Below are 288,358 nucleotides of genomic sequence, written 5' to 3'. Positions count from 1 at the left end.
TCTCTCAGAAAAGAACTCAAGGAAGCACCACAAGGAGCTCATTTTCTTGCCAAAAGTCCAGACAGTGCCAAAAAATAAAATAAAATAAAATAAAATAAAATAAAACAGAATTAGCAAATAAATTAGACATGGTTTGGACAGCCAGAGGTAGTGCTGATTACAAGGGAGCGATGAATCAGCCAGACCACCTCAGATTGTGACAAGGATCATACAGGAATCTGAAAGTAACACGTTTTCCCCAGAAATTTATTTTGGGAGATATAAACCTCTCCCACAATACCCAGGTGCCCTCTTTGAGGTCCAGAAGGGACCTCAAATATAAATTTGAGGTTCTATGAAAAGGGCTAACAAACTATGTCCTGGACTTCACGTTACTGTTTCCCTCCTAACATTAGCGGGGTTTGTTTTGTTTTTATAAGACCATGGGACTTCTATTGGTTTTAGATTTGCGAGTATTTCTTTAAGGAACAGATAGTTGGACGTGTTTGTTTTGTGGCCCTGGAGATGGGACCTGGGACCCCGGTGCATGCTGGGAAAATACTGTACTGCCGAGCCACACTTCCCAGCGTAACTCTGTATAATTCTGAACAACATGCCTTCGATTCCCGTTACTCTAACTAGGCTTTAGGAAATGTGCTTTAAGAAATAAACCTTTGGCTCATTTGGAGTTGCTACTTTCTCTCCCTCGGGGAGGAGGATTCCTGTTTCCCCTTCCTCTGCCATCGTACATCACCCTCCTAAATAACGTCCCTTTCATCCTACCCTGAACTTGGCCTGGCCCTGCTTAGACATCACAACAGCTGCTGGCAGCACAGACTTCAGGAAAGGCATCAGCCTCTGCCTCCCAGACCTACCAGAATCCACCCCCATCCCCCGTGAGTCTGAGCTGTCCGAGATGAAATGGGTTTGGGGTAATCACAATGGACCACTGAATACGATTCAGCGGCGAGGACCCCCAATGGTAGTTGCCTTGTCCACTTAAAATTCTTGAAAGCGGTGAGAAGAGTCGCTTGGAAAGGGAGAGAAACGGACTTTAAAAGGTGATGTCAGGACTTCACCATGTGCTCTTGGCTGGTCAGACTCAGGGTTGGGATTTGGAGGCGCTGTGGGAGTATCCGTTCACTACTCTCCCCTAATCCTCTCAAATCGCCTGGCTCTACAGCTGTTGGTGCACCAGATAAATTATTTGTTCAATTATTCTTGGCCGGGATGGGGCGGCTGGCCTCAAAGGCTCTGAGCTTCATAATTCCGGCTACTTCAATCAGCCAGGCCCTCCCCGGGCTGCCCACGGGAGACAGGGCCTGTTTGAAGCCAGGGCACTGGGTTTGTCTTCTTTCCACTCTTTTTCATCTCCACGCAGACGGCGGGGCGCGGGCACCTCCCGGTGGACCCCGGCAAGGAGCAGCATCAGTCGTGGGCCCCGTGCCAATGCATGGAATCAAGGCAATAAAATAATTACAAATGAAAGGGAGATTGGTGAGCTCTGTGGAGACAGATGCTTCCAAAAGGGTTCTAGAAATCTCCCCGGCATGTTCTCAAAGGGGACTTTTCTGCAGCTGCCATCTCCATGGCAATCGGGCAGCAGATGCTGGGCCAGGAGCACTCTGGGCACTTGTCAGAGCCACCCAACACCAGCCCGGGAGGGACACGTAGGCCGGTCACCTTGGCATCGCGGAAATGCACCGGCCGTGAGCACAAATTTATTTTCCCCATTTTTAGTGCCCCCTCCCTTTCTCTTGGCCTCTAAAGAGTCCCACTAGTAAGTGGGTGACAGCTGCTGAGAGACTGGTCCTGTCTGGCAGTTGCTCTGAGAAATACTCGGGGGGGGGGGGGGTGTTGAAGCCTCACGTGGCTAAAAAGTCCTTTGCAGCCAAGGTGTTCTCTTACCAGTCTGTTGGTTTTTTTCTTTGTTTTGGTATCTTGTGAGACTGAGTCGGTATCGACAAACAACTTGGGATAACTCCTCTTTCCAGCCCTCTGTCTCCATCACCTTCCTCAGACCTCCTCTTTTAAAGGAGATCTAAGCCACCACAACTGACAGCTGTCAAAGTGTGAACTAACACAAGCTACGTGCTGTAGCAAGAACTCTAGGACAGGTAAGAAGGTCTCTCCACCTAATGGGACAGACACTCTAAAATGAGGCCCTGCATGGTCTACAGGATATCTTTTCCAGAGCTGGCGGCCAGGTACCTTAGCAGTAGCATGAGCTAGGGATGTGACATGTTTAGAATTAATGATTCTAAATAATGTGACAAGTGGCCCAAATTGAAATAGTTAATTTGTTGGATAGTGGGGATGCTGAGAACCCCCACAACCCAAAATTTCAAAATATGAAATGCTCTATGATCCGAAACCTGGACATCAACATGCCCCAAGTGGAAGACCCTACACCCGGCCTCACGTGTTCTTATCAGGAAGTTCCAGCATCCACATGCAAAGAAAGCTTAAACTGTGTGAGCCATGTTGACACAGTGGTATTACAGACATACCGGGGAGCAGATACTGAAAAGGAATAGAAAATCTACGTTCTGCTGCACTGTGCTCAGGAAGTTTGGAGTCTAGCTGAGGGGTGCTGAAAGAACAACCCCGGGAGTACTGCAGAGAGATCAACAAAAATAAATAAATAAACATAAGGAGGCAGGACCTTAGGCAACCACCAAGGGTCCAGGTGGGACTTTTGGGCTGTGGCCTTCATTGAGAGTGAATGTGCCTGTGCACATTTTTTTTGCAAAGAAAGCTTCCAAGTTCTCCTGCAAGTTGCGGATGGGTCTGAATCAAAACTGAGAGAACAGGTTTAAAGTGAGAGGAAGGACCTGGAGAGCCAAAGGGAAGGCACAGGCCGGAGCGTAGAAATTCACTCTGCCTTGCTTGAGCCCATGTCTAAACTAAAGACAGCTCCAGGAGAAGAAAATTCCAGGACTGTGTGTTTATGGCTCTGGGGTACATGCCCTGGAGCAGTTAAACCCTCCACCCCTGCGCCCCCAGACTGAACGGCTCAGTCTAAAAGGAAGTTCTTCAAGACGAAAGGTAAACATCTCAAAACAGCTTCAGGAAGTCCCTGAAACTGACCGGATTCACTACCCCTACCGCATATATAAACATTAAAGCCGACTGAGGGTCACTCTCGGCTAATCCCAGCCCCACCTGGAAGAAGCAGAGACCAGCCCAACTTTCGAGGCGAGACCAAGATTGGGGGGTCGTCCTGGAAGAGGCTCAGACCAGCTGAGGCGCCTGGAAAGGGCCCTCGCCGACCTGTTGAGCTGCCTGTAGAGAGTATTCCGTGGGCTCCAGGTTCCCAGCTTTTGGGAGCTGTCATCCAAGCTGGGGTGGGCCTTGGTAAGCAGCTGTCTGAGTCATTTCTGTCCCTCGCCCATGTTTCTCTAGGTAACCCTAATAGAACTCATTGGCTGAGCACGTTGGACTTCAATACTTCAGTATGTCACCAGCTCCCTGTTTGTGTGAATAAACGTTTGTGTTGAGTGTCCACTGGGAACGTCTCACACAACAGTGGTGTGTCCCCCGAAGTGTCAGTCCTCCCTCTCGCTCTCAGGTCTGGAGACAAGTGGCTATTTGCTATCAGGATGGCACATGTATAGTGCCCTGTACTTCATAGACTTCTGAAGGGAGGCAAGGCCAGCTGGGAGGAGTGGAGTTTACTGACCTGAATTCAAGTTCTCGCCGGCTATGGCACAGAAGAGTCGTTGCAGACTTGGGGAAGAGGCAGTGATCCTACAATTGCTTTGGGAATGTTCACTCAGTAGAATGAGACAGCCCCTGAACCTTGGCCTCTTCCCTTGCAGTTAAAGAGGTAAGAATGGTCTAAGCTCACACATGATCTGCCTGTGAGACCCGCCTCGGAGCTCAGTGGTAGAAGTTGTGTTCGCCTTGCTGACGTAGAAGGAAAAGCAGGCCAGGGGGTTAGCGTTGTCAGGGCAGAAACGTCCTAAGTCTGTTCTCTCCACGTTCTGCCGACTTTTGGCAGCAAATTTCCGACTTTTTCACGACGCCTTCCTCCTCCAGCTGGCCGCTGCCCGCCCTGCTGTAATGGTGCTGATGTAGCATCGAATACCTCAGCCCGCCTTCTTCTTTAGCTTAAGCGTCTGGCCTCTGGCTCCATATCTAATCACAAATCCTTGAGGACAGAGATGGTATTTCATCTTGGTCAGTATCACCCTGGGGGTCACCTGTCACGAGACAGGCTCCCCATATACCACTGAGTGCTCCTGAGGAGACTAGAAATGACATTAGGCTGGGAGAGGAGAGGTCTAAATGCCAAGTGCTGTTGGAAGCACCTTAGTCACTTATCCTGTTTCACAGCCATCTTTGGAGGTGACCTGTGTCATAAAAAGAGGTGATTTAACTGCGGGCAGAAAGTGAACTTGGTGTCACGTCTCAGCCAACCGAACGTCAAAGGCCAGGATTTGAGCCCAAGAAGTTGCCAGCCCATGGTCTGCCATGTGTTCTCCTGCTGCAGAGGGGGAGCTGTCTGAGGAGGAAGAAGCAATGAGGACAGACAGACAGAGGGAAAGAGCTTGTACACTAACTTAAACAAACAAAAACGACACTCTTTACCCAACTCTGTTCTCACGGCCCCGCAGCACCTGCCGTATGAGGACAGTGTGCCTGGTCACTGAGTCCAGCTCTGTGCCCAGTTACAAGTTAGTACAACGTTCCCTCTGCCACACTTCCTGCAATGCCCCACACGCTCCCTCCTCCATGAATTGGAAACGGGTGTGAGACAGATAGAAAGTGTGCCTGTGCCAGTGGCTTTTATTCCCCACAACAGAACGCCTGAGCTTTTGGATTGTTGGGGTGGACCCCCAGGCAAGCTGTAAACCCATTTGACAAGAGAATCCTCTGTGTCCCAGACATTCTAAGCACCCCAAATTAAACATCCTACTGACCCTGTCCCTTCTCATGAAAAACTTGTTTTGACATTTTGCAATGTTAACGTAAAAGAAGATATTTGAGGTACCAGAGTCTTGGACCTACAAATGCAAGACACCTGAATGCACCGCTCTGCCAGAAGTAACCTGTTGGCAGGTGTGGTCAGACACATCTATAATCCCAGCACTGGGGAAGATAAAGCAGGAGGGTCATGAGTTCAAGACGAGCCTAGACCGTATAATGAGACCCTGTGTCCAGACAAAGAAAGGTGGACGAAAAAGGGGGAGGGGATGGGAGGCAGAGAGTTTGCAACACAGAAGAACTTCCAGTGGGAAAAGGAGGAACGTTTTATTCAACAGCAACTTTGTATGTGCCTGTGCGTGCGTGTATATGCATGTGCGCTTGGGTGCACACATAACAGAAAGGCATCAGACCAATTGCTTTATTCTAATAAAATGTCAATATAACTCAAAAACCTATCCTCCTTCCACCCACTCAGCAAATACTGTGGAGTGTGCCTGCTGTGTGCTAGGTTTTGCTCTTCAGGCTGTGTGCTGAAGACAAACGTTAAAGTGAGAGAGCCCTTGGGAGACAGAATTTATAGGTAGATCTAGGCAGATGACAGAAAAGTAATTGCATACAGTGTAAGTTTTAGATGCATGGGACTGATGTCTACAAAGGCACTTTGCAGCGAAGGCATATATCTCTGTATACACTATAGCAGTATAGCATCATACAGCACAGTAGATTAAGGTGCTCTCAGCAAACCTGCAGAGTTGGCTTTCATACTCACTCTCCACGACCGAGAAGCAGCCCCGGTGACCACTGAACCTACCTGCCAGCCCTTGGGCTCCTCTCACTCCACACCCCAGGCTGTTGTCAGAGAGTGAGCGTCTGACTATTGCAGTTTCTTCTTTCTTGCCCTTCTTTTATCTCCCTACAAAAGGGGCAGAGACTTGGGTAAGGCATGTTCTAGAAGGAAACCCTGTCATGTATGACACATGTTCATTCTGCCATATGTTGTGACCATGAAGGACAGTGGAGCTGTGTGACTCTGCTTACCAAAGGTGTCTCTGGCTTGTGAAAGCAGAAAATAGGATGGTGGCCACTGGAGGAAGTGGAAACTTTCCAGCAGGTGTAAGGTCGTATACAGTTACAGACAATAGGTAAGTGCTGGACATCCGTCTGCCTGTAACGCCTACGGTTTTAAGATGTGGCCTTGTGTGCTCAAAAGCCTGTTAAAAGGATGAATCTCATCTTGGCAGTTTTTTTTTTTTTTTTAACACACACAAAAATAATAATCCTAAGGAAACTTGGGGAGATGATGGATGTGACATGTGCCTTGACTATTGGACTTGTTCATCTGTAACAAATGTCCAAACTCACAGAATTACATGCATTAGACATGTGAAGTTTTTAATCTGAAGTAACCCAGCAATGAGCCTATTTAAAAGGTAGCATTTTCTTAGACTCTTCCCCATTCTGCAGTCCTCTAGAATTCACCCGCACTTACTCTGACCCAGTTCACATCCATTGGTGTTTGAAGAATTTCCCCTTGATCTCTCCTGCCCTTGGGAAAATGAGCTGTGGAGGTAAACGGAGGACCTCTTGGCTCCCAGCTAGAGCGACTTAAAGAAGGAGGACGCTGTCACCCAGGTCCAGATGGAGTACAGTTTTAGGGGAAATGTCCTGAATTTTATGTTTCGTTTCACAGGCTTCCAGAGTCCACTGAAGCCAGTACAGCCTACACCTCACTGAGTTAAGTGGATCCACACAAACTATGACTTTCTATTGCTAATTTACTTCGCTTAGCATAATGTTGCCCACGTTTATCTATGTAAACAATGGGAGCCATTCATGCTAACCCTGGATGGCGTGCTCGCAGACTGCATCGCTGCATCTCAGCATCTCAGCTACCGTCTTGCACTGACAGACAACTCCCAGGGTGGAGCAGGGACGCCCCCATTGAACATTGAGCTTAGCTTCTTCGGAACGCCCTTCGTGCCTGCTTTTCCAAGCTCTGGCACCCTCTCTCACCTCTGAGAATGGAAAAAGACTAAGAAGTTAGGACATGATACGATACCATTGTGAAATGATCTTGAACTGGGGTGTGTGGGATCAAAGACATAGCTCAGAGGACCAGGGGGATGATGGAACGAGAGGGCTCTTCCCACTAGCTGCTGCAGGAGAGCCAAGCAGAGAAAGGAAGTGCCTCGTGGACTAAACCTACGCGCTTAGGAACCTAGCTGTTTAGAGTCCCCGGAGATGAAACTGAGTGTCCCTGTACAGAGGAAAGGAATTTGCTGGCTTTCATTTCTTGGTCAGTCGAGAATCTGGTAACTAATTATCTAGACGCAACGAGCACCCCCTGGTGGTCAAGTGAGGTGTCTCCCATTACAAAAGTATGGAAACAGCACCATCTACAGTTGCTGACAAGCTGCCTTGCCAACGAAGTTCAGTTTGCTTCCTTCCATTAGGTACTTGTGAAACAAAACGAGAGTGAAAATAAAACGCAACTCTTTAATAATGTGTGTTCCATGTCGTACTGAGTATAAACCCGGACCGCACCATGCCACGAATAAAGCGTGGATTCTCGAGGTGAACGACAAATCTGGTCGTAACTTTTTTGTTTTGTTTGTTTTATCTGTAAAGAAGGCTTGTGTTTACTTGCAGTACTGAACCAAAGTTTAAATAAAATAACGCAGGTTAAAACTGCAGATGCTGCATTGTCATAATGGTCTGAAACACAGCTTCTCAACCTTTTTTTCTTTCTTACAACTTTATTTTTTAAAAAAAGAGAGATAAATGTACAGATTTTTTAAAGCATTTTGGCATAAAACTATATGAATATATTTTGTCAGTACTTGATTCTTTTAGAGGCTTGATAGTATACATTGAAATCTTACTAGTCACCATAAGCGTCAAGTGCATGTAGAACAGAACGTGGAAACAGTCAACGTCTTCCCAACCTTCTTAACGCTTTGACACTTGAATGCAGCTCATCATTTTGTGGTGACTCCAACCATTAAATTATTTTTGTGGCTATTTCATAACCCTAAGTTTGCTGTGAAATCACAATGTAAATATCTTTGTTTTCCAATTTTCGGGAGGGTCACAAACCGCTCTTCTAGGACAGTTGCTGTTGTAGGGCAACAAGATCTTCTTCATGGTGGCAGAAATCAGCACAGCTTGTGGGAAAAGAGCAGGTGGACGATCGAAGTGTGTGTGGGGGGAAGGGGGACCGGCCTGAATCCTGGCCTGGAGGTTAGTCGCACAGAAGTAAACATTCCAGGTTTTCCTGAGCCCATTAAGACCTTCTGAAATCAGTTTTTTTTTTTTTTTTTTTTTTTTTTTTACAATTCCAAGACATTGTCAAGTCAGAGTCATACAGTCACCATGGTGGGAGTATTTACACCACAGAAACTGACAAACACTATCAAGTAGAGGTTCTTCCTCCCGCCAGAGAACCAAATATTTAATATAAATGTACACAGCTCTCAATATGCTCATCAAAACTACCTATGACACATTATCTATTGCATATTGCTGCATGAAAAATGCACCTCAAATAACCATACCTCAAAAGTTCATTACTTAAGGGAGAATGAACCAGTCGTTTCTGAAACAGAAAACTAAAACCTGAGACGTGTTGGAGGATGACACTCGGAGACTGTCCTGGATAGTTTGCTGTCAACTTGACACACGCTAGAGTCATCTGAGAAGGAGGGACCACGCCTGAGAAGATGCCTCCTTAAGACTGGGTTATATACAGGCCTATAGGCACTCCAGTGATTGATGTGTGAGGGTCCAACCTACTGTAAGGGATGCTACCACTAGGCAGGTGGTCTCGGGGTACATAAGAAAGCAGACTGAACAAGCCCTAAGGAGTGACCCAGTCCCCGGCTTATGTTTCATTTTCTGCCTCCAGGTTCTTTGAATTCTTGCCCTGAGTTCTTTCAGTGATGGACTCCGATAGGAACTATAAGCTGGGATAGAGTCTTTCCTTCCCACGTTGCTTTTGCAATAGAAATACCGAGACAACTTACTGAAGACATACTGACACAACTTCTGCCTGCCTTACTGAAGACCCTCAGTTCCATCCCCAGCACCCAAGTCTCTCTTTGTCCAGCCAAATGTAGCTAAAGCCACAAAGCAAATCAAACACACAGGCATCAGGGATGCAGAGCAGGATCAGCACATGGAGAGTTGTCACACAAGCCATGAATTGTCACCCTTCATTAGTGAGGACCTACAGGCCATTACAGAACCCTCTGTTATCTTTTTTTTAAGTTAATTATTTTTGGTTTATGTGCATGAGTATCTTGCCTGCATGCATGTGTGTGCTCTGCATGTGTGGTTGGTGCCTGCAGAGGCCAGAGCAGGGTATATGATACCCTGGGGCTAGAGTTAAGGATGGTTGTGAGCTACCTTGTGGGAGCAGAACTGAATCCTGGTCTTCTGCAAGAAAGACTGAAGGACTTAATAGAAGGTCATTTCTCAAGGCAGAGTGTTCTCCTCCTGGACAGCCTTCAGACTCCATCTGCAAGATCAGCCCTTCCCAGAGTCTATCCTGCCTCTGTGCCCTGAATAATTTGGGAGCCAAGTTTTCAAAATATTTCTTGCTCCTCCACACACACCCCACAGAACTGTCCATCAATATGAAGGAGGAATTAATTAGTTCCAGAACTGCTGCTGGTATGGTACTCAAGCAAAGACGCTCAAGTCCCTTCTATTGATTGCATGCAACCTGTGCCTGCTTCCCATGAACTTTATCTCTGAATTATCTAATATGATATAAATAATCAGGCAGGTCCACAGCCTAGGAACATAGGGTTGCTTCTCTCTTATTAGCTTTGGGACTTCGGAGACACAGTTTTTGTCCTGGACCTTTTGAAAAGCATAGCATATAAAAGGAAGCAACAAGAAACAGGCCTTCTTAGTCATGTGATAAAAGAGTAGTTGGCACTAATGGTTGGCAAGGACAGACCTGGGCAGTGAGGCAAAAGGCAGGGAAGACAGACAAGGGGCAGAGATAGGCTAGCTCATTTCCCAGGAGGGCCAGGCTTCTGACGAAGCAGGAATCTGCACTTAACTGGGGCTGGATATCATTCAGGGATTCCAGGTCTGGCATGTTGGTGATAAGCTCTGTGTCTTTGCTTCAGGAGTCAGGGGATGTTCTGGCTAGCACTCTTTAAGTGAAAATAAGAACTCAAACACAAGCTGACCACATGCAGAGCCCACAACAGAAAGGAAGTCTCGACTTGTCTGTAGCCTTCCAGGACAGGCATACCCCTTCCTGAAATCTTCACTCACAAGTTGTTACTCCAGCAAGACAGGGGCTCCAGACAGGGACTGGTGCTCAAGAGCTGTGGATTCTCCCAGAAACACCACTTAAAGACTTCAGATGGGCTCAAGACTGAGAGAGAACAGGGTGTGAAAGACAGTGACACTGTGACCACCTACGAAACTGGTAACGGTGGTAGGATGTCACCTGATGAGACACATCGTCACATCCCCCGAATTCACTCCCTACACTTGTCTGCCATCTTATCAAAAGCTCCAAACAGCTATTCCCAAGTCTCCCAGGCTATGCTGATCTTTAAAAGACAAGTCTAACCTTTATCTTTATTGGGTATGGGTAGATGCTTGCTTGCATCTTGCGTATGTGCATGAAGTACCAGCAAGAGGCCAGAGAGAGCACCGGATCCCTGAGACTTGAGTTACAAGGCATTATTTTGTGAGCTGCCATGTGGGTGTTGGGAGTGAAACCCAGGTCCTCTGAAATAACAACCAGTGTTCTTAGCTACAGAGCCATCCCTCCAAACCCAAGATAATTCCCTTTAAACAACATATCAAAGCAACATTAATACTCCCAATAACCCATGCCTACCCCTCCCCTGCCTCTCCCTCACCCTCTCACATACTTCATATTTCTTCACTTGTTCCCCCCTCCCTGGGGCTTCTTGGCTTGCCCCCCATCCCTTTCCTCCTTCCTCCTGGGTTCCCTGCACAACACTGAGTACGTAGCAGAAACAGCTTAGGTCTTGGGCCCTCTAAACTCCTGCGACTCAGTCTCTTATGACTTCCTACCTGCCCTGGGCTCCTGAAAGACCCAGGTCTTGTGTGTTTAGCCTGGAATATGTGTGAAAATTAGGAAATTAGTAGTAAGCTGGTGGGGGCACGTTCAGGGAGCAGGAATGGTAGATTACGGGTGGGGTGGCAGCAAGAGAGGGAGAAAGTTGGGGACAGGAAGGCTTAAGCAGGTAGTGGGGTGTTCGGGATCCAGGAAGGGGGGGTGAGGGGGAGGATTAGCCAAAGGGTCAAAGTCTATGACTACAGGCTCTAGGGGGTATTTATTGATGGATGTTTTGCTAAATGATGATGTTGTCAAGCTGTCTTCTGAGTATTTATGTTTCCATCCATAGACTTCTCCTGCTCTCAACCTTAGGCAGAGAGAATTCTTATTGCACAGGGTGGCAGTTAATGCAGAGACTCCTGACTGGTCAAAGTGTTGAGACTAAGCCATTTCAAGTACTCAGACATAGACGGAACAGCTATATAAGCGCTACCCACCGCAGGCTCAGGGGATGTCTAGGAAAAGGGAGCAGAAAGAAAGTTAAGGACAGAGGCTAAGGAGGCGTGCTGAGACAGGCTAGCCTATATGAACTCACAGCAGAGCTGGCTGCCACCCCCCAAGACCTCCACAAGATCAAAAGAGCTCGAACTTCCACCATGGGGGTGGCTGGATAACCAGCTCAGCAGTTACAATCACTGACTGCTATTTCAGAGGACCTTGGTTCGATTCCCAGCGTCCACGTGGCAGCTCAGCACCATCTATAACTTCCTTCTGAGGGGTCAGATACTCTCTGTGGGCAGGCACCAGGCATGCATGTGCCAGGTTACCTGTGTGCAAAATGTCCATACAAATAAAATTAAAATACGTGAGTAGGGGTGGGTGAGATGGCTCAGTGGTTAAAAGGACCTGATTAAAATTCTTAGTACACATGATGGAAGGCTCACAACCACCTACAACTACAGCTACAGGTACACCATACGCACACCACACACACACACACACACTACACATACACACACACACATACACACACACACACACACACACACACGACACTCAGACACACACACATAAACTTTCTAATATTTAAAAAAAAAAAGACATGACGTTTGAAGGGATGTGGGGTATGTTGGGCGAGGAAGCTGGAAGAATAGAGAGTGGATATGCCCAGTGCATACATATGCATATCATATGTGTGTATGGAATTAAAAACAAACAACTTTTTTTTTAAAACCAACTTTGTGATCTTTATTGACGGGTGACAACTTTAGACTCCTAGGAATCACCACACTGTATACAATAGGGACTCAGCATCAGAGGTGTGGCAGATCACACAGCAGACACAGAAATGTCCGTCTCAGTCATTCTGCCCACTGTTCCTGTGTACACGGAACATGACTGAGATCTGAAGTCTGTTCATGGTAATAATTACAATGAGCAACCTCTGCAGCCTGACGTCTACCCACATGCCTGACCCGACGTCTATGACAGCAGTTTCCCTCTTGCAATCGTGAAAATGTGTTTCCTGTTAGGAACCAGCAACCTTTTTTTTTTATTATTATTTATTTCCTCTTGAAGGGCTACCTCATCTCTGATAACTGGCTCGTTTTTGTCATTTATCAAAAACTAAAGGGTAAAGGAGGAAAGTGTGATTAATTAAAAAATATATATATATTTTAAAGAAAGATAAATTTTATTTTCACAAATTTACAGGAGCTGCTGGTGAGGGACTCACTCCACTGTGTGATCAGCCGGGACACAGTGTGAGCCGCCTCCTCGGCTCAGACTCTTCAGAAGCAGCGGCTCTTATGTCTCCTCGCTCAAGGCAACAGTCTAGTCTCTGAAGTCAGTCAGCATGAGCTGCGCCGTGCAGACCCCCAGACATTGTCCGTCCAAGCCCACTGGTGCAGAGGGAGTCTCTCTACAGAGCCACTAGAGAGGTGGGTAGTTAGTGAGTTGTGAGTTGTAGGAAGCAGCATCAGGCACAGGCACAGGGCACAGCTACAGCAGGTCCACACGGCGGTAATACAGGAGGTAGGCTGTGTGGTCAGCAGTTGGTTTCACCACTGGTACATGCAGTGGAGTGTGAGCTTTGTTGATCCCGTCCTAAGGACCTTGTGGATCGCTCTCTTAATGGTCTATACATCTTTCAACACCGAGCTCCACTTGAAGCTGCAAGGCTCACAAAATAAACAAGAAAGTCAAGATGCAACAGAGCAGGTAGGGCATCGTAGCAGTTAATAGCAATCTGTCTTTCTCCAACTTAGCATAAATTCTAATATAGCTAAGGTGGGATGTAAAAAGCTATAGAGTTCTGCTGAACTCACCAATACCAAGAAAAACAAGGGGTGGAGGTGGTTTTATTTTCAAAATGCTTCAGAAGTTATTATATTACAGAGGAACATGGCTGAACAGGTAGGAGACAGATTCTTCATTGTGGGTTCTCCTGATGGCTTCTGCAAGGCCCATAGAGATGTCCATCACCTGTATTTGGGGCCGTGTTTCATCTTGTCCTCCTGAGGTATGATATTGGTAACTATTACTGCTTCAAAGCATGCATTATTGATGTGAGAAATGACGGGGCCAGAAAAGATTTAGTGCGTCAAGATAGCATATACTCTAGTTGCTCCGAGAGAAGTTTGTCAGCAGCGTGACAGATTGTACCACTAGTGTCATCCACAAGTATAGCCACATGATCCTTCAGATCTCCTACAAATTCTTCTGTAAGACAGACTTGCTTCTTGCAGAGTAACTGCTCACATTAGGTAACCTGCTGTAGCACGATCTTCCTTAGCCTCTGAGGTGGCGGGTTTTAGGTAGTGTCATAGTGCCTTTTGATTAATTTAAGTATTTAATTTTCATCTTCCGTGGATTCATTTGGCCTCTCAGTTGAACATATTTCTGCTAAACAATTTGGTCTTATTGTCTTGTATAGAAGAAACTTAATAAAATATCTGTCATGTGTTCGAAATAGAAGAAAAGGAAGTTATGGATGGATGGATAGATAGATAGATAGATAGATAGATAGATAGATAGATAAACAGACAGACAGATAGATAGACAGACCGATGGACAGAGACAGACAGTATAACAAAGTAGATCATAATAGGTGTTTCTCAAAAGAAGGCATACCGGTGGCAAACAATTATATGAAAAAATATTCAACATCATTAATTATTAGAGTTGTGTAAACTATAGTGAGATAACACTTCGTTCCCATGAGTCACTATCAAAAAGTTTAAAAATAAGTGTGAGTGAAGATGTGTGGAGAAAAGAACCTTGCACACTGTTGTTCAGGATGTAAATTAGCACATTAACTGCCATAGAGAACGGTGTGAAGATGCCTTAACGAATTAGACATAGGAACTTTTTCACTTGGTTTGGTTTGGTTTGGTTTGGTTTGGTTTGGTTTGGTTTGGTTTGGCTTGGTTTGGTTTGGTTTGGTTTGGTTTGGTTTGGTTTGGTTTGGTTTGGTTAGGTTAGGTTTGGTTTGGTTTTGGCAACTGGGTTTCTCTGTAACAGAGTCCTGGCTGTCCTAGACTTGATTTATAGATCAGCTGGCCTTGAACCCACAGAGATCTACCTTTAATCTCAGTGCTGGGATTAAAGACATGCACCACTATGCCCAGCTGTAACCATAGTAACTTCTTAAACATAACTGCTGAGGCAGATCTCCGTACGAGTTCAAAGCCAGTCTGATTTACATAGCAAGTTACACCCCAGCTAGGGATATATATATATAGTGGCCCTGCCTCAGGAAGCAAACAGTGTCAACAAAGCTGCTAATTTGCTGGTTCAGTGACATAAGAACCTCCCCAAGTGTGAGCCACACTCAGGAAATTCAGACTGTCACAGGTTCATATTCTGAAATCCGACCAACAGCACGCCTCTAGACTATACGGATGAAACTGAATCAGAATGTACGGTATTCGGAGAGGTGGAAATGTAATCACAACCAGAATCTGCAGGAAACATAAACACAGGTTCCAAGCAGCACACCAGGTACTAGGAAGGGCTAGTACCTGGGACTGGGATTCAGAAGTGGACTCCTTCTTTGGAAGAACTTTCCAGGAGTGTGGCTGCCAGCTTAAGTAGCAATGGGGTCAGAGATGCATTCCCCACTGGCCAGACCCACTTCTGTAATCAAGCCTCCCAAAGGAAAGCCTGCAGGCAAGAATAGTGTTTACAGCACAGCCTGTGAAGAGCCACCCAAGGTGTGACCAGCGTTCTTGATCCAACATCACAAAGGATCGTCCTGGGCTATGATAGGCAACTGGGAACCTGGCCAGTGTTCTGCTGTGAGAGGAACACTAAATAGACTATGGAACCAAACACCCAGCTAGCAGAGGAAGATGCCTAACCTCTACTACTACCCAGTGCCTCTTGAACACAAAAAACCACTCCTGCTGAAAGAAAAACAACTGTTTTCTCCTCACTTCTCTCTCTCTCCCCTCTCCTCTCTCTTTTTTCCTCTCTCTCAACCTCTCTCTCTCTCTCTCTCTCTCTCTCTCTCTCTCTCTCTCTCTCTCTCTCCTCTCTTCTCTCTTTCTGTCTCGCCTCTCCTTCCTCCTTTCTTTCTTCCCTTTCCTCTCTCTCTATTTCTCTCTCTCTCCTCTATATCTCCTTTTTATCTCTCCTCTCTCCTTTCTCCTTTCTTCCCTTTCCTCTCCCACTCTTTTTCTGTCTCTCTTTCCCCCTCCCTTCCCTCTCCACTCCTCTTTCTCAGCCTCTCTCTCCTCCTTCCCTCTCACTCTCATGCACAGCTGAATGAAATAAAGAAGTCTACACAATGAGATATGAAAGCATAATTAAGCCAGGAAATACTGAAAATAAAAATTCAACAAGTCAAATAAAAAGTTCATGAAAGCCTCCCCCACAGAATGGGTGACGAGGAGAGCAGAACAGCAGGCCTTGAGGACAAGGTGAGGGAACTGGAATAGTAAGTCAGTGACAAAGACAAATTAATAAGAATGTACAAATGAAACATTTGAGGTCTATGAGACAATATAAAAAACCAAATTTCTAAGCCATGAGCATAAGTGGAGAATAATGCCATGGTAAAAAAAAAATGGAAAACATTTTTAACCAAATCATAATGGACTTTAAAATGCCCATCCAGATACAGAAAGAATATGGGACACCAAGGAAATAAGACCGGAAAATAACATTCCTGGCCCTTAGTATAGTTAAACAAAGAAAGTGCATAGAAAGCTGCAAGGGAAACCATCAACTCACATATAAAGACAGACCCATCAGGTTTCTGGCATACACCAAGTGGGCTAAGAGTGCTACATTTCTGAAAGGTGACAGCCACCAGCCCAGACTACTCTACCTGGCAAAACTATGTCATAATTTGAGCAGACAGAAAACATTCCTGTGATACAAACAGACTGAGAAAATTCCTGACAACTAAACAACAAGCTCTAAAGGACACAGAAGTGGTTTTTGAAGCTGACAAAAAAAGGGATATATTTAATTAAAAGAAAGAAAGGAAGAATGAAAGAAACTCAGCCAGGTAGTAATGGCACATGCCTTTAATTCCAGCACTCTGGAGGCAGAAGCAAGGAGATCTCTGTGAGTTTGAAGCCAGCTTTGTCTACAGTGTGAGTTCCAGGACAACTGGGGCTACACAGATGTGGAGAACCTTTTGGTGCCACTGGACAGTTGGCGGTGGGAATTTTGACATCACCAGGACAATTAGAAGTTATTTGAGGCAGGAATCTGACTTACCCTAAACTCAGGAAACTGGCCCAGATTAAGAACATTTACATTTGAAACTCAGGGCAGAACACTTACATTTGTACCTCAGGGCAGGCTCAGCGGATGTAGAAGTGACTGTCCCTTTGTCTCATGGAACCCCCTTTTGTCTATGGTTTCCCCATCTACCCCCTAGAAAGATGTTTGCAAGATTTTTGACTATTGACTTACTTGTTCCTTGACTCAGAACTGATTCTATCTTCCCGCATGTAATTAAAGTGGTTTTTAAAAAGACTGAATAAAAAAGGCTTCACTTCAGCATCAGAACTGGCCGAAGTCATGTTATAATTTTGTCTAACTGTATCTTTTTTCTTTTAATCCTCGCTCCTGCCCTAGAGAACCCATTGTCTGACCAAGCTGGCCTCGGACACACAGAAAAACCCTGCATCAATTAAAACAGAAAGAAAGGAAGGAAGGAAGGAAGAAATAAAGAAAGAAAGAAAGAAAAAAAGAAAGAAAGAAAGAAAGAAAGAAAGAAACCCCCAACTAGAATATTTCAGGCCTAGATGAGTCAACTCTAAATTCTACTGTATCTTTGAAGAACTGTGGTCACATTCGTCCACAAAACAGAAGAAGCAATATTACCAAATCTTGATTATGAAGTCAGTGCTGCCCTTATGCCAAAGTGGATAAACATATAACAAAGAAAATCACACAGTGAACCCAGCGGCAAACATTCTCAATAAACACCAAGTTCACCTCAATGGAGGGACCATGAAGATACTGAGATGGGAAATCACATACCAGATGGTGAAAAGCCTTCCCTGCTTCTAGATTGGAAGAGTGGCTATTGTGGAAACGGATACATTAAAAAGGTTATCTACAGGTTCAATTTAATCCCCCTAAACCTTCCAGTGACATTTGTTACAGAACTCACTAGAAAAGACAATAAAAAAAAAAAATAGGTATCTGGAACTTTAAAGACCATGAACAGCTAAAGCAAACCTCAGCAGAGAGAACATTGCTAAAGGTATTGGATGTTAAACATCAGAGTCGCGGTGACAAAAACAGCCAGGTGCTGGCACAGTACCAGACATGTCAACCAACTAACTAGAACAGAGGACGCAGACACAAACCCTCAAAGCTGGAGCCACCTGCTTTTTGACACACGTTTTATAAATACATACTGAAGAAGAAAAGACAACCTCTTCAACAAATAGTGCAGGAAAACTGGTTTAGCTCTCACCTTGCACAAAAATAAATAAATAAATAAACAAATAAACAAACTCCAAGTGGGCCAAAGGCCTGGAACTCTAAACTGTTGGAAGAAAGAGTAAATACCTGAGATCTAAACATAGGGCAGGGCTTTCTCAGGAGGACTTCAGACTTCAGAAAACCAGCCAGTGGCAAGCATGACTTCCTACTTGGATGAAGGAGAGAAGAAACTGTCCTAGCTATGCATTAGACAAAGGATTAGTTCCTGGAATATACGAAGAACTCGAAAATCTAAACAAAAAATCAAACAACCCATCAATCCATGGGCAGTTCTCTGAAGATAAAATACAAATGGCCAAAAAACCAAAACAAACCAAAAACAGAAGAAAGCATCCCAGTTCAGTAGCCATCAGGAAAATGCACCTTTTGGTGAGATTCTGCTTTACCCCAGTCAGGGTGAGACTCATTAACAATAACAACCCAATGAAAGAGCTAGAGAAAGGACTGAAGGAACTGAAAGGGTCTGCAACCCCATGTTGGAAGAACAACATTATCAACTAACCACACCCACCATGGCTCCCAGGGACTAAAACACCAACCATTGAGCACAAATGGAGAGACCATGGCTCCAATGTAGCAGAGGATGACATTGGCATCAATGGGAGAAGAGGCCTTTGGTCCAGTGAAGGCACGTTTTCCCATTGTAGGGGAACACCAAGGCACTTAGGTGGTGAGGGTGATTGGGAGAGGGAACACCTTCATGGAAGCAAGTGGAGGGAGAGGTGAAGGGTAGTAGGAGGGAAAGGGGATTACATTTGAAATGTAAATACAGAGAAGTCCAATAAAATAATATAAAAAAAGAAACAATAAATGCTAGTGGGGATTCAGATAAAAGGGAACCCTTGCTATACTCCCCTGGTAAGAATATAAACAAGTCCAACTCAGGTCCTACCTGACTCTGTGTGTGGTCGGTGGTGATGGTGTTCTAGCGTCTGTATTGTGGTTGTGGGTTATAATTAGATCATCTGTTAAAAACAGTATTATGGTACGTGAAATATCCCTAGAGTTACTAAATCCGGTCCTTCCTCTGAGGCGGCTGCTCTCCATCCTTTCTATGGCTTACCTTACCAACTCTGAATCTTACACCCAACTCTAAGGCTCTGCTGTGCCCCACAGCTGTCCAAATCACTTCGCCCGAGCCTGAACCACGGACCTGAAGGGCCAGCTTGCTTGCTTTCCACGCTGCGGCCACAAGAGGGAGCTCTGTGACAGCTCTGCAGTATAGCCGTGGCGGTACAGGTAAATCCATGATGTCGTGAACACACTTTAAAAAGGAAAAGACGACTCAGGGAGAAAAGCAGTTGTGAAAAACGACGGAGAGAGTCCACAGACTTTACAATTAGCAGGCTAGAATTAGGAGACAAGGTCATTACAACAGTGTTATCCGTTCCACATTCAAGAAGTCAGAGTAAAGACTACAGCTGACCGTTTTCAAAAATAAAATCAAGGGCTAAGGGTGTTGGTCAGCTTTGTGAAGAAGGCTGTGAGTTTGGGTTTCAATCATGAGGCGCAGAAAAAGAGAGTAGGGGAAAGAGAGAAAGGGGTAGAGGGAGAAAGAATAAGAGGGGGAAGGAGGAGGAAGAAAGGAAGGGGGAGGAAATAATCTTACACTGGCCCATGCGTGATGTATGTACATGCATGACATATATACAGGACTACTCCTGTAGACCTGGCTACTCAGAAGGCAGAATCAGGAATGTTGGGAATTTATAGCCAGTCTATGCCAAACAGGATAAAATGATTCTATCTTTAAATGAATGAGTGAATTGATTGATTAAATTGAGATTTTTGAGACTAAATGTACAATGTTGAAGAGGAAAAAAATGATAATCATGAAAATACAAGGACTGGGATGGACAGAGTAGAAACTGAGTTTGAAAACAGGACACGGGGCACACAGACTGAAACAGAAAGATGCTGAGCACAGACAGTATTCACACACTGCGCGAACAACTTCAGTAACTTACATATGGAGAACTAAAAATGCTTCTAAATGAAAAAAAAAATAAAATAAAATAAACTGTCAGAGAGACCATGAAAATATTTGATAGGTTTACTGGAGGGAAAAAAACCAAAAACCTCTACATAGCACCAACTTGTAAATCTTTGTGAGTTCTTTAGATGCAGCTCTGCATCCCTTGGCTGGCCTTGAACTTGCCGTCCTCCCGCCCTATGCTCCAGAGAGCCTGGATTACAGGCGTGAGCCACCAGACTCCACCAGTATTTTTTTTTAATCATGTAAAACTAGTCCCAATGAAATGTAAGGGTCATTCCAGAATGGGAATTCTGTTCATATAAATTGTTACATCCACAAACTAAGAAAACTCATCTAACTTTATGGTTGCAATCTTTCTTCATGTGTAATAGTCGTCTAATAAAAAACACTAAAACACAGACTCCTGAGGAGAGATGAAAACGGTGGACCAGACAGAAAGCTGCTTTCAGGCATGATGGGGCATCAGTCTGCTTGTACCTTCCCCGCTTTCAAAACTATAAGCTGAGCAAAGTCTATGACACTGGACCATGCCAATGCAGAACAGTGGTCACTGAGGAAGAAACAAATGCCCTGGGCAGCACAAATGCCACCTCGAAGCCTGGAGAACTTTCAGCCTACCATTAAAAAAAAAAAAAAAGAATCAAATGTAGCCAAATGGACTCACCAGTTAAAGAGACAAAGTTCAGGGCTCCAGCAGCACAAAGGAAGTAGGCCACGTATCAAAAAAGGGAAGTCTCCTGGGACCCCAGAGAGGTACCCCCAGCCTTTGAGCACTGTGATGTGCACAGAGAAGCCACAAAGCTGGGGGGGACTGAAGAAGGAAGGGCAAAGCTGTCCCAGTTCACACAGGGCCAGAAGCAGGATTCTCACAAGCTACTCGAGCCATACCCTCTAGTACGGTGGTTCTCAACTATGGGTGACAACCCCCTTGGCAAACCTCCATCTCCAAAAATCTTCCAATTAGGATTCATAACAGTAGCAAAATTACAGTTGTAAAGTACCACGGGAAATAATTCTAAGGTTGGAGGATAACGCAAAGTGAGGAATCTTTTTAAAGGGCCACAGCATTAGGAAGGTTGGGAACCACTATGGTGGTGTGTGTGAGGAGTTGATGCCGTTCTCCAAGTCAGTTGCCTCCACACAGCTAAGTTAGCCCTTGAGGATAAGTTGCCTTAGATGTGTCCTATTCAGGCATAAAAGTGAGCCTCAAAAAAATCCCAGACTGCAGCGGTCCTGGTTGGGGAGAAGCTGTGGAAGAATGTGACTTTCAAATTGTGGAGATGTAACAAAAGATTTAGACAGTTCATAAAACCATCTTTTACGAGAAGAGGTCTCTTCAGCTTTGATGCGTATTTTTCTTACCTCACGGCTCTTAAGCCCCCACAGCCTTAGGAAAGCCTTCCTAGCTTGTCCTACTTAAAAATGAATAGTAATTATTTATTACTATTATTTAGTTGTGTACTTGTGCACCTGCTCGTGTGGGCTGCATAAGTCTGTGAAGCCAGAAGAAGGCATCACGTGCCCTGGAACTGGAGCTGTAGACTGGTAACTGCTGGTGACCGAACCCACACCTTCCACAGGAACAGTAAGCACTCAGCTGCTGAGCCGCTCCTACATGTTACCTACGTAACAGTCACCATTTGTTGCTTTGGATGGTGTATTTAACCACGGAGTCATCTCTCCGGCCCCGAGGAAGACAGTTAAACAGTGGACTGAGAAGATGGCTGGCTCAGTGATGCTTGCCCTGCAAGCAAGAGGACCTGGGTTTGATCCAGCTCTTACACACTGGGAGGCTGGATCCAGATTGATGGCTTGGGCTTGCTAACCAGCTTAGCCTGCTCTGGCTTGTGGTCCAACACCTAAGGTTGACCTCTGGTCTACACACACACACACACACACACACACACACACACACACGTACACACACGTACACACACGTACATGCACCCTCACACACATGTAATACATAAATACTTACACACACAAAAGAAAGATAGAACTGAAGGGAGAGGGGAGGGGAGGGAAGAATGGGGAAGGGAGGGAGGGAGGGAAGAAGTGGGGAGGGAGGGAGGAGGAGGGAGGATGAACACAGACAATGAGGCAGTGGAACAGGTTATCGAGTAAAATTCTTGATTAGAAAGTATGAATACCTGAATCACAACCCAAAATTCAAAATTTTTTTAAAAAAAAAAATCAGACACAGTGACACAAGCTTATAATCCAGCTGCTGGGAAGTAGAGCGAGGCAGCTTCCTAGAACTCACTGGCCTTACCGTACTAGATGAGCTCTAGGCCAGAAAAAATGCTTTGTCTTTAACAAAAGTGGACAGCACATGAGAAACACCTCCACATACATGCATACGCAGATACAAGTATACCCACGTGCACATAAACATGTGCAAATACACACAGAAAGACACAAGAGTGAGTTGGGTGTGGTGGTCCATTCCTTTAATCCCAGCACTCGGGAGGCAGAGGCCAGCCTGGTCTACAGTGTGAACTCCAGGCCAGCCAGGGCTACCACAGAAACCCTGTCTCTTGAAACCAAAAAATAGCAAGAGTGGCTCTAGTTTCTCAAATTCATTGAAAATTGTAAATCAGAATGTATTAGACTAGGTTCTTGAGTGAAGCAAAATGAATGTTTTATGTTACTAATGTAATACAGCATACATTTATAATATGTGCATCATGCGTAGAGAGCTGGGTATGGGGACTCAGGCTGAAGGGCTGAAAGAGAAGGTGAAATTGGGCTATGTAACAAATTAAGGCTAGCTCAGGAAACAGACTCAACAATAGGTAAATAGGTGATTGAAACGTGTAGAGAATCAGAGAGATTATCAATCCGAGGAACCGATTCAGGCTGTCACAGAGTGGGAAGTACCGTGACCTGCCATCTGCAAGCTAGAGACCCAAAAAGAGCCAGGAGTCTGAGAGTCTGAGAGCAAGGGGGGCCATGGCAGAAGCCCTAATCTGAAAAGAGGGACAGAATGCCTCCTTCCTTTGACCTTTGTTTTATCCAAGCGCTTGCTTAAGACACTAAACGACGGCCACTTTCATAAAGGTTTTACAGAGTCCAGCAGTCTGGTTACTAATCTCATCAGGAAGCGCCCACGCCCGGAATGTTTAATGTTTAATCTAGCCTAGTCACGTCCACAGATAAAGCATCTCAGGGCTGGGCAGAGGGCTCCATGGATCCCTGATGCATAGATCTTAGGTCTAGAGCTCCAGTCTCCAGAACCCACATCAAAGCCAGACACAGTGCTGTCTGCCTGCAATCCCAGTGCTAAAGTGGGGTTGGGGTGTTGGGGAGGCAAGAGATAGGCAGATCCCCTGAGATTCCTGGTCAGCCAGCCTGGCTGAGCTCCAGGTTCCGTGAGAGATCTTGTGTCAAAAAATAAGGTGGGAAACAATGAAGGAAACCACTGGACATACACCTCTGGACTCCATATACACTCTCAGAATGACTCACCTGCACATGTGTGCACACACATACACTGGACACACGAGCACACATGAATTAACCATCACAAACCCACGAGTTATTTTGGCATCTATCCAGACTCTCTGCCAGCAAGCATAGACTCCAAGAAAGGGAAGAATAGCCTTATAACTCTACCCAACCTGCAACAGGTTGTGCTAACCTGTGGGGCCATGGGCTGTGAAAGGCACCCTGGTTCCCAGGTTTACTCATCCACTTTATGTCATGACAATAAATGTCTTAAAACCATGGACTATCTCTTTTTACCGGGACCTGCAGTCCAGAGCTATAGAGAAGGCCTTCTCCTACAGAGCCGCTGTCCAGTCTCCTGTAGAAGGCCTCCCTGTGCTCCTAGCCGAAGCCACCACCAAACCAAGACTGCAGCCAACAACCATGGACAAGACAAAGACACCCCCACCCCACCCCCACCCCGCGGAAGCAGCTGGAACTCCCTCATCTTTTCCCCTCAGGCCCTGGCTAGGCCCAGCCCATGGGTACCCACTCCATTTTCAACTCTTCTGTGACATCCAGCGGCACCTGGGTGTCCAAGAACCAGGGAACCGGATGACCCCGGGCCTCGTTGCAGGCCCAGGGATCCTCGAGTGAGCTCCCACTGTCTTTCCCCACCCCTGGAGCAGAGTCCCTGTGGCTTCCCACAGCCCAACACCCGCCCCGGCTGGGGCGAGGGGTGAGAATGGTCCAACTCCCCCCAGCGGCCCAAGTCCTGTGGCAGAGCAGACATGGGACTCCCCCCCATTAACCAACACTAACCTCTTCACTAGAATAAAAGGTTAAAGTCCCTGAGTGATGATGGCTTGAACCTCCTTGATACCACACAGCATATTATCAGATAAAATAAAGTGCTTAAGTCATGTGACATGAAAACATTATATCTTGTGATAAGGGAGCAAGAGGAACAAAAACAAAGACGCACGCACACACACACACACACACACACACACACACACATATGGGCACATCCATGCATGCACACATTCGTAGTAAGATGGGCAATCACCATCTTCCCCTCCGTAGTTGGCCACATGGTCATGGCTGATGGTTACAACAACCTTTCTACCCTATGCATTCTCTACTGTCTTTAGCTTCATTGGGCATCTCAACAGGCAAGGGTTTTGCCCAAAGAGGTGACATAAATAAATCCCATTCCTGAAGGTGCCTTGCAGGGCATTTAAATTCATTAAGCCATTGCTTCTGCTCTTAGATTTCATTTTTTTTTAAAGATCTGCCTATTTATTATATTCATGAGTACACTGTGGCTGTCTTCAGACACACCAGAAGAGGGCATCAAATCTCATTACAGATGGGATGTAAGCACAGCAATATCCGTTTTTGTCTCTGACCTTTATACCTGACCTCCAGTAAGATGTTTACAGGATATTTGGTTGTTATCTCACTTGACCCCAGTCTCAGAACTGATGTTACCTTTTTGTGTGTAATTAAAATGATTTAAAAGAGGACGGATTAAACCAAGCTTCTCTATGGCCACGAGGCTTAGATCTCAAGTAGTGCCGAAGTCATGCTGCAACTTTAACTTGTCTTTCTTCTTTCAATCTTTGCTCCGGCCCTGGGGGACCCCTGTTGTTTGCCGGAGCTGGTCTCGGACAAAAGACAGAACCATGCACACATTTCCTTGTCAGTATGCTTGACTGCCTGACTTCAGGAAACCGCTTCAAAGAAGCGAGCCCTATCTCTGACTGGCTGTGGAACCTCAGCCCTTTTATCCTCAAGACTTGAAGTCCTGGGGGTTTTTAAAATTCACTGGAGCCCAGTGGTAGCCAGAGGGAGGAGGCTCTTGTCTTGAGAATTTTGAGTGGTAGGTTAGGCTTCGTGTAAAAATTCCAAAAGTCTGCTCCGGCCCTAAAGATGTATGTGTTCTGCTTGTCTGTGGATAGTGTCTTGGCATGACAAAACATACTTCTCAGGTTCTTGTGACAGACAACAGGATATAAACACAACCAGCAAGAGCAAATCAATAAAGAAAACTAGTTAAATACTGACTTTGAGTTAGGGTTAGTTTTCCAGAATTTGGTTGCAAATTCCTTAGAGAAGACAAAAATGGAGGTAGCAAAACCCTAAGACTTCTCTTGATCAGAATGATACAGTTGGCCAAACAGTCTCATTATCTTTGCCTAGAGATTCTGGTCATGAGGACTGGAGGGATAGCTCAGTGGTTGAGAGCAACTGGCTCTTTCCCAAAGGACACAGGTTCTGCTTCTACATGATGGTTCACAACCATCGAATTCCAGGGATCCAATGCCTTACTCTGGCCTATGAAGACACACAGTGGTACACAGATATACATGCAGGCAAAATGCCAATATACATTAAAAATAAATAAGAGTATACAATAAATAAATAAGAAAATAAACAAGTAAATATAAGTAAATGTTCAGGTCATGAGACAATTAGGGTCAATATGAACATCAACCAGAAGGTTTGCATTGCCAATAATTCCTGTTGGAGGCTCAGCTCGGTAATGAGTTCTTTTAAGCGCTATAGTCTGGAAGGCTTAAATACTCAGTGAATATAAATGCATTCAGTGTGCAGAGCAGACAGCAGCAATTAACACAGAGAAGTCATTCTACTTCATATTGCTCTTACAGAAAAAATTAGAATTCTTGGCTTCTTAAAATAACAAGTTTACAACAACAGCAAAAACAAAGACATTAGCCTTCTTTTATACTGTGTGTGTGTGTGTGTGTGTGTGTGTGTGTGTGTGTGTGTATGACAACTTGCAGAAGTCAGTTCTCGCCTTCCAACATGTGAATCCCAAAGATCAAACATGGGCTTTACGATGTAGCTTTGGTACCGAGCACTTCCATCCACTGAGTCATCTCACTGCCCCTGAACTTTAGACTTCTTAAAGATTTAGACCGCTGATAGCAACTGCAAATAGATTCATTTTATGGTGTACAAAGTGTATCTCGTATATACAATAATAAAATGTTTAGCCAAAGATCCGGGCTTTAAATACCAAGACTGCTCTGTGTCTCTATGTCTCTGTGTCTCTGTCTCTCACTTGTTCTTTCTCCTCCACTCCTCCTCCCATCTCTCTCCCCCAAACAGGTTACTCCAAACCTACTTACCTCTAATCCCTCCAGTAATTAGCTACAGCCAATTTTTTGCCTTTGAAAAAGAAAAAAAAAAAAAAAAAGAAGGTTTTTCTTTTGAAAGATACTGATAAAAATAGCAAAGACATGAAAAAAATAGCCATTTTATGTTGAAAGTCTAGATGTAATATTGTATGAAAAAGAACACTTCTGGTAACTTTGCATATATTCAACTTACATATTCTGGCTCCACCAACATTTTCATACTATACAAATAAAATGTAAATATATAGCTCTGTACATTTCGAGTCAAAGACAGACATAAAAATTGAATATACCAGATCACCTTAAAATAATAATTGTTTACAACATGGTCCTCACGGTGTTTTGACATAAACATACCTAAATGAGCCTTGACTTTGTTAAGTAGTTAAAACTTACTCTCCTAAGTAGTTAAAACCTGACAAAAGTCAGCAGGAAACACAAGCAATCAGCTTCATAGGACATAAAATCTGGAAGCTAGGTATGGTATGTGTGTTTAATCTCAGCACATAGGAGCCAGAACAAAAAGATCTCCATGAGTTCAAGGTCAGCCTACCCAGGGTTAAATAGTAAGACCCCCATCTCAAAGAAAGTAAAAAGCAGAAAATCTGTCTGCTAAGCCTATTCCTCTCATACGTGTAAGACCAGAACAACATATTAAGGAAACACTGCTGTTTCAGACTCAAAGAATTCGTTTCTAATTTTACAGTGATCTGTAGTCTAGACCTTAGAAACTCTTCTACATAAATTCACACTTTGAATATTTTTCGTAAATTTCTAAAAATAATGTCAGTGTCCTAGGTGTTTTTCTGATGCTGAAATAAATGCCAAAATAAACCAAAGGCAGCCAGAGGGAGAAGACAGCTACTTCATCTTACAGGTTCCTAGGAGAGAACCTTCTGCTGTTATTCTGCTAGATGGACGGGCATTGCCCTGGCTGCTAATGATACATTAGTGTGCCTCTGGGCCCATGGTACAGAGGCGTCCTTCTGTCCTCGGTGGTGACAACATAGAAACCCAGTTAAGGGACAGGTTAATAGTCTTCTCTGTCAGACAATGTAAAACTTGTTTTTGACAAGAAGTCCAGATCTTTTTATCTTCCCTAAGATTTTATGTAAATGTTTCCACCCACCACGATAAAACTGGTAAAACCTTGTTGACACAGAGGCCCTTTGCCTTCACTAAGGGAGTTCCGTGAACCAACCCTTCCCACACACCATTATTGTATGTGCTATTTTCTTTAAATCTAGCCAATTTTGAAAGACTATGAGATCGGATCCCAGCCAACAGGAAAAGGACAGTTTCCACCTCCATTAGAATAATGCTAAGGAGCATTTCCTGCCCCACACCATCACCCCAAGTGTATCTCTAGGTCAGAGTAAAGCTTTGCCAGCTCTTCAGTTGGAGTGACAATTTTGTTTTTAGCAAACCCAAAGTTTTGTTGTTTTGTTTTTAACTAACATTAGCTTTTCTTTTATTCTCTCATACTTTACATCTCTCGCTCTCACACTCCTCCCAATTCCTGACCCATCTCTCTCCGAGGTCCACTCCTCCTGTTTCCCATCAGAAAAGAGTAGGCCTCTCAGGGCTATCAACTGAACACTGCATAAGAAGTTACAGTAAGACTAGGCACAAACCTCCACATCAAGGCTGGATGGACCAGGCAGCGCAGTAGGAGGAAAAGGGTCTCAAGGGCAGATAAAAGGGTCAGACACCCCCATTCCCACTGTTAGTTCTACAAGAACACTCAGCTATACAACCATAGCATATATGCAGAGGACCAGGCTCAGACCCACACAGGGTCTGTGGTTGTCTTTTAAGTCTCTGTGAGCCCCTAAGAGTCCTACCTAATTAATTCTGTGGTCTATGTTCTCATGGTGTCCTCGACCCCCTGCCCCTTATAATTGTCCCTGTCCCTCTTCTGTGGGGCTCTCTTGGCTCTGTCTAGTCCAAATTTACTTCCGACACAAGGAAACAATGTTTTCCAGTTGCAACAGGGCAGTTGCACGTGCGAATCCACAGCAGTTTTGACAGTATGTGTACAAGTTCAAGCCAGACCAGCTCCTCAGGATGGAGAGGGACATGAGCATGAAGTCCCATCCTTGGCTGTGGAGCCATTGGCAACTGATAGCTGCTAGGCCAGGGTGGGTCTGGTTATTTTAAGGGTGTGCCCGTCATATTCCAGTGGACATCCACATACCCAAGGGTACACGGGTAGGACAACGGGGACTTAATACATTTTTAAAAAAGAGAAAGAACACACAAAGTTGAACGGATAGAAGAGATGGGTCTGGGAGGAGGTGGATTTAATCAAGATACATTGTACGAGATTATCCAAGAAGTAATAAAGTATGGGGAAGCAAACTTCTTGTCTCATGCCACTTGGCTAAGACAGTACTGGGAAGGGGATGAGAGAAAAGGATGCCAGAGCTTGATCTCCGGTGTGCGTTATCTGGGGGTGGGGGTGTGGCCGAAGGTATTTTTGTAGGTTACAAAGCAATTTGGAAGTGTAGATCAAACACGGGGTTTTACTTTTATGTAAATAGGGCCGAGCCAGGTGGTGGTTGGGCAAAGAAATAGGAAGCTTTACATCTTAGTTTGACTACTGTAGTATGCAAAACATGATGGTGGCCACAGATCAGCAGTGGCTCAAGTTGTGCCTGAAAGGACTTGACTTTTCTGAGGAACTGAGTATCTGTGGGTAGAGGCCTGGTGGGGAAAGAAGTGTTGAGATGCCTATTTAACATAGCAAAGCAGACCTCGGCCTCCAGGTTTTCCCAGCATCCCTCAGTTCTTACCATACCCATCCCCCTACCCTGAACGTTCGAGCCCCGGGGCTGGGCTGACCTTCTCCCAGAGGCTCTTCCCTATATAATCCTGCCTGCTCTCTCTGTCTCTCTGTCTCTGTCTCTCTCTGCCTCTCTGCCCTCTCTACCTCTCTTTTGCTTCCTTTGTACTTCTGGCCTCATAAACTGCTGTATTTGGTTCCCCACTCTCCCCACTTGGTTCAGGTTCATGGCTACTCTGGGTTCTCCCAGATAAGATTGCCGCTGGCTATGATCTCCCAGATATGTACAATAAAGTTTCTCCTCCATCATACAATACCTAGAAGCAGTCATGTCCTCTCCTCCCCTCCCCTCCCCTCCTCTCCTCTCCTCTCTTTTTTATTTCTTTCTTTCACTCAGTGACCACTACTGGAGCCATTGGAACCTGCAGCCCTAGAGGCAGACCCAGGCAGAGTGAGGTGAGGGAAAGGCCTCCTGGTAAATGTTAGTGCTAGGCCAGGGGGAAAGGAGTGGGAAGCATGGAGAAGTGGGAAGATTTGACAGAATCTCTCGGAGGGGAGAGGTCAGAAGAAAATGGGCAAGAATTTGAATGAGACCCTAGTGGAAAAGCTGGAATCTTCGTTACCAGGTCTAGGAAGCAGTCCGGCTTGGAAGGAAAGAGGTGCTGGCTGGGGAGAGACGACCTCTCCTTAACGTGTTAGGTGAAGACAGTTGGCTAGAAAGGAAGACAATGTGAAGCAGGTGTTTCCCAGCCAGCTACAGGAAGTTTATTCAGTGCCCTACAGTTCCAGGATTTGAAAAGCACATCGTTGGCAGAGACGACAGCAGCGTTCATCGCAAGAGAAAGAGCGAGAACACGGCAGCTTAGGAAAGGGGTCAGATTTGAGGAGAGGAAGATGAAGTTTAGGAGACTGGCTGGATGATTTTGTAGAGAAGGTGGGGTATAAAGAAGCAGCAGGAGCCAAGCCAGATAGAAGCCCGGATGTAGGCGGAGCTAAGCCAGCCAGAAGATCCGATGTAGGGAACCTCAGACCATACTGCGTTGTGCTGGGGGAAACGTGGAAGGTCTCTGACTTGTAAATCAAACACGCTGCCCTCAGATCAAAAGCAAACAAAAATGCCCATCACAGAGGAGACAGCGCAGATGTTGCAGCAGAACGCAAGGTGCTTGGGCTTAATTGAATCCCCCACCCGGCCATTCAGTAGAGTGAGAAAGGAAATTTTCAAATGGACGGACAGTCTCTGTTTGGTGAAGAGGTATCCCCCTAGATCAGTGGTTCTCAACCTATGGGTAGTGATCCCTTTAGAGGTCAAAATGCCCCTCTCACGGGGTTTGCCTTAGATCATCATAAAACTCAAATATTTATATTATGAATAACAGTACCAAAATAACAGTTATGAAGTAGCAAAAAAAAAAAAAAAAAAAATCTATGGTTAGGGGTCACCACTACATGAGGAACTGTATCAATGGGTTGTAGTATTAGGAACCAACTACTGTCATAAATAAAGACAGACAACATCCACAGATCCTTTGGAAGGACAGCAGTATTACAACCTGCAGGGAACTCCGTACCCAGTGCCAGGGTTTCTGGGGAAGTCGGCTTGGTGGAAGGTCAGAAAGGTTTTGTCACCTGGTGCTGGTTAAGTAGTCCCGATAAGAGTTTCTCAAGAAGGAAGACGGTACAATGAGTTTGTGTGGTCAACAGGAAGGACAAAAGAGCAGAGGGGAACAACACTGGAGAGCCCATACTCAACTCCCTGTGCAGGCCACGAGTGGGAACACTAGAAAGTGGAGGAAGAGCTCAGTGGCAGCAGAGGGTGGCTCTGAGCTAGGAACCAAAGCCTGCCTACCATCTGCTAACAGGCTGGGGTCCATACCGGACAGACAAAATTGGGGAGAGAGACTAGAAAGTTTCCTTTTATGGCCTGCATTTGTTCAGTGTGTGTGTGTGTGTGTGTGTGTGTGTGTGTGTGTGTGTGTGTGTGTGTGTGTGTTGGGAGGTGCTGATCAGTGAGTCAGCTAAAGACCATCAGCTTATCTAGGGGCATCAACCATGACTGGTCATTTGTGGCGGCCAGGTTGGGAGAGGGGCCTAGTGGGTAGGACAAGAATCCAGAGGAACAGGTTGCTTTAGTTCTAGGAACCAAGTAACTTCCAGCCTGAAGGTTGTCATGGTTCAATTAAAATGAAGGATCTTTACATGAAAATGGCCGTACTTCACATCTAAAGCAACAGAGCATGAAGTCACAAAAACAGGCATAAATTATGTGGGTCATTAGAAGTAATGGGAAGGGGGGCTGGAGAGGTGGCTCAGTGGTTAAGAGCACTGGCTGCTCTTCCAGAGGTCCTGAGTTCCCAGTAACCACATGGTGGCTCACAACCATCTATAGTGAAATCTGATGCCCTCCTCTGGTGTGACTGAAGACAGTGTACTCTCATATATAAAGAAGTAATGGGAGGGATCTTTGATCCATGAACTCATTCACGTATGTTGACAGTGGAAAAAACAGTTTCATATGCTGAATGCTCACTCAGAACCCAAGTAGCAACCATTAAAATAAAACAAAACTTGCTCTAGGCTTTTCAGTATGGCCACTTATCTGACCACATTAGCCTCAGGTTTGCCTCCCAGATAGCTGGCCAAAGTTGTTACATGGATATCTAGATTTAAATCAACAACTTTCTAAAAGTCTCCAAAAGACCACTAAACTTTCATCTAAAGCCAGTTGCTTCAAGGTGGTGGGAAACATGGTAAAACCCGGGGTAAACATGGTAACGCTAAGGGTAAAAACCATTAGCCAAAATCCCTTATAGTATTCTGTTTTATATAAAATGAATTTCTTCATCAAAAAAAATTGCTATGTAGAGTACTATGACAATAGGTAAGCATTTTGGAGACCACAGATAGTAGTTTTGGAGAAAGTATCACATTAAAAAAAATCTTAAAAACAAAACAAAACAAAACAAAACCATGCTTAGAATAAGAACCAATTCTAGTAAGAATGAACTTTTACAAGTTAGCTTCTAAGAAAACCTCAGGAAAGAGATCCCAGACCACCCCACAGAGCAGAGTTAGATAAGAACAAATGTAGCTACTTGGACATTTCGAGCACAAAGAAAGGCCTAATATAATTAACAGTCCTTGAGATTCCCATATCCTTGAAACAGTAGCAACAGCACTGACTAACAGCTAATAGGATTTGCAGCTAACAAACCAAGAATCAAATATACGTGTGGGAGTCTGGTGGAGTGAGGTGATGCCTCAACCACACCTAACCATCCCTAACTGAGTAGGAAACCCAGGAACAGTAGGTGATCAATGTCCTGCTTGGACCAGAGGGACATGCATTTGAAAGGAAAAAAAAAAGAAAGAAAGAAAGAAAGAAAGAAAGAAAAGAAAAGAAGGAAGGAAGGGAAAGAGAAAGACAAAAAGAGAGAGAGAGACAGAGAGAGTAATAAAGGAAGGAAGGAAGAAAGAAAGAAAGAAAGGAATGGAGAGAGAAAGAGAGACAGAGAGAAAGACGGAAAGAAAAAAAGAAAGAAAGAAAGAAAGGAAGGAAGGAAGAAAGAAAGAAAGAAAGGGAGAAAGAAAGGAAGGAAGAAAAGGAGAAAGAAAGGAAGGAAGAGAGAAAGAGAAAGACAGCAAGAGAGAGAAAGAAAAAAGGAAGGAAGGAAGAAAGAAAGAAAGGAAGGAAGGAAGGAAGGAAGGAAGGAAGGAAGGAAGGAAAGAGAGAGAAGAGGATGTTCTGTACCTCTGTGTTCTCCTGGAGACCACTTCTTCTTTTAGATGTTTGCCTCACTTTTCCTTCATTTCTCAGTTTCTCATTTTTCTTTCCTTCTTGATGAAGTTTGCTTCTGCTTAGAAAGTCTGCAGTTTTAATCTTCACTGACTTGAGATGACAAACTTGGAGCCACTGTCTCAGATGAATTGTAGGGATGGTTCTGATGTTTTTGGTCCTGTCTCCCAACTGGTTCTTGATCTATCAGTAAAGATGCCGCGGGCCAATTGCTGGGTGAAAGGAATAGGCGGGACTTCTGGGTCCCTGCAGGCAAGCGAGCAGACACAGGAAACAGAGGAAAGGAGGTTTTTTGCAGTGTTTCAGAAGGAGAAAAGCCAGCCAGCCATGTGAGATCTCCAGCCAAGCAGCCACAGGCAGGAAGTTGGGGTGAGCTGCAACTAAAGGTAACTAAACAACTGAAGCAGGTTGAGAAGCAATGAGCTGAGAGTATTGGGAAGGGCACACTAATGGTAGTGCCCAGAACTTGAGCCAATAAGGCACGTTGAAATTGAACAATGTATGTGTGCCTGTGTTTTTCATCCTTTGATCCAATATTCTCTGGGTGGAGGCTGGTGGCTTGGCCTGTTCCTGGAGCTTAGGCCGGGTAGCAAAGGCTACACACAACAGTGGATCTTTGATGATCATGAATGTCCAGCATCCTAAGTCCTCGGGTTATTTATGTACAACCAGAATATGACTTTTATACACAAAACACCATCTCCACATTGTGGAGAATTATAAGTTAATCATGTAGTCATGCTAGCTACAGAAATTCATTGTCTCACTGTTCTGAATTAGTCAAGGTCTTTGGGGGGCTCTGCAGGGAATCATGTTGCATGCCCCTCTGTTAGTTTTTGGTGGTTTGCTGGTCAACTTTGGAATTCTCCAGCCTGGGGAATACTCCCTCTGTGTGTATCTACGTTGCTCCTTTAGATAGACACCAGATATACTGGATTAAGATTTCATTCTAAAGACCAGCAACATCAATCGACTGGACTCCTGAGATCTCACAGACATTGAGCCACCAATCAGGTAGCATACACCAGCTGGTCCAAGGTCCCTGACACACACACACACAAGAGAGGACTGCCTCGTCTGGCCTCAATGACAGAAGACACACCTAACCCTTGAGAAACTTGCCCTAGGGAATGGGGAAGTGTGGGAGGGTGTGGGAGGGTGTTGGGGTGTGGTGACATCCTCCTGAAGATGGGGGAGGAGGAATGGGATGAGGAACTGTGGGAGGGCAGAACAGAAAGGGATAATTACTGGACTGTAAAGATTGATTAAAGATATATTTTTTAAAGATTTTATCCTAAATCAGGTAGGTGGTGGTTGCGGTATACACATTTAATCCCAGTACTGAGGAGGCAGAGGTAGGAGGATCTCTGAGTCTGAGGCCAACCCAGTGTACAGAACAAATTTCAGGACACCCAGAGCTACACAGAGAAACCTGTCTCAAAAAAGCAAACAAGAGACTTCACTGCATCCATATATAGATACGTAAACCATAAAATTACCTTTGTGATAACCCAATTTCAAATTATCTCACATTATGAGGTACTGAGAGTTAGAACTTTCATGTATGAAGCAGGGAGTTAGAATTTAATCTATAATATCCAAGAGAGGTATCTCCCAACAATGCAGTATTTTCTCAAACATGCAGATTTATCTACATATCAGTATACATACTTTTTTTAAAAGCAGTCTTCTAACAAGCAGAAGAAAAATGATCCTACATGAATACTTAAATCTAAAAGAAATAAGGATGACAGGAAATAGTGAATATACAAGTAACTCTTGAAGACTCCTATCTTAACAAGCTACTTAGAGGTAGGTGATCGAGATGTATCACAGGGCTTTTGGGCTCTGCTTGAGGTTTAATAATAATAAAGGCACAGTGATGCCTTTATAGTTTAAAACTGTTGCCTGTTTGCTGAGGCAGTCACTCCACTGGCCTCCTAACTTAGCCCAACTTCTCCACTTGGCTGCACTGCTCTTTTTTCCTCTGTCCCAGTTGGCTTCCATCCCACCTACTTCCGGCTTCCTCCCCTTTTATCAGCCTGCTCACCTGTCGCAGCTTCAACTATCAGCTCTTTATCTTAAAAAAAAAAAAAAAAGCCACATCCTTTATTCATCCAGTCTGAACCAATCAGCAGCAAGCAAGGCAACAACCCGTCTGTTTCTCTGGGTTGCCTTTTGGCCTTGAGGGTTACACAACCTTTGCCAGGGCTGCTTGCTTTTAACATGATAATCTCAGATAATGTCTTTTGGGAAGGTAAGGAAGGACAAGCATCTACAGATAGAAAGCAAGTAATGCCTAGAAATGACAATAACAAATATCCTGCCAGTGCTTAGCTCTGGCTGCCCGGCTCTTACTGAAAATACAGGGTTCCAGAGGGTCGGTAATGTCGGAGCATGGCAGCAAGGTATAGCGGCAGGACAGGAAGCTGAAAGGTCAGGACTTCAGTCGCAAGCAGAAAGCACGGGAAGCAAACTGGACGTGAGCTGAAGCTATAGACTCTCAAAGCCTGTCCCAGTGATGTCCTTCCTCCAACCAGGGTTCGCTATCTATATAAACAGTGCCCCTAGCTCAAATATCCAAAACCTACGGGGGAGAGTTCTCACTCAAACCACCACATTCCGGTCCCTGGCCCCATAGGCTTGCAGCTATATCATAACAGAAGATGCATTTGATTCTACTTTAAAAGTCCCCGTAGTTTTTCATGGTCTCAACACCGTTTAAACACCCAAAATCCAAACTCTCCTCTAAGGCTCAAGACGATCTCTTCATTGTATAACCTGTAAAAAATCAAACGGCAAATTACAAATTTCCAGCACAGGGTATATTCCCACTGCAGAAGGGAGAACTAGGGGTACGAGGAAGGAAATATGGAACCAAAGAGAGACAGACCCCCAAAGACAAACACAAACCCCAAAGCCGCAGTGCTCAATGTCTCAAATGTCTCAGATAGATCTGCCTCTTCAGCTGAGCTCCGCTGCATTCGTCTCGCTTTGGGGCTGGTTCGGTTCCCTGAATGCAGCTCCCCCGAGTCTCACATTCTGCTATCTCCAAAACCTCGGGTTCACTGCTGCAACCAATCCTTCCCTTCCACAGCTTCACAAAATGGCCCTCGGGGCCTTCGTGCGGAGACTTCGCTGCCACGTATTGCCTGGCCTCACTGCTCTCCCTTCATTCGTCCTAGTATCCTGGGGTCTCCAACAACAGCATCTCAGGAGAGTTCGCTGTGGGGCGCGGCCACCAGCTCAGGATGGAAACTGGCCTCCTTGAATCATAGTAGCAGCAGCTTTTTTTTTTTTTTTTTTTTAATTTGGTTGCTTCCCAGGAACAAACAGCTTCTTAGGCTCTCTTTCACAAATTGAAGGTTTAGCTGGGTGAGGTCTTGCCACGAGGCATCCTTCCTTTATCCCAGTAGGGAGCAGGATGCCTCTCCCTAAACTGTGCTAATCCGCCTAATGACAGCCTGACTTTTAGCACGTGCCTTGGCTTCCCAGTACCTTTGCTTCTCTTCAAACTGTACATTTCTTTCTGCCGCACGTCCTTTTCTTTTATTATAGACTTGCATAAGCATTCTAAGGTCTTAGTTGGGGTTTCTATTGCTGTGATGAACACCATGACCAAAAGCAACTTGGGAAGGAAAGGGTCGATTTCAGCTGACAAGTTTTGCATCACAACAGACCTCCAAGGCCTCTGAATCTGCACTTGCCTTCAGGTTCCTGTTCTTTTCGAGTTTCTAACCCTGACTCCATCCGTCGATGAGATGTGATGTGGGAAAGTAAGCCAGATAAACTTTTTCCTCCCCAACTTACTTTTGGTCACAGTATTTTGTTGCAGCAATTGAAACCCTAAGACAGAAGGGCATGTAAAAAGTTTGCTTTTGGCCTTCATTCTCTCACTCTGGTGGCAAATCTTATCCTCTTGCTGAGGCTTTCTTTTGCTGGTATTAGAATCTGCTTCTTCAGAACCCCGACATAGACCAAAGGCCAGCTGAAACATCCAGTCTTATGAACTCAATAACGATAGAGCTCTTGGCCTCTTCCTGGAGAAACAGCCATTGTTGGACATTGTTGGACTACAGGAAGTGTTTCTCCCCAGACAGTAGCCAGCCAGTTTAATCCAGACTCTTAATGTAAACTTTGGTCGGGCCAAGTGGTCTTTGGGGTCTCTACCACACAACGGTAATACAAGAATGGGGTGAAATCAGAGGGGAAAACCCAGCAAAATAATCATAACTGAGAATTTCCACAAAGTAATGTCAAACACGAACAATGTCACACCTAACCCAAGAGAACAGGTCTGAAGTCTGGCACCTAAGCATATTAATTTATTACTACTACTACAAAATATCAAAGGAGAAGAAAAAGTCTTAGTTTCTTTTTTTGGTCTGTCAACATCTTACAGCCACATAATTTCAAACATTTTCTGCTGTTGTGTGTGTTAGGACTCTTTCAAACTCCACCCTAGTTACCTGGCAACAGCCAGGTATGCTCCGCCCCACAGTTACCTGGCACTATGAAAGGGGCTGCTTGCCTCCTCTTCAACTCTTGCTCTTGCTCTCTTCTCTTGCCCTCTTGCTCCTCCCCCTTTGTCCCTCCTCTCCCCATTCCTCCCCCCACCCCATGCTCACGGCCGGCCTCTACTTCTCTACTTCTCCTCTTCTCTCTCTGCTCCTATTACCCTATTAACCCTCCTCCCCATGCCCTGAGTAAACTCTGTTCTATACTGTACCATCCTGTGGCTGGTCCCTCAGGGGGAAGGGATTCCCAACATGGGTCCACCAGAGGCATCCCCCTTGTCCCCATACCTCACCATAGAACATACCCCCTCCCCTACTCTCTTTGTCTTTTTCCTAACATTGGTGCCGAAACCTGGGACGTATCTTTTCTTTATCTTTTTATAACACATCAGTGTGGATTACCTTTCTGCAGTATTGCCCATTTCATTCGATGTACAGAAGCTTGTTAGTTGAACGTAGTCCCAATTGTCAGCCCCTTCGTCTGTATCTGCTTTTGTTGCTTGTGGGCTTGGTGTCATGGCCAAACAAAACATTCCTCAAACCAGTGCCAAAAAACCATTGACACTGAGATGAGTCACTCCTCAGCATTATATAGTTTCAGGTCCTGCATTTACATTTTTAATCCATGCGAGCTCTATGTATGGTAAGAGGACAGCTTTGCTCTTCTGTTTGTGGATATTAAATTTCCCATCACTGTTTGTAAAGGTGGCTACTAAAAATTCAAAAGTAAGGGACACATTTCCGCTACAGAAAGAGCCAGGCCACATGGGCTCATAGATGAGTTATTCCAAATATTTACTCGGGAAATTAGATTAACCTGAGAAGATGGTTGTTAAAGGGATGCTGCCTAACTCCTTTCCTGACCAGTCTCATGTCAAAATTAATGTCATGTCAAACCTTACAACATGTGAAAATGGATTCAGAAATCATTTAAAAATTAGCTAATCAAATCTATCAATGTGTAAAATCTGTAGTTAATATCAATTCCACACAGTCTCAAGTAGTCATTTGATAGTTGGCCCCAACATCAGATCACAAAATTTGAATTGAAGAACTGACCTAACCTGACATCAAGGCTGACTATCACACTACATCAGTGATCGGCTCAGCTCTACCAGCAAACCCTGGCATATGCTGTGGGAGCTCCAGTAAGAATGGTGACCCATCATAGATTCATTGTGCTAAATGTTCATGCTGATAAAGGATGTTTGCTCAGGGGGTTGTGTGTGGGGGCTATGGTTAAATCTCAGTAGCTTCAACTTAACTTCAGTGTCAATCAAAAGCATCTCTAAAAATGAATTCTGCTTTTCTGAAGTAATTCAGTAATTAAAGCAAAATAATAACAATGACTTTGTAATCGGGGAAAAAAAATCATGCAATGTATTTTGATAATGTTTCCCTCCCCCAGCTCCTCTAGACTTCCTTACCTTCCCACCCACCTAACTTGGTGCTCTTTTTGAAACAAACAAGAAGAAGAAGAATAGAAAGAGTAGGAATAAAAGAAAGGGGAAGAAGAAGAAACAATAAAAAAAAACACAAAAAGAAAATCAAAACAAACAAGTAAAAGACAAATAAGACCCCCCAAAAGAAAAAGCAAACTAAGTCCACAGAAATAAAAAATAAGTTTGTTTTATGTTGGTCAACTGCACATGGGCCCTGCACATGGGGCCTGCCAAGGGATGTGATTGATATAGTCACTAAGGCTTTTCCTTTGCCAATGGGTATCAATAGAAGATAACTTCTTGGTTAGTAATGGGATCCCATGTGCTCTCCCCATCTCAGTGCTGAGCCTTGAGCTTCCACAGGTCTTGGGAGTGTTGTCACAGTCTCTGTGAGCTTATATGAGCATCAGCCCTGTTGTATCTGGAACAACCAATACCAATTACTTTTTAAAATTATATGATGCTTAACAATAGTCGACAGGCCATGGAACAGGGAAAAGATGTGTGTTAATGTGAGGCTTTTATACTTCAAACGAGGGACCATAATAACCTGTGAAGTAATGCTGTGATAAATACATTAAATATGTTGAAAAAAGAAATCACACTGTATCTGTCTTAGTCAGGGTTTCTATTGCTACAACAAAATGCCATGACCAAAGCAACTTGGAGAGTAAAGGGTTTATTTGGCTTATACATCCATGTTGCAGTAAATATTAAATATAAATCTGTCTCATATGGTCTCACTATGTGGGAGCTGCTCCAATATGGAACCTGGTGCCCAGTCCCTTTCTCTACCATGCTGTCAGTGGGCCACAGAGCCAGATCTGTGAGCCCTGGCTGCTTCTCTGCCACAGGTCCATGAGCCGCACACTCTCAATTGTCCCCCTGCCAGCCGGGAATTTGGCTCACATTCTCCACAGCCTGGTAAAATAATGACTCAACAATCAATAACTCATCAAACAGATTTATATGTTAAGTTCTCAATCCACAATCCATCCACACAATAAACTTGCAACCAGTTGACAAAGATATTAACTGCCCACCTAGATAAGATAATTTGACCTATGAAAACTCGTCCCTTAGAAAGTATACGATCTACCCATGGCTACTCAGAGCCACATGGACAGAGGTGGGTCATCATCTTTCATGTTGAATCTTCTGCTTCTCCTCTTCCTCTCCTCCTTCCTAGACTTTTTCCTCACCTACCCTTCCTTGTCATACAGTGATAGGTTTCACCTTATCCTGGACCTACCTTATAGCATAATAACATCATCCTACGCTTCCACATCACCATTCATTATCAAAAGAAGCTAGGATAGGAACTCAACAGGGCAGAAACCTGGAGGCAGGAGCTGATGCAGAGACTATGGAGGGGTGTTGCTTACTATCTTGTTCAACATGGTTTGCTTAACCTGCTTTCTTATAAAACCCAGACCATCAACCCAGGGATAGCAGGGATAATACTGGGCCCTCTCCCATTAATCATTTATTAAGAAAATGCCCTGGAGCTGAATCTTTTTTTCTAATTATTGGATATTCTCTGCATTTACATTTCTAATGTTATTCCCTTTCCCCTCACTTCCATTCCTCTCCCAATCACCCTTTCCACCTCAGTGCCTTGGCATTCCCCTACACTAGGAAAATGAGCCTTCACTGGACCAAAGGCCTCTTCTCCCATTGATGCTAGACACAGCTATCCTCTGTTACATATGCAACTGGAGCCACAGGTCTCTCCATGTGTGCTAAATTGTTGGTGTTGTCCCTGGGAGTTCTGGAGGATTTGGTTGGTTGATAATGTTGTTCTTCCCATGAGGTTTCAAACCCTTTTAGCTCCTTTCTCTAGCTCTTTCATTGGAGTCCCTGTGTTCAATCAGATGGTTAGCTGCAAGCATCCTCAATTGTATCTATATGACTCTGGCAGAGCCTCTGAGGAGGCATCCATATCTGGTTCCTACCAGTAATCATTTCTTGGCATCAGCAATAGTGCTTGAGTTTGGTGGCTGCATATGGGGTGGATCCCCAGGTGAGGCAGTCTCTGAATAATCTTGTCTTCAATCCCTGCTCCTCAATTTGTCCCTATATTTCCTTCTGTGAGTGTTTTGTTTTCCCTTATAAGAAGGACTGAGGCATCCATATTCTGGCCTTCCTTCTTTTTGAGCTTCATAAGATCTATGAATTGTTTCTTAGATATTCTGAGGTTTTGGGGGGCTAGTATCCACTTATCATTGAGTAAATACCATGTGTGTTCTTTTGTGACTGGGTTACCTAATTCAAGATGATAGCTACTAGTTCCATCTCTTTGCCTAGGAATTTTAAAAATTCATTGTTTCTAGTAGCTTAGTAGTACTTTATTGTGTAAATGTACCATATTTTCTGTATCCATTCCTCTATTGAAGGACATCTGAGTTCTTTACAGCTTCTGGCTATTATAAATAAGGCTGCTTTGAACATGGTAGAGCATGTGTCTTTGTTATATGTTAGAGCATCTTTTAGGTAAATGCCCAGGAGTGAAATAGCTGGGTCTTAAAGTAGTACTATGTCCAGTTTTCTGAGGAACCACTAGATTGATTTCCAGAGTGGTTGTACCAGCTTGCAATGCCACCAACAGTGGAGGAGTGTTCCTCTTTCTCCACATCCTTGTGGCATCTGCTGTCACCTAAGTTTTTGTTCTTAGCCATTCTGACTGGTGTGAGGTAGAATCTCGGGGTTGTTTTGATTTGCATTTTCCTGATAACTAGGGATGTTGAACATTTCTTTAGGTGCTGAAGCTGAATCTTATGGAAGCATCTTCCCAACTGAGATTCCCCCTTTTCAAATGACTCGAGTTAAAGTCAGCTAGCACAGTACCTATAATTTTTATTTTCAAATAACAGGTATGACAAGAAGCCAAGGCTACATGTCTCTACTGAGGACATTGTAAAGAAATAAATTCAGTCCACCATCACTCTGGGTTTCTGTCATTAGAGTAGAGCAGAGCCTAAGCTGGCAAGTTCCACCAAGTGCAGCCAAAGACATGTAAATGTATGGACCATCAGTCTGTAGTCCCAGCTACTCTGGAGGCTGTGCTGAGAGGAATGAATGAACCTGAGAACTTTGGGTCAGACTGGGCAGCATAGTAAACCTATCTCAAAAGATGAAATAAAATAAAATAAATAAGAAATCACACAAAATGGGCTGACTCAGAGTCAGAGCCACACCTGAGAGAACTGGAGGGAGAAGAGAGGAAGAACTCCTGTTTTTAAGGATGGGCTTATATGCTTTAACCTCCCTACTAGCCCACTACCCACCAGAGGTAGTAGGAAAGAAAGAATATGGGAGAAGTGGACCTGTTTAGAAAGGATCTTTGGAGCAACTCCCATTTGTGTTGTCTGGAATCGGCAGTTCAGTTCACAGGTGAGCAGCAGCAGCTCGATCCATTCCCACACACTCTACAGATGCGCCAGCAGTTCAGTTCAGCAGACTCGGGACAGCAAACACAGATCAGCAGCAGCGTCATGACCTAGCAGAGACAGCCAGGCCTCAACCTCAGGGCAAATCGGGGACCAGGAAGAATGCCAGGAGTAGTTTTCTGCTGTGCCTCTCTTATAGAAGATCAGTGAAGACATGAGACCCACAAGCATTCCACAGCTATCTATCTCTATAAGCAAACCAAGCTCAGCCTCCATCACTTCCTGACAAGTCCTCTTTATACCCTCTAAACATCACGTGTCCCCCACTGCTCCTGCCTCGGCATGTCTCTGTCTCAGCTGGCATCACTCTTCCAATCAGCCCAAGTCAGCACAAGCAGCAAGAAACTGCAGCCCAGCACCAGAAGATTGTGGTGTGTTTCTCTCTATGGAGCTCAACTACGCAATGCAAGGCGGTCCAATACATGCTTGTTAGCAGAATATTCTTCATCGTGTGTCCTTTCACATGCTTACTTTAGCAGAACATCCTTTCTCCTGTGTCTGCTTCAGTGAAACGTTTCCTTCACGAGTCTTAGCCTTTCACCTGCGTTCACTTCAGGAAAACACTCCTTCATGTGTTTACCCCAGCAAACCACCATCCAACACAACTGACTCTCCAAAGAACCCTTAAGTTTCCACTTCAGACTGCCCGTGTGAAACATGTGGAGCGTATCTCTCCAGAATATGGTCTCAAAGAGAAATATGATATGTCAGAAATGTGAGCCAAGAGAGATGGTCCCATGATTAAAAGTGTTTCCAGATCTCCTAGAAGAGTGGAAGTTTGGTTCCTAGCATCCACACTGGGTGCTTGCAGCCAGACAACTATAACTCCAGCTCCAAGGAATCATGTCTCTACCCAAACATATATAATACACACACACACACACACAAACATACATACACATAAATAAAAAATAAAAGTAAAAAGTTTATATATACATATATATCCCCAGCTTGCAAAGTTTCAAAGAGAAGCAAAAATTCTACGGGGCCATTTGAGTTAATTATCTGATTAGCTGGCTCTGAAGAACTGGCTATGACTAACAAGAGACCAGAACCACAAAGGTGACACCTTTGCTTTGCTGGGAAAGTGGTGTTTGGTCAGCTGAAGCTCAAAATTCAGGTGTGATCAAGAAGAAGCCAGCATCACTGAGGTGATATCTTCTGGGAAATGTTTCCTCGGGGTTGACACGCAGAAGCCGTCTTCTGGAAGTGGTCAAAGTTGGACCTCCTGTTGGCAGCCTGACTTGGTAGTTTGAGAAGAGTCACTGAGGTGGTACTGGTTTTGAAGGCATCACAATGGTCATCAGAGAGGAGGCATCCTCAACTGAGAAAATACTTTCGTAAAATGGGCTGTAGACAAGCCTGTGAGCATATTCTTTAGTAGTGATTGATCTAAAACCCTAAGACACATGGTAACCTAATTTTAAAAAATTAAGAGTTTGATTAAATGAAATCTCAGCTTCAGAGACATGCTACCTTCCAGTGAGTTCTTGATATGGGAGGTCCAACACAATACAGCAAATGCCGTTGGTGTTGGTTGTCAAGCAGAACCAAAGGGTATGACCTAATTGCTGAAGGCACCACATGCTCTGGGAGAGAACAAAGAGAAATCAAACTGGAACTGGGTTGGAAGTGCAATAACACCAGCCAGCCCAGGAAGATGTATCCACTGGAGCAATTGTGGCAAGTCTGTTATGGGTGTAACGAATTGTTTTCTGATTGGCAATGTGACACATTCTACAAGAGAGGATTCATGTCAGGCATCATAAATCCGTTCAGAAGCCTATAATTGAGGAGGTGACAAGTCCTAATGCAGAGCCTTCTGAAACTGCTCTGCTAAGTTCACATGCTGTCCCATCAAGCTGTTTTATACCCATGGGTCAGCTTTGCTCTCAACTTTAATGAAAGAATCTTCCTTTACAATGATTAGTGGTAACTGGAGTGATTTATAATCAGTCAAAATGCTTAGAACAAATGACTGTTGGATATTCAGCCATAAATGGGTGAATATATCACCAAGACTCAAGGAACATTAAAAAGGAAGGGAAAGAAAACTGGAAAGGGCCAAAGGAAGTGTCCATGTGGGAGTTAGTGAAGGCATTAAGGCTTAGGACTTCGGGTTGAGTTTAGAATCCCAGGTGAAGGTTAGGGTTGGATTAGGGTGAGGTTTAGGGAGCACCACTCCCTGAAGATCAATGTACAATTAATTGTTAATGGGGAAATAGGAACATAACAATTAAGAGGTGCCAAATTCCAGTAAACAAACCCTCACCCATGCTCATAAGTAACCCTAATAAAGCTCACAGAGTCATTAAAACAAAAACAAGATGCTAGTGAGATGGCTCATTAGATAAAAGCACTTGCTGTGTAAGTCTGATGATCCAACTTGGGTTCAATGCCCAGAACACATAATGAAAGGAGTGAACTGATTCCCAAGTATTCTTGTGCACATACACACACACACTGATAGAAATAATAGTAAAGCTTTTAAAGGCTTTAAAGTAGAATGGTGAGGCACTTGTAGAAGAGGTAGCCATCAGGAGGAGTGTAGGGCATCAGAAGGAGTCTAGCAAGGACAACAGGAGGCAATGGGAAGGTGGATATACATTGTGAACACGTTAAGTTCACAGGCCACAGTGTTACCATTATTATATATAACTAATAGATTCTGCCTTAAAAGCTCAAAAGGAAATCAAAAGTGTTTATTTTTTGAGGTAAAGCAGACCTAAAGACAAAGAATATTATCAAGGATGATGAAGACTATTTATTAATGGCAAGAGATAATTAACCTCAAGAACATAATAATTCTAAATGTCCGTGCTCCTAGTCACAAAGCTTCAAAATGAATGTGACAAAGGCAGCAGACATATAAGAAGACATAGGTAAACTCTTAGTCACCTATGGGGGAGGAAGTAAAGATATGTCAACAGTAAAGAGGGACACGATAAGTGACACTGTTCTCCCTTATTGCTCTAAAACATTCTTTCCAACGAAGTGTACATTCCTTTCATATTCCAAGGAACACGTAACCAAGATGGGCCACAGTATGGATCAGAAGATAGATCTCAGCAAGTTAAAATGACCAGAGTCAAAGTATGTACTAAGACTGAAGTAGAATTAAATTAGGAATCAAGAATAACAGTGTATCTGAAAACCCCTGAAATATTAGGAAATTCAAACGCATGCTTCATGTAAAAATAAAAACAACATGATGTAAAATTGTGACCTGTTAACCATGCGTCCATTAAAATCAAGGATAAGACAATATCTGTTATCATCAGTGGTTTATATTTTTGGGGGAATTTAACTAATGCAACAAGGTGAGAAAAATAAATAAACAATGTAAATATTGGAAAAGAAAAGAACTGTTTTTCACTGCTCTTAGGATAAGATTAAGTAGGTCAAGTTTGCTCTTCTTCACACTAACATGGCCCAATGGTCGTAGGCTGATGTCCACATGTTTTAAGCATGTTTATCTAGTAGGGATGGTACAAGCCATAGCATGTGTCAGATGATCAGAAGACAACACTTGGGAATCAGTTCAATCTTTCTACTTTTTGGGTTCCAAGGATGGATTTGGGTCATCACGCTTGGTAGCAAGCATCTTTACTCACTAAGCCAACTTGCCATCCCCAACACTGGTACTTTCTGATTTATCATTTCTTGGAATGTGTTCATTACATCATCAGTCTGATCTCATGTTCTTGCTTTATTCCTCGAATGTAACACAGTTTAGTAACTCCCCTAGTAATTTACTTCTTTACAATTTACGATTGGAGTTGGAATTCCCTCGCCTTTGTTTTTGAGGCTACTTGAATTATTTGAATTGCTTGCTGAGTATTTTTGATATGTGTGAAGAAGACTAAAAATACTTTGGGGAGTCGATCTTGAGGTTCAGCAGTCTTGGTGATGAGAAGTACTCTACATAGCCGGCTGTGTGTCACAATGCGTGGCCCCTGCTTTTGATGCCAGAGCTGTACACGGACAACTGTTCAACTGTGCCTTTGCTAAGACTCCATGCTCTCCTTCCATTGAAGCTTTAAGAAGCAAATGTTGAGTCAACGTTTATAGACATGGCAGATTTCTTTTCTTCGGGTCTTGGTACTAACGAACCAAAGACCTTTATGAATAAAGGGGGAAATAAAAGCTATACTAAATCTACACTAACAGGATGATGAATCCAGTCTTTAAAATGCCAAAACCAACCTAACTCTTGACTTCTCACCCCTCTGTGTTCAGTGGTCCATTTCTTCCTTCTCTTCGACATCCCACTCCTGACCGCCTTTCTCATGAAGACATTCCAAACCCAGAAAGTCAGACCACATCATATTTACGTCAGTGTTGCAAAGACATAAGAAGTGGACATGTTTAAGAGCAGAAAATGAGGAAGGGGGGCAGAAAAAAGGCAGGTAAGTGCACCCTGGCAAGAGAAGACACTGAAAGGAAGAGCACTCAGCCCTTCACCAGAATAACCACAGTACACCGTCTTTCTTTTTTAAGACACTTAAAGTGTAACCAGTTTGGTGCATTAAAGATTCCTCACATAAGCACCAAAATACAGTCAGTCAGACCACATTGATAATAAACCAGCGTCACCAGTAATGCATCAGCGTCGAATTAAAAAAAGCAAAAGAAATCAAAGCACTTCCTCTTCATGTCATTTAGCCAAGAGTGAGCCTGGGTTTAAATTTTCTGTCTTTTCCTTTGTGGTTTCTGTCTGTCTGCTGTATGAGTCTGGAACTGTGCCTGCCCAAAGGTCATTTTGTGAAACTATTGATCCTTGTCCCTCTGTTTGTGTCTCTTGGTTCCTAAAAAAGGCTTTTTGCTCTCTTTTGCTGTGGTGCATAGAAAGCATCACTCCTGGGAAGGAATGGGATATGTCACAGGAATCTTTAACAATGCTTTACAAAGGATTAAGTCCCAAACCCCAACTAAGCCAATAGCAAAGCACGGCCAAGCACTATCCAAATTCTGCTTTCTGCACTTATAGCCCAAGTTGGTTTTAAAAGGCTGTCTTTAGCTTATTTTCCCCTTTAGCAAATGATTATCAGAGAACACACACAAACCACATACTTTACTCTGGGAGTAGGGCGTGGCAGAGTACATACCTAGAGATTTTAGTATGCATTTGCTCAGATTGCAAAAGCTGATTAAGTGGGAAATCCGAGTCAAGTCAGATTGGTTGTTACATTGTTCTCTTAAAAGCAGGCAAACAAACAGACTGAGCTCATGATAGGAAATCATGAGGATTAAGTGACTTCAAGGTATATTACTAACTCTGGCTAGGAAGTCTAACAAAAGTTCCAATCTTTTAGACTGTAAGACTTTTTTTGTTTGTTTTCTTTTTTTTTTAAACCATAATGCATTGCCTTATGGTGTGCATGTGTCCACTATCAAAGATGTTACCATTTTGCCATTTTAACACTAATATTCTATTCCCTCTAGTGGAGAACATTTCCTATAGGTTTCCTTTGTGCCAAGCACAGTGTAATGCAAATATTTATACCCGCTCTCATTTAAATTTGAAAGTTTGGATTATCACATCAACCTACATGGTAGGTAAAACCATTTCCATTTTACACGTAGAGAAGGTGAGGCACAAGAGTACACAGTATCCACTGAGGTCAGAACCAGGTCAGAGCCAGGGTGTGCAGAAAACAGCAGATACAAGCTCCAAGCAGCAAGTCAGACATAGAGGTAGAACCAGCCTTCACAGACTAACTTCCAAGAATTCTCAACGGCATGAGCAGCATCTGTCACTAGGTCTTCCAAAAGACCTAAAGGAAGAACAGCATTTCAACATGACTATTAAAAAATAAAAGGTCCACCCAGGGGTGTGACTAAACTAGCAACTATGACTTGACTCACAAAGGCAGGTCCAGAGCATGAAATTTTCAAGAAGCCAAACAAAGAGCCCCATGGGAAGCCTCATAGGGAGAATGGAGATTATATTATGGAGAAGACATAATATAAGGTCTTTAAGGCAAGGGAAGGAACTAGAATCAATAACAAGGGTTAATTAATAGGTGCAAATACACCATTTAGAAGCCAAAGAGATAGTTCAGCAGGTGACAGCACAAGATCCTTGAGGGCCCAAGTTCAGTTTCCAGTAACCCATACTGTTGGCTCACAGCCACCTACCTGTAAATCCAGGTCTAGGATCTCTGGTGTCCTCTTTCGGCCTCTATTTGCACCCACATTCATGAGCACATAGCTCCACACGGACACATGCATAAACGTAAATGAAGCTTAAAAATTACTATTTTTTTCAATTGCACCATTTGAGATCAATGAAGAGATCAAATGTATGAAGCACAGGCACAGAGGGAGAAGAGAAGAGGGGGCCAGCTTAACAGTGAAGAGAATACACTGCTCTTTGCAGAAGACCTGGATTCAGCTCACAGGACCCACATCAATCCACAACTACCGGTAACTCCATCCCCAGAGTGGCATATGCTCAACGCAAACACAAACAAACACACACATTAGTAAAAAACGCTTTAAGTCCTTTAAAAAAGAGAATTTCCTACTAAAGGGCAGAGAAAACTACTTTCAATAAAAATACTGTATTTTCACTGAATCTATAGGTTGCCTTTAATAAGTTAGCCATTTTCAACTATTAATTCTTCTGATCCATCAGCATGAGGAGTGTTCCTGACTTTGACTGTCTTCCCCTGTGTCTTTCCTTGGTCTTCTCATTGCAAAGGTCTTTTGCTTCTGGTGTTAGGCTTACTCTGGGGCGCTTGCTCACTCTCTCACTCCCTGGCTCTTGTTCTTCCTCCTTCTCCTCAACTGCCCCACCCTAATACTGTGAATGATATTGTTTTCTTCATTTCTTCATCAGTGTGTTTGTCATTGGTCTGTAAAATGGCCACCGACACATATTAATTCTGTACTCTGCTATTTTAGGTTTGGGGTTTTTTTTTTTTTGTTGTTTTTTGTTGTTGTTGATGATGGTGGTTGGTTGGTTTGGTTTGAGGGGTGGTGGTATAGTTTTTAGGATCTCTTATGTATAATATCATACCATCTGTGAGTAGGGATACTTTGGCTTTTTTTTTTTTTTCTAGTTGTATCACATTTGTTTCTCTGGTCTTACTGCTCTAAGATAAGACTTCAGGCACCTTATTGAATAGGACTAGTAAGAATGTCTACCCTTGTCTTGTGCTTGATTTTAATAGTAATGCTTTGTATTTTCTCTGTTTATCATGATGTTGGTTAAAGATTTAGCATATATTTTATTGTGTTGAGGTACAATCCTACCCCTTGCTTCTCCATGACTTTTGTCGTGAAGGGCTATTTGTTTTCATCGAATGCCTTTTCTGTATCTCTTGAGGTGACTATGAGATTACTAGTGGTAAATTACATTTATTGATTTATGTACATTGAGCCACCTAGAATATTGTGTGTCTAGAATGACCAACTTGATCTTGATGAATGATCTTTTGTTGCCTTCTATGTTTCATTAGTTTATCTAAGTTTGTCAGTCTTGTGAAGTGGAAATTTCTAGTTTCTTTGGAGACACAGTTACGTCATGTGTGATAGTTTTCTGAAAACTGTCTTAGACATCTGAGAGGATGTGTGATGTTTAGAAAGAGTCTAAGTAGAACTCAGCAGACAGTGAATGACACGTTTTCGTTGGTGCGCCTTGCTTCACTGGTTTCACTGATCTTTGTTTGTCATGATCAAAGAAAAAAATGCTCCAAAGAACTTCTCATGGCATTCTGGCTGCTTCTTGCTACTTCCCTCAGACTCGAGCCAATTCAGCAGAGCCTTGTAGTGTCTTCTAGGTCTGACCACTGTTACTGAGTCATGTTTGATGCTTACTGATTGGACTGGACTGCTGGTATCCTAACAACAAAGATTGGAATCACCCCAAAGAACTTTTCCTAAACAGGTCAACACCCCCCTGTCCTATTAACAATCTTTCTCCCCTACCTTTGGTTAGTGGGCTAGAAGTGAAGTTGAAACATTTAAGAACTCTTATTTAGGTTTTGAAAAAAAAAATCTAAGCCTACAATATTGTTTAGCTTTTCATTGATTCTGTTTTTAAGATATTCCTTAATTTCTACTCCTGTGGTAATTATGTATCTCCATCTGCTGGTTTGGCGAGTGGTTCGTTCTTGTTTTCAAACCAAATCTTCCAAAGGAAATAGTATTTACCCAAACATTCTTAGTATGTACTCAAAAGACTCCAAGTGGACACATCAGAGACACAGCACATCTATTTCTATTGCAATGTGGTTCACAATAGCTAAGTTATATACTAACTGTGGAACAGATAAAGAAACTGGAATATATACACAATGGAACTTTTTGAACATAAAAAAGAATTAAAAGTGTATCACTTGCTGAAAAATTAATATAGCTGGAGAGTTACATTAAGTAAATTTAGCCAAGTTCTGAAAGACTGTATGCTATCCCTCTTTGTGGTTTATAGAGTTTATATAGGTTTATAAAACCATATGCACATATATCAAATGAAAGAAGTTAAACTATCTATGGGTACAACAGAGACAAACAAAACGAGGGCTAAAAAATAGATTGCATATCTAAATTAACTTTTCGAAAGGCTTAACCTTTTTTTTTTTTAAACAGGGCCACATGGCATAAGCCCTTGGTCCTAGCTACTTTGGAAGCTGATGCTGGAGGATTTCAAAGACTTTTTGTTCTAAAGCCTGAGTACAAGGCCAATGAAAACAACTTAGCAAGTCCTTGCCATTGTGAAAAGAATGACAAAAGAAAAATATAGATTTTTAAAACATTTACAAAATAATCTGAACTCATTCTTACAATTTCAGCACTGAGAGGTTGAGTGTCGAAGACGGGGATGAGGTTGAGTCCTATCCAGACTACAGAGCCAAACACTGTCTTAAACAACAACAACATCAACAGCAACAAAATGGCATATCTAGGAAGAACACCTATAAAACACACAAAATTTTTAGAACTCAAAAAAATGTTTTAATAGTTTCAGATTCAATTTTTAAAGTATGTGTCTTTCTGTTTGTGGGTCTGTGCGTGTGAAGGGTGGTGTCCATAGGGACACTGGATCCCCTAAAGCTGGAGTTACAAAGAGTTGTGAGTTGTCCAGGGTTCTAACAACCAGACTCAGTCCTATGCAAAAGCAGCAAGTGCTCTTAACTGCTGAGCTGTCTCTGTAGGCCTTCAAAGATTATTTTAAAAGTCCAATTTTTTACACGTAGCCAAAAGCCTTGATAGAGATCTTATTGAAGATAATGGCTAGTAAGATAGTTAGACATCTTACGAAAGATGCCTGTAAAAAGATGCTTGTGTCATATGACTTCACAAAAAAAAAAAAAGGCAAATTAACAATGAGGTCTTAAACACTAAGTAGAAGGCTAAGTTCCAGAACATTAACAACACGGGTGATCAAGGTTATAGAGCAGAGCTGGTGCAATGGATGAGCATATAAAAGCCCATGTCCTGAGTTTGAGCCTCCCAGAGGAGGTGGAAGGAGAGAAGCAATTCCCACAATGTTCTCTATCCACATATGTACTGTGGCACATGTATGCCTGCGCGCACACACACACACTACCACCACCACCACCACCACCACCACCACCACCAGCAACAACAACAGCAACAACAACAACACAATAAATTTTTTAAAAAATTTTTGAAGATGCAAAAACTTTTATTATTTTTTGCTCACTCTTCAGAGCTAGAGCCAGCCTGGAAACTCAGCCTCCAGAGCAGTTCATCTCTGCAGCCTCAAGGATACATCAGGTGGAAGGGTAGAGGCTGATTCCCAGACTACTGGACCAGCAAAGCCTTGTTTCCCTGACTGTAGAGTATAAACTCCAATTCTGCCCAGTATATAGGTGCCTGGTAGCAGCTGCCAATGAGGCCCAAGACCATGAGGATTCACAGTAAAAGACAAGATAAAATTGAAAAATAAATACATAAACCACCTTTGAAACCTATGAAAACCAATAACAGACCAGAAAACTCCAAACAAAAGCCACTTTGGGGAACGATATTTCATCTTGAGTTGTCTTCTATCATTATATTTGAAAAGCTACAGACAGAAAGGATCTTGAAAGGTAAGTTGAAGAATTCCTCAGCAAAGATATCAGACATCTTTTTGTCCAAAAAACAAACAAACAAATAAATAAATAAATAAATAAATAAATAAATAAATAACGGGGGGGTAAAATATCCACAGCCACTAAGTGGAATTTCTGCAAGTACAGAATCTACATTTACTACAGAAACCACTGCTACAGTGCAAGTGCCTTTTGGTCCCTAGACATAGTATTTAAGCCAAGGAAAACTATTGGTTCAAAGAGCTACTGAAGACTGTTTTTAGTCCTCTTCAATAGTAGTATATAATCACATACCTTATCATGGCAATAAAGAATCTTCATATTGAGGACATTAGAAAGTTTTATATACTCAAGAAATTATGTAAGAGAAGTGGGGGAAAGCTGGTGTGGAAATACAAAAAGCAAGAACAGGGAGATTTTTAAAAACATGTTTTAAAGATTAAGAGGTGAGCTGGTCTTAACAGGCCATTTTTTTTTCCCTTCGGCAGGCCAGAATGTCTGTTATTAACTATTCTACTCAGAAGCCTTGGAGCCCATTTGACTAGGTAAGGCATCTAGCATCAAGTGAAGAATGGCTAAAGTGAGGTTAAACTCAGGATTCATATGGATGGCAATAAATATGGTGGGACCCCAGTTCAACACCAGTTGAAGTAATGGAGGGGGAAAGGACATAGTGAGTTTTGCTTACAGAGCTAACAGGATCTCAAACATATCAATGTCATCAACACGTGGGAGATTGGCATTCTCTCAGTCCAAACAACGTTTCTCTATTTAAATCTTATCTTGCTCATCTGATTGTAGCTTGCATCATGACGATTGTGAACACCGTGAGTTCTTCCTTGATGGAAAGGCAGCTGTTCTTGGTTTTGTGCTGGGGTTGAGGCTATGCAACTCCACACTCTAGCCCGGCATGCCAACACTGATTGACATCGGGCAAGTGAAACATTCAGATCTTAAGAACCCAAAGAAGGAGTCAGTACTGACATAGAATTTTTATTTATTCAATAGCTATTTTCTGACTGTTTGCTGACTTTGAAGATGAGAGTGGGGGGATTGGTAGGGGGTTGGGGTGAAAGGTAATGGAAAATCTAATTTCACAATATTTTGGGTTTGGGTAAAAATGGACGTGGCTGGTTGTTTACTAATAGGAAGAGAAACTGAGGAAAGTAGTGTTCGAGGCAGCAAGTTACACACACATATTAGGTGATGACTTTATCTTATTTTTACATTCTCCTAACTATACTTTCCCCTTCCTCCTCTCCTCCCAGACCTTTTGAGGCAGTTATTTTTTGTTGTTTTTGTTTTGTTTTGTTTTAGGGTAGGAACTCTTTGAGCTCAAAGGCTGTCGAGAAGGTGAATTTCTAACTTTTAAGACAGTTGCTGGACGGACAGACAGATGTGGCATACAACTAGTACATCTGTAATCCCAAACACTCAGGAAGCTGAGGTGGGGGGGGGAAGAAACATTCGAGTGTATAACTCTAGACCAACATGAGCAACATAAGAAGACAATAATAATAATAATAATAATAATAATAATAATAATAACAGCGACAACAACAATATAGTGGTAGTGGTGATGTTGTTTGTTTTGATATTTTGTTTGAATTTAGAAGGCACAGCAGGAAAGTTGGAGAGAAAGAATAAAATCTCTGCAATGCTGATTCATAAAGCATCTGTCTTCATATTTCAGTAAGAGTTTGATTATTTTATGTTCTGTCTTAGTTAGGGTTTTACTGATGTGAACAGATACCAGGACCAAGGCAACTCTGATGAGGACATTTAACGGGGGCTGACTTACAGGTTCAGAGGTTCAGTCCATTATCATCAAGGCAGAAACATGGCAGCATCCAGGCAGGCAAGGTTCAGCAGGAGCTGAGAGTTCTACATCTTCATCTGAAGGCTGCCTGGAGAAGACTGACTCCCACATGGTTAGGAGGAGGGTCTCATTGCCCACCCCTACAGTGACACACTTCCTTCAACAAGGTCACACCTCCTAATAGTGCCATTCCCTGGGCCAAGTATAGTCAAAACCCCACAATTTTTTCATAACATATTAATACTTATCAGGGTTTGGTTTAGTTTTGCTTTGTTTTGCTTATGTAATAAAGGAGAAGATAAATGTTATCTAATAAATGTTTCTTGCAAAAACACAGAGCAACAGGAACGCCATTCACTGCCACTGTGAATAAAGATTCATGCATCCTCTTTGGATAGGGAGTCTTGAAGTTTCTTGCAAACCAGAATGTAATTGTGTATGTGTGTGTGTGCGTGTGTATGTATGTTTCTTGAAACAGGGTTTCTCTATGTAGCCCTGACTGTCCTGTAACTCAATCTGTAGACCAGGCTGACCTCAAACTCAGAGGTTCACATGCCTCTGCCTCCCAAGTGCTGGGATTAAAGGCATGTGCCACCACAGCCTGGCCAGCATACTCTTCCCAAGGTTCTATCCCTTTCCTTGACTAGTGCTTACACAAAGCAATTTAAAACATATCTATATAACAACTTGTCTGGAGATGTTTATAAAACATTGATTCAAAATGCAAAAATGAGGAAGCCGTCAGAACGTCCTTTAGTATAGATAAATAAACTGGTACATTCAGAATATCTTCAATGCAAAAAAAAAAAAAAAAACCATGATGGGGCTGGTGGGATGGCTCAGCGGTTAAGAGCACTGACTGCTCTTCCAGAGGTCCTGAGTTCAAGTTCCAGCAACCACATGGTGGCTCACAACCATCTGTAATGGGATCTGATGTCCCCTTCTGGTGTGTCTGAAGAAAGTGACAGTGTACTCATATAAATAAATCTTTTTAAGAGAGAGAGAGATTATATTATTAAGTGAAAGGCATCAGACAACTTAAATGTTAGTTGAAAATAAAGGAATGGGAGTAGCGTAGTGTGACTACTCACGATATCTTATCTTCTATTTTATAGACTTATATTGTCTTTACGTTTGGGCAAGGATGATTTTGAGCCCCTCCAACACAAGCCAGAGCCACTGTTCTTTGGAAAGATGTTACGTTTGGCCAGTTGAATGGCCCGGCTCCTACTGGAGATGAAGCAGTGTGTGGTTTTCTCCCTCGGGGTGTTGAGCTGGGTGTGAGTACCTGAAAGACTGACTCGACCAGTGGAAGGTGGACTAGGAGGCTCCAAAACTTCTGCAGAGAAGAGAGAGGATGGAGCAATGGACCAAACCCCAAAGGACAGGCCTCCCTACCAGTGACAGCTCACTGAGAGCAAAGATTTGAGAAAGTCTCAGAGGAAGGGTGTGTCAGCAGAGATGCCTAGTTTTCACTGCCTGGTCTCTGTTGAATGCATTTGTTACTGCAGAGACACCCTGGGCTTACTTACCTGATCCTCCTGTGCTTCACCTTGTTAACTGGGAAGGGAATAACATCTTTCTTTATGTGAATGACTCTGAGGTCTCAGATGACGGCCCCCTCCCCCAACAAGTAATCGTTACGTTCCCTAAGCAAAGATGGCCAGATGACAATTTAAGTATTGGTGTTTAGGCCCTGAGTGATAAAATATTAACCATCCAACATCCAAAATTACATAAATCTCCTGATAATGGTCCATCTTTTACTAATAGGATTTTAAGAATTTTGTTATGAGTGGCAAATTCAGTACATCACCAGATTCCATTACAACCTACAGGTCAGAGAACTGTGAAATACGTACACTCCACTCTGAAGAAAGCAACTTCCAAAAAGAAAAACAAAAAGAAAAATAGCTTGAACATCTCCCCAAGATGGTCTCACTATTATTTAATTTCTTACATTTGTCCCAACCCTATTATTACTAACCCTAACCCTATTTATTACCCACACTTCCCAACATTTTCAGGATACTCAGTTCAACATGTAGCCACTGTCCTGTCTCATATGGTATAAAGAATTAGACTACTAGGTACTAGGATACTTTTTTTTTTTTTTTAAGACATTTTCTAAGCAGCTGCCTGGAATCTCAGGACAGGGAGTAACAAAAGATGTCTGACAAGGCATGGACCCTCCTCACGCATCATGCATTGTGCTCTTGGTCTAGCATGGTGCTTATCATAGGCCTTTTGGGAGCACCGTGAGAGCAGATCCAGGGAAAAGGCAGAGAGCTGTTCACCTTTGGTGAGGATTTTAGTTCTCTGCATTGTTCCTGGGCGTGGTTTCATACCTCCAGTGCTAATCATGATTTATAAGACATATTTATTCTTGTTGTGTGCCAGATCATAACTATAGAACCTGATGTGGCTAGGACCTTCTGCCAGGCTTTGATGCTTTCCCACATAGGAACTGTGCTTTGTGCCAGGCAATTACGTTTAAATTAGTCTGTCCTGAGAACATTCTGGCAAAGGACTGTTCATATTTAAAATGTGCTTACTGGCATTTCTTTGCATGTTTTTCTGACCATAGTTTTCTGAGCTCAGACGGCCTTCCTTGAATCGTTGCTTTCTTTGCTTTGTTCATGTATTAAAGCACACTGAACTGAAGTCAGATTTTCTACAGCATCAGACTATAGTCTGCCCCATTCTGCAGATCCAAGGGTCAACAGACAAGATGTGCACAGTCGGCAGAAAGTGCCATGGGGCTAGAGAGATGGCTGGGTGATTAAGAATGATTGCCATGCAGGTGTGATAAATGCTAGAATAGATATAAACAAACAGAGAGGAGAAAAATATGGAGGAAGACCACAAATGTAAGATTAATTCAATTGACAATGCTTGGATTGACTAAGAAGTAAATCCCGAAGTCATAAATAAAAGGAGAAATATGACTTTATATTTTATATAGAGGGTTGTGAAAGAGTTTGGGGAAACATTTTAGTCCAACAAATTGGGTAACTGCTACAGCTTTAATGTCTGTGTCCCTTTCCAGCATTCACACAAGGACTGAATCCCGAAAGCAACAGCACCATGAATCATAGCCCTTAGGAGGTCATTGAGTCATAATGATTCACCTTCACAATAGGATCAGACACCCTTATTACAGGAGCCCTGACCTCTCTTCTTCCAGTCCTTCTTCCACATGAAGATGCTGTGTCCCCGTCCTTTGGAGAAGAGAGTAGGCATCTGACCGGCTATCCCATTTACTCAGTATTACTTGATCTTGACCAAGCCAGCCTCCAAAATTCAGTCTTATTATACCACAGTAGGTATATTACACACTTATTGGGTACAGGTGTTCTGTTACAGCATCACAAATAGTTCAAGACAATGAGCGTGATGAAATAAACAAATTCCTGGGAAGAGGCAATCTGCCAAAGCTTGGACATGAAGAAATAGAAAAATCTGAAGACTTACAGTCAGTAAGTTTGGTTTAGTAATCAAGAATCAATAATTTCCCAATAAAGAGGCCTGTACGTAATGATGTCATCAACAGATTCTATCAAATGATTGAATAATTAACACCAATTTTCCTCAAGCTCTTTTAAAAAATAAAATTGAAGAGAAGAGGATGTTTTCTAAGTCATCCCCATGAGGCCTACTACCAACTTCCAGGCAGCACAAGAAAGCTGTAGACAAATATTCCTTGTAAATACTAATACAAAATCTTTCCCCAGATACTGTCAAACTAAATCCACTAACATACTAAATGAAGTCAAATAATCCCTATTTTTAGATATTATGATGCATAGGAGATGCCTCAAATTATACCAGAAAACATCTGGAAACAACTATTTTAGCAAAACAGTGGGGTACAAAATCAACTTTAAAAAAAAAATCAGTAGCCTTAGCATACACCAAACACACTAAGAAAGTGTGTTTGGGAATGCTCCAAAAAAACCAAATAACCCAAATTTTAAAATGAGAAACAGAGTTAATTAAACAGAGAATTCTTAACAGGGGAATCTCAAATGGCTGAGAAGCACTTTAAAAAATGTTCAACATCCTTAATCATTAGAGAAATACAAATCAAAATTACCCTGAGATTCCACCTCACACCAATCAGAGTGGCTAAGATCAAAAGCTCAAGCAACAGTACATGCTAGTGAAGATGTGGAAAAAGAGAAACACTCCTCCATTGCTGGTGGAACTGCAAGATGGTACAACCACTCTGGAATCAGTCTGGTGGTTACTCAGAAAATTGGAAATAGCTTTTCCTAAAGACCCAGCTATTTCACTCCTGGTTATATACCCAAAAGATATTCCACCATACCACAAGGGCAAGTGCTCCAACTATGTTCATAGCAGCCTTACTTGTAATAACCAGAAGCTGGAAACAACCTCGTTGTCCCTCAAATGAAGAATGGATACAAAAAATATGGTTCATTTTCACAATAGGATACTATTCAGCTATTGAAAAACAAGGACATCATGAATTTTGCAGGCAAATGGAAGGAACTAAAAAAATATCATCCTGAGTAAAGTAACCCAAACCCAAAAGAACATGTATGGTATGTACTCATTGATAAGTGGATATTAGGCAAAAAGTTCAAAATACCCATGATACAACTCATGAACTATGGGAAGCTTAATAAGAAGGAAAGCCCAAGTGTGAATACTGAAACACACTTAGGAGGGGAACAAAATAATCATGGGAGACAGAGGGGAGGTAGGATCCTGGGTGGAAAAGAGGAGGGGATTAAGTGCAGGAAGAGACTTGCTGAATAGGGTTCCATTTGCCCAGAAACTAAGATCAACCACTGACAGCTTTAAAAGCTTCTGTAGAGCTAAGGAAAGAATCAGTTGTGTGAGGAAGCCCATAGAATAGGAGAGAGTCTTTACCAGATACATCTGAGAAAGGATTACTATCTAGAGAATACAAAGAACTCAGTTAAGGAAATAAATGATCTAATTAAAAAAAATGGGATAGGGAGTTAGCCAACACAAAACAGAACCCATGGACTTCTTGTTGTTGGTGGTGGTGGTGGTTTGTTTGTTTGTTTGTTTGGTGCATTTTTGTTTTCTTTTGTTTTTTAAGACAGGGTTTCTGTGTAGCCCTGACTGTCCTGGAACTCAATCTGTAGATCAAGCTGGCCTCAAAGTCCAAGAGATCAGCCTGCCTCTGCCTCCTGGTGTTGGGATTAAAAGTCTGTGCCACCACTGCCTGGTTTTGTTTTGGTATTTATGTCTTATTAGTCAGTTTTCTTTTTGTTTGCCTGTTTTAATTTTAATTTTTAATTTTTGTTGTCTTAGAGAGAAAAAAAAGCAGCATGAAGTTGGGTGGGTGGAAAGCAGGGAGGATCTGAGAGCAGTTGAGGAGGTGAAAAAATATGGTCAAAATATATTGAATGAAAAGATTTAAATAGATTAAAGATCTAAAGAGAGAAGGGATTTTTTACCTTTTAATTGCTTTTTATTATTTTAAGATTATAATTATACCCTTTCCCTTTCTTCCCTCCAAACCACCCACCTCTTTGCTCTCTTTCAAATTTATTGCCTCTTTTTACATTAACATATATTATATTGTATATGTACATATACATTAATATATCTGTCAATATATTACATTAATGTATTACATTAATAAATCTATATATATTCACATTCGCATATAAACGTATAAATGTCTGTATGCATATGTGTGTGTTTGTGCATCCGTATGTGCACTCACTATGTATAATGATACTTGTATGTGTGTTGTCAAGACTGACCATTTGGTACTGGATAACTAATTCGTGTGCTCTTCTCAGAGATGACTATTCTTCCCCGGCTCAGCATTCCTTAGTTGCTTATAGGTTTTTGTGTAGGGTTGAAGTTTGTTAGCTTTCCCCCATCCGTGTTAGCATGTCTGTGGGAGTCATCCTTGTTCATCTCATGTGTAAGCAGTCATGTTGGGGAGACTTTGTGAATGTAGATTATGTTGCTAAGCAACAAGAAGCTCACAGCAAACCCCTGTTTCTCTGATCCTTACAATCTTTGTATCCTCTCTTGCTCAATGATTCCCAAGCCTTAGGAGCAGGAGTTGTGTTCTAGATGTATCTGTAGGGACTGGGCTTCATGACTCTGCATTTTCATTGGTTGTGAGTTTCTGCAGTGGTTTCCATCAAACAGAGAGTTCCTAATAAAAGAAACAAGAATGGCAAAGAAATTGCTCAAAGGGTGTTTCTCATGCTTATTCATCAGAGAAATGCAAATTAAAACATCTTTGAGCTGACATCTCACACAAGTCTGAATAAGACCAACAAAACAACTGCGCTGGTACGGTGTGAGGAAGAGGCGACCCTCATTCACTGTAGATGGAACCACAAACTGCTGTACTGAAAAATGACTCTAGCACAACCCCAAAGGTATGCCATTAGGGCTGACAAAGTCCCCCACAAGAATCACAGACTAGCAAAAATCTCAGTACCATGCATGTGAAATCTTCTTTAGAATGGTTGGTCAGAGTAGTCTAAGTAACTATCAAAATAACAGAGACTATCAGCTGCCCCTCGGAGATTCAAGGTAAACCCCTATTGCTGAAAACACTGCATACTTAGGACCCAGCACTCAGATTACTCCAGGTGGATCTAACCCAAGAGCCTTCCTGAGGTCTAGCTTCATTGGTACCAGGAAACATTCTTCAAGCTGCCAAGAGAAGGAAGGAATTAAGCATTCTACCAAGCTTCAATACAAACTGTCTTTTGTCCATTGTCTATCACTGTGAAACACACCAGGACCAAGGTAACTCTTATAAAACGAAGTATTTAATAGGGGGCTGGCTTACAGTTTGAGAAGTTTAGTCCATTATCGTCATGGTGTGGAGCATGGGAGCATGCGCAGTGTTGGAGCAGTGGCTGAAAGCAACTTGCCTCATCTGGGGGAGGGGATGGGGAATGAAAGCCAAGCTGAAGTAGCCATTCTAATATCGAAAAATAAGTAAATAAATAAACCGAAAGTTATCAAAAAGGATAAGGAAAGACAATTCATACTTGTAAAAGCAAAAATCCACCAAGATTACATCTCAATTCTGAATATCTATGCTCCAAATGCAAGGGTACCCATATTCATAAAAGAACCCTTAAGCTGTACTACAAGAGAAACAGTAATTTTTTTTAAAGTATAGTATTGGCATATAAAGAGACAGATTTTGGATTGTCTGTACTATACAAAGAAAAAAGAAAATATCTTCAACCAGCGGTGTTGGTCTAACTAAATGTTGGCATATAAAGAATGCAAATAGATCCACATTTACCACCCTGCACAAAACACAAGCCCCAGTAGATCAAAGACCTCAACATAAAACCAGACTAGTGGAACCTGATAGAAGAGAAACTGAGGAGTGTCCTTAAATAACTTGGTACAGGAGACAACTTCCTGAATAGAAAACTAACAGCTCAGGCACTTAGAGCAACAATTGATAGAAAAAGATCTTCACCCGTCTCACATCTGACAGAAGGATAATTTCCAAACTATACAAAGAGCTCAAGAAGCTATACATCAACACACCAAATAATCCGATTTCAAAGCAGGTACAGTCTAAACAAAGAATTCTCAACAGAGGGATCCCAATTGGCTAAGAAGCACTTAGCCATCAGGGAAATGCAAATCAAAACAACTTTGAGATTCTATCTTATACCTTACAGAAACATTAAGATCAATATCATAAGTGACAACTCATGCTGGTAAGAATATGCAGCAAGGGGAACACTCCTCTATTGCTTGTGAGAGTAGAAATTTGTACAGCCACTTTGAAAATCATTATGGCGGTTTCTCAGAAAACTGGCAATCCATCTACCTCAAGACCCAGCTATGCTACTCTTGGGCATATAGCCAAGGGACACTCCACCACACCACAAGGATATCTGCTTGGCTATGTTCATAGCAGCTGTATTTGTAATAGCCAGAAATGGAAGAAAACCTAGATGTCCCTCAACTGAGGAATGTATAAAGAAAATGTAGTACACTTATACAATGGAGTATTACTCAGCTGTTAAAAAACAATGGCATCATAAAATTTCTAGGCAAATGGGTGGAACCAGGAAAAAAATCATCCTGAGTGAAGTAACCCAGCTCCAGAAAGACAAATGTGGTATGTCCTCACTGATAAGTGAATATTGCTATAAAGTAAGGAATAACCATGCTACAATCCACAGACCCTAAGAAGCAAGGGGGTGGGGCTCATGAATCTCACTGAGAAGGGGAAACGAAATGCATATTGTGGGTAGACAGGGCTGTGGATGTCTGGGAGGGTTGGGTATGAGGACAGGAAGGGTGAGTGGATAGAGGGAGAAAGTGCTGGGAGAGACAACTAAAATTAGGAGGCATTTCTAGGAAACTGTAGAAATTCAGTGCAATGGAAATGCTCAGAAATCTGTGCTAAGACTCCTGAACTGGGCATCTCCTGAAGGTAGGCAAGGCTTCCAGTGGAACCACAGAACCTTTGACCTACAATTTGCCCTGCCTACAAGATGTGCTGGGGTTGGCTGAATGGTAATGACACACACCTTTAATCCAAGCCCTCAGAAGGTGGCAGAGGCAGATAAATCTCTGCTTTCAAGGCCAGCCTGGTCTACAGAGCAAATCCCAGGATAGCCAGGGCTACACAGAGAAGCCATGTCTCAGAAAGAGAGAGAGAGAGAGAGAGAGAGAGAGAGAGAGAGAGAGAGAGAGAGAGAGAGAGAGAGAGAGAGAGAGAGAAAGAAAGAAAGAAAGAAAGAAAGAAAGAAAGAAAGAAAGAAAGAAAGAGGTAATGTAGAAATTATGAGAGTGGCCAACCAATAATTGCCCCAGCTTAAGAACCATGCCATGAGGTAGCCCACCCCTGAGAGGGCTGATTCCTAATGATATTGTGCTATACTCACAAATTTGTGCCTAGCCCAGGAGTCATCAGAGAGACTTCACCCAGCAGCTACTGGGAACAGATGCAGAGACCCACAGCCAAACATTAGGTGGAGTTCTGAGAATCTTTTGGAAGAGGGGACAAGAATTGTAGGTGCCGGGGAGGGGAGGGTCAAGGACACCACAAGAAAATCCACAGAATCAACCAACCTGGGCTCATAGGGGCTCACAGAGACTGAACTGCCAACCCGGAGCCTACCAGGGACTGACCTGGGCCCTCTGTATATGCAATACAACTGCGAGACTTGGTCTTCTGGTGGAACTCCTAACCATGAAAGCAGGGGCTGTCTCTTGACTGTCGTCTCTTCTGGAACCCTTTCCTCTTACTGGATTGCCTACTCTAGCCCCAATGTGAGGGGAGGTGCCTAGTTTTTCTGCAACTTGATATGTCGTGGTTGGTTGACTTCCTTGGGAGGTCTGCCCTTCGGTGAACAAATCAGAGAAGGAGCAAGGCCATTCTCATCCAAACCAGCACAGATAAGGTGTGGCAAGAATTTATAGCCACTTACTTTAGGAAAGGAAAGGCAAGAACAGTGTGGGCAGGAATCTGGTTTGAGGCTTTTGAAAGAGTTTTAAAGAACTGAAGGATAGTGAGTGAGAAAATCCATGGATCAAACTGATAAAGCAGGGTTTGATTTTGGGGGGACTTAGAAGCAGCCAGCAGAGGATAAAGATCAGAGCGAAAGCCTGAAAGGACAGACCTGCAAATAGGTGTGGGAGTCTGGAGGGCTGAGATCTCAGGACCCCGCCCACAGGGGAAGTACGCTGCAGGAAGTAGAATGATGGGGCCAGTCTACAGTCTTACTTGGGGACGGGAGCCTCATTAATACTCTGACGCCCTTAGTTTATTTCTTCATAGTCTCCACTTTTCTTTCTTGCTTGCTTGCTTTATTGCTTGCTTTTTTTCTTTCTTTTTTAAACAGATCTTGTCTCAGGTTTATTTGTGGAAACAGCATAGGACACTGGTCATCTGCAATAGTGTGTTGGTGGGTCTGTCTGTCTGTCTGCACATTGGCAGGGGCCTTCACAGGGGCCTGGGCACCTTTGGGAGCCTGAGCTGGAGCCAAAACCTGGGTCTTAGCTGGAGCTTTGGCCTCTGCCTTGGTTTGAACCTTGGTGGTTTGAACCTTGGGCTTTGGTTGGCAGAGCCTTAAGACCCTTAGCCCTGTAGCTTCAAATCCTCTTCCCAAGCTTGGGGTGAGCGATGAAAGCCAGATGGCTGAGTTTGCAGATGGGGCCCTTTGGCATCTTGGGCTTGATAGCCTCAGGCTTCACAAGGGCTTTGATGGCCTCTGCGCGTGCGCTCACTGCCTTTTCACTGTTGGCCTACATCTTCTTCAGGCCTTCCTTGTACTTCTTGGCAAAGAGTGTGTTCCTCAGGAACTTGAAGTCAACCCCCTTAAGAGATTTGTATCTTTGTGACCAGGGTTTCTTGATGTCATTTCTGTGTCATTTGCGGGACTGGTTATGGTTGGTGTGGTTCTTGGACTTGGTGATGTCTGCGCGGTAACCGCAGCTTCCGCAGCGCCTGGGACCGGAAGAGCTGTCTCCACTTTTCAATGATGTAAGAATTCTTTGCCAATTTGGAAACTGTCTTTGAGCCAATTATTTTTACAGGCTTTACGGCTGTGCTAGTGAATCAGCTCTGTGTAAGACAAGATGAACTGGTTTCAGTATTTTAAGATTGTACTCTTCTCCAGGAACTTGGAGATTCTATAGGCTGGGAATTCTAAACAATCCTTTTTCTTTCTTTCTTTCTTTCTTTCTTTTTTCTTTCTTTCTTTTTTTCCTGAAGAAAACAAAAACGGCAGGAAAAAGAAAGATTCCGTGATAAGAATTTCAACAGATGAGAACTAGAAGAGAAATACTTCAACATAACAAAATCTGCATTTGAAATGTTCACAACTAACCTCAAACTCAATGGTTTCAGAAAGAATGGGAGTTTTGCTCTGAGATTAGCATAGGACAGAAATGTCCAGTTTTTTCTAAATCTCCTCAGGGTAGAATTATTCTACCTCAGCTGGGTAAATGAAGATGAAGGGGTGTCTCCACATTTGAAAGGTGGAAGTTAATTTATCTTTGATCACAGATGACGTGATTTTTTTTAATGGCTTATAAAACACTAAACTGTTCTATGGGGGCCAGAAGAAGAAAGCTATTAAGTGTGTTCTGCTAAGTGTCAGGACACAAAAATTAACACTCAAGTGTTTCTGTTCATTAGCAATTATGAATTATGAAGTAAAGGAATTCCTTCACCTTTTCTTACGCATGTGTGCGAATGTGTGTGTCATAGGGAGGGGTGTGCACCAGTACGTGGGAGCCAAAACTCAATCTGGAGTGTCACCTTCAGAATTATCATCTACATCTTATTGCCCGGGAGCTCTGCAATTAAACTACATCGGTTGGTGGTGAGACTCACGGATCCTCCCTCTCTCTCTGCCTCTGCAGTGCTGTGATAACAGGCGTCTGTTACCACATTGAGCATCTTTGTTTTTGGAAACAGAGTCTCACTGTATTGCCTTGATTAGCCTGGAACTCACTAAGCAGACCAAGCCTCAGTCTTGTGGAAGTGTGCCTTACTCTGCCCCCTGGATGTTGGGATTAAAGGTGTGTGCCACTATGCCCTGATCACACTCAGCCTTTTCACTCTGATTCTGAGGATCCAAACTCAAATCCTTGAGTTGCAAGGTATTATTGTTTGTATATGCTTGGCCCAGGGAGTGGCACTATTAGGAGGTTTGGTCTTGTTGGAGAAGGTGTGTCACTGTGGGCGTGGGCTTAAGACCCTTACCCTAGCCAACTAACACAGCAACCCCTACAAAAATCAGTCATTTCCCATGCCGTTCTTCTATTTCGTTTTCAGTTAGAACATAAAGTAAACGGGTGTCATACGACAGTTTCATACCTAGGTAGCTCTGTAACTTGCTCGTGTCTGCCCAGTCCTCTCTCCTTCCCACAGCTCTCCCATGGAATCCTGCCCAAAAGCAAGCAATTATTTTGTCTTCCTTCCCCCTATTATCTTCTCACTTTTCTCCTTTCCCTCTCCTTTAGGTCCCCTCCCATCGACATGGTCTCGATTCACATTCGATTTATTCAAACTCTACACCTGAGGTAGCACGCATATCATTTGTCCTTCTGAGACGGAAAAGACCTTCCTTCGTCTGTTAAAGTCCACACAGGGACACTCTGGATACTAACCTGTTATATTTCTCTGTGTTCCTCTGGGGGTTTGAAATTATTACTTATTTTTTATATTTCACATGGATGGGTGTTTTGCCTGCGTGTATGTCCATGCACCACACGTGTGCGGTGCCTGGAGAGGAAATTAGATCCTAAGGGACCGGAGTTATAAACAGTCATGAGCCACCGTGTGGGTGCTGGGAATTGAATCCGGGTCTTCTGGAAGAGTAGCCAGTGCTCTTTAGCTGCTGTGCCATGCCCTCATCGCTACTTTTGTCCTTTGAGGGATCACGAAACCCAGATTGCCCTTGAACTTGAACTCCCTTTTTCTCTAGCTCCTGAGTGAGATTACACAAATAGGTGTCACCACCTGGGAGTTCCCTCTTCATCAGAAAATGATTGGATAGTAATTCATATCATTGTATTATTTCAAAGTTGATTTCCTGATACTTGTTACCTACTTCATTGAAGTATTTTTGATTTTGTTTTATTTTTATTGAAAGTGATGATCAATGAAGTTAACGACAGTCAAAGGTATACTTTAAAAACTGAGTTGTCTTAGTATCTGGAAGCTAAATTCGAGGCAGAAATCCTTTTCTGTGTTCTGATTTTACAATGTTGAGGAGTATCTCAGGGCTGGGGGTCGGAGTGTGGCTCCATTGGTAAGGTGCTTACAGGGCAAGAATGAGTTTAGACCCCCAGAATTCATGTAAAGTGGCAGGCATGAAGGAGGCTGCACGACCCCACAATCTCACTGCAGAGAGGAGAGGATCCCTGGGGTTTGCTTGCCCCCCATAATCTAACTGAATAGGTGAACAAGCTCCAGGGTCAGCGAGTGACTTCATCTCAAAACTTAGGTGGAGGGAGAGAGAAGACACCCAGCATGGACCTCTGCCTCTGCCTGTACGCACACACATTACACACATTACACACACACACACACAGAGAGAGAGAGAGAGAGAGAGAGAGAGAGAGAGAGAGAGAGAGGCACGCAGTATCTCTGGGCTGAGAATGCAGTTCATTTGGTATTTTCCAAGCTTGTACAAAGCCCAGTGTTCAGCCAATAGAACTCTATAAACCAGACATGGGGGTACACACCTGTAACCCCAGTGCTTCTGAGGTAGAAGCAGGAGAATCAGAAACTCAAGGTCATCTTTGGCTCCATGGCAAGGTAGAGGCAAGCCTGAGCTACATAAGACCCCTCCTCGGAAACATAAATGAAACTTTCAAAGCATCTTTGCCAACCAGTAGCTATGTCAATAAAACTGCCTCAAGATCTAAGCCTATGAGGAAAACAAAACATCACTGAGCAGAAAGCCGTCAGAAGGACCTGGTGACCAAGAGCAGCCTCTCCCGGGCCATGACTGTGTAAGGTTGCTCCATTTCCTCTATTTCAAAACCTACAGGTGTGGACACACTCAGGATGGGACCTGATACTTTTCTGCGAGTACTGTTCCCCAAGATGAGAATATAGATTTTTATAATACCTTCTCTGAAAACAGAGCAGCTTTTTTCATATAGGTTCCTCTGCTAGCGCCTCTCCCTGGCTCTTACCTGAGTGTGAAGAGACCTTTAGTGTTAGTGCTGACATTTTCTTCATGTCTCTAGAGGGCAAAGGGGGCAGCAACGGTGCAAAATAAGGTCAGTCTCTTAGCTGTAAATGCTACAGATACTGGTAAAGGCTGTAGCGTCTTAAACACCACAATGAAAGCCTGGTCCAAGGTAGGAAGGGAACTCTTCTCACACCAACACAGAACGGTGCCCACCTAACAGATTTTTTTGTCAAATGTGCACAAAGCAGATTGATTGGATGGATGGATGGATGGATGGATGGATGGATGGATGGATGGATGGATGGATGGATGGAGAAAATAGAATAGAAAAGAAAAAGCCCAAGTATCACCCACGGGAGCCTTCCTTAGCAGGTGAGCGGTAGTAGCTACTTGTCCTGTGTGTTGGCTGTGGTTCCCCTCGCTGGAGAAATTCAGAGCTGTTCCCTTCCTCCCAAGCCAGAAATCACTTTGCATAGCAGGAAGTCTCCATAAGTAGCACACCTGGATGATCCAGGGACCTGGACTTCAGTATCACACTTTTTTAGAAAGTGCCTGTGGCCCCTGAAAGCCTCTCTGAAGCAGGGGACTCTCTGAGCAGGGAAAGGGTGCTTGGAAGAAACGTGTAGTGTTGAGCCACCTGAGGTCGTGCTAACAGCAGGGTTAGTGAGGGCCATCTGGGGGTTGCCAGCTCCTGCTGCAGGCGGGGCCAGGCGGGGCGAGGTGCAGACGCTTACACCTCTTGGGCACCCGCGGTCACAAGTGTGACCGAAGCTGGCAAGTAGACACCTCTGAGGCTCGGAAAGGTAGGATGCCCCGCTGGGTCAGGGGCTCAGGGCAGGGAGAAAGGGAGGCATCACCTGGGAAGGGAGGCTCAGGTCGGGAGTGGAATCCTTAGAAAAAAGCCGGAGCCGAATAAGGGCTCGCTCAGATGGAGGAAGGGTGCTGGGGTGCAGAGGGAACCTAGTGCCTAGAAAGCCGTTGGCTAGCCCCTTCAAGGCTAGGAGCAGTGCTCCTCACCAGCCCCCGCGAGAGTTGTTCCTGTGCACTGTCCCCGGGGTCCTGGAATAATTCGGGTCCTCAGCGGTACCGCGACTAAGTGCGAAGCCCTTATTCATTCCGTCTTAGTGGAGCAGGGAATCCACCTGAAGTGGCTGCCTCTTAAGGAGTCCGCGAGCTATTTTCAGTCTGCCAGACTGACTCGTTTTCACTTGCACCCCGTCTGTCGCGGCTTGTTAGCTAAGGATCCACAAATCCAGGAACCAGAGACATTCCCTAGGTGAGGAAGTCTGACCATGAGAGACGGTTGGTTGATACAGCTCCTCCAGACATCATTTGGCCTCGGTTTCTAAAAGCCTTGGTCTTAGTAAGAAGAGCCTGAGTGTGGGGGGGACCTGCCTGAATCCAGAGGGACTGACCTTGGAGACAAGGCTCACCCTAATGGAAAAACAAAATCTGTACTTCAGCAGGGAAAGGTGGGGCTTCATAAACTGGAATTTAAAAGCTTAAAAGCCTCACTTAAGGTCTCAGCAAAGGCTGCTTCGTTCCATTCGGTTCTCTTTGGAGTCTCTTTTCCCGTCTCCCTACACCACTTCCCTGTCCTGGGTTCTATTTAACTTTAAGATTAGCATAGTCATCAAAGCTGGAAAGGCAGATGCACTTTATCTAAATACACACCAATCTAAATAGCTACTATAGTTTATAGTATACGAGCAACCTGTGCCTTCGGGTTTTTGTCAATAAGTGCTTTTTCTACGCAGTAAAGACTAAATTTTTGAACCCCAACGAAACAACTCTTTATGACAGTTTGTTGGGTAATAATAGGGTCACCTGCTGTCTCGTGGTTTCTGGAGAAGACATGAGAATAGTAGTATGGCTCCACTGAATAGGAAACATTGTTTTTACAAAGGATAAGCAATGAGCAAGGTTGCACAGTATCCAATAGTGGGTCCTTCCTTCTTACCAAAGAACTTCTTTAGGAAGTTGGAAACAGGTACCATGCTGCACTTCCCTTTGTATTCTGTGGTCCTTTCCCCTGCCTTTCTGGCGGATGCAGTTTCTGGTGGTCAAGATGAAGCTGTTGAATCTCTCAGGATGCATCAGTTACTTTATCTGAGGTCTTCTCTGAAATGCTCTTGGCTATAGCTATGACTTAATCTTGGCAAATGTCGGTTCGAGATGAGCAATGGAAAGGAGAGAGATTAAGAGACTTGTGATTCTTTTCCTAACTTCAGGGTGGTATCAGCTGCATGCTCGGTCGTACAATGTACAGCAGACACAGTGTACATTATGTGTTAAGCAAGATCAAGGGATGATCAAAGGTTATCACTCTTTTGCTTGTGGAACACAGCAGGGAAGGAAAGCTTTACCACTTGGTCCCTAAGATCACAAAACTTTTAAATTATAGGGAAATTGAAGTCACTGGTATGTTAACAAAAAACAAGTAACTATATAAAAACATGGAAATGAAATGGTCATAGACAAACAATAAATTATGTACAACATTACACTATACTTCGGTGAACAGTCAAAGGTCACACACATGTACTGAACTCTGAACTTTTCCACTGTTTTAGTCACCCATCTCTCTCTCCCTAGCCTTCTCTAGAACTGGAAATAAAAACATATTAAAGTTTAACTCTTTGGCTTTCTTTTACCGACAGTAATTTATGTACTGGGAAATAAAAGTAGGCTTCTCTATTCCATATGCAAAGAAACAGGAATCAAGTCATTTTCTACCTGAACTGTGCTGGCCAGTTAAGAAATGGTAGAGCCAGGGCTCCAATCAGAATGTTTTCCAGAATACTACAGTTCATAATAGGTAATTTTGTATTATTATTTTTTAAGTTTTATGACAGATTATAATTTCTTTCTGCTAAACATTTATATTTATTTTTATACATTGTTTATCCTTTGAGAATTTCACAAATATATACAATGTATTTTAGTTATATCTGTCCTACAAGTTCCTCCCTCCAGTTCATCCTGGACTACAAACACACACATAAATACACACATACACACACACACACACACACACACACACACACACACACACACAATTTCTCTCCCAATCTCATTGATTATCTCCTCTAAAAAAAAAAAAAAAAACAAAAACAAAACAAAACATTAAATCAAATCAGTATTCCCATGGCTGTGGAGCCATCCACTGGAGTAGGAGTACTCTACCATGAGCCACAGCCCTGAAGGAAAAAATGACTGTTCTTCCCCAGAGTAACCCAGGAGCCACTGACTGCCAGTAGCTCCTCAGCCAAGGATGGTATCTGATGTGTTCCTCTGCTGTCTATTCTGAATTTTGATTGTCTTGATCTTGTTCAGGTCTTCAAGTCTTAAACAGATAACTAAGCAGTTACTGTGAATTCATGAGTAGCAGTCATTAAAAAAAAAAAATCAGTTCTCAGAGTTCTCCCTAACCTTGGGCTCTTACAAACTTTCTGCCATTTCTTCTACAATGTCCCCTGGGTGGGGAGAGAGGTTACACAGACACACATTTAATGCTGAGCCCTCCCCGTCATTCATCCTTTGTATTTTAACCAGTTGTGTGTCTCTTCACTAACCACTGTCCACTGCAAAAAGTAGCCTCTCAGATGAGAGGTGAGAACTGCATTAATTTATGGGTATGAGTAAAAAGTATTTAGAAGGCAGATGAAATTATATTCAACATGATCAGCAGTAGGCTCTCACCTGGGGCTTATGAGCTCTCCGGCTGCAGGCTCCTGACCAAGGTTATGATACCAAACATGAGCTCCCCGCCTATGGAGTGGGCCTCACAGCTAATGGAAAGCAGCAAGTTACCACATAACATCCATGCCACTATGGCAGCACCGGTAATATCCCTCCGGGTCAGTCACTACTGTTGCTCTCAAGAGTTCACAGCTGGATAAAACTGTTGATGACTTTTCTCCCCTGGTAGAGTGCATAGAATTTTCCAGCACTGTGAAACTTAGCCTGCAAGGAGAAAACATCCAGTCCCAGGACTAACTTGAATATTCTATAACCAAAGCCCGTAGTGTCTCCAGCAATGGGGTCTTACCACACATTCTAATGGATAATCAGGAGCAATGGCATAGCTTGTATTGTTTTAGGGATTATTGCTGGGATTGTCCGGCCTAACAACACAAAGGGTGTCTGTCCCACATCATGCACTGGGATTTTTGTTTAATAACTTATTGCTTCTAGAAGGAGCATTATCCCTCCATCTAGGGTACTTCTATTCAAACAATGAGCTTATCAAATATTAGGTTTCCATGTGGCTTTTTCAAACCTCCTTAGTGATAGTTACCCCTCCCACAACTCCCCTCTCTGCAATCCATCCCCCCCTTAATTAACGCTTCCCCATTATTCCCCTTTTCCTCTTCATACTGCCTGTGTTCTACAGTAAGATTTCCCCCAAGCCCCTCGGCAATTGCCCATTTCTAGTATCCTGGCTTTTATAGGCACCCCAACTTATACACGCAAATCTAAGTCTAAGCTGAACCCACACATGACAGTGAGCATGTAGCATTTGTCATTTTAGGCCTGAGTCACGTGACTTAATCTAATATTTTTCCAGCTTCATAAATCTTCTTGCATATTTTATAACTTCACTTTTCTTTACAGATGGATAAAATTCCATTGTGTTTATATACATATTTCCATTATGAAATTTGTTAGTTAATGGGCATCTGGGTGAGGCCATTCCCTAGCTGTCATGATTAGAACAGCAAGGAGCATGGATAAGCAAGTGACCCTGTTTGGAGAGGCCTTTGGGCCTTGAAGTGGTACAGATGTATCTTTCACAGGAGTCATCTCTCCCAAGTTTTCTGAGGAGCCTGAATCCTGACTTCCAAAGTGGCTTCACCAATTTACACTCAGCCAACAGCAAACAAGCATTCCCCTTTCCCTACAACCTTGCTGGCGTTTGTCATCTTATTTTCTTTTGTTCTCTTGATCTTAGCGATCCTGAATGGGATTAAGATGAAGCCTCAATATAATTTTAATAACAGTTCCTCTGATTGCTAGAGATGCTTTAAAATTCGTATTAGTCATTTACATTTATTCTTTGAGAATTCTGTTTCGTTCCATAGTCTATTTTCTAAATCGAAACTGTTTGCTTTGTTTGTTTATTTATTTATTTTATATCCTACATATTAATCGCCTGACCGATGTATGGCTGGCAAAGATTTTTTTTCCCATTCTAGAGGCTGTCTCTTTATTTGATCAACAGTTGATTCCATAGTACAGAAAAATTTTAATTTCATGAGACCTCACTTGTTGCTGTTGGTCTAATTTACTGCATGGCCAGGATCCAATTCAGAAAGGCTTTGCCTGAGTCTATATCCTGAAGTGGGATCCAATTCAGAAAGGCTTTGCCTGAGTCTATATCCTGAAGTGGGCTTGCTTCTTTTTTTTTTCTTCTAGAAGTTTCAGAGTTTTGGTATAGTTTTTGGTACACGTGGAATTCATTTTTGTACGTGATGGGAAATAATGACTTTCGGGGCTGAAGAGATGGCTCAGAGGCTAAGGGCACTTGCTGCCCTTACTGTAGCTGTTTTCAGACACACCAGAAAAGGGCATCATATCCCATTACAGATGGTTGTGAGCCACCAGGTGGTTGCTGGGAATTGAACTCAGGACCTCTGGAAGAGCAGTCAAGGCTGTTAACCACTGAGACATCTCTCCAGCCCCGGCTTTGTAATTATCTTGGAGTATTAGGGCTGAGGTACCTACACTACCAGCTCCAGCAGAGAACCTAGAAACACAGGGGAAATGAATACCTCTTTAACCCGACTGTTTGGGGGCGTTAGCTGGTTGAAGTCCTCTCCAGAGAAAGAAGTCACTCTGGGTACAGGCCGTACTAAAACATAAGAATCCCCAATCATATTTCCGTAAATGCATGGGGTAAGCCCTGAGGTACAAGCCCACCATGCGTTCTCTGGGTGCAGCATGTCTCCTGCAATAGTAGGGGTTACAGTGCCGTTGCAGAGATGGAAATAGGCTGAGTCTACCTTACTTCCAATGCAGAGTCCCTGACTGGTAACCAACAGGTCTGTGAACTTGATGACAAACAAGGTTGTTGCATCGGCCCCGGGGGTACCCAGATAGTGAGGGAGCTAGTGGCTGATGCAGCAAAGTAAGCAGCAAGCAGGCTGAATCGGGAGCACTGGAGTCGCAGTTTCAGCGGATGGACAAGGTCCGTTGTTTCTGTGGCAGTTCGCCTGGAAGTCTGCTCTGCTGAACCTCAGCTGCTGGATCATCTCTCCTGGCCTGCCGAATGTGGGAGTGGTGTATCCACATCCTGATCTGTCCACCTTAACAGCCATAGGTGTGGTCAGGATCACAGTGTGAGGTCCTTCCCAGCAAGGTTCCAGAGTCTTGTGGTTATATCTCTTAATCCAGACTTTGTCACCTGGTTCAGAGCAATGGGGGGTTAGGGAGAGGAGCAGACTCAGAAACTTTGCTGTCAGGCCAGAGTTGTTTCTGGACCCTATGAAGGGCTTCCAAGGATTTTGAAAATTTACATTGGTCATGTTCAGAAAAGATATCAGACTGGAGGTTAGGCAGCATGGGAGAGGACCTCCCATATATAATCTCAAAAAGGGGTAGGGGGCACCTAAAGTATAGGGAGTGTTCCTAGTCCTATGTAAGGCATAAGCTAGGAGAGACATCCAGTCACTGCCATTTTCAAGGGTTAATTTGGTCAAGGTCTCCTTCAGGGTCTGATCCATGCTCTACCTGCCCTGAACTCTGGGGCCTGTATGGACAATGTAATTTCCAGTTGGTCCCCAGAACCTGTGCTTGAGATTGAGAGATGAAGGTTGGTCAGACTCATCAAGCAGGGCAGGCAAACCATACCCGGGTGTGATGTCTTCCAGAAGCTTCCTTGTCATTACATTGTCGGCATCTTTTGTAGGGTAGGCTTCTACTCATCCTGAAAAGTTATCTATAAAAACCAGCAAATACTTGTATCCATATGTTCCTGGGTTTATTGCTATATAATCTATTTCCCAGTTAGCTCCTACCCACTGACCCCTGATTCTGGTCCCCGGAGCAGCTCCTTGATCAGGGCCTGAGGAGGTGACAGCCTGGCAGGTGGCACAGTCTGAGATACCTCATCAACCAAGTGTCCTCAGTCAAATGTTTGCACCTTGTCCCTCACAGCGGTTCCCTCAGTTCTCAGTGACCAGGTGTGAATGTTGATGAATCTAATGGATGAGCTGCTTAGCAAACCCCTTAGGTAGGACGGTGCAGCCTGCAGAGGTCAGCAAGCATAGTCTCTTCTGTAAACTCCTTGGCATTTTGCCTGGTGCTATTGTCTTCAGCAGTACATCCAGGGATGGCTGGGAGTGCCGGGAGTGGGGGTGGGAATGGGGAGGGCAGCAAGGCTACCAGGATGTTGTCAATGGAAGCTTAAGCAACCTCCCTTTTAGCTTTATCAGCTAGTCTGTTCCCTTGGGCTATTTCTGGTGTTTCTTTTTGATGCCCAGGGCAGTGAATTATGGTCACTTTAAGAGGAAGCCATGATGCCTCCAATAAAGCAAGTATTCCTTCTTTATTTTTGATTGTGTTTCCTTTAGCAGTCAGTAATCCCATCTGCTGTCAGTGGAGATGTTAGCTATGGCTCCTTTTGACAGTTTTAAAGCCTGGGTTAGAGCCTTTAGTTCAGCTTTCTGGGCTGAAAAGCAGCTGCCCAAATAACAGAGTCCTAGTCCATTAGCACCACCCCTGGATACCTGATTCCATTCTGGATGAAGCTGCTCCCATCTGTGAAGCAGACACATACCGCATCCTGGCCAGGATATGTCAGTCAAGTCCGGTCTGATGCTCTGGGTGTGCCTCAGAACTATAAAGCAATCATGCTGCACGTATGAGGGCAGATGAGGTAGCAGGGTAGCTGGGTTTAGGGTGGATGATGGGTTATATCTTATGTGAGGGGAAATTCAAATGTAGAGCCTGAAAGTGCACCAGTGTGGTGTTGGCCAGCCAGCGGCTGTGTGGATTCCTGAGAGTCTCCTCAATAGCATGGGGGATGGTGATAACAAGTTCCTGCCCGGTGGTTATTGTGTCAGCATCCTTGACTAGCAGGAAAGCAGCAGCTGTGATCCAGAGGCAGGCTGGCCATCCAAGGGCCACAGGACCCAGCTTCTTAGATAAATAAGCTACAGGTCTTTTCTATGGTCTCAAAGTTTGGGTGAGCACCCCCTTTGCTATCCCCTTTCTCTGATCCACATACAGGTGGAAAGGTTTGCAAATGTCCAGGAGGGCCACGGCTGGTGCCTTCAGTAAGGCTCTTCCTTGAATCTTAAAAGCCATGTCCTTCTCAGGGGTCCATTCTATTTTGTCTTCTTGGCCCCTGGTGGCCTCTGTGGACCCTGGCACCCAAAGTTTACAAAACCTGGCAGATCCCAGAAATTCCTGTACTTGCTTTCAGGTTGATGGAACTGGGATGCTAAGGATGGTTTACTTCTGAGCCATCCAACAGCATATGTTGGCTGGCTCCCCTTGAATATGTACCCAAGATAGGTGACCTCAAGTTGACAAAGCTGGGCCTTCTTAGCAGATACTTGGTAGCCAAGTTGACTCAGCTCCTATAGCAGGTCTTGTGTGGCCTCCTGGCATGTCTCCAAGTTGGATGCCTACATTACATACTGGAGCAGTTATTTTGGGGTGGTTCTGCTGGTACTCACCCAAGTCCTCCTCAAGGGTGGAGGGTGAGTTCTTGAGACCTTGAGGCAGGTGTGTCCAAGTCAGTTGTTCCTTGAAGCCTCTCTCCAAGTCTTGCCATTCAGAGGCAAATAGAGGCTTACTTTTGGGTGCCAGAGGCAGGCTGCAAAGCCATTCAGTGACTGAAGCTTCCAAGGGATATCTGGGGCAGCCTGGTTAACAAAAGCCTTGTACATAGCTGACTGGTGCTCTCTAGCTTCTGGGTCAAAAGCAGTGTGTGTCCTATAGGCTTCAAAAAGTCTTTCTAGATGTTCCCTGGGGCTCTCATTCTTTCCCTATGTCTCCTGGCTCACCTTAGGTGAGTTTGTGGGCCATCATGTGTTCCCTCAGAGGCTCCTTCCATCAGAACCTGGGGGTACATTTGGAGCCTCTCCCTGTCTTCAGCAGTGTTAAAATCCCAGTCAGGCTGAGTCAAAGAAAAGGCTGCATCGATCTCAGCCTGGACTTGAGTGGGCAGCCCATGAGCTCCCATGATCCTCTCTCTCCTCTGTCATGAAGAGAACCTGGAGCAGTTGCTGGCAGTCACCCCAGGTGGGCAGGAGAATGACTAAATCTAGAAGACCTGAGAGGGATGCTGGTCTTTCTGAAAATGGGGAAATCTGTAACTTCCAATTGTAAGGATCATTACTGGCAAATGACACATGTGTCATGAACTGTCTCTCCTGAACATCTGCAAGTCCTGTAGCCCAGAGCGGTAAGGCCATAGTAGACTCATCCCTCTGGGCAGTACAGGCTAGAGTGTGATGTAGACTCCAGGTAGAGACTGGGGAAGTCAGGGACTGCTTCTCCCTCCATCTGTACTGGCTAGGCTGGGGCGGGGGCAGCAGGAGCAGTGGCTGCAGGAGCAGAAACAGAGAGAAAGACAGAGATCTTTCTTGGAAGCTGATAGGAGCAAGGGAGGAGCCTGAGGCCGACCCTCCTTTAGAGGAAGAAAAGTAGGGAGCAGTGAAGCCCATAGCATTTGGTCTGGGTGGCCCCAGGCCTTATGAACTAAGCCATCACCCTGTAAATGACGGGGAGATGGAAAATCCCCTCCTCAGGCCACCTACTTTATAGGTATCCATGACAGTAAGTGATCTTTCCATCTTTTGAGATCTTCAGTTTCTTTACTGCTTTATAATTTTCATTTATAAGTGATTCACCTATGTAAAGGAATTTTTTTAGGCTCTTGTGAATGGGATTATTTCCCTGATTTCTTTCTCAGAGTGTTTGTCATTGGTATATAAGAAGACCACAGACTTGGATATATTAATTATGCAGCTTGCCACTTGGCTGAAACCATCTATCTGCTCTAGTGGCTTTCTGGAGTTCTGAGGACCATTCACATATAGAATCATATCATCTGTAAATGGGGAAGAGTTGAGTTCTTCCTTTCCTATTTGTATCCCCTGTGTGTGTGTGCGTGTGCGTGTGGTCTAATTATTCTAGCTAAGGCTTCATGCTCTGTACTGAATAGACGTGGTGAGTGTGAATACTCTTGTCCTAGCCCAGTCTCAGTGGAAGTGCTTTTCAGTTTCTCTCTCACATGGTAATTGGCATAGGTTTGATGTATATGACCTTTAGTATGTTGACATATGTTCCTTCCACCACTAGTCTCTCAAGGGTTTTTCTCTCAAAGTTATGTCGAATTTTGCCAAAGGTCTTTTCTGACTATGTTGAGATAATCATGTGACTTGTTTTTCCTTTGCTTACATGATGGATGACACATATTAATAGGTTACATTTATCAATCTCTGAATCCATAGACTACCAGCAAATTGGTCATGGAGAATGCCCTTTCCTTTTTTTTTTTTTTTTAAAGATGTATTTATTTATTTTATGTATGTGAGTACACTGTCAGTGTCTTCAGACACACCAGAAGATGGCATCAGATCTCATTACAGATGGTTGTGAGGCACCAGGTAGTTGTTGGAATTGATCTCAGGACCTTTAAAAGAATAGTCAGTGTTCTTAACCACTGAGCCTCTCCAGCCCAGGAATGTCCTTTCTGGTGTATTATTGACTTCGGTTTCAGTTTGAGAATTTTTGTGCCTATTTCATCAGGGAAATTTACCACTAGTTCTTTTTTCAGTATCATGATAACACTAGTTTGTTTGTTTGTTTGTTTTTGTTTTTAGCTTTTCAAGCAGGTTTATATATTAAATTCTCAATCCACAAACCCTCTACATAATAAGATTGCATCCAATGGACAAAGATACAAACTGCCCTTCTATATGAGATAAAAAGACCTATAGAAACCCTTAAAAATATTCATATATACCTATTGCCAATTACGACCACCTAGATCTAGATTCTCCTTCTCCAGCTCCATCTTGATTCCTCCCAAAATCTCCTCTCATCCTCCTCTTCCATTTTCCTAGCCTTTTCCCTAACTACCTCCTCACTGTCCAATCATGTATCACCTTCACATAAACCCACGTGTTACCTTTTCTGTTTACTTAAAAAAAAAACTTTATCTTTAAATGTAAGCTGTGTACAACTATTACCACTTGAAAATATTCTAAATGACTGTTTTCTCAAAGTCAATTAGCTTGGGTAAGCTATAAAACTAAATTAGTTTTCAACTCCATCAGAAATCTGAGAGTGGCCAAATATCTAAAAACATAAGAAGCCTAACATGGTTTTCAGAGCAGAGAGAGGTTGTAGAGACAAATCTCTACTAGCAGTCCCCTGTTAGCAACATGTGAGAGTAAGTCTTCAGCCTTCTGGCCCCGGATTACTGACAGACTTTGAAATGCAGAAATCTTGAAGGGCTGATAATTTTGACTCGACAAAGATTATCAGTCGACTATTCTGTATAATGTGTTCTTTTCTGGACAGTATTAGTCTGTAGATGAAATTGGCAGTTTCTGCCCAGTGGCTGCCTAGCCGCAAAGTATACCTCACCTGGAGGTAGAGATGTTCAATTTCTTCCTTAAATCCACCAAAGGAGAACTCTAAAGGGTAAATATGTCTCAACAAAAGATAAACTACATTAAATGTTATAATTTATGGATTTTTGATGTTTTAAAAAAAAACATTTAACTATAAAAAAACATTTCTGAACTATTAAGCCTTGGCTACTCTTGGCCATTTTTAATTGAAATATCTCAAAAACACCCTTTTATTGACTCAGAACCATGAATTTGCTATCGAGTCCTTAACTAGTATTATTAAATCAACTAAAAGCAGTGTATAACAGCAGTTATAGGACTGGGTCTAAGCCTTGCATTCCCAAATGTATTTTATAGGTACAATACCTATATGAAAGTAACAATACTAATCTCAATTTTAAATCAATAAGAAATTATACCACTGAAAACCTTAAATCTGTATCAAATAAATTCTTATACCACTGTAAAGATTATAACTTTAACTTTGTATCAATTAGAAAGATTTCTACCAGTGAAGATATGACTTTATCTTAGTTACCAAAAGAAGATTATGGATGGATAAATCAATCTGGCTACTTCCTTCCTGTTAAATTATGACCATTTCTAAATTCTTCATAAAAATAACCTTACAATAACCACCTGCAACCCCCCAAAATCCAGGGAATCGGGCAACAACTCTTCATAGCTTCTTCAAGCTGAATATATGGGCGTTGAGACTGTAGAAGTGGGGAGGGGAATGAGAAAGCCAGCCAGGCCTCAAGAAGGAAAGCCACAGTGACAATTGTTGTCGTCTCTGATGTCTGGAATCAGGCCAGTTTAGCATTCTGATGACAGGCTTCACCCTAGCTGAACATTCTGTAATGTACACAAAACTATCGCCAATTACGACCACCTAGATCTAGATCCTTCTCCAGCTCCTTCTTGATTCCTCTGCAACACTGGTGTTTTTTAAAGGCAGTGTTTGGTCAGGAGGGGAACACAATAGTCCCACAGACCCAGAGTGGAGGTTAGGGCTGAGCGGAGATACAAGATATTCAATGAATTCTCTTGCCTGGGTGTTATTTTTTTCAGTCTCTCTGCTCCAAGTTAAACTCGTTGATTTTAACTAGTTCTGTTCTCTTATAGATTCTCACCCCATCTGCTGTGCAAGTCTCTGTGATTGCTAAGGCAATCCATAGGGTCAAAGGGCCAGGGAAAGAGCACCCAGACCTTGACTTGACTTGGAGCCAAAGCTTTGGCCAAGAAAAAGAATCACAGCAATCCCTGAGTTTGCCCCAAGATCAGGCCACAAAATCCCACTAATCCCAGGCCCCTCTGGGAAGCTCCCTCCTCCCTCCAAAGAAATCTTACATAAAGACTGCTCTGCTGGGCTTGCTGCTCTTTCTCACCCACCTGGAGACAGCCGCCCTCCTGGGTTTTTTCCTCCCTGTAAATTTCCTGTGTGAGGTTTGTTGTGTGGTGTGACCTGGGCTGCCAATTGGCAAGATACCTCTTGGAGCAGAGCTGTACTTACACTGGGGGAAACCTCCCCCTACCAGAGTGAAGCTGTATCACCTCTGTTGGGGAAGTCTTTCCCTCCAGAGCTGTAATATCTACACAACCTCTCTGCTCAGCTGCAGTTGCTGTGATGACCACCCTGCTGACAGTGGCAGCACTGTTTAGTTGAAGCTTTGTTTAGAAGTTGTCTGTGCTTCCCATGGTTTCGAGGCTCCCCACTGGGGTGCTCATGGAGGTCTCAATGGCAGTTGCTAGGAACCGCGTGTATAAAGATGCAGCCTTTGTGGGTTTTCTGGGAGGAGTCTGGTAGCCCGGTGTACAGCCAACTTCAGAGTCTGCCCATTCTGCAGAGGCAGTGGCTGTTGTTCCAGCAGGTGTGTGTGTCAATGGTAGAGAAATGTACTGAAGAGCTGAACAAGTGGGTCCTAGAGACTGAGCAGAAGCTAATGGAATTCTAAAACATTCCAGGTCCCTCGTTTCCCTAAGAATAATCAGCCATTTCTTGCAACCTCCTTAAAATCTTCAATTTTACCCAGAAGTCTGTTTATTTTTAACACAGGGTCTCACTATGTAGCTCAGGCTAACACTTTCAATCCCCCTGGCTCAGCCTCCCAAATGGGAGACATTAATCACTTTGAAATTCTCAATGAAACTGAATCATATAAATATATAAAAATCTTCAATGTGACATAAAATCGGTTGTTGGAAGTAATGTTGAGCCATCTGTAGTAGGATCTGATGCCTTCCTCTGTATGTCTACAATGTACTCACCTATATAAAATAAATTAACCTCTAAGGAAGTGCTCGACATCATTAGCCATCAGGGAAATGCAAATCAAAACAACCCTGAGATTCCACCTCACACCAACCAGAATGGCTAAGATCAAAAATTCAGATGACAGCAGATGCTGGTGAGGATGCAGAGAAAGAGGAACACTTCTCCACTTCTGGTGGGATTGTAAACTAGTACAACCACTCTGGAAATCAGTCTGGCGATTCCTCAGAAAATTGGACATAGTACTACCTGAAGATCCAGTTATCCATTTCTGGGCATATACCCCAGAGACACTCCAACATACAACAAAGACACATGCACCACAATGTTCATTGCAGCTCTATTTATAATAGCCAGAAGCTGGAAAGAACCCAGATGTCCTTCAGTAGATGAATGGATACAAAAATTGTGGTACATTTACACAATGGAGTACTACTCAGCTATCAGAAACAATGACTCTATGAAATTCTTAAGAAAATGGATGCATCTAGAGAATATCATCCTGAGTGAGATAACCCAGTCACAAAAGAACAGACATAATACGCAGTCACTGATAATTGGATACTAACCCCAGAAAGCTCTGAACACCCCAGAAACAACTCACAGACTATATGAAGTTCAAGAAAAAACAAAGGCCAAAAAAAAAAAAAAAGAAAGAAAATGAAAAACCATTATGCTTAATCTTTACACACCAAGAAAACTTTGACTAATTCCAGGTTACATCCTGTTTTACATGTACTTTATGCTCATTGTAAATAGTAAGATTTTAATGCCCGCTATCAAACCTTAAAAAAAAAATCAAGTACTGACAAAAATGTATTTGTATACTTTTATGCAAAATGCTTAAAATCTGTATATTTATTTTTTTTTAAATAAAGTTGTTCGATTAAAAAAAAAGAAAAAAGAAAAGAAAAAATAAATTAACCTTAAAAAATTAGCAACTAAGACTGGGTCACCCTGGTGTGGACACTGTTGCTCCGTTTGACATGAGATCCCTTGATAATTTCCTAAATACATAAATCAAGTGACTTCTTTTGATGACTGGTCTGTGTCTACAATACCAAGCCATATCCTTTCTGAATTCTGAACCTTGGCTTATTACTTGGTTATATGTCCTGATAAACACATTGTAGATAGAAAGTACCATAAGTCAAAAATACATACACTGCACCTTCCCCTGAATATCTGTTTGACCTTGTGGTCACGTGACTTGCTGCTGCCATCCACCAGTACAAGAGGAGATCATATTTCATACACATGGCCTGCTCAGAAAATCAAAAACCAGAACCTGGAGTTTAATATAAGCAAAATGCTTATGGCTTTCACATAATCACGGAGACAATGATGCTAAGTCTAGAGTAAGAGTTCTGTTAGAAAGAAAGAAAGAGAGAGAGGAAAGAATGAAGGAAGGAAGGAAGGAAGGAAGGAAGAGAAAAGGGAAAAAAGAAAGAGAGAGAAAGGAAGAAAGAAAGAAAGAAAGAAGAAAAGAAAGAAGGAAGGAAGAAAAAACAAAACCAAAAAAAAAAAAAAAAAACCAACCTTATGTCAAATTGTTACAGATCAGCCAGCCAGAGTCCTTTCACCCTAACTGGATAGAAATTGTAAATTGACAAAGGGGAGCATTTCTGGTGCTGGCAGACCCAAGCCCTTCAGTGCTCAAGACCTACAGGTTAACCTGGTGACCCAGAGACTTGCAGTTCTAAACTCTGAGGACTGGGCACCCATTGCTCTGGCCTCTGAAGTCAAAGACAAGTTCTAGGCCCTCCAGTTAGAGGTGTGTTGCTCAGGTCTTTAAATGCACTTGGCAGATACTCTGCTCTTGTTTCCAGCGACAGTGGCCCAGCAAAGTAGCAAGCAGCAGCAAACACTACCTTCTGGTATTACAGCTCTGACACACGCTCTGGGTGCCAGGACACTCAGCTCCTCAGTGACATACTACAGCTGTCAGGTAAAAGATGTCAGGATCCCAAGTCTTGGCAAGAGCTCATGCTGGAGTTCTTGGCCCAGCTGTCTAAGACCCCGGTCCTTGGGGGTTAGCAGCCCTCTGCAAATGCTTGCGGTGGCTGAGGCTCACAATTTCCCTGCTCTGGTTCATCACCTCTGCCTCCCGTCAGCTGAAAAAATATGAACTAATGTTTAAAAGCAAGATTTCAGAGCAGTAAAATTTCTTTAAACACACGAACAAGTAATTACTTTAGGGTAAACACTTGTAAACGCTGAATGGATTCCTTAGGTGGTTATCTATATACTAATTTGCTTACATATATGTAGCAATAATAATTAGAAAGACGGCGTCAGTTTCAGAGGGAGTGGAGGTGATGTGGGAGGAGTTGGAGGGGGGAAAGAGGAAAGTGACATTAACACATACACATGTGTTAAATTAAAAATGAATAAATAAAATGTGTTACCCAAATACAGCAGAAGAAGTACTAATAACTAATGAGTAATAGGTACTAATCCCAAATAAATTAAGACCTTTGGAGAAATTAAACAGCATACCAAAGGAAGATCATGCTAAATGGAAAGACATAATTAGAGGTGGGGCATTTGGCCAACCCTGGAAGCTTCAGAAGACTTTCTGGAAGAAACGAGGTTTGAGTTTTATAAAAACTGAGTTCTGGTGAGTACGGTGGAAAGAAAGGGAAAGGACATGCAAGGTATCTGTAAGGTTCGAGGTGGGAAGAACAGGCCAGGGAATGACTTTCATCCTGAATAAATCCCATGCACTATAAACTGACCCAGAGCACCTCGTGTGGTAGGCAGTGCATGAAGTGTTTTACACTTGATTGTGGTGTAGACGGATTTATTACAGGTCATGACTAGGCAGAAGGAAGTTTGATGGGGGCAGGGCTGGACTTGAGGTATTGCAAGTAGTCAAGACAAAGAAAGGACTAAGAGATGAAACAAGGCTATTGTTGATGATAGCAAGGAAAGAGAAGGCCAGAATATTCGGGAAAACATCAGCAGCATTTGAGTGTAGGGAAATGTGGCCATAGGAAATGTAAGAACTACTGGGATCCTGGCTTCTTGAGTTCTCAAGTTTTGGATATGAGTAGAGAAGCCAACCTGGTGTCAGAGAAGATGATGAATTTGGTTCAGGACATATCAATTCTGAAGGGTTCAAGAAACATATGTACTTCTGTGTACCGGTCACGTTAGCCAAGTGTTGGATTATGACTTTGATGAGGTCAGGCTAAAGACAAAGTCACAGGACTCATCAACACGGAAATGACACTTAATCTATAGCTATACATTCTTGGAAGGGAATAGGATAAGGAAGTAAGCTTACATATAACAAATGACCAGTAAGGGAAAAGAAACAGCAGAGCAGCCCGCAGAACAAGAGAGAAACTTTCTGGCTATTTATCCAACAAGGGGTTGATATACAGAATATACAGAATAAATATTAATATGCAGAATAAAACAAAGAACTCAAAAGAGTCAACACCAAAAGAACAAAGACTGGCAAACCTGCCGGCACAAGCCTGTCATCCCAGCATTTGGGAGATGGGACTAGGAGGATGTAATGAGTTCAAAGCCACGTAGTGAGTTCCAGCCCTGGTGGACTATGTAAAAATATCCTGTCTCAGAACAGACAAAAATAGAGCTACCTTGTCTGGGCTCAATGAGATAGAGGTGCCTAGTCCTACTGCAACTTGGATATTCCAAGGCAGGTGGGTATCCATGGGAGTTCTACCCTTCTCTGAGAAGAAATGGGAGGGGGCTGAGAGAGAGAGAGAGAGAGAGAGCGTGCGCACAAGATCAAACTATCAAACTAGGCAGGAACTGAGCCCTCCTTGTTCATAGAAGTTTTGTTCTAAATGATGATGAACAGGTTCAGATTCCTTAGTCTGCTCTTCCTCGCTCCAAGTGTGTTGTTCTTGAAAGGATATAAGCAATGATGGTGGCAGCTGCCAAGTTTTAGAGGGCAGGGCACTCTAGACCTACTCCAGCAGGTCACACTATTGAAGGTAGGGATGGGCCTTGATGGACTTTACAACCACGGCCATGTACGCACATCACCCAGGGAGCAGCAATTATCCACACCACGCCTGCACTGTTACCAAGCAATCCTCAGTCAGGGCCAGGTGGCAACCAGCAGGGCTGGATGTATCCCAAATTGTACTCGGACAGAAAACACTGAGTTCCTACAAAAATGGATCGACTCAAAGTAAAAATTAATTAATTAGTTAATAAATCATATGTATGTATGCCCATTACAAAAATATGCTCAGCCTCCATGCTCTTGGCATTTGAGGATATGAAACTGCATTTGTTTCCTGATGAGTTCAGCTAGTGGAAAGCAACAGACAGCAGTTTTAGTTAAACAGGTATACTTCTCTGAGCCTAAAAATCCAGGTTTCTCCCCATTGACACTGAGACCAGGTATAGAATCACCAGATGAAAGAGGAAAGACTCATTAATTAAAACTCTTACTCTAGTTAATTCTTAGTTATTTTCAGCTAATGCTTCCAGGATTTCCCCCCAGAGATGGGGCACGGTGGCTAGGTACTCTTCATTGATTAGTAGATCCAATTTAGAACCACCTAGGCATTCAAGGTGTGCTTCTCTGAGGGCACTCCATTAGGTTAACTGATAAGAAAATAGCCATCCTGAATGTGCAGGGCACCAGCCCAAGACCAGAGGTCCAAGAGAATGAAACGGGAAAGGATGCCCAGAGAGCACTGGCATTCTTCATCTCTGCTTCCTGCCCAACCATACCCAATCATGCCTTAACCTGTTCCGCTCTGCCATACCCTGCCTGCTCATTAGACTGAAGCACCTTTGTAAAATAACCCTCCCTCCCCTAAGTCAGCCATGACAGACATTTTGTTTCAGCAATGAGAAAGCTAATACAGTGGAAGTTTCCGTCCCAGTTTTAAGAATGCTGAGAAGCAGAAATCTAGGGAACTTGACCAAAGGTTTTGTTGGCAGAAATGGCTAGAGCAAGATTGAGCAGGTCTGACACTCTACTCAGCTGCCTTCAGGAAATAGGATGCACCTATTCTGACTCAAATTCTGCTTTGCTTGAATCTGTTTTATCTCAGGCTTTCTCTACCATGTGTGAGGTGGTGTATATTCTTTCCCAGAGATTCTTGGGCATCCAGGGCCACAAAGTCTTTTTGATTTGACATTTCAGTATACTCTTTTGTCAAGAACCAAATTCCAAGGTTTACTACCTGGTGGACCCATGGGAGATAATGACTCATAATCTTTCTTGCTAAATGAGGTGAGAGAGCAAGGATGATGAAAATAGGTAATCTTATTCCTGTACTGATCAGCTATATCAGTGAACAGTTGCTAATGTCTGCCTGGCTTTAATGGCTTGGGCCCTTCCTGGAACTCCACCCATATTAACTGACTAATGTTTGCTTGTTTTTCAAGGAAATTTTTGAGTCATTTCCCCTGAGTGACAGGTATTCTCTCCCATTATTTCATACTCTCTAGACTCTTAAAAAAAGCTTTTATCCCATGTCATGCTGACTAATTAATCACACAGCTCCACAGCTAGAACAGGTTGAAAGCCAGGTCCTCCCTTGAAGAGCCACAGACTCCACTTTCAAGAGCAGAAGGTTTGACATGCAAACATGAAGATCTGAGTTCATAGCCCTAAAACACACAGAAATTCACACATAATAGCATGTACCTGCAATCCGGGGCTCTGATGGTGACAAGGGAGGTGGAGAGTCCCCAGAAACTAGAGGGCCAGTCAGCCTGGTGTGCACATAAGGAAACAAGAAACCTATCTCAAACCGATACACAAGGTTGTCTTACACACACATACACATACACACACCTGTGCATGCTCACAAAGAGAGGAGAAAGAAGAGAGAGACAGAGAGAAGAGAAAGAGAGGTTTAATTAAAACAAACTGTAGAACTAGACAAAGCACCGAAACAATTTATTAAGAAAGTAAAAGCACAGCCCGGTGGCAGTGTTGGTGGCGGTGGTGCACACCTTTAATCCTAGTACTCAGAGAGAGAGCCAGGCAGATCTCTGAGTTTAAGGCCAACATGACAGACAGAGTCCTGTCTTCTAGGACAGCCAGGGCCATACACAAAAACCCAATCTGAAAAAGAAAAGAAAGATAAAACATAACTTACATAGTGAAGAAAATATCAAGCCATTTCTCTGGCTCATATGTATCCAAAACACATATTAAAATTAAATGACAACCCAATCACAAATGGACAATACGCTGAAAGATCTCTCCACAGAAGACTAGAGAAGCACATAAAAACACACAGATTCCCAGCGTTAACAGCCCCTAGGAAAAACAAAGCAAAAGGGAGGGAGATACAACTGCATCCCAATTTAGGGTGGAAACCATAAAAATTGTACTTACTGTCAAGGATGTGGAGACAATGGGGACCTTGGACATTGCTGATGGGATTGAAAAATGGGGAGGCCACTTGGGAAAAGCCTGACAGTTTTCCCAAAATGTTAAAGGTAGGACTGAGACTTTAGTGTAGTGGTAGCATCTCAAAGCCTCAGACTCCCTAACAGGAAAGGAAACAAACAAAGTTAAAGAGTTATCATTTATAGTTGCAGGGGTGCTAGTGGGTAATTCAAGAAGTTAGGGAAAGCAGGCATTGTCAGAGGAAGGGGAGCTGGGATCATCCTTTGGGGGGGTGTTGTATCAACAAAGAAGATAAACCATTAGAGGAAGTTATTCAGGAAAGCATCAGAGTAAAGAATAATTATTATTATTATTATTATTATTATTATTATTATTATTATTATTATTATTATTTTCACGACAGGGTTTCTCTGCGTAGCCCTGGCTGTCCTGGAACTTGCTCTATAGGCCAGATGGCACTCGAACTCAGAGATACCTCCCAAGTGCTAGAATTCAAGGTGTCACCATGCCCACTTAGTAAAGAATTTTTTATAACATATTTTTTATCATCTTTTTCCTCCTCCCCCAACTCCAACTCCTCCCAGATCCTCCCCTACCTCTCTACCCACCCAACTTCATGTTGTAAAGATGGTTTTTGTTAGGGTTGTCGTGGCTTTCTTATAAGTTAATCCCAGTTGATGGACATAGTAGCTTTAGAGTTTGTGTCAGAAAATTTGATTGGCAGGGATTAGCAAACAAGTTCTTTCCCTACAGGTGACAGCTTCTTCCATTTCATGATAAATCTCTGTGCTCAGTTTTTGAATGGAGCACATTTTTAGATACTGCTTCAATGTCTTTTTTTTTTTTTTTTAAGCAGAGATCTAGAACTACTGGTTTTGTCTGCTTCCTTGTGAATGGGTGTCTCCCAATGTCTATTCTTGACTGAGTGTCAGTTTTATATAGTCGCAGCCTTGGGTGCCACCCAACTCTATGCCCTTTCTCTCCTTAGAAAACAACAGCAACAACAAGTTTTTTTTTTTTTAAAGAAATTCACACACATACCAAAAACAAAAACAAAAAACAAAAAAAAAAAAAACCTACCCATAAAAACACAAAATTGGAAACCATAATACACATGCAAAATACCAGTAAGACAAAAAAATGCCCAAAACAAAGCAGTATGAGGCCAAAGGTCTACAGAATAGCGTTACTGCTTCCCTCTCAACAGCAGGACCCTGTCTAACTGGAACCTGAACGTGCTGCCGCAGCCTCTGTGAGCTTATATGTGGGGTGCTGGATTTCTACTTATCAAATTCAATAATCTTAAATATCGTCTTATTATTTCATGTGACCTTTCTTCATTTACACCCTAACTCTCATAACTGTTTCTGCCACACACAAAACTTCTCGTTTTTGTCATATTTTTATTTCCAATAATCTTTTAACACAAAATCTTATTTTACTATATAAAATTCATCTCAACCAAAAGCATTTCCCTTTTTCATTAGCTTTCCTTATCAATAATGAATTTCATGCCTATGGCTTTAGGTTGCTGTCTCTTACATGACGGTGGTTCCTTTCTGTCTTTTGAAAATATCTTTCTCATCCTGAAAATACCTATTTCTCAATAAGACAATTGTATTTTGAGTGAATACTCAGAAAATTGCGCATGAAACAAAAGGGGAAAATGTACATGCTTTCTAAATGCTTAACAGCCATAACTTTACATTTTAAGACATATAGTTAGGTAATTGTCCATAAAGGAGAAATTATAGAATGAAATGTGTTAAGATTGTCTGTAAATCTCTAGATGTCTCTGTCTTTCAAATGCTCTTTTCCTTGAGAATTTCATATGATATATTCTGACCATACGCATGCTCTGTATCCCTACCACCCAACTCCTCCCATCCCCCACCCCACCCCTCCTTAATCAAATCCAGTTTGTGCTGCCCAGCTGCTACTCTTGGAAGTGATACCTGCCCTGGAGTGTGGTCAACCCGCACCACTAAAGAAAGCGACTCTCCCTCTCCCAGCGGCTTTCAAGTGTTGTGGTGGGATTTCGTGTGTCCACGATACCCCCTCTCGGCTGGGATTCTGTGTGCCTACTGTTGGGATTCTGTAAATCCCACCCCTCAGTTACCTAGCAACGGCAAGTTATACCTCACCCCTCAGTTACCTGACAGCCAGGTATGCTCCGCCCTAGTGGCCTGACACTATAAAAGGGGCTGCTTGCCCCCTCTTCTCTCTCTCTCTCTTGCTCTCTCTCTTGTTCCCTTGTCTCCTCCCCTTATCCCTCCTCTTCCCCATCTCTTTCCCCTCTCTTCCCCCCCTCCTCTCTCCACATGCTCATGGCCAGCCTCTACTTCTCTACTTCTCTATTCCTCTCTTCTCCCTCTCTCTCTGCCTCTACTACTCTCTTAACTGCCCCGTGACCTAAATAAACTCTATTCTACACTATACCATCGCGTGGCTGGTCCCTTAGGAGGAAGGGATTCCCAACATGGATCCTCCAGAGGCATACCCCTCGCCTCCAGACCTTACCACACCTCCATGAGCCATATCCCACCCCCACCCCCCGACACACACACACTCGCTTCATTCTTTTCCTATCATTGGTGCTGAAACCCAGGACGTCATCTTTTAACAACACCCACGATACCACTTTATGCTAGGATTGTGTCTAGCTTGAGCAGGTCATACACACGCTGTCATAACCACTGTGTGTTCACATGCACAGCTGCCCTGTTATGCCTGGAAAATGGTTTCCTTGACGTTATCTCCATCTCTAACAACCTTTCCACGCATTCCTCCGAGAAGACTCCCGGGACTTTGGGTAAAGGGGTGTGACATGTACATCTCATTCAGGGCTGAGCACTCTACAATCTCTTATTCTCCCCGCCTTTATCCTTTGAGGATCTCTTCACTAACTGCCATCTAGAAGGGATGAAGTTCTCTGCTGAGGGTTGAAAGACTTACAAGGAAAGCAATACATCACTAAGTCTCTTTTTAAAGATTTATTTATTTATTGTATATAAGTACACTGTAGGTGGCTCCTACTTAATCACCCTTGTACTGCATGTAGACCAAGGCTGAAGAGAGAGAGAGAGAGAGAGAGAGAGAGAGAGAGAAGGAGGAGGGGAGGGGAAGGGAGGGTAGGGGAGGGGAGGGGAGGGGAGGGGAGGGGAGGAGAGGAGAGGAGAGGAGAGGAGAGGAGAGAGAGGGAGGGAGAGAGAGAGAGACAAAGGGGAAAAGAAAAATAAATAAATGAAGTAAGTACACTGTGGCTGTCTTCGGACACACCAGAAGAGGGCATCAGATCCCATTACAGATGGTTGTGAGCCACTATGTGGGTGCTGGGATTTGAACTCAGGACCTCTGGAAGAGAAGTCAGTGCTCTTAACCACTGAGCCATCTCTCAGCCCATCATTAAGTATTAATACTATATCCATTTTAGCAATAATAGTATTGGTGTCTCCCTTTGGGCCATAATTAGCTTAATTAATTGGCTCTTGGCCCTGGGTGTCATTCTTCCATGAATCATGGACCCTTACACACCTTGCTTTTTCTGTCATAACTGAAGCCTCTTGCATTGGACCTCACCCGTGCTATCTAGTTGTAGTGTTAATACATTTCCCTGGAATGGCCATTTGACTCTTGAGTGTCCCATTTCTTCTCTCCCTTCCCCAAACCAAATTCAGTCAAACCCTAGGGGAGGCTTGCACTTGCTGTGTTCCCTGAATCCATTTCTAGAGGTGTCTGTCACCAAGAGTTTGAGGGGTTAACCTTAATGGCTCTTCCTGGGCAGAGGCTTCCCCCACCTTCACTGCTGGGTGCTCTTTTTTCCCTCACATGGACTTCTTGCCCCTTCAGCCAAGACTTATTGCTTGTCCTTATTGGGGCTCCTGCCCATTCTGTGGCTTCTCTCCTTGCTCTGGACTCTTCCAAATGCCTATAAGCTACCCGGAAGTTCAGGATTTTCTAACTGGCAAAGCTGCATCCACCATTTTAGAAGATGAAGCCATCACAGTCTTCAAAGATCAGGATCCCCCAGCTAATGATCAAAGGGCAGAGCAAGTCTATGGCCCAAACCACAGGATCACTTCAAGCCATAAAACCTAAGGGAGCTTGCCCCATTGAACTTCAGACTTGCTTGAGAACCGCAGCTTTCATCTTCAGGTCCCTCCTGTTGTGATGGTAATGCCCACACCCATTTCAGAAGCAGATACCTTCTTGTTTTTAAAGTATCGCTGGTACATGACAGTTTTGCTCAGAAAGAATCCTTCTGTGAGACTTGCTCACAGCCACTTGAGATTACCTGCGGCTTAGCCAGTGTTCTGTTGCTGTTAAGAGACACTGAAACCAAAACAATTCTCATAAAGAAAGCATTTATTTGGAGTTGATTTACAGTTTCAGAGGTTTATTCCATTATCATCATGGTGGGAAGCGCCGGCCGGCAGTCATGGTGCTGAAGAAGTAGCTAGATGTTTTTTATCTGGATCTGTAAGCAGCAGAAGAATCTCTGGGCATGGGATAGGCTTTCTAAAACCTCAAAGCCCACCCCCAGTGACACACTTCCTCCAACAGGGCCACACCTAATCCTTTCAAACAGTGCCACTCCAGGGTGACCAAGTATGAGCCTATGGGGGCCATTCTTATTCAAACCACCACAAGGCTGGAATGGGTTATGACTTCAACACTGTTGAGACAAAGTGAACACACTTTGCATGTGAGAAGACCTAAAAAAAAATCTGAGCAGAGAATTAGGCAGGGCCTGAAGTACCTCCTGCAAATTCATGTGCTGAAGTCCTTAGAACGTGCTGTTTAGCAACTGTGTTAAATATGAGGTCATTGGGATGAGCTCTCAACTAATACAGCTAGAGTTTGCATAACAGGAATGTTTGAACCCAGGCGCAAACACATATAAAGACACCAGGAAAGACATTTATCTATTTGATAATGAAAGAGGTCCCAGACAGAACCAAGACTTATAGCTTGGGTTTTAGTCTTCATAACTGTAAGAAAACAAATTTCTACTGTTTGCTGCCCTTCTGTCTGTAGTTTTTTGTCATGGCAGGTCTAGCAGAATAACCAGTTTAATAGTGAAACGTTCAACAATAGAAGGGGATTTTGGGAACTGGGGGTATAGCTCAGTGGTACAGTGCTTGCCTATCCTGTGCAAAGACCTGAATTTCATCCCCAGCCTCAGGGATGGTGGTGGTGGTGGCAACGGCGCCATTATTCACAACTGTATTGGCTAGTTTTCTGTTGTTGTGATAAAAGCAATTTGAGGGGCAAGAGTTTCTTTGGGCTTAAGGTTAGAAAGAGTTTCTAAAGGCAAGAGAGCAAGCAGCCACAGCAAGAACTGAGGTCAGAACTTCAGCCACAGGACATGAGGTCCGAAGGCAAATCAGAAGTGGGTGAGGCTATAAACTCCCAAAGTCCACCTTCAGTGAAGTTCTTCCCCCAGGCCAGGCTACACCTCCTAAACCTCCCCCAAGCAGTGCCATCAACTGGGACAACCGGGGACCAAGTGTCCAAATACCAGAGCTCATGGAAGGCATTTCCCATTCAACCCTCCACGTTCCACTCCCTGGCCTCACAGGCTCATGGTCATGTCATGATGCAAGATGCACTCAGTTCAACTTCAAAAGTCCCCAAAGCCTTCCAGAGTCTCAGCGGTGTTTCAAGGTCTAATGCTTCTTCTGAGACTCACAGTGATCTCTTAACTGGTTCAGCTAAAAATCAAAAAGGAAATGATGTACTTCACAACATAAGACTATACATTACCATTCTTAAAAGGAGGAATGGGGAGGGTGTCATGGTGAGAGAATGCTGGACCAAAACCTACCAGGGAGTCCTTTTCCCTCTCACATCTTGTACCTTTTCAGCCATGGGGTTTAGGGTTGTAGATTGGGAAAGGGTTAAGAGAGAGAGAGAGAGAGAGAGAGAGAGAGAGAGAGAGAGAGAGAGAGAGAGAGAGAGAGAGAGAGAGAGGAGAACAGGGCCATCAGGCCAACCCTACCAGTCCAGCCCTGCTGTTCTTCCAAGGTTCTCCCTACATAAGGAAACAAAGACACCAGCTGCCCCTTGGAAGTTCTCATCCCCTCCTGCCATATGGCTCATGACAATAAAAGGTTGTACATACATTGAGACAAGAATGTTGAGGGTGTCCCTCTGTGAAAGCATTTTCTTATGGTTGTTTTCCTGTTGGCGGATTTTTCTTTCTGTTGGAAGAGCTCTGTCGTACCAGCCACTCTTCTGTGGATATCACCAAACACGTTGCTGGAGTATTTATTTAGTACTTGTTTGGGTTTTTTTTTTTTTCAATAGTATACATGATATTGAGAGAAAGCAAAATTTACTAATCAAAAGATTAAATCTTTTTTAATGAAGCAGCCGCCCCTCCCCACTCCTTACATTAGAGGATGTCAGAACTCAGTAGAAGAGGGAAACCTCAGCTGGAGAAAAGACCACTCAAAAGGCCTTAACCTATTGGTGATCCAAATCATTAGAGATCTTTTCTCTCTAGTTAAGTTAGTCATTTCCTGGTTTCCTTTTTATGAAAACCGACTCATCCTATAAATTCTACCATGTGTTCTACTATGTAGTTTATCCAGGGAAGTTATCCTTTATCTGTGAATGGAGGGAATCTTCCTCCCCCATCTCTATGCGCAGTTGGATAAGGTGCCCAGCTTCTATGTAGTCCTGCTGTGCACAGGTGTGAACTTTAGACCAAGTAAAAGGCCAAGGGCAGGGCTGGGCATCTGGTACCAAGCTCACAGAAGCAGATAAGAACTCCCCGTAAACATAATCTACTGGGGAGCACAGGGGAATTCTGGAAGGCCAGGGAAAAGGAGATGCCAGTCAGTCTACAAGGCTCTCGCATGCATTTGCAAAGCTGGTTTTTCTGCACCTTTAAAACCAATAAAATGGAGTACAACAGGTTTGATAATAGCAGGAATCTGAGTTAACCATTAAGCAAAAGAATGAAGGGAGGCTTTGCAGTTACAGCAGAATGAAGATATGTCAGGCAATTTCTTTCTGCAAAACAGGGGGACAGGGCAATGTATGAACTAGACAAATCTCTCAAGACCAACCACCTCATGGACCTGAAAACGAACTAAACGTAAGCCACAAAGTGAGAAGCATTCATTTTGGAACGCTATCATCCAGTAAGAGCATTTTGTTCACAGATGCTTCTACCAGCCTCTTGCCTGGTCAATGACTTTAAAAGGTCAGCTAATTGTGAAAACATTGGTGCACAAAGACTAAATTCCAAGTGCAAAAAATTCTTGACTTTGCTCTCCATGAGAAATGAACACATAATGAATACTCAGGGATGAGAGATCAAAAACACACCAGCTTTGCTAACCTCTCAACTCAATCCTGATTGTGGTGAGCCCCAGACCAACCAGGAATTAGCAAGGGGAGCTTTACAATCAAGTTATACAGAAGGATTGAGAAAAATCTCTCTGCACATCTCCTGTGAACATGTTAGAGAGACCTGAAAAATCCCAGCAACAAGTGAAGGTCAAGGAAGACGTGAGAGGCTGGAGAGATGGCTCAGAGGTTAAGAGCACTGGCTGCTCTTCCAGAGGCCCTGAGTTCAATTCCCAGAAACCACATTGTGGCTCACAACCATCTGTAATAGGATCTGATGCCCTCTTCTGATGTGTCTGAAGACAGCAACAGTGTATTAACATAATTGAAATAAATAAAAGTAAAAAGTTTTTTTTTTTTTAAAAAAAAAAGGAGGACATGAAAGCTGTCCTTCTCCAACCCATAAACAGATGGCTTGACACAGACTGAACATCATGAAGAATTAAGGGCCTGAAGAAACCTCTGCTCAAATAACTGGCTGATAATCTCTGATAATGTATTATGAAAATAAGGATGCAACGTTTATGGAATCAAACTAATAAATAAAAAAATCAAGGATTATAGCTCAATAAAGAAGAATCTACACATCACGCAGGTCTCCATAACCCAGGCAAGTCACTGTACAGTCCAGAGCTGCTACAATTAAAAGGGACAAGACATAGAAACAGTAAATTATGAATTGCTATGAAAACCAAAGACACAAGAAGTTGAAAAAACTGCATGGCTTGCATGCTGCACTTAACAGACAAAGACTTCAATGCGGTTATTTTAAACCTACTCAGGGAAGTAAAACCGTTCAACGGCTTGAAGGGTAATATGATGAACTTGACTCAACAAATAGGGTACTTAAGTTAGAAATGCAAACTACAAAGAGTGGAAACTTTTTTTTAATATTTCTTAAAAGATTTTTATTTATTCTATGCATATGGATGCACCATTGCTATCCTCAGACACACCAGCAGAGGGCATCAGATCCCATGACAGATGGTTGAGAGTGACCATGTTGTTGCTGGGAATGAACCCAGGACCTCTGGAAGAGTCAGTGATCTTAACCACCGAGCCATCTCTCCAGCCCAAGAGTGGAAATCTTAACACTGAAAAGAACAGTTGCTAGAGTTAAGAACTCCTTAGAGCAGGGCCTCATGGTAGTGTACCATGTGATGTTAGAACTTGGCAGGAGGAGGACAATTTCAAAACCAGCCTGGACTATTATGTGAGACCTGTCTCAAAGGCAGGGGGGAGAAGAAAGAGAGATAGAAAGAAAAGGGGGGTGAATGGAGGAAAGGAGGGGAACCAAAAAAATCAAATAACTTGAAAACAATAAAATAGTTTGAAGAGCAGGTTGAAAAGAATAGAAATAACAGTCAGCAAATCATGAGAAAATATTAAAGTTTCCCACATACATGCAGCATGAGCTCCAAAAGAAGAAAGGGAGAAATGAAGAAATGCTGACTGAAAAACCTTCCAAATTTGATGGAAAACGTTTACCCTATAGACCCAAAAACCTCAGTCAGCCTAGCCAAAATTATGAATTTCAGACTCGAAGAGAGGATGTCTCTCAAAAAAGCCAGGAGAGAATTTACAAGTGAAAAAAATAAAATGACAGTGTGGGGTGATGTCTGAGTCTGAGTCCTCACTGCTAATGGGAGATGGATTTTTTTTTGAGCTAGTAACGGTTATCTCTCTTTTTTGCAAGATGCCCCATGCCCCAGCCCAAGAGACAGAGACAGAGAGACCCAACATTGACCTCTGGTCTATGAATACCCATGTGCATATATCGTGTACAGAAAATAAAGAGAGGGAGCGGAGAGGGAGAGGTGAGACAGAGAGAAGATGGATGGATGGATGGATGGATGGGTGGATGGATGGATGGATGGATGGATGGATGGGTGGGTGGATGGATGGATGGATGTCTGGATGAATATCTGAGGTAGCTAGACTGATTGAAGTTATTCATCTCCCAAAGACAGGCAGTGTAGCCTAGAGCAGGTGACTGCTTCTTCAAATGTGGATAAGAAAACTTAACATGAACAAAGAAACATACACCAAGCAACAGAATAACACACAAAAGCCATTGCAAAGAAATGGAGAGCTATGAATTTCTAGAACACAATTTCAAATAACTGCTGTAAGAAAGCAAGGTGAGCTAAAAGAGAGCAGACTGACTGATAAATCAGAAGTAAATATAAGATCAAACCAGAATCAAGAAATGAAATAGGAAGAGGCCTCGTGCCTGAGTCATCAGCCCCTCCCCCCACCACAGCCAGCAGTCAAGTCCGAGGTGTAAGTCAGACCTGGGTCATGACCCCAATCTTGAGAACAAAATGACAGCAATAGTCAAATAATCAGCTTCGTTAGAGGTTAATTAAACTAAAAAAAAACCCAAGAAGGGCCTGTATTAGAGGTAGAGAAATTTCCAGTGACCTGGCTCAAAGCCCAGGTGAGGTACACTCGGCAACGCTGTGACAGTCACAAAGAGAAGACATAGAATAAGAAGGTTGGAGCAGGAACCATGTGAGTCGTGAGACTGTATGAATGCCTCACGACCCTTCCCCCATGCTCCATGCCCTCTCAGTCATCACCAACTTCTTCAGGAAAAAGAACATCCTTTTTTTTCCTGAATAAGTCTTGGCTAACATTCATAATTTTGATAGCTGGAATCAGAACACATAGTGTGTGCCTCAGGATGAGTACCGGACACAGCCATCTGAGAGAATTCCGTCTCCAGCTCTGTGAACACGGCACTGTGCTTTGTACGCGTTCGTTGCTAGATTAACCATCGGCTTATACTACGCTGTGAATTGTGCCTTTCGCCCGTCGATTGTGTCTTTTTCCTTATGAATTTGGAACAGCTGGGGCTGGAGAGATGGCTCGGCAGTTAGGAGTACTGAGGAAGTGGAGTTGAGTCCCAGTTCCCACACGGCAGCTCAGAACTGCCTGGAACTCTATTTTCAGAGAGTCAGACTTTCCCGTAGATATGAATGCAGGCAGAATACCTATACCAAAAAAAAAAAAAAAAAAAAAAAAAAAAGTAAAATTAAACTTGAAAAAAAGTTAAAAAATAAATATGTAAAAGCTTTATAATGGACAGTCACTCCCTAATTTATCTGTTACCTTTGCATCTCTTAAATCTTTTTTTAGTTACATTTATGTTTCTCATGGGTGTGTGCGCCATGTGTGCCTCTGGAGATGAGAGAGGAACGTGTAGGTCCACTTCTTCCCCCGGACGAAGGTAGTCAGGCTCAGCCGCAAGCACCCTTTAAGCCATCTCACCAGCCCCCTTTTCATCTTCTTGACGTAAAAACTGCTTACACAGAACTGGCCCCGCCCCTCATCTGCAGAGAGATGGCTTCCCCACAATCCCTTGCAGGCTGCAGGGCTCTCGAGAGAGCAGGCTATACGCCTGGACTGGCCAGCACAGTAGGGCTGGCCCTGGTGGTACCAGTGCAGGTAAGCCAGCCCCAAGGGCATGGAAGTGGAAGAGCTGGTCCCGCCCCTTATTGGCTGTGGCTGTCTCTGTCCCGCCCCTTATTGGGTAAGCTGTCTCTGTCACACACACACACACACACACACACACACACACACACAAACACACACACAGCTATATGTGTCTGTATGTACATATGTGTACACACAGACATGCACATGCACACACAGCTTATATGTGTCTGTGAAAGAGTTAAAATTTTTAAGTTGGCCCCACTGACCCTGCCTTGAGGACAAATATGCCTCAAGGCTAAAAGCAAAATATCATGTTCAAAACAATGGCCCAACCCCAGACCATCTAGACTTAATTAGGTCTGGCTCCACAGTCCTGAGAAAAACAAGTACAAGGTCAGTGTGCCCCAAAATAGAGTAGCCTAGAGTTAAATCGTGTGCCAATTTAAATAAACCAATAAAATTGCTATGTGCCTGTTGCTAATTGCTTATGTGATTTTTCCCTATAAATACTTCTCCCCATTTGAGTTCAGGGTCGACTCCTCTCTTGCGTGAGATGCGTGTCGTCCTCAGAGCTCTGATCTCCTAAATACACCTCTTGCCTGATTGCATCAAGACTGTCTCTTCTTGAGTTCTTGGGTTTGCATTCTCCCAGTACTGGAGTGAGGGGCTTCCCCAATTCGGGGTCTTTCATCTGTATGTGCATATATGTACACACACAGCTATATGTCTGTATGTACATATACAACTTCCTCATTCAGTCACCTAACAGCAAGCCTCATTTTTTAGGCATCCTGGAACACTGATGGCAAACTTCAAGGGTCATGCTCTCCCAGGGAGCTTCTTTCTAATATTTGGACTGTGGTGGTCAGTGAAGTACCCACTGAAGTACTTCCACCAAAAGGGCCTGAAGAAGAACAGACTTAGCCATCAGCAACAGCGTATTGAGATCATTGAAGGCGCATTGAAGACTCTGTTTGCAGTCATTGGTAAGAACAGGTCATTTTGTCTATGGCATCTTCTCTTCACGTCCAGAACCTTCCACCCACCCCCAGAATCCTGTGAAATAGATTCTTACTAGCAGAAGTAATAGGACAAGGTCTTAGATGACTGCTGCTCTGTTTTATTTTAATATCCATGTGTACAAAGGTTTATATTAATAGACCCTTTTACTGTCTACACTATGAATAACAACCAAGTAAACTAGTTTTTGCCCTTTGAAGTCATAGAAACAGAACAAATGCTATGTGACAAAGATGCAAATAAGAATTGGGGGGGGAGGGTTAATATAAAAGCGTTTCAAGTTCTAAATAGAGTTTAGTTTCAATTAAATCATCATTCCCCAAATAGTCTTGATCTGGATCTCAGGGTAATTAACAACCACTCATTGGCATATCCTCCACACTAAAGTCTCAAACATTAACAGGACAGGTACCCACAGGGTGGCCAACAAGGCAGGCAACAGAAAGCCCTCAGAGGGGCTGTGAAGGATTCCAGCCCTACCTGTTTCTCATCGAACTCCCCACTGCTCTCTAGAGCAGCACGTGAGGGACCGGCAGTGAGTTCCTCCGGGAGCCACAGAGGGCGCTCTCAGGTTGCCTGCCACAGCCTACCTCGGTCTGAGGTGAAGCAGTGTCCTAAGACCCTCCAGCAAGCAAGATGTAAACACATGCCAGATTCAGCCAGGACTTCTTACACGCACCAGACAGCTCTTTGTGGGGCTCATGAGTACCATATGACTTAGTGGTATGAAAAAAAAAAAAAAAAAAAAAAAAAAACTAACATACTTGCCATCCTGACTGGGTCAATGTGACATTGTGACATTCTTCCATTCTAGCATCAGTGACACTTCTTCTTGATCATTCTACAACTTTCCTCATCCCTTATAAGTGAACGCAAATTTGAATGATTTCCAAGATTCCCCCAAAATATTTTAGGTACTAAGCGTAAATAAAGGCAAATCTGACTTTCAAACATGATTAAAAAGTAGAAAGGACAAAAGCCACTCGTGGTACAGGCTTGTAATCCCAGAGTCAAAAGGACAAATTTAAAGCTAGCCTGGGCTTGATAGTGATATTATCTAAAAAAGCAAAACCTAAACAAAGCCAAAAGAGAAAGTGATGAGATCCACGGGCTACCCAAAAAGCACAGTTTCATCAGACTGGCCTCACTTTTGTCTCTCTTTAGACACCATGGCCAGTGTGAGGCCTCATGTTGTTTACCAGTGCTGTTGAAGAGTGCTGTGCTGAGGGAGGTACCCACTCTACAGCAGCCCCAACACGTACCCAGGAGCCCATGCAGTGTCTCAGCCACACCAGCAGCCGAGGGGAGATGCTCTGCTTATCCCTGCTGTAGGGCACTGTCCCTGGAGACCAGTATGTTCCATTTCCACCACTGCTTCTGCCCCATCAAGGGGCAGTATGGATGAAACATTATGTTTCAAGGAAAAACTTCGTATGAAAGTAGTTTTCAAGTGGGTCCACTGACCTGTGGTCAGCTGCCATCCATCCCTGGACCCGATCCCTATCTCTGGGCAGCCTTGGCAATTTCATGTTTGCCACTGTTGCTACCTCGGCCATCTCAGGTTTCACTTTTACTTCCTGGCAGGGATCCTGGCAGAGCAGTTTGTTCCAGATGGGCCTCATCTGCACCTCTACGATGAAAACCGATGGACCAAGCTGATGAACTGGCAGCATTCCACCATGTACCTGTTCTTTGGTATCTCGGGAATCATGGACATGCTCACCTACCTTTACTTCAACATTGTGCCCCTGGGGTTAGACAGAGTGGTTTTGGCTATGGCCGTATTCATTGAAGGTAACTTGGCTGGAGAAAGGGGAAGATAGAAAAGTTGACCCTAGGAGAGATCAAAACTTAAAAGAAACGCTAGCATATAAAGACCTTCCTCAGAAAAATCAATTCTCAAGACTTCCAAAGCCTAAACAGGGTTGGGTCCTATGCTCTGGGTGGCCCACATAGCATGGTCCATGAGGGCACACCTGAAACATGTGTGTGTGCACGTGTGCGTGTGCATATGCATGATGTATGCATCCATGTATGGAGTATGTATGTTCACTCATTCAACTTACAAACCAGCACCATGGCTAAAATACTTACACCTAATCTGTCTTGCCTTTTAATGGAGTCTGCAGACAGACACATTCTTTTATATTCTCAACAGACCCACAAAACCAACAGTCTGCCAGTACAGACATAGCAGCAGAATGCTAAAGAATCTTAAATCGATTTAAGACAAATAAAGGGGGAAATTGCATAATTGGGAAGGGCCAGAGTGAATGTTCTTAAGCAGGTTTCTGATGGCTATCATTGGTTCACACAGGTTTCCTCTTCTATTTCCACGTTCACAACCGACCTCCACTGGACCAGCACATCCACTCCCTCCTGCTATTCGGTTTGTTTGGAGCTGCAATCAGTATCTCCCTGGAGCTAATCTTTCGGGATAACATTGTGCTGGAGCTTTTCCGAACCAGTCTCCTTATTTTGCAGGGAACCTGGTTCTGGCAGGTGATTATCCACACTCAATATGGTCTGGGTTGAAAAAGCCCCTTAGAGATGCCCAAGAGAAATCCTGAAAGTGGTTTGTTGCCTGGAAATGTTGCCTGGAAATGCAGCAAATACATGCGGGGGAGGCAGGGAGAAGTCTGAGGGGTATTGTCTATCCGGATGACCTTTTTATCCCCACACCACTCCCTGGTCTATGATGTTTTTCTCCACTAATAGCTTGCAGGTATACTGCCTGTATACCTGTATTTACTAAACTATTCATATGAAATGTTAGTCCTAAAGTGTAGCTACTCTTGAATCAGCCTACACAACAACCAAACTTAACTAAGAGCAACTTTCCTGAGTGAATAGGGCTTTTGGTGCAAGTGAGTTGTAGGAACTGTGAGGCAGCATACGACTGTCTGCTGGCCATGAAGACCACTGGCTACTTCTCACACAACCTACCAGGAAATTTTTCCTCTATTCCTCCAGATTGGATTTGTCCTGTTCCCGCCATTTGGAACGCCAGAATGGGACCAGAAGGACATGGACAACATCATGTTCATCACCATGTGTTTCTGCTGGCACTATCTGGTGGCTATCTGCATCATAGCTGTCAACTACTCCCTTGTTTACTGGTATGTCTGAAGCAGATCCTGCGCAAGTTTTTCCTCTCCCTAACTAGTCCCCTAAGGTAGATTTCTCTTAATGACTGCCAATGCCTTGCTCAACTTTGCACAAAGCATCCCTTCCTTTGTAGGGATGTTACCACAAGTCTTACTTGCCAGTGAGTCTAAGGCCAAGTTACACTGCCTTATTGGGTCAAGCAAACCTGTTTCAAACGCTGTTCTTAAAGATGCTAAGCTAGTGAAGGATAGGAAAGTCCTCAAAGCAGCAGTCAGTCTGGGCTGACGTCTACTGTCACTAGTTTGGTGATCCAATTACCTAGTTCAAGACTTGCTTTACTTACTTCCAAAATATAGACATCAAAATATGTACCAGGGCAGAAAGTACCTGTGATCATAATGGAGACTGTGAGAACCATTTTTAAAAAATATGTATTTATTTATCTATATGCAGACACTGTAGCTGTCTTCAGACACACCAGAAGAGGGCACTGAATTCCATGCCAGATGGTTGTGAGCCACCATGTGGTTGCTGGGAACTGAACCTCTGGAAGAGCAGTCAGTGTGCTCTTAACCACTGAGCCATCTCCCCAGCCTCAACTGTAAGAACTATTGACTCCTGCAGTTACTGCCCCAGACACCACAGAAAACTTAAGACACATGTTGACCTCTGATCCTCACTACTTTACTATGTACCAGTGTTGGTGGTGCTTTTCAACAAGTGGAGAAACAAGGGCTTCAAAAGGCTAAATAATTTTACCAACTAGTAAATGGAAAGCAAAGCTGGAATTTGGCATGTTAGCATAGAAGTCTGTTTCTGTGGAGCTGCCCCTGCCTCCCACCCCACCCGTCCTCACTTCCCTACACCCAAACAGATATACTTTCCCCACAAAGAACCCCCCCCCCCAGTGACCAAAGGGGGGGAGTGTCTTCTAGCTCCACTTTCTGGCCTGTGAAACAGCTAGATGGCAAGAGCCTGAATCTGGTCTCAAGAATATTTGGGTTACTCCCAAGTCCTTTCTCCTACTGTGGACAGAACACTGAGAAGCCAGATGTGTAGACTCATCCTGGAGTTATTGAATGGAAGACTTCCAAGGTTAACCTAATGGTTCTTATGGTATGTCTACTGCAGCTTTCTGACTCGGGTGAAGAGACGTGCAGAAGGAGAAATCATTGGGATTCAGAAGCTCAAGTCTGACCACACTGACCACTCAACCCTTTTGAGTGGCTCAGATGAGGAGTGACAACAGGCTTGGAGCCACGGAACCTTCACATCCTTTTAAACAGTAGCTGGGAAGGATGCAGCTTGTCCCCGGTACTCTGAGCTTGCCATGTGCCCCTAGGGTTCCATTTGCTGCATTCCCTCATCTACTACAAAGCCTGAGGCTCAAATACAGGAGATTAGACCTCAAGTGTTTTTATGCACCACGTTATTGGAATATTTAAGAAATTTTAACTAAAATATGTATTATAGTAGTACCAACCACACAAAAAAAATCTTCCAGTAGCAGGCCTGTCCTTGTAGAGGAGTGACTTTAAGACTCTGACCATCTACGCTGGAAAGTGACCATGTGGATGAATCCAGCTAGACATCACATCCCGCTTCTGATAACTAGCCCCTCTTCTCTCAAGCGAGCAGGTACTTTCTTCTCAGAAATGTTCCAGAAGTTAGATTTGGAGCTAAGACTAACATTTTAAATTAAAAAAGCAACTCACAAGCTTTGGTATTTTCAGTGTTATTTAACTATTCTCTAATCAGTCAAACTAGAGTACTGCATCTTAGCCTTGATCAGAGATTAAAAACAGGTGAAAGATCATTTCCTTAAATCAAGTAGCTGACTCATAGCTCAGCTGAAAACTGAAATTCTGCTAAAACCAATGCAATGATCTTGAATTATTAATGCAGACCTGATTCTCTACACGGTCCTGGACAGGCTCTATTTTGTGAGGTTTGTTCAGTTTTTATAACTTTCCTCAACACGTATTTATTAAACATCCATTTTGCCCTAGCACTGAACTGTCTCAAGAATTAATGAGATGTTCGTCACCGCACTGACAGTATAATGTAAAAGAACTCCTGGGGCTATCATAGGTAGTGTGGTGGGTTCCTGGTAAAAACTGTGCAGGGCAAGTTGGGTTTGGTGGCACGCACCTTTAATCCCAACACTTGGGAAGCTGGGGTAACTGATCTCTGAGTTCAAGGCCAGTGTGACCTACAAATTATCAGGACAGCCATTTTTTTTTTTTTTTTTTTTTTTTTTTGAAACCCTGTCTCCAACAACAACGGAAACAAAGTGCAGGGGCTGGAGACACAACCAAGCTGATAAGAGCACTTGCTGCTTTTCCAGAAGACCCAGCATTCCAAGCTTGGTGGGTCACTACTGTCTCCAACTGCACTTCCTGGCTATCTGCTATTCTCTTCTGACCTTCACAAGGATCAAGTACAAATGTGGTGCTCATACATACAGGCAAAACACACACGTGCATAAAATTAAAACAGAGAGAGAGAGAGAGAGAGAGAGAGAGAGAGAGAGAGAGAGAGAGAGAGAGAGAGAGAGAGAGAGAGAGAGAGAGAGGTGGGGGAGGGAGGGAGAGAAGGCACACCCAGACTTAGTAGTATATACAAAGCCACACAAGAACATGAAATACTGAATACACATTAGTTCCACTGAGAAGACTTCTGTGCCGAATAAAACTGAAGTCTTCGAGACCAAGTAACACCTTTCACTTGTGCAGCCATATGTGATGCTGGGACACACTCTTGCCATCCCCTGTAATTTAAGCATGTGAATTAAGTCCTCTGAGGCTTCATAAGATCAAACAGTCAGAGTAAAAAAACAAAACAAAACAAAACCAAACAAAAATCAAAAAGACAACCACCACTGAGACTTGGAAGCCTGGTGTCTTTCTCATGATCCACACCCTGTTTCTTCATAAACACCCACAAAGTCCTTCAGATTCTTTGGAAGAAATACTGAACTTTCATGAAATGTTCACTAGCTGGTCTTGCAAGAAAGTCACATACAAGGATTAAGAATCTGAAAACACTAGGTTAGAAAACTTCTGCACTCCTTTTCAAGAGTCCCTTTGGTTTGCCAGCTGGGCAAAAACTCAAACTTCATTCAACAAATGCCAAAAGACCCATTCACCAGCAACAACACAAAATCTGTTCTTTCCTTAGGTCCAAGTTGGAAAAGAGACTTATTTCCAGTTTTATTTTCATAGAAAAAGGTGCAAAGATGCATTTGAGAATTTTTTTATATTGGCAGAACACAGAAACAGTATTCTTGAGAGACTGACATACAATTATTAAATATAGAACATTAAAATATTTTTGTATCACTAACCAGGATACCTCACTGAACAGCCAACCCTAGCAAAACATTCTTAGAGTTAAAGTACAAGCTATGGGGCTGGAGAGATGCTACTTCCTGCTCTTCCAGAGGACCTGAGCTCAGTTACCAACACCTACTTGTAGACAACCTCTTCTGGCTTCCACCAGCCCCGGCACATATATGATATAAATACATGCACACAAATATGCAGATACAACTAGATAAGAATAAATCTTAAAGTACAATCCAATCAGAATGCTGTGCCCCAAATCTTGTCTTGGACATAGTCTGAATTATTTTACCAATCTACCGACCAAATGCTCGAAGGACAATGACTGTGTGGAACTCTTGAGGTCTACATGTGAAGAAAGCACATGTGTTAATATGCTGGTGCTGTTGCTAAGACAACTCCACTTGGTCTCCAATCTTTACTATTCCAACAATAGACTAGAAAGTATCCAAACTAGACTTTCTGGGAGGGGGGGGTGTCAACCCCACAAACTGGCATCTCAAAACAGACCTGTGTTTTACAAGTGTGCTCTCTAGGATATACATATCTGACATACACATACAGGCAGTCAAGTGATCTAGTAGATAAAAGTTTAGGTAGGATAAACCTGAAGCTAAATATGAGTCACGTTTATGAGATTTGCTAAGTAAAATCAGAAGAGGTTTAGCCAACAGTAAATATCTGAGAGAATATTGCCTACTTTCTTATTGTTGTCTAGAAACTACCACATTGTTTTTTCTGTGTGAAATATATCCAAAAACATAAAACACTTGTCAACTCTTATTCCCCACTATGGTCCTCTTCCCTCTCATCAGTCAGTCCCGATGCCAGGCCTCAGGGACCCATCAAGAGTGCAATTCCATCTCATCCCATCTCCTGTGGTTTAAGAGCTAGGCTCGCCACCTAATTACCTACCTTCAAGTTTCACCAGAACACATCCTAGTGAGTTTTCCTTAAGGGTACAGCACATGTCACCAGAGGCCATGTGGAAGCCCATGACCCATGCTCCAGCTGACTGTAAAGGGCAGGGAAACTGCTTCTGCAGTGGTATCAATGACTGTAAGCGTACAGTTGAGAGGGAGGCATGATGACTCCTGTGACAACACACCCCCCAGTCCCTCCTGGCCACAAAAGGGTGACAGCCTCAACACAAAGCCATTGAAGAGAACTCTCAAGGAGTGTGATGGAGATGCTGAGGTAATGACTTCTAGTGGGGGTGTGGGAGGGGAGGGACCCAGTTCTGAGGGGGTGGGCCACTGGGAGTTTGACCATGATCCAGTGAATATGTGGACAACACAAATTGGACCTGTTTTCTTTTCTATTTTATTTGGAGGGAGGGGTAGTAACAAGGGTGGGGGGACAGACATGGAAGGGCTGGAAAATGGGATTAGGGTACATGATGTGAAATTTCCAAAGAATCAATAAAAATATTGTGTTGGGAAAGAGTTCAGCACAAAGGAAATGTAACTTAGAAGGATCTAACTTTTCTTCTACAGTTCTGAGATAGGGTCTAATATGGCACCCAGGTGAACCTCTAGCTGAGCACAAGTCTGAAGTCTTACTCTTCCGGCTTCTACTTCTGGAGTGGAGGGCTTGCATTATAGGCCCATGTGACTTTACCATCTCCTTTTTAGGGATGCTGGGGATCCAATCCATGCCTGTGGTAGCCAGCTGGCACTTTCTCTCACTGGGACTGACTTAGACCCATCTTGATTTTCTCTAATCCTCCCTCAGATTTGTATCTTCTCACCATTAGAGAGATGCCAGTTATATCTGACAGAATTGCTGTAAGATTCAAATACAACTGTAAAGCCACTTTGTAGCCAAAACCACTTTAAGCCTTTTCTGTTGCTCAGCAACTTGCCAAATAAACCAGTTTCAACACACCTCCTACTTAAACCAGCCATTCCCATTCTACGTGCCCCCTAGTTGTTTCCCCATAAAAGACAACGATTAAAGGCCCGGAAATTAAAGATACATTTTTAATAATTTGGATACTTTCACAAAGAGACAAGGAAGCCCTATCCTTGCAGAAAGGTTTTCCCACCCACCCCTGCACCACAGCAAAACATGTACAGCCAGTACATTAAGTACTTGGACTTTGTAAAGTACCCTTCTGAACGCTGTCTGTGACTGGTGGTAGTTGACAAGTGTGAAATGGCCAGGAATAAAAACATCAAATTCACCCATTTCTCCTCAAGCTGGCACTGCCAGGCAGTGCCTACCCCTGCCCCCACCTCCACCACTTCTATGTGCCAATCAGGGGGCCAGCTCCAAGGGTCTGATTTGCTATGGCTGTTCTACAGCAAGGAGAATGTGCAATGTCTGGGCTGTAAGCAAGTGCTCTGTGAGAGCAGCATCTCACCGGCTTTCCTACTCTCCTGTCCAACAGCTCTCCACTTGCATGTGGACAATGCCCACAAGAGAGGACACCCACTTGAGGGGTCCACACTACCTCATGACCTACATTTTCTTACCATATAGACTCTCCATTATCAAGTAAGCCGCCAAACTGTTAAGAGTCTTGCCATGCTCTCATGCTGGTCGAAGGGGTAAGTGATCAGTTTAGGGGCACTGAAGCCCAAGTTTCTATTTAATAAAAGAGTTCCTTAAAAAAATAAGTTACACAAAATTTTCTGGACAGAAAACTCACATCTCAGCAAGTCATCGAGAGGATCAGAAACTACAAAGTAAAATCCTCACATAGAATGAGGCTTATTCCCTGCCAGCCCACTCACCACTGCAGGCCTGCTCCCTGGGCATCCAACATTCAGGAGGTAACCCTGGCTTGTGTGACTGTGAGCTCCCAAGACTCTGATGTTCTCTCTTCCTGGACTAGACAGATCATCCCTGAACCCTAAAAAGGGACACTGCCAGGGCTTCACTCTCAAGTGTGGCAGCAGAATCTAGGCCACCGCTGCCATCACTCTCCACCACCCTGCCTGCCTCAAGCAGGACAGCTCAGAAGAACGATGCAGCCTCCCTGCTCAGCTGAGAAACACCAGGCCTGCTCTCTTAGAGAAGCCGCCTTTCTTCTCAGTTACTGCTGCTCAGGTGCTTGTTTAGGTGACGGAGCTGTGGTCACAACAACAGTGGACACTGCTTTGGAGGAGCCAGAAGCTGTGCCCTGTTGCAGATGGGATGCTGGGACAGTCTGGATGCGCACCTGCTTACAAAGAGAAAAGGTCTCATCAGTGGATTGCACTGTTCATCAACTAAGCAAAGGAAACAAGCAAGCCTGAGCTGATCAGCAGTCTGCATTAGACCTTACCTGTGTAGCCTGACCTTGTTGCTGAAGCTGCTGCAACTGCTGGGCAGTGAGGAAACTCACTGGCTTATTGCCAGCAATGAGCTTAGTACCTGCTGGCATGGTTGTGAGGATGATGTTGCGACCCAGCGCACTGAGACTGTGAAAGGGAAACAGAAGTAAGTGTGACCATGATGTTGCTCAGGCTCAGACTGAAGCGACATACTGCATGAAGGCCAATGAAAAGGCCTGATACCCAGGAAGAATCATCTGATTCAAATGCAATCCCATACTAGGACATTTCTCCTAACCTTCCGTGGTAGTAGCCTCCAGAGTAGTGGATAAAATAGTTTAAACTCTATACTCGGCCCAGGAAGACTCAGGCACTACCAGGAAGTATGTATCCCTGGCAAGGAACTCTCCCAGTTGGACAAGAACTCAAGAGTATCCCAGAGAGTACAGGTGTGAGCCAGCCTCAGCAACCCAGTTAAGTTGCCTGTCTTTCAGGAAAGAAAAGGCCACCCCACGCCCCAAAACAGTTTTATCGTGATTAGGAATGCCAGAATGACTGCATGAGTCTTTTATTCCTGTTTAAGTCCAGGCCAAAGAAAACCAACATTCATCAAACTATCTTAAGCTTACACTCTAATACAGGGTGGATCCCTTACACCATCACATGCCAGCATCCTGCACCTCCTCATTTCATTTCCTACCACTTAATATATTACTGCTTTATTACCCCTGCTGGATTCTTCTCGCTCTTTTACAATATAACCTGGGCACAGAATGGCTCTTTTGTGTCTTAATCATTGCATACAAAACAATACTGGGGATTCAATGTGTATTACTGCTGAAAATGTCAGGTGCCAACCACCTACCCATTCTGTAACAACTACTTCTGCTATCCTACCAACAGCACTCACTTGGCTCCAATGTTGCCTTTGATGATGGGGGCTGTAACCACGCTCTTGCCCTTCATTGGCTGGCTAATCACAGAGAGAGGAACTGTGATCCTGGTAGGCAGCTTCCCCTACAAATGAAACAATTAGCTTTGTGAAAAAAACAGCTAGTGTCTACTGAGAGGCAAGAGCACTACAGACACCTCCAACCCTCATTCCCCCAAGGGTCCCAATATTCCTGCAAACAGAACCCAAGCAACTCCAATAAGCTGGCTTATAACAAGTTATATCTCACCTGTTCTACTATCTAAAGAACAGCAACTGTCTGTTCAGAAGGGAATTTAGACTTAGAGCTGGGAGAGTGAAGTGTGTGTGTGTGTCCCAGGCTGGCCCTCAGTTCAGACTTCCTGCCTCAGCTTCTCCAGTTCCAGAACTATAGGCATGTACCACACACTCGGCCAACAGCCTGGAACTTTTAAACAATGCTGAAAATTCCATTTTGTGTTATGTGTGTAACTAGAAGCCTTTGGGGACAAGGGGTCCAAGAGTATAGTTTCCATATGGAATGTCCCCCACTGGCTCATATACTGACTGCTGGTAAGACTAATGTGAAAGACTAGACACTTTCAGGAAAGGTGAGGCCTAGCTGGAGGAAGTAGCAGGAGTATGATCCCGAAGGCTAGCCTGACCCTCGGTTCCTGCTTCACCGGATGCCTCCTCTGCTGAGCTGGGTAGCCTCTGAGATACACTCCAACTATTATCATTCTCTGCCTCATCACTGGCCCACAATCAACAAGGCAAAAGTCTGGGGCTGAAACCTTAGTGACCATGACCTAAATTCATCCAAGTTGTTTATGACAGGATTTTGTCACAGCACTATAAAATCTAACAGTGTAGAATTCTTAAAAAGTATTTTAGATTTATTTTATGTATAAATATTTTATCTAAATGTATGTATGTGCCCGACACATGTACCTAATGCCAGTGAAAATCACAAGAGGACACCAACTCTACTGGAACTTTAGTTATAAATAGTGATGAGCCACTATGAGAATGCTGGGTTTAATTCATTATATAGTGCTGGATTTGTATGAACTTTTCTATCTAGATTCATGAACGATGCTGGTCTACAGCTTTTTTTATTGTAATGTCTACATCTAGTTCTGGTATGAGGATGATGCTGACTTCACAGACAAATTAAGTGATTCCATGACTTCTACAAAAATATGTAGATGATTGTGACATTACTTCTTTTACAAGCATTTGGTAGAATCACCCACTTTATTTCCTATAAAAAGTATTAGCTCAATTTATGAGAAATAAGTCAACTGAAATTACCCACTTCTTCCTTACGTGACTTTTCATTTTGCATTTATTATGGAAATAAACACATGTGTATATGAACCACAAAGTGTGTGTTCACCTGACAGTCCCAGATCCACTCAGATTGGTGACTCCTATTTGTCTGGGTGTCCATAACACATGATACAGTACTGGACACTCAGCAACTATATGGTGAGGAAAGACAGAGGACCTCTAGTACTAAAGAGAAAATGAACAGCACCCCAGTGGAATGCAGGCTCACCTGGGCAGGCAGCAGGACAATCTGATAAAAACAAGTCACATTTTTCCAGAGGTAAGGAAGGTGAGTTAGGGGACACTAATAACAAACTTGGCCAAGTGGAAAAAAAAATAACCCCAAAGTTCATACAGTCCAAGAAGAAAAAGAGACTCGGAGAGAACCTGTACACATGGAGTGCAGAGGTCAAACGCCCCAGGATGCTGGAGGAAACAAAGAGCCACTATACCTTAGGTGCCTAGTTTCCAATGTTTGGTTAGTAATAAAGGCTAATATATTTTTATCCTTGCCTAGATAAGGCACACATACAAAATCTTGAAAGTATTAAAGAAAATACTGATAAATGTAATCAGAGAATACCAAATACAAGGTTAAGAGGTAGGGAGCAAACTGGGCTTGGTGACAATCCTACAACTCAGGAAGCTAAGGTGGTCTGATCTACAAAAAGTTCAGGGCAGCCAGGAACACAGCTAAATCACCAAGAAAGAAAAAAAAACAAGACCAAACCTAAGGTAAGATCAAAGGAAAATATTTTTCCCTGCAGTAGTTAGGGCTAAAAGCCAAAGCCTTAAGCCCACTAGGCAACCACACTACCACTGAGCTACATCCCCAGTTCCAAACTGGAAGAAAATACTTCCTATGCACAGAACAATATGTAACTGGCAAATCTTTTTGGCAGTACAATTACAGTGTCAAAACTCTCAATACATGTACCTTAAACAATTGTGGGAGACCACTTTCTGTGGCACCAACAGAACCCTCAACAGAAGATGATGTACTACTACATACTAAAAAGAACAAGGTCAACATCTGAGTATGGTCTACAATGACACCCGAGACGTTCTTAACTCCATGTATATGTATGGAATGTTCAGGATGGGCTGGAAGGATAAATACACTATTCATTAGCCCTGTAAGAACAGAACAGCAGAAGGTAAAGGAAATTTTGTATTTTACCCTATACTTCTAATACTGTTCTTTGGTTTGGTTTGGTTTGGTTTTTCTTGGTGGGGAGGGGGATGTCAAGACAGGGTTTCTATGTGTATCTTTGGCTGTCCTGAAACTAATTCTGTAGACCACGCTGGCCTCAGACTCAAGAGATCCACCTGTCTCTGCCTTCCGAGTGCTGGGATTAAAGGTATGCGCCATCACCGCCTGGTTCTTTGTAATCTTTATGGGTGTGTGTGTGTCTGCCACACACACATACATACATATACACTTTTGTAAATTGTATTCCAAAATCAACAGCCCAAATCTGTAAGTCAAATGAAGTGATAAGAATAGTTCTCAGTCTCCTAAGGGACAGGGACTGACCCTAAACACCTTTCCCAGGCTGGCCTTAACAATACACACCTGCAATCCCAACACTTGGTAGACTACAAGAGGAAGGGCAATGAATATGGATCAAAAGTCAAGACCAATTTCTAAGCCAGCCTGGGTTATGTAGCAAAACACTGCTGTCCTGGCTCATTTTATGTCAACTTAATACAAACTAAGAGTCATCTCAAAGGAAAGAATCTCATCTGAGAAAAATACCTTCAAAGACCCAGCTGTAAAACATTTCCTTACTTAGTTACTGATGAGGTGGCCCCAGCCCACTTTGGGTGGTTCCATTCCTGAGCTGGTGGTAGTTCTGGGTTCTAAAGAAAGCAGGTTACTACTCAAGCCAGTAAGCAGCACCCCTCAGTGGCCTCTAGGGTCCTGTCCTGTTTGAATTCCTGTCCTGACTTCCTTTAATAATGAATAGCAATGTGGACATGTAAGCCAAATAAAATAAAATCCTGTCCTCCCCAAGTTGCTTTTGGTCACTGTGTTTCATCACAGCAACAAAACCCCTAAGACACCTGTCTCCTCCCAGAAAATAGTTCCTTGAACAGAGAGGGCTAAAATCTTTACGATCAACATTACTCACAGACTGAGATGTGGACACAACCGTAGTGTTAACAGGAACCTGTCGCACAGTGGGGGCTCCAGTCCCGATGCTGATGGGGGTGCTTGTTGCCCCAGAAGCCACAGCCACAGTCTTAGACACAGTGGCACTTATACTGGGTAGGGATACTGTTGAAGAATGGACAGTTCCAGACCCGCCAGCAACAGAAGCTCCTTGCTTTGCATGTGCTGCAACAGTAATGGTCTGGCCTGCTTTAGGAGGCATCACTCCCAGGCCCTGCACAATGCGGATTGTGGCAGCAGGTTTTGCTTCTGAAGAGGCCACTGTGTTCTTTCCCTTCTGATCTGCCACACTCACACCAAGAGCTGGCATCAAGCGAAAAGCTGAATTCGAGGTTTCTGTTGGCTTGAGATCAGGAGTTACTTTGACCACGGTAGTACCTGCTGGAGCTGATGAAGGAACACTGGCTGAAGGGGCCTTAGCAGGGCTGTCAGCTGCATGGACAGGGTTGGAAGTAACATGCAAGGTAGCAGAGATGCCTTTGCCTGCAGTGCCACTCCCTGCCCCAAAGAGGTCCTGAGTCAACTTGACTGTGGTAACCTGAGACTTGGCCAATGTGGCCATCATGTCTGGAGTGATTCTCAAAACCGTCTGGCCCTTGGCATCTGTGGTGATGGAAGAAGGTGGCAGACGTAGTACATCTTTACCCTGGATACGGAAGTTTGTGGCTGTGAGTGGAATGCTGTTGCCTGTCTGGGGCTTCACACCAAGCTGCCCAGTGATTGACACCTAGATAGGAAAACAGAGTAGCCAAGAAAATATTCATAGTGCTAAGCCAGTCATGGGATGGGATTAGGCAAATATCTACTCATGAGCATACATTTCACATATCTTTAACTCTTTATTTTGAAAAATGGTAAACACAAACAGAAGTAAAGACAAATGTAGTAAACCATATACCCTTTACCCAGCTTCAAATTACCATTTCTTTGTCAATCTTATCTGTCCTTTCCTGGCTTTAGGAAGGAATGGAAGAGATTGAGCTGGAATTCTGGCAGTTATCAACAGCAGAATGGGTAGTATATGAGGTTTAATAAAGCAGACATGCCCTCCAAAGGATGTTAAATCCAGGGCTTCATCACTGAGCTACATCTAGAAGAAGTGGGATATCTTAAAATACATCAAGATACATTGTTTCTGTTTTGTGTGTGTGTGTGTGTGTGTGTGTGTGTGTGTGTGTGTGTACACACATATATAATTAGTCAGAGATATGCAACTTAGCAAGGGTTTTTTTTTTTCCTTAAGCTAAAAATATTAATCACAATGCCAGCACTACAAAGCAAGTACTATCAGCACCTACCTGCCTGTCCCCCATCTCCCCACCACCCTCTGGTAATATTAAATCCAGCTATTTACAACAAGCCCACCTATTTTGAGCAACAGTGTAGTACACCAGCTCCAAGAAGGGGTTCTGGAGTCAGACTCCCTGGACTCCATCACTTTCTAGCTTCACTGCCAATAAGTAACAGCTTAACCCGTGTTCTACTCAATGCCTCTCAGTGTCCCTTTTACTGGATCACTGCTACAGAAACAAGTTCAAATAACACTGGCCATTCAAACACATCATCAAATCTGACTGCTTCATGACTCCCCCGCACACAACACTACAATCCAAATTCTAGGCCGCAGCAAAATTTTTTAAATTACTCATTTATTTATTTCTGAACCCACGTCTGCCATTCCTTTTTAACAATGTAGACTGTCCTAGTCACATCTACTTAACAGCTACACCCAGTAATAAGTCTCATCAATACTTTGTACCACAGCTCACCCAAGTGCTGCCCAATCTGCAAGAATACACTAATCTCAGCGTCCCACATTTTATCTCCTGGTAAACGATAACACTATACCTAACCATTCCATCCAGAACCCACAGAAAGACCTCTTTTAGATTCACATTCAAGCTACCAGCAAAGCACACAAGCTACATTCACTTCTTACCACAGCTGACAAATACCCTGCATACCTCTCACCCAGGCTGCTCCAACTGCTCTACATAGTCTCCTTGGTTTTATTCTTGTTTCCCCAAGTGCACTGTATTCAGTAGCTATGGATTACCTACAAACTAGATCCACAATCTGCCTGTGGTTCACCATCACATTAAGTCAGAAGCAAGGTTAGCACTGTCAACCTTCCCAAATGCAGTGCCTGTGCACTAACTGTAACCACAATGACTTGGTGTGACACTCCTCCATAGTGTTTCTGATGTAAAACACTTACTTTGCAGGTTTACACAGACAGTATTCTATCTCCAGGTCACTACCATGTGGTACAGCAGCTTCATTCATCTCCTTTAGTCACATCCCATCATCATGGCTAAAATCACACATGATACTACTCAACCTTCCAACTTCACTCAAATCACCAGTGTTCCTTATTATCTGATGCTAACCTATGACATGTGAGCTCCACAAAGGAGTTTAGTATGCCTAAATTCCCCCAAAGACAGCATGCCACTGTTGAATGAAATGTTTTGCCATCCTGTGGCTCTACTTCTTCCTCTACAAAATGGTGTAATAGTACTTACCCACAGTGCCACGACTGCCTAGCTAACATTTATAAACCACACAGTGGGGTGAAGGGAACAAGATGTCAATGGGATTTTTCTTTTTTTTTTTTTGACCCTGAGCCAGGGTTTCTCTGTGTAGCCCTAACTGTCCTGGAATTTCTCTATAGACCAGGCTGGCCTTGAACTCATAGAGATCCACCTGCCTCTGCCTCCGAAGTGCTGGGATTAAAGACACGTGCCATCACTGCACAGAGGCTTCACAAGTGCAAAGATCATACTTGCACATTCACAGTGAACAAGAACAAATATATACTCCACCTTTACAGATGACAAACTGAAAACCCTGCAGTAAAGTATGCCATAGGAGCAACTGTATAAACCCAGGGAAACAGAAACATAAACCCAAACCTCCGCTACCCAATGTTAAAATAAAAGGAAAAAGAAGAACATAAAGGTTGCTCTGCCTTTGAAGGGTCAGGGTGAGGTACTCACCTGATAAATCTCCAAACCAGGAGTCAAAGGTAACAAATTCTTCCTCACAGGCACCCAAGCTATTTGGCAACATCCCACACCGTCAGTCATTTGCTTTAGCTTTAGGACACCATTTAGAGTCAGGTTACCTGTTTGATGATGTTCTGTCCTGTGACATTCTGAATGACGGCTGTTGTGGAGGCACTTGGAGCAGAATTCCCAGGAGAACTCATGGTTGTCTTGCTCACGGGGCTGACTGCAGTGGGAAGATTCGTCACTGTAAGCCCTGTCTGTCCAGGTCCAGGCCGCTGCACAGAGGCTGCTGTAGTTTGCCCCTTGACTGGAACTGTTGCCATAACTGCCTAGTTCAGGATGTAAAGTCAAGAGACCAATTAGACACCAAAATGCTTCCAGACAAGTAAGCGGGGGCCTATATAAATGGACACTGCATTCCCTTTATTTGTACAATGTTTACAATGTTTACATTTAACATCCTATTTCATTTCCTTATACTGAAGACAAATGTGATTCTTCAGTTTTACATACAGGGAAGGAAAATGAGACAAAGGCAGGACTCTGTCCTGAGTCTACAGCACAGTGGAAACTTAGAAGCACAACCTTTAAACTCTGACTCCACTTCTACAGAGCCTTGGTCCAGGAGTGAAGGTCTTGGTTCCAACGCACAAAATGATTACCTAAAAGAACTTTCCCAGCTTTGAACATTTTCCCCGAAGCTTTGAACATTAAATAAGTTATTTCAATGAGCTTCACTGTCAACACCAACAATATGTGACTTCTAGGTCTTCTTCAAACTCTGCTTGTTTTGACTCACTGGCCTACCTCTAGGCCCACATGGTCCTGTGTCCCAATGACATGCAGCATCCATTTACCTGGGGTACTACTTTGGTTTGGGTAGCAGTGACTGGCACACGGATCTGTGGTCCTGCTGGCATCTGGGGCAGTGGCTGTGCTGGCCCTACTGATTGCTGGGAAACAGCAGGAAGGCTGGGCTGGGTTACTACCCGAACCTGGGGTAGTCCTGCTGAGCTGGAATGGCTGACAACCCGAGCAGTGGCCTGAGAACTGGGTGGAGTCGGGATGGAAGCTGGGGAAAGCATCGTTCCTAGTTGTGGCATTGTTGGTGAGGACACCAGAAGAACACTGAGGAGAATCAAAAGGAAGAACAAAAACTCAGGATGCAAATACAAAAAGACTTTGGAGGGAAAAAACAAGGGAAGAAACAAAGGAGCTTACCCTGAACTAGACTTGGCTGGCTCAGAGACAGTGGTAGGGCCACTTCTGTTCACTGATGACACAGGTGGAGGAGAGATGGGGGTAGGTAATGCCGGCGTGGTGGGGGTTACAGGCGTAACTGGGGTAGGTGGCATGCTGGAGTCACTGAGGCTCATCTGGCTTTGCTCAGAAGGACCACCAAGGCCCTTCATGGAGCCCTCCTTATTACTGGACTTCTAGAGAAGGAAAAGAAAACATCTACCTCAGGCATCATGAAGGAAGGTTTCTGAGGCACTGAGTCAGGTGAAAGCCAAGTAACTATGCTGAGCTGCCTCATCACAAAATATCTAAAGGAAATTCTCTCTTAAGGTAACTTACCACCTTGGATGGCGGCTTGGGTTTTTGTTGAAGAGCTTTTCTGGCTTTAGCTGCTGCTGCTTGAGCTTGATGAATTCGTTCTACAAACAAGGATGATATAAAGTTTAGGAAATTTGACTTTGGCATGCTAAACCAGAAGGTCTTTGTTAAAAACCAAAGCCTCTGAAAGCCTCTTTAAGAAGAAGCTGTAATATCACTCACTTCTCAGTAGACCGAGGCAGGAAAACAGTCAAAACCAGCCTACTTAGACTCTATCTCAAAGCGAATCAAAAAAAAAAAAAAAAAAAAATAGTTGGACATGATTTGCACAACTGTAAACCCAGAACTGAAATGACAAGGGCAGATCATCTCAAGCTCAAAGCCAGCTTGGCCCAAATAGCAAGTTGCACACACAGCCATATCTGGCTAAACAGCAAAATTCTTTTTAAGAACAAAACCAAACAACCCAGGCCTTGTTAGTGGACTGAATTCTTGCTCCATAACCCTATCCTAACTGAATGCCAACAAACAGTAATAGATATGGAACTGAAAGGCAGATGCCCCCCACCTAGTCAGCACACTGAAGGCCTCACATACCAAACTCTTCCTCACTCCGGTCACGATGCAAGTAGATCCACAGCTTCCGACCAATGTCATATTTCACACAAGGATCTTTCTCATAATGCAATCGGTCCAGTGCACCACTCACTACTGTGTTCACCTAAGAACAGAGCAAAAGGAGGTGTGGGACAACTCCAACTGAGATAATACAAGTTATCTGGACTCCTAAGGAAAAACCAGTAGCCGTAGAAGTCAGAGAATAAACAGACTGGATCTCAACCTACCTCTGTCCTACCACTAGCTCATTAATTACTTTGAAAAGAATGGTATACAGTGAAAATACTAACTGATCTTCACTATATTGATTCTGTGAACTAATTAACTGTAGATCCCTTTCCTTTGTTACAGAGTAAGAGGGAGAGATGACCCAGCAGTTAGGAGCACTTGCTCTTCCACAGTACTAGTGCTTGGTTCCCAGGACCAGTATCAGATGGCTCAGCTACAGATAACTCCAACTCCAGGAGATCTAATGCATTCTTCTGAGCTCCATGGGCACCTACATTCATATGGCATACATTAATATAGGCCCACGTACACACAAAATACTTTAAAATAAATGAATCTTAAAAGGCAGCTGTGAATTACCATGTGGATAGTGGGAATCAAGCCTGAGTCTTCTGAAAGAACAGCATTCTTCTTAGCCACTCAGACATTTCTACCCACCTGGTTATAGTATTTTTAATGGGTCTACTGTATTTATTATTCTTACTGTGTGCATGATGTGAGTACATGCATACATTTGCCATAGCACATGTGTGGAGGTCAGAAGGTCACAGGTGGTTCTCACTATTACTATACTGGCTGTGTGTCAACTTGACACACACTAGACTCATCAGAGAGGAAGGAGCCTCACTTGAGAAAAAATGCTTCCATGAGATCCAGCTGTAAGGCATTTTCTCAACTAGTGATCAAGGGGGAAGGGCCCAGCCCATTGTGGGTGGTGCCATCTGTGAGCTGGTGGTCCTGGGTTCTGTAAGAAAGCAGGCTGAGCAAGTCAGGGGAAGCAAGCCAATAAAAGCAGCGCTCCATTGCTTCTGCATCAGCTCCCACCTCCAGGTTCCAGCCCTGTGTGAGTTCCTGTCCTGACTTACTTTGCTGATGAACAACAATGTGGAAGTGTGAGGTGAATAAACCCTTTCCTCTCCAACTTGCTTTTTGGTCATGGTGATTCTTCTCAGCAATAAAACCTCTAAGATAATCATCATCTACCTTGTTTCTGAGGCAGATTAGATTCTCTCTTGCTATTTCTGCCTCATTGTGTATTCCAAGCGAGCTAGACCATAGGTTCTGGGTAATTCTCCTGAAGTACTGGGATTGAGATTTGCCACCTCATCCAGCTTCCTATGTAGACTCTAGGTACTGAGCGTAGGTCAATCAGGCATGCACAGTAATGCCTTTAACCACTGAACATTCAGGAGTCTAGTTTGTCCAGGCTTCAAATTCAAAATCCTCCTGCCTCAGCCTCCCAAGGTAGCTGGCATTATAGGTACATGCCATCATGCCTGGCTAGTTTTTATTCATTTGTTTTGGAGAAAAAGGAGTTTTGAGACAAAGTTTCTCCATGTAGTTCTGGGTATCCTGGCCTCAAATTCAAAACTGCCTTTGCCTCCAAGGGCTGGGATTGAAAAGACACACACCACCAGACCCAATTTACACACTCTCTCTCTCTCTCTCTCTCTCTCTCTCTCTCTCTCTCTCTCTCTCTCTCTCTCTCTCTCTCTCTCTCTCTTTTTAAGATTTTATGTTAGGGAAACAAACAGCTCATTGGTAAACCATGTTCCTGATATGTACAAGACCCTGGGTTCAACCCTCAGTAACAAAAGAAAAAAAATGTAACTTACATTTCCTAACAGTTTTTCTCAAATATATTTATTCTGAAATGAAGCAAAAAAAAAAAAAAAAAAAAAAGAAAGAAAGAAAGAAAAGAAAAGAAAAAAAAGAAAGAAAGAAAGCTATTTCTCTAACTCACCTGAGTGCTGGTGACATCTGGAGCAAGAAACTGAGAGTCCTTGAGCAGTTCACAGATCTCTGCCCGAGTGCCTTCTCCATTAGGCAGCCGAGCTGCAGCGTCCCGAACTGACAGTAGAAAATGCAAAATCCAGGAGTCAAACAAAGCTTCCAATGAAGTACAACATCTCCTGACCTGTTCTGGTGGGGTTGAGCTCCCTAGGATTGTGGTTCCTGAGCCTCACCTGACTGGTCAGGGGCACACTGCCCTCTACTGGCCATCAACACTGCACTGCACCTTCCTACACGTTTAACACACCTATGGCAAAAAAATAGGTCCATGGATACCTTAGAATTGAATAGAGTGGTTCTTATCCCCAAACAGATCATCACACTCCCTTCTCCCAAGGTGCAGGGAATGTCATAGAAGAGAGGGTGAGACGATTTTAAGAGACAGAAGTTAAGGAGAACTGATAGGAAACAGTACCTTTTGGACGTGAGAGGGAGATGTTCTTCCTAACTCTCAAAAGCTGTCGTCACTACACAAGACCTGCATGAGATCTATCTAGTCACTCACTATTCCAGCATGGATAGGAGGGATTTGAAAGGCTCCATTTCTAGCTGCAAAGCTCCAGGAGTCATGGCAGCAAGTTGGAGATAATGTCAGTTTTGTTTGGGGGAGGGTAGATTACCCATGCTACAGTGGACAGTCCTACACCCACACCACACCCAGATGCATGCAGATGACACTGGACTTAGTGGGATACACAAAAATATATATAATATCCATTTTTAGTGAAAAGGCTGAGAAGGTGTCTGGGACAAGGGACCAGGGAGACAGTGGAGGAGAGAGTAAAGGGTAGATTAGACCAAAAAATGCTTTCATGTATAAAGGGTAGACAAAAGATGACCCAGTAGTTCTACAAATTTGGTTAAAAAAAAAAAAGGAAATTAGCACTTCTTTCAGTTATCAACAAACATAAACCACATACTGCTATTACTGTGCTGTTAAAGTAGAAATAAATACCTTTTAAGTTACAAGTGTAACATACAAAATCACTTACATTGACCCCATGGGAAGTTACAGAAATTAGAACAACACTACTGGGTCTTATCATTCAGTATCATAACAGAAACATAATTTTGCATTTAAATGTTTTAACAACTTAATAATTAACTGAAACATGACTGGCCTTTTTTGTAACTCTAAGTATTTTACGAATTTAAATGCAGGTGGGTTGTGGTGATGTACACCTTTAATCCTAGCACTCAGGAGGTAGATACAGGTAGATCTATGAGTTCAAGACCAGCCTAGTCTACAGACTAAGTTCCAGGACAGCCAAGGCTGCACAGAGAAACCCTATCTAGGGGTTGGGAAGGTGGGGGATTCAAATGCATAATTCTAATTCTGAGAAGGCGTCTATAGGTCTCATTACCAAAGGGACTCATGATACAAAGAATTTCTTGTTCTGGCTTCAAATTCACTGTGTAGCCTAGACAGCCCTCAAAGCTACAATAGTCCTGCAGCCTTAGCATCCTAAGAACTGGCATCATAAGTATGTGTCACTGCTTTGAGAAAGCAAAGTCCTATACTAGCTTGTAAGCAGTTCGTCAAAACCAAGATGACTCCAGAAAGAAGCAGTGACACTTGGCATCAATCTACCAGAATAGAATCCATTCTGTCATCTCTGAGATTTGAAAACTTCTAAGACTGATCTTCTCTCCTATCAATGGATGGAGTGCACAGAGGTTTGGGGGCTTTGTAACAGAACTATCAGTTTAATGTGAGGAAAGCTTTGGGGTACAAATAAGAAAGCCCTAGTAATAAATACATGCCACATACCAAGAGACAGAATGGTGACATAGGCAGGCCGGTCAGAGCGCAGCAATGAATGCTCACGAGCCTTGTTGAGGGAGGTCTCCTTGTCAAACACGCCCTTCACTGGCCCCACCACAGACTCAAAGCCATGCATGCGAAAGGTGAATGCCTTATGGGGTTGGCTATACCTGTAACGCTCCTACCAAAAAAAAAAAAAGGAAAAAATTGCTACTTCAGAATTAATGAGTTCTCCCTAGAACTCCCTTAGGTGGATCAAATGAGATGTCAATACAAGAAAGAAACAAGCAACCCCACAAAGAAGAGTGACCCAATCATAGTGGGGAAAGAAGGTCCCCAAAGAAATGGCAAGGAAGTAAAATACATTTTGCTAACTGGAAGAAAAAGCAGCCAAAAGTTCTCTTTCCCTTTCACCAAACTATTTCTGCCCCAACAAATAATTTCAACCAATGAACTATCTGGCCTGAAGGATCTGAACACCCAGAGCTGAGATCAAGAAAAGCCAGACTCAGTTCTTCTGTGTTTACAACTTCTAAGATCTTACCTGCTCTTGAAAAACCCGTTTCTCCTCTCCTGTGCTAGGCCGAACCACATAGTCAGTTCTTCTGGAACATAAAGAATTGTGTATCATCTCTGAGAGCAAGAAGAACCATTAGCCCTTCTCAGCACCTAGAACAAGTCCCTCGGCAGTGCGGAAATGTCTTTCATAAGTACTCAACTCCAGCTCTTGCCAGAGAAACCCTGATTTCCCACATTACTCCATTCTGATCCTCAAGTGTTTGAAATAAACAGAAAGAGGGTGGCATCTTCATCCACTGTTCTAAGTTAGCTCAATTTAATAACAAAAAAGTCACTAAGGCTAGACCTCTGCACTGAAGTGTGAAGAGGTAGGAATCAGGAAAATGAGATGACTTGGAATGAAGAACACAGTACTACAAGTCGAGCATATGACCATCGCGGGCTCTTTACAGACAAACCACATATCTTTAGAGACCACTGCAGTCAGGAGCCATTCTAGCTGGGAAGCCCATGTGCCCTCCCCAAGTATGTTAAGGCATAAGAGTCAATGGACTTCTGGGTGTCTAAGATCTATTATAACTCTAACACATGGAAGCATATCAGCAGATCCAGAGCAATAATGTTATGACATGGCTTCACAGAAAACCACCCACCACAAGAACAATATACTCACACTCGAGGGACAGGTGTCATGGCATCTGAGCTGTCTTCATTTTCCTGCTGACGAAAGGGAAAACATTACCAGGTAAATGGGCCAGAGAATTTTCACTAACGTAAGGGCTCTAAAAACCCAAGTAATGAGAAAGTAAGAGGCATACCTTACAGAAGGCCTGGTCTTTGGTTTCTAGCCACAGGTGGAAGAGAGCAGCTAATTCCTTTTCATTATCTTGAGACTGACCTATGGGGTAAAGGTGGTGCACACACAAAAACTAAGAAATGTAAAGGATTATTCAGAAGCCTGCCTTCTCTTCAGCAGCTCTACCTAAACCAGAGAGAACATGTCAGAACCTGTCACTGGCTCTTCCCACATGCTCATGCCTCTCCTCACTGCCTGAGCTAAGCTCCAGGATGTCACTTTTTCAGAATTTTCATTCTACAAGTATTTAGAGCAGCCACCATGCAGCAGGCACCATCAAGCTGGGACCATAACATGAATTCACTTTCTGTCCTCAGAGAAGTCGTATCAAGTGAGTCTTGAGTTCCTATAAACAGAACCAATTCTAGAAGAGGTAATGCTATATTAACGCTCAAAAGTTTATACCAGGAAAGGACCCTGCTCTTGTAGATAAGAAAATTCATTCCACACACTGTGCAGCAGTAAAAAGACTCAAGGAAAGAAGCAGGCTAAGTCTGTGCAACCTGCCTAGAAGAACCAACTTCCTCTGTGACCTATTCGTGAGTCCCTTTACTCAGACTCTTACTGGGGTATCTGGCTCATGATGGTACCTGCATCTCTTGCATAGGCTAGAACCACCATGGGATCAGGAACACACAGGCAGGCTGTGTCAGTGAGGCCAGCTCTGCCCTCAACACAAAATCAAAATTACCTCAGTGATCTGCTATCTGCCTTTTGCAGTGCACACAACTATCAGGCACCAAGTGAGTACAAGAGAAACAAGTGAGGGGCAAGCAGAGGGCTCCACAGGAAGTACAAGATGAAGAGCCAGCACAGCCACGGCCTCCCCAACCTCACAGGTCACTTATGTTCACACACACCATCTCCCTGATTTCCATCCTCCTCACTTGCAGAGGATGTGAGCCCACCGCCATGGAGCCGCTGTCTCCTTTCCCCTACTGTGATGAGATGCACAGAAATGCTAGGACACATTTCCCAGCTTGCCTGGATCTCCAACCTCTTCTCTCTGTGACAATCTTCCCAACACCAATTTCTCTCATTTAAAAAAAAATACAAAAATAAACAACAACAACAACAAAAACTCTTGGAGGCCTAAGCTACTTACCAAGCAATTTCCACTGCTGGGTTTTCTCTTTGAATTCAACAAATGGAGAGAAACTGGAAGGAACCGCTGCAAGAAACAGATCACATGAACAAGCATAACTCTAACCCTAACACAGACACAAACCCTAAGCTCTATGAGAGCTAGTCTTGGTTTTGTTGTTTTGTTTTTTAATTTGTTTGTTTGTTTGTTTTGGTGTGTCAGGAAAGACACCTAAGACATGTCTGATGAAAATGCATTACTGGAAAAATTTAGTGCAAAAATTCTTTAGACAAAAGGGGAAAAACATGATAAAATTTCACAAAGACCTCACCTCGGCTTTCTCCAGCAAGATACTGCAGAGCAGGCAACACCAACTCAGCCCAGTTGGGGGCAGCAGAGAACCAACTATTGAGGGAGCTGGCTGGAGAAGCTTGCCAGTCCAAAACCCGGTCCTCCAGCTGAGGAAAAGGAAAAGATGGACCACGATTAGGTTTCTTTATATCAGCAATTCCAAGATGTCAGAGCATGTATATCCACTCTGCCAAATTCCTAAATTAGCTGCAGTACTGTATGAGGAACCCAGCTGAGTTCTACTTCCCACAAGTGCTGCTGTTTGTTTTGTCAAGGTGACACAAGCTAAGTCATCTGGGAAGAAAGCCTTTCTTGAGGGGCTGCCTCCATCTGATTTGTGCGCAAGTGTATTAGGCGTTTTCCTGATTAATAATTGCTATGGGAGGTCCAAGCCCACCATGTGACATCCCTAGGGAAATGGTCGTGGGTGACCTGGAGAGCAAGAAGAGCAATCCATGAAGAGCAAGGCAGTAAGCAGCACTCTTTCACATTCCCACCTGGATGTCCCTTAAGGATGGACTGTAAGCTGAAATAAACCCTCCCCCAAAGTTGCTTTGTCTACGAGCTTTATCATAGCAACAGGAAGTAAGCAGAACCAGAAGCTAGAGACCCCTCAAGAGTACATTGCAAAATTGAACAGCATCTCTAAAACTCTTACCATAGGAAGGCTAGCCTGACTCTCCAGAAGCAAGATCTCTAACAGAAGAGAGAAAAAACTGGAAGATATTTCATTGATTCCAAGGCAAGGCTTGATGTCTTCTAGGGGTCTAACAAGAAAGGAAGAAAATGTAGGCGTTTGATGGCGGGGCCCCACACAGTCGAAGGTGAGAACCAATTCCTCCAAACTGTCTTCAAACTTTTACATATATAACAAATACACATGTACCTACACACACACACACACACACACACACACACACACACACTACTAAGTTTGTTTTTTTTTAAAGGTAGGAACAATCGAAATGACAAAGAGCACACGCCAGATTGACTCAGGCTGCCTGAGCCTCCTTGTAAACACAAGAGCTCAAAATCGTAAGAAAAGAGAACACGGTACATTTTCCCAGCAACATCTCAGGGCTCAGCACACAGTAATCGCACGTTGAGTCTCGAGACTGGGCTCAGCCCATGCTTAACTCCCTCCCCAGCACAGCCGGTTACCAGTTATATCTGCCTCACTCACTCTTCCTTGATAGACGATATTGCCAGGGGAGAGGGAGCCTGGGAGAGAGTTGGGGCCCCTTCAGTATTGCTTAGGGGCTCAGCCAGATCCTCTGCCTCCGATTTAATCAACTTTATTTTCTTCTTTTTCTTCTCCTCCTTTTCCTTCACCTTTTTTTTAAGAACAGCCAAATCATACAAGGCTAGGAACAGGGGAAACACACACAAGTCACAAAAGTACATCATGAAGTGAGCGGTCTTACTTACACACCCTTCCCCAAAGCCTATCTAAAGACTCAGTAGTAAGACACTTCATTTTTTAAAAAACCAAACTGAGTGCATGCCTGCTAATTTAGTATCTAATAATGTGCTGTGCTGATTGGTTGGATTTCATTTTATTCAAGTGTCCGTGTATATGGTACACGTGCATCTATATGCAGGGTCTCTCTAGTCTAGCCAGTGGACTTGCTCAAGAGGTCCTACCTTGACCTGCAGAGCACTGGGATGAGGGCTGAGACCCAGCTTTTACACAGGTGCTGGGAATACAAGCTCAGATCTTCACCTTGCACAGTAATCACTATATCCACTGAGCTCCCTCCTCCCCCAGGCCCTGCTGTGCTAATTTTAAATTCAGAGGGCAATTACAAAACGAAAGTGGTCGGCATTTATTTTTGTCACATATAGACAATATATCATTCAATTTAACATCAGAAGTCAGGTATCTAAGAAGAGACCCATAGTCTTTTACCTGCTAGAGAGCCCTTCCTGCCGGCATTTACTCGAGTCATGATGTCACTGAGGGTCAGGTCCCCTGTCAAAAGGTCTGGGTGATCCTAGATATGACAGCAGAGATCTAGTTACAAAAGTCTAAAGATTTAAAAATTGATGTTGTCTGTGTCAATTTACCTAATAAATACAGTATCTCAGGGACATCTGAGGGAATCGTGTTAAATTAAAATACACAAAAACACCAACTACTTACTGCTCTTCATTGTGGGGAAAAACGTGGCTCCCCTTTCTGCTATACAGTAACTGCAGTTCACAAAGCCCCTCTGCATTATTTCACATGTTCATACAATAATCTTAATATTATTATAGTTTACAAGCCTGAAAATAGGATTCTGAGGGCGTAGGAGGTTAGTTTGACTATCACTGTAAGTGGAGCAGACAGACTCAACTGTCGATCCCTGTTCTTCCTACGTCACCTCTCTCAGATGGCTGTCTGTCTTCTGCACTGTGTTTCTTCACCTTGATATACTGTCATATTGAAATGATAATGAAGTCACACAAAATGAAATGGCACAAAGCTTGGTTCTTGGCTCTGCCACTTACTGGCTGCAGGAGCAAGGATAAACTCAACTTCTGGGAATGAGAGGGAAGATGGTGAGTCTCACATACCAGTTTAACCACAAAGGCTGGATGAAGCACACACTGTCAGCCATCCTGATAAAGCCAAAGCACTTGGCTGGCTTCTCAGACCTCTGATGCTAAGTAGCCTTTCGTGTTGCTCCAGTCTTTGACAGTGATAAGTAACAAAAAAGCATAACCCAGGCAGTGACTAACACTGTCTCGGGACAAATCAGAGGCATCACACAGAAAATTACAATGGCCAGTCCCACCGCAATCTTACTGGTTGATGTTTCCGCTTCTCATGGTGCTTCCTTAACATTAATTTCAGGTCACTGTCTCCAAGTTCTATTTTATCTGAAAATAAATGAACCAAACCACATGGACCAGGTCACTGACTATGATGGTGCTCTAACTTAAATCTGCCTAGCCTCTGGTCCTATGTGCTACCTCTGATTCTGTGTACTATAAGCAGTACAAGTCTTCATAATGTTCCAGGATCAGCATCTTTTGTCAAACTGTCCACCAATGTTTTTTATACATGAACCAATAAATGGTTTCAGCTACTTAGCAGACTCATAAGCACACCCAAGAGGCTAGGCATTCTCCTTTGGTTCCTATTCCAAAACCAAGTTCGTTTGGTCTTTACAGCCTACTGAGTTGCTATGGGTCTAACTACACATTCTACTGCTAGTTCAAGCAAAATTATGCTTTCTCTAACCAATAATAGCAACTGATCAGTTTCTGAGAATGATTTCAAAGCAAAGGAAAGCAGGGATGCCGCATGGTACCAGTTCTCCACGTCTCCCTGCTAAGCTACTGTTTGGTGTCAGGCAGGAATCCAGCCCCCACCTCCCCAGGGAGTGCTCACTTTTCTACACCATGATGTCTCAAAATTACATTTTTCGAGAATCAGCTCAGTTCTCACCTGCAGTTTTCATATCCGTGGTGGAAAGCGTGGGCACCACCCTCAGGGGCACCGCAGGACTAGGAGAACGTGCTGGAGAGCTTGGAAGCCATGAGCTGAGATCTTCAAAAGAAAATTTTTCTTGTAAATCCAACGTGGCTGTGGACTCCAATAGGGGAGATTGGGTAAGTGGCCATTTGGGTTCAACAGGGCTAAGCCAACAACATGGAGGCCAGGGTTCCACATTCCTTTCTGACCCTTCCCCAGATGAGCTGGAGCACACATTTAAACGGCTCTTCCAGGAGAGAGACTTCAACAGAGTGATGGGGTCGCATTGCAGCAGGCCAACAGTCACTACTACTCTCCTGTAAGGGGAAAAGCAGTTCTCTCAAGTGGCACAATGGGACCAGAGGCCTACTGTGCAACGACCCTGACCTGCAGGGATCTGTCCAAGACGTTCTATGTAACCTCAGTGCCACATGAGCACAAGAATAAAAAGGGCACGTAGTCACTCCAAAAGTGTCTCAACAACTCAACCACCAAGAGCTGGTAAGCCCCACTCTCCACCCTCCCCAACAAGAAAGAGGGTCCCTTTACTGAGAAGTACATGGCTACCACTGGCTCCAAATCCCTAGACTCCCAAAAATACCCAAGGATACTCACCCTCCTCATCAGAGGACAGGGCAGTGTCTCCACACTCCTCCTTTACTTCCCTCAAGACTTTCAAGTAACGCTGCTGGGTCCGCCACTCCCGCTCCTCAGGGCTTCGGGATGGTGAATGGTGCTTGTGTCGAAAGGGAAGAGCCGGGCCACTCCTACGAGCCATCTCCAAGAGATCCTATCAAGAGACCAAATGAGGTGTCAGGTCATCATCAAGACTTGCTCGTAGGACAGTCTATAAATCTATGTTTTACTCTCTTCAATGTTAAAAAAGCCCAATTCTCCCCACTCCAAATGACAAAGAAATATACAGACACATGATTATATACAATAAAAAGTATCTAAAGTTTGGTCATTCATGATTAAAAAAAAAAAAAAGAATCTGACATTTCTTGAGTACCAAAACACTTCTGGTTGTAAGCATTTCAAGTAAAAAGCCTCAATCTGAGTTACATGGTGACGGCTCAGAAGGCAGACACTTGCCACCAAGCCTGGCAAAGACTCCTCTCAGCACCACACGTACTCTGTGTGAGGCACGTGCACACCTGCACACAAGCACTCACTTGCACACAAAGGAAATAAATAAAAATATAATAAAATTAAGAACTCCTGGTAACTTCTGCCCCAGAGAATTATCAAACTGGGAAGGAGCCTGAGGCCACCAAACTCTATGTTCTGCATATATGTGACAGAATATGTCAGTATGTACTTCACATCAATTCCAAGGCATCCTAGACATCCTCAAAACCCATGATGAATCTGAAACCCTTTGCTTTTCTTTGTGAATACTGACTCTAAGAAGCACTTTGTTTTTCATGTTTTAGTATCTCTGAAATCTAAAAACATTCTCATGACGACAAGACAAAGCCTAAGTTCTGTTAGTGGTTCTTTCGGTCTTTTTTCAGACCCACGTGATGCCACTTTGTGTAGCACGCCGCACACCACACTGGATTCCTAGCTGCGAGTATTACTTACACTCCTGGAAGCAAGAATCTGTTTTAGCAGCCGGTGGAAATACTGCTGTTGGGAGTTGAGATATCGCTTGTACTGTGACTTGAAGCAGAGCTGACGATATTTGACCACCTCAGGGTTAAAGTGTCCATCTTAAAAACACAGAGGTACATATGTATATGCATCAGTCCACACATATGTAATGAGTTAGAAGTGATGTGGTTTTGGCACAGAAAGAAAAACGTCGTCTATTTAGGAAAGAGACCCAAAGATAAGACCCAAGAAAGAGAGACCCAAAAAGAAAAGAACAGTAAAAATAAATAAATAAGTAATTTAAAAACTAAACTTATTTAAGGTTACTCATAGTAACCACAGTAACACAATTATCTTCAGCAAAACTAGGACTGAAATACACCATCAAGTCAGAAAAATACACAGAAATCCACAGCTTCACCTCTGTATCTTATTTGTATACTTGCCACACAGACACACCGTGTGAGGCGGCACAGCAGCACTACCCATTCCTATTAGGACCCTATGTCACCTCTGAAATCCTGCCAGGGTCCTACTCTGTTTTGCCTAAGGGAAGACAGTGTATTGCCACCAGAGACCTGGGCCATAATAAACAGACTGCTAACACCAAAAGTGAACTTAAATTTAAACTAACAACTCACCAAAGAAAGAAAAGCAGCCGTTTATGGTAGTGTGCCTGACACCCCCAGCTATTTGGAAGGTCAGGCAGGATTATAAGCCCTGGACAACCAAGTGAGGACTCTTCTCTTAAAAACTGAATGGGTTTTGAGGCTGCAACTCAGTGGTAGAATATTTGCCTAGCATGTACCTGAGCCTTCAAATACTAATTTAAAATCCTTCAGAATAACAAGCGATTTGAAATGATAGGCCTGCTCTCTCCAGTCTTGGGCCATAATCAAGTATTCAAGTTTAACAAGACTCAAGGAGCTAGTGCTGTCCCTTCAGACAAATCTGCCAAACGACACCCAAGAACAAGAGAGCAAGAGGCTTCTGGTCTTCTCCACAGGTCAGAGAACAAACTGTGATCTAAGAGTGACCTTCAATTGTCTTGCAATGTTTGAAGTAATAGCTGATTGAGGTGGAAGGGGTACCCTACATGAAATCAAAGCTTCTGAGAAACAAGTCTTGATCCCAAACACTACACAACAAATGACTTGACTAAAAAAATAAACGACACTCTTAGATTCAAGAATTGTAGCAAGGCACTGTGAACCGTATCCTTAACACCAGCACTCAGGAGACAGGTGGATGGATCACTGAGATTCTGAGGCCAGCACGGTCACAACTTTACCAAGTGAACACAGGTGGCCACCATTCCCAATGGTAGGAAACTGCTAACTTGTGCCTCTTGAGATGGTACAGGGAGAAAGTAGTAGATTTCCCACATAACATCGTTACCACAAGCACTTGACACAAACCTAATATGAAAGCCATAAAAGAACAAATTTCCAGAAAGTACAAGTGTACAACAAAACTCAGCTATACAAACAAAACAAAACCTGCCAGTGTCCAGAAAAGAAACAAAATCCTCCACACACAGAACTAATAGACACAAAACACACTGCATGCTATGTTATGGATTTAAACAGTGACTTACAAAGATCAGTTAAGAAAATGTGGGGCCGGAGCGATGGCTCACTGGTTAAGGGCACTGAGTGCTCTCCCAGAGGCCCTGAGTTCAAATCCCAACAACCACATGGTGGCTCACAACCATCTGTCATGGATATCTGATTCCCTCTTCTGGTGTGTCTGAAGACAGCTACAGTGTATTCATATACATTAAATAAATCTTTTTAAAAAAAGAAATGTGGAGGCTGGAGAGATGGCTCAGAGATTAAGAGCACTGTCTCTTCCAGGGGTCCTGAGTTCCAATTCCTAGCAACCACAAAGTGGATCATAAATTCAACATCAGCTCAGACTACACAGTAAGACCCAACTTTAAAAGAGAAAGATGCACACGGTTGTGAAATGTTCTCTGCAGAAAAAAAAAGGCAAACAACAAGCTAGGATCTGTCTGTCTTTCTTGCTTTTTTCAGTTTAAAAACTAGTCATAATGATCTTTTTGGGTGCTGACAATGCTTTAATCCTTATAATGGTTACACAGCTGAGTTCTATTACCATAAGGTCTGAGTACTTGCTATTGTAAATCAATACAATATTTTTTTAAAATAGCATAGGCTGCAAATAAATACAGAAAACCACTGTCCTCAGATGCCACATCAGTCCATGAAAATGAAGATGTAAAAGCATGTGTACATTAGTGAACGTGTGCTCAACCCCATCACAAAACTCTGAGCTACAGACCTCGGAAGAGCTTCTGGGCGATGTGCAGAGGGTTTCCGAAGCGGAAGTTCTCCCCACTGAATAGGGCAAGGATGATCTCATTCTGCTGCTCTACGCTGTCTGTAGGAAACTGAGGCAGAAACTGCTGGAGATGTTCACGCTGAGAGTCACTTAGTACTTCCTGCCATGTGGATAGGCTAACGACATCAAAGAATATCTCAGGCTGGGAGAATATGAAGAAAAAGCAACAGATAAAGAAATAGTTAAGGTCTGTGTGTTGGTGCAGTATATTTCACAGAATATAACATTTAACATTTTATCACTATTAGGTACACACTTCAAGAGTTTTAAGTATATTCACATTTCTTATGTAGCCATCACTATGATCCTGAAGGTTTTTAAACAGACTAAAATTCTAATGATTTTTGACTCAATTCTCAAAAATCAGAGATTACCTAGCTATGGTTGTACACACCTGCATTTCCAGAACTTAAGAGGCAGAAGCAGGAGGATTGTGAGTTCAAGTCCAGCCTTGGCTGCTTGGCTAGGCCTTATTTCAAAACAAAGAGCTTATTAAAGAAAGTACATGGGCTGGGGACATAGCTCACAGGTTAAGGGCACTGACTATTCTTCCAGAGGTCCTGAGTTCAAATCCCAGCAACCACATGGTGGCTCACAACCACCTGTCATGGGAATCTGATGCCCTCTTCTGGTGCGTCTGAAGACAGCTACAATGTACTATATATAATAAATAAATCTTTAACAAAAAAAAAAGAAAGTACACAAATTACAATATAGCAGTACATGATAATCCAGGGGGAATTACCTCAAGGGAGAAGCTGTAAGGAAACCATCCCTGCCAACCAGGATGTGATGGCAGCCATTGTGAATTCAAGCAGCAGGAAAAAAAGTAATTGAGGCAAAGTGGGTGTCTAAGAAGAAAGGACTAAAAAAATGAAAGGAGGCAGGATAGACTTCCAAGCTTTTTAATTAATACATAGTTTATTTCATTTTGAGATTGTAGCTTTGGCTGTCTGTAACTCACTCTGTAGATCAAACGGCTTTGAACTCACAGAGATCAACCTGTCTTTGCCTCCCAAGTGCTGGGATCAAAGGTATGCATGCACAAAGTCTAGCACAGACTTCGTTTTTAATTCAGTAGCTACATACTGGATGTCTATGTTGTGAATAATATGCTTAACACACAAATTACAAAGTAGTTTAAGAACTTTTAAAGTATAGCTCAAAAAAGCCTATCCTAGATAATGTTAAAATAGTTAAAGGGATCAGAAAGGGGAAAATATGCTGCAAGAGTTAAAATAAAATCAAAAAAGCAAAAGAACTAACAACAAAGAGTGATTACCATGGGGATTGAAAGCAGCTGAGGACACCTGGAAACTTAAATAATGTTATTCGGTACTGCCCGTGGTGGTTAACTACACGGGTTTAGGGGAGGAAAGAAACCTACTGTCTTACGGTGTTTTGTTTTTACGATGGTCTTGAACTAGTGAGCTGAAATCTTCCTACCTCAGCCTCCAGAGTAGGGAAACACACTGGTGAATGCATCAATGTTTTATCATTGCTTAAAATATATACATGAACATAAATGTGCCAATACATTTATTTTCCTCTGATCTGTGATTTGTTTCATTTAGCAACTTCAGAAAAATGTTTCATTTCATCAAGGAAAGGGAGAGCATAGCAGTAGAAAGAAGGACATGTAAACCTGTTGGGTAATTATGGCTTTACCCCAACAACATAACAGAGCCATGGAAATTTAAACAGGAAGCTACATAATAACCACAAAAAGCCTTTCATGAATGTATCCCAATCACTTCAGCCTCAATATCTAATAATCTTTTCCTAAAATCTTTTTTTTTTTTCATTCAATTTTAGTTTTAGTATCTAACATGTCTGGCATGAACTAGGGACATAATAAAATCAGCACCTAATGATAGAACAGATCTCATGAAGAAAATTCCTTGAAGAGTACTCAGAGAAGATCCAAACAAGGGCTGGATGTGAAGTTCAGTTGGCAGAACAACTGTATCTGGGCTGGGGATGTAGCTTAGTTGACAGAATGTCTACCACACAAAGTCATGGGTTCAATTCCCAGTACCACATAAACAAAGCATGGTGGAATATATGGCTAATCCCAGTGCTTGGGAAGTAGAGGAAGAAGGACCACAACAAGGCTATCTTCAGCTATGTGGTACATTCAAAACCAACCTAGGCTATGAGACCCTATGGCAGAGGGAAAGAAAGGGGAGGGGGAAAAAAAGAGGAGAGCGAGCACATGTAAGCCTTCTCTTAATAGATGGTTTTACATCTTACCTGTTAAAGTATCAAAGGCATCCTGATGTTCTGTCCCAAGACACATACTACTCCTGACTACAAGGTTACCATAGGAACACAGGCAAATCTGGGTTTGTTTAATGTTTCACAACAGGAGAATCATTTAAGGGAAACACAATTCTGCTCTTAAAATATCAAACCTTTTTTTTTTTTTTTTTTAAGATTTATTTGAGTACACAGTAGCAGTTTTCAGACACACCAGAAGAGGGCATCAGACCCCATTACAGATGGTTGTGAGCCACCATGTGGGTACTGGGAATTGAACTGAGGACTTTTGGAAAAGAAGTCAGTGCTCTTAACAGTTGAGCCATCTCTCCAGCCCCCAACCTTTTTTTTTTTTTAAATTAGTGATAATTATCTTGTTATAATATGATTTACTTATATCATGCTGGTATTATTCTGATTGGCTGATCAGACATACAGACTATATCTAACACTGTCTTCCTTAATCAGAATACTAACTACCCTATACTTTTAAATGTAGTAAATGTAGTAAGGGAACACTACTGATGTGGAAATAAAAGAGAGCAAGGAAAGTGGAGGGCAGAGGAAAGGGAGTCAGAAGAGGGGAAGGAAACGCTTGCAACAATGTTATTCCTACTCACATCCTCCAGAAGGTCTTCAGGTAGACTAACCCTGGTACCACCCAGAAGGCAGTCCTCCATGATCCCTGTGCTGTGACCATCTCCACAAGGACCAAGTTCTAGGGGATCTGTCAGCATATGATCCAAGGAATCCATTGTTTCTTCTCCACAGGTATACTACATAAAAATACACACTGAGACAGAAAAACAGAGATCAGGTGGATGCTAATATTCAATCACAAGTCTTTGTTTTTTAAAAGCAGGGCAGGGTCTCATTCTATATCCCAAAATGACCTAGAATTCACTATGCAGCCTAGGCTGGCCTCAAACATGCAACAATTCTCCTGTCTCAGCATTTCTACAGTAGATTACAGAGTAAGTAACCATGCCTGGTTCCAAACTCCTTTTCTCTAACCATACAGCTATCCTTCCACCCTTTTTTTTTAACGACTTTATTTTACAAAACAAAGATAAATGTACAGATTTTAAACATTTTTGCTTAAAATTATACATTTTTGTCAGTACTGTTTTTTCAGATATTAAAATAATTTTTACATAAAACTATGTGAATATATTTTTTAGTCAGTACCTTCCACCCTTTCAACACTCCATTTCCATTAAATTTTCAAGCCTTAGCCTAACCTAGGAAGACTTCTCAAAATGCTTCTAAAACTTCTAAATTCTTATGTTTCTTACACTTTCATTTTATAGAAGAGTAAGACTCAGGAATTGAGTGATAACTCAATTTGATCCCCACCACAGAAAGAAAGAACCTCCACAGGAATGCTATGGATATTTGCACACATACACACACACACATGCTGTTACTTTTAATGTCAAGACTGTTTTTTAAAAAGCCATGAATTCCACAAACTCAGATACAAATGTATATAAATTCTCTCAAGTCTTGTTGTTTAAAGCAGAGAGCAGGGTCTCATTCTGTATCCCAGTTTTCATGTGATTCTTACAGCTGTGTTTATCACAGCTACTCTACAGATACAAACTGATGATCAGTTTGGAAATAACCAGCCCAACTCTAGGTAGGCCTGCCTGCAGATATTAACATCATACGTAACATTTCTTGCATATACTCTCAATTTAAATGGTAAACACTCGATATTTTTTAAAAGAATCATTTATTTATATGTATATGAATACACTGTAGCTATCTTCAGACACACCAGAAGAGGGCATCAGACCCCACTACAGATGGTTGTGAGCAACCATGTGGTTGCTGGAATTTTTGAACTCTGGAAGAGCAGTCAGTGCTCTTAACCGCTGAGCCATCCCACATAATATTGATATTTTATTCATACACATAAATTCCTAAGGCTCCCACCACCAGACTGTTATTAATTGTCAATGGCCAATCTGACCTTCAGGTCCACGTAAATTAATGAAAGCTGGCCATTCTTTTTAGAAAACGAAATACAAGACTGTATTCCCAAAATGGGAATCGGGTATAAAGCGAAGACCACAGTTCTGAACTCATCTCTCTACCTCATTAGTTCTCAGCCTTCCTAATGCTGCGACATTTTAACACAGCTCCTCACGTTGTGGTGACTCCCCCACCCCACCCCCCATGAAACCACTTCTGTTGTTACTTCATAACTGCAATTTTGCTGTTACAAATCATAATGTAAATATCTGTGCTTTCCGATGGTCTTAGGATGACAGGTCTGCAAAGGTCACTCCAGAAGGGTCATGACCCAGTTTGAGAACAACTGCTCTCCATGTACTGGGCTCTTATCACTATTACTGACAAACAGACCTACAAGCCCACAAAAATGGGAAGATCAACCAGATTTCTACCCTTGGGCGGCCACTAATCTTTGACATCTTACCTCACCAGGTGTCAGGCTCCCTACCTGTAGCAAAGGAGGAATTGCACTACCCCCTCCCCACCATTATCTCTAAGGGCTCCAACAGCAGCTAAATGAGTTTACAAAACAATGAAGATGCGTCCCACTTCCCAAGTTCTCAAATAATAAAGAGCAGGTCTGCAGTTTCCCTCGACTGAAGCTCTTTTCTGAAAAAAAATGATTTCAAGTTCTGACAGTATTTCAGGTCAAGAAAAGACACAGGGAGTGTTACACGGACACAAAGTACTGTGGGGTCCCCAGGTAACTGCGATCACATCTTCAGCACATTGAGAAATGAAGACATGCTGAATGCATGTAGCGCCTAAATAACTGAGTTAAAGTGAGAAAGGAGCAAGACATCAGCACTTAACAAAACTTGAAGGACAGACAGACAGACAGACAGACCCAGAAACAACCTGATGCTCAGAATAAAATCCTCTCACTGTAAGTGGCTCAGACCGCATGCAAGTCAGTTACCTCATCTGACAGGTGCACAATGTACACAACCTTCAGAAGCTTCGTCCAATGCCGACGGCTGGGTAAGCTAAACGTAGTATCTAGTGACAACCTCTGCCTTGCCACTTATTTTGCACAAGAACTCAAAATACAAAACACGGGCGCTACCAGCGAGCCGAAACCCCGGAAGCGGGAGTTTTCTAAGTGTTGGGGTGTCCGGGACTTCCTCGCCAGACCAGGAAGGCCTCTTCTCTGCACCTGGGCTAGCCCACCCTCCGGACCCTCCGAGCAAGCAGCAAGCAAGGCTCTCGGGCCGTAGCCCACGTCGCCAGCCCCACCTGCGCGCAGCGCGCCGGGCCCCGCCCCTCCCCCACACGTCCTCACCCCAACCCTCGCCCACCCGGTCGCCGCACGCCACGCGTGGAGCCCGCCGCGTGCCCACGGCGACGAAGACCTCGGAGCCCGGCTTTCCCCTTTCTCCCGCTTCTTCCCTTCCCCCAGCACCTACCAAACCCGAAGCCTGGGCCCGCCCGCACCTCAGCCGGGTCCGCGGGTCTCACCCGGGGTTCGTCCGGCCGTGGGCTCCGGGACGCGCTCGCTCCCGCAAGGCGTTTGGGTGCGCGCACGTTCCGGGCTCCGGCAGCGGAAGGGGCGGGACCTTTGGGGGGCGAATCCTAACGGCGGGGCGGGGCGTATTGGGCAGGACGGGCAGGGGCGGAGCCTGTGACAGCACCTGAGCTACCCCACGTGTCTGGTACCACCTTCTAGAGTATGTACGAGTTCATTCAGGAGCTTTGGAGGACAAAACGATGTCGCTTTTTGTCAGCTGCGAAGCAAGAGCACAGCCTGACCAGACGCCGTGCTAGCAACCACTTCTGAGACAAAATTTTTCCTACGGAGACTCAACACAAGTCTACTCACCATAGGTTGGAATGACAGACCAAAGTAAGGATACCACCAAAGTCCAACTTGGTGAACTACTACTGGGATTACTTACAGGAGTTTTGATGAGAGGTTACTTAACAAGAGCAGAAATTACTTAGGTGCAAAACCAAGGGCCACCCCAGCATGGATGACAACTCACAAAAGCTGGAAACCTGAAACACACCGCACAGCCTACAGGCAACTCAGCAAGCTGTAGTGGGTCCTTTCCAGGTGCCTCAGTTGATCTAAACCTCTTCCAGGCAGCTCAGTTGGTTCCTGCTGCCTCCGGGTCTGGCCTCAGAGTCATCTTGGTAGCTTTTTCCCTCTCAGAATCCTCTTCTTGGCTTTGCTTCCTTCCATATGAGGGGATCTCTCAGCTTTTGTTGTTTATTCTGACAGAAGCCTAGAGAATCGGGTCAGTTTGGGGGACTTCCTGAAGCTATTTTGAGTTGCTTACCTTCCTGTTTATAGAGCTTCCTGCAGAAGAAGAAAACTGTTAGACACCACCACTCTATCGTGAAGGCTTTGCTGAGGCCACCAGACAGTGGAAGAACTCTTGTAGTCTTGAAGACTGACCAAGACCTTAGCCCATGTCTCCAAGTCCACACAACTTCCAGAAAGAGCAGACATCAAAAACTTACTCTTCTGACTCATTACTCCTACTTCCTCTAAGACCATCTTATTTAGAATGTCTTCTCAAGTATTCCACCCTCTGGTCTGCGTAGATTATCCAGTTCTTTCAGCTTAATAAACATGCCAGGGGAGCAGGACATGCCAAGCATGTCCTTCCCGAAATGGGAAAATAGCATTTTCCAAATAAAGCCAAATCTTTGCACCACCCACCCCTCTACTAGCTCTATAGATGTCCGTTGAGTTGTTAGAGTTAGAAACCACCAGTTAGAAATGGCTGTGAAGCCTCATTCTGGGTGACCAGATAGGAGAGCATCAAAACATTACAAATTGCTGGAGAGATGGCTCAGTGGTTAAAAGTACTGACTGCTCTTCCAAAGGTCTTGAGTTCAAATCCCAGCACCCACATGGTGGCTCACAACCATCTGTAATGAGATCCAGTGCCTTCTGGTGTGTCTGAAGACAGCTACAGTGTGCTCATATACAATAAATAAAATTTTTAAAAAATTACAAATTGCCATTTTCATTAGCCCTTGTTTTTAGAGCAGCTTTAGGATCATAACAAAATTTAACAAAGCATAGGTTTACCTCAAATTCCTCCCCACACACATACACACACTCTTCACCCACACTAGAGGTATGTATTTTAAATGATAGATGGATCTATGGGACATTGTTTTACTGTCCACCCCAAAATTAACCTACACTCCACCTACACATCCTTAGAACTCCCCTCCCTCCCTCCCACAACCACTGATCTGTTAAGTGTCATTTGGCCATCAAACTTGCATGTCCCTGCCTTAGACCTCCAAATACTGGCTTTATCGTGGATGCCACATACCTGGCAGAGATTGGATAAACTGGTCAGGTTTGGATAGTGGGGATGGAATGCAGGTACTCTGCCACTGGGCCACACCCTGAAACCTTGTGTGGCTTTGATATTAATTTGAACTTCCTCGTGGTAACAGATGTAGAACATATTTTCACACGTTCATTGGTGCATACTCTTTGTGAAGAAATCCCCATGCCATTTTTTACCAGGACTGTTTGTTTTCTCTTTTTGTTGAATTTATGTTCTTTGTATACTTTGGCTAACTCCTTTATCATCAGAAATCATATTTTCCCTAGGTCTGGATTTCCATCACTTGCTCTCACAATATTGAATTCTGTCTTGATGGTAAGCACCTTTAAGCTGTGGGGTTTTTGCTTTTGTCTTTTGGTTGGTTGGTTGTTGGGTTGATTGGTTTGGTTTGGGGTTTTTTTCCCCTGTAATTTTTAAATTTATTTTACAATAAATATTTTATGCACAGATAGGGCCAGATGTATACTAAGGATCACTATCAGCTCAGGACCCCCCAAGACCAAGTTCTCAGCACAAAGGAGATTATTTGCCTCAGAGGGACATAGGGCTGGGAATAAGAGACAAAAACAGATGATAGAGGAAGAGGGAGAAGGGGAAGGAACAAAGGAGAGGGATATTTATCCCAAAGGGAAACAAAGGGCTGCCTCTGCACAGAGGAGACAGTCTTGGTACATACAGAAATGGTAGTTTATAAAGATGAAAGGGGAAACCCAGTGCTAGGATGAGGTGATGAGGTGTTTAATTTTAATTGGGCATGTTAATTAGGTGAGCCAAAGGGGGCTTTTGATTGCTGGGTATCAATATTTTGATACCTGGACCTTGGTTGGTAGTCAGCCTCAGGGAGGAAGTGGCCTTAGTGGCTAGCTCAGAAATGTAATCCAAGGGTTTTTAGCAAGGCAGAGGGAATGTGGGAGAAGGGCAGGGCCTGGCAGAGCCATGTTCCGTGCTCCAGCTAGCCAGAGTCCCTTCAGTAGACAAGTGTTCTGCCCTTGGGTTCTATGTCTAGCCTAGGTCATTTCTTCTTATAGCTGAACATAAAGCACTGGTTAAAGATTTTTAGAGACAGACCTTTAGTAAAGGGGTAAGCTGAGGGGCAGGGGAAGTGGAAGTACTCTAGAATTCTATCATTTGGTCTTGGTTTCTTCAATGAGCATATGATTCTCAGCAGTGGCCTTCTCATCCTCCTCCTCATATGCAGTGGATGGCTACAGGTGACTGACTGGATGTAAGCGTTCCATTCCCACAGTTCAGTGTGGCTCTGAGAAACTCTGCAGGTCAGGCTTTGGTTAACTAGTTTCCTCTGAGCTAGTTAGAAAGCAAGGTGCTCTGCTATCTTTCATAATGATTTCTTTTCCTCTCCCTCTGCCAGGGGCACTGGGGAATCTTTCTCAGAGAACCTGATCAAACCCATAAAAATGTAAGACCCTTCCTTCCCCAATGACTGGATCCTTCTATGTGTGTGTTAGGGAGGTTGGGTATTTGCACATGAGGACAGATGCCTGAGAAGGCCAGAAACATCAGATCCCTGGAACTCCAGTAACGAGTGGCTATGAGTCAGCCAATGAGGAGGGAACTGGGAACAGAATTTGGGTCCTTCACAGGAGTGCATACTATTAACTGCTAAGCTTCCCCCACCCCAGTCCTCCCTTAGAGGTTTTTGCTCAGATTTCTCCATACTGAGCCTCCAACAATTCAATTACAGTTCGGGTTTTCCTATCTTGGCTGGCACTGGCTCCCTTAGAGGTTTCTACTCTTGAAGTTGTGATGTTGAGTAACTGCCTGTCCATCTCTCCAGTTGTGAGAGCAGCAGCTTGTCCCATTACCTTAATTCTCGATAGATTTACATCGTTGAGTTTTCAGCTTTGTACATGTTAGAAGAAAGATGAGGAGAAACCTCCAAGGTTCTGAAGTGCCAGATTGGGAACCAGAAAGCAAAGTGCACTATTCTGAGATGGGGAGTGTTGGCACAGGGCTTCACCCTGTAGCTTACACTAACCTAGACCTTACCTTGCGGACCAGGATGGCCTGTGCAGTATTTAAAAGAATTTAACCATATCACTGATCCCTGTGTACACATGCACAAGTAAGAAACATGCTTATTAAAAAAATATTTATTAATTTTTACACCTGCTGGGTAGCACAAGACTATTAACACTATAACTCACCGAATATACAATAAATGTTCACATTTAAATAACAATAGAATCAATACTTTCAACCAATGGGCCAGCTTCAGCTTCTCATTAGGTTCTTTGTAGCTCTAGATATTTTAAGAATTTTTTTTTTGAAAGAATAATTCCAGGTCAGAAAATAATTCAAGAACATCAAAACAGAAAATCTTTCCAGAAAAATAGGAATGTTACATGATGAAATAACCATTTTTCTGGGCACAAACTAAACAATAAAAATGTAAAAAAAAAAAAAATCTACATCCATCCCACTTCAAAATATTCCCACTGTAATGAATGCAGTCTACGGTGTCATGTGTCTGGGAGGGAGAGATCACCATGGAAACATTGGCCACATGTTCCCCAGATTGGGTTGTCAGAGGGATCGTACTCTGCCATCTCTTCTGTCACCTCAGGATAAATTCATAGATACCTGATCTTAGAACAGTGATGGTATTATGTTCTAGAATTTACTTAATACATATAAGGACAAAAAAAAAAAAAAAAGGAGAAAGAGATGAAGAGATCCTTCAACAGTATTTTCCTCTGTGTATTTTAAAAGTTAAAAATAACTGGCATAAAACCGACATTCCTTCAGTGATTGGCTTTATTTTATCACTGGGTTATTCCTGAGAAGAGGGGAGACACCCTTGCTGGCTCACATTAAAGAGAATCCAACAAGTCAAATTTATTTATTTACTTGTGTAGTTTTTTTTCAAGTCAGAAGTTCTCTGTGTGTAGCCCTGGCTGTTCTTGAACTCTATGTAGGCGTAGCCTCCAACTCAAAGATAGGCCTGTCTCAGCCTTCCAAGTGCTGGATTAAAGGTATATAGTCCACACCCAGCTCCAGCAGGGCAAATTTAAATTATAAAAACTCAAACTGTACCTTTGAGATGCTCTATGGTTCTTTACCTTCCAAGTCTCTCTGGATGAGACCCTGGGGTAGTGACAACACTACGGAAACCTGAGACAGTGACAGTCATTACATCACAGGACTTTGGGGACCAGAGTCTTTGTGACTAGATTCAACATTTCATGTTGAAATTATTGTTACCTTTTTGTTGGCAAAGATACAGAGTCCATTTTCAGTTTCCACACATTTTGAGGTAATTTTCCCAGGTTCTTTTTATGCCCAAATCTTCAGACATAGTCTATGAATGAGATCCCAAGAGGAAAGTGCAGGATCTACATAATAAATACAGTGACTTCAAACCAAATGATTACTTTTCAGGAAGGCATCTTTACCACCCAGAAGTTACTCTATTTCTTAAATCACAGACCCAGTTTTTCCTTAGAAATGTAAGTAAAATAAATAAGTTAACTTCATTTTGAAACGAACTTAGGTCTCCCTGATCTTGAGTGATAAATTCACTCTACAATAATTATTTTTAAATATATGTCACAAAAGTTGTTAAAATACAGGCTTTGAAGATGTCTTATGGGTACAAGTGGAATGTGTCGTAAAAAGAAGGGCAGCACGTCCCCACTAGATTCACAGCAAACAAGACGCTCAAACAGGAACACATAGAAGACCTGGATCACAGACAACTGCACTCCTCTCAGAACTAACTGCATCAATATTCCTTCACACCCAGCCCTAAACCTCAGCCTATTACAATGGTCCCTTCATTTTTATTTTTACCCTAAGTGGGAAGTTGGTCATCTTATATCAAGGTCTGGGTGAGTTACAATATGTTTAAAGTTTAAAATGCTTAGAAGTAAGAAAGGCCACCTTTCTACCCAACCGTAAAGAATCTTTATTTTTCAGACAGCATTGAAAGTACTAAAATACACCCAATGCTGTGAACAAGAGTGCGAGGTGGGGGCTGGAGTCATAGCTCAGTGGTGGGGAACCTGCCTAGCATGTAAGAGACCCTGGGTTTGATTCCTAGCATCACACGCCAAAGTGTTATACATAAACACCTGAGTTTATGTATGTATGAGTAAGGAACTCACCCTTTACAAATGAGCAGTGTGGATCCTGCAAGGTTTTTTCTCTCTCTCTCTTTCTCTCTCTTCATAAGTATGTATATATTTGTGTATATACATGTCCGTACATATATATACAATTTACATATTTTTCATAGAACTCTATCTTCTTCTTAAACACAGCTATATATAACCAGAAGCCTGGATGCAGAGCTTTAACAAAAGGGCTCAGATCCTGTTGAGATCATGCAACCTTTTGTCTTCTGGAGAGTCTGTGCTTGTGGAACAGGAGGCCAGATCTGCCTGGGGTCAGCATCTGTGGGGAGTACTGCTGCTACCCAGGTTTTCCAAAACCAGATAGTTCAAAAACAACTGCCATCACAGTGCCTGACTGTAGTCCCAGCTACCTGGGAGGCTAAGGCAGGAGGATCCGTGAGCCCATGAGCTCAGGGCTATCCTGAGCAGCAGACTGAGACCCCAGAGAGAGAGAAAGAGAGAGAGATCAGCAATAAGAAAAATTTAGATGACAGTTTTTCATTCAGCAGACTACCATCAAACCTTTATCTTATTTTAATTTTTCCACCCAGTAAGCTGCCGTTGTTAAAAATTTCTGAAAACTCAAATGCATGAGATATAGCGGTCCTGACCTAATCCCACCCATGAAATACATGTTCCTTCTCTTTTGATGCCATAGTTTGGATTGCAGAAGTCCAGTGGCCACTGACTTGGTACAACTTGCCTCCACCCTTTGGTATGAACATAATACCAGCCACTGAGTATTTCCACGAAGGGAAAGTAAGGCTTGTCAGTGTGTTCAAAAACAAAAATAAAAACAAAAACAAAACAACCAGCTCAAGAGCAAGGCGCAAGTTTCTCCATCTGGAAGTTAACTTTCCCCTGAAAGAGCTGCATTCCATGACAGAAATCCCAAGGGTTTGAAGAGTCAGTTGAGTAAAGATGACCTTGGCAAAAATCACCCTTGGTCTATGTGTGTCAAAACTGCAGTTTCCAAACTCTTGAGAGAGTAATAGATCTTTAAAAAGAGGTCGAGGTGTTTGGAGCTTCATATTCCAAATGAGAAACTGTGGTGTGAGTTCTGGACTCCAGCTGCGGCGTGAAGGCTACGGCTTGGTGATGTGCACTTCGCTGCTCCCGTTCCCATTGGTGGTGGTTGTGATGATGTACTGTGTGGTCTGCTGTTGGCTGGGGCTTGTGGAATCCAGGGAGTCACTGTGTGCTGAGGGCTGAACTTGGACAGCTCCGGAAAGAGCAGAGGCTTGCTTTTCCTCCAATTCTGGTTGACTTTCTGATAATACATAATGACCCTAGCATAGAAGAAAAAGCTTTTTAAAAGAACTGAAGTTGGGAAGAGAGCAAAGAAACCACAAGAGAGAAGGAGCACATGTCCAAAGCCACATTACAAGTACATATGAGAGATGTTTGACCTGTGTCCTCTGTAGAAGATGAATAGGGCACAGGTTCAAATAGTAGTTCAAACAAACATCTTTGCTGTGTCATCAGATAACAGGATGAACCTGAGGTGTAGACATTTGCAACTTGGTGACACTTTTCTGGACAAAAAAGTTTTTTAATTAAAAAATAAATAAAACATACTCCTAAGAGTTTAAAAATGTGTTTTGTTAATCAAATGTTAACATTCAGCTAAAATGAATTGAAAAGTTGGTACGATCTCTGTAAAGGGGAAGACTGGTATCTAAGATAGGTCTTCAACATTAACAGTTCCCAAATAATAGAATTTCAAAGCCCAATTTAAAATAATACTAAAGGGGCTGAGGTGATAGCTCTGTCAGTTAAGTCTTTGCCACAGAAGCACAAAGAGCTGCTCAAGTCCTAGAACTGGACACACCCACAAAGGCATTCTGTGCCCCAGTGTTAAGGAGAGAAATGGAAGTAGATCCTTGGGCCCCAAAGAATTCTAAATTTTATTTTTCCCAGTAAAGACATTTAGAATATACTAAAGCAAAGGCTAGAGAGATGGCTCAGCAGTTGAGGGCTTATGTTCTCTGTTCACAGAACATAAGTTCTGTTCCTCACACCTGTATCTAGCTCCAGAGGATCTGATGCCCTCTTCTGAACCCCTCAGGCACCTACACTTTCATGCATATATCCCCCACAGACACATACTTAAATTTTTGTTTGTTTGTTGAAACAACATTTCTCTGTGCAGTTCTGGCTGTCCTGGAACTTGTCTTTAGACCAGGCTGCCCTTGAACTCAGAGATCCGCCAACCTCTGCCTCCCTGGTACTGGCATTAAAGGTGTGTGCCATCACCCCAGTAAAAATACTTTTAAATCTTTAAAAGTAAAATAAAATTTGCTGCCCACATTAAATATGTGCTTTATACTTGAGAACATAGCAAAGGGGTTAGGAGTGCAGTTCAGTGGAAAATGCATGAGGTCCTGGGTTCAATCGACATGCAGTGCAAAGAGAGCACATGAAGAACACAGGCTTAGAATGTAGTGTCTTACACGGAATGAACTTGAGGAAACTTTCACATTGTATTCACTTTTCCTCATTTTTTCCCCTTGATCGTGAAAAGCTCAAACATACAAGTTGCACATTTCATTCATTATATTAATTTTTAAACTCTTATATACGCCAGGCTAGCCTTAACCTCACTATGTAGCTGAAGATGACCTTGAACTCTTGGCTTTTCTATCTCTACTTCCCAAATGCTGAATGCTTGGATTGCAGGCATTCACTACGCTTATATTAACATTTTAAAAGAAGTAGTCTCTTAGTCAGATTGGTAACCAGCCTTCACTGGAGGCAGGATGCTAAGACAGGTGTTGCTGTCCATTCTTGAGAAGGAGGGAAACCTTTAGGGGATGAGGCCTGGTGACAGGTACTGGGGTCAGTGAGAACATGCCCTGAATGAGGTGCGCAACCCTCCCCATCTTTGCTCTCTGCCTGATGAGATAAGTGGTTTTCTGGGCCACACAGACCAACATGATGTGCTATTGTGGCCCAAAGCACCAGGACTACTTGTTTATCACAGACTAATCTCAGGACATTTATAGTAACACGAAGCTAAAGGAAAAAAAGAAGTCAGAGAGGAGAGCCCAGGCAGCCTTTCCAGCCTTGTCCAGAAAACAAGCTACAGCAAAGACCCAACTGACTCCCCTAGGGCCGTATGGCCTAGGCCCCCACCCTGAAGTAGATTTCAGATCATGATCTGCTTTCCTGTGACTCTTCCTCCACCATGGGGGCTGCTGCTTAACCCAGGACCACTAACCCTCAGCAAAAAAACTGTTTTGTAGTGAGAAAGATTTAAGATTCAGCTTCAGTGATTTTCTGATGCACTTACATTCATACAACCTGTAACCACCATAATGTAACCAGATCTTCAGAGTTCATCTCTCAGTTTTTTGTTATTGTTTTGCAATGCTAGGGACTAAAGTCATGCTCTAGCAAATGTTAAGTATGTGTTCACCCACTAAGCACAGTCGTAACTCCAAAGTAGTTTTCCTTTTCTTTCCTTCTCTCTCTCTCTCTCTCTCTCTCTCTCTCTCTCTCTCTCTCTCTCTCTCTCTCTCTCTCTCTCTCTCTCTCTCTCTCTCGTTTATTTCCTTGTTTCCTTGTTTGTTTTTCAGGACAGGGTTTCACTATGTAGTTGTTTCTGGCTGTCCTGAAACTAACCATGTAGACTAAGATCCATTGGCTCCTGCTGAAATTAAAGGTGTGAACCCTCACCAAGAACACGTTTCTTAATTTAAACGTATGCACTCTGGTGGCTGGGAGAGATGGCTCAGTATTCAAAAGCACAGGCTGTTCTTACAAAGGACTTGTATTCAGTTTCCAGCATCTACATGGTAGCACACAACTCCCTGTGTGACTAACTTCAGGGAATTCCTTGCCTACGTTAAATTTGCTAATTGATGGTAATGTTTCCTTGTATAGTTAAATTATGCAAAGCAATTATGTACTGGCCAACCATGGATGCTCAGGACTGTCACTACACAAGTTCCAGGCCAGTCTAGACTACACAGAAAGATCCTGTCTCAATATTCCCCTTCTCCAACAAAAGCTCTATAAGCCAGGAGTGTTAGGAGTACATGCCTACAATCCCAGTGTGCTGGAAGCTGAGGCAGGAGAATTGCAATATTAGGGCCAATTTGGTTTTCTTCTCTCCCTCTTTCTCCCCTTCCTCCTTCTCCTTTTATATTTTACACCCCAACTGCAGTTTCTTCTCCCTCCTCTCCCCCTAGAATCTTCCTCCTACATATCCCCTCTCCCCTCACCCTCTTCAGTCTCCCAGGGACATCGATCAAACATGGCATAAACAAGCTACAATAAGACTGGGTACATACAGACTGTCACAGCAAGGCTGGAAAAGGCAAGAGTCCCGGACTGCCCCAACTCCTGCTGTTAGGAATCCCACAACAGCTATTCAGCACTAACATATGCAGAGGACCTAGGTCAGACCCCTGCGGGCTCCCGGATGTCTGGGAGCCCCCATGAGTTCTAGTCAGTTGAGGGGTGGGCCTTGGTCTTGTGGTGTCCCTCTGGTTACTCTAATCCTTCCTTTCCCTCCTCCAAAAGATTTCCAGAGCTTGGTCTAACTTTTGGCTGTGGGACTCTGCATCTACCGCCACTGGTTGCTGGTCTTTCTGATTAGCGATTGTGCTAGGCTTTAGTCCCAGAACTGTAGACAGGACAAACTGTAGGTTGGAGGTTTTGTGGCTGGGTTGGTATCCCAATCAACTTGAAGCCTTTCCTGGTTACAAGAGATGGCCAGTTCAGGTCCCATGTCTCCCTTTAATAGTCTTTGCTAGGGTTACTCTCATAGATTCCACTGAGTTCCTGCTACACTAGGTTTCTATCTCACTCCCAAAAGTTCCCCGATTCCAGTTTCTCCCAGCATTTTCTTTCCCCTCCCCCATCAGATTCTTTCCATTCTCGACCCCACCCACTCCCAGTCCACAGGTGAAATCTGTTATTTCCCCTTCCCAGAGAAGCCCTTCTCCACTAAGCCCTTCTTGCTACTTAGACTCTCTGGGTTTGTGGATTGTAGCGTTATCATCTTTTACTTTATAGCTAATATCTACTTATAAATGAGTACATACCATGTTTGTCTTTTAGGTCTGGGTTACCTCACTCAGGATGATTTTTCTTCTAGTTTCATCCATTTGCCTATAAATTTCATGATGTCATTATTTTTTTTAACAGCTAAGTAATAGTCCACTGTGTAAATGTGCCACATTTTCTTTATCCATTCTTCAGTTGACAAACATATAGATTGTTTCCAGATTCTGGCTATTATGAATAAAGCTGCTATGAACACAGGTGAGCAAGTGTCCCTAAAGTAGGATGGGTACATGCCCAGGATGGGTACAGATGGATCTTAAGGTAGATGGTGTCCAATTTCCTGAGAAACCACCATAGTGATTTCCAAAGTGATTGCATAAGTTTCCACTCCAACCAGCAGTGCACACGTGTTCCTTTCATTGCACATCCTCGCAGGCATGAGCTGTCTGTCTGTCACTGTGCTTTTGATCTTAGCTGTTCTGACAAGAATAAGATGGAATCTCAACGTCATTTTGATTTACATTTCCCTAATTGCTAAGGATGCTGTACATTTCTTTGTTTCTTGGCCATCTGAGATTCCTCTGTTGAGAATCCTGTTTAGCTATATACCCCATTTTTTAATTGGATTATTTGGTTTGTTGATGTGTGTTTTCTTGAGTTCTTTATATATTTTGGAAATTAGCCCTCTGTGAGATGTGGGTTAGTGAAAATATTTTCCCATTCTGTGGGCTGTCATTTTGTCCTATTAATGGTGTCCTTTGCCTTATAGATTGTCAGTTTCATGAGGTCCTATTTATTAATTATTGATCTTAAGTGCCTGAGCTGTTGGTGATCTTCAGAAGTTGTCTCCTGTACCAATGAGTTCAAAGCTATTCCCCACTTTCTTTTCTATCAGTCAGTATATCTAATTTACATTGAGGTCTTTGAGCCACATGGACTTGAGTTTTGCTCTGGGTAATAGATATGGATCCATTTGCATTCTTCTACATATCAACATACAGCTAGACCAGCACCACTTGTTGAAGATGCTTTCATTTTTCCATTGTATATCTGGCTTCTTTTTCAAACATCAGGTGTCTATAGGTGTGTGGATTTACATGTGTTTAATTCAGTTCCACTGGTCACACTGGTTTTTTAAAGATTTGTTTATTATATATAAGTACACTGTAGCTGTCTTCAGACATACCAGAAGAGGACATCAGATCTCATTACAAATGGTTGTGAGCCACTATGTGGTTGCTGAGAATTGAACCCAGGACCTCTGGAAGAACAGTCAGTGCTCTTTACCTCTGAGCCATCTCTCCAGCCCAGATCAAACTTTTTTTATGTCAATACCATAAAGTTTTTATTATAGCTTTGTGGTAAGCTTGAAATTCATTGATTCCTCTGAAAATTGATTTCTCTGGAAATTCTATTGTATAAAATTGTTTTAGTTTATCCTGGGTTGTTTTATCATATGAATTTTCAAGGTCTGTGAAGAATTGTGTTGGGATTTTAATAAAGATTGCACTGAATCTGTAGTTTGCTTTTGGGTAGGATGGCCATTTTTACTATGTTAATCCTACATACAATCCATGAGCATGAATTTTTTCTGAATCTTCTTCAATTTCTTCTTCAAAGACTTAAAGTTTTAGTCAAACATGTCTTTTACTTGCTTGGTTAAAATTACCAAGATATTTTATATTATTTGTGGGTATTGTGAAGGGTGTTGTTTCTCTGTTTTCTTTCTCAGTCGGTATGTTCTTTGTACATAGAAGGGTACTGGAATTTATTTATTTATCTATTTATTTACTTACTAACTTACCTATTTATTTTAGTTAATCTTGTATCCAGGCACTTTATCAGCTGTAGGAATGCCCTGGTAGATATTTTGGGGTTACTCATATATACTACCAAATCTTTGAATAGTGATACTTCTGACTTCTTCCTTTCCAATTTGTATTCCCTTGATCTCCTTTGGTTATCTTATTGCTCTAGCTAGAAATTCAACTACTATATTGAATAAATAGCCCTGTCTTATTCCTATTTTAGTGGAATTGCTTTGATTTTTCTCTCCATGTAATTTGATGTTGGCTATCAGCTTGCTATATATTGTCTTTATTATGTTCCTTGTATCCTGATCTCTCCAAGACTTTTATCATAAAGGGGTGTTGGATTGTATCAAAGGCCTTTTCAGCATCTAATGAGAAGATCGTGGAGTTTTTTTCTTTCAGTTTGTTTATATGGTGAATTATTTTGACAAATTTTTGTACCTTGAACCACTCCTACATCTCTGGGATAAAGCCTACTTGAACCTGGTGTATGATCTTTTTGATATGTTCCTGAATGCAGTTTGCAAGTATTTTATTGGATCTTTTTGCATCAATGTTCATGAAGAAAATTGGTCTGTAAAACTTTCTTTGTTAAATCTTTGTGTGACTTGGTTGTCAGGGTGACGGTGGTCTCATAAAATGACTTGGCAATGCTTTTACTGTTCCTATTTTGTGGACTAATTTGAGGAGTATTAACATTAGCTCTTCTTTGAAAATCTGGCAGAATTCTGCACTAAAACCATCTGGTTCTGAGCCTTTTTTGGTTGGGAGACTTTTAATGACTGTTTCTATTCCCTTATAGGTCTATTTAAATTGTTTATCTGATCTTGTTTTAACTTTGGTAAGCAGTAACTACCAAAAAAAAAAAAAAAAAAAATTGTCCTGGATGTTTTATATTCTATAAGGACATTTACACATGTAGTTTCCATTAGCCTACCTACATTTCCATTTCCATAATTACCTCAGTTTGTGTTTCCTTTATTACTTCTTTTTCTATTTTCAGGTTTTGAATGGTTTCTTTCACTTGTTTGTTCTTCTTGGATTTCCTAGCATTCCTTAAAGGATTTATTGGTTTTCTCCAATTTTTGTTTGTATTTTCCTTAATGTCTTCCTTTCTTTTTAAGATTTATATGATTACACTATAACTGTCTTCAGATACACTAGAAGAGAACATCAGATCCTATTATAGATGGTTGTGAGCCACCATGTGGTTGCTGAGAATTGAACTCAAATGGGAATTGGGAACCTCTGGAAAAGTAGTCAGTAGCCTTAACTGCTAAGCCATCTCCCTTTCCTTGATTTCTTTTCTTTTTTTTTTTTTTTTTTTTCATTTCTTCTTTAAAGACCTGTATCATCTTTATAAAGTTGGTTTTAAGGTTAATTTCTTGTGTTTCAACTGTTTGAATATCCAGGTCTTGCTGTTATAGAAAGCTGGGCCCTGGTGGTGCCACATTGTCCTGGCTGACTTTGATTATGGTCTTACAATGGTGTTTAAGCATCTGGGTTATGGATGATAACAGGTCTAGGTACTGGTTCTGAGTTTGTATTTGTTGGATGGGTATTTTGTTCCTTGGTTTCTATTTCCTCTTTGGTCTTCTGGTCTTTGTGACCTGAATTTCTGGCAAACAACCTCTGTCTGTCTGATCCATCTCTATCGAGCTTGGGAGTTGGACTTCTGGGGGCTGGCTTGCCCTTTGGTGCAGCAGGGGGTCTCTGCCAGATTTAGGAGGTAGGACACAGTGATGAGGAGAACAGGGAATGGATGTACTATGTAAAGGAGGTCCTCTGCTGAGCTGCCTATCTATGGTTCTGGCCAGTCGGTATGGTCTCTGGTCCAGCAAGAAGTCTCTGCCTGAGTTCACCTATCTTTTTTCCTGGCTTGCTTGGCCTGCACCAGTTTTTCTGACTAGTGTGGCCTGCACCTAGGCAACTGTTCTTCTGACTGTCATAGCCTGCATCTGGACAGTGGAAGTCAACCCAAGTTGAGGCCAGGGGTACTGCAGCGGGAGGGACAGGAGTGGGACAGGATGAGTGGGGTAGGGAGGGGAACAGACAGTGGAATGGGTCATTGGGAACTGACTCGAGGGAATGGTGTGGTTCAGCTAACAGGTGATTCACTTCTGACTGGCATGGCCTGCACCTGGCAAACTGAACCTCTCTTAAGGCAGCCTGTGGCTCAATATTTGTACAAGCAGTACCCTATAGCCAGTTTCCCTGTACTTCTCACTTTGTCCCTGGAGGACAAGGGGCTTTTGCCAGCCTTACACCCATCGCCTCAGGTCAAGGTTAGGCCAAGTTCCATTCTCCACCCACAGTTCTTGGGAGGAGCAGGAACATTCTTGAAAAACCACAGAATGGGCTGACTGATAGTCACCTGACCTTCTGATCCCATGGCCTGTCACATGCTTGCTAGCCAATAGATTTAAAGGCTAACATGATTAGTCAATGAATTTAAATGATAACCTTGCTGATGTAACCTGTACCCCTAAAGAGTATAAGAACTACTTGTAACAGCTTTTTAGGGTCACCTCTCCTCTGGATGTAGGACACCCCAGTGCACTGGACGAATAAACCTCTTGCTTTTGCATTGAGCCCTGATCTCCCATCTCATTCATGGGAGCCTCAAATAGATAAGACTCAATCTGGGTCTTACAGTCCCAACCTGGCTTTCATAGTGAAACCTTGTCTCAAATACACACACACACACACACACACACACACACACACACACACACACCCCACAAATGATTCATTATATTATTTTCTCCCAGCTAAAGTCTTGTAATATTTATAAATACTAGATCTGGTAGGTCTGTATAGTTAGGGCCTGAATCAACATTTACTGGGCACTAGTCTCCTGAGCAATCCACTAAGGATATAGCAATAAAGATCCAGCTTTCAAGTCATCAGCTGTGAGGAAACACCTAATCACCAATTAAAAGAAACAGGAGGCCTGGGAAGGTAGGTAACTCAATGGTAAATGATCTACCCAGCAAGCCACCATTTACAAGAGCCTGGGTTCCAATTCTAACACTTCAATAGGAGGGAGGAAGAAAGGAAGGGAGGGAGGGAGGCATGGCAGACTGTGACCAAGCTGTAATACAGTCCTTATTACTGACTTACCGGAGTCACTGCTTTTACTTGCCCAGAGGTAACAGGGGTTGCCACACCACTGTCTGTGATCACAAACTGACCTGGAGGCAGTGTCATCATTTGAATTTCAGATGCTGAAAACAGGAAATAAATAAAATTTAGTGGTCTTGGATTTTAGTTTAAATACTAGAAGAAACAAACGCTTCTCAACCTATATTATGGGGTTATATATCAATAAACTCACCATAAACTGAAAATACAATTAAGTGGAATGCATTAATACATATAAATTGCCAGATATTACAATGCCCACCTTTAATCCCAATACTAGGGAGGCAGAGGCAGGATGGTCTCTGAGTTCGAGGCCAGCCTTGTCTCTGCAATAGTTCCAAGACAGTCAAGGCTACAACGTAAGAACCTGTTTCAAAAACAAAATTGTTTTGCATATATAATTTACCAAGATGGGCTGGAGAAATGGCTCCGTGGTTAAGAGCACTGACTGCTCTTCCAGAGGTCCTGAGTTCAATTCCCAGCAACCGCATGGTAGCTCACAACCATCTGTAATAGGACCCGGTGCCCTCTTCTTGTATGTCTGAAGACAGCTACAGTGTACTCATATAAATAAAATAAATAAAAATTCTTTTTAAAAAATTACCAAGCATTACAGCTTAGCCTACCCTATGCTTAGCATATTTATAACCTGTGCATTAGCTACAGGGACAATCCTGTCAATACAAAGCCCACTTCATAGTAAGTGTTTATAGCAGCTATACGCCTAGCTACTGAAGACTAAAGGTGAATCAATCTCTTAAACCAAGGAGAAGGTTCAAGGTGAATGGTCCAGAACAGCCAGAGCAACAAAATGAGATCACCTTCTGAAAAGCAGAAATCCAAATGGTGTATGGTCATGTACTTGCCCCACCAACAGTAATCCTATGCTGAAAATCTCGGTGGTACAGGTCTATTACCCAAGCACTCAGGAGGTTAACACAGAAGGATCCATGTATCCTACAACTGCCTCAAACTTACAATGAAGCTAAGAATGACCTTGAAGTTCTGGTTGCCCTACCTTTCACCTCCTGGGATTATGGGCATGCACAGGTGCCACGCCCAATTTATGCCGTGCTATGGATTAAACCCGGGGAGTCCTGAATGTTACCAGCCTGGGCTACACAATGTATGTGAGACTTGCCTAAGCTATATGGGACCAAAAAGCCAAAAGAAGATCCCAAATCCTAAGCTAGAGACCATTCATTCCTGCCAATGCTCACATTCCCAGAGACAGTTCCCATGGTTTCCCACATTTGCAAGATCTTACAATGGTGTGATTTCTTTTATTTTCTTTCTTTTTCCCTCTTTCTTTTTCGTTTTCATTTGTTTGGTAGCCCTGACTGTCCTGGAACTAGCTCTGTAGACCAGGGTGGCCTTGAACTCAGAGATCAGCCTGCCTCTGCCTCCCAAGTGCTGAGATTAAAGTGTGTGATGTGAATAAACCTCTAACAATAATCACATGTGTGTGAAGAGACTAGTATAGACGGATCATATAAGAAATAACCAATGCCTCCTCACTCAAAAGTGTCTTCCAAATATTAAAATACTCAGCTTTTAAAATTTGAAATGAGTTATAAAAGTTTACTTTTTCTGGCTTGGTATTTTTATCTTTTATACTCAAATATGAATTCATGGCATAAATGTCTTTACCTAGTCATCACACATGAATAAGCAGTGTTAATATTTCCACTAAAATGGAAGAGAGATGAGTAGGCAATTGACTGATTCCAGCTCTGGGCAGTGGCAGAGGATGAGCCTGGGACACTGTGTCATCCCAGCACAGGAAAGGGTCATGGGTGAAAGATGCAGGTACCAGGGTAAACAGCCAGAGGTGAGGTAGTAACTGCATATAGGTGAAAAGATCCAAAGCCAAGCTGTTTGTGAGTGGTGCACCTTGGGGCTGAGGGGAGAGCAGATCCCAGAAAGCCATCTTCCCCTACATGGTCTGGAGTAGCACATCTAATAAATGAGGTCTACCATGTAAGGTACAGGAGTCTCCCCTCCCCCAAATAGCTGACGTAGCAGAGACTATATTACACTCCTGAAAAGTAACATGTTTGGTAGAAGAGCATAAGCAGGTGGGGAAAGCTGTTGTATGGTCTTTGCTCTGAGCAGTAAGACATATAGCTTGGACTGAGCTGTCTGCCCAGAAGGAAGTTTCCCATGTAAGGGCAGAATTGCAGTTTGGAAAAAACACGTGCATGCTCTCTCCTCAGCATTCATCTCTGTCTGCAGGAACGTGGGAAAGGAGAAGATGAGCTGAAGAAGAGCTGGAGTTGGTTTGCCATATTCTACAGCTGATGGAATGCATGGGAAAGAGAATCCAAACACCTGCAACCCATGAGAAGAATTAAGACTTCGAGGAGGAGGGGAAAGGATGGAAATGGTAGAAATCCCTCTGGTCTGCCTTTTATTACAGAGGAAGAGAGAAATCTGATCCAGCATATAGATAGGAAGGCCTGATAACGGCCAGTATGGGAACTACAATGACCAAGACTTATTCTGCCTCTGAACTTGACTGGGAAAGATTTAAACAAGGAATGAGAAAAGGCCTGTCTCAAGTCTGGCTCATGGAACTGTGGGATGTGGAAAACAGACTGGATCCATCTGGGTGCTACAGACAAAAAGAAGCTAAGTAATAACACTGTCCATCCTTCCTGGAGACAAAGGCTGACTAAGCCAAGACAGTGAAGGAAATAGGTGTCTCACAAACTGGCTCATACAGGCCACCAGAGACACACGGTACTGGCTGGGATTCCCATCAACATCAGGAGCCAGAGGACAAGAGTGGGAGGACTGCTGTTACTAAAGAAACTGGAGAGGAGAGAGCTAGAGCCTGATGCTCAGCTCACTGGCCACACTCTACTGTGTTGACCAGAAAGTTAAAAAAGCTAATTCAGCATGGGCTCTGGGACTGGTAGAGAGTTTTAGTGGCTTCTCTGTGTCCCATAGTAAGATACAATATTGATAAAGAAGGAGGCCCTGGCATATCTGAGTGACCTAGTCCAGCAGACCCAGGAGCTGTTGGGTCACTCAAACGCAAACACATGAAGATTTGTGTCAAGGTGGCATTCCCAGGGGAAAAGCTGACAGTGAATCAAATTAGTGTTAATAAGCCCAGCAGGCTCTAAAGACACAGCATTTGCTCATAGAAGGCATGATTTAAAAAAAAAAAAAAAAAAAAAAAGGTAAAAAGATAGAGTCTGTTCTAGGGGAAAAGAGTTACCTATGAAAAACATGCAACATAAATTGTTCCCCTGAAAGAGATTATACTGGATGAGATTAGTTATCACATAGCCTTGACTCTTTCAGCAGCCAGCTGTGTCCAATGCAGAGGCAGTAACCAGAGTGCTGGCCAGTAAGAACTGGCAAGTCAGCTCAGTGGCAAGTACAGTAGGTTAGATTAGGGTCTTGCCCCCCACGTGGGCCTGAAACTAAGAACCACGGAGACAGTTGGCCTGGGGATCTCATGCAGCAGCGTTGCCCCTGGAAAGGAAGGCTAGAAAAAAATCTTTGTGGGTTTCCACTGAGGTAAAAAATTATTGTGGAAATCCATTGAGGGCAGATGGAGCATCCAATACAACTCTTCCACAGCTGATGCCAGGGATGGAACATTTCACACAGCAGACCTTTAAAATGTTTCTTCTTAGTATCCCCTTAGTCACTCAAGACCAACTCTTGGTGTGAACAGTAACAGGCCTTAGAGCTCCTGCACCAGTCACCATATTTTTTAAAATGTTATATAAAGCTGAACTGGAATCGCTCACAGACTTGGAATGCATCTTAACAAACATTAAAAGAGCAGCTGAAGAGGCTGAACAAGAACCAGCTACATGGGTGGGGAAAGAGCATTTTCTGGGAGCTGTAGATTACTGAATAAAAGCCCAGTATGAGTTCTTTGCCAGGGAGGTTCCTAGAGACCCACAAATAAACCGTAAGAGCATTGTCACTACTGTTGCTTGCATGCGAGCCTGTTCATACTTCCTGAGCATGAACATACTCTGGAACATACTAGCCAAAATGTCAACCTTTCAGCTACATGATAACCCAAAGGCTTTAGGAGATGCAATACGAGATGATTTAGCATGTATGCTCTGGATTCCAATCTTCTGTTAACTTGTTAAGTCTCTTGGACAAGTTATTGTGTGAACAATGCTTTATGTATAAAATGCAAATGACTGTGCTTAGATTTTTTTGTAAATACCAATTTTGACATACCTGGGTTAGAATCCTTCCTGCCACACAGGAAGATCTGAATGAAGTTGTATGAGATTACTTAATGAAGTAGCATAAGCTCAATGTTAATTTTCACATATTGTAGTCTGAATGAGAATGGCCCTGATAAGCTTGAATACTTGGTCTCCAGTTGGTAGAACTGTTTGGGAAGAATTAGGAGGTATGTCCTTGTTGGAGGAGATGCATCATGAGGGATGCTATTCCCTGCCCCACAGATGTTTCTACATATAAGCTCTCGGCCATTGCTCCAGCAGGGTGTCTGACTGTGGCCACACTCCCCACAGTGATGGCCATGAACTCTCACCCTCAGAAACTGTAATCCCAAAGTAAATGTTTTCTTATATAAGTTGCCTTGGTCATGGTGTTTGCCATGACAACGGAAAAGTAACTACGACACATATACCTAGGGCCAAGCATAGTGACTATCACATAAATGGACATTTAATGAGATCCTGGGTTTGATTCTCAATACCATGTGTGTGTGTGTGTGTGTGTGTGTGTGTGTGTGAGAGAGAGAGAGAGAGAGAGAGAGAGAGAGAGAGAGATGAAACATTACCATCAATATATCTTCTCTCCATCTATTCCATACCTTAAGTCACTGCTTCACATCTTCACATACTTAACGTCTCTGAAAATATAACACTGGCACTCTGAGGTGAAAACACTTCCCTGACTTTTCTATGAAATGCATTCAAATACACATATTATAGAGTACTGAAAATGAGCAACTGACACCAAAAACCTATTAGAAAGCTGATGAAATGAAGACATATGGCCAGAGACTCCCCCACCCGACGACTGTCCCCTTCTCCTTACAATAACCACGGAAGGAGTTCCAAGCATTGGGGAGGTATGTGTGTTGTACAGAGGAATTCTGCTGCTGCTGTAGAGCCTGCCCTTGTGTGGAAGAACTGCCTTGGATATGGGAGGGGCTGAGCCCCTGCTGTACCTGCTGAGCAGAGGGGCTCAATGGCTGCCCAGCTACCTGGGAAGAGAAACAAAAGGAGGAAACTGTGAGATTCCAGGAGACTTAAGACTCATCATAAGTAATATTTTAAATTCGAGTGGGATTAATTAAAAGTAATCCTAACTATGAAACTCTATATTGTCCTCCAAGGGTAATCTACAAAGATATTAAAACAATGGATTTCAATTAAATTGCTGGAAAAGCAAATGAGTGGAAATATCTAATTGCTTACAACACCTAAGGTTAAACCAAGGAAGGTGAAACAGCGTGTCCGGTCATAAAGGTAACCATCTGTGTTTGGAAACACAGCCCAGGAGTCATGGTTCTCACTGGGCAGCCTCGGCCAATCCACGCAGAGCACAGCTAAGCACAGGTGTCCACCAGGCATCTGATGGAGAGGCTGACTCCCTATCCCATGACAAGCTCACACTCCTCCACAGTTCAAGTCCTAACTCTTTCCAACTCTTTCCAAGTATCACTTCCTGCTCCTAAACAGAATAGCATTTTTATATAAATCTGTTATAATTTCCTATTTCCTTTGATACTCAAAATGTTATTTAGAACATAATTCCTTCCACTGATATCATGACAAGCATATAGTGCCTCTTCAAGAAACCTAACTTAAAAACTAAAGGACAAAAATGTCCTTGATTCCCAGCTAAGTGGAATTGCTCCCTCCTCTGAGTTTCCATACCTCCCTTTACATCCCAGTGACAGGCTCAACCTTATTCGTCGTCACAGAAGCAACTGAAAGCTCTTGCTGTAGAATGTTTTCTTTTGTTTTGTTTTGTTCTTAGGATCTTAAACTACAGAGCTCCACTGGGATGCCGGTAACTTAATGCAAGACTGTTTGCAATAACAACATAAAAATGGGGGCAACAGCAGAACTGGTAAGGCACAAACACAGTACACCATCACCTCAGTGACTCAGTGAGCAAGGGCAATGAGTTAACTATTAATAATCTGATAGTCCCTAATACCGCCTGAACTCTCTGCATCTCTGCAGAGACATGTACCTGGGATGCTGGTGGAGCTGCAGGGGTGGGCTCTGTGACCTGGATGTGCTGCACCTGGATGGCATGCTGCGTGTAGGTCTGAGGATCATGCAGCTGGCCAACATCCACTGTGGACTGCTGAGACTGATGTGGGGAAGTGGCCTGCGGAGAAAAAAACAAATAGGTTCCAAAACAGATATGTACTCGTTGAGGTTAAAGAAATTCCCACAGAGAGAAAGTTCACCTAAAAATAATACTCCCTCACAGGCAAAACTGGCGAGAGGTTTTGAGTTTCAGGCCAGCTGGGGATATGCAGTGAGTCCCTGTTGTCAAAACAATAACTCAAAGTCAGGCATGGTGCTTTTAATCCAGCACTGAGGAGACAGGAAAAAGTGGATCTTTGAGTTTGAGACCAGCCTGGTCTACTAGTGAGCTCTAGGCCAAACAAGGCTACACAGTGAGACCCCCATCTTCAAACAAACAAACAAACAAGACCAAAATAAATCAAGTAAAGGATGGTGGATGACAGGGTGACCGTGACATCTACCAATTTCCACACATTTAAAACTGTACTGATTTTCAATTCGTGAGACTAAATTATTTGAAAGTGACAATGTTCACTCATGTCGTAAGTCCACTTCTTCACAGCACAACTAAAGAAAACATCAGCTCCAGGAGACATCCCCCATTTGTGCACAATGAGCCAGCATGAGTTAGGCACTGTCTTATAGGAGAGCACAGTAACAGCTCCCAAGCGGAGCTGCCTAGGGTTGGAGAGATAGCTAAGTAAGTAAGACTACCTGTTGCTCTTCCAGAGGACCCAGGTTCCATTCCCAGCACTCACACCTTATAGCACCTGCAATTCCAGTTCCAGTGATCCAACAACCTATTATGACTTCCACAAGTACCAGAAAAAATATATATACAAATGTGTGTGTATGTATATAGTACTTTAAAATTACTCACTAAAACCTCTCACTGAAATTAATTATTCAATGCCCATGTAGATATTTCTATAACTGGTTCATTATGAAATAGTCAGCCAGGATATTACAGAATAGCTCAGAAAGAGGTTATAAATCAGCTGTACTGGCTGGCTGCAGATACAGGAGCTGAGACTGTCTATCTACAGTAGAAACCTCTTATTCTTCTGAGTCCAGAGCCATCCTGAGGGGCAGAGGGTGAAGGCAGTGGAGACGGCATTCCCCTGCCTCAGACTTAGCACTTCTATGCAGCTGCACCCTACACAGAGCCAAGGATGTTTCTGTTGACTCCTGCTACCTTGCTGGCCTCTGGCAATATGGTGCTCATACAGGTAAAAAGAAGTAAGTAAGTGTCACAGTACCGGAGCCACCTGCACCACTTGCAACTGTATATGCTGAGGCTGCTGCAGACCAGATGCTGACTGAGACACGGGGATATACTGAATCCTTTGGTAGTCCCCCTGAGGTGTTCGGTAATCCGTTGTTAAGGTCTGAGATAGTTCTGTCATTGCCTGAGTTAGCAGGTCTGTTGTCTAGAAAAAAGAAAATCATAAAACATACTAGTAACAACACTGTAGCAATCCACTGTAGCTTAAACCCAGGAGTTTGAGGTCAACCTGGGAAACACAGAGAGATCCCATCTCCTAAATACACTTCAGAAATCAAAGCAGCACTGACCACACTTGGGAAACTACAATTCAGTTTGGCATGGGGCACATCAAGAAAATACAGACTGGCCTGAGGGCCTGACTCTGACCCAAGGGATCTGCTCCAGTGCTGCGGATGCCACCACTGAGAAGGAAAGCATTAAAAATGTCCTGCTCCTCCTCTGGCAGAGATTTAGCAGCACCGGCAAGGAGACCAGAGCCTAAGCACATGCTGTTAAGTAGCAAGCAGAGGGGAAGTAGCCCTATTTGCAGAAAATGAATAAGTAACTGGCATGGCCTTGTTGTGCAGAGAGAGGGCAGAGAGGGAATAAGACACTCTTCCTAGTCACCCACTTACCACCACAGTCTCTCCAGTGGTACTATCTGTTGTTAAGACAGCTGGGGTGGCGCTGATCACAGCCGTCGTCAGTGGTGTATGGATGGTGTTGGGAAGCTGGGCATACTCTGGGTGCTTTTTTCGAATGTGCTGCACCATCTTGGTCTGGAAAATGAAGGAAAAAGTGAAGAAACATCAACTGCAACTAAAGTGGGAAAGGCATAAATTTAAGGCCAACCTGGGCTAGATTCCAAGACCTTGTCTCAAAGCAAAACAAAATGAATAATGACCATGTGGTGGTTCGAATATGCTTTGCCCGGGAGTGGTACCATTAGGAGGTGTGGCAATGTAGGAGTGGGCATGGCTTTGTTGGAGGATATGTGTCTCTGTGTAGGTAGGTGGGCTTGGGGGTCCTATGGTCAATCTCCATGCAGTGTGAAAGAGAGCCTCCTCCTGGTTGCCTGCAGAAAACAGTCTTTCTATCCATTTTGGTATCAAGATGCAGAACTCTCAGCTCCTCCAGCACCGTGTCTGCCTGGACGCTGCCATGCTTCCTGCCATGATGATATAGACTAAACCTCTGAACCTGTAAGCCAGCCCCAATTAAATATTGTCCTTTACAAGAATTGCCTTGGTCATGGTGTCTCTTCACAGCAATGAAAACCCTAATCAAGACAGACCAGAATTAGCAACTTTCTCCTATGCAATTGCTCCAAAGGTTCTTAAAAGTATTTCATTTGATGCCTTTAAAAATGTTCTTTAAAAAAAATAAATAAAAATGTTCTCTGTTTTGCAAGGGGATTGTGGAGTGCTGGTTGGTTCTTGTTGTTGTTGTTGTTTGTTTTAGCCAAGAACAATGGCTTGTATACATAAGGACCACCTCCTTGGGAAGCTAGGGCAGAAAAGATGACTCGAGCCCAGAGGTTTGAGGCTAACCTGGGAAACACAGAGAGATCCCATCTCTTAAATGCAATAAAGAAATCAAAGCAGCACTGACTACACTTGGGAAGCAACCACACTATCAAAGCAAAACAGGATGTGGGGAAAAGACAGGGGAAGAGGAGACACAAAAACACTGACATGACTCTATACCATCAAGTGACATCCACAACCTCATACTTATTCCCAATCCCCATGAATGCCTGAAGCAATCAGACACTCGTGGAGTCCCCAGAAGTGGGATACCCACTAAAGTGACCCCCTTTTCAAAAACTTCCATCTCAGTTCCTGTATAAGAATTCCACAGGATGAACTGGTAAACTGTGAGCAAAGAACACTCAAATATAAGGTGTAAACAGGCCAAGGGAAAAGCAGCTGAGTGCTCAACTGGTAAATAGCAGTAACTTGGAGGAGGACACATCATTCCATTCCCATTCTCATAAGTGGTTCCTACTTATACAGGGCTCCTCAGGCAACCAATTCACCACGCAGGACACCTGGATGAGAAGACTATTAAGACATCCTCGTGTAGAGGTTCTAGCATCAGACTTGGTCAGAGCCAGCACCGTACCTTGCTGCTATATTGCTTGGAGCAGTGTGGGCAGCAGACAGGAGGGGTGGCAATGGTACCCGTCAGCTGGGTGTGAGTGCTCAGCATAGGGTCAGGCTCTCCAGGGCCAGCAGGACGAAGTTTCCGAATGCTTGGTGGGAGTTCAGCTCCCGGATGGTTCTTCAGGATGTGGGCTTTTCGCTTGCTGGCACTCTTATAAACCTGCAAGTTTAATTATTTGGCCATGAAAATAATGTGCAGTTCCATTTTCTTGCTTAAAGCAAAATAAGAAATTTCATTCTAAGGAAAGGGGGAAAATGCATCAATATAATCCAAAATAAAATGAATCAGCAAACATGGTATATGGTGGGCCATGCCTGTAATCTCAGCTCTCAAGAGACTATTGTAGGAGAGAGCTAGTCAGTGCTGTCTTGGAGTCTAAGCTAGTGTGAACTAGAGTGAAACCCTGTCTTAGAATAAGAAGACTATCAGGTGTGGTGGCATACACCTTTAATCCCAGCTCTCCAGAGGCAGAGGCCAGCTTGGTCTACAGAGTGAGTTCCAGGTCGCCAGGGCTCTGTTACACAGAGAAACCCTGTCTTGAAAAATGAAGGGAAAAGAAAAGTTAAGAAGAGATTCTGGATATGGTGCTCTATACCCATAATCCTGGCTCTCAAAAGGCAAGGGCAAATGGATTGCAGTGTCAAAACCAGCCCAAGCTACACCACAAGACTTTGTCCTACAAAAGGCTATGGATATGATTATTGTCTACTAGAATAAAGTAAGAATATAATATAGATATTCTAGGTAATTTCCTTGAATTTTCTGTATAAATTAGTGTGATAGTTTGAAGTACATTTTCTGTATAAGATAGTATGGTAGTTTAAATATGCTTGACCCAGGGAGTGGAACTATTAGGAAGTGTGGCCCTGTTGAAGTAAGTGTGGTTCTTCTTGGAGAAAGTGTGTCACTGTGGGGGTGGACTTCAAGACCCTCCCCTACCCACATGGGAGACAGTCTTCTTTTATTTGCCTTCAGAACAAGAAGTAGAACAAGTAGCCACTGTGGAGGTGGGCTTTGGGATCTTAAATGCTCGAGCTTCACCTAGTGTGAAAAAAAAAAAATCTAGTCTCCTTCTAACTGCCTACAGATGAAGATGTAGAACTCTCAGCTCCTCCTACACCATGCCTGCCTGGATGCTGCCATGTTCCCACCACAATGACAATGGACTGAACCTGTAAGTCAGCCCCAATGAAATGTTGTCCTTTTTATGAGTTGCCTTGGTCATGTTGTCTCTTCACAGCAATGGAAACTCTAAGACAGATAGTAACTATAAAAACACCCTTCACTCAAAATATGAAAGGTACACCCCACAGACGGCATCCCCTGTCTTGTGTAACTAAAATAGTAAAAGCAGAGAATTCCACCACAATCCTTTTCACTGCCCACTCAGTCTCCTAGGAACCCTGATCTACCATGTAGCTTGCTAGCTGACTATTTTACATCTTGGACATTTCAAATAAATAAGCATTCTAAGTAATAAATATTCTCTATTGTAAAAGTCACAAACAACATGTACTTTACGGTCATTGTAACTTGTAAGATTTCAATGCACACTATCAAACCTTTAAAATATCAAGTACTGACAAAAATATATTCATATAGTTTTATGTAAAAGTACTTTTAAAAATCTGTACATGTGTCTCTGTTTTTTTTTAAATAAAGCTATAAGAAAAAAGTCATAAACAGAAGGAAGAATAAGAAAACAAAGTCAATGAATTCTTCAAAAAAATGGCTTACATTTAATTTTTTAACATTATAGCTCATCTATCTAACTATCTTCTTTCTTTCTTTCTTTCTTTCTTTCTTTCTTTCTTTCTTTTTTCTTTTTTGAGGCAGGATTTCTCTATATAGCCCTGGCTGTCCTGAAACTCACTCTGAAGCTGAGGCTGGCCTTGAACTCAGATATCCACCTACCTCTATATCCCAAGTGCTAGGATTAAAGGCATGCACCATTATTGTCTCACCACATTTAATGTTTTAATTAAAATTTTTTATAAAACTATTATGTGTGCACAGTTATATTTGCAATATGTGCACATATAAGTGCAGATGCCCAGAAGAAGGTATTGTATCTCCTGGAGATGGAGTTACAGGCAGTTTGTGAACCATCTGATGTAGATGATGCAACTTAAGCTCAGGGCCGAGAAATGCTCTCAACCACTGAACCATCTCTCTAGCCCCCAAAATTTTACTTTTTACTTTAAAAAGTGTGTACGCATACATGTGTGTATGTATACCTGTGTGTATACACATACATGTTTGTGTGTGTCTGTCTCTGCCAGTCTGTAAGTACACCATGTTTGTATAGTTCCTACAAAAGAAAAGAGAGGGCACTGCGTTCCTTAGAGCTGGAATTACAAGATGTTGGGCTGCCCAGTGTAGGTATTGGGAGACAATCCTTGGCAATGGTTTTAAGTGCTTACTTTTGACCACAGAACTATCTCTACAGCCCTTGGCTTACAATAAGGCTGTCTTGCAGCCTTTTCTATCTAAATGCTGAAAAGCCCTGGTAGGTATCCATCCATGACTTAACCCCCACACCTGCCAGCAGCCCCACCAGGAAGACAATTTGCTTTTACCTTATCACAATACTGACAGAAGTAATCGCGATTGGGTTTTATGATGGGGAGGGTTAACTCAGGCACCTCTTCTATCTTCATGTCTGGATGTCTCTTGGATAAATGATTTACCTGGAAAGAGAGACAGACACATAGACACACAGACACACAGGGAGAGCCATTACAGACCAGAGTTAAACAAAACACTCTGAAACTGATGGCTAAAGGTTAAAACTGAAGCAAATGCTCCAAACAGTAAGGCTGAGGCCAGAGCTAGCATAATGAGATGCTGAACTAAAGTGTCCATGACAGTTGTTAACCCTGTCAACAGAGTTAACAAGAAACCAGTTAGCAAATAATTGAAGGCAGCTTGGAAACCCATCAACAGTTGCTGTCTAAAAGCGCAATCCCTAGAGAAAGGAAAATCGCCAAGCATGAGTTTCCTGACGAAATTATCCTGATGTTAACCTGACTTTCATTTTCAACTGTCTTCCTCAGACTGCTGAATGGATACAAAGTAAGATTTTAATTTTAACTAAGACTTTCTAACCACCTCAGTAGAAATACATGGTATGAGTCAGCTGAAAGCAGTGAACTGTCCTGATAATTCCCCTAAGCTGGGCCACACTCTCTGCTATGAAGGGAAGTTTCCTTATGTCACTATTCCCTAACTCGACAAAGATGGCACTGATGGGAGCACTGGGAAGGAGAGAAAGACCCACCAGACAGAATAGTCAGCAAAAGAGAGGAGGAAAATCAAATCTGACAGAACAAGAGATCAAGGTAAAGAAAAACAAACAAACAAAGAAAAGTGACAGAAGTCTAGGGATGTGGCTCAGTGGCAGAGCACATGCCAAATGCATGTAAGGCCCCAGGTTCCCAATATCATAATCAGGAAAGGAAGGACATGGAAACCTTCTTTCAAAAGGCTGGCCAAGGGGCTGGAGAGAAGGCTCAGTGGTTAAGAATACTGACTGCTCTTCCAGAGGTCCTGAGTTCAATTCCCAAAAAACCACATGGTGGTTCACAACCATCTGTAGTGAGAGCCAATGCCCTTTTCTGCTGTGTGTGAAGATAGCGACAGTGTACTCACATGCAAAAGGTTGTCCAAAAAGTGGCTCAGAAGGACAAAGGAGACAGAAAGGAAAGAAACCCAAACTAGGGGCTGCTTGCTTTCTTCTCTCCTAGCCACTGACTGATCCATCCACAAATCTAATTTGGTAAGGCTCACTGCCACTGACAAAGGGGCGGATCTGGAGACAGTTCTCCTGTCTGGTCCAGCACTAACCAGCATGCCTCGCCTCCGGAATCCCATCATACACAGGCGGCACTTGAAGGTGAAGCTGTCGTAGTCTGTGGATGTGATCCGTGGTTTGAAGGTCTTGGAACGGCTGATGCGGTCAGCTTTCTTGGCCTCCCTTTCAGGGTTATGCATTCTTTGCATGTGCTCCCGGAGTTTGTCTTTTCGCTATTTAGAGAATTTTTGTTAAAACGGAGCAGGGGCAAGGATAGAAAAAATTTTAATTAAAGAGTAATTAAAAAAAACAAAAACAAAAAAACCCCACTAACTCCTTGGAAACCCACTGGCCACTCCAGCCAGAGACCCAGGTAGGCTAACTGCAAATCTTTACCTCTTTCTCCTCACCTTCAAATCCGTTCCCCAAGTCTAATTCCCAGCTTTGTAGTAGATCACCTGCTACAGCTCCTGCCTACCATGCCCGGTGGATCACACAGGCCTTCCCTCTGTAGTTGTTTGAAAGAAAATGACCATAGGTTCATAGGAAGTGCCACAATTAGAAAGTGTGGCCTTGCTGGAGTAGGTGTGGCTTTGTTGGAGGAAGTAAGTTACTTCGGGCTAGCTCTGAGGTCTCAGAAGCTCAAGATAGACCTAGTGGCTCATTCACTTCTTGCTGCCTTCTAGCTGCCTGCAGATTCAGATGTAGAACTTTTAGCTACATCTCCAGTGCCTGTGATGACAAGGGACTAAACTTCTGAACTGTAAGCCAGCCCCAATTAAATGTGTTCCTTTATAAGTGTTGCCACAGTCACAATGTCTCTTTATAGCAATAAAATTCTAACTAAGATGCCTCCAAACTTCCTTCCCCCACGCACCAATTTACTCAGCCCCTAATGTTAACAGGCATTCCCTGGGAACCCACTAGCTAAACCTGCAGAGAACCAACTGGAAGGGCAAAGCAGGCAAGTAAGCTTCAGATCATCCCCACCCTTCTCTCCGCTACACCCAATCCCCCAGTCTCACCCACATCTCTGCAGCCAACTACCTGGTGTAGCCTCTCCTCCCTTTTTACCTTCATTCCCAGGGGATGAAGCAGATCCTGGTAGAACATCCTGCTTTTGAACCCCCTCAGCCCCTACTTTCCAGCCTATCTCCATTCCTAAGTGTCAGCTCCCAATTCCTAGAAACACATTTTACTAGGAGTCCTCAGTGGCCACACCTAGCAGGATCCCAGAAGAAATCCCTACCAGTTAACACACAGCCACCATAACCCACCCCTAAGAAACAGAGGGGGCAAAAGAAACTAATACCCTCCAAACAAAACTAAGATCAGATATCAGCACCTAGAATTATTAGCTTCCAGCATAAAAGCACAATCAGTAACAGTCAGGACAATGGGTTTCTGCTAGAACCCAGCAACCCTGCCCACTGTAGACCCTGAGAACTGCAACATGGCTGAAGCACAAGAAAAAGATTAATAACAGCCTTTAATATTAATAATATTAAAGAGGAAATAATAAACCCCTTAAAGAGATCTATGAAAATATAGACAGACAGTAGAAGGAATTAAATAAAACAGTTTAAGACCTGAAAGTGGAAATAGAATTAATAAAGAAAACCAAACTGAGGGAAATCTGGGATGAAAAACTTAGGAACTCAGTCAGGAGCTCAGAGGAAGCCTTGGCAACAGAATGCAACAGATGGAAGACAGTCTCAGGTCCTGAAGACACAACAGAAGAAATAGATTCCATAGTCAAGTAAAGTGTTAAAGCTAAAAAAACTCCTGGTACAAAAAAATACAGCAAATCTGGAATGATATGAAAAGACCAAATCTAAGAATAATAATAGGAACATTTGAAAGGAACTCTACCACTGAAGAGGATAGATTTATAGTCGAAATAAAATACAGAAGTGAAGAAGAAGAAGAAAAGAAGGAGGAGGAGGAGGAGGAGGAGGAGGAGGAGGAGGAGGAGGAAGAGGAGGAGGAGGAGGAGGAGAAGGAAGAAGGAAGAAGGAAGAAGAAGAAGAAGAAGAAGAAGAAGAAGAAGAAGAAGAAGAAGAAGAAGAAGAAGAAGAAGAAGAAGAAGAAGAAGAAGAAGAAGAAGAAGAAGAAGAAGAAGAAGAAGAAGAAGAAGAAGAAGAAGAAGAAGAAGAAGAAGAAGAAGAAGAAGAAGAAGAAACCTGGATCAAAGGCACAGAAAGTATTTTCAATGAAGTCACAGAAGAAAATGTTTCCAATCTGAAAAAGGAGATGCCTAACAAGGTACAAGAAGCATAAAGAACACCAAATAAACAGGACCACAAAATTCCCCTCCACACACAATAATCAAAACACTAAATGTACAGAACAAAGAAACAATATTAAAAGCTGCAAGGTAAAGAAAAGCATTTCCCTGCCTCTCACTCTAGCTATGTAAGAGCAGCAGGTCCTATGGGGATTCATAACAAGCATTTCACTCAAAGATCAAGAAATGTCCCAGATGAGTGGTATCAGCCAGGTAAAATCACGGGAATCTGAAAGCTGACTTCAATCCAGGTCAAATGAAGAGACAGTACCCCTCACTGAAGAAACTCCATACAGTAAAGCTGCCAAGTGGAAGGAGGAACCAGCTCTCGTGTTGACTCAGATACTGTGATGAGAACTGTGGGATCCACCTACGTAGACAACTGCAAAGGGTTTTCTCAGAAGGGCCGCAACAGCAGATTTGTTCCCTGGTGAGTCTGTAAAGGGCACTGCAGTCATGGTGGCTGTAATGCCATCTTGGCCAAGAAAAAGGAGGATTACATGGACCCCCCCCCACCCTTTGCTCCACATGGAGTTGGACAAAGGAAGAACTGCCAGCAGTCTGAACGGTAAGGCCAGAGTGGCTGCCATGCTGTGCTGGGTCTGGTGGGAAGATGCCAGCACATTCTCCCTCCTTCCCACTCAGCCACCAGCTCTCTTCTTGACTGCCAGAATACTGGCCAACTCCAGACTTGCCCCAAGGTTTCCACCAGCCTTCCATCCCGGGATCACACTGTATCACACTGTAGTCAGAGGACTTGGGGTCCCATCTACCACACAGATCAGTGCTCCAGCAGGAACACTAGTGGCTGCTCATGCCCCAGATCCTCCTTTCTGACTCTCAAACATCTTCCCTCATAATCTAGTTCTCAGTCAAAGCAGGACATCCCTTCTTCTCTGGTGGTCCAAGAAGCTCCAACCCTATCTAACAGGGTTGATGAAACTAAAGACGAAAACAGAAGCAGAAAGGTGTTTCAATTGTAGGAGGAAACCCCACATGCCATGGTGGATGTATGGATGCCAGAAGACAACTTGCAAGAGTCAGTTCTTAGCATGTGGCTCCAGGGACTGAACTCGGGTTGTTGGTATTAGCAGCACATGCCTTTATCCACTGAGCTATCTGGCTGGCCCAACTCTTTTGTTTTTAACCTTCTTAAACATTAAAATAATAACTGGCATAAAAATTGTCAAAAAGGGCTGGAGAGATGTCTCAATGGTTAAGAGCACTGACTGCTCTTCCAGAGGTCCTGAGTTCAATTCCCAGCAACCACATGGTGGCTCACAACCATCTGTAATGAGATCTGATGCCCTCTTCTGGTGTGTCCTAAGACAGCTACAGTGTACTTCCATATAATAAATAAATAAATAAATAAATCTTTTTTAAAAGTTGTCAAAAATTATTAAGTCAGGCCTAGTAGCCCATGTCTGTAATACCAATACTAATGAAGCAGAGGCAGGAGGAGCAGTAGCTCAAGGCCAGCCTGAGCAACACATCGCACTTGAGGCCACCTTAGGCTACACCAGACCCTTTCTCAAAGTAGTAAAAACAACAAAGCGCTGAATGGATAGAAGGGTGGACTAGCAAATGCTAACATCACAGCACAGGGATTCCTTTAGAACATTTTATGGAGCTGGAGATGTAGTTGTTGGTAGAGTCTATGACTAACATACACAAAACCCTAAGTTCAAATCCCATATCCAGTATAGAACGTGTGGAGGGGCAAGGGGAAAGAGGAGAGGAGAAGGAAAGGGGGGAAAAGGATGGATGGGAGAAAGGAGGGGAAAAGGAGAGAATCTGAAAGGAAAGATGAAATGTAAAGGAAAAATGTAGAGGAAAAAGGTGTTGGTTAGACCACCATGCGGAATGTACACTGTCTGAGAGAGAAAACAAAGAAAAAGAAAGATGGGAGAAAAGTAGGTTGTGCAGGAGAAAGGGAGGGAGAGAGGGCAAAGGAGGGAGGGAAGAGAGGTGGGGGGGCAATGGAAAGAAGGAAGAAAAAAGAAAAGGAGATAGAAAAACCGTCATCCAAGTTATGCTGTTCACACTGAGCATGTACATGTACACAGCATGGTTTGTGTGTACAGACAGAGGATAACTCAGTTCTCTCTCCACTACACATGTTACAAGGATCAAACACAGGTGGCTAAGCAGAGTGGCAAACAGTCCCACCCACTGCATCACCCGTCCTACCAGCCCATGTTAGTCTTTGAGACAAGGTCTCACTCTATACCCATGCTGGCCCTTAGTTTGCTACATAGCCTAGGCTGGTCTCAAAATCATGGCAGTCCCCCTGTGTCAGCCTCCCGAGGACTCAGATTTCAGGTAGATGTTACCATACATAGTGGGATTACTCAGAGATTTCAATCATGATAATATACTGTAAGCCATCACAAATATAATCCATAATCAATCTATAATATATGTACCACAGATCTCTTTCACATTCCATAGGGGCATACCTCTCACTAGTCCTCTCCCAAGAATCCATCTCAGCTTCTTCTTCTTTATTTAATTTTATTGGTCACTGGTGTGGCAAGGGCATTCAAGTACCACAAGCACACATGGTACCAAGGGCAACTTTTACGAGTAGGTTCTCGCCATTCACCATGGGACCCAGGTATGAAACTCAGATTCTCTGGTCTGTGTAGCAAGTGCCTTTAGCCACTGAACTGTCACCCTGGCCCTCTTTCAGTCTGTCTCACAAGTGACTACAGCAGTGTTTAGCAGTGACTGTCACTAACAAATGCTGAGTTTCCTGCAGACTTCCCCTTGGTGTCTTCTTAATTCCAGGTAGGCTGCTGGCTTGGGTCTCACTTTGCTTACATTTAGGTTCACTACATATCACCAACTGGCTAGCCATGTACTATAGCTCAGGCCAGCCTCAAGTTCAAGCTCCTTCCTCAGCTTCCTGAAGATTGGAATTCCATGCCAATTTATCTGTAGGTTTCTTGGAACATTACATTCTCTAAAGTAATCTAACTCTGAGACCTGTCCCCTCTGACATCTAGAAAAGATCCTGCTGCTTAGATGATTTACCTGTAGGCTCTTATCTGACTAAATGTTCAACAACAAGAAAGACCTCTTGGTTTAAGCAGTAAGTACATATACTGGTCTCTTGGACTCCCTCAATAGCAGTTTAGTTCTGGTGACCATCATGTAGGACATGTACACAAAGCCATGAAATAAGCAGGTGTCTGTTCTGGGCCTGACTCCATCCTGGGCAAGCCAGTCCCCTCAGGCTGCAGGACGACTTCCTACCTTAAACTGCTTCCCGCAGGTGGAACACAGGAAGTCCTTGCGGTCAGAATGGCGGAGCATGTGCAGTCTCAGTTTGTCAGGGCGACAGAAGGCCTTGTCACACTCTGTACACTGGTAGATCTTCTCAGAGTGGAAGCTTCGCACGTGCTTCTTCACCTGGCAGGAAAGACCAGGGGACGCTCAGGCCAAAAGAAAGGAGCAGAGTTGGCTATGACGCTAGAGGGAGCCAACGCACCACTGAGGACTTTCAGCAGCCTGACCAGTCATCCAGACTCAAGACTGCCTTCAGTAACACACACTGTCTTTGTCACAAAGAAACAGAACAGGCCAGAGAGCCCCATAAATCTGAACCTCCCAAGTGACGTAAAGCACAGAAGTAAGAACACTGTCTTGACCTTTTGTACTTCCTTCTTCTTTTTTAAGGCTAAAGGCAGGATGGCTTTGGGTTTAAATGAATCTTGCTAAAAATTACCTATAAGAAAACAAAAGTCATTTGTCCTCAGTTTTGTTTCTACACATGTAGAGGTAATTGCTTCATTAGTAGCTGATCCTCTCATCTCTTCCTATTAAAGCAGGTCTGGGATGTAGCTCAGCATAACATGACTGCCTGCAGCCATGCATGCTCTAGGTTCAATCTCAGCTCTGGAAGAAAAGGGTCAGCTTCTGAAGAATGAAAGATAGAGGTCAGATGACATTGGCAACAGCACCTCATGAGCACAACCCTGACTGTGATCCCTGAAGGGGACAGACTCTCTCTACTTCAGACATTTTCATAGCTTTACCCTAGACTCAACTTCAGTGCTTAGGTGGGGGCAGGGATAGAGAAAGACAGGTTCTGAACTCTCTTAGCTATAAATAATAAACGAAGGAGCGCTTAGGGAAAAGCTAAAGTTCAACAGAACAAAAATTTAGGATACTCTGAATCCAATAGCCAGCACTGAAGTGAAAAAGAAAAAAAACAAGTACGCTAAGGACAGAAGCTAAGTAGAAAATCCACCAAGCTAGTCCTTAAAGCACTTGGATTCACTAACGCTGGAGTTCCCTTGCCATTAATTATGCCTTAACAACTTTCCTAAGTATACAAAGAAAAACTTCCCAATACCTCCATTGTCAAAGAGCTAAGAATAAATCCCAACCTCCTTTTGCTTTTGCAGTTTTTAAAGTGTGTGTGTGTGTGTGTGTGTGTGTGTGTGTGTGTGTGTGGTTTTATGAGACAGGGTTTCTCTGCATAGCCTTGGTTGTTCTGGAACTCACTCTGTAGACCAGGGTGGTTTTGAATTTATGCAGATTTACTTGCCTCTGCCTCCCAAGCACTAGGATTAAAGGCATGAGCCACCATACCCAGCAAAAAAGACTATTTATATGATATATTGTGATTTAATGATTTACTGAATAAAAAATTATCAGTTAAAATGAAATCAGAGAGACTGGGATTTTTCCATCCCCACTTTGCCCCAGTACCACAGGAAAGGTAGTCGGCGCTTGGCAACAACATATCGTAGACCAACTCTATTCCCTTCCAAATACACAGCCTCACTAAAGCAAGAGGGAAGGCAGACTGGTGGGAGATGTTCCCATCCAGAAACGAAGGAAGATGTGCTGCAGAGTCTATGCTGTTTCATGAGTAATGGATATTTGGCAAAGACTTTTATATAATAACCAGATGTGGTGTTTCAAGAAGAATTTTATATTTAGTTTTAGTGCACGTGTGCACATGTGGAGATCAGAGGACAATCGCAGGGGGTAGTTCTCATGTGGATTCCAGGGCCTGAACTCAGATCGTCCGGTTTGGCAGCAAGCACATTTACCCACTTGGCTATCTTGCCAGCCCCAGATGCAGTGCTTATTACTAGAAATATAACTTGAGACATTTAAGTAACACTGATCTGGACAGCTAAGGAAAATAATACTATGTATGTGAAAAGTAGTTTGAAAACTATTGCAAAGTTATTTTTTAAAAAAAGATGAAAAGGCAGAATCTGGATTGTCTCAGTTTTCCAAAAACTGAAGTTTCTTCTATGAAAAGATGGAAGCAGACAGGAATGTCAGTCACAGACACTCACCTGAATAAAATCTGGGAACCGTTTCTTACAAGTTGGGCAGGTGAAGTAGCCATCATTGACATGAATGGCCACATGATCTTTCAACAAATCAAGGCGGTCAAAGGATTCTGGGCAAAAAATGCAAGAGTAAGTCTTCTGGTCCGAATGGAGCTTCATGTGGCTCTCCAAGGAGGCGCTGCTGATGAAGCCCTTGTTACACAGATCACAGGTCAACGGGCAGTTCCCCTCCCGCCCATGGAAGCGCAAGTGTTGGTCCAGTTTGTCCTTTTCCCGGAAGGCCTTCCCACACTGCAGACACTTAAAAGGCCGGAAGGACTTCCGGATAAACAGATGCTGAAGAGCTGCATTCTGAAAGACACAAACAGGGCCGTGTGCTGAGGAGACCCAGAGTGACTCCTGCACTTCAGAGAGGCTGAACTCAAGGACACTCGGGGAAGTGAAAATGGCTGAAGCTGAAGCAAGTCCAAAAAATCTGCTGTGAAGAATCAGTTTCAGGGTTTATTTTATAAGTAAAATATGTGCGTACTTCCTTTGGAAAGGCTTTAAGTAAATTTCAAAACATGTTTCCTTCCTTTCTTTTTTTTTTTTTTTTTTTTTTTTTGAGATAGGATTTCACTATACAGCTCTGTCCTACAACTGGGAGAGATGCCCCCGCCCCTGCCTCAGCCTCTGCCTCTGTATCTCAAGCGCTGGGATTAAAGGCAGGCACCACTACACTTGTCTTCAATAGAAAACAAAAAATAAGAAAAAAGAAAGGAAGGGAGGGAGGGAGGAAGGGAGGGATGAAGTTAGAAAGGTAGGGAGGGAGGGAGAAGAGGAAGGAAGGAAGGAAGGAAGGAAGAAAGCAAACCCAGAGCGGAACAGAAACTGGAGATGTGGACACTGGGTAAGTGACACGTGTGTGGTGAGAGCAGAGGGTGGCAGTCAGTCAATGCCCTCCACGAAAGAACCGATGAAAGCATTTCACAGTAAAGTAAGAGGAACTGATGGGCAATCAGACCTTCCCCAGAGACAGGTGAAGAAATACATATGGGGTTGCTTTGGGCATAAGGATTAAGTCAGCGGATTTTTTCAGTATGTATTGCCGATCTCAATGTAAGAGAATGAGCAGAATGAGAATGAAGATTTACGTGAATGTATTTGTTGACAGGGCATGATGCGAACACATCATAAATGGAAATGTGTATTTCAGTTCTAAGAGCACGTGAAGGACTAGTTCCCATGGTGGTTCTAGACAGAGCTAGGCTGACTGCTACACCTCTGGTCAATTTTGCTCTTTCCTTTTCAGGACAGATTGCCCTTGTGTGGCTGGTTATTTGCCTTGCAAATCCATGCAAGTGTCACAGAGAACCCAAACCGAAGAAGACAGATGCCCAGTGGGACCTGTCACAGTTGCTGAACAAACAACTGGCACTCCACCAAGAGCAAAGGCCCACAGATTCTTTCACACGGAGAACACAGAACCAATGTGTAGTTGTGCCACAAGAAAGATTCATCCCCAAGTTCTCCAAAGCACAAAGGCAAGGGTCTAGATGGCTCTGTGGTGGGGAAACTCTTCAGAATAGACCCGTGAATGGGTGGGCAGGGACAGCTACAGGAAGGAGTCATCCAAAGGTCAGTAGGGATTGACATGCATTATCTGTGCAATGAAGAAAATGCAGAGGTCAGCATACTTTCAATTGTTTATCAGAAGCACCTTGAAAATTAGATTTAATGTGAAGTAATTATGGGGAAAAGCAAAATATTATTTTTGACCTACAGAAAGTTCTGAACATGGTCCAATTCACATACCAGGAAACTTTCTCTCCAGGTTTCTCCAACAAGCCTAGGAGAGGTATTACTATATTACCTAGTCATTTATTTTGAGTGGTAAACAACAATCCTGTTGTCTTCCTAAGCTGACTGAGGCTACAGAAAGTATGGGAGGGGCTCACACTTTATTCCTTTTTGAATCTAGATCTCGTAATAAACTACTTAGTCTCAGAAAATCTCACATATTGGCTTGAAAACTAATACACTGTATTTCAAATAAAACTCTAACAGTATTCCCAGGTTCTTTTCCACAGTATCCACAGAGATCCTGAAGAACAGATCTTTTCCAAATCAGCCACAATTGCTCTCATTTCCTCAAGATGCTTGGCGCATTATTCTGACACACACTTGGCAAAAAGGCTCTCCCTATTTTCCCCTTCTTTCAGAATGTTATGGGAAGATGCCAGAAGAACAGATGCTCCTCTAAGGTTCAGTGAAGATTTGGGATTTAGAGCATGTCTGCGTGTAAGAAGCACTTCCTTGATCCAGCCTCAGTCAAGTTTCCAAGGACAGACCTGCTGCACAATCACACAGGGGGCTCCATCTCTCCTTGGTGCTAAATCCACAGCTCAGCTGTGTGTTGCTCCACTGTGCTCCTCGGTCTCCTGTCAGTCCTGATTAGCATGAGTACCTTCAAACACTTGGTCTTAACAGAGCAGCCACCTGGCTCCCCTTCCTTAGTTCCACTGCAACTCTTATCATCTGTGTCATTTCCATGGAGCCTGGATACTAAGTGCTCAAGGGCTGGCCTGCTTCTCTCTATCTGAGCTGGTGGCTCTCATGTTACATGGGAGTGAATACTGGGCTACCCCCACCCTTGACCCACTTGCAGGCTACTTCCGCTCTAAGGTGGTTTCTCTCATACACAGCCACACCTGGGTCACTTCTTTAAGAAACCATCACAAACAGGGAGGCTGGGCACAGATGCATTGTGGGTCTTCTAATCCCTGAGCTCCCATACTCAGTGTCACCGTACTACATGGTACATTAACTGCTCTGGGGATGCCAAAGTATTAGCCTCCTTCTAAACTCTGATGGACTACAGTGAATGCTGAGAGAAGACTCTTCTTTTGTAAAATGTTTCTAAAGTTTAAAATTACTAGCCAAGGGGACCCACACTACAAACTCATTGTCACCCTGTCCTGATCCTGAGCCTAAAGAGAAAAGAATCATCTTGTTTGTTGGGTTTTTGTTGTATTAAAAAACAAAACAAAAACTAAATAATTCTTCAGTCTATCATGAACCCAGCTTTCAAAAACTTTTAGCGGGCAAACAACACACCTCTCTCCACTCTCCTCCTGACACCCAAACCAGGGTCACAATGCTGGCTGCACTGTCCCATAACAGTACCAAGTACATCTGTGCCTGTGCCTCTGATCCTATGGTTGACTTCCCATGGAGTTATCTACCTCCCACAAGAGACTTTCCCAAGAGCTAGTCTCCTCCTATCTACAAATGATTTCCTGACTTCCCTATATCCAACCTTTTGTTCTCAGTTCTGAGAGCTGTCACAGGCTGCGCTTGTATATTTGACAAGAGAACTGCATATCGCTCTCTGTTGACACTGGCTCCTTTACACTAGAGCCCTAGAACCCCAAGCTCTGTTGGTTGCCCAGACACAGCTGACTGTGCAGTCCGAGTCCAGAACTATAGCACACATCACTGAGATTGCTTCAGAGCGAGCAGGGGCCTTGGAGATCACTTTTTCCTCACCTTTGTTCGCACAGGAGGAATCTACAGCTCACGATTTACTAATTTATCTATATGCAAATAAAATCTTATCATTCATTAATTTGCACTTACAGGGGCATCCAAATTGTGTTTTCCATCTGGATTTAGTAAATACAGTATGCAAAGAACAGCAGGTCAGCAAACACTGAAATAACATTCTGCGTATGTGAAACACAGGAAACAAACCTACCTGCAGCTCCAACTGAGCAGGCAGCATTAGAGGAGAGAAAAATAGTTACATTACCAATTGGATTGGAAGATTTCCCTTCAGTTGGTCATTACCAATCTGGATAAAAAGATGAGAAAATATATAGCCCTCCTTTTTAGAATGTGTGAGAGGAAAACAAATAAGACAGATCAACTAAGATTGACCTCAAAGGCTACCCACATGTGGCTTTTACTTTGATACAGGAATCCTTGTGCTGGAACCAGTGCCCCGCCTCTTGTAAGAGCCGAAGTGCTCACACAGCCACTTGACTACAGGTATGTGCCCTGTTATCTTTTCCCTTTCAAACGGAATGGAGCAAACATCTCCCTGAACTTGGTAAGGCACACGTAGTAACAGCTGGGCAAGAGGACAAGTGCAGACAGGGAACATATAAGATGATCAGAAAACATCTGCTCACACGACTTCCAGCTTATATTTATGAACTTCTTCAAGTTGTATAGAGTGATCTGAAAGTTGTATTTTGATTACAGGACCCTCATAAAGGCTATTTAAACAGTTTTCAGAGTCCTTCCAGTCTGTCATGTGACTGAAATGTGTACATGTATTGTTAAATGAAATGCATTTACAAGGTCCCTTCCGGCCTATAAACAGACCAAAAGAAGGAATAGACTCTCTTGTCTGCTGCAAGATCCCAAGCCAGGAGCAGATGCTCTGAGGCACACCTTGGTTGCCTCGACTAGTCACTGTTAGAAAGAAAGAAGAAAGAAAATGTGCAAGTCAAGTATCAAAAACTCTTTTTACATACTGACTGCCATAAACAGACACAGACTTCACACAAAAGCATAACACTTTCCATATGCACCACTGCGTTCCTAACTCAGGTTCAAACACAGCCCACAAAATAATAAAAGGAACATGTGGAAAACATGTTGGAAATTTAAGTCTGCAAACCTCTGCAGACTCACGGTCTACAGTCGAGACCCAGACTACGCAGTAACACACAACTCTGAACACACGACTATGCTTTAAGCTGTACCAGGTGTGTACCCTGAACCTGCCCCGTTAACTGAGACAGAGCCCTTCTCAGGGTCACTTGCTAATTTCCCCTGGAAACCACAAATGATCAACTTAGTTGCCCCAAAATTCCTTGAGAGCTATGATTAGACACAGATTAGAATGGCTGAAAATACAAATATTTTAGTTTGGAAAGTATAGCTTAGAAAAAGAGTCCCTGCTTTGCCCATGTAAAACCTCTGGTTCAATCTATGGCACCAAAAAGAAAAAAGAAAAAGAAAGAAAAAATTAAGTAAAATAGAAATAATTGTTGTAATTAAATAAAACTAAGTCCCTATTTTTGAAACTCTGAATTCAGGAATATGGGGGATTATACTTTGAGTATTCTAGTCCATGAGCTGCCCAAACCCAGGCCTGAGTTGATTGACTTTAGGACAGCCACGTCAGCTTGCAGGAACAGAATCACTAAGAAGCATTTTCCCAGAATAAGGTGATATAAAGGGCACATGAAAGGCCAGATTTGAGATTTCCAAGTGATAAGATTTCCAAGTGAATGATCATCAATCAGGCTGGGCCACAAAGTCCTAAGAGAGCAGTCCGAGAGGAGAAAGGTAGAGGCCAGTCAGGGAGTATGTGCACTTTCCCACTTACTCGGATGCGTTTGGCCCTGCGCATGTCATCTGCTGTCAAAGTGGTCTGGGTAGGCACTAGGCTCTCTTCTTGCTGTGGCTGCAGGTGCAAGGTGTGAGTTTCTGGTTCCTGCTCCAGAGAAGATGGCGTTTCCTGTGGCAACTGAGGAATTGGGATGGACGGTTGTTCTGGCTGATCTAGTCCATTCAGAGCAGCTGGTTCGGTCTCATCAAACTGCTCCTTTGTGGAGAAATGCAGCAAGTCCTAAATTTTGAATTTAGCATATTCAAACATTTAGAACATCAGGAATTACCACCCTATCTACATCTACATAAAGATCAGTGATACAGGGGCCATCTATTGGCTCAAATTCAGAATCAGTGATATTGATTTATTTAAGAGATAGGGTCTTGCTACATTTTCTAGGCTGGCCCCAAACTCCTAGAGTCATGCAGTCCTCCTAGATCAGCTTTCTGAGTGGCTAGGACTATGGAACATGACACCAAACCTAGCTATGACTTTTTAATACTCTCCTTCTGAGAAAGTTAACAAACAGGTGAATGTGTACAGAATGCCAAAACTGTAAAACATCCCTGGTCTCAGAACAAGAAACTGATAAAATTTTTCTGGGTTATCAATCATTCTAATGGTGTAAGTTAATTAAGCAAAGGCTTCCTAGAATACCTCCAGTCAGTTTTAGCACAGTTAAGTTAAATCTGAACTGTAAGTAACACTTGACAATGTGTTCTTTGTCTGTCCTGCTCCAGTCCCGAGTCAGTAGACAGGACTACACTGTAAAAAGGCAGGATCATAAACACTGGCACAGCTGAGTCCAGACAGCAGCTCCTCGGAGCCTGTACCTGTGTTCCATCGTCACTCTTTTCCCCGTTTTCACTGGTGATTTCCAATCGGATAAATTTTGGAGGTCGCCCCGGCCGCCGGCCAGGACCAAATCTCCTCTTGCCTCGACCCCTTCCTCTGCCTCTTGTTCTGGGGACAAGAGATTGGGTTACAAATAGTCATCACCTAGCACCCCATGCATTATCCCCTCAGTTCTTACAGAGTTCCTCACGTTATCACTTCCCTGGTTCTTCTTTCTGATGGACAGCACTGCTATGCTAACGTTGCTTTCTACACTGCCCAGCTTTTCTTTACAGCACAGAGATGTCCGCAAAATTATTGGGAGGAAATAAGAGCTATAAAAAGAAAAGCACTGATAACACTTTGCGGCTGAAAGGAGGTGAGAAATGCAAACAGGACTGACCGGCTTGCCCCATGGCTCCTCCCACGACTCAGTCCACTCTTCTTTCTCCTTTGCATCAGCTCCTACACCTGCCTTTCCAGAACTGTGACTAACTTCAAGTAACAGTCTTGTTTTCCACAGCTTTCTAGACAGTCAAAACAAATTTCTAAACCAACTGTTTCATAACAGGCCAAGTAGCCATCAATCAAAATAGTCCCCCTTAACTGATTACAGATACACAAAACACCTCATCAGATGAGACTCCTGGGCTTGGGTTATAGGTCAGTGGGCACTTGCCTAGCACCCCCGGGGCTGCATATGCCAGGTGAGGTGGCATACAATTGTAATTTCATCCTCAGCCGCATATATAGCAAGTTCAAGGCCAGCCTGGACCACATCAAACCATATCTCAAAACAATGAGATGGAGGAAGGGAGAAAGAGAGGAGAGGGGGAAAGGGAGATAGAGAGTAAGAAGAAAGGGTAGGGGGACGGGAGGGAGAGAGAGAGGGAGAGGGAGAGAGAGAGGGGGGGGAGAGAGAGAGAGGGAGAGATTGACTGGCTGCATCACAGTCAGCAGCAGAGCACTTGTCCAACATGTGTGAGGCCCTGTCTAAGGCAGGAAGCAGGGCAGGTAGACTCAGAAAAAACATCATACATTTATTTTGAAAGACCTGTGTGATGGCTTGCCTTGACTGTCAACCTGACTAGACTGGGAAGCACCCAGGACATTAGCAAAGCACACCTTTGTGTGTATGACTGTTTCCAGAGAGAGCTTACTAAGTGGAAGAGAGCTGCTCTAACTGCAGACAGCAGCATCTCACGTACGGGGTCTCGATGTTCTGAGGAGAAAGCCACTAGCACCGATGTCATTTGCTGCTGTCTGGCACTGTGAGGTGAGCGGCGCTGCTCTGAATTCTCTCCCCCTCGGATTGTTTTCTCATTTATTTTGTCATAGCAATGAAGAGCTAATACATGTGTGGCATGCATACGATATTAATCAGATCATGTTTCACTCTTCCATACAGTTATTTAACAAATACATATTTTCCAGGAGGGTTTCTTTTTTATTCCTATTTGCTTTTTTCTGAGATGTCTTACTGCATTGCCCAGGCTGGTCCCACACTCCTGAGCTGAAGGGATCATTCTGCCTCTATCTCCAACTGACCTGTGACTACAGGTACCCAACACCTCACCTGGACTTCAGGAACTGTTAAAAGATTCTTTTTTAATGGAAAATTCTGAATATAAGCAAATGGAGAGAAAAGAATGAGCCAATATATTGATACTCAACTTTAGGACTTACTTATGACCAACTTACATTATCTGTATCCCCACTACCTCCTCCCAAATTACCCATTAAGTATCCTTTATCTGAAAATACTTCAATAAGCATCTCTGAATCTTAACAGCTCTAAATATGCTTACATGAACATAAAGATACAATGTCATCATTATGCCTAAAAACATGATAGTTGCACATTATTAATAGTAGATAGTGAACATGTTACCCATGTGTGTCATACTCTATGCTAAGCACTAAAGACGTCACAATGTATATGACAATTCTTACCCTCGGAGATCTGGTAGAGACTGTAGGGAAGTGACCCAAAAGTCATAATGTAATGTAAAATTGCTACAATGAAGCATGTACATACTTTTAGGGATACTCAAGTTACTTGACTTGAACCTCGGTGCATAGTCCCCTCCCAAGACATTCACTCCCACGGTCCTATCCTAGCCCTTAGTATAAAGCCCCATCATCCCTAATCCATGTATCGTCCACCAGAAAGAATCTCTTCGTTCTCCAGATCACACCATCTAGTACCTGGATTCAGCCTCCCATGTCCACTTCCATCCCTGCCCTTTCTTCTCCCATAGCAGGCTCTCCCAGGACCATCATTATAATCACTGTTTGCTTTTGGTCCCCACCTGTATTGCCGCTTCTTTATTCTCCCTGTGTTGAGGTGTGTAAATAAGCCACAAGCCTGTGTCATAAGCTCCCTGCCCTATCTCTACTAGTCTTTTCAGGGCTGGAAAACAGCACACATGCTTGCTGTGGTCTCTTTCCTATTTTGTGACCCAAGGTGGACACTCAGTATTGCAGGCAATTACATGGTTCTCCCCTAGAATATATTGTTTTCCATTTTTCTAAATGTGGTCTTCTGCCAACACCTCTCTTTCCAAACCCTATAAAAGCAGGTCTGTTCCATTACTACTACCCTTTCCTAAGGAAGTCTCAGCCTCTACTTGACAGATTGAATAATTTCTATCGAGACCCAGTTTTTATTCTTACCCCAGCATTAGCTAACTAATATTCTCATTTTTATCTAGAATGGTCTTTTGAAAACCCAACATCATAGCTTTCTCTGATCAGGACTTCCTAAAGACCAAGTGTCACACTTAGAGTTTGACCTTTGTAGCATCTCCCGTAAGCCCGATCTGACCCAGCCACTGCCTCCCCCCTCCTCCGTGACTCTTCCCTGTCTCTTTTTAATATAGTGGAATTAAGAATAGAAGAAATTATAATGCTCAGAAAGTGAAAATCAGAGTGGCATATTACTTCAAATGCACATGCTATCTTAAGGATTCTTGATTCAGGGGGCTGGAGCAATCAATCAATGCCTTCGTGGTTAAGAATATTGACTGCTCTTCTAGAGGACCCAGGTTCAATCCCCAGCACCTACATGGCTGCTAATAATGGTCTGTAACTCCAATTCCAGATGATCTGCCACCTCTTCTGGGCTCCACGGATGCACACAGACAGTGCACACAAATGGTGCACAGACATGCATTCAGGCAAACCACCCAGTGATATAAAATAAGGATAATAAGTAGTTTTTAAAAATTCTCCATTCTAGTTAAAGGACAAGTAACCAGGGTAAAAGGATATCTCAATATAGATATGGGTTATTCTTGAAAAAATAAATAGCAAATAAAAAAAGGCACACCTTCAAGGTATTCAGCAGCCTACCTGGTTACCTGTACGTGCATGCATCTGTGTGTGTATGTGTGTATGTACATATGCATGCACACACGCATGCACACACACATATACATATACACTCATTCACTTTCACACATTCATAAATGATTTCAAACCATTAAGAACCAAGTGTGTGGTCCTTTGTCTCCCGTGCCCACCTGGTAAACACATCTAGTTTCTCATCGTGAGAATTGAGGTGCTGCTGCAGCTGCTCTGAGCTGATGAACCGCCGATTGCACTCGTAGCACGGCCAATTCTTCTCTTGCTCTCGAAGAACTGTAGCCATGGAAGAGAAATCATAATGAATGGCTGATGATGAGCAGACACCAGGAAAACACAGCTCCTGCCTGTTTCCACCATTCTTATCTCACTGCCGACAATAGCTGCTGTTTGCATTCATTTCTGGTTATAAAATCAAAAGCTAAAATTTGGCAGAGAAGTGGCTTTTAGAATCTTATTTTGAAAGCATTCATGTAAGACATCAAAAGACCCACAGTACCAAGCCACTGTCTCTCACCCCCTCAATACATTAAAAAAAAAAAAAAAAAAAAAAAAAAAAACTAAGGAGATCTTTACTTAGATAACTTCTTTTTTTAAGATCCAAATTTCATAATTAAGGATATATCTTATCACAACAAAAGTCGGTGGTCAATACAATCTAACAAATGTCCAACCGAGTCTCCAAAAGCTGAATATGTGCATACCCATGGCCCAGCATCAACTCCTTCTTATCTTTTATCTTCAACAGAAGCTCTGGACAACAAAGTTGAGCCTCTGTGTGTGGGTTCAACAGTTCAGTGCCCCAGGAGAGCTAACGTCCTGAGGACACATACATCATTCTAAGATGTTTATCTCTGCATTTGGCTGGTTCTGATGTACATCTTTTATTATAAAACTCTAATCACTCTTTTTAGTACTTTCCTGAGTCCCAAGCGTCACTCTAATAAATTATAAAGCCTGTAGGGATATGGGGAGTCCCTACTTTGTGGCTAGATGTATGAGTGGCAGGAGAACCCCAAAATCCTGGAACTCCTGTCTGAAGTGAGTCTTGTGGAAGACTATGCCTTTAACCAATAAGATATTAGCTAATTCTGGGCACTTCACATCACAACTGACATCACACAAATCTATAACAAGGTAGACAAATGGCTATACAGTCATCAGTAGAGTACCAACAACAATAATATACAAATTTACATAAATGATGTACATGCATCTCAAAACTGTGTTCACCTAGAGCTAGAGGTTAGGAGTTTGGCTCCATGGTAGAATGTTTGCTGAGCAACCCCAAGGCCTTAGGTTCAGTTCCCAGCTCCAGAAACAAAGAAAATAAACACTACGTGCAAGCAAAAGATGCCCAAACACACACACAAAAATGTGCATGTTATTGTATCATTTTGTTTATACACAATTAATTAATAAGCAATTAGTGTGTGATATTAGAAATCAGGACAGCACACCTGGGGATCTGCACAGGTGTGTTCCTGTGAAAACTAACCAAGCTGTATACACTTCGTTATTTGTGTATCTCTCTGTAGGTAGAATATACCTCAATCACATTTACATTAAAAACAAAAACAAAACCAAGGTCAGTGCTTATTTAATTCCAGGTAGGAAGCTTCCTCTGACACTAAGGTCCTAATTTGATAGCAGGAAGTTTTTGTTATATTAAATACTATTTTCTAGCACTAGAAATGTAAACCTGTCAGTGGAATTTGACCCTATGATTAAATGGAGATGTGTGGCTCAGAGAAGCCTTCTCTCTTATCTTGTGAGATATACTGAGATGGGAAAATTAGATGCTATGTGTAAAAAATGCACACACAAAGTCCAAGCACCTTTCCTCTCTTCTTCAGATATGTCGTGGATTTTCTGGTTCACGAACTCAGCATAGGATGCAGCATACCACACCTAGAAGAACCAAGGACATCATTAAGAACCAGCAGACATCACCAGCTGTGCTTTGCATACTTAAATTACTTCTGCTTACATAAAACTTGGACATTTCATTAACACATCCATTAACAGCAACAGGCGCACTGTGAGCCTCCACAATACACATCTGCCAGATGACCAGTCAGGGCATCAAGGATCCAGATGCATTGCCTGTTTCCTTCTTCCATCTTAAAAACTGATGATTATCTCGTTATTTAAAAAAAAAAAAAATCGCAAGGCTTGCATTCATAGTATCTTCACCTAAATAAAACAGCCTTTTAAAAGTCTACATTTAAATATGGGTTTTATACAGCTGTAATTATAGATGCTGTCACTCAGGTTAGTGATGGAGCCACGGATGGGACTGTATCAAATGGTCCTGGTCTTCCTACCTGCTTAGCTTCAGCTTCTGTTCACTCTCCCTGGCTGTCTCCAGCCCTGTCTACAAAACTTCCATATGTTGCTGCTGCTCAAAGCTTAGTCTAAACCCCGAGTCTTCTTTCCTTTCTAGTGTCGCAGCCATTTTCAATCATCTCTATGCTGATAACTAACTCCTAACTCTTTTCCTTGTGCCTTAGTTTCGCCCCTAGAGCCTCACATGTCCCAGGCTGGCCTCAAACTCCAGAAGTAGTTGACAATGGTCTTGACTCTCTGGTCCTCCTGTTTCTATCTCCTAAATGCTAGGATGATAGGACGATGTGCCATATATGGTTTATGCAGGGTTGATGATTGAGGCCAGGAATTTGTCCGTGTATCCCCAGCCCTTTTAGTGTTTTATTTTTAGACAAGATTTTACTAAGTTGCTCAGACTGGCCTCCAACTTGTAACTCTCCTGCCTCAGCCTGCCAAGTAGCTATGACTATAAGTGTATACTACCATACTCCGCTTTCATCTTTAATATTTAGGCAAGAATGGTTTTACTGTCATTTTGATTTATAGTGCTGGGAATGCAACCTCTGTATGTGCTAGCAAACTTCTTCTAACACTGCCAGAACTTGCCATCTCAAATTTTAAATGTCCTACCTCCCAACAGGCACTCAGGGGTAAAACCTAAAACATGTCTTCTGCTTCTCCATTTGTTTCAGTAATCTTTAGCAAGGATCATCCTTAGATGTGACACACCACCCATCAGTGTTAAAGCGACCAGATTGTGTCAACACCATCTCTTGTCTACATCACCACCTGGCCGTCTAACTAGCCTCCCTTTTCCCTTGCTATTCTCAACCACAGTGGTAGTGGTGGTTGTGATGGTGGTGGTTGTTTTCTTCTTCTTCCTCTTTTTCTTCTGTTTATTTTATGTGTATAAGTATTTTGTCTTCATATCACATGTGCCTTGCCTGAAAAGATTATAAAAAAACTCTGGAACTGGAGGTTACAGATAGTTGTGAACCATCATGGGGTTGCAAGAAATTGAGCCTGGGTCTTCTGCAAGAACAGCAAGTGCTCTTAAGCTCTGAGCCACTTCTCTAGCCCAATGGAGGTCTTCTTAGCTGTACGGGGTTCCATTTGACTTCTCATTTTATGATAAGCCTCAAAGGTTTAATGATGATGTCCAAAGAATTCTGTGATCTCCCCAATACACTGCTATATACCTCAGTCCTGTCACTACCCACCAACGGATCCAAACAGCTTGTTCTTGGCTACTGGAACATGCAGAATACTTCCCAGCCTGTAGCTGGACTTCAAGAATGCAGTGTTGGTGTTGGTCCCTCTTATTCTGCCATCCTCGGCCTTCACCTCTTAGCAAGCCTTCTATCTAGACTGTCCAAATTGGTTCCTGTTCTGTTACTCACTCTCTTTGTACTATGGCACTTACTCCATTTGATACTGTTTGTTTTAGGTCTTTCTGTTCACCTCTCCCTTAGATTCAAGTCTGTTAAGTACAGGGAAAGCCTAATTTTTCTTAATGTAGGAAACACACCTGAAGTTCACTATGTATTAACTTCTAAGTGAATTAATCATGCATAATTTTTATGTGCATTAAATATATGAGTGTAGTTGAGACTTCTGAAGGACAACGTTCTGTAGACTCTGTGTTCCACAATTCCTTAACTATGCCCCTCTGGTTGTATTATTTTAGGAAGTTTGTCGTTTTTCCTATTACAAATTCTGCCCTAATCCATCAGTTCCAAGACATATTTTTTCCATCTCAGAAATCAGAATATAGCTGGACACAGTGGTATACATGCAGAACATCAGCACTTAGGAGAGGATGAGGCTGGGCTGAACAGAAATTCTGTCTCAACAAAACACCCCCCTCCCCACAAACCAACCCCCCCAAGCTATTCTTAAAGAGGAATCAGAAAGAACCATACTCACACCCTGGTACCCACCAGCCTTCATGTAAATAATGTCAGTAGCCTGTTTCCCACTTCTGCACAGGCCTTGCCTGGCCCTGTGGACTGTCCCCACCTCCTACTGGGCTCAGACAATTGCTAAGCAATGCAATTGAAGACTGGAGGGAAAGAAAAACTGTCATTTCCTCTCCGGAAGAGAAATTTCAAAGCAACACAAGGTTGGTGAACATCTACAGGGCCTTGCTAAGGCACCAAGCAGAACTTTCAAAAGTTCCTGTTGATATGATCATAAAGTTCATTAACTCCCATGCACTGTTCAATTCAGAATAAATACAAACCAAGACAGTGCAATGTCCAGACTTGCAAACAAAATAGCAGTGATGTAGGAAAATACCCCCAGAAACAAAAACGTAACACTTACTTTGAAAATAGTCTGGTTGTCCAGCCTGGTGGGATAGCCTGAGATCCCAGCACTGGGAGGCTGAGATAAGATAGCCAGTTAGTTTGAAGACAGCCTGTGCTACATAAGGAGCCCCAGGGCAGCCAGGCCTACATAGTGAGACCCTGTCTTTAAAGAGTACTTGGCGCTAATTGTTCCTGTTACTCATACACCAGTGAGGCACAATTTTTAATCGAGCTCTAATCAAATGTAAAGTAAAGTAGCTCCTTGGATGATGATGCAACAATCATTTTACTGGTTTTATGGATGGACTCCAATAGAAAACCTGATGTCAATTTTCTTAATGAATCATCCTAATAGCTGTTATGTCTTAGAATCAGGAAACACAGTATTACCATGTTCTAATGTATCTAGTTCTTTCTTTTTTTACAACTTCTTCCTCGGATTATCTTTGAGAGATCTGTCTTACTTGAACATTTTTGGTTCAGAAATTTGGTTCAGAAATATTCATACTCTATAAAGTAATGTAATTCTGTAATCAAAGTCTTTGCTTTATTTTGTTGCTGTTGTTGGTTTTGGTGTGTGTGTACATCTGCACAAGTGCGGGGATATGTGGACAAAGTTAGGAGAAAGTCTCTCAGGAGCTGGTTCTCTGTTGCCACCTTGTGGATCCAGGGACTGAATTCAAGTCATCAGGCTTGTGTGTAAGAGCCTGTCTCTACCCACTGAACCATCTCACCAGCCTTTTTGTAAACTTCACCTTCTTTTTCTGCTAATTTAAACCAACAAAGGTAGTAACTCATTCTTTGCTGGTTTATATCGTTGTCTTCTGCAGTGTTGATGATCTGCCCAGAGTGCCTCACACAGCAGACAAGCCTTCTCCACCAAGCTGTAGTTTGAGCCCTCTACGCATTCTCTAAATTATTAAGAAATTATTTAAACATGTCATTACTATCTGTTTCTTCTAGTTAAGCTCTATTCCTGCATTTCTCCACCTGCATCTAGTGAGGCTGTATGTACAAAACACTGTTCCTGCTTTCACCGTCTTTTACAAAAACCTCTTCCATTCAACTGCTTCCTTTTTATCTGTTCTGGTTGGTGGGTTGATTGATTGATATCTCCCTCCCTCCCCACTCTCTCACCTCTCACTTCTGTCTCTCTGTCTCTCTGTCTCTCTCTCTCTGTCTCTCTCTCTCTCTGTATGTGTGTGTGTGTGTCTGTCTGTCTGTCTGTCTCTCCCTCCCCCCCTCTCTTTCTCTCTCTCTCTTGTTTTGTTCTTTGTACTGCTAGGTATCAAGCCAGGAGTATTGCCTATGCTAGATAAGTTCTGTACCCCTGAGCCAGGTTCCTAGCCTTGGCATTTATTACATCTTACTGTTCTTATTTGGTTCTGCCCATCATCACCCCCACAGTTCCATCTGCTGTTCAGAAGAGAACTGGGGATGTAGCTCAGCAGCTCTCTACCCAGACCCAAGTGAGCAGAATGAGGGAGAGTGGGTGAAACATCTTCCCGCAACTAAGAAGGGTTCTTTTCATTCTTTCAGGACTTTTTCTTTATTACAGAATGGACTGGAAGTAACACTTGCTAGTATAAACCTGTAATCCCAGCAGCTAGGAGATGGGAGCAGGAGACCAGGGATTCTCAGTTACTCCTGAGATCTAGAATGTGAGTTAGAAGCCAGCCAGAACTTTGGAAGGCCCTGTCTCTTACAGTCCTGACAGCCTGACCACAATCCAGTGGATGCTCACCCCCCACAGCACAAACCAGAATCAATGTGTTATTAATTTTTTTTAAAGGATACAAATTTGGGGAGAGAGTAGCGAGATAGGGGAAGCTCTGGAATGAGTTAATGGGAGGAAGTGGGAGTAACTATGACCAAAATACATTGCATGAAATTACCGAAGAATTAATAAAAATATTTTAAAAGACCCTAACACGAAACAGACAAAACTTCTGTGTCAGTCGAGCACAGTGCAACATGCCTGTACCATCCGTGTGAGGGAGACTAGGCTGGCTAGGCACGTTTCATTTAAGGGCAGCCTGAGTGCAGGGAGATCCACAGGCCCGGATGCAGCTCAGAGGGTGACTGTCACATTAAAATACCGAAATTCAACCCCTGGCAGTGCAAAAGAAGACAAAAACAAAAACAAAAAACAAAAACAAAAAAAAAAAAAAACAAAAAACAAAAAAAAAGCCAGAATGTTCATTTACATATAGAATCATAGCACAATTTTATTATGTCATTGAATTCATAAATAAATTCTAACAATTATCCTCAAAAATTATTTCTGAAATCAGAAGCCAACACATAGAATTCTTTGAAAAAATTAAATTTTTAGATAAAGAAATCTTAGGCATACATCTGAATCTCAGTTTATAAAATCTCCCATATTACAAGTAACTCTTCACCTTATCACCAGCACCAGTCTCCCCAGCACAATAAGGGCCTCACCCCACACTTAACCCCTTGGTGTAGGCCCCTGAGGAACATAAAATGACCTAGTCCCTTTCCGTTTCATTGACAAGGTTATTATAAGTCTACAGTGCACAGTACAGTCAGTCCTGCTTGTTCAAGGTTCCACCAACAACAGAGGGAATATACATGAGTAACATCACTATCTGTTCTGAAGGGAAGAGTTTGCTCACCCCTGTTCCCATACATTAGGCATAATGACTATTTACACAGCATTTGTATTGTAGTAGATGTTATAAATAGCTAGAAATTATCTGAAATGTATGTAAGGACATGCATGGGCTCTATGCACATACATATGTAAGAGATTTGAACATCCACAGTGTTTTGTAACCGTGAAGGGGAGGGATCCTGCAACAGGAAGGCTGAAGTCACTCAATAATAAAGGAATTATCAGAAAAGGTTCCTTTTATAGGAAAGAGCCCTAATCATCACCCTGGCTGGCAGGCAGCTGTGGGTCCAGCTCTGTACCTTCAGTTCCTGCTTGGGCTCCACGTTCTTTATTGTTGTATAATACACATGGTGGCCATACTGGTAAGCTACCAGGTTCTGTTCTAGGTGGTTCTGGGCTGGGCGCACAAACATCATCCAGTTACAAAGGGTCTCATCAGACAACTCAAACCACAGGTCTTCATGCAAATCCCTGTCTTTTCTGTCTCCTTTATCAAGAGAAACCTGTAACCAAAGAGAAGGTGAACTGAACTGGGGTCCTCAAGAAAGAAAGGCAATACACAATCTTAACTGCTGAGCCATCCCTCCAGCCCTGATGAAGCATGCTTTTCTTTTAAATATGCTTTTATTTTGTTTTCTGTATGTGCCTGAGTATTTGTCTGTGCACCACATGTGCACAGGCACCCACAGAGGAAGAAGTCAGATTCCCTGGAGCTGTGGTTATAGATGCTTGTGAGCTGCCATGTGGGTGCTGGGAACAAAAGCCTGTTCCTCAACAAGAGCAACGAGTTCTCCTAACTGCTGAGCTGTGTGCCCACCTCTGCCATTCCCTGTGAACTATTCTTTACCACAGAGAGCGCCAAAGGTCAGACCTACTCCAAGATTCAAAACCTTCTGTGCACAACTGTCCCAGCACACAGAGCACAGCCACAGACGTCTCCGTATTCAAGGCTTTCTTTTGGACATGGGGTCTAAATATGTAGCCCAGGCTATACTGGACTCACAATCCTCCTGCCTCAGCCTCACAACTGCTGGGATTATAGGTGTGTGCCTCCGTACCAGCCCTAAAATAAAAACTTTTTCAAATAGGTTCTCATGTAGCCCAGGATGGCCTCAAACCCACTATGTAGTCAAGGGTGACCTTGAACTTTTGATCCTCTCCCTCTTGAATGCTGGGATTACAGGGCAGATGAGCATTCCCTTGACCAAGTAAGTTGCCTCCCTAGCTCTCCATCATATTGTTTGGAAGAGAAAATGCAGTTAGCATGGTGGCATGAGCCTTTCATCACAGCACTTGAAAGCATGGTGATCTCTGTTAGTTTGAGGCTAGCTTGGTCTACACAGAGAATTCCAGTACAGCCAGGACTATATAGAAAGGCCCTACTTTTTTAAAAATTAAATTAAATTAAAATAAACAAAAGAGAAAGTACACCAAGCCCCCATATTAAGAGTTTAACTTTATGTTCTCCCTGTTCCCCAAAAAAGTCCTGTGGGAATCCTAAAACCTCGATTCCTCTTATGTGACTACAGTGGAGTCAAGACCTCTAAAGGGGTCTCAGATTAGGCTAACATGGCATCATCAGGGCAGGCTGCAACCCAGTAAGAGGGAGTATGAACACAAATATACAGTGGGAAAAAACAGCCTGCCAACATCTTCATCTTGGCCTGGCAGTGCTCAGAGCTTTGAGAAATACATTTCCATTATTTAAGCTACCCACAGGTATATACAGTGTGCACATGTGAAGACACTGGGAATCTTTTTTTGAGACAGACTTTCTCTGTGTAGCTCTGACTGTCCTGGAACTCGCTCTGTAGACTAGCTGGCCTCACACTCAGAAACCCTCCTACTTCTGCCTTCTGAGTGATTAAAGGCATGCGCCATTGCCCAGCTTCCTCAATAGCTCTTCATTTCATTTCCTCAGGCATCTTTTGGATTCAGTCTAGTTAGGCAGCTCCAAGGAGCCTGTCTCCACTTTCAAATGACTGGAATGACAGGTAGGTCACCAAACCTACTAGGCTTTTCGTTGTTAGTATTATGTGGGTTAGTGTTCTAACCTGCATGTATGTGTACCACATGTATGCCTGGTGCATGTGGATGTCAGAAGAAGGCACTGGATCACTTAGGACTAGAGTTCTACATGTTATGAGCTGCCATATAGTTGCTGAGGAGCTGATCTCTGCTCCTTATGCTTACATGACAAGTGTTTTGTCTTCCCCCAAACACCCTGCATTGTTTTAAGATGAGAGCCCAGCATACTACTTATAGCTCCCCATAACTACCTATCTCCAAGCTCTCAGCAGATGCCATTACCACTTCTAGTTTACTAAGGATGCAGAGCAAGTTTCCACATAAGCAACTTAAAGCACGGAAACAAAATTAGCAAACAGCTGGAATGACCTGGATAAAGAGACTCGGTGCAAAATATAAGTGTGCGTTGGAAAGTCTTACATAGCAGTGCAGTGGGAGGAAGCCCAAGTTACCTTGAGATGAATGTAGCAGTCTTTCAGCTCCGATCCCCTGACCAGTGGCCCCTCCACTGGGCCAAACTGAGTGCGTTTGGGAATCCGTCTTTTGGAGAACACTCCCCCAAGGAACCTATCTATGTAGAGGACCAGAGGCAGACTGGCTCGTGCTCGGGTGAGCACAGGCCGGTTAGGGATCGGATGCAAGGGGCCATGCTTTGGGCACACAGAAGAATGTGCATTGTTACACTCTTCACACCCTGCAAGAGAAAGAAAGCTTAAGGAAAAGTCAAATACCTCGAAACCTCTTGAGCCAATGAAAAAGGTGCTGACCTAAAAATAATCCCAGATCTAAGTTTTCAGGCCATATTCAGTTAACTCCTTCATGATGCTAGCAATCTACTATAAAGTACTACCTTTCATAACCCAGTGAGAATGCCGAAATCTCCTCCTTAAATCATGCTAATCCCTTTATGCCTGCTAAAATAGGCAATTCATGACAATTCCCTGCTAGTCGGTGGTTCCAAACAGTGGACACAATTTACAAGTGAATTATGAGAAAAAATGAAAAGCTTGTTTGTTAGATGTTGCAAAATCTGATGAGACAAAATCATTTTAATAAAGCTATTGTGGGATCAACCTTGACAATACGGTTAGGTCTACTTCCTCCTAGTGAAGGTGAGAAGCTGTAACACAGGGGCAGTCTAAGGCGAACAGAGAATGCTATTCACCTCAGGCTGCATGGCCTGAGGGGTGCTAAAATGTGTCTCATCAGGATCCCACCTTTATTACTCAGACAGAACCAGTAGTCGTGCCCTGGCAAAACCATATATTTTCAACTGATGCAGAAGTCTGCATTTGCCTCAAGCCAGGAATGCTTGCTCCCGTTCCAAGAGGAGCCCAGAAGAGATAGTCAGGGTCGCAAATCAGAGACAAGTAACCAGGCCAGAGTTCAAACTCACACACCTCCCTCTCCAGTATGTGGTAATCTGGTTTAGGTATTTGAAATTTCCACAATTCTCAAGTAATGTAAAGTGACTTTGTATTAATATTTATAAGACAACTGCCTTGAAAACTGATTCAGAGAAAAACAAAACAAAGTTCTTTGTTACATGGGCTTACCTATGGGGATGAGTTCTGCCCCAACCAGACATGAGGGTTGTGCAAAGCCACAAACTTGCTCACTCAGGAGAATGAGGTCAGTCTGCCACGTGGACATGAAAATCCACAGAAAGAAACAATGAACTGGTAGGTAAACATGGAAGCCTGAGCAGGCAGGACAGAAGGACAATTCAGGCTGTGGCATCCCACCCAGACCTGGAGTCAGCTCTTCCCAGGCACTCAAAGTTATGACCTTCAGAAAGAGGCCAGCCTAGAAAGGCTGTGGAATGTATCTGTGCAGCAATGACTGCAAACCTGTACGTATTCTTAAACATTCCATGAGAGAAACAGAACAACACAGTGCAGAGACGACCGAGGCCAACTCACTGTAGCGATTAAGAGCCCCCAGTGTGAATGCCTGGTTGTTCACTCACTTCACCCTGGGACCTCTTCTGGGTTTCAGATTCTTTATCAGTAAAAACAAACAAAACCAGAGTCAGGAGCTCCCTCCTATGGCTGTGCCAGTGTATGGGATGGACGATCACTGAACACATGACCACACTTGCACATCTTCCTGACAGAGTCCAGTGCCTGCACTTACACAAATCATGGGGATCAAAAGGCCGGGGTGGGTCAGGCTGCCAGTCATCCACATCTGTGTCTTCAGCATCCTCTTCCTCCTCTTCCTCTGTATCCTCATCCTCATCCTCTTCTTCTTCCTCTTCCTCTTTTGCATCTAGTCTGGCAATTGGGTTCTGCAGCGTGGCCAGAGGGTCCGAACCATCCACACTCTCAATGGAAGGCAGCACCTGGATATGTACAGGTAATGAGGCTGGGACAGGAGCTTAAGGGGCAAAGCAAGCAGGCAGGTACCTCTTTTAAGCAAACTAGGACCCACATGCATGCACAACAAATACACTCTTGACAGAACATCTTTTTTACACTAGTTTCTTGCAAGGCTAGATTTTATCCATAGGCAACTTTATCTAAGAGTCTAACTTCCTTTCAGATGTCTAATGCCTTTGGCTTTTAAGCTCAATTCTCCCTCCTCACCTTCTGCCTCATACTGGGCAGACTGAGATGCCTTTGACACACACCAGTAAGAGGTTCAAATCTAGTTCCACTCCTTGCTTGCACAAGACATTTCATATTGGCTTAATAGACCTGCCCTGCCTCCCAAGAGACTTCAAGTGCACACATATCTTTCCATTGCCTCCTGCACGGGTTACTTGTAAAATCTTTGGTCTTTATATGTGAATTAAATCTGGGACAAGGATCCCTCCTTCCTTCTAAAAGTGACTATATCACACAGGGAAAGGAACATCTGGCTTTTTCAATTACTTTGCTTTTCTAGGAACCTGTGTTTGTATGATGTTTTATATATATATACATATATGTGTGTGTGTGTGTGTGTGTGTGTGAGTACACTTGCCTCTCTGTGCATATATGCAAGTCAGATATTAACATTAGACTGCTGCTTTTTGAATTCACTTTTCATCCTTTTCAATTATTATTATGTATATGTCCATGAATTCAGGTGCGCAGAGGCCAGAGGTGCTGGAACTCCTTGGAGCTGGAGTTATAAGTAGTTATAAGACACCTGATATGAGCGCTAGGATTTGAACTAACCACTGAGCCATCTCTCTTGCCTCATTTTCTTTTTTGATGCAGGGTCCATTGCTGATCTTGAGCTCATTATTTGAGCTATAATGGCTGGTAACCAGCTCCTTGTATCTCCTTGTCTCTGATCCTACAGCACTGGGGTTGCAAGCACAGAGCACCTGCTCATTTGTGTGTGGGTTCTGAGAACCTACACTCCAGTTCTCATACTTACACAACAAGCATTTTTCCCACTGAGCCATCTCCCCAGCCCAGCTTATTATTTTTCAAAGACAGAATTACTATGTTGCCCAGACAAGCTCTCCAAACTCCTAGACGAAAGTGACCTCCTGCCTCCTGAGTATCTGGGACTACTCATTTCCCTTAGTGTTTTGTTTTGTCCTGCTTTGTCTTTAGTGCTGGGAAGAGAACACAGAGCTTTCTGCATACGAGGCAAGTGTTCTAACACTAAGCTACATCCCTGCTTCACTTTTCAAGCTAAACACAGGGTATAACACATGGTTAGTACAACTTCATAACTGATAGCTCTCCTTTGAAACACTCTGAAAGGCTTAAGTGTTTTGGAAAGAATGAAAGAAGTGAATATTCTCTGTGCTTAAGTCTGTTGCAAATAAGCAAACATTTAGGTAACATACAGGATTAATGTTACTTATCACACATGCAGAAAATATATGGGACCCTGCAAAATGAGTGTTGCATGCTACACACCACCCTAAGTATCCTCTCTTCTGCCCATATTAAACCCATGTCCTTCTTAGTCACTTAACCGTTTAACTGGGCCTGCCCCGTTTTTCTTTATCTGTCCACATGCTGGTTTCCTCTCCTAGGATGCCATTCCCTTGCCTGCCTTCAAAATGCAACCAGGTTCTCCAGAAAGCCACATCTGATACCCTGACCCTCCTGTGCTCTCAACATCTACTGCAACTGGAGAAACAGTCCACTTGTCCAACAGCTCTGGGCCTCAATTCCTCCCCAGATAGCCAGAACATTTGAGAAGAGGCTATCACATCTGACCACGCACATCTTCTGCAGGTCAGAGCCTAGGCCTTTTCCCCTGGAATTCAGTAGAAAAGTCTAATGTTTCTGTCATGTAATACAAATATTCAAGAACTCAAAATCCCTAATTTATACCATCATTTTTTCATACAGCCAAACTTCCAGCTTCTTGGTCATCTTGCCTGTTTATTCCCTAGTAAGTTGCACATATCTATGAACACGGCATCAGACCACACTAGCATATGACAGTCACCTTTCTACTGCCAACTTAGTAGACTACATTACTTAGTAAACTTAGACTCACAGATACCCGGTTATTTCCCACTCATCTTCCTCCCTGATTTTTTAAATCAGTCTTGCTATGTAGTCCAAGTTGCCCCTTAACTTGTGAACCTCTTGCCACTGCCTCCTAAAATCTGGAATTATGGGCATATGCCACTGTCTTAGGATTTTACTGCTATGAATAGATACCATGACTAAGGCAACTCTTAAAAGGACAACATTTAGTTGAGGCTGGCTTACAGATTCAGAGGTTCAATCCATTATCATCAAGGTGGGAGTATATGTAGCCAGGCATGGTTATACATGAGTTTAATTCCAGTACTTAGGAGGCAGAAACTGGCAGAACTCTGAGTTCAAGGACAGCCTGCTCTATACAATGAGTTCCAGGACAGCCAGAGATATATAGAAAGACCTTGTCCCAATAAAGAACCATCAGAACAGCCTTGAACTCATGATATTTTTTGTCATCATTTCCCAAGTAGCTGGGATAGCAGTCATGCAGCTGCATGCTTGGCCTGTATGTGTTTGAACATGCAGTCGTTTAATCCGAAAGGCTAGACTTTTACACAACATTCGCTATACCTCAGACTTTCAGAACATTTTCTTAATGGGGGAAGGGGAGGAAAGTAGGAAGATATTTGCCTCAGCCTCAACACAGACTAGATCCTCCTGAAGATGGGCAGAGAAAAGGGAGTTTTCTGGCAGTACAACCTCCTCAGCCTCTTCAGTACATCCTGCAAGGAAGGAAGCGACTTCATACCCACTCATCACCTTGAGCAGTTTACTTCTCCACCTTCTCTAAGCCATTTAAGCTCAATGCCAATGTTATCTCCATTGAAGCACAGAATACACACTTCTCATAGAGCCTGTCCCTATGCAGAACATTCCAAAAAGATGCACTCACAACTCAGAGTTACTCTACAGCTACAGTGAGACATTTTTTTTTCTCAGTAGATGTGGTTACAAGAACTCCGGTTCAGCAAGGCTGCTGCTGGCTTCTCAACACTGCTGAGAAAGCTGGCATGAAAACAGCCATGACAGCATTCCCATTTCCCATACTTCAGTGTTAGCTTTGAGGACTGGTGCTGAAACAGATGTGAACACAGAATACCCGAAGCACAACAAGCACTGTGGGGAAAGCAGGGAAAGTATCAAAGAGCATTCTGGGCAAGACCTGTCTATGTGTAAATAGCATGGATCTAAACACACAGAGGAATGCCCTGCAGCTTGGTTTAATTCAAATTCCCAGCATTTACTGAGCTAGGTATGCATCTAAGTTCCTTTGAAATGTCGTATGTCTCAACCCCCAAGCTGAAGACATGAAATTCAAGTTCTACCACTACTTGGCTTTTCTCCCACATCACAATAGCCCCTGTGGAATTTAGTCTATTCAAGGAAGGCAGCAGCTGTAAACACCCCCTACTTTGCTCCTTCTTGAATACTAGGCACCAAGCTAAATACATTCTCCTGGTAATGGCCAGGCAGTGGGTAAGTGACCCGTGTGTACCTGGTTTACACAGAAGAAAAGAATTTAAAAGGAAGCTGCTAGTCCTGTACATTTCACAGTCATACAATCAAACACTGTGAAAGGAAAAGGAATTAGCTAAATGTACTGTACACTTTCTTCTTCCCACTTAATGCCACCCTGTGATTAATTTCAAATCTACACAATGCATTTCAGGACACGATTAATCTGAGAAGTGAAACAGGAAATGACACTGGACAGCAATGAGTAAGACAGAAAGGCTCCTACTGGGCCCAATTATGAAGACAGCATAGTTTCCTCTGTGTGTGGGAAGTCACACATGCTGATTTTTGGAAATCAAGAGAAGTGAGTTCGGCCATGTCTGCACACCACTGCTACCTCGATTAAGATAATGGAGTGAACACACAAAAAGAGCTTCAAACAGATATTTCTACCAGTAACAACAAAAAAGAAGCCTTTCAGCTAAGGCAGAAAGAGAAAAAGAGAAAGGTAGAAACTCAGACAGATAGACAGACAGAGTTGGAGACGTAGCTCTGTGATACTGTATATTCCACAAGGACCTGAACTTGACCCCAGCATGAGGAACAGGAAGAACAAGCCCAAGCAAAGCTCCAGGCCAACGCCTATAGTCACACTATTTTATAATGCCAGGGTTCACAGAGCTATCTAAATACAATTTTCCTTTTATACAAAACATAAAAGGACCAGATTATTTCGGGAGATTGGAGAAGATGAAGGGCTCTTTGAGGTGTAAATAGAAACAAACCCATCAATTAAAACATGCCAGAAGAGTAAAACAACAAAATGTCATTTTGTCCATCAGATTATCAAGATTTGAAAGGAATGAAAGCACACCAGTGGAAGACTAGAAATGGCATTTGCATGTAGTTGACAGGAATACAAACTTCTTCAAAACCCAGCAGCAATCGACAAAGAATTGTCAAAATGCTCATCTTAAACAAGACATGGTGGCTCACACCTGTAATCCCAGCCCATGAGAGGCTAAGGCAGAAAAATACCATACCCAGGGCCAGCTTAGGCTACAATGCTAACCTACTACCTCGAAAACAAAAACACCAAAAACCTGTGTTCTTACTCATAAGAACAAATCTCAAATGCATCAAGCAGAACAATGTAACAAATTTCATATCCTTGCCAATTAGATTCAAAACACTAACTGATCTCCCACCCTCTTCACCTCTCACTAGGTTACTATAAAGCAAACCTACAGGCTTTATACACTATCATCTTTAAATAGTTCAGTGTGTGTGCATATACATATTTCTATACAGTAACCTTTAAAGTTTACATATTATCACTTTTAAGAACTTACTGTTTTTTAGTGTAATTTAAAATCCTTTAGTGCTGCTATTTTCCCCACTGTCTCCTCCTTACACTTGGTCCACTATCTGGATCCAAATGAAATCTATATACAGCATTAACTGCACTGACACATCCAACTCTGATAGCCACTCCCTAAGCGGTTATTTGTGCGAAAAGTCAGGGGACACAGCTCAGTAGTAGAGTGCTTGTACAAACAAAACCAAAACAATACAGCAACAAAATCCAAGCAGGTTATCTGGATGGGACTCGGCTCCACTCATACAATGTTTGTGCCACATGCGCAGAAGACCTGGGCTCAATCCCCAGGACACACAGTAAGTGTGATGATGTGTGCCTTTGATCCCAGTGTATAGGAAGTGAAGGCAAGAAGATCAGAAGTTCAAAATCACCTTCAGCTACATGAGTTTGAGCCAAACAGCTTAGAATATAAGAGACCCTGTCTCAAAAATCAAAGTAAGTAAAAACCCAAAACCCTAGGCCATTTCATTTCTCCTGCAGCCCACATACAAGGTTTAACCAGTAAGTCTTAGACATTTTTGACTCATCCAGTTTGTCTGCCATGCATCCTGTCAGTTGCAGACTTAACAGACTTGGTCAGACTCAGGTCTAATTTTCTGGGATGAACACCTCATGACATGACACATCAGAAAGTATACAGCACTAGGGGACTTAATGGGCAGCCATCCCTCTTCGGGCATAGTAAAGCTGAGGCACCTACTACCATCTGGTTCATCCATCAAAACAGCCCTCAGCCTCTTTCAGGTTGCTACTGACAACAACCGCCCAGAACTACACTTCATCAGGGAATAAAAGAGGTGCTGTGTTTATTGTCTGGAAAAAAAACATTTCTCTCTCAAGTAACTGTGGAGGAACTCCCTGAGCATGAAACTCAGGATGAAAGGCTTGCCAGCTTTCAGAGTATATAATGGCCTGAGTGTTTCTGTTTGTCTCTTCCTGTCTGTCTCTCTTCCAGCTTGCCTTTCTCCTGAAACAAAGCCTAGCCACGGAACTCAACCTGGCTTAGAACCTGTGACTCTCCAACCTCTGCCTCCCAGGTGCTAGTGTTATAGAGGCACCAGGTCAACAACAGCAACAACAAACCCTTATGATCATTCTTTTATTGGAAACTTGAACAAACATTCTACTTATGTTTGTATATATGTGTGTCTGATATAATGAGTCACTACTATTCTGCTCAGGCTGGTCTTGACCAGGTGGACTCAACCAATCCTTCTGTCTCATCGACATCAGAGGTATAGGATTACCTTTTAAAACTTCCCTAAACATTCACTTTTTATTAGCAGGCTATTCCAATATACTGACTTCAGTGTGTTAGTATTATGTTCTGTTGCTTTCTTTCCATTCAAGAAGTTAGAAAGTGTACATACAAAACCCAAATACCCAAGGTGGCACAGGGTAGAAGGATGCAGGAACATGACAGCCATCATATTACTACCAAATGCCACAAAGGACTTTCCATTACCTGTTGAGCTGTGGCATCCTGTTGAACATAAGCTACCTGGGCTGGATCTGTAAACAGAGTCTAGAGAAAAGCAAACATATCAATAAATTAGACTGCTCACCTACACAGGAAAAAATGACTCTACTAAGCACCAACTCTTAGGAGAGTTATTTTGACTCACAGCTAGCAATCCTTTATTAATGCAGGAGATAAAGACAGTATGCTTACACCTGGCTATAGCCTTTCATTCACAAGGCTCCAGAGATTGAAAAAGCAAACATCCCAAAAGGCTAATCTCAGGCAAATCCCCTCTTGAGGTTGAATGTCACAGTTAATTAAAAGGCATGTCACACTAACATAAAAGACATGCCATGAACAGAGTGCACCACTCAGGCTGAAGCCCACTCACAGAGAGACCCGAGAGGCAGGAGCACAGCCGAGCGTCAGGATCCCGGGCTTATAAGCTATTACAAAAGGAACATGTGGTTATCATCAGAAAAGTAGAAAGAGCATAAATTAAATGTACAGCCTATGGATTCTTTTTTAAATAAAACCAATGGGTACAATAATGACAATTAGGAAGCTTAAGCAAGATAAACACATAACAACTAGAAAAGGAGAATTTCCATAAGTTACAACTAAGACATGGTCAGTATCTCCAATCCAGAAAAAGTCACTCTGTCAAATCTGTTGAAAAACTTTGATTTGCTTAATACTTTCATAAACCTATGGGAATAAAAAATGGTTAAATCTGAATTCCAGAAGAACTGGTGTAGGAACTTGAGATTTCTTCACTTTGACATTTTAAAAATGATGGAAATTCAGACATTTACTTAGCATCGTAATAAACGAGCACTTACCCACAGGCTATTCTTTCCTGACTCTGGGTGTACTTCAGTACAGTCAGAGGACTAACACTAAACCCAGGCTTTCCAACAGGACCACGTGAACAGTGACAATCTCATCTCTGTACAGACTGGAAGTGTGTTCATGAGGTGAATCCCACTTTTCCTTAAAAGTGATGTGAGCTTCTTGATAAAATATTACACAAGGACAATCTGATGACAAGGATTCTACTATAAAAATATACATTTAAAAAACAATGTGGGGCTGGAGAGATGTTTCAGCAGTTAAGAGCACAGCAACCACATGGGGGCTCACAACCATCTGTAATGAGATCAGATGCCCTCTTCTGGAGTGTCTGAAGACAGCGACTGTGTACTTATAATAAATAAATAAATAAATAAATAAATAAATAAATAAATAAATAAATAAATAAATACAAATGAAGCCAGACATGGTGGCACATGCTTTTAATCAAAGCACTCACAAGGCAGAGGCAGGCAGATCTCTGTGAGTTCAAGAACAGCATGATCTACATAACAGTGAGTTTCAATTCAGCCAAGGCTGTGTAGAAAAACCCTGTCTCAAAAGAAAAAAGCAAAGTTCCAGGGCGGACAGTACAGGCCACTGGTAGAGCAGGTGCTTAGTGCACATAAAGGTCTGGGTTAACACACAACACAAAATGAATAACTAACAATAGGACAAAGTGTTGCATTCTGACTACAGCCTCAACCTTTGTTAGTATGTGTGAGAACAGTATGTGGGACCTGTTTATATGTACTCTATGAAACATATGTATACATGTAACACATTATAAACACTTTGTACACTGTAAAGTGCCAAAAACATTTATGGAATATGTATCTTTTAAAAACTCCAAGTCAGTGGCAAAAACTAAAAGCTATATTGTAAAGCTTTTGTGAATATATACCATGACTTCTATTATAGTCCTATAAACTACTAAGTTACTAACAGACAACACCATAAGCTGGTAGTAGGATGCTTTGCTCACACATTTAACTGAAATTATCTGTATGCTTTCATTGAGCCAACTTTGATTTAGCTTTACACTATGTAATAACATACAGAACAAATGCTTGGTTCTAGATACTCAGTAAAGGTAACAAATTGACAACCACCTCAGTGGTCACTGGAGAGAAAGGCTGACATGAGACTGGGGTTCTGACTCATTTCTGCATTTAATTTAAATAAATGTACCACCTCTTTTATTGCCAAATTAGCTATACATTCCTTGATAGCATAAATCTTATCAGAATGTTTACCAAATCAAAACATCAAGGACAACAACTGTGACCCATAGCAAACATAATTATTAATGAATATAATTAATATTATAATATTAATATGATAACATATTATGAATTAATAAACAAGTAAAAAACAACCCTTCACATGCCTGTGCAGCTTCCACCGGGTGGATGTACACCAGTGTGTGCTCTGGACCGTCCACTGACGTGTAGGAGGCACCATCTGCTGTATACACCACCTGCTGGGGTGGACGAACTTGGTCATCAGTGTATACAATCTGAGCCACAGTTCCAGCATCCGGAACAAAGTGCACCTGGGGAAAAAGCAGTCAACTATGTAGCATCTGTCTTTATAAAGCAAAATCAAACTCACAAAGGCATACAGCCAACCAAGCACAGCTGAGCTGAAACACCCCTAACTCAAGGAAAAGAAGTCCAATGTGCCTTCACCCATGCTGAGCTAGAGCCCAGAAGGCAGGATGCACAGACCTTGTTGGTAATTTACTGCTTAATGTCAGAGAGTTGACTTGAATTCTTTTGCCTTAAAAACCCAATGCAAATAGATAACTTCTAGTGTACTCACAAGGGGGCAATTAATTGATCATGAAAAAGCAACTGGAGATTCTTGTAGGATATCACTGTTAAAATACAAAACATGCATTGCTTTGTGATGAAGACCTAAAAGCAATTGCTTTCAACACATCATAAAAAGTTTACTTCATAATGAATACTGCTTCTCAGCAGACACATTAAAATGAGGTCACTTTCACTCCTACATGCTGTTTCATATGTGGAGGACATACTACATGGAGCAAATCAGGAAATGCCACTGAGTCAATGGATGTGGTGCAACTTTTCCTCAATAGTTAGGAAGTAGAAGACTTTAATGAAGTACTTTTAAATGATTCTGGTCAAGTAATTCAGCTGTCCATGGGGAAGTATTTGTCTGTGTCCTAAGAGAACTAAAATAACTGAGTTGTATGAAGTCCTCTCCAAGTGTTAGGCAACAGAAGACTGACTCTACGGGGCCCCAGCATGGCATGTGCCTCGTCCCTGAAACAGAGAGTCTACAGGTTGATGTTCTGACATCTGGGTTGGCATCCTTACTCTTCTACTAACATGCCACTGGCCCTAATGTTTCAGCGGCAGCTTTCTCCAGTAGGAAATAATAGATTTCACAGATGACACATAAACTAACTTAGTGCCCAGAAAGAATGCTAGAGGCCAGGTGTAATTGAGCACCACAGGAATACAACAGCTTTCCTGCTAAGTGATTAGTCTGTCTTCTATACACTCTCAATTTACGCCTGAAGATAAAACATGCACATGGGTTAGGCTCACAGTGCATCTGCACAGCTTTCCTTGCTGTAAGGTAAGCTTGTAATGTCAGATTTATAATCCTATAGTTTTCAACTTTCTCATTCATACTAAAGCTTTAAAATGGGGGACAGACATTTTCCTCAAAAAGAAAGAGAGAGGGGGGGGGGGGGCTAAGCTTTCCCACTGTCCCCACTCAGTCTTTAAGAAGAATTGCAGAACTTAGGAGCAGAAAAGACTGAAAATAAAGAATGTGGGGGGTGGATCCTGACCACAGATCCTCACATGCAGGGACCTTGACCAAAACAGAGCCTCACAAAAACATTTCCTTTTCCCCCCTCAGCCCCCCTTCTCAGTCTCACTATATAACCCAGACTGCTTGGAACTCACTAAGTAGACCAGGCTGTCCTTGAACTCAGAGATCAGCTGCCCCACTTCTCACCTTTGTTCCTACTTTGAATAGACAAGCATATAAACTAACAAAAGTCACCATCAAAATAGTTTCCATGAGAAAAGCAGTGCTCCTGTCCATTATTGTGCTGAAACAGCTCTGAAATCCCTTTCTCTAAGTTATATTACGTAATCCTGATTACTTACAAAGTGTTTGTTACCTCTTAAATTAAGTAATATTTGCACATTTAAGTCTTTCAAGGTTAACTTTCTGATTTTACAATGGTATACAGTTATACAATTCAGTGAAAAACTGGACTCAAACCTCATGTTTATCAATCATATTGTTTAAAACTGAGTTTATGGATATAGCTCGCCTTCTGTTATCACTTGGAAGGCAGAAACAGGCAGACCTCTGAGTTCGAGGCCAGTCTAGGCTGTGTCTTAAAAGAGAAGATAGGTCACTTACTTTATGAACATACCTTAGGATTCATTATTCATGGAAAACTGAAACATTGGCTAAGGTAAAAGCAACCAGCAAAGGCTTGAGGTTTTCGGACCAATGGCACAGATAAGGAGGACAGTAAAGCACCATCGAACAGCAAGGTAAAGTCTAGGGAGTAGATGAGTTCTACCCCACTTTCATGAACGCTAAGTGCTAATGCATTCCTGCTTCTCTAAGTTCTCACATCCACTCCCTCCCAGCCACTCTCAGCAGACACAAACACTGCTGTGTCTTCAGCTGTCAGCGTCTACCCAACCGAAACAATGTTGCCAACAGTGTCCTTCACCTGTGCAGTGTTCTGTTCATGGTCTGCAGCCGTTGGCCACACATGAGAGCTTTCATCTTTGGGATCCATCTTCTTGTTGGACAGCTCTGAAGCACCTACAGCAGCAGCGCAGCACAGAGAGCACTCATCTGTCTCGTACGAGCTGCGCACATGTGCTCATGGAGGGCTGAATCCACAGCACCCCTGAGAAGAGACAGGAAACGGACCGGGGTTAAGTGGATGGCCATGTTCTAATAAATTAGATAGTTGGGAGCTGCCATATGGTTGCTGGGAATTAAACACAGAACCTAGGACCTCTGGAAGAACTGTCAGCGCTCTTTAACCTCTGAGTCACTGCTCCAGCCCCAAGGTAAGAGAGACTCTTTAAAAGATTATTTTTATCTTTGGGGCAGAAAAGGGCTCAAGACACGGTTTCTCTGTGTAGCCCCAGCTATCTTGAAACTCATTCTATGGATCAAAGTGGCCTCACCTGTTCTCTGCCTCCCACATGCTGGGATTAAAGGCAGGAGCCACCACTGGCTTTAAAAACTGATTTTTCAGGGCTGAAGAGAGATGGCTCAGCAGTGAAGACCACTGGCTGTTCTTCAGAGGTCCTAGGTTCAGTTCCCAGCACCCTCATGGCAGCTCACACTGTCTGTAACTCTAGGTCGAGAGGATCCCCAAACACCTCGGAAAGGCATACATGCAGTCAAAACACCAATGAACATGAAATGAAAATAAGTAAAAATAACTTATTTTTTAAAGATTTTCTTATTTGTATGTATGAATGTGTGCTTAGTGTTTGAGGAGGCCAGAAGTAACCATTATATTTCCTAAAATTGGAGTTTCAGATAGTTGTGAGCCACCATATAGGTGCTGGGAACTGAACACAGGAATCCTCTGCAGGAGCAGTAAGTGATCTTAATTATTAACCCACCTCTCCAGCCCAGGAAGACAGACTCTTTTTAAGGTAATGCTCTTCCCTTTTGATGAGAAACAATGGCATCCCACAACATCACACGACATTCATTCATCATGCTTGATATACTTCTGGCCACTTCCACCAAATTAGACAGAGGAAGGCGGCAGTCAAACAGGAACGATTGCTGGCCAGCATCCACCAGAGTCTTCTCCGTTATTAATAAAAATATGATGAGAGGCATGTTCCTATACCACACATACTCCAATCTATACACCGAAATGAAGCCCAGTGAAGCCTTCATGAAAGCCTGGAATAGCCTGTTTCTGCTTTCCTCACCTTGCCCCACACTGCCCCCACCATATTCAAAGGTATCCAAAACATTGGAAATGGCAAAGTCGCTCTAGTCATTAAAAACCCCCAAGCCCTGTAACAGCCAGGCCCAGGTGGTGGGGAGTAGAGACAGGATCCACACTCCAGCCTTCATGTTTACTAGCAGTGCATGGCTTTGACCCCAGCACTTGAGAGGTAGAAGCAGGCAGAACTCTGAGTTTGAGGACAGCCTGGTCTAGAAAGTGGGTTCCAGGCCAGCCAGAGCAACTATATAGAGAAACCCTGTCTAGGAAAGAAAAAATTACCCAGGCTAATCTCAAAATCCTGGGGCCCACGTGGTCCTTTTGTACTGTCTCATGAAACGACTAAAGTGACAGCTGCTCTGTCACTCAGTTTACCTCCACATTCCTAAGTAACTAGTTCCTAAAACTGAGAACACTGTCTTACAGACAGACATAAGACCACAGTCAAATCCCATAGGCAAAACCATGACAGTGAGTCTGGAGCAGCAGTTCTGCTGTGCTCACATACTTCCTAGGATTTCATCAGCTGTTGATTTTACTGTCCTTAACAGCCAGAGAGACAATGGTTTTCTCCCTGACTCTGATGCAGACTGACATCAAACACTGCTCGCTGTGTGCTCACTGTCATGTCATGTCTCCCTGTAAACTACACTCCAACAGCTTCCTGTTGCTGGTCTTCTTCGGTGACCTTGACACTTTTGACACATACAGAATGGTCTTCAGTTTATCTGATATTTCTCTAAGGTTAGAATTTGAGATATGTATGTTTAGCAAAAATATCGCAAAAGATATGCAGTAGTTTCCTTCTCATCAAGAATTAGAGACTCTATACTCAGAAACTCCTAGCCACGGGAGTACTTGGACCAGTACAAGTACTGATATCCCTGCAGACTGTACACAACCCCACATGCCTCCTCTTAGTTTAATTTCTAGAAAGGTGTTTTGTACTTTGAGGGAAAGGTGGAACCCAGGACCTCACAGATGAGAAGCAAGCAATTCACACTGAGCCCAGCCTGTTTTATTTCTTTCATGTTAATTTTATTTATTTCTAGTTTATAAGTATTAAATAAAATTGCCTGAAAATTAAGAGTATAATATATATATACATATATATATATATATATTTCTATCCCTCCAACCACAAACATGAATTATTGATGCCTTACAAGGTAACAGTTCTTCGTGTGTTTGTTCTGTGTAACAACCTATCTTCTGCACTGTTCCATCCTCATACATGGTCTTCATTTTTTTTATTCCAGCTGCATAATTTCTTTGTATGAATATACTGTAGTTAATTTAACCACCCTTATGTTGATAAACATGTAGGTTTTGGGGACCTATGAACATGAAGACCGGGTTCAATCCCCAGAAGCCATAAAAGGAGCCAGGTGTTGGAGTTGGTACGTTCTAGACCAGTGAAAGACTGGGTCAGGTAGTCAGTTTCTGGGGACTGACCCAGGGTTGCTCTCTAGCCTCCATAAAAGCGCATATCTATACACCCCATACATAGCAACCCTCACACACACATGAGTACTGGGAAAGCCATGCACTGCCACACCTGGCCACTTAGGTTTGTGCTGATCTTTTATGTGTCATGATGGCAATTAACTCTGGACATAATCTGGGGTTATGAAGGCTAATGTCTCATATTCTTTTTTCCATGAAGATACTACAACAGTTGAAGTGCTATGTACAATAAGACCATTATTAGTTTCTGAATGACTGGTCCTCACCTACCCTGCACCCAGCACTCTGAGCACACCTGGGGCATCGAGCTCAAGAGTATTAACAAGCACCTGAGACAGCCTCGGCTGAGAGAAGCATGGGAATGGTGTGGGCTCCCGGGTGCAAAGTGGTTTAGCATAATGTTTGCTACAAATAATCAGTCACTTTTCAAAAGTTATCCAATTGTGTTACAGTCTCCTCCCTGCTTATCTTAAGCCTCTAAGTTCCTTAGACACCAGAAGAACACTTTGTTAACTGCTGACATAGGACGAACTTGATTTTTCTTGAGTAAAGATACCCTAATTGCAGAATGGGGACAGGGGAGAGGGTGTCTAACTCAGAGGTGTGCTGAGATCACTTCCTAAAGGAGATGAAATGTAACAGATGTTAGGAAGAAAGCAAACACCAAGAGGCGCAGGACAATAATTCTGAACTGAAATGTCTTTGTTAAATCTTACTGGATCAAGAAACGATACATGATGTAAAACATCTGCAACTACATAGAACAGGGTTTGGGAGGGACAGGGAAGAATCAATTCTTAGCATGTACACAAGGGAAAAGACACAGAGCAATCAATCTGTTTCTCAGAAAAGACAGCAATAACTTTTAGCAAAGAGGATGAGACTCCCTGTCCACAAAGGCAGTTCCCAGTAAGTTCCCAACACCAGTAAACACAGCACAGTGTGGTAGCAGGAAACACACATTTGGTCTTTGTCTCCTTTACCTGGCAGGTAACTCTTAAGTCTCTGGCCTCTACAGAGAGTGCTAATGACACAGCTGATGTTGGCAGGCTGGGGAGGTTCCCAGTGGGTGCTGGCTGCCAAGTGAAGACTAAAAGATTGTGGATTCAGTCCTCCTCAACTGCCATCTGTCCAGCCTCTTCAAACACCTTCTTCTCAGGCATTTTTTACTTCCTGCCATTCACCCATTGTCCTGTCCCAAACTCTTAAGAAGTGTGTAGAGAATGACACAGATTAAATTTAGCACCAAAGGCCAAAAATCAAGCATAAGTCTCCAAAATGACATTTTAGCCAGGGTTGGGATAGCTTCCAGGAAGAAGTCTGTCTGGAGAGAGCAGGACGCCTCCCCACACCTCTCCCTCTCTGTGTACAATCGTCTCAGTTCACTGGCATCCACCGTACCACTCTGTACAGGCCAATGGACACCAAGTGTTCCCAGAGGTCCATGAGACACTCAAGTGAAGAATGGAAATCCAGCCGTGGGAAAGGGAATGTCAACTTAGAACAGGCCATGAGAAGCACAGGAAAAACAAGCTGCAGTTGTTACTGCCATCTCTAATACAAATCGGCAGCAGCCTTGAGGACTGAGTCACCAATCTGGGGGAGCTAAGCCATCTTCAGAAAGACAGCATCCCAACTGAATTGCATTTAGCCGGCTTTTTTGTTGTTGTTGTTGTTTGTTTGTTTCCTTTGTTTTGTTTTCCTTGCTTTTCTTTTTTTTTTTTTTTTTTTTGGAGACAGGATTTCTTGTGTAGCCCTGGCTGTGGACCAGGCTGTCCTTGAACACAAAGATCCACCAGCCTCTGCCTCCTAAGTGCTGGGATTAAAGGTGCATGCTGCTGGGTCTTAATGATATACAATTGTATCTTTTGACATAAGCATCTTAAATTCAATAAAACATGGAATTATTTGTGATCACACGAATAATGCAATATTCAAGAAATGGTCACAAAGCTTTTCACCTCTGGTGAACACTGAATACAGTTTTTAGTACACAGTAAGCACTAAAGAGAAAAGGTTGTCCATAGCTCTGCCCCATAGGACACAGCATCTAATGGGAGAGCTAAGAACTAACTTCTTCGTTCACACACATGGCACAAACTGATAGAGGTGAAGACTATGGGGAGAATAAATGTCTGAAGTGTTCAGTCTCCTCTAACTCCAGTTCTCAGTCATGTCTGAGTTCCCATCCTGTCACTTATCCACTGTGTCATCCTTCATCTTTGGTCATAGCATTCACATCATCACTGGGCCATTCCTAGCTAATGACTTCTCTAGAACCTTCTGAGAGTCCAGGAGAAGCTCCTATCTCCACTGCTTACAACTATGATAGAAAGGTTTCAAAGAATCCAACTCTATGGTATAAAACAGCAGAACTGGCTACAGTATTTTAAAATTCCAAGGCTTGGAGATACCAACCAATTAGCAAAGTGCTTGTCCAACACACAATGCCCTAAATTCAGTTCTTAGCACTGCATAAAACTGGGCATGGTAGTTAATGCCTGTACTCACAGTACTCAGAGGGTAGAGGCAGGAGGACCAGAGGTTTAAGATCCTCTTCCTCTACAGAGTAAGCAGGAGACCAGCCTAAGCTACACGAGACCCTCCCCAAAAGAAAAAAAGAAAAAGAAATTCCATGCTCATGGTTCTCAATTACACTCTGATAATAGAACATCATGAAATATTACCATTTCTCTAGATATCATTTGAAAAGCAAGATCAATCAAAAAGGGAGCTACAAAAGCACTTGCCATGTAAGCCTGACAACCTGAGTTCAGTCCTTGAAACCCACTTAAAGGTGGAAAGAGAATAGCAACTCAACCAGCTGTCATCTGACTGCCAGAAATGTACCATGGTACACACATACACACACACTCACAGATACACACACACTCAAACATATAAATGCATACATACTCACAGATACAGATACACACACACACACACACACACACACACACACACACAATAACATAACAAAACAACCATTCTTTTAAGAGTAAAAAGTAGTCAAAGTGGTAGTGATGAAGAGATGGCTCGGTAATTAAAAGCACTTGCTGCTCTTGCAGAGGACATAGGTTCTATTCCCAGCACCTACACGGTGGTTCATAACCATCTGTAACTCCAGTTACAGGGACCTGTTGCTCTCTTTTGGCTTCCTTGGACACCAATCACACGTCATGTACACACACACACACATGTAGGTAAAACACTAGTACGCGTAAAACAAAATAAATACATATTGAAAATAATAAAAAATATTGGTGCTAGAGAAGATTAGTCCACAATGCCCCTGCCACTGTTCATTTACAAATGGTTAAGTAGTAATCTTTTTCCATGTTTTTCCATAATAAAAAGCTGAAATAAAAAATCCATAGATAACAAGTAATAATCACTATCCCACTTCATGAAGGAGATGAGATGTCACTGGGCACTTTTCTCACAACAACCAGGTATGGCTACAGGAAGCAAGAGTTGGCATGTTCAAGAACAACCCTCCCTCCCTTGCCAAATTGGCATTGTTCGCTTGCTACCATTGCAATCTCTTGGGCTCAGGTCTTGAACTGTGGCCAACACCATCCTTCTGAAATTCTTGGAATCCAATCTGCTGCTTAGGCAGCGGGCTGACTATAATATCACTGCCTTCCGGAAGCAGTAGACAGCAGTGGCAGTCAGCACTGCAGTCTACATGTTTAACCTCAGCTGCACTCTTTACTTCTTGAGTTGTATTTGCACCAGAGCTGGAGTCAGGGGGAAAGCCTCAGGAAACACTGCAGTTACCTAGGTACTGCCACTAAGAGCTTGTTAGGAAGAAAAGCAAAGGTGAAGGAGACAGCAGGAGGCTACAAAGGGGCAGAGGCCATGCTGGCAACCTAGTTAAGAGCTTCCACACTCACATCCTCATTGGTTTCTTACTTCATAAAGTCTCAGACTTTGGAGCTAAACTTATTTCTTGGATCTCTGACTACTGACCTGATTCTCAGGGGTTTTGCTGTAGCTGTTTCTTTTTTATGCAAGATTTAAGAAAACTCCCTGCACATTTTGAATGTACCCACTACCCAACAGGCTCCTGCCTTTGACTACTTGGTCCCCAGATGGCAGTGCTGTTTCAGAACTTTAGAATGTAGGACCCAGCAAAAGGAAATAGGTCAGTGGGGAACAGAACTTAGGGTTTTCTATTGGCCTTGCTTTTTGTCCTTGCTCCTTGATCAGCTGAGATAGAAGCAAGCAGCGGCCAGGCACTCCTCCCACCATGGAGCCTGCTGCAAAATGCCTTTCCCACCATGATGTCCCTTCAGGATACATTGTATTCACTGAAATCTCAGCCAAATGAATCCTTCCTTCTTTGTGTTGCTTCTTGTCAGATATCAGGTCAAACTAAGGGAAAAAGTAAGTCACAGTAGCAGCTCCGACCAATGCAGTTCTTTCCTGGGGACAGAGCCTGACAGGAGTGACCAGAGAGAAGCAGTGGGCTCAGTGCCAGTCACGAGGACAAGATATTGAAGATAAATAACTCAAATTCATCTCAGTCAGAATCCAAGGCGCTTACAGTGATCAACTCAGATCATTAATTTAGTGTCCAACCCAAAGAAGCTGGTTAAATCTCAGGTTCAGAAAATGTATCTTAGTGCACAGTGACAAGCCAGGCGGACAACGGCAATGAATAAGAAGCACACTTAAAGCTGAATAAAGTGTAATGAACATAAAGAGCTTTTGTTCTGTTCTCATTTGGAAGGTGAGCTAAAGCTTTTACATTTAACTGATTCCTGGAACAAATAACTTTAGTATTCAGGGAAGAAAATGTACTAAGCTTAGTTATAACTGGAGAAAGGAAACTGAAGCAGAAATACAATAGACAAACAACAGAGTAATACAAATTCCTTATTCTTCCTATGAAGTGCAAGCCTATTTAATCTTTGAATATATGCTGGCTAATTTCATGTCATAAGCTTCTTGACATAAGCTAGCATTGTTTTGAGAGAGGAAACCTCAACTGAGGAAATACTTCCTCAAGATTGGCATGTGGGCAAGTCTGTGGTGCATTTTTTTGATTGATGGCTGATGTGAGAGGACCTTGGGCTGATGGTCCTGAAATGTGTAAGAAAACAGGCTGAAGCGGGACATAGTGGCACATCCCTTTAATCCCAGCACTCAAGAGGCAGAGGGAGGTGGATCTTCTGCTTTGAAGGCCAGCCTGGTCTACAAAGCAAGTTCCAGTATTGCCAGGGCTACACAGAGAAACCCTGTCTTGAAAAAAGAAGGAATGGGAGGAAGGAAGGAAGGAAGGAAGGAAGGAAGGATTGCTGTTAAAAAGTAGGAATCAGGGCTGGAGAGATGGCTCAGTGGTTAAGAGCACTGACTGCTCTTCCAGAGGTCCTGAGTTCAAATCCCAGCAACCACATGGTGGCTCACAACCATCTGTAATGAGATCTGATGCCCTCTTCTGATGTGTCTGAAGACAACTACAAGTGTACTTACATATAATAAATAAATAAATAAATCTTATAAAAAAAAAACTGGGAATCAGTAGTCACAGGTATATACAACAAATATCAGAACCCTCCTGCCCATTGAGGTTTTCCAAGTGCCTTGAGTGAGCCTGCTTCATGTGCTCTTCACTTCAAGAGCTGAAATGCTCTACTCTTAGTGAGACTCTAGAGAGAGGTTATCACCTCTAGTAACCCAATCACCCACTGATCATGTTGGGGTAGCCTAGTCTCTCCACCCATGAGCATGGTGTCCATCACCATGAATAGCAATTTGACTCCAACGAATAAGTTACTGGAGAACCTAGAAGCAGAGGAGGAGGATGCATGGCTAAAATAGTTCTCTAAATGCATTAGAAAATAAAATGTACACAATTTTTGCTAGAATAAATATGCCTGAGAAGCTGAAGGCTTTCAGAATATTCAAAAACGAAGAATAAAGTAATGGCTCACTTTTTTAAGTCCAGCATTTGGAAAGCAGGAAGATCTCAGAGTCTGAGGACAGCCTAGTCTACACAGCAAGATCTAGAACAGCAGGGGCTACAACAGAGAAACTCTATCTTAAAAAATTGAGGGGGAAGTGGATATTGCTTAGTGAGAGAATTCTTGCATGGACGGTTTGATGCTAAGTCTACAGGGAGAACAGAGATTATGCCTTTGACTAATAAAATTGTTTATTTGCTTTCTTTTTGTTTTTTGTCCCCCACCCCCCAAGACAGGGTTTCTCTTGTAGCACTGGCTGTTCTGGAACTCCTTCTGTAAAACAGGCTGGCCTTAAACTCAGAGATCCACCTGCCTCTGCCTCCCACGTGCTGGGACTAAACATGTGTGCTACTACTGCCTAGCTTGGACTATTTCTATATAGCCAGAGAGGTGTAAAGTTGAGAAGAATAAGAACATAACAGTAAAAGCCATTGCATATATCTACTGAGGGCACATTTAACAACAGGTATAAATGTCAACAATGAAACTGAAAATGACTGCTCCAATTATAAAAAAAACAACAAAGCCGCATCGGAAAAAAGGTTCTGTGCCGTTGGTTGGAGGTGGGCATTTAGAAAAGTGTTCAGACACCTGTAAGTAAAGGAAGGCAGATCAATTTTGGAATAAACAGCCTTTTGATTTTATGACAGTAAGCAGTTTCAACTCTAAAAGGGTTGTAAAATACAGCTTAAAGAAATATTCCTTGGGGCTACCTGTTGCTCCTGCAGATGTCCCACAACTACATGGCAGCCTATAGCTCCTATAACTCCAGCTTTAGAGATGAGATATCCTCTGGCCACAACAGGAACCTGCACACATACGGCACACATAAACTCATGCTGGTGCACAAATAGACAAAATAAAAACTAAATAAAGAGATTGAAATTTTTAAGGAAAGGAGAGAATGAGGGAAGAAAGGAGAGAAGAAGAGAGAAGAGAAGGAAAAAACAAAGGAAGGAAGGAAACTCGTTTCACCAGGCTAGAGAGATGCCTTAGTAACTAAGAACACTTGCTCTTGTAGAGGACCTCAGCTTGGCCCCCAACACCCACATGGCGGCTCACAACCATCTGTAACTTGTAATTCCAGAAGATTATACATCTCCTTTTGGCTTCTGAAGGCATTGCACGTACATGGTATATTTGTATATGTGCAGGCAAAACACTTACATACATAAAATTAAAATCTTAAAATGAAAGAAAAAAATGTTCCTAATTGGTTTTTCTGAACACCATCAAGATATTATGTAACCACAAGAAAGTTGGAGTTTGATTTAAAAACAAACAACAACAACACAAATAGACCAGAAAGCAGAGAAGTGAAGTGGGAGCAGGTAAGGGTGAAGTCCACAGAACAGGGTGTGTGTGTGTGTGTGTGTGTGTGTGTGTGTGTGTGTGTTTGCACGAAGGCCCACTCCCTCTCCATGCAAAGTCCTCCACGCCCTTCTTGCAGGGATATCGTTCCTTGCTTCCCCTGTGCACAAAAGGATTCTAGGATCATCAACTAAGGCTTTTTCTTCTAAGGAAGGTCCTTTTTCTCCTGTTAGAGTAAGGGCACTCCTTTCTTCCTGCCTCAAAAGAGAAAGCAAGCCAATCTTTCCTGTTAACCAGGGAATGTGGACTTTCCCCTTTTAGTTCAATAAGAACTTTTCATGTACCAAAAACAAAGGTGACTCCTCCCATCTCATTTGATAGTCTGCTCATGAGGCAGTAGGGCTCCATCAAGTCCTTCAAAGAAATCTCTACCATTCATTCAAAGAAAAGAAAAACCCAGGTGATAAAACTTGTTGGGGGTCTGAGCTGTCAAACCTACATGAAAACCCTTGGGAGTTCTAAGGGATGACAAACCTTGATGTCTGCCTTTGCAGGATCATAAAGAGCAGCTGCTTGGCTGATAAGATGTGAGGGCAATTTCAAAGAGAAAGCTGTCAGGGGTCTCTTCTGCTCTCAGGAGCTGCTAGGTAGAGCCTCGGAGCAGCAGTGTGTGTGCCTTCAGAGCAGCAAACCACCTAGAGCATCTGAGTCCGGACAGATTCACCATGTACCCAGCTGCTGGAACAGACAGGTACCCTCACAAGGAAACCCTGGCTTTCCTCCAGGCCCACTGTCCTCTGACAGCCTACAACCATGGTTCCTCAAGGCCTGAGCTATTCTATGGCTGGTCTGTCACCCAGAGGGCCAACCCTTCCAGTGTAGAGGGACAATTTCAAAGTGTATTTGAGTAACCTTGGACCTCACCTTCTGTGTGTTCAGGGACATGATACTACCAAACATCCCATTCCTCCAGTCACCTGGGTTCCTTGCTAGGTCCCTAGCTCTGGAATGTTGGCCCTGTGCTCTGACTGCTGATGTCCCCAGCCTGCTGACATTACCTGTAGGTTTCTCTGCCTCTCCAGTCCCACTGACCAAACCCCACACTGTGGTCAACACTTGTGTTACCTTATGACTGTGCTTACCAGAAACTTTTGAACTTACCAATGCCAATACAGGTCATCCCTGACAAGAGCAGCATTGCCTCATGACCTACTTGAAAACCAAAAAAAAAAAAAAAAAAAAAAAAAGCTTTTATCAAGGGCCTGAGTTCGGTTCCCAGCACCTACATCAAATGGCTCACAACTCTTGTAATTCTAGTTCCAGGAGGATCCAAAGCCTTTAAGCTGGATAGTGACCCATAATTAAAACAAAATAGCAGGGGGCTAGAGAGATGACTCAGCAGTTAAGAGCACTGATAGCTCTTCCAGAGGTCCTGAGTTCAATTGCCAGCAACCTCATGGTGGCTCACAACCACCTGTAATGCCCTCTTCTGGTGTGTCTGAATACAGCAACAGTGTACTCACATAAAATAAAATAAGATAGAAAAATATTTTTAAAAAGACAAAACAACAAAGGATCTAAGTAAACATTTTCCCCCAATATTTATACAAATGTGCAATCACATATGGAAAGATATTTCAGAGCTGAAGACATAGTTCAGTGGAATAGCAGGAACTTGAAGGCACAGCAGGACTGAAGACCCTACATTCAATTTGAACACTAACACACATATATACACAGTATCTCAAAAGAAATAAAAACATAAAATGCCCAAAGGGAATAATGTGCAGAGAGATCTTACATAATTGAACCTTTGAAAACAAGGCAAGCAGGACATGATGGTGCTTGCCTATATCCTAGCACTCAGGGGGGTGCTAGGAGTTTAAGATCAAACAAAGACTATGTGTGTGTGTGTGTGTGTGTGTGTGTGTGTGTGTGTGTGTGTACACATATATAGAAACTGCCTCAAAACAAAAAGAAAAAAAAGAAAAACAGTAAGTGAGCAAAGCCAGCCACAGCTTACTCTGTCTTTAAGGTAGGGAACTGGTAAATGCACACACGAAATGTGCACAAGTGACTGCTACAGGCAGGATTGGGAGGGGGCTAAGGAGTACATGTTTCTTTGAGGTGATGGAAATGTTCTAAAAACAAAAATGTATGTAGATATATTTTTTAAGTAAACACTGAATTAGAAAAAAATTATAGTATAGAATTGTTTTACATAAAAAGTAAGTCACCCTTTCCCTTCCTACTCCATCTCTAGATATGGCCACTGTTGGTAATCTCTGTGAGTCTTCCCACTGTTAAACAAGCCCGACACACAGAAAACAGCTGTCTCTAAGCACATGCTTAAGTAGAGCCATACAGCATGAGTCACACTTTAGTATGCTGAGGGCATCTTTTAAGACACTCAGTATTTTTAGTAAATACCACTTCTAACATAGTAGATTTATCCAAAACGTATTCAAATATTTACCTACTAAAGGAAATGTTTTGGAGGTAGTGATCCCAGGGTCAGCCCCAATGCCCAGCAAGCACACTGCCACTGGACTACATCCTCACTCAGTATTTTCATTCTTACCCCTTTGGGGGTGGAGGTGTTTTCAAGACAGGGTTTCTCTAGATATTCCTAGCTGTCCTGAAACTCTGTAGACCAGGCTGGCCTTGAACTCACAGAGATCTGCCTGCCTCTGCTTCCTAAGTACGGGACTAAAGGTCGTGCCACCACCCAGCTTCATTTTTACCCTTATTTTTTTTTAAAGATTTAAAAAAATATATTCATGGATTATTTGTGATGCAGAAAAACCATCCATACATTCAAACGTAGGGAATGTCTGAGAAGCTGGGCAGCTTACTCAAGAGACTGACAAGGAAGCATCACTAGAACCCACAAGTTTGTGGCCAACTTCAACAGAGTAGGGAGGCCCTGCTGGTTAGAAAAAAAATGCTACATCCTGTTTTACATGTACTTTTTGCTCATTGTAACTAGTAAGACCTTAATGCAGAGTATCAAACCTTAAAAAAAAGAAGAAAAAAGCCAAGCACTGACAAAAATGTATAAAAATTTTTTTATTTTATCTTTGTTTTTTAAAATAAAGTTTTAAAAAAAAAGAAAAATATGCAAAATAAAGTCAGGCACAGTGGTAAATGCCTGTGGTCCCAGCACTTGGGAGACACCTGGTCTTAAAAAACTTTTCAAAATACAAATAACTTAAACAAAACACTAGCCATACACATGTTCATTGTTCATGTGTGTACAGGTTTTTGTAGGGGGAGGGAGGATGCTTGTATGTGTTGGTGGGGGTGTTTGTAGGAGGGTTGTTGGGAGGCAGCAGTCAAAGCTGGGTATTTTCCTCATTGTTCCCACCTTACTATGTGAAACAGGGTCTCTCACTGAACCTACAGCTCATCATTCAACTAGCTGGCCAGGAGGGCCCAGGGTTCCTCCTGTCAGTCACACACCAGTGCTGGTATTGCAGGTGTGTGGCACAGTGCCCTGCTGTTACATGGGTACTAGGATCAGGGTCACAAGCCCTTACTGCCTGGGCCCTCTCCCTAAGCCCATTTCACCTGAGCCTCACCTTGGGCAACAGTGACCTCCAAGGAGCGCTGAGTTGGCTGATACTTAGTCCACCCTGCATCTTACATTGTGTGTCTAGGTTCCACTTCACCCAGTATCTTTCTCAACCACTCACCACGTCATACGGTTTTTGAGACAGGGTCTCTCACTGAACCCAGAACCCACAGGTTGGTTAGACAGGCTGGTTAGTAACATTCAGGAATCCACCTGTCTCTGTTCTCCCCAGCTCTGGGGTTATAGGCACAGGCTGCTGTTCTGAACTTGGGTCCTCAAGTACTTTACCCATTGTGCCATCCTCCCAATTTCCAAGCTCTCCATTCAAAAAGGGAACATTTCTTTCCTTCTTTATGCTCAAATTTCCTCCCATCTCAGCTCTCAGCTGACAAACTTGTCTCACATGTAACTGGGAAAGAGACGCTTTGGGGTAGTCCCTACTCACACTGATTAAGCCTTCCAATTACAATGCAGAAAACATCCCAGGTCAAACCAAAGACTAGTCACAACCTAGGTGGCTCCAGAGGCAGGCCTTCTTGGGCCCTGAGGACCTATTCTTTGTTTCTTCTACAGTATCAGTTTCTTTCCCCATAGGAACATTCACATCAACAAATATACACCAGAATCTCCTATTTTCATTAAAAAATAAAAGCCAGGGTTGGAGAGATGGCTCAACAATAGAGCACTGACTGTTCTTCCAGAGATCCTGAGTTCAATTCCCAGCAACCACATGGTGGCTCACAACCATCTGTAATGGGATCTGATGCCCTCTTCTGGTGTGTCTGAAGAGAGCTACAGTGTACTCATACACATTAAATTTAAAAAAAAAAAAAATTTTTTTTTTAAAGAAGAAAAATAAAAGCAGGCTCTGTGGTACATGCCTCTACTCCTAACATTCAGTAAGACAGACAGACAGACAGGCAGACAGACAAGTAGACAGGTGTATGCACACACAGAAAATTTGGGGGTGAGAGCTGGGTTTTAGGTCCGTAATAAAGCATTTGCCCAGTATGCACAAGGCCCTTGGTCTGACCTGATCCTAAGTACTAGAAAAACAAGATTGAAAATGTCTAGACTTACATGGTATTCTGATAAAATGTTTACAATGAAACAAGTTTCCCTTGCACCTAGCTTCCCACCCAACTACCTACAAATCTACCTACTCTTCCTCTCATGTATTAAAACCTCTGAGGTGCTACCTATAGTTCATCTCCACTGCCTCATTTAATAATATACATTAAAAAACAAGTATACATCGCAGGCTTGCTTAGAACTCACTATGTAACCAAGAATGACCCTGAGCTCCTGATCCCTATGCCTGTTTCTCAAGTGCAAGCATGTACCACAAGTGGTTTATGCAGTCCTAGCTGTAAGGCAAACACTTTTCCAACTGAGAATACAACCCCAGCCAAAATTATACCTTTTTAAATGCATGTGCCAAAGGCAAGCCTACACCACACTTCTCACCCCACTGGGCCTTCCAGTGGCATCTGCAACCCCCTTAGAGCCCTGTCATTGATCCTGTCTCAAGGGCTTCCTTCTATACCAAGAGCATCTCCTTCACAGACCCTCTGCTGCCTGCAGCTGTGTTGCCTGGGCTCTCTCCAGGTTTTCCCTCCCCTTTATACCTTCAGGCTCACCTACCCCAAAGAGAAGGGCAATGTTTTGGCAACAGTATAGAAAAACTAATTGCTTTACATCATTCAGATGCCAAAGTCACTGTTACCTCCTTAAATGGCCACTTTGCACACTCTTGCACACTCGTTCTCACTTGACTTCCTTAACACTCGCTAGGTATCACCATCAATTATAAGGAGATCTGAGGATGTGACTCAGTGGCAGAGCACTTACTTACCCTGTATGAGGCCTTGGGTCCTATCCCTGGCACTGCAGGAAAAAAAAAAAGAAAGAAAGAAAGAGGAAGGCAGGAAGCCAAGCATGGCAGTGCATGCCTTTAATTCTAAAAGAGGCAAAACTCTGAGTTTGAGACTAGCATGATCTACATAGTAAGTTCCAGGACAATCAGGTCTATGTAGAGAGACTATGTCTCAAAACAACTAATATGAAAATGACCTACAACTGCTACCACAGTGAAGAAATTGTATGTGTATGATATCAAGATTTTTACCTGAGTTTGAATGAGCCAGAAAGGGTGAAAAACACTAAAGGGAGGAGCTATTCTAAGCTTGGGACTATTCTAAGAGGATCCCAATTCCTGCCATCTATACAATGAATAGGTACAAAGCGTTCAGCTGCTCTTGTTATAAAAAATTAAACTCTAAATCCATTCTTTTGAATACAAAGAATAGGCTTGAAGCCAGATCCAAAAAAGAGCTCTTTAGATAGTATGACTGCCAAACTACAAGGTAGTCGTCACGGGTGACCACTGGCTTTGACTGGTCTGTCACCCACAACCTGTGACACTCAAAAATACTGCAAGGTCTGTTGAGCATCTTCGTGCCTATCAGGGGACTTTGCACCCACAGTGGTTACAGCAGGCTGCAGCCAGCATAAGCAAACCCAAGCTGTGGTCTGCTACAATGCAGGCCTTCTGCCTCTTCACCCAGTGCCTCCAATCTGCTCAGGGAACAGGAAAGGCCAGAGACCCAGGATGATAATGATATTTATTGGAAATCACATAGCAGCAGTCTGTCCTTGTGTGGCTGTAAATCCTTTTGTAATTCTTTGTGCCTTAACAAGCCTTTCCAATAGTCTGCCGCTGACCAAGCTTGTTTTCCCTTCAGCTCTGTCACTGTCATATACCACTGCTGAAGGAGGTGGCAGAGCTTGAGGACGTGGCCAGGTGAGTTAAGTCATTACTACTGAACCTCTCCCATAAATGCTAACAGCACAGTTGTCCCTACTGTAGAACGGCGACAGTGAGAAATAAATACAACAGGGCTGTGGTACACATGGCTCAGTGGCATGGCTTAGCATACACAAAGGTTCAATCCATAGCACCAAAAATAAAAAGTAAATTAAAATGGGATTATGTAACCGACAAACGATAGAAAATACAGATTGTATAACTGAAACACGGAAACCCACAAAAAGGTCCTTTGTCATTAGTGTGGTTGTTAATAAAACTGCTAATAGATCTAATAATTCATGGTCATCTTAAGATTAAAAGGAATGAGAATAGCCATAAGAAAAAACACACCACAGATTCTTTTTGCTCTTGCAAAGGCAACACATCCCTCAAATTCAAAATGTACAAGCTATAAACTGTAAACTAGCCAAAGTCCAGCTTCAGAAAAACAAGACAGAGGGCTGGGGTAGCCTAGTGATAGAGCACTTGCCTAGCTTGTATGAGATCCTGGGTTTGGTTTCCGAGGTCATTAAAAAAAAAAAAAAAAAGGTGAGCATAAGTGTGGAGACTTCCGTTTCAGCAAAATAATAATCATCTAGTAAGCTCCCAACCTAACGCCAGGCAACATGTTTCAGGCCATGTTGCTTCATTACACAAAAAAATGATTCTTTAATGATGTTCTAGTTTTTTTTTTATCCTTATTTTGGTAGGATATCTTCATTTTCTCAACTTTATTCTACATTTTGATATAGGAACATAAGAACAAATAATAAGACTATAGAGAAACTAGAACTTCATATGCTGTTGGTGATTAAAATACTGTAGGCACTTTGGTAAAGAGTCTGGCAATTGATCAAAAGTCTAAACAGCTATCAAATGACACACTGATTCCTTATGAAGATATAACAAACCCTAGTGGAGTAACATATTTCCCCAAAGAACTTGTCCATAAATATTCATAGTGTTAGTTGGAAGAGCTAAGACCTGGAAACAATCCAAATACCCATCAACTAATAACAGGATGCATAAAATGTAGAATATCTATATACATGTCCATAAAGGGGAATGAGAAATTGGGAGGTTAAGGCAGAAGGCTAGCCAGGTCTTCACGGACAAGCCATATCCCAAAACAAAAAGAAACAGAACACAGCAAACCAGTTAGCTATGCTCCTACAGCAAGCTAATTAAACTCAGTGGATGTCAAAAGCTAAAAAATGAAAGGAAGGATTAAGAAGGAGGGAGGGAGGGAAGGAGGGAGAGAGAGAGGAGGAAGGAGGGAGCTTTATCTCTGAGCTAGACTCCATTTCAAAATTCTTTTGGTTTGGGGGTTTCTTGGTTTTTTTTTTTTTTTTTTTTTTTTTTTTTGTTTTTGTTTTTTGTTTTGTTTTGTTTTATGGGCTTGTTCTTGCTTGGTTGTTGTTGTTGCTGTTGCTGTTGTTGTTGTTTTTGCGACAGAGTCTTGCTCTGTATGTAGCCCAAACTAGTCTAGAAGACTCCAACCCTGACCTCTAGAGTACTGGAATTATATTCATGAACCACCATGTCCAGCTCCAAGGCTTATTCATGATTAAAAAGATGGAAGTTTAACCAATATAAATTTTTACAAAGAGAAAACATGTAAATTGTGAGAGTTCCAGGACAATGCTCAGGTGGGGTACCCATGAGGAGGAAGGGACAAAACCAAACACAGATCTGGGGAGATGACTCAGCAGGTAAAGCCTCTTGCTATGCAAGACTAAACCCTAGAACCCACCTGAAGCTCAGAGCAGGCCTGCAATCCCAGTGTTCCTTCAAGACTCAAAGAGGGGGAGAATCCACAGGCACTCATGTGCCAACTAACCTGGCATGTTCAGTATCAAGCAAGGCAATTGGCAAGGACTGATCTCGACGTCATCCTGTGACTGCATGTGCACCATGTTTGCACTCACACAGGCAAAGATTTTTTTTAAAGCATCAAACAGGAGGTGAAGATACAGCTCAGTGATCAAGAGCACTGCTGTTTTTCCAGAGAACCCCCAAGTTCTGTTCCCAGCACCAACATGGCAGCTCACAACTCTCTGTAACTCCAGTTCCAGGGGTCTTATCTGGCTTCTGCGGGCAGCAGGCCCTATGTGGTATACAGACAGCAGGTAAAACACTTACATACATAAAATAATAAAGTAAGACTAAGGGCAGGGGAGAAAATAGGAATAAAAAGCATCAAACAGTGGCTAGAATGGTCTAAACCTGGTCTAAAAGGTAGAAATCTTAAACCTCATCTTGCTGGTCTACCAAGAGTTTCAAGGTTCATTGACCAGTTTTTCTGACTTCAAACTGGAGGCTGGTGAAAGGTGAATTTCAAAGCCTGATCCATGTAATCAGTTGCATATCAAGAAAAAAGCACAGAAATCTTTGTAAATTTCCAGGTGATCCTTGTGTAAGACAGATCTAGCTCTGGCACAGCAGGAAAAGAAAAATGCACAACCATTTGAAAAGTAACTTGAAGGCTTCTTACAATGAGGCCAAGACCTGCTTCTGATAATTGGGGCAAAGAGAGCTCAGAATTGTTAGCCATCTTAACGATGTGAATAAATATTCTTATACAAACTTCAAAAGGTCAGCACTCCTATCTTAAAAAAGAAAAGCGAAAGAAAGAAATGTTGTATAAAATGTATAAAAGCTCAGCAGGTAAAGGTTTTGAAACTAAGCCTATCACCTGAGTTCACTATCTGGAATTCACATCAATAGCAGGACAGAACCAGCTCTTGCAAGTTGTCCTTTGACCTGAACATGTGCATACAAACACACAGAGAGTTAAAATAAAACCTTTTCTGTTGCTAAACAAAAGCTTAGCAAGAATGTGTACATCTTCCTTCAAGATGCAACTTTCCAGGTTCTTTAATCTAACTGAGGGTCTTTATGACTTAGAACCCTGGAGGAAGTGGGAATGAACTCTCTTTACTAACCAGGTTGTTCTCTCCTTTACTTTCCAGCTTTCCCTTACTACATGGTAACAAGCAAAACGGTACCAGACAACTATGTAGATACCTAAAATGAACTTTGAATGTAAATATGGACTCACAGAAATCATCTGAAGACTAAAAACGGATGTCAATGACTCACTGACTAGTCCTGGGCCACCCTGTTATTCACTACAGATAGGGTTACAGAGCTCCAGCACTTTCCCTCCAGTTCTCTCCCGCACAGCAGCATCACTTGTAGACAACTTACAGGCAGATAAATGCCACTTGTGACGTGGCTATGTCTCTGCATGGATTGCTACATGTCTCCCCAACCCCCTTGTCTCTAGCTCCTTCAGTAAAGTAGCAGTCACAGTAAGTAAGAAACATAGAAGTGGGTGGGTCTTCTACAAGCCTGAAAAGCTGCAGGTGATTAAGCCTCAAACATTACAAACCCAACACCTCAGATAAAATCCTGGACAATGGAGACAGAAGCACAGTCTGAAGTAGCTCAATAAGCTCACTCTAACTTAACCACTGGAAAAATATAGTCTAAGGAGAACTAAGAAGCTAATTGGTTACTGGTTTGGAATCATTCCCTTTACAGCTAATTCACTGCCCATGTAGACAGACTAATGAGGGCTTCACCTGGTGATACATTCACATAGATGGCATATTGATGCATGTACTGCTTTTTAGAACTCTTTATCTTAAGGGTATGATTCACTTGCCTGCAATGCATGAGGCCCTGAATTCTATCTCCAACAGAGCAAAAAAGAACAAAAACCAACATTTTAAAAAAGAAAGAAAAGAAACTATCTTGGAAGCTGACAAGATGGCTCAGTCAGTGAAGTGCTCACCTTTTGAGCATGAAAACCTGAGTTCAGATACCTCATGCCAAGATTAAAAGGCCAGGCGTGGTGACACACACCTGTAATCCTAGCACTGGGGAGGCAGGCAGACAGGATCAAAAGAGCTTGTTGGCTAGATAGTCTTGTTGAATTGGTGATCTCCAGGATCAGCAAGAGACCTTGACTCAGAAAATGTGCAAAGTGATAAGCACCTAAAGTTCACTCCTTTGGCTCCTGAATTTTCCTGTGAGCACGTACACACACACACACACACAGTGCTCATAGAAAACCTCTCTCACCTAGCATGTAATTAAGGTCTCTAATAATAATAAACTTCCATTTTAATAAAACTCCTATAGTAAGCCACCAATCTCTGATCTGGTGTTCAGATATGGAAGCCAGGACCCACCCAACCCCTATACTGTGTCATTTTGTAGCTCAACCACCTGTCCTGGAACTCCAGAGCATTCCACCCACCTCAGCCTCCAGAGGTCTGGCATAAGAGGAAAGCACTACAACCCCTGGTTGTCACCAGGATGTTTCTTCAAAGTGCTTTCTCAGCATGGAGTAGTGGGAAAGTCATAGACCGGAAAACAAGCAAGGTTTCATTATCTTGACAACTGAAATAATATCTTTCCTAACTCACAATGTTATTGGTAACATAAAGCAGAATATTTGTTATTTTATACCTTGACACTAAAGAGTGTGCCACACCTCAATTCTGTTAAATCTAAACTGTGCCTTATCCAGAAAAGTCCTACTTCATTATTAAACAATTGACTTGGGGATGAATGTCTTTTTACTAGAAACATGAGTTTTCTCATACCTAATCCATTTCACCAGGAAATGTTTAAATTCAAAGTGACAGAATTTTTAAATGATGTGAAGAGGCATTTAGAAATCAGCTCTCCCAGCCAGTGGCTCTGAGGGCAAAAGCCTGTACCACCAAGCCTGAGGACCTGAAGCTGATTGCAAGGGTCCCCATGGTTGATGGCGACCTCTGCTGACCTCCACACTGTGTGTGTGTGCCTGCTGTGCAGGTGGCACCACCAGGGTGGACTCACTGAGGCCCACACTTGAGGGAGTTAAATGACATCACAAGACTGGAATCCCTTGACAGATGCAGCTCTTTATTTTAAAAATCAGCATAATCACTGTTCCACCGGCTCAAAATGCAGACTGTGGAAAGTCACTGTTACCTGAGTAAACAAGGGGTGGGCAGTAATAATAGAGCAGCTGCCATTACTGAGCAGCCTGCAGGTGCTGGGCACTGTGAAATACCCTTTAAATATCAGCTTTCAAAAAAGTCCTTACCACAACCAAGAATGGCTGCTTGTCCAAGCTCAAAACACTATGTGGGGCTAAACTCAGACCCATTACCACAGAGCTTGGACATCTTTCCCCACTGCAGCAACGACTTTCACCCTAGACAGGCTGCCAGGGCCCAGCATGGTTTGTGTTTGCTGCTGTCTCCCATCTTCCACCAGATGATGCAATCACAAAGCTAGACTGCATCTCAAGGGAAGTAGAGGAGGTTATAATTTACTCAGCCCACAAAGAGCTTTAATTGAGCAAATTGCTCAAAAGCCAGAGAGCTAAGTAACTACAAAGCCACAGTGAAGGGTTCCTATTGGGGAAGGAAGGAAAGAGGTAGGGTGTGTGTGTGTGTGTGTGTGTGTGTGTGTGTGTACAGAAACATGCACAAGTTAGCTGGTCTTTTAAAGAGAGCACTGTTCAAAAACAAGGGAGCTAAAGCAAGGTAACTAACAAAGCCATTAGTGAAGGGTTCCCATTGGGCAAGAAAGGAAGGAGGATGTATGTGTATGAGAAAGAGAGGGGAGAGAGAGAGAGAGAAGAGAGAGGAGAGAGAGAGAGAGAGAAAAGAGAGAGAGAGGGAAAAGAGAGGAGAGAGAGAGAGAGAGAGATAAAAGAGAGGAGAGAGAGAGAGAGGGAGGGAGGGAGAGAGAGAGAGCGCAAGCACTCATTGGCCTGGATCTCACCATCACTGAGCTACACAGATACTCTTGTCTTGGTCTTGTCTTGGCTCTGATTAAACTCCATCAGTGTCTAGCTTTATTATATATTGTCCTAGTGTTGCTTTCCAGATAGCAAGGCCAAAAAGCAAACCCTACCAGTCTTGTATGAAGATCGCTGCTGCTCAGCATCCTTGGGATTTGGAGTTGCCTACTTCAACTTGGGTGTGTGGGAATATGTCATTGTGGATTTATGTTTTCTTAGTTACTCACAAGGCTGAACAGACATAAATATATGGGTTTATTTCTCATTTTCCAAGGGCCTGTTGAAGACTTTTGCCTGTCACAAGCATGTTCAGCACCTTGCTTCAGAAGTCTCTTCTCAAAGCAGAGGCTATGCTCGTAATTTTCTACATTAACTTACAGAAGCTTTCTCATTATGCTCTTCACCTGCTTCCTGGGTGTGTGAATATGTATGAGCCTATTTCCGGACTGCTTATGGTGTTCCGTTTATATATCATTATTAATTTGTCAAAAGCAGCATTATGTTGTTTTAGGCATCAGTTCTTGGTCTCTGGCAGAGATGTTTCCCAGCTTTTCTTTCAAGAGTACTCTGCCCCTTTTAGAAGCAGCATGTCTACTGCTTCATTTCTGCTGTGGCTACACAAAGCACAAAAATGTCCCAGAGGTTTGACATCTTTGCAACACTGGACAGTCCTTGAACTTCTGTGGTTCCATTTTACTCAGTCACTCCAGAACGTTTTTAGATTTTCTTTTCTACAACATCTTACACATATTTTGTTGAATTTAATTTTATCTTCAGGGACAGGACAATACATCAGTAATAGAAGCTTGCCCAGCCCATGTTAAGGTCTGTATCTGACTGACAGCACCACAAATATACATAGCTGCTACAGTTTATAACTGTCGAAAACCATGGATCTGAAGTGGGTATGAAACAATGTTTTTGTAAGAGGGAAAAAGTGTCTTAGTTCAAAGTGTCCTAAAGATGACACATGCCTGTAATCGCAGCACTAGAGAGGCAGAGGTAGAGTCAGGCAAGATTCTCTATAAATTCAAAGCCAGCCTGGTCTACATAAGAGTTCCAGGCCAGCCAAGACCATGTCTTAAAACAACATCAACAAATGTCCCCAAGAGGCCTATGTGTTTAAGGACTAGTCCTCTGCTTAGCACTAATAAGAGGTGGTGAACATTAAGAAGTGGGTTCTTGGGGGCTGGAGAGATGGCTCAGTGGTTAAGAGCACTGACTGTTCTTCCAGAGGTACTGAGTTCAATTCCCAGCAACCACATGGTGATTCAAAACCATCCGTAATGGGATCTTCTGGTGTGTCTGAAGATAACGACAGTGTACTCATATACATAAAACAAATACATAAATAAATTTTTAAAAAAAGAAAGAAAGAAGTAGGTACTTTCAGGTCATGGTAGAAGGTGCCCTGAAAGGCGAGTGGGTCAGTGAACTCTTTCTTCACTTTCTGGTCATGGGCCCTACCAATATGCTTCCACTGTGATATACTACGGCCAGTTAGTCATAGAGAGGAAACTCCAAAACTATTAGTGAAATGATCCTTTCCTCTTTATGAGTTGACTATACCCAGTGTGTACTCTGGGGATGGAAATCTGGGCAACACAACAGGAAGTAGGATAGTGATGATAAATATGAGTATTACTTAACTAAATCCTTTAAATCAATGTCTACCACAACAGTGATTTAATCTCATCTTATTCCTAGAATTACTGTTTTGTTGAAAACATTAAAAGAAGCTAAATGTCACATTAAAAAGCATTCTAAGCCAGGTGGTGGTAGGGTATGCCTTTAATCCCAGCAATGGGGAGGCAGAGGCAAGGAGAATCTCTGAGTGTAAGGCCAGCCTGGTCTACAAAGCAAATTTCAGGACCGCTAAGGTCATACAGAGAAACCTTGTCTCAAAATAAAAAGAAAATTGGGGGTGGGATTCTAGGGCCAGGTGTGGGGGCACTTTAATCCTAGCACTTGGAAGGAAACAGATCTCTACGAGTTTCTCTATGAGTTTGAAGCCAGGCTGATCTACACAATGAATTCCAGGACAGCCAGTGCTACATAGAGACCTTGTCTCAAAAACAAAAGTATTCTAAACATCAATGTTTAAAGGCACTTACATTTATCAATAATGAATTCATTAAAATCCAGGAGCTACATGATTGTCTCTCAGAGGTAGAAGGTAAAAGCCTATTGCTGAAGATACCACACACGACGGGAAAGGGGAAAGAGATGTAATTATATTTTACTTAAGCATATATTTAAAATATAGTAAAATCTAGAGGCTGGAGAGCTAGGGGTGTAGTTCAATGGAATAGCACTTTTCCTAGCTTGGTTACATCTTCAGCATCTCACACACAGAGAAATCAAAAATGCTTTTCAAATAATCAACCTCGAGAGAAAAAGAGAGGTAGAAATGATGACAAGATTGAAACTCATTAATACACACAGCACTGTCTAGAACTGAGGATGCAGAGTTCTTACATCTTGGCAGCCTCCTCACACTTGTCTGGTTCACCTCTTGCTTTTTGTAAAATTGAACACTGTTCTATCGATGGCATGTTTTAAGGTTTGGGGGTTTTATTTGTTTTGGTTTTGAGACAGAGGCTCACAAAGTAATGCTAGTTGACCTCAAACTCACTTGTAGACCTGGCTGGGCTCCAATTTACAGAGATCCATCTGGCCTCTGCCCCCTGAGTACTAGGATTAAAAGTGTGTACCACCATGCACCCAGCACACACTAAGAATCAAATGTAAAGTTGAAAATTTGGTCAAAGGGGAATGAAGCAACTGCTCAAGCAATCAGAACTGCTGACTGTGAGGCCCACCCTCCGAGTCACTCTCCCACAACAGGGGCTACTACAATGAGCATGTATGTGGGAGAGAGATGGAAGAGAAAGAGAAACAGAAGGCTTGGTGCACAGTGAAGAGAGGCAGAACTGAAAACTCAAAGGTGGTAAAGGAAAAAGCCTTTGTGAGTAGCTTCAATGTCACCTAAGGCCATGATGATGTCCTGCCCCATGCTACAGCTAAGGGCAATGCCTGGGTCAGTGGTCCTGTTACAACAGGGGTCTGTGTCGATGTCCGTGGCCCATGTTATCACCCAAGACCATGCAGACATTCCTGGTCTGGGCTGCCTCCTGGGGCCATGTTTATGTCCAAGTACTGCACAGATCTGGGCTTGCCCCTTGTTGGGCATACCACTCTGGAGAGCACTCCCTCCTCCCCCAACTCACCTGGGCAGCACAGCAGAGCTGGTGCTGGTGAGCCATCCCAAGGGCGTGAGCACAAGAGAGCTGGCCCTGCCACTAATGTGCCTTTGTTTGTTTGTTTGTTTGTTTGTTTGTTTTGTTATTTCATCTTATTTTGTTTTCTTTTAGGAGGAGGTTGTAAAGTCAGAAGGCACATATGAAGAGACAGGGAAGTAAGATTAGAGTTCATGATGTGAGATTCACAAAGAATCAATGAAAAGACTTTTGGGTTTGGGGTTTGTTTTTTTAAGGAAAGTACTTACAGGGCTGGAAAGATGGCTCAGAGGTTAAGAGCACTCACTGCTTTTCCAGAAGTTGTAAGTTCAATTCCCAGCAACCACATGGTGGCTCACAACCATATTTAATGAGATCTGATGCCCTGTTCTGGTATGTCAGAAAACAGCTACAGTGTACTCACATAAAATAAATAAATCATTAAAAAGAAGAAAGTGCTTCCTGCTTTTGCAGAGAACCAGGGCCTGGTTCCCAGCACCTGCATGGTGGCTCACAACCATCCCTAACTCCAATTCTAAGAGATCTAACACCCTCTTCTCCAAGGGCACTTCTGAACAAGATGCTGACACACATGCAGGCAAAACACTTATATACATGTTTTAAAAGCTAGCCAGATATACTACAAACTTTGGCTACAGGACATGAGAAGTCAAGGCTGTGCTGAGCTGGAAGCTACATCTCAGTGACTAGCTTTCAAGGTGCTTCAAGGTACTTCATAGGACACTAGGGGAGAAAAGTCATTAACAGCTTTCTTTGGTTGTAGGTTCTGCATGCTACACTACCAACCTCCCAGGCAATGTATATCCACTATGCAACAGTGTATGACTGTTATGGGAGTGACCGACTGCTTTGTGTTTGGATTTGAGGCCTGCTCCACAGGTGGGAATTCCTGCCAGGCACTATAAACCTGGCCAAAAGTCTGATGCTACAGGGATCATGGGCTGTAGTGAAAAAGCTACTAGTGTTGTGCTAAATAAATGGATTGTGTCCATCAATATGCCTTCTAAATATTTATATTTATGCCCACAGACTAGTGCTGCTATCAGTTCTGGTCAAAATAATATCCTTGTATAGCAGCTAATAGTTACTAAAGAGATTCATAGCTGGCTGAAGTGCTAAGAATAAGAAATTGCTAAATGCTAAGTCATAAATAGGACATCTTTAACATACACATTCTCTATCTCTCCCTCCCTCTACCCACCTACCTTCCCCACAACACAAGCACACACACACACATGTTCAAAAAACATCAAAGAAGGCATGGAGGATGCTGGAGAAATGACTTACTGGTTAAGAGCACTTACTACTCTTGCAGAGAGAATCATGGTTCAGTTCCCAGCACCCACATGGTGGCTCACAATTGTCTGAAACTCCAGCCCTAGGGAATCAGACACCCTCTTCTGCCTTTCACCAGCACCAGGTATACACATGGTTCACATACATACACTCATACATATAAGATAAAATTTTTAGGGCTGGAGAGATGGCTCAGTGGTTAAGAGCACTGACTGCTCTTCCAGAGGTCCTGAGTTCCGTTCCCAGCAACCACATGGTGGCTCACACCCATCTGTAATGAGATCTGATGCCATTCTGGTGTGTCTGAAAACAGCTACTGTGTACTCACATAAAATAAGTAAAATATTTTTAAAAAAAGATAAATTATTTTTAAAACCTGAAAGTAAGCCTTTTTGTAATTTCAAGAATCTGTGATGGAGAGTAAGAGAGAAGATGGTTGTTGTTCACACCTCTAGCTTCCACATGTAAACACACAGACACATGACACCGCCAAGACAGGCAAACTAGATCTCATTTTGATACTAAGTTCAAACAACTAACTGAATATGCCCTAGTTCAATAACATTTGACACAACTATTAGGATGTGGTTTGAAGACACTCTTCAAAGGAATACTTGTGGGTTTGTGAGAGCTATCATAACCACTAGAAAAACCAACACACCTACAAATTAGCACTATTAGCTGACACTAGAAGAGCCTAAAGATAATAAGCACATATTATTATTGCTACTTGAGAACACCCACCCTAGCAGGCTAAGACTGAGTTGGTCAATAAAAATATAGGAGCCACATAAGTTGGAAGTTTCCAGTAACCATGATGTTTAACCACAGAAAACAGGTGAAATAATGTTATTTAACTGCACAGCCCACGTATTATCATCTCAATATTTAGACTATTTTTTCATACTAAATCTCAAAACTTGATGTGCACATTCCCACTAGCATACTGCATATGCATCATAGTTCAGAAGTTTAGCAGACACATGCTGCCAAAAGGGAACACAGCAGGAGAAACGCCTCATAAATCACAACCTCAGAGTCCCTGACCCTGGAAGACAGCACAGGGGACAAGCTGGACTGAGTTCTCTCCTTCCACCTTGCCAGTCTCGAGGACTGATTGCAGGCCTCGGGTTTGGCATCTCTCCAGCCCCCTCACTCTAATTCTGAAGTGAGTTAAACTTAAAAATAGCCCACAGTAACCAGCTATTTCTTCAGATTGCCAATAAACTTCTGGCAATCATTGTTTCAAGTCAAAGCCCCATGCGGTATTGATCTTATAACAACTGTTTGCAGCACATTTCAACTGGTCTTGCTGTCACTTGAGATTAACCATAACCTTCTTCTTCCTTAACCAGTTCCTCACACACATATCCCCCTAAATTCACTAAACTGTTTAAAGTTATAAAAAAAGAAAAAAAAAATAGAAAAAACAAAAGTCACTGCTTCCCCAGCTGTGGAGATGCTCAGGGTTAATAAGAGTACTTGCCGCACTTGCAAGGTCCTACCTGGCTTAGGGGTCCCAAAACTTACCAGAGACTTACAACCATTTGAAACTGCAGTTAAAAAAAAAAAAAAAAAAAAAAAAAAAAAAAACCTCTTCTGGCCTCTAGGGACATCAGGCATGTATGTGGAACATACACTCATAAACACACAAAAAATAATAATCTTTAGTAGAAGGGAGGAGGAAAAGAAGAGGAGGAACAAGGAGGGACTTCCAGTCACTCCTACAACCTGAACAGACTTTTGTCACCCAGGCATGAGCAACAGGAAGACAACAAAAGATCTCAGAAAGAGAGGAGGGGGGGAATTGTGTTTCAGAAAAACACCATGGTGCAAACTCACAGAAGCTACAGGAAATAAAGAGGAGTTGAACAAGCTCAGAATGTTATGAGCCTTCACTTGGTGTTATAGAGATATTTCAAAAGGACAGGAACCAGACAGCCTTCTACCATGATGTTTCAACTAAACCACAAGAACAGTAAAGAAAATGTGTACAGTGTGGACCAACTACCCTATTCAGTGTCCTGCCCCTACCCCGCCTGGGAGAGCTGCTGTAGAACCACTTTGTAAAAAATCTGCTTGCCCAAGCTTTTGTGTGGTGGGGGGAGGGGTATGCACTGGGGGCTGAACTCAAGGCCTTACACACCCCAAGACACACTCTGCCACTGAACTTCGTTCCCAGCCCTAACATTGCATTTTTCTTAACTCACCAGGCTAAGTTTCTACTTGTTAATCTGTCAGAGTGTCTATCATAAAGAGAAAAGTTCTGCATGCAGAAAAGCAGATAGCTGGACTGGGGAGTGTCTACACTTCTAGGAGAATATGTATTCGAATGGCAACAACCATTGGCACTCAAGTATAAAATAAGATGCTTACTAGTTTTCACCATATAATCTTTTCCAAGTGAAATCATGCAGTCACCGTGTATTTACTACTTCGTAAAATGTAAACTTACTGAGGAAATGGAAATTACAACTCAGGGCTTCTCAGTTCTACCTGGTGTCCATAGGCCTACCCTTTTCTATTGTGTTTGCTTTTACTCATGTGTATTATGTGTTTACCGGCCTGTGACTGCATACTTGGAGCCCAGAGACCAGGTATCTTCCTTGATTATGCTCCACCTTATTTTCTAAAAGGAGACATTCACGAACCTGCATCTCACCCACTTAGCCTAACTGGAGGAGCACCAAGCCTCCCAAATCAGCCTGTCTCCACCCCCAAGTGCTGTGTCACAGGCATGCTGTACCACGACTGGCTTTTATGAGGATACTGTGAATTAGAATTCAGTTCCTCAAACACTTATCCACCGAGCCAACTCACTGGCCCCAAAGTTTTGCTGATTTCTCTGTATAGCCCTGGCTGTTCTGGAACTCAGCTCTGTAAATCTGCCTGCTTATGTCTCACCTGTGCTGAGATTAAAGGTGAGAACCAACTTTTTTTCTTTTTTGTTGGGGATAGAGGTACAGGTGTACTTTGTGGAGTTGGTTCTCTCCTACCACCATTATGTGGGTTCCTGAGAACAAACTCAGGGATCTGGGCTTCCCAGATAAGCAGCTTTACCTGCTGAGCATCTCATGGGCCCAGGAGGTGGAAGCAGGAGGCCTCTTTGAAAGTTTCAGGCCAGCCTGGGTCTATCTATTCACACCAGCTATAAGTACACAGTGAGCCTCTGGCTCAAAGGAACAAAGCAAAGCCCGGAGTAGCAGGGCTTGACTTTAATCTCCTTTAATCCCCGCACACACAAGCAGCTCTGAGAGGTCCAGGCCAACCAGCACTGCATGTCTCAAAATAAATAATTTAGGTAAAATGAGTAAGAAAATTACTCTTTGAGTTCATAGGACTTGTGGGGCAAATTACCAGTGAAAGTATTTAAGCACCCGTTTACACTTAAAACAGACACTAAGCCACACAAGGTACTCACAAATACCTAGTTCAAATTTGTCCTTGAACACAAAGATCTAGAACACACCAATATATTAGTAAGGATTATCTGGTCATTATATGTTAAGGCTTTTTACTTCTTATGCGTTTCTATAGTAATCATGTTATTGTTAAAAAGGAAAGAAATTAGCCAGTGTCAATCTGAGGTTTATATTGGAGTGACACTCCATATCACTAAATAAAAAGCATTTGGGGGCTTTGAAGACAGACCCTGGCCTCACTTGGACATGCTCACCTACATCCAGGTCTGCTGCCTGCAATGCAACGTACAAATTACTTTTGATGGATCATGTTACAGATCATTAGAAAATGTAAAAATTACTTAATCTGAAGGAAAAACAAAAAAGACCTTAAGAAAAAAAGGAATTCAAAAGGTGGGTGTTATTGGAATGATTGAGTCACAAGGTGGGGGAAAAAAAGCCTTTGATCCAAAATAAAAATCGTTCCAGTGAAAATAGTCCATTTTGTGTCAATTTCGCTTCAATTTGTAAAAAGTAAACCCAGTAAAGTTACTAAATATTCCTGATTGTGCAAACGTTGTACGTCACTTTGCCCCCAACCAATCCTGATTTCGTTTTTTCAGTTCTAGAGCAACAAATAAATACAGTTCGTGGATGCAGAAGGTATTGTAGTGGCACCAGTGGAGGAGACGAGTACAAAAGAATACAATGTAATGCTGCACACCCTCGGGCCCACAAAGAGCTTACTGCTGCAGTGGCGCGAACAGGTCAGAAAGCGAGACTAGCCAAAAGTACCTTTTGCCTTTAAAGAAAAGTAGATACATTTGGCCTTAAACACAAGACTAGTGAAAAATGTGCAGGCAAGCTCTTAAGGGCTCTGGGTATGGATGGGCTTTTAGCTGGGTGGATTTCATCAATGACACCACCAAACCACCCCTAACCCTCTGGCTTAAGTGTACATACATGTGAGTATGTGTGTTGGGGGGTTGGTTGAAAATGGGTTGAAATCCAACCTAACAAGACTAAAATAAATGGCACCCGAACTCAGCAGCCTTCGTATAAAATGGTATAGTTGCGGAAGGCAGATCGCAACTATACCGTTTTACCTAGTACCTATTCAACCTGGCTACAGACTTTTCTCGTTTTAATATTAGCTCAATGAAAGCCCGAATCCCTAAGAGGCCCGCCCGCCTCGCTCGCCAGTTTTCTCGGACCTCGGCCTCCGCCCTACCCAGCCCGCCATCGCGTTTGCAGACCGACCCGCAGGAGCTGTCCCCACACTTTGCGGGCGGGGTGGCTGGGCAACACGGGCCGGGATAGCCGCACGAGAACCCACGGCCACACGCGCCACCACCCCCCGCACCGGTCCCGGCCCGCGGCCACCCGCCCGCCCAACCGCCGCCCGGCGCGCAGGCAGCCCAACCGCCGTCCCGGCCCAACCAACGCGGGAGGGGAGAGAGGAGCGCACGGCCGGCGGGGCAGGCGAGCCGCTCGGGGGGCACGGGGCAGGCTGCGCGCCGGGGAGCCGAGGCGGGCGCCGCCGAAGCCCACGCTGGACGCGGGGCCCGGACGGCCTTCCGGAGGGGACTCTCCCCTCTCAACATAGAAGGTGCAGATGGTTTGACCCCCCCACCCCGAGTGAGGTGCCTCGTCCCAGCCCGGCTGGACTGTACCATCGGGCGGTGCCGCCGGGATTGCTCCCCCCACCACTACCATCAGTTCCCCCCCCACCCGGGTCCGCGGTCGGTTGGCCCCGGCCGGGCGCTGAGACGCAGAAAGAGCTGGGCGCCATTTTGGGTGGGACTAAGCAAAGACGAAACACTCTCCCAGGCGATGGGATACTCTGGACCCCGGTTTATCCGGTTCCCTTAATCCTTTAGGTACTTACACGACGTTGGGTGAGGGGAGCTGTACGATCAGCGGGTCCCGGATCCTCTCTCCCTAGGGGTGATGGAAATCAAACCCCCCCGCCGCCTCCAGGTGGTTCTTCCCGCCGCAGAGTGGGAGCAGCATAAAAGGCGGGGTCTTATTAGCATAATCTGCCTGGCAACCTGAGCTCAACGTTATGTGATTGGCTAAACTCTGAAAGTCCCATGCTGTTCCTAGAGACCAGGAACGCTGGGCCGAACTGACAAGCCCAGATTTAAGAGTCATGACGAAAATCCTGGGACGCTAATTCAGTCGGCAGAGAAGCCAAAAGGAGATTCACACAATGGCCCAATGACTGAAGGCCTCTTTATTTCGTGCTCTGCAGTTCACGTAAAACCCAATAGAAGAGCAGGTCTCTGGCGGTGCTCGCCTGCGTTTGTACTCTAAGCCAATCAGAAAGCCTCACTCTTTGCATTCAGGGTCAAGGCCCATCTAAGAACCTTGGCGGGCAAGTGGAGGAACAGAGTCCTGCGTGGTTGAGCGTCCAATGTAGGAGATCCAATGTACACCCGAGTTCCCAGCCCACCTATTCCTCCACACTCGGGTCCTGGAAAGCTCTGGAGGTGTGGGCCGTACATCTACCGGCCCCAGGGCGAGTTTGCACAGAACGCGCGCTCCTGGGGCCTTAGGGCGACCGGGACACGCCTTTCCGGGACTACGGAAACCGGTTTAACAGACAGCGCCCCGCGGGCCCAGGAGTGGCCTATCAGCCTTCCAGACACTTGGGGACTCGGTCTTCAGACCTTGCCGTTCCTTTAGATAGCCTACACTATTTTCCACCATTTACCATTCTGGAAAAGTGTTTTTCAGAAGCAAGCGGGGTGAGGCTGTGTCTCAGAGTGCTTGCCTACCACATTAAGTCCAGTGCTCAAGCCCCAGCACCACCTAACCCTGGAGCGACGGTCCAGGAGCAGCCAGCAGCTAAAGGCCAGCTTGAACTACTTGAGTCTGGGATGACGGGATGTTAGTCAATACTGAACAAACAAAAAAATGACAGACCTCTCTTCTTTCTTAACTTAGGACATCCACGTCATCCTGTCCCTTAAGATTGCCTTCCCAAAGTTCAGCCAGGTGTGTAGAAACAAGTTCAGGCTTTGAAATGAGGCGAGCTGGAAACTTCCCCCACTGAAAACAGGAATGGCAACCAAATGCCAGACACCTTTGCTCTTTGTGTCTGCAGGGAAGAGTTTCATTGCCCAAGACCTGAACTTTGCTGTGTTGCTTTGACGTTTAACCGAGATCATACTTTCAAATTCTCTTCCAACACTGACTGGAACTTTAAGAAACAGGAATGTTAGAGGTGATAAAGCCTACAGAGAGACAGCTAGATAACCCAAACTCATAATCCCAGTTTTTTGAGTGCAAAGGCAGAATTATTTGAGGGTAATGTGGCCTACACAGGCCAGCAGTAAACAAGAAAATTCCGTTTCCAAACCAAACTACTGGCTAGCCAAGACAAAAGAAGTACCAGGAAACAAAGGAGAGAAAACATCCATAGGGAGAAAAACTATATTGCCTACAGTTTTGTTTAAAGGACGGGGGAAAAACAGGCCAGTTTTTAAAACTCAAAGCCAGGACAGCCCTGGAAGGCAGGGCTTAACGAAGAATCCACGGTCTGTTCTTCCATAGACCCCTTTGGGAGTAGCACTGGGCATGGAATAAAGACCACCAGTCTGCAGGCTGCTACCCAACCCAGTAGAAAAGAAAGCGTGGAAGGGAGACGGATGAGCTAGCCAGACATTTATCACATACAGCACTGTTCATTCCTCTCTGGGTCTATTACCAAGAAGCCATTTGCTTTCGGAATGTTTTGTAGTAGCTAGAGAAGTCTTTGGAATGATTGTCCAAAATGCCAGAGGTAGATGGGCCCCCTATGGCCTTGGAAGGCTGCCATACCCTGTACCCATGGCCTCTAGAGATCCTTCTGAGATTTAACAATATTATATCTTCTCTGATGGATTAAGAGTCCCAGAGGTCAGGTTATCAGAGATGACAAGAAAGAAAACTCAACAGGAGAAACGGGACTATCTATCTAAGCGGGACTTAAATAAATGCTGTAAAAAGCCATCTTTTTTTATAACCAGAATAAGGTTACTGTGGTAGATGAGGAAGCCAATTTTTATTTGTGTATATTCTTCCTAATGTCTTAGTTGCAGATGTCTTCATTCCTGTTTGTGTTTGTACATGTACATATGTGTGCATGTGTGTAGTGTTAGGTCTCAAACCTGGGACAAACAGCTAGCTGAGGCACCCATTAAAGTATCAAAGCAGAGAGTGGCTGCCATGTTCTTCCTGCACCCCTCAGTCCCTATCTGTCATATGGTATGGTTGGCACGCCCCTCCTCCTCCCCTGAAATAGAGGCTTCTTGCCCTTCCCCATATAATCCAGCCACATTGGTTACCAGTCCTTTTTGGTTCACCTTTTACTCTCTTGGCCAGTCTCCTGGCCCAGGTTACCCCTCTAGGTCGGTGGCTCCCTCCCCTCCCCCCCCACATGGCCCAGTTTGTTCACTCTGGACTTCTCCCTTTTATCTACAATAAACTTTTCTCCAACTCCTCTAGGTGATGGTGGTACAGGCCTTTAATCCCAACACTTGGGAGGCAGAGTCAGGTGGAGCTCTGAGTTCAAGGCCACCCTGGTCTACAGAGAGAGTTCTAGGACAGCTAAGGCTATGGGGGGTGGCGGGGGTGGGGGGGAACAGAGACAGTGTACATGTAAAACTGTAAAACCTGATTCCATAGGACTTTGCCAGCATCATCTGAAACTATACATTCTCTGCCATACAGCCTCTACCCCATCTTCTTATTCTCTGCAAAGAATAGATAAAGGCTTGCCATTCCATTGGTTAAAAGCACTCACAGACATTGGCCTTATTCCGAATCTGTTTTGGGAGATCTTGATAGTAATTCTCATCCCGGGCCATGGCCTTATAGTCCTCCCCCAGATTCTCCACCACATAATAAACATAGTCGATGAGGTCCCGAGACAAAGTATTTTCTCTGTTCTGTGGGAGGCTGACTTCTGCCTCCCCGTCATTTACCACATAGAGTTTCCTGTACAAGATCCTTAGATCTCTCCTCCCTGTCTACCTCCTTGGCCTTTACTTCCCTCTTTACAGAGGGGAACCACCTTGTTGGGGTCCGTGGCTAACCCCATCTCTGCCAGGTTCTGCTGCACGGATTTGGTGTGGTCCCAGGCATGTCAGGTGTGGGAGCACTCGATCCGTGGCGCTGCCTTCTGATGAGAATGCCAGACACTTTCAGTTGACATTGTAACTGAACTTCTGCCTCAGAGTCTTTCTTTCTCCTAGCTTTGGGCATCACACAAAGGAATCACGCTCTCAGAGCAGCGTGTTAATAGTCCATAGCCTAAAAGTTAAAGGGGAGAACTTTGAGGCCAGTGAGATGATTCAGCAATAAATAAAGACATTTGCTATGCAAACCTGAAGACCTGAGTTTGATTCCTGGTACCCATGTCATCAAGGTGGAAGGAGAGACTGAAACTCCACAGAGTTATCCACTGACTTCCACCTGTGTGCTCTTGAGGTATAGTATGGATACAAACCCTTCCCTATCATGCTCACACAACAAATAATTTCAACCATGGCATGTTATGTATTCAACTATTCCTTCATTGTAGACGTGTTTATTGGGGGCTTACTATATATATATGCCAGGAGGCACTACATTGGGTGCTTTGGGATTCACCCTTTTGTGGTGGAAGATAAAAGCCCACAGCAATCTGGAGCTTCCCCTCAATCAATCTAAGGAGAAGTGAGAAAGACCAGGGTTGCTGAAATACAGGGCACAGCGCAAAGGTCAAAGTCACTGAAAACAGGGGAAATGGCCAGGGGACATCTTACCAGGCTTTGAGGTGATGCTATTGTTAGACATTTTGAATGCTTTTGAAACAGGAAATGAACTTTTGCCCTACCCCCACCCTGGCTTTAAGACAATTTAGCTGCTGCAGAGTGCTCCTTTTTTTTTTTTTTTTTTAAGTTGGGGTGGGAAGGGGGGTGGAGTAAGAAATGAGACAAGGAGTCTCTTCCAGCGTTAAGCAGGAAATGATTGATGATCTTGACCGGAGTGGAAGAGTGAAGGGAGGAGGGCTGGGTAGACTTACAAATGGACTGGATTGGGGGGTGGCTGCTAATGACAAGATGGTGATCAAGCTTGACTCACAAAATTAGACCTGAGTGACTAAATGGGGGATGCATTAACTGAGAGAGCAGAGGGGAGAAATGGCTAGAAAAATCTACTGTTTTCCCCCTCCTCTTTTTGATTTTCTTTATTCTTATTTTTCTATTTTTTCATTGGATATTTTATGTATTTACATTTCAAATGTTATCCCCTTCCCTCCCCTCCCATCTTGCTTCTATGAAGATGCTTCCACTCACATCCACCCATCACCACCTCGTAGCCTGTCATTCCCCTACACAGGGGAAACGAGCCTTCACAGGACCAGAAGCTTCTCTTCTGCTCAGGACAAATTTGAAAGCTTTCGTTCTGTCTTGAGTGAGATGCTGTCCCAAAAAAAAGTAAGTGGATGAATGAATGAATGTCTTTCAAATTAAGGAAACACACCGTGGTTGCTGAGATTCAAAAGAAAAACCAGGTTTAGAAACACAATATTAGTATTCACCAGATTTATTTATTTATTTAGAAATTCTCTCTAACCCAATCTGCCCTCTAATTCTCTGTATAACTGAACTTCTGAACCTACACTTTCCACGGACCCCATTTATGCGGCTCTAGGGTCAAATCCAGGGCCTCCTGCATGATTGGCAAGCTCTTTGCCAACAGGATTACATCCCCAGGCCCAGTCACCAAATTGCAAATTGTGTTTAAATGTATATGATTGTGGCAGGAGAAGTAGGTCAGCAGTAGAGTGTCTGTCTCAGTATAGGATTAGATGAGAACTAATTAGACACAGCCATTTACTGATGATTAGACTTGGGGGTGGAGGGGCAGGAAGACAAGAGTGTCAGACTTGATCTCTGCCAACCCTGTGGAGCTACTGAATCTACAGATGGGCAATGGGAAGCTGAGCAGGGCTGGGTGTATGAGTTCATTCCAGTCAATTTCTGTAATCTCAGCACTTAGGAGCCTGAGCTTTCGTTTGAGGTCAGTCTAGGCTAGACAGTAAGATCCCACCTCAAAAATGGGGAGGAGCCTAGTAACTAGTTGAGGCATTGTTCATCGTGTCTTACACTCCCAGAAACTCGGGATAGGACAGAGGAAATCCCTTGAGCGTAGGGGTTCAAGATCAACCCAGGCAATAGAGCAATATCTCTGTATCCAAATAGATGCTAAGGAAATGGCTCAGTGATTAACCTGTAGTTTTCTTAGCACCCATATATGAGAGCTCACAAGGGCCTGTAACTTCATCTCTAGGAGATTCAACTGTCTTTTCTGGCCTCTTTTACCACTTATGTGCATTTACCCACACATAGACACACATGAAACACAAGTGTTTGTTTTTGAGACAAGGCCTCACTGTGTAGTCCTGGCTGCCCTGGGACTCACTATATAGACCAAGCTGGCCTTGAACTCACTGAGACCAGCCTACCTCTGTTGGGTTGCTGGGATTTAAGACATGCCCCACCACATCGGGCTCATAATTAATGCTTTTAAATTCAATTCAAATGGCTGAGCAGGCCAATAAAACAAGAACCAAGAGAAGATAGTGTCTAAGAAACCAGGGGACTTAGTGTTTTGAGAGAGATGTAGCTGTTAGCTACAGCAAATGTTACTAAGATAAAAAGGAAGACAGGTTGGTCCTTTGGATAATGGCACCCTTAGGGGAGAATTAGGAAACACAGTTGGAGATGTCTGAGACAAGCATAAGGATGGTGAGAGACATCTGTTGCCAATTGTACAACAGCAAAGACACACTACCAGCAAATCAACTAACTTCTCCCCAACCAACCCCTACCCCCACCTCCAGTGTGCCGGTCAAATCGACTGACCTGGGCAGGTGTGGAAGCAGGAGGACTTAAGAGTTCCAAATCAACTACCAGGCAAGCCTCGGAAGAGACGAGCTGGAGGAAGGAACAGAGGGAGAGAGGCAAAGAGAGAAAGAAGGCAGGACAGAAGGAGGAATAAGGAGAGAAGGAAGGAGTTACATACACTATTTATAAAGGATTCTTTTTTTTAACGTATTACAAAGCTAGCACGAGAAGGTCTGCCTAGCATGCCTGATGCTTTGAGGATCCCCAGCACAAAACAGGCAACCTCAACAGCACAAAGCATCAGAGCCACCTGGGGAAAGGGAAAGTTCTGACAGCTGGGGAGAAATGTCCCCGGGCAGCAACCATAGTCATGGTTAAAGTTTTGGCCAGCCATGATGGTATATTCCAGTAATCCACTCAAGAGGTTGGGGCAGAAGACTTTGAGCACACGGTGAGCCAGGGCAACATGGCGACACACCACTCTATTGCTAAAAAACCTAAAAATGTAGCTGGGCATAAGTGTCACATATTGTGCTGGTAGCACTCAGGAAGTGGAGACCTGAACACAGTCCTATGCTTGGGTCCTACCAAGGCTATACAGCAAGACCCTTCCTTAGCAAAAGAACAAAGCCCATGTTTTGTTTTTTCAAGCAATATCAATAGCTGCTAACTCCATGGGGGTAAAATGTTGGCACTTGTGTATCAACACAGCATCAAATCCTCCACAGAAGATATTTGTTTTTCTTGTTGGGAGACTGGCATCGGAAACAAAGACTCCAGGATGGTAGGCAGGCTCGCTAAACTCTTAAAAGATATTTATTAGCTATAAAAGGAAAACGGGTGGCTTCACGGTGAGAAAAACTTAGCAACCTTCTAGGAGGGTGGCTTCACGGTAAGAAACTTAGCAACCTTGTAAGATCGAAGCTGCTATGCTAAGTGAGGGTGGGTGGATTCCAGCTGCTTGACAGGCTAAGGTAGGAGGAAAGCTTGAGAGCAGGACTAGCCTGGGCAACATAGCAAGATCTCTAATTTAACAGGCTCAGGGATGGGCAATAGATTCTGTGAGCTTCTGCAGCTGATCCTTTGAGAACCATGCAAACTTTACTTCTGAGACATAGCTACCCAAAACTAGCAGCTGGAATCTAATAAGAAAACAAAAGACAATCCCAAACTAAGGGACATGCTAGGTAATAACTGACCTGCTCACTTTTTAAAAACACTAATAGATCTTTTTGTGGCTCATAATGATTAGGTTTTTAATGCCACACATGAGACTTAATGCCCTCACTCAAAGACATAAATGGTAACCGAGGGCTCACAACAGACCCAGGAATTAAAAACACATCAGCCGGCAACACATCCTCCTAACAAATGCAAACACCAGTCAGCCTGGACTCGCCAGTGAGCTGCCTACAATTGCACCCAGACACTGGTCAATTAGGCTGTCAAGCTTGGCAGAGCGTACCTTCATCTGCTAAACCATCTCAACTGCCTGCTGGCTTAAAAAAAAAAAAAAATGTATTTAGGTATTTTTGCCTGTGTGGATGTCTGTTTATTACATGAGTATCTGATGCCCAGAAAAGGGCATCTGATCATCTGGAACGGGGGTTACCTTGAGCTGCCATGTGGGTACTGGGAAGTGATCCCAGGTCCTCTGGGAAGAGCAGTCAGTGCTCTTAACTACTGAGCTGTCTCTGCAGGGCCCTCGTTGGCTTTTTTTTTTTTTTTTTTAAGTGTGGGTTCCTAGGGATTGAATTCAAGTTCACATGACTGCAAAGCAAGCATATTACCAGGTAGCTATCTCTTCAGCCTTAAAATCATCCTCAAGACTTGAAAAGACTGCCAAAATGAAACCAAACAAACAACAAAAAACCCTGCTATCATGAGATGTTAGCTTTTGTTTGTGCCCAAGTACCAGAGATTTTTAAAGTTACTGTAAGAAATAGGAATAGCCAAAGTGTTTTTCCTGCTTCCATACACTTGATACAAAGGCTTCTGAGACCCCAGCACATACCCAGCACATTTCCAGTAGAAACCAGAGATGAGGACCATCCAATTCAGCTCTGGCATAATCTACCTGGAGGTAGGGTCAGAACCCATAGGCTGAAGGTAGTCAGAAACGCAGGCAAACCATCCCAGGACTGTGGCTGGCATCTTTATTAGGTAACAGCCTGGAGGAGTAAGCCCTCAGTCTTGGGTATCTAAGGTGTCTCTTGGAAGATAGCATCTGTCAAGGGCTAGATTTGAAGATTCTGGTACAGAAATGTTTGCTTGCTTGCTTGATGTGTATGTTAAAGGTCCTATACATTTTGTCACAAAAGTCTACTGCATTATAGAAGAGTATGGCAGGAGAAACTGAATTTGGACATTCCTTCAATAAATTCTTAGAACTGTTCATTCTGTCCGTTAGTGATCTCATTTAAAGGTGGGTTATGTGGGAAAAGCTTTCATCAGAAATATGTCACTGATTCCTGAGAAACTGAAGCAAGAAAAATACTTAAGAAATAGAGAGGACACAAGGAGGAAAAGGACCCCTTCAACTTTCCTAGCTCTGGTCTTTCACCCTGACAACCCTACCTTAAGGCATCTTCAGTACAGGGCAAACCACCAGCAGAACTCGACTCCCCTTCTTGAGAAATAACCAGAAACGTAAGTGTTAAAGATGGCTAATGAGAGTCTGGTGACATGGCTCAGAAGTTAACAACAGTTCTTCCGGGGGCCCAGATTCAATTCCCAGCACACCCATGGCAGTTTACAACTGTCTGTAACTCTAGTTCCAGGGGCTCCAACACCCCCACACAGACACGCATGCAGGCAAAACACTAATCAGTGTGCATAAAATAAAAATAATTTCTTAAAATATGGCTAACGAACTAATGTGAGAGTCTAACCTCCCTGTGGCATACTAGTAAGTGGTGATGGTGTTATACCTCTGCTGTCTTCCCTCCTTCAATAGTCTCCCTTTTCAAGGATAGAACTCTGAGAATAAGAAGGAGGAAAACAGCAGTACATACTTCAGCTAACTTCTAAACTTAGGTTAAGATGAAGTAGCTTTGAAGCTCTCAGATCACTGAGACACTTTGGTGTGTTTCTCCCCTAAACCCGCACTTGACTTCTTCACGTGAACCTTGCTTTCTGCTCAGCCTTGAAACTCCCTAAGGTTCCTTTATTCCGAGTCATCCCAGGAGTCTTTTCTGTGACATCCAGAACTCAGCTACACTTGAGCAGAGTTTCCCATCCCCGAGGGGGATTCCTCAAACACCCAGCAGGCAACAGTGAATTTCCTGCTGCCCTGACAAAGCCTGTGAGGAATTGCTGGAGAACATCCAACTCAAATAAAGCCCTCAGCGTTTAAAAATTTCATACAGAAAGACATTTATGAATGCAGTGAATGTGGAAGACCTCCTAGCTAACTAAGGCAATACCTCCTAGATTTGAGGGAAATATATATAGGAGAGAAAGAACATCTGTGGGCTGAATATATATTATTTTTCCCCAAAATGATATTTTCTCTACGTATTTTCTTGCCTCCCTCTGGCTGGCTGAAAATTAAAACTTGGCCCTTTTGTGTGCAAGAAAAGAGTTTGTACAACTAGTCTACCTCCTCAGGTCACTGAATGTTGTCTTGAATCCCCCCTCCATTCTATACTTAAGAATCCATATAAGCCATGAATGGTTGGTGGGAGCCTCTAATCCCAGCACTCAGGAGGCAGAGGCAGGTGGGTGTCTGTGAGGTCAGTGTGGTGTTTATAGAGAGTTTCAGGCCAGCCAGAGCTCCATGGTGACACCCTGTCTCAGAAGTTAGAAGAATCCACAAACAAGTGATAAGCATGGAGTCAAGCCAGCTCTAGAGAATACTCTGAAGTGCCTTATGACAGTGAGAAAGCCATCTCATTGTCAAGCCTCCTTAGCTAGAAGCAATACCTCATTAAAGATAAAAACTTTGTACTAGAAAGAAACCCTACTTATTTAGTGGATGCAGTCATCTCTAGCCAAAAGAAAAACTTCCTTGTTCATCAGCTAATCCACATAAGGAAGAATTTTGAATGTCATAGGCGTGAAAAGGCTGTTTATTTAGAAAGCCATGAGTAGGGCTAGGAATATAATTCAGTGGTAGAGTGCTTTCTAGCATGCCTCTCCCTTACTCCATCATCGGTAACACATATACATACACATGTACACATATGTTAAACACCAGAGAACTCATAATGAAAACAAACCCTGCATGTGTAAGTAAAGGCAAGAAATCACTCAGTATCAAAACAAATCTTATTTGAAAATTTATACTTGTGGTATGCCCTATGAAATTTGTCTTATTTTGTCTTAGTTTGGGTGTGGTAGCTTGGGCCTATGATCCCAGTACTTGACAAGTATAGACAGGAGCATAGTGAAGGCAAGGCCAGACTGAGATACTGGAGAACCTGTTTCAAAATGAACCAAATCAAACCAAAACATAGATAGTAATGAATGTCATATGGTTTCAAGGAAATCATGAAACAGTGTAACACTCATCCAGAAGAAGTGCTCTGTGAATGCACCAAGAGGCCTTCTGCATGCAAAGAACCATAAGAATAGCCTTAAACTCCTGGTGGCCCAATCCTTTAATCCCTGCCCTCAGGAGGCAAAGCCAGGCAGATCTCTGTGAGTTCCAGGAAAGCCTGGTCTACATAAGAAGTTCTTTTTTTGTTTTTTTTGTTTTTTTTTAAGGTCTATCCATTTTTGTATGAGTACACTGCAGCTGTCCCCAGACACACCAGAAGAGGGCATCAGATCCCATCACAGATGGTTGCGAGCCACCATGTGGTTGCTGGGAATTGAACTCAGGACCTCTGGAAGAGCAGTCAGTGCTCCCAACCGCTGAGCCATCTCTCCAGCCCCTACATAAGGAGTTCTAAGACAGCCTGAGCAACGCAGTGAGACCCTGTCTTGAACAAACCATACATGTAACACATACTATGAATGTAAAAAGTATGTAAAACCTTCTTTTAGGCAGTGCTCTGAGTTTAAGTACCAATAACAATGAAAAACCTGATTTTAGTGATCAGAATTTGCACCACATGGGACACAAGTAAATGTACTCTCACTGAAACCTTACAAATACTTTGGACTTATGAAAAGTTTCAGCAGGAATTCATATTTTATAAAATAATAGACACAAGACTTTTTATCTTCTCTCTTTCCTTCCTTCCTTCCTCCCTTCCTTCCTTCCTTTCTTCCTTTTTCCCTTGTGACAGTATCATATAGCCCAGGCTGACCTCAAAGTTGCTATGTAGTTGAAGATGACTTTGACCTTCTGATCCTCCTGCCTCCCACTGTACAATTGGGGGGGTTACAGATATGAGCCACTAACCATGATTCTTATATGGTTCTAGGAAAAGAGCCAGGGTTTCATTCATATCAAAGCCAACTCTCTATCCTCTATGTCTTTGTAATAGGAAAGGTTCTTTTAAAAAATAGATACTAGGCAAGAAAAGCTTTCCCAACAAACATCATTAATGCTATTGGAGGGGAGGGGAAGACAGAGTCTTATGAAGCCCAGGCTGTCACAATTTTTAAAAGTGTGTTTATTTAAAGTTATGTATATGGTGTACATGTAAGTTTGTACACATAAGAGTGTAGATAACCTTGAAGCCCAGAAGGGGGTGTTGGATCCCCAAGAGCTAGAGTTACAAGTGATGGCTAGCTTCCTGATCTGGGTGCTGGGACTCAAACTCCAGTTCATTGCAAGAATACTAGATGCTCTGAACTGCTGAACCATCTCTTCATCTTCTGAAGCAAAGTTGATGTAGCAAAGGATGACCCTGGACTTCTGATTTTTCCTTTCTCCACCTCCCAAATGATAACATTTCAGGGATAGAACAAAAGAGTTGCTTTATGTTAAAATTTTAAAATTATTCCACTTAAAGGTCATAAACAAATGATGTATCTACTCATTATCATGGTGTTTTGCTTTCTAGGAGATTGAAACCTTCCATCTTGCTGGAAGCTTCTAAATAACTTCAGGAAGTCCCTGAAACTGACCAGATTCATCAGACCCCTCCCTATGAGAATAAGCATTACAATCTGAGAGTCCACCTCAGATACTGAACTGCACTGAAGACAGACGCAGCTGAGCAGCCAGGACTCAAGCAAGCTGAACTTCAGAGTCTCAAAGGAAAAAAAACAGCAAAGATGACTCATACCAGATCAGTTGCCTGGAAGAGGTTTAGACCAACTGAGGCACCTGGAAAGTACACTCTCCAACCTGTTGAGCTGCCTGAGGCTGCGCAATGTGCTTCAGGTTTCCCACTGTGTGAGCTGCCACCCATGCTGGGGTAAGTTTTGGTGATATATCTGTCTTTGAGTTATTTCTGTTCTTGTAATTAACCCCTCACCCATACTTCTGTAAGTAACCCAAATAAACTCAATGGTTCACCAAGTTGGACTCTGGGGGTATCTGTACTTTAGACTGTTGTGGGTTCTCTATCTAGGGTGAGTGTACATATGTCTTACATTCCCCCACCCCAATTTTGTCATACAATACATGGTTGTAGAGTTGTTGCACAATGAAGTAGACAAATCCAAAGAACATAGGATTAGAAAAGAAAAACAAGGTTTTAGGATGAAAGGAAAAGTATTATTCTGGATACTTAAAACCAACTTCTCAGCACAGAGGAGATTAGCCCAAGGGGGACAGAGGGCAGGGAATAAAAGACAAAGACAGGAGATGTGGAGGGAGAGGGGGTAATTTGTTCCAGGGCATACAGGACTGTCTCTGAATAGAGAGGAGACAAAAGTGGCCCATAGGCAAATGGTAGTTTATAAAGGTACAAGGAGAAACCCCTGTGTTAGAATGAGGTGTTTAATTTTATTGGGGCATGTTAAATAGAGCAGCTTTGGGGCTTTTGATTGCTGTACTTCAATACTTTGATAGCTTGACCTTGGTAGCCAGCCTCAGGAGGAGGAAGTGGCCAAATAAGGAACTAGGCCCTGGTGGCTAGCTCCGGAATGTAATCTAAGGTTTTTAGCAAAGCTAAGGGAATTTGGGGAAAAGGGCAAGGCCTGTCAGAGTTATGCTCACAGCCACGCTTGGGCGAACCAGAGTCCCTTCACCTAGAATGCACAAATCCTGATCCTCAGCCTTGCATTTACTAGGTGCAGTGACACAGGCTGTTGCTCCAACACTTTGTCAGAAAGAAAGAGAGAATGAGAGAAAGAGAGAGAGAAGAAAGAAAAGTCTAAAGCCAAAGAGATAAGTATGTATCAAACCTTGCTTCATTATGGGATTCTGTGGATTTTTAAGTCTGGAGCAGAGCCATCTTTAAAAGGGGGAGAGTGCTGGGGTGTAGCCAGTGATGAAGAGCCCCCGGCTAGCACCTATGGGGTTCCAGGTACCATCTTGTGGGCATTCCCCTTCCTATCCTCCCCCTCAGAGAGAAAGAGGACATGTGATACATGCCTATAATTCCAGCAGTGGAGAGTTTGAGGTAAGAGGACATCCTGAACTACGTAATAAGACACTGTTTCATAAATACCAATTTCTAAAAGAATCTGTAGAGTATGAGGATGAAACCATAGAGATAAGAGCCTCGAGCCCATTCAAATCAGAAAGCCATGGAGAAGATACATTCATATAATTAAATTACATACAAGTGTACAGTTCTACTATGCAGCTCAACTTTATATGAATTTCATGAGTGACCTGGAGAAAGTCTGGCGTCTCCTTGAATCATCCATTGATCACCTCATATTATCTCAGCCCTGTATTAACCAGAGAAATGAAGGTCTGAGTCCCTTAAAGATTCACACATAGATGTTTACAAGACTTTTGTTTGTAGTAGCCCAAAACTTGAACACTCCATTAAGCTGAAGAAAAAGAAAGGAAAATGTCTTCTTTTGACCAAGGATAGAATGTAGACATTTAAGAAGTTGGTGATGTAGCTTGGTGCTATAGCATGTGCACAATGTGTGTGTGTGTGTGTGTGTGTGTGTGTTTCCCCCTAAAGAAGTGAAAAGTAAGAGAATTAGAGAGGGGGTGCTGGAGAGATAGCTCAGCAGTTAAGAGCTCTGCCGACTGACTGCTCTTCTAGAGGACTTGGGTTCAGTTCCCAGCACCCACATGACTACTCACAACTATCTTAACTCCAAGATCTGACACCCTCACACAGACATACATGCAGGCAGAACATCAGTGCACATAAAATAAAAATATATAAATTTAATAAAAAGAGAGGGAGACAGAAAATTAGAAAGATTGCAATGTATGTTGGGAGGAAAAAAATAGGCCAATTTCCTGGATTGAGGAGACATATATGGGAAATCATAGCTCAGGATATTTGATATGCAGGGGACACATAGAGAGCCAGAATGCCACAGATGGGCTTCAAATAAACAGTGTGTGTGTGTTTGGGGGGGGGGGGAAGCAAGGAAGCCCTGATGTGTGAAGTGCTAAGTGAATGGGTGGTGGTGACTTGTGCCAGCCATGTTTAGAACCCCAGAGCCTCACAACCATGAGAAAATGACAAAGCATTACATGGCTCAGGGTGAGGCTTGGAGGAAAATGTCAAATCCCTCCTGCCTGGTCTGTTTGCGGATATTAATAGTGTATTCAGAAAATGTCCACCGTAATGGTCTCCCCCTGGATATTTATAGCCTGAAGACTGTTCCCCTACAGAGAGTACCCCTAACAAGATTAGCTAAACCTGTCTGCTTGATACAGCTGCAACCCATAAACCATACCCTCTTGTTTATCTATATACAATAATGCTTGTTCAGCTGTGTGCAGTGGCCCCACCTCTCTGTTCAACTCCATATAATAAACACACTGAGCTTCCAGGGTGCTGAGGTTTCTCCATCAGGAAGTGCAGACCAGTTGGTCCCAGCTTTCTGTCTGTGTGTCTATCTGTCTGTCTTCAGTCTGTCACCATTCCTTGTCAAGTCTAAGTTCCTGGAACCACAAAAGGACTTGGCAGCGAACAATGCAAAAGAGACAGACACAGCACCACAGAAAATATATGTGCACAAAGATTGCTCACGGAGAAATGGTCTGTGTCAGCAATAATTAAGAAAGCCCGGTTATTTCTCTGAGAAATATAATGGAGATTCCTGTTAAATGTCTGGTCACATTAGATATTGAGAAAGAGGAGGGAGGCCAGATTCTCCTGATGCTGGCATTAGAAGGAATTGGGATTCACCCTACTTGAGTGCTTGGGGACCACACTCAGGTCCCGTGGAAGAGCAAGAAGCACTCTCAGCTGCAGAGCTCCCATTTAGCAGCTTCCTAAACCAGCACCTTCTCTATGGCCCAGTCCTGCTTCTGTGCATTTACAGAAGAGAGACAAAAGTACACGTCCACATAAAGACATGTACATGAATGTTTGTAGCAGTTTTACTTTGTAGGTGGTTGAGGCGGCACATGCCTGTAATCCCAGTTCTTGGGAAGTAGAAGGAGAATCGGGAGTCAAGGTCATCCTCGGCTACATTTGGACCTGAGATCAGCCTGGGCATCATGCGATCCCATCTCAATACTAAGGGTTGGAGAGATGGAGAGGTGGGTTAAGAACGGTATTTGCTTTTGCAGATGACCGAGTTTCTGTTCCTAGCACCCACATGACTGCTCACAACCATCTGTAACTCCAGTCCCAGGGCATCCAGAGCCTTTTCCTGGTCTTTTAGGGCATCAGGCACACATGGGTCAGGACAAGCATGCAGACAGAAGCAACCATCGCATAAAATAAATAAATTAAAATGTAAAATAATAAATAAACATTTAAAAGTCTTATTTGTAACGACACCACACTGGAATGTCCATTAACAGTTAAACAGGAATTATGTAGCCACACAATACAGCGCTTTTTAAGCAAGGAAGGCAAATTAACGGCTTATGGATGCAATAGCATAGATTAACCTCAAAATGGCAATGCTAACTAAAACCAGCACGACTCCCACAAGGTTCCTTACAGCATGATTCTATTTAGATCAATAAATGTAAACAGATTAGTAGTGATAAGAAACAGATCAGAGACTGAGTAGCAACATGTCAGGGGAGGGACTAAATAAATTCACAAGAAAACTTGGATTAGGAATAAGTATGCCCGCTTTCTTGACAGACATGACAGCTTCATGCTATGTACATATTCCAAATCCTATTAAGCTGCTTACTATAAACATGTGCAGTTTAAGGCATGTTCTACCCCTAAGAGTGCAAGAGTTCTGTTCTAAGATGTCTGAGAATTCTAATAAGCTTAGGACAGTATAAAAATGGTTTAGAACTAAATCTCTACTTGTAATACAATTAAGACTTACTAAGATTTCTTAGACTGCACCTCAGTTTTACAAGACACTCAAAGATATTAGGAGCTGGAGAGATGACCTAGTAGTTAAAAGCACTTGCTGCTCTTATAAAGAACCTGGGGTTCAGCTCCTAGCACCCAGATTGGGAACTCCAGCACCAGGGAATCAGTACCTTCCTCAATCATTTTCTACCTTCTTATCAAAATAAATCATTACATTTGTTTATTTGGGGCAGGGATACACACACGAGGCGATGCTGGTGTGGAGGTTGGAGGACAACTGTCGGGAGTTGTTCTCCTCTTCTACTGTGTGGGTCACAGGGAGTCACACGCTGGTTTGGCAACAAGAGCATTTACCCACTGGGACATCTCACCTTCACTCAGTGAGCATGAAGCTCATTGACTGGGCTAGAATAACTGGCCAGCGAGCTCTTGGGAGCCTCCACCCAGTACCTCCACAGCTGTGCCTGTTGTTGCTGCTGTGTAATGTGTGTATGGAGATTGAACGCAAATCCTCAGTCTTCTCTGGTGAGCATTTTACCCACTAAACCAAACACTATATATTTTGAATAAGAAGAAAGTTCATTAGATCACAGAAATTGGATCCAGGGCCTGGAGAGATGGCTCAGCAGTTAAGAACATTGACTGCTCTTCCAGAGGTCCTGAGTTCAATTTCCAGCAACCACATGATGGCTCACAACCATCTGTAATGGGACCTGATGCCCTCTTCTGGTGTGTCTGGAGACAGCTACAGTGTACTCGTCTACATTAAATGAATAATATTCTTTTTAAATTGGATCCAAAAGCTATAACAACAAAAATGACAAAAATGGCCCTATCAATCTTTAAATAGTTTTTCAGATCTATCTTATTTTTAACTGAGGAAGGTAGTGTGTCCAGTGAATTCTGGAGCCCACAGAGATACAAGGTCCTTTGGAGCTGGAGTCATAGGTGGTTGTGAGCCAGGGCTATACAGAGAATATAATATATGATATATGATACATAAAATAATATATAATACAATATACAATTATATAATATATATGTATTATGTACGTATGACATGTAGGTTTTACTTTTTCTTATGGATATGGTGATGACCTTTTTCACCAAGATTTGAAGTAAAGAAATTATAATGGTTATAGAGTCTAAATTGGGTACTGTGTAACAGCCATGGCTGTCCTGAAACTTGATTTGTAGACCAAGCTGGCCTTAAACTCACAGAGATCCTCCTACCTCTGCCTCCTGGGTGCTAGGATTCAAGGCATTCTCCACCCTGCCTGTCCATAGAAGGAATGTTTTTAATTAAATGTAAATAGTTATTTTGACTATATATGCCATAAACTTTGATGAACAGTCTATAGAGATGAAAAATATTTTTTTCACAAAAATGTTTGGATGATAAGGATTGAACCAGGAGCACCAGGCTTGGACCAGAAGCACCATGATTGGACCAGGAGCACCATGCTTGGACCAGAAGCACCATGATTGGACCAGGAGCACCATGCTTGGACCAGAAGCACCATGATTGGACCAGGAGCACCATGCTTGGACCAGGAGCACCATGCTTGGACCAGGAGTGCAATGTGCTATTAATTGATAGCCCCAGCTCCCTAAAATTTCTTAGACCTTCTATCCAGTAGTGAAATAAACAATATAAATGTCCAAATTTTCATTAAAAGGTGCTTAAACTTTATGTATCATAGAAATAGAAATTAAGGGAATTAGGTGTCATTTTATAGTTATTAGGGAGAAAAAAGTAAGACCAGCAGCATCTACTGTAATAGAGTGCTTGTGTTTATGTTGGAAGCAGTAGGAACCAGTCCAATCTCCTCAGAAAGCAACATAGTAACATCAATTAACAGTAACTATGCTTCTAAGAATATAAATATTATATTAGACTTCTATGTTGATCCAGAAATATGGCATTTTAACAAGCTAATTATTTAAACTAGAGATCCTTCGAGGACAGCTGATCCAGGAAGAGATGCTACTTTGACATCCTTTTATCCACCTAAGTCCAGACTCTCCAAAGAATACAGTTACTTTTGGTTCCTTCCCTGAGTTTTCAGTATCTAACCCCACATCTTTGGGAATCAAGCCTAAAGACTGGAATCACAGTGGGACAGCTTTTGCACAAGCCATTGACCATCTTCTAGGCCCATCCAATTGCCTAACACAGTCCTTCACTAACTGCTGTCTAGGCCTAGGGTTCATTTATTCCTCTAACTTCCTGCTTCTCAAATTGGTCATCTTTCCCATCTCCCTCTCTCCACAAAGAAGGCGATATAATCATCTAGACCTCATTGGTCCATGGGTAAAGGCAGTTCTGTGGTTGTTCCTCATGCATGTTAATAAATGTGTTTATCTTTTTCTCCTATTAATCTTTCATTGTTGCTTCATTCCAGCAAGTCATTGGAAAAGGTAGGGGACCCTTTCCCTTTGGCCTACATCTACATAATCATTCAGTTCAGCTGTAACAGGGGAAGCACCAACACAGGACATTTGACAAGTCATCTTTTTGCAACAGGATGGATGAAGTTAGAGATAACCAAACCATAAAAATACTAAGAAAGTTCTGTGCATTGATTAAAGATAATGAACTATTGCTTTCTCCATGGACTTGGAATGACTTCCAAGAAATGCTGTTCAGCGAAAAGGGCAAAATGGAAAAGCCTATTGCATGAATCGGTGCTCTGCTGGAGAAACAGAGCTAGATAGAGACTTCTGGAAGGACTTTGGGGTTGGGGGCGTAGGGGGCGGGGTGGACAGCAAATCTGATGAGTGCTGAGGCCAGGTCAGAGGTCGGAGGTGGGCAGTTGGTGGGTCCACCTGTATACTTTCTTCTTCCCAAGTGTCTTAGGTCTGCTGTTAAGGACTTGCCTGTTTCTGGCTGGTTGGTGGGTGGGTGGGTGTTGAGTGGACCCAGGGAACTGGGCTACATCTCCAGGGCCTCTGAACATCTTTCAGCTCATTGAAAAAGACCCACAGAGACAATCAAGAATACTCCACTTTAACTCAAAGTCAACTGTTTGTGACTTTAGTCATATATCCAAACACCTTCACAGCAACCCCAAAGCAAACAGCTGGTGGGGATAACTGAACAGGGCCACTTGTTTCTCCACAATTACCCCGTCCGAGGTATAATGCTTCTTTTGTTCCTTTCGCGCTTGATCCTAGCCACAAGGCCAACAAATGACTGTTCCATTTTTTATAAAACAAATAATGAGAAACCCTGCGTCATACCTTCCACACTACCTTCCCCTTATCTGTGGTACCACTTTGTGCAGCTTCGGCCAACCACCGCCTACTGATAGCAGAGCTCGGGGGAGTTAGTTCCCTCACGGCTAGAGGCACAATTTTTACTGTAGCAACTTCAGCAGCAACTAAGTTTTCTTTCCTAATTAAGCAGATAACCTCTGCCTTCCCATTTCAAGGGAGCACCAAGTACGAGTTCTATGAACAATTCTTCCCTGAAGAGTGATCCTAATCCGTGGGAAAATGTGTCTACAATGAATTTACTTGGATCTATGTGATGACCCAATTAAGAAGATTGTGCTTCAGAGAACGGCAGTTAGCATTTCTCCGCCAGGCGCAGAGACCTTGTATCAGTTCTTGTCTAAGGCCTGTTCCAGTGTCAGGGTTACGTGGGCTCTGCTCTGCGGCCCTCACTGACAGCTGGATATACAAAGAGCAGCCCGTGTTTCTCTTCTGTCTTCGACCTTGGCGGTAGCTCCTAAGGAACATTTCCGAGGCCCGAGTTTCTGCCATTTGTGTGATAGAGTGTAGCTGGGGTGCTGGGTGTTTCTTGGAGGTCCCTTTCTGCTGTAAGTCCAGAGTACAGTTAAATGTAAACTAATTTAAAACTTGGTTTTAGACAAGAGTGGGGGCTGGGAAGTAGAAGATGACTCAGCATCTAAGAGCACCGGCTGCTCTCCCGGAGGGCAGAGGAAACCAGATTTGGTTCCCAGCACCAGCTGGAAGCTCACAGCTGTCTGTAACTCCAGTTCCAGGGGATCTGACACTATCATCTGACCTCCGAAGGCTCCAGGCACCCACATGGTACAACCGACATACATGAGGACAAGACAGTCATATACATAAAATAAACAAATGAAGAAAGAAAGTTAAACGGAATAAAGCAAGAGCTGGAGAGATGACTCAGTGGGTAAAAGTGTTTGTTGCACAAGCCTGACAACCCGAGTTCGGTGGCTGAGAACCTAGGGAAAAAAAGAGCAGCAACTCCTGAAAGCTGACCTCTGTCCTCTGTATGCATTCTTGAGCATGTGTGTACCTGCACACACACACACACACACACACACACACACACACACACACACTAGATGAAAATAAACATTGTTTTTTAAAAACTAAGTAAGACAGCAGACAGCTAGGCAAATGCTGGCACAACCTTTAATCCCAGCCCTGGGGAGGTAGATCTCAGTGAGTTCGAGGCCAGCCTGATATACAGAGTGAGTTCCAGGACAGTCATCGAGGCACAAAGAAACCCTGTTGGGGGAGGGGGAGACCCTAAACAAACAGTGGTCAGCATTCCCCTCGGTGACTGATTTGGCGTCAGCTCTAGCTGAACAATGATGGGGAAATGACACAAGGAAATGACAGGGACAGAATGGAAAGACAGCTGCAGGATCTGGTCCCCCGGCTTGATTGTTTCCTTTCCAAACAAAGTAGAAAGGCGACACTAGGGAGCAAACCGGAAAACAACAGAAACGTGTTTAGGAGGTGGGCTGAGGAGATGATTGACAGGCTTCCCAGAGATGGCTGCCAGAGACCAAACTTCCTGGGGTTCAAGAGCTGGCTCCCAGGTTAAGAGAGCTAAGAGGTTAAGAGCTTCAAGAGGAATCTGGTTCAATTCCCAGCACCCACATGGCAGTTTGCAGCTGTCTGTAACTCCAGTTCTAGGGGACCTAACACAGACATACAAGTAAAACACCAACGCATATATAAAATAATGCTCATAAAACATAAAAATGAATCATCAAAAGAAACTTTAATGGGAAAAAAAAAGGAAAAAGAAAACACTTTCTAGGAATTCTCACCAACAAAGCATATAGATAGCTAATTTTTTAAAGTTTATTTAAATTTTAGTTTTTGAAGCTCAATGCAGGACAAGCTATCTCTATTTTGAGTAAGTCTCTGTTTCTGTATAAAGCCCCACAGCTTGCCCAACCTTGTCTTTGCAATACAGATCCGTCTGATCCACAGGAAACTGCAAATATAGGGGCTGGCCAAATGTTAAACAAGGTGAATCATAAGCCGAGAGCTAGAAAAGAAATAGAAGATCTGTTAGAAAACCAAACTCTAAGCCAAATACAGCAGAGATTAAAATCCACAGGAACAGGGCTCTGAATATTTAAGGGTAATCCTTGAATAATCCTTAGAAATAGAAATCACTGATGCAAATCACATGAAAAGGGTTGGGTGGATTTTCCCATCACATATGGCAACAAAGCCTGTGTGGGACTCAAAAGACAGCCACGCTCTTAGCAGGGTCATGGATGCACAGATCTGGAGGCAGACAGGAAATCAAGCGACATCAGTGAGAGAAGTAACCCTTCTGCTCCAAGGACCATCCTTCTCTGGTTATCAGGAGGCAGGCCTGAGAACACTTGCCTAGGACGAGCAAGACCTTGGGTTCCATCCCAGCACTATGAAATAAAGGAAAGAAAAATCAAGGGACAGAAAGCAAGGGGCCCACAATGAGTTAGTGACTACAGAGACATAGTGTTTGATGTTTGGTTGGTTGGTTTTTTTGAGACAGGTCTGACAGTCATGGACTATACTCTATAGGCCAGGCCTGCCCCCGAACTCACAGAGATCCTCCTGCCTCTGCTTTCAGAGAGCACTGAAGCACTTCAGGGTTTGACTTTTTAAGTTGTTAAAGCTTTTTTGCTCCTCAGTAAACCAGAACCAGATCCTTCATGCACGCATCAAAGAAGACTTTTCATCCTTGACATCTTTTGCTATTTTTTTTACCTCAGTGGTCCTGGAAAGTAAACACGCTCTTGATTGTATGTTCCTTGGTCACATTAAATAGCTTTCAGAAAGCTTGAGAGCCAAACAAAAGTCTTTATTTTCAAATTCCAATATGACACAATTAATTTTTTTATTATTATGTTTTAACTGGGGAGAAACATTAGTCACTAACACTAAAAATATAATCAAAGCTGGGGACTATGTCTCTAGGGAAAATAGATTTGTTTCTTTACCAAAAAAGTCACCTACAATAAACATTTTAACAACTTGTCATCAAATCCACCCATAAGATCTAAGTTCAAAAGTGAAGAAAATAAGCTCCCTGCTTGTGAACACCTCTAAAGCGTACAGAAAACACTATGTTCAAGGGCACTTATACAATCTTTTGATGAGTGAATTGTAAAATTTCTCGTACTGGCTCCTAACCAAGGAGCCAGGATCCCATAGAATATTATCATGGGAAAGCCATAGAGTGGACTTCTGTATTCCAGTCCACAGATACTCAGCGGTTTGTGTGTGTGTGTGTGTGTGTGTGTGTTACATTGTTGTTTTCTTAAGAAATGTATATATGAAGGTGGCTGGTGGGGTGTGTGTTTGTGTGATGTGTAGGGTGGACAGAGCACACTCCAGGATGCACCCGTAGAGGTCAAAAGGACAACTTGGTCTAGTCAGTTCTCTCTTTACACGGACTGGCAGGGACCTCACTTCCAACAAGATAATACAGCAAGCAGTTTTACAAGCTGAGCCATCTGGCAGTCCCTGTTTGTTTTAGCCATGGCAGGAGAGGGGTCTATGTAACCTATACAAGCCTATGTAATCCTTTGTCTCAGCCTCCCGAGTCCTGCTTTGTAAAGGTCTACCACCATCCTGGCTCTCTGTGAACTTGCTTTCTTCTCTCCCCTCCCCTCCCTTCTCCTTTCCTTCCCTTCACTTTTCTTTTTGGAGATAGTTTCTCTGTATAGACTTGCCAGTCCTGAACCTTACTTACCCTGTATACCAGGCTGCCCTTGAACTCACAGAGATCCACCTGCCTCTGCCCCCCAAGTGCTGCGATTAAAGGCACATGCCTCTAGCTACACACAGCAGTAAGCTTTCTTAATACAGCAAATAATTTTTCCCTTTCTTCCTCTTCCCTCCCCCCCCCCGGGGGGGCAGTGGTTACTAGTTGGTTCATTTTAAGACAAGGTCTTATGTACCCATACTGGCCTGTGCCGTGTGGTTAAGGGTGACTGACCTTCAACCCCTGATCCTCCACACTTCCATCTCCCATGTGCTGGGATTACAGGGACCTGCAATAACTTTTTATTCCTTTTGTGATGTCAGGGTTCAGACCCGGGGCTTCCATACTTGCAAGTGCTTGCTTTCCACATTGTAGTCTGAATAGCCTCATCATGTGGGGACCCTGTTTAAAATGTAGACTGTGGTTCAGAACACCTAGGCTAAGATACAGAAACCCACACTTTTAATAAAGCTCGGGGCAAGGCTGTTACTGATGGTCCGGGGCCATCATCACTTGAATAGATAAAAGCATTCACTCACTAGCATCTGGGAAAGGCTGGCCAGTGAACACCAGCACTGCTCTGCCACACTTAGTGAGTATGGAACACACTTACTAGAGGAATACCATCACAACGGCTTAAAGGGCCAAAGCTGTTTTCCACAGGCAACATGAAGACACTCCACATTCCCGAGGTTTCCTTTCCTTCATTACCCCCAAGTGTAATCTGGTGTTACAGGAGCTTAATAAAACGCTGTTTGTCCTTCAGGTACAGCTGTCGATAGAAAGTGATGAGGCAGCTGGGCAGTGGTGGCACAGGCCTTTAATCCCAGCACTTGGTGGGCAGAGACAGGCAGATTTCCCTGAGTTCGAGGCCGGCCTGGTTTACACAGAGAAACCTTGTCTTGAAAACCCAAATGGTCATCGTCATCATTATCATGTATTTGCTAGTTATTGAGCCATTTGTACATTTTAAATGCCAATTAATTTTATGCTCTGCTAGTACCGTGTGTGAGAGGGAGGAAGTTGATGGGGGGCTGCAGAGCTGTGAGCAAGGTTTCCCTGTGCAGCCCCGGCTGCCCTGGAGCTCACTCTGCAGACCAGGCTGGCCTCGAACTCAGAGATCCACCTGCCTCTGTGTCCAGAGTGCTGGGATTTAAAGGTGTGAGCCACCAACGCCTGGCTACCACGGCTATTATTTAAAAACAATACACACTTTTAACCACCAAAACTTCTCTGCCCCTCCTTTCTGTTTTTACCCTAATTTCATTTTAACTTACACAGTTGTTTTCAAATGACTTTTGAAACAATGACCAAGAGCATCAACAGTTGCTATCCGTATCTGCATCTGAAGGACCAACATTAAAGTGACAAGGTGAAGTCAAATAAGCCCTTTTCATTTAGTGTTTCGGTGTAGAATGTTGCAGTGTTGTCCCAGCTGGCTAAGAACTCATTGTGTAACCCACACTGATTCATTAGCTCGGCTTCCAAAAGGCCAAGGTAACAGGCATGTGCTACTGGGTCCAGTAGGGTCCATTATTTCTCAACTATATTAATACCAACCATGGTCAGTCATAGGAGAATGTAAAACAGATTTTTAAAGAACAAGGAAGAATATTCAAAGAGGAAAAGTGTCAGGGTCCTTGGAACTCTCTATGTAGACCAGGCTGACTTCAAATTCACAGAGATTGGGCTGGAGAGATGGCTCAGAGGTTAAGAGCACTGGCTGCTCTTCTAAAGGTCCTGAGTTCAATTCCCAGCAATACACATAGTGGCTCACAACCATTTGTAATAGGATCTAAGCACATAGGCAGAACTCTATATTCTATCTTTAGAGAAAAAATTTTCACAGAGATCTGTCTGCCTCTGCTTCCCAAGTGCAGGGACTAAAAGGGTGTAGGATGATGTCATTATACAACAAGGTGGGTCCAGCCTATTATTGGATGAAAAGGGAAGGTAGAAGGGGAAAAGTCTAGGAGGGAGTTAGGAGTCCTAAAAAGCAGGAGATTCGAGGGGAGGCAACAAGGGAGAAGACGTGGAAGTTTCTCTGGGTGCATCTCTATATGGATAAGGCTGTTATGAATATTTTATAAGGGGTGGAATTGTACAGGATCATTTGATTTATCTAGGTGGACAAATTATATACCAATTGGATCAGAATATTTTGGTGTGTCCTTTGATGTGGTGACTTAATTGAGTCCGAAGTGGTGAGGACCCCTGGGAACAGAAGCAGCCAGGGCAAGTGGAGTGGACCACACCTAAGTCAGAAGAAGCCAGGGTCTGAGCATACCTAGAGGTGGTGTGGAGTCACAAAGACAAAGATGCCCTGCAGGGCCACGTGTCCCTCCAGGAGCCAGCACTAGCGTGGGATATAAGGTTATCTCATTTTTTTATATTTACCACAACAAAAGGGTATACCACCACACCCAGCTATGGGTTACTTCTTCGAAAGGCTTTTGGTAACATTGCAAAGTTGTGATTGTTTTGGATATCTAATTTACTTAACAATGAATGTCATAATATGTGTATTTTCCATCCTTAGTGCACTGACTTTCTGTGGAACTACTTGATGGCTGTATCATTTTTTAATTTAATTTTTTTTCTTGTCAAACCCTGGGCCTGAGCATGCTATCATTCAGCTACATACACAGTAGTCCAGTTTTTTTTTAATATAATTTAAAAAATCTGTGTGTGCGCTTGTGTGTCTGTGTCTCTGTGTGCATACAAGTGTTTGGGGCCCCTGAGACTAAAGGGATTAACAAATCCCTTGGATTTGTTAGCTGTTCTGTATAGGTCCTGGGATACGAACTCATGTCTTCTGGTAGACCAAACCCTTGACTGCTGAGCCATCTCTCCAGTCCCCTAGTTTGTGTGTTTGCTTTAAACCAGTTCATAACAGTATAACATCTCTTTGTTTATGGTGTGCCATAGGATGCTTGGATCCATGTACAAACGCACATGTAATGTCCAAATAGGGAAATAACCTACTTCCTCAAACATTCATCATTTCTTTATCGTGAAATGTTTAAACATCCTTTCTTTCAAGCATTTAATATTTTGTATTTGCCATAAAGTATTTCAGATATGCAAAAAGTTGTAAGGGATAAATTGAACAGTGTAGCAGCACCGAGATTATAAAATAAAATATTATGGGTGTAGGGGTGCAGCTCAGTGGCAGCGTGTGTGCTCAGCACATAGAAGGCCTTAGAGGGACAGAGACAGAGATGCGTGGGTGGCTCGCAGGGTGGGTCAGAGGCCAGGAAAGTCTTACCCTTTGTGTAATCGTCTTTACTTGCGTTTCCCTCCTTTTCTATCTTACTTAACCACTTTCTGGAAGTTGGTACATTTTAAGTATGTTCAGCACATAATATATTCACGTATGTAAGTGGTGCTCCGTAATACTATTGGCAGGCTTTGATCCTTCCTTCTGCTTTTCCTCTAGGCATTGTGGGATTTGCCCATGTTGATTATTCACACGTGTTACTTCATATCCTGTCAAATAAACATTTAATGATTGCTCCTGTGTTCTTCAGTTGTCCAATAAGTAGATAAAGTATCCCTTACAATACTGTAATTTGTTTCTTCTGTAGGATCATCCTAAGTAAAGGCATCAGAAGTAAGCCTTTGAAACTTAGGAGACATTTTACTACACTACTTTCCAAATGGACTGTGCAGGTTTTATGTTGTGTACACACACACACACACACACACACACACACACACAAAATCAAGTATGCATGAGAGAGAGGCAATCGGTTCACAGTTCACTCACTTTCCCCTTTTCACTGATTCCAGGACTCCTGCCTGCGGAAAGCCCCACCCTCATTTACAAAGCGTCTCCTCATCTCAGCTGACTTAATCCGGTTACTCTTTAATAGATGTGCCTAGAGATGTGTTCCAATGGCGATTCTGAGTCTCATCCAGCTGGCGATCGAGACTATTCATCACGAACCGCACGCTGCATCTTCACTTGAGTGTGGTCGGGAGCCGGGACCGGTGCCTTCAGAAGGACCAATAATCTACTTCTTTCCAGTAACCCACTCTCCTGGTAACTATCCCGGTCCTCCCCAGGAGATGCCGTCAGTCCCCTCTGAGGCCCAGCTTCCGAAGACCTCATTACTTCCTACAGGCTATTCAGATGAGAGACCGCACCTCCTTCCCTGACTGCTCAGCGTGGAGCACAGGAACCTTTGCAGGTCAAACGGCCGACCCTGCAAATACCAGGAAAGTGCCCTACCACTGAGCTATTGTCCCAGCCCCTTCCTTTGTTTATTTTATAAGCTGGGGGTTGGACCTAGGGTCTTGCTAGGCAAGCAGTCTGCACCTAGACCTTTAGCTCAACTTTTTAAAAAATTTTCAGAGCTACACAGAGAAATCTTGTCTTGAAAAAACAAAACGACAGAAAGCAATGACCAATTTTAAATGACCAATTAGACCTCCCCCCTCCGAAAAAAAAAAAAAAAAAACCTTCCAACTGGGCAGTGGTGGTGTGCACAGAAGCAGGCAGATCTCTAAAGTCAGTCCAGCCTGGTCTTCAGAGTCAGTTCCACTACAGGAATATACAGGGAGACTCTGTCTCAAAACAACAACAACAAACAAAACAAAAATAGCAACAATGGTAGCACTATACTGCCCAATGTCATGAAAACTGACAATTATTTCAGTTTCTTGTTTTGTCTTGTTTGTTTTTGCCTTTGTCTGCTTTTTTTGCTTTTTTTCCCCCTGATAGGGTTTGTCTGTATAGCCCAGGCTGTCCTGAAACTCACGCTGTCAAAAAGACTAGCCTCAGACCAGGAGATCCCCTTGCCTCTGCCTTCTGAGTACTGGGATTAAAGGCATGCACCACCAGCACCCGGCTTATTTTGCATTCTTATTTATTTATCTTCTAAACAACAACAAACCCCCAAGGTCTTGCTGTGTAGCACAGGGTAGCCCTGAACTTCCGCTCCTTCTATTGAAACCTCCGAAATGCTGGGACTGTAGGCGTGCACTGCCATACCCAGTGACTTGTTCTTTCTCAATGAATTTCTCCTGTTCTGAAGCACGGGCCCTTCTACAGTCTTAAAATAAAGACTGACCTTTAAAAAAAAAAATCAAACTGTAGGCTGACTGAATCAGTGATTCCACTTGGGAAAGAGTAAAAATAATCATTCATTTGCCATCCTTACACCTCCACCACCACCGCGAAGAAAGTCGGAGGAATTAGAAGTCTGGGAAGCCTCCTAGAAGGATTTGCTCCTGACAGGACAAAGGAGCTGTCAATCTAACGGGAGGGGGCGGTAGGTGTTGAGCACTCACTTCCGCTCAGGCCTGAAGCACATGGTAGAGTGTGAAAGAATGTAACGATGAATAAATGGCCTTTCAGACAGAGGAGAGGTACGTAGTGAGTTATCAAGCTACAGGTGTGAGTCAGGTCTCTTGGGATCTGCTAAGGAAAATGGATTTTCTTGAACAGCAACTGACAGCCTTATTTGTTTTTTTTACCTTGGGTCAACCCATAAGAGAGGGAAGTGTAGTTCAGCGGCAAAGCACTAGCATAGTGTGTGTGAGAGCTGGGGTTTGAATCCTGGCAAGTTAAAATCCTATCTTTAAAAATAATTAAAGAAGATGTGTTTGGGGCCAGGCATAGTGGCTGCTTCTATAATGCTGACACTGGGGAGGCTGAGGATCAGTTCAAAGCCTGCCTGGGCTACACAGTGAGATCCTGGCTTAAAACATATACATATGGGGCTGGAGAGATGCCTCAGCAGTTAAGAGCACTGACTGCTATTTCAGAGGACCTGGGTTCAACTCCCAGCACCCACATGGCAGCTCACAACTCTAACTCCAAGATCTGATACCCTCACACAGACATAACATGCAGGCAAAACACAAATGCACATAAAATAGAGATAAGCTATTAAAACACACACACACTACATGCATGCGTAAATACATAGACTAGTTAATTAAATTTATTTTGAAAAGACTGGTTTAAGACAGTCACATAGCTCAGCCAAAGCACTTCCCTATGGTTCGCAGTGCTCCCTGAATTTGAGCCACAGTCCTGCAAAAGTAAATAAAGCACACAGAAATGTCTTGTATTGCTGTCGTCTTATTTGCAATGTAAATGGGGGGAAACGCCATTTTTCTTTAAGTTACAAAACAAAACAGTGCATCAGAAAGATAATGAAGGTGGTGTGGGAACCAGACTGGGTCAAGGAAAGATGTGTGGAGCGCAGATACTGACTGGTTGATTGCCCTAGTTTGAGAAAGCTGTGGGGAAGGTTTGATATTACAAGGTACCATGCCATGCCCTGTGGGAAGACCCAGCCACAGGATGAATGAGAGAGAATGCCAGCCTCGGTGCTTGCTTACCCCAGAATACCTCCCCTTGAGACGGTGGCACTGAGAGGCATGAATAAGAGAAGACGGACTTTTTTTTTTTTTTTTAATTAAAAATCCTGGTGCGTATAAATTTCCAGAAAGTGGACATTTTTGCCTCATCCTTTCAATCTGTGTCATTTCTCAAGTCTTCTTAAAATCAGTCTGAAGCTCAGCAGCCCGAATACATACAAAACGCGGCGGCGACGGGAGCGACGTGCGCAGAGGCTGCCCGGACTTGTTAGATACGATTTTAGAAACTGCTTGCTGACTCAGAGGCAAGAGGGAAGTAAAACTCTCCTTCAGTTTTGCGGCTTCCCAAAGAACTCTGCAAGACTGTCAAAGTCCGTGTCCGTGGTGGTGGGAGCCTCTACCATGGCCGGCTTGCTCACTGACCACGTTTGCTACGTCTAGACTGGAGTCTCATCTCAAACTAGAAGACGCAAACGAGTCATGTGAGTCATTTCCGGGGCTTGGTATCCTGAACTGGGTGATGAAAAGATCAGCCACTCTTTCCGTGGCCCGAGGCCCCATTGTTCACCTGATTTATTGCAGGAATCACAGCCTGGGCTGGAAAAAAGGCCACTGCAGCATCCCTGGTGCCCCGCACCCATCCTTGTTCAAGAAAGCAAATACCCAGCGAGAGCTCACCCCTTGGTAGGAAGATGATGGGATGTAGCATCAGATTAGGTTGAATGCTGGCTTTGTTGGGGCACAGTGGCTGTCTGCAAGTTACTTAACCCTTTACAGACATAGGTTTCTCACTTCAGAGATGAGATGGCTCTCTCTCTCTCTCTCTCTCTCTCTCTCTCTCTCTCTCTCTCTCTCTCTCTCTCTCTCACACACACACACACACACACATCCACACAAAGACTTGTGTGTGAATGTCCATACCTATACAAAGCTAAGCAGCAGAAATATGCCAAGAGAGAGAAGCCAGAGGAAGGAGAACACACAGCTTGGGAGTCCGTTTACCTAGGGAAGACAACATGATCTGGCTGGGGACTAAGAGTGACAGTAAGTGCACTGAGGAGTCATTACTAAAAATGATGAGATATGATGGTATACAGACGTTACTGTGATGAAGTCTTTGAGAGGGGATGGGGTGGAAGCAAGATGGGTCAGTGAGTCAAGATTCTCACCACCAAGCTTGATGACTTGGGCTGGGGCCCCAGAATCTACATGGTGTAAGGAGAACTGGGTCCTTGGAGTTGTTTCACGTGCATGCTGTGGAAGTCAAAATGATAAGATGTTTTAAAAGAAAAGCTAAAAGCCCACCAGTGTGCAGTAAGTTCTCAACGCTGTATTAAGTAATGTTGCAAGAGCACAGTCTAGAAGCATTTGTTGGCAAGCAAGCATTTCTTTCAGCATGACCTATGCCTTAGCTTGATTCTACCTCTCCCTCTTTTCTTCCTTTTCTCACTCCCTTCTTTCCTCCTCTACTTTCTTCCTTCTGTGCTGGGACTTTGAGCATACTCAGCATATGAACTACACACACACATACATATGTGTGTGTATATATATGTATATATATATATATATGTTACTATATATACTATGTATATGTAAGTATAACATAAAACATAAGTTATATATAATATATAATTTTTGTATATTTATTTTATGTGTATGAGTATTTCCCTCATATATAAATGCTCTTCCTGCATACCTAGCACCTGTGGAGACCCTGGAACTGGACTTACAGTTGTAAGCTACCATGTGGATGCTGGAAACTGAACCAGGTCTTTTGGGCAGAAAGCCACGTGCTCTTACCACCGAGTCATCTTCTCTCCGGCCCCTTACACTACTTCTATTTTTACTACTTTGGCTATATGTTATTTTAAATTTAAAAAGAGCATACATTTGTGTCTACTCATTTAGTTTCAGATTCTAAAAAGTCTAATATCATAGTGGCATTTCAGCGTCTGGTGAAGGCTACTCTCAGGTTCACCATGTCACCTTGACAGCCGTGTCCTCCTGCAGAAGGGACAGGCAAAAGGGACCAGTTTCACTCTTTCTCCATATCTGTTTGCTGTTAATCTATGATGTTGGTGGAAATCACTGTGATTATGTATGAACTTACTAAATTCCAAATGCTGGAGGCTGGACTCATTTTCGTAGCTCATGGTGTGGCCTTCGGATCTGATCCCTAGCACAGCAAAAAATAAACATCCCAGTGAGTGTAACTTGTGTCCCCATAGTAATGGAGAAACAGCGACATTTGCTGGAAGTTACACATTGTGAAAGCATGCTCGGAAGGCTAAAGGGACGAGTCTGAAACTAGATGGTGTTGCCTAAGGAGAGCTTGCTTCCTCGAAGTGACAGTGACACAGATTGACAAGGGAGAAGTTCTCATTGAGGTCACCAGGAACTAATGACATCCTACCTTGAGAAGCAGATCGTTCCCTGCTCTGGTCGGCAGAGTAAACCTTAGAGAGCGGAGCCTAAAAATGACGTGGACTAAAGTCTCATGCAATCGCCAACTTTATTCAGAGCATCAGACAGTTTATACTCTGAGGGTTAAGAAGAGTCACCTGGTAAAGTGTACACTCACCAGAACAAGCTGCAGCACGTGTCAAAAACATGTCTTTCCATAGAGGCACATGAATGACAACTGCTGAAGTAAACTTACTCCTACCCATTACACCAGGGAGCATGGAAACACATTCCTAGAACAATTCTGTGTTTTGAAGAAACTGAGGTCACAAGATCTCTCTCTCTCTCTCTCTCTCTCTCTCTCTCTCTCTCTCTCTCTCTCTCTCTCTCTCTCGTTTTCCCACACGCTCTGAGAATTCTCACATGACTCCCTCCTTGGACTGATTTCCAACAGTAGGTCTCTTGTAATCCCACTTTCCTTCAGATGTGCAAACAATGGAGGAGGGTGCCTGTTTAAGGCTCATCACAAAAGCCTGAGCCTGCTTCTGATGTTTTTCACCTGTATGAGAAGTACACACTGCCCAGATGCCCAGAGATGGTCTGCCAAGAGGACCAGGGATCTGGCACGTCAGACCTAGGTAAGCATGAGGCAGCATGACTTGGAAGTTCAGAACTGAAATAAAAGATAGTAAAAAGATACTTCTGCCTCAGGAAATAGAGTGGGGTATTGTGCCCAGTGTGTGCCCAATATGTGCCCCTGAAGTTTGAGTGTATACATATACACATATACATTTCTAGTTGTGGCCCTGGAAATGGGAACTTAGGATAGTTGATGTGGTCAAGCTGAGATGACCTTCCCATGTCAAGAATAGTATGGGTCCCACTGAAGACCAGAGGACATCAAGGGCCAATAAGAGGGGCTGGAGAGATGGTTCAGCGGCTAAGATCACTTTCTGCTCTTGCAGAGGACCCAGATTCAATTCCCAGTACCACCCTAATACCCACATGATGGTTTGCAACCATCTATAACTACAGTTCCAGGAGATCCATCCGATGCTCTCTCTTCTGGCCTCCATAGGCACCAGACTTACATATGGTACATATTCATGTGTGCAGGCAAAACCCTCATACACATAAATAAAAAAATAAATAAGTTTTTAAAAGGTTAATAAGAGTGTAGGAGTGGGCAGAGAAAATCTCAGCAGGTAAAGTGTTTGCACACAGCATGAGGACCTCACATTTGGGAATGCCAAAATTAGAGAATTCCTGGTGCTTGCTCTCCAGCCAATCGAGCCAATTGGTGAGCTCCAGGTTTAGCAAGAAACCCTGTCTCAAAAAACAAACCAACAAACTAAGGTAGAGAACAGCAGACGAAGATACAAGATACAAAACATTGAATTCTGACCTCCATATGCACACATATATACATACACATGGACCTACATACACATATATGAACACATGGGAAGGGAGGGTATCATAAAGCTAGGAAAGATCATACTCTTAGAAGTACAAATATTTTGGGAGGACATGTTTGTCCCATTTCATAGAAAAGAACCTAGAGGTACAGAAGAAAGCAAGGGACAAGCATGTGTGTGGATATGAGGAACTGGGAGTTTAATTCAACACAGAACACTTTCCCAACAGGCATAAAGCCCTGGGTCAATCACCAGCCTCTCCCACAGCATCAATAATTAAGGCCAGAATTTTCTTCTTAAACATCTTTTTGTTTTGTTTTGTTTGTTTGAGAGGAGTTCTTCCTATATATAGCCTTGGTTGACCTGAAGCTTGGTATGTAGATCAGGTTGGCCTGAATTTGCACCTACCCCCGCCTCTGCCTCTTGAGTAGTGGGGTGAAGGGCATATAACCACAGAAAGCAATTGACTTTTTCTTTTGAGTAAAGTTGTCCTGAAATTTACCATTCTGCCCAAGAGGCGACTAAGAAAAATTTTACTTTTGTCAAGTTATAGCATCCCAGCAATAGAGAAAAACATTGGGAAACAAAATCATCTTTCCTTCTTAGGTAAGGGGGGGAGACTGAGGGCTGTACCAGGGTACTAGGGCTCCCTGTGCTTGCTTCTGAAACCTCATTAAACTGAGTCAATAAAGATTAAACGTTTTCAAAAGATCTTACTTTCTGACTCTAGCAGTCAATGAATATTATCTTTGGTGGCTTCAGTGTTGGGGGACACTGTCCTAAGGGAGAGGAAGATCTGTTTGCAGCCCCATCCTTTACCCCAGGGTTGCCAGCTGGGGTCTGAAAGAGTACAGCAGGCTTTCCCTCAATCTCCATGAATTTTGTCTTTTCCAAGCTGTCCCTCCACATGCTTGGTCCAAATGGCCATTTTTCTCTTCATTTAGATTTTCCTCCCTTCCCTTTTTCTTTTCTTTCTCTTCTCTTTCTGTCTGTCTGTTTCTGATTTTTTTTCAAGACAAGGTTTCTTTGTATAGCCAGCCTTCCTGGAACTCATTCTGTAGGTCAGGCTGGCCTCAAACTCAGAAATCTGACGCTTCTGCTTCCCAAGTACTTGTGATCAAAGGCGTGTGCCAGCACCAATTTGCTCTCCCTTTCCATTTCTATTTTCTTCTCTAGTCCGACTTTTCTTCTCTGTTACTATTCTGTCTGCTTCCTTCCCTCCCTCTCTCCCTCCCTCTCTCTCCCCTCTCCCTTCCTTCTTTCCTTCCTTTCTTTTTGAGAAAAGTTCTTGCTGTTTTGGAGGCTGGCCTTCCACTTCAGCCTCTCCAGCTGTTGGGGCCACAGGTGCATTGCTATGACAGAGCCACTGCTCTTTTCCTCTCCTCCTCTTTTTAATTTTATTTTTATTAAAACAAAAGAGCAAGAGGTTCATTGTGTAGCTCTTGCTGTCCTCAAACTCACAAAGGTCTGCCTGCCTTTGCCTCCAGAATGCTAGGCATGTGCCACCACGCCTAAGCTCCCAGCTCATTTCTTGACTCTGGCCTTTGTCTAGCAATGAGTCATTCTGCAGGCTCTCTCTTCACTGGAAACAAAAGGCTAACGAGGAGCTGCTAAGACAGCTCGGTTGGTAAAGGGTTTGCTTCCCAGTCCTGAGTTCGAGCCAGTTGGGGTGACTTGCACATGTAATCCTGCTCAAGGTCTCTGGGGTTCACTGGACAGCCAGTCTTAGCCTACTTGGCAACTTCCAGGCCAGGAAGAGCCCCGGCCTCTAAGAAAAGAGTTCTGACATGCTAGGTTGTCCTCTGACCTTCTCCTCTATCATAGATGAACTCTCTGCCTGTCTCTGTCTCTTTCTGTCTCTCTCTGCCTTTTCTGTTTGTCTCTCTGTCTGTCTATCTCTCTGCCTTTCTCTTTTTCTCTGTCTCTTTCTCTCCCTTCCCCTATAGCCTCCTTTGTGCTGGGGATCAAACCAGGGTCTCACAAATGCTAGCCAGGGGTCCTAGCGCCCAGCTACTCTCTCAGTCCCCAAATGGTGCAATGATAAGACCTCACCCTTTGCTTCCTTTTATTATTGCCCTAGTGGTTTGCTTCTAGTTTGTTCCCAAGGTTTTGTTTTGTTTTGAGGCGGGGTTTCTCTGTGTAGCTCTGGCTATCCTGGAACTCGCTCTGGAGATCTGCCTCTGCCTCCCAATTGCTAGGATTAAAGATGTGTACCACCACTGCCTAGCTTTTCTTTTCTTTTTTCTCTGTCTGTCTGTCAGTCTGCCTGCCTGCCTGCCTGCCTGCCTTCCTTTCTTCCTTTAACATTTATTCACTTACTGTATGTACACACCCCACCATGTGTGTAGAGGTTAGAGGACAACCTGTGGAAGTGAATGTGAATTCTTACCTTTACCACGCAGGACCCAGGGATTAAACTGGGTTGTCAGGCTTGACAGCAACTAAGTGCCTTTATCCACTGGGTTATCTCACTGGGTTAATAGTGATTTTGATGGAACACTTAAAAAAGAAAGAAGGAAACAAGGAAAGAAATCTAATGCATTTCAATACCCCACAGACATAAAATTAAATTAAAAAATAGTAATCTGGTGGTATATACTTGTAATTCCAGCTATTTAAGAGACAGAGGCAGGGGTGGGGGTCGGGGTAAGGGAAGGTCTCAAGAGTGTGAGGCCAGCCTGGGCTGTATACCCTGACTCTCATCTACAAACATCCGCTCCCTCCCACTCCCTACTCCCAAATGCAATATAATTCTTTGCGATTTTCAAGGCACACATGTGTCTCACACACTGTTCACAAGTGCAGGCATACGTCAGAAGAAGCACTTAAAACGTGTAGAGAGCATCAGCATTCTTGTTAATGGTTACTCCTGGGAGGAAGGGGCAGTAATGACTGGGACCTTCAGCTATAGCTGAGGGAAGGAGGAGAGGGAAGGAGAGGAAGGAGGAATGGATAAATGAATAGATGGATGGAGTGAGAGAAAGAGAGGACAAATCAAAGAAAGAGAAGAGGGAATGTTCAGAGCAAAAGAGACAATTTAGGAATTATTAATCCAGTCTGAGTGTGTTGAATGTTGGGTGTTAGTCTCTTTTCTGCTTTTCTTTATTGAAAAAAATGATATTGCCTCGCACTGGTGGTAGACCCCTTTAATCCCAGCACTGGGGACATATGAGTTGGAGGCCAGCTTGCTCTACATTATTTTTGGGGTAGGGTCTCTCACTGGGCATGGAGCTCACCAGCTGGCTAGACTGTCTTCATCTTCCCAGCCCTGGGATTTTAGGTATGCATCACCATAACTGGCTCTATGTATTTATTCGTGTGGTGTGCTGGGAATTTGAATTCTGATACTCATGTTGTAAAGCAAGCACTTTACCCACTGAACAATCTTCCCAGTCCAACCCCCAAACCCACTTCTACACCCCAACCCCATAAGAGGTGCTTCAAAGCTGTGAATGACAGTACATAACTGTAAAAGTGGCCCTCGGGGGTAGAAGCAAAACTGAAATGTCAAGGCTAGTGTTGGATTCATATGGAAGCTCTGTCTCCAAAAATAAAACAAAACCGGTTTCAGCTCAGTACTGAAAACCTGGAGAAAGCACAAAGGGTTACCAGTCAGCTTAATAGAAATAATCACCACCCAATGCGTTTGGCATATCCATTATTCATCTTTTTATCCACCTGCACATACAAGTGCAGTTTAAAAACCGCTGGATGACTTTGTTTTCTGATACTTGGGTTACCTGCTGGCAGCTAGGTTAGACTGCCTTTGGCCCAGGTATCAAACAGCAGGCTTCATACAAACAAAACAATTTCCAACCCTTTTATTATTGAAGCTTCTGGTTCATAGACTTGCCCTTCACGAAAGATCTGCTGTGTAGTGTGTAAATATTTAATTTAATCCACATTCACTTAGGCCTTCTGGTGTTTGTTATTCATTTATATTTCACCATGTTACATGGTGCCAAATGTATCTGCCAATTCACTTCATTCCATTTATTTGAAAAAAGGAAGAAAGGAAGGAAGTGGGGGCAGGGGAAGGAGGATCAAAATAGTCTGTTGGTATTGTCCAGATACCAAATCAATGACACTTTTCCTTATTATGTATTTGGCTTGAAATTATATGTGTTTTTTTTCTCCTACCTAAATAATAGATGAGGATTTTTCCCCCATTCTTTGCATCTTTAGCAACTTCTTTACACTGAGCGCTAATCCAAAATTAGCTTTTAAATACTCAAAACGATCGGGATTTGGTGCCTAACATGTACCAACATTACCTTCCCCACCTCTTATCATAACCACATAGTATCCATGTGGTTCTGTAAGTTCATTTCTGGTCTTCCCAAGAGATGACTTTTTTTTTTTTTTTTGACACAGGACACCAAACCCTTGAGCAAAGTAGGTAAGCACTGTACCACTGAGATGTATCCTGGATGCATACTTTGAAGTCCAAATTTTGATCTTTTCTCAAAATAACAATTTAGGGAATAATTTTGTCTTGTGACTCTGAGCAACAGCCACACGGAGAGCCTCCTATTCAGCCTGAGATCAGGAGAGGACACCCCCAAATTCTGTTGTTTACCCTGCTGCTGAGCTAGGCTGAACTTTCTACCTTCCTGCCTCAGCTTCCTGAATGGTGGGATTATAAGCACAACCCACCACACCTGACTTTAAACAAGTATTTTTAATTTTTAACATTAAAACACATGCATACACGTGATAGCCCCTGGCTAATGGCCAGAGGACAAGTTTCAGTCGTTCAGTCTTTGCTTCTAACATGTGAGTTCCCAGGACCAAACTCAACTCAGATAGTCAAGATTGGTAGCAAACATCCTTTTCGCTGAGCCATTTTGCCCCTCCCCCCTTTTGGATACCGTATCACTCTGTAGTCCCAACTGGTCTGGTATATTCTATATCACCAAGGCTAACAACCTTAAAGAAGGCAGCTCTCCTGCCTTAACCTCCTGAGTACTGGGATTGTAACAATGTGTCAACATGTTGGATACTCAGTGGCTCCGCTGTTGCTGTTTTTTGAAACACGGTCTCTCTCAAGCAGTTTGAATGACCAGGCTGGTCTTGAACTGTTTCTTATTTGTTTTTTTGGGTTTTTTTTGTTTTTGTTTTTGTTTTTTTTTTTTAGATAGGGTCTCAGTATGTTACCCTGGCTGGCCTGATTCATAGAGATCTACTTGCCAGTGCTAGGATTAAGATATGTGCCACCGTGCCCAACTAGTCTTGAACTCTTGAGCCTTTGCCTCTACTTCCCAAGGGTAGGAATCATAGGTGTACACTGCCACACCCAGCCCTCAACCTGCACTTTTCTCTTATGGGTGATTTTTTATTTCTAGTTCTGGGTATCACAGATAACTATGCAAGCACACACTCCTATCTCAGACGATATCTTCAATTTAAGCTGGAGTTATGGGGCTATGCATTGCCAAAGTGCATGTGCATTTCCTTTTTGAAAAGTAAGTTAATGAGTGTCATTAATGCGGTGTATAGAAAGCAGGAATTGTCCAGAAAGTATTACATGTTTTTATAAGGGTAGTAAATGATTACGGCACAGACTCGTTCCTACAAGGGCACTCTCTACTGAAAGATGGGACAAGCTGAGAGCGCCTGCTCATTTCTGTATTAAGGAAAAATTAACACAAAATTAGCAAAAAAAAAAATTAGCAAAAAAATTCCCAGTAAAAATATCTCTCTGAGATTCACGAGGGACTGCAGTTATTGCTCAGTACAAGAAGGGTGGCTTAGTTTGTGTGAGGGCCTAGGCTCCATCGTGGTTGCCTGACAAAAACTAAGCTAAACCAAACCACACAGAACTCCTGACATACCCTATGGTCCCTATGGTCCCTATGGTGCTGTTTAATGGTTTTGTTCTCCTGTATTTTTCCATTGGCTTTTAGCAAGGTGGGCTGTTCTGGAATGACTCAATATGCCATTTAAACCTTAAATCACCCCATTTTATTAGAACACCTACAAAGTATTTATGATTTTAATTAATAAGAGTATGTCCTTTGTAATAATTGCTTTGGACCATAAGCACACAGTTAAAAACCCTCAGGAAGTTATACTCAGGAACTGTAAAACCCTTCAGCAAATGACAAATGTGTGCGCTAGGCATTCAGCCATCTCAAATAATTTTAAAGTCGCTTTCACAAAATACTCAGCCAGAGAGGTCATCTGACAGAGGAAGAAATGCTCTGCCAAACTGCAAAGGAAGCCATGCTGGGGCTTCACCAAGACTGGAGTGGAGAGGCAGTTCCGTAAACAAGGTTGTCCAAAGTGAGGCCTCTATGGGGAAACTTGAGGACATAGGTGGATGTATCCTTTCAAATCTCAGAGGGCACAGGGCTGCTGGGGGGCGGGGGGAGGACAGCAGTCACTGGGTAACAGAAATCCCAAACCACAAAGGTATCAATTGTCATAGTCCACATGTAACAAGTGTCTTTTGAAGAGATCAGGCAACTTCAGACCACCCACCACTATGCCACCCCTACCCCAGCAGCTACCTCCAAAGACAGTTTAGTACACATTTGCAGAGCTTCAGAGGTAAACAAGAGATTCAACTGTTTTAATCTGTGTCTTCCTCTGAACTGTAGACACACACTAGCGTGATGTGCTGTTCGTTACCAGGGCCTCTTCTCAGTCCTCAGGGGGGCTAATCATCACCAGCTCCTCTCTTCGCCTCTTTGTATTAGCAATAATGAGCTCAGGAGAGGTTCTAAGGAGCTGCGCTGATTTTAATCAGCCATGCAGTCGCTAGCTACAAGCAAGCTCATTTGTTGAATATAATTTTATGGCAATGCTCAGAGCCTCTGAAAAAGAACAGTTGTGGGTTTATAAAAACCACATTCCCAGGCCCCGCCCAGGATCCAGTCAATCAGAATAGTTAGAGGCCCTAGGAATTGGTATCAGCTCTCTTTGACTTTTAAGATGGGATGGATGGAAGATCGTGGTTTTGTTTTTGTTTCTCGAGACTGGATTTCTCTTTGTAGCCCAGGGTGATCTGGAACTCTCTCTGTAGCCCAGGCTAGCCTAGATCTCAGTGATCCATCCACCTGCTTTTGTTCCACCCTACCTTACCCCCGGTGCTGGGATTAAAGGCCACCAGTGCCCAGCTAAATTAAAGATTTTTTTTTTTAAATATGCCTTTTACTATGAAAAGTCAACTTAGAAATTCAGCATAATCTCTGGATCCAATTAAAGAAAAAAAAAAAAAAAAACCTATGCAATAATTCAGTGCCAGAAACAGCAGGGGCAGGCAGAGTTTAACTGCATGAGGACCTCTAGAGCATTCAGTGAACTGGCAAGCTCTCAGTGATGAATTAGCTCTTAATGTCAAGCTAGACTCAATTTCAAATGCTGTCTTCTATGGACTGAGGGTTGTTGCTCAATGGTAGAGAGCTTGTTTCGTGTGTAGAAGACCTAGGGTTCCATGTCTAGGATCATGAAACAAACAAAATTGTGTTCCAGTAGTTGGGAGCATCAGTAAGTTTTAATGTCTTATATCTAGTGTGTGTGTGTGTGTGTGTGTGTGTGTGTGTGTGTGTTGCATTCATGAATGTGGAGATGTGCATGCCTTTGCATGCAGAGGCCAGAGTATGACACTGAGTTTCCCTCTCTCTGTCCATCTTATTGCCTTGAGCCAGGGTCTCTCTCTGAACCAGCAGCTCACATCCTTTGGCTAGCCAGGCTAGCAAGTGACACAACCCACTTGTCTTCCCTGGGCAATCCTGGGGTTACCGGCACTGCAGTCTTCCTGGACTTGACACTGATGCAGGGAATTTGAACTCAGGTCCTCGTGTTTGCAAAACAAATACTCTCAAGCATGCACACCATCTCCAGTCCATTTCTGTTTTAGAACATGCAAATAGAAAACAAAGTTTTTGGTTTTGTTTCTTGAGAAACAGGGTTTCTCTGTATAACCCTGGCTGACCTGGAACTAGCTTTGTAGCCCAGAAAATAGACATTTCTATCCTATGTATTACAGAATTTTTTTTATAAAGGTGGATTGAACAAGAAAGCTATTTATATACAATAAACTTAGAACCATTTAGTCTAGGGAGTAGAGAATTGTATTATTCCTCACTGACTAATGCTTTTTCATAAAAAAAAAAAAGCCACAAATTCAATATTCTCCTCTGTGAATTAGGACCATGTCTGAATCATGAATGAACTGTCCTGTGGAACAATCCATTCGTTGTCTTTACAATTGAGTTAAGCATGTGGTAATTTACACTGATTGTGGAGATGCCCATAAGATGAGTTACTGAGGACCATTCTTAAGGACAGACACAATGTGACCCTCATCCTTCTCCTCATTTTTCTTCGGAGTGGTTCTTTTATGCTCTTCATTTAATGTTATTTATTTGGTTTTTAAAAATAAATAGCACAATAGGAAATGTCAAAAAGCACAATAAGCTATAAAAGCAAACATCACTTTCTCTTTCCACACCTCCTCATTTAGTCCGAAACCCTTTCTCAGAAAATCATGGTTATTGATTTCATGTGTGTGTTTTCAGGATTAATCTCATTTATGCACAAATATAAATGTATATGTTCCCCTACTTTAGTGTTCTCTTCAAACACGCTAAGCAAGGACTTTACTACAGAGACTCCCCTTTTAATTAAAAGAAAGTAGTGCACTTATTTTGTTTTGAGTGTGTGTATGTGAGTGTGTGGAGGTCAGAGGTCAAGCTATCAGAATGGATACTCTCCACCATGTGGGCCCTAAGGATGGACTTCAGGTTGTCAGGCTTGATAAGAAGTGTCTTGTACTCCCAGAGCAGTCTCCCTGCCCACCCTCCCATCCCTGCCTTTAATGTATTAACTCAATGGTAGTAGCATCCTACACACAAGTTCTGTGCTTTCTTGCTTTGTTTAACAATACATCTTGGAAACTTTTCCACAATAAAACCTTGTTTTGAAGTAAGGTCTGGCTACGTAGGTCAGGCTGGCCTTGAACTCCGGATCTTCCCGTCTCAGCCTCTGAACATTACTAGGAATATGGAAGTGTACCAGCACGTCCCTACTTCTCAATCTTTTTCCTTAATTATTTTTTGAGGTGAGTTTGTTATACAGATGTGCCATCATTCATGGATGACTTTCAATCCCAATCCTTTGCTTGCATTATAGTGTGTAAGCTTTATTCATTAGCACCCATTTGTCTGAGTATATCATAGGGTAAAGTTCACATGGCTTGCTTTCTACCTTCTGAATATTTTTAGTTGATGTTTTTGAGACCATTCCAAAGTTATGCACATCTTTCTTCTTTAAGGAACCAAAACTGAACACAATATGAATAATCTTTACAGACCTGAATACAGGAAGATTACATTCCTGCCTTATTGTTCTTACAAATCAGATCTGCTAGAACTGTAAAGCAATTTTTAAATGGCCTAATAACTGCTTCAAAAATAAAGCTTATTAAAAATAATGGCCTACCGTTAATGGAAGAATATTAAATTTCCAAACACTGTGATTTTCAGCTATTTTGCACCACTAAATTTTAGACTTCTTTTATTCTTTAACACATGTTCTTTTTATTGATTCCCCTCTTAGTAGAAGTGTTTGATTAAGGCCAAAGTTGCTGAATACACAATAATAAAAGCAATTATAAACAAGGAGCATAATGGGGAAATGTTATATTAACTATCAAGAATGCATGATGGTTAAGTGTTCTAATTTAAAGCTTTTCATTTCAGGCTGGAGAGATGGCTCAGTAGTTAAGAGTACTGGATGATCGTTCATAGAAGCTAGGTTCTATTCCCAGCATTCAGGTGATGACTCAGAACTATCTGTAACTCGAGTTCCAAGAGATCTGAACTGCTTCTGACCACGGCAGGTACCAGGTATGCATAGCACACAGGCATGTATACAGGTAAAATACCCATACATATAACATTTGTAAAACTTTCATTTCAAGTGGCTGGAGAGATGTCTCAGTGGTTAGAGCATGTGCTGTCCCTACAGAAGATCCAGGTTCTATTCCCAGCACCCATATGGCAGCTCACAAATATCTGTAACTCCAGTTCCAGGGTGTCTTGATGCCCTCTTCTTGCCTTTACAGGTATCAACTATACCTGTGGCACACAAAAATGCTACATAGAAGCAGGGTGCTTATACACATAAAATACAAATAAATACATCTTAGAATATTTCATCTCATGACCAGATCATGTGTCTTATGCTTTAAAAAGTATAAGCACTATAAGAATTTAGAATTGTTGTTGTTGTTTTTTGAAACATTCTTATTTAGTCCAAGCTAGCCTTGAACTTGCTATATAGTTCAAAAAATGACCTTGAACTCCCGGTTTTCCAGGCTGCTACCTCCCAAATGCTGGGATTATGGGTATGTGGGACCATATTGCACATCAAATACACAATGTTTTTAGCTCCCAAAACATTCTGTAATTGGCCAGCATCTAAGGCCTGGTTCTCAACCTGTGGGTGGTGACCCCTTTGGCAAACCTGCATCTCTAAAAATATTTACATTATGATTCCTAACAGTAGCAAAATTACAGGTACAAAGTAGCAAACAAGACTAGTTTTATAATTCGGGGGTCACTACACCCTAAGGAACTGTGCTAAAGGGTCACTGCATTAGGAAGCTTGAGAACCTCGGCTCTAAGTTATTAGCATTTGCTTGAGATTTTGAAAATTTTCCAGTTGTCCTTAAATATTTTTTTAAGATGGTGTCTGGCTGTGTGGTCCAGGCTGAGCTCAAAAATCATAACCCTCTTGCTCCAGCCTCCTGAGTACAGTAGGTGCCCTGTCTTACTCTTGGTTAACCCCCAGTTGATTGGAAGAGACTATGTGGCAGGGACAATAAACACTAACTCTAAGGCCATTTTAAAGAACTCATTGGACCTTCTCAAAACAAATGGCACAGATTTGCTTTGATAAGAGGTAAACTTCTAGCCAGGCATGGGGTGCCTGCCTTTTTATCCCAGCACTCAGGAGGCAGAGGCAGGTGGGTTTCTGAGTTCCGGGCCACTCTGGTCTACAAAATGCATTCCAAGACAGCCAGGGTTACACAGAGAAACCTTGTCTGGAAAAATACAAAAGTCAATAGGCAGGTAGAATTCCCATAATGGAAAACCACAATCCCCCTCTGAAGTTCACTATAATTAATTGTCTCTGCTGTTTTCGGCTGGAGTGCTCATCTGGCCCATATGACCTTTCACTCTGCTGGTTCAAACAGGAGTAAAACAGACTGGGGGGGGGATTATCTGTGCTGTCATTTTCTCAAGGGAATGCCTAAAAAAAAGGTGAGTAGGTTGAGAAACTAAGACATCCATCTTGGACAGCACAAGAAGCAGGTGGGTGAGTTACTGTCAGTCAGTTACAATCAACATAAAGCCTAATCCGTAGGGAACAAGAGAAGTCAGGGCTGAACGCTGGAGAACTGTTTATCAGGGAGAAGCAAACTGGCAAGGAGGTGAAGAGCTGGATGGGAAGCCGTTCTTTATCAATTTTTAAAGAAAAAAAATCCACATGTCTCCCGCTGCCTAAGTCACGGTGGAGTCAGCCACATCATCGCTGGAAGCTTCAGCCTGAAGCCGACTAGAGAAGCAGCTGAGGGTTGGAGGGTGAAGCCACCAACGCTGAGGGATAGCTCCTCTTTGTAAGGATGGGCTGTTACTGGCCAGACGTCAGAATTCATAACTCAGAAGGGCTCGCATCTTCTTATCTGGTGACACAGACTCGGCCTTGAGACATCCCAACGTCACTTGTCACCAAATGTGTATAGTCCTCCATATGTGTCTCATAGTCTGCCTGACTGCTTGCCATGCAAATCAGTTGTGAATACTTTCTAACAGATTTGAAAGGTTGTTCTTTTAAAAAAAATTATTTATTTATATTCATGTTGGTGTTTTGCCTGCATGTGTTTCTGTGTGAAGGTGTTGGATTCCCTGGAACTGGGGTTAGGGACAGTTGTCAGCTGCCACGTGGGGTGCTGGGAATTAAAAACTTGCCTAACCTACAGCTCTCCTCGGTTGGAGTGAAATCCATCTTACTGTAGTCAAACTGGAAACGGCTCAAGCCTCCTGAAGGTTTTCGTCATGTAAAATGTACCAGGAGATTTAAAAAGCTGATGCTGGAATATGTTTCTGGCCCTCTGGATGCTGAACTCTCTCTCTCTCTCTCTGTCTCTCTCTTTTTTAATCTCAAAATAGAACAGCCATCATCAAAGTCCCTGCAGGGCAGGCGTCCAGGGGCTGTTCTGAGTGCTGCTGACTGTGCTTTTGAGGGGGTGTGCCAGAAAGCTTGATGCTGAAGTACTTCTCCTCAGCAGTCAAGACACAGAGATCCACACGAAGCCCTCCAGAGCTGGGAAACCAGGCCACTGTTTAAGAGCAGCATCATGGAGGTTTGGAATAGGCTTCCGTGGTACCTGGTTAATCTTAATTGTCAATTTGGAACCTGGACAGAAGGAAACTCTACTAAAGAATCGTCTCCATCAGATTGGCTTGTGGGCGCGCCTGTGGGACAGTTTGATTGCTGTTTGACTCAGGAGGGCTCTGATGTGCTCTGACTTCTGAGGTATCTGCAGCGCAGACAGGCCTGAACTGACTTAAAAGGCTAGCTGAGCAACATTCCTTCATGGTTCCCAATTCAGTTCCTGCCTCCAGGTTCCTGCCTGGTCTCCGTCTAAGATGGTCTAGAACCTGTGAGCAAAAATATACCTCCCCCTCCAAGTTGTTTTTGATCATGATGTTTATCATGGAAACAGAAAACAAGTTAGGGTAAGTATCACACGTCTAGACTACTATTCGGGAGCCAGCTCTTAGGAAGAGGCAGAACTGAGTTCAAATCCTGAGTTTTGCTTACTTTCTATGTAATGTAGAACAAATTATTTCCTTTTCTTTTTTTTTTTTAAGCTCCAGAACGTTTTGTGAGTATGAAATTTGCCATTAATTTTTTGGCATTTCGAGGGCTGGAGAGATGGCTCAGCAGTTAAATACGTCTTGTAGAGAAGATAGAGAGTTTTGGTCCCAGCACTGGCATCTCTTTGCTAGCAATTGCTTGTAACTCCAGTTCCAGAGTATCTGACACTCTCTTCTGGACTCCTTAGGCACCTACACTAACACGTGAACATGCACCCACAAAAAACAAAGAACAAAAACAAACAAACAAAAAAAAAAACCCAACTTTGCACAGACATTTCATTAGAAATCAAGATATGGGGCTGGAGAGATGGTTTGGGGATGAGAACACTCGCTGTTCTTGCAAAGGGCCCAGGCCTAGTTCTAGTATCTACATGATAGCTTACAGGCAACTGTAACACCAAGTTGCAGGAAATTCAACAGCCTGTTCTGTCCTCTGCAGGCACCAGGCATACACTGAGTGCTCCAATATACATGCATTCAGAGCATTCACGCACATGAGTAAGAATAAAATCTTTAAAAAGATGAGTAAACTACTATTTAAAAAAAAGAAGTTGGCAGTTAATATTTCATGTTCTCAGATACCTTGAGAAAGGAGTGTTTCCTTGTGGGCTGTTGTGAGCATCATGGCTTCTGAAATCTGTAACTCCCCTGTTGGCTGATAAGTGTCTTTGAGATAAACTTGCCTACCTTGAGATGGCACTTTTTTTTTTTTTAAGATTTATTTTATGTATATGAGTACATTGTATCTGTCTTCAGACACACCAGAAGAGGGCATCAGATCTCATTACAGATGGTTGTGAGTCACCATGTGGTTGCTGGGATTTGAACTCAAGACCTCTGGAAGAACAGTCAGTGCTCTTATCCACTGAGCCATCTCACCAGCCTGGCACTTTATATATATATGTGTGTGTGGTAATGGGATCAAACCATGTGATACCATAACAAACAAATAAACCAGCAAATCAAGTGTGTGTGTGTGTATGTGTGTGTGTGTGTGTGTGTGTGTGTGTGTGTGTATTTGGCAAATGCTCTACTACTGAACTACATTCCCAGTCTACCTGTGTATGTAACAGGAATTCACGGTGTAGCCCAGACTGGCATTGGATTTACGATTCCTGAATCAGCCAAAGTGCTAGCATTAGAGACATGTGCCAGCATTCCTGGTTCTAAAGTATATTTAATACTTCCCCAACAGGGGGATTGCTGGAGTGGCAGAACAGGATAAATAATGTGTTTCTCTGTATAACTCACACACATGCGCTCGAGCGCACGCAGGCACACACACACACACACACACACACACACACACACACACACACACATACACTTTTTCCCTTGTGTTTTCTATCTCTGTCTAAACATACACACACATTCACAAATAAAATAAAATAAAATAAAATAACAATTGGATTGGAGAGATGGCTATTTGGTTAAGAGCATTGGCTGCTCTTCCAGTGGACCTGGGTTCAATTCTCAGCACCAATATGGTGGCTCAGAGGCATTGTAACTCCCGATCCAGGAAAT

The 288,358-nt window shown here is 43.1% G+C and overlaps 3 protein-coding genes and 1 pseudogene across 11 annotated transcripts; 1 reads left to right on the top strand and 3 right to left on the bottom strand.

Moving 5' to 3' along the window:
- Window positions 1-13,354: 13,354 nt before the first annotated feature.
- Window positions 13,355-19,184, bottom strand: LOC308430926 (ribose-phosphate pyrophosphokinase 1-like; annotated as a pseudogene). Its single transcript has 2 exons — window positions 19,004-19,184; window positions 13,355-13,684 (listed from the first exon to the last, which is right to left on the bottom strand). The product of its transcript is annotated as a ribose-phosphate pyrophosphokinase 1-like (transcript).
- Window positions 19,185-68,842: 49,658 nt separating this feature from the next.
- On the top strand, window positions 68,843-104,467 carry TMEM45B (transmembrane protein 45B; the record flags this gene model as incomplete). The annotated part of the gene is made up of 6 exons (XM_080929702.1): window positions 68,843-68,872; window positions 99,883-100,082; window positions 101,701-101,910; window positions 102,434-102,618; window positions 103,090-103,235; window positions 104,356-104,467. Exons 2-6 carry the CDS (start codon window positions 99,899-99,901, stop codon window positions 104,465-104,467), a joined length of 837 nt encoding a protein of 278 aa, XP_080785828.1. The 5' UTR covers window positions 68,843-68,872; window positions 99,883-99,898.
- Window positions 104,468-108,620: 4,153 nt separating this feature from the next.
- NFRKB (nuclear factor related to kappaB binding protein) lies at window positions 108,621-139,222 on the bottom strand. 8 transcript variants are annotated; one of them, XM_080930304.1, is made up of 26 exons: window positions 139,137-139,222; window positions 136,332-136,504; window positions 133,393-133,594; window positions 131,080-131,207; window positions 130,108-130,282; window positions 129,466-129,603; window positions 128,821-128,894; window positions 127,939-128,023; window positions 127,213-127,393; window positions 126,688-126,796; window positions 126,010-126,136; window positions 125,700-125,765; window positions 124,557-124,636; window positions 124,412-124,458; window positions 123,764-123,824; window positions 123,226-123,400; window positions 121,405-121,511; window positions 119,412-119,535; window positions 118,836-118,915; window positions 118,479-118,693; window positions 118,115-118,385; window positions 117,374-117,586; window positions 114,206-114,973; window positions 110,739-110,845; window positions 109,840-109,975; window positions 108,621-109,734 (listed from the first exon to the last, which is right to left on the bottom strand). In XM_080930304.1, the coding sequence occupies exons 2-26, from the start codon at window positions 136,464-136,466 to the stop codon at window positions 109,609-109,611; spliced, it is 3,930 nt and encodes a 1,309-aa protein (XP_080786430.1). In that variant the 5' UTR covers window positions 136,467-136,504; window positions 139,137-139,222; the 3' UTR covers window positions 108,621-109,608. The 8 variants fall into 8 exon arrangements, with proteins under 8 accessions (XP_080786430.1, XP_080786432.1, XP_080786431.1 ...); XM_080930306.1 differs by having other exon boundaries at window positions 123,764-123,821; XM_080930305.1 differs by having other exon boundaries at window positions 124,412-124,455.
- Window positions 139,223-146,262: 7,040 nt separating this feature from the next.
- Window positions 146,263-240,633, bottom strand: PRDM10 (PR/SET domain 10; the record flags this gene model as incomplete). The annotated part of the gene is made up of 22 exons (XM_080929673.1): window positions 240,525-240,633; window positions 208,487-208,669; window positions 206,138-206,302; window positions 203,899-203,958; window positions 197,289-197,496; window positions 195,605-195,846; window positions 193,424-193,627; window positions 187,685-187,757; window positions 186,005-186,122; window positions 182,480-182,609; window positions 181,641-181,883; window positions 176,264-176,611; window positions 174,201-174,356; window positions 168,709-168,888; window positions 167,442-167,552; window positions 164,821-165,021; window positions 163,332-163,475; window positions 162,689-162,859; window positions 161,365-161,505; window positions 160,198-160,366; window positions 155,125-155,228; window positions 146,263-146,466 (listed from the first exon to the last, which is right to left on the bottom strand). The coding sequence occupies exons 2-22, from the start codon at window positions 208,553-208,555 to the stop codon at window positions 146,263-146,265; spliced, it is 3,441 nt and encodes a 1,146-aa protein (XP_080785799.1). The 5' UTR covers window positions 208,556-208,669; window positions 240,525-240,633.
- Between the last annotated feature and the right edge of the window lie 47,725 nt (window positions 240,634-288,358).

The sequence above is a fragment of the Micromys minutus genome (genome assembly GCF_963924665.1).
Source record: "Micromys minutus genome assembly, chromosome: 16".
NCBI classification, from domain to species: domain Eukaryota; kingdom Metazoa; phylum Chordata; class Mammalia; order Rodentia; family Muridae; genus Micromys; species Micromys minutus.
The sequence above is the reverse complement of the archived record's forward strand: the minus strand, read 5'-3'. Positions and strand labels throughout refer to the sequence as shown.

Excerpts from the sequence above, each read along its gene's own strand:
- NFRKB (XM_080930304.1), bottom strand. The coding sequence starts at position 136,466 with ATGGATTCCTTGGATCATATGCTGACAGATCCCCTAGAACTTGGTCCT. Across the intron at positions 130,283-131,079 it reads AGATTCTTGCTTCCAGGAGT|GATCTCTTGGAGATGGCTCG; the intron begins GTAAGTAATACT and ends GTCTCTTGATAG. Across the intron at positions 109,976-110,738 it reads AAAGGCAACATTGGAGCCAA|TCTCAGTGCGCTGGGTCGCA; the intron begins GTGAGTGCTGTT and ends TCCCTTTCACAG.